Source organism: Eschrichtius robustus, chromosome 3 (assembly GCF_028021215.1).
Source record: "Eschrichtius robustus isolate mEscRob2 chromosome 3, mEscRob2.pri, whole genome shotgun sequence".
Lineage (NCBI taxonomy): Eukaryota > Metazoa > Chordata > Mammalia > Artiodactyla > Eschrichtiidae > Eschrichtius > Eschrichtius robustus.
The window spans coordinates 33,581,351-33,869,708 of NC_090826.1; the positions used below are offsets into that span (position 1 = coordinate 33,581,351).

Consider the following 288,358-nt stretch of genomic DNA (forward strand, 5'->3'; position numbering starts at 1 on the left):
ATGCAGAAATCTGTTCTTGGGTGGGTGGGGGCTTTGAAAGTGCTTTTCATGATGCAGGTGTAGGTAGCGCTTTCCCACACTGCTTCTGGAAGTCTCGATGGGGTGAGGGGGCGGAGGGTGTGGCCGGAAGCGGATGCTGCAGACCGGGGAAGCTGCTTGACAGCGTGGAGAGAAGGCTGCCTCTTTCTCTGAGCAGCCGTTCTGAAGCGGCTGATGAATTTGTTTCCCCGAGAGACCGAGGCAGAAGCTTGGGTGGGGAACTTGAGAAAGGAGACTGTGGCGTGGGGGAAAGGAGGAGGCCCGAGGCCCCAGGTGGTGGCAGTGTGAGGCTCGGGGGAGGGACCCAGCAGCCAGGGCTGACCCGCCTCTGCATCCACAGCCGAGAGTTACGGAATAACGGCTCTAAGCTCTCCAGGCTTCCCCCTCTTCTTCAGGCCTCTCTGGACTCCGCCATCACGAGCTGCTCTCACAGTAACAAGTGGGGCTGTGGCTGTTTTGGACGGTTAACTCGAGTCATGATGAGTTATGCAGAGACAGACAGCTGGCCGGGAGAGGCGCCCTGACAGATGAGCATACACGTGGTTGTACCAGAGAACATAACAAACACGTGAACATAACGTACTTCTCTAGGGGCCTCGCTATCAGGCAGCTGTTTGGCATGAAATTTCCCAAACTGATTTGAGTGCCAAATCTTTCCCCATTCTTACTGGAAATCTCTTTAAACGATTGTATTACATATTTCCCTGGGCTCTGTTAACAGCCTACGTGAGCTGAACATCAGTTCCACTTATTTTTTGGCGGGGGTAAAAATTGTCTTTCATCGTAAGCATTTACAGAATGATATTTTACGTACTGAAACGCACCGCGGTGTAAACTGGGTTATCTACAGCATCTCAGGCTGACAGCTGGGTGATGGCGGACACGAGTTCAGCGTTGTGGAACAGCAGCCCCTTTTAGTCCTCTCCCTGGATGTCTGTGACCTTACTGACAACCCCTACTTGGCACTGGAGGAAGAAAACCTCTTGAATTTAAAGAATGAAGGGTGGGTGGGAAGCTGCTGCACAGCACAGGGAGATCAGCTCAGTGCTCTGTGTCCACCTAGAGGGGTGGGATAGGGAGGGTGGGAGGGAGATGCAAGAGGGAGGAGATATGGGGATATAGGTATACGTATAGCTGATTCACTTTGTTATACAGCAGAAACTAACACACCATCGTAAAGCAATTATACTCCAATAAAGATGTAAAAAAATATATAAAATAAAAGAATGAGGAAAAAAAAAAAACCAAAACAGAATGCAAGGTGGGCCCAAAGATGAGGGGCAGAGGGAGGCTGTGGATAGGGCTCGTCTCACGTTATCTGGAGAGTGTCCACTTGGTGGCGCCTGTGGCTGCGATCCTCCACACCGTAGCAAGCCTGGGTGTCTGCGCGAACCGCCCAGGGACCCCAGCTGAGGGGCAGGGGACGGGGCAGGGGCGAGGGCTGAGCTCAGCCGTTAACGTGGGAGAGGACAGGCTGTCAGGAGAACAGACTCTGGAACTCAGGGGAAGAGTGGTGTGGACGCAGCCTTCGCCATCGGGCTCCGGGACGCTCCAGCCTCAGTCTTGACTCCTCCCCTTGCCTACCAGCGGCTGCCTGTTGATTCCTGCCCATCCTTTGACAGGACCAGCCCAGCTGCCCACAGATATCTCGGGCCCGGTGTCTGTACCCTGGGACCTGTTGGCCGCTGGCCCCTGGCAGCATCCTCGGTGGCTTTGGTGCTGGAGGACAAGCACACACAGTTCTCACGCTTGGTCTGGAGGTTTCCAGCTGGGGAACTTCCCTGATGGGATGGAGTGACTTGGGGCATTAAGGTAAGGAGGCTGCAAAATAGCTGAGGGACGACAGGGGCAGGAGGGAGTGTCTGGAGTCTCCTAGGCAAGACGGTTTCCCGTGCTTTCAACTTTATTTGTAAGACAAGGGGCAAGTCACCTGTGGCTCTTCTGAGGAGGGGTCGTGGCATCGGGCACGAGGGCAGAAACTGTGTCCACTTGGCCCGCCAGTGCCACAGCCCAGAGAAGGGTCTCAGGTTGTTCCACAAAGATGCCGAAGAGGGTACTGTGGACACTTCCGCTCAGGACTAACAGCCTGGGCAACAGAGACAGAGCGGAGCCCAGGGCCACGGGCCACGCAGCTGGCAGGTGGGGACGGGGCAGAGAGGTTCCCCAAGGATTCAGCCCTGAGCGGAGCCTGCGATCTTCTCTTCTCTCCTGAAGTGCCTGGGTTTTTCCTTCTTGATGTTCCTGAGCACCGGAGTCAGTCTCTCCTTGTCGTGGCGATGAGGGTGGGCCCAGGAAGCTGCTGCCGGAGGCCTCTGTCCCCAGTCCCACTTCCCCACACGCCTCCCCGCTTCATGGGTGGCTGCCCTGTCGGGGTCAGTGGTGTGGTCTCACCCGCCGGACACCATTTCAGCTTCTTTGCATGACTCTAGGTCACTATTAGAAGGCTTCGCTTTGTGAAACAGTTTCAAAAGTCGAGGTTTTGGGTTTTTGTTTTTGTTTTTGTCCTCTTAAATGACGTTCAATTCTGACCCCAGAGGTTAGGGCAGCATGAGTGAAATGGTAACAAATCCTTTCCCCTTCTGCAGAATTTGACATCTGGTTACCCTTCTAGTTCTGTTCCCTTGGAAACCAGATAAAAACGGAATGTCAACCATTTCAAGGCAACAGTGCTTATGATAAAACTGACCCCTAATTGTAAATCACCTGGTCTAGGAGTGCTGTGCATAGACTGTAAATAGCCCTTCCTGCAGGGCTTCCTGAGCGCAGGGACCCAGTAGGCACGCCCCTGACGGGGACCTGGAAGCTGTGCCTATGGCACTAGGGAGTTACTGGCTGCCCTGGGGCACGATGCTTCTAAGCCAAGGTGAACCCCACTTCTCCCTAATATGTCTTATCCCCTTGCACCTGAGCTGTCACCTGGGCAACAAAGAATGGTCGTGGGTGACTGTGGGCTCTGCAAGGACTGCTCCACCGGAAAGGCCTGCTTTATGCTGGCAGGGTGTCCGGTCTGTCTGCAACATGAGCGCCACCCCCAGTGTAGCCTGTGGGAGTCGAGTCTGCACGGTTAGCAGGACCCAAGACAAAGGCTGCCTGGTGGGTGTGGCAGGCAGTGTGCTGTCTCGCACCCCTCATCAGCTATGGAGCTTGGGGCAAGTATTAGAACTTCACCTCTCTGAGCTTTAGTTTCCTCATCTTTAAAATGGGGGGACACGGTGGTTACCTCTGAGAGCTGTAAGCGAGGTTTGAGCGAGCTAACGTACACAAACAACCTAGCACCAAGAAGCCCTTAACGAGTGTTCCCTGGAAAGCTGAACGTGCCTGCTGACGAGGGACGGTGGGGGTGGGAGCCGTTTTGCTCCACAAGCCCAGCCTGGCAGCACATCTGGCCTGCCTGCATGTGCTGGTGTTACCTCCACATCCAGAAGCTTGTTGCCAGGGTCCAATAAGGCCCTCTTTGGGAGTACCCTGCATGAACAGCACAGCCTACGGGATACAGGTCCAGGAGTCTGTGGAAAATGGGCTTCTTCTAGTTCGGCAGCCCCGACCCTGACTGCTTCACGGGGCCCATGATTAGAACCTCACTGTGGCCAAGTGGAAAACACCGTGTTGGGACTAGTCGCTGGTGAGGGCTGGTAGGAGCCTTAGAGGTCTCCTCGTCTAACCCCCTCATAGCCAGACGGGCCCAAAGGAGCGAAATGACCCATCTAAAGCATCACAAAAAATAGCTGCACTGGCTGGAACCTCGGCCCTGGCCTTGGAGTCAGATTCCTGGGCTTTAAGTGCCTACTTCGGCAGTTCCTGGCTATACGATCAGAACTTAAGTTTCCTCATCTATAAAGTGGGTCTGTTGTGAAGATTAAATGAGATCGTTCTAATTCAAGTGGAGCAGCTGGTGGGGCACACAGCGATGTGTTAGTCATTATCAGGTTACACTGCACTGCTGCTGCCCCACACCTTCTCCTCCGGGGGCCCTTTATAAACAGGGAAGTGAGGTCCTGGACTGGAGTACTGGCCCCTGGACGGCGCCAGAGGTGCCCTGCAGGCTAGCCCCGGCTAGCCTGCATCTCTCCTCACCCCTGCCCCTGAGGCTCCATGGAGCTGTTGACCCTAATATTGTCCTTCCTGCTCGGGCTTCCTGTGGCTGCTTCCTCCACACTGCTGTCTGGCTGCACCAGAGCACAAAGCCCTTTGAGGGCAGAGAACGGATCTCACACCGTCTCCCCAGGGGCTACGCCATGCTGGGGCCCCAGTGGGCATGTGGCAGACAGCCTGTTCTCTAGGGATTGCTGGAGTCACGAGAACTCAGGGAGCATCTTGTCCAAGTTTCCTCATAGATAAAAACGAGGAGCAAAGACCAAGACAAGGGGAGTGACCTGCCCTTCGGAGGCACACTGATTACCTGTTGACTGATTACAAAGACACTGGCATCTATATTGTTTTTTATTTATAAACAAATTGACATAAAATAAGTAAGTCCAGATGGCAGCGGGCGCAGCTGTGCTGCTGACTTGCTTACAAAGGAAGCATGTGGACAGTGGAGTGGGTACAACCAGACTCCAGCCTAGAGACCCCTTTCTCCCATCCATCTTAGGGCCTTCTTGGCTTAAAATCATTGGGCCCAACCTTCTTCAGCAGAAATTCTGGCCAGGGCAAGGAGCTGCGGTGGGGACAGTGCAGGGCAGGGACTCCCATTCCCACAGATGAGGCAGAGGCTGCAGAGGGCCCAGCGGAGGAAGAGAGGCAAGGGGACAGGGACCCTAGGTAATGTCCTCTGAAAAGGGGCCACACCGCTCTGGAGAGGGCCTGTCTGGGGCCGGGGCAGGGCAGTCTCCCTCCTCCTGAAACCCTGTGTCTGGAGCGAGAGGGGTATGAACTGGAGGGCTTGCCCAAGTGCCAGAAACAATAAATTAACAATAAGAAAAGATCTTTTCTTAAAAAAGGTAGAGGTCTGCACCATGAGTTTGGAGTCCGCGGATCTCGTGAGAAGAAGGCAGGAGCCGTGGGGCAATGGGGAGCCACACCAGGCCCAGCGGGTGGTGAGGGGACCGGGCACGAGTGTCACTTCAGGGCCCCGTCTTCTGAGGCCTCAGGGGTCAGCCCCTTCCTCCATCACTTGGAAGGCGTTCAGTCTAAGCTCCTGGGGAGAGGCCGGCCAGGCCTGAGCAATAAATACAGGAGACCTCAGAGCCGAGGCAGGGCTGAGGGGAAGAGCAGCGCCAACCCGGGGCCCCATGCCCACCTCGGCCCTTCATGGAAGGACATACCATGGCAGGAGGGGCAGTGCTGGCAGCTCCACACAGCCTCCTGGAGTCCTGAGGCAGCCTCGGACCCCACTGAGGTGCCTGGGAAGGGGCCGACGGCCCTCCTTCCTGGGAGAAGAATGGCCCCTCTGCTCGATCCCTCGGTTGTCTAGGCTGCGTCTCCCTGTTCAGAACTTGCCCTGCTTCAGCCGGTCAATGTGGTAGGAGAGCTTGAGTGCAGGCCCCAGCTTCAGACCCATGTACTTCATCATCATGTCACTGCGCAGCAGAAGCAGGGCCTTGCCATCGATCTCCTGGGGGGATGGAGGGAGGCGCCATCAGAGGCCTGGGTGGTCTGACCACCCCAGGTTCTGATTAAAGGCCACCCAGAGAGATGCCAGCCACGTGGCAGTGAACCTGCTGCGATGCTACAGCCTACCTGTTCTCCCCAGCTTCTGTCTCCAGCCACCCCTCCCCAGCATCTACTACTGACCCCCCGGGTTAAGCTCTTCACACACGTTTATAGGAATCTCCTTTCTCTGCTGCCCGAGAGGCAGTCTCCCCGTCTCCCAAACCTCTGAGGTCAGCTCAATTCTGTCTCCTCCCAGGCGGCCTCCCCGGTCAGTGTACTTGTCACTCATCACGGACTATTTTTGTATTGACCCTCAAGGGCTATCCGGTGAGTCACCTGCCTTCCTGAGCAGCAGGGACCCCTCCGTGTGAGCCAGGCACAAAGCAGGCACTCGCTGAGCAGCTGTGAGACCTTCAGGCCTGATCTAAGACCACCCTCCAAACCCACTGGCATGAAGGAGTAAGTGACCAGTGAGAGGTAGCAGAGCTGTTCTGAGTGCCCCAAGCACAGAACAGCACCAAGCGGTAGGGGCTACAGGGAAGTGGGTTTGAGCCCCAGATGAGGAGTACGGTCACTGCAGGGGGGTCAGCAGCAGTCCCTGGCCACAGGGCCAAATGGCCACTTGAAGAGATGGGGGAGGCTCAGAGCGGAGAAAGTGGAGGATGGGGTTCTGATGAGGTAGGAGAGTTGGGGGGTCACTTGGCAAGAGACTCTTTTAACTCGGCCTTAGGCCACAGCAGGTAGCTAGGAGAGCAAGTGCTCCTAGGAGAGTCCTGTCCCTGGGACCCAGTAGGAGTGTGGCTGAATCAGATCCTACACTAAAGGAGTGAGCTGAATTCAGTGCCCAGTGAGGGCTGTTTGGGACCCAAGATTCTGTCTCTAAGTTTGTATGGTGTCACCTGTGCTCAGTTTCAAGGGACCTAGAACAAGTATATAGCTCGTGCCCCTTTAAAAGTCTGTAAGTTGCAGAAGTAAGACTCCCAGCGGACACAGGAGAGGTCAGGCAGGGGCACCTACGTGTTTGCGAAAGAGGTCAGCATGGGGTCCAAGCTGAGGATCAGCTTCCCGGACAAACTGCATCACGTCCTCGACTGTCCACGAGGAGGGGTCCCGGCCACTCTGTCGAGAGGCATCCCGGCGGTCCGACCCTGCAGGACAGGAGGACACCTGCATAACGGGCCGGGACTGGTCTGTCACTCCCCAGCACTCTCCTTGGCCTGTCCCAATGGCCCTGTGTGACCACTGAGGCTCAGCAGTGCCAGAGCAGAGGAACCAGAGGCAACCGAGGGAGGGAAGGGTTTTCAACAAAGGGACCAAAGGCCTGAGACCCTCTTCACTCAAATCTTAAGGGTAGGTCTGATTCTGGAAATGGTTAGAAGGAGTTTTAAACTGAGGTTGTGATCCAGCCTGGACCTGAATCAGGGGTAGCAATGAAGTAAGGGGATTACCTAGACTGGGGGGTGGAGGAGCTGGTAGGTGAGGCTGCTTTTGCTTTGGCTCTGGGGACCATTTCTAGAGAGACCTCGGGAGCTGGGTAAGATGATAGCCAAGTCCTTGGGGCCCAGGAAGGGAAAACAAGTGGTGGGTAGTTATACCCAGTGCCTCTTCCAAGGCTGTAGCAAAGTCAGCCAAACACTTGGAGGCAGAACAGTTTTGCCTTGGCTGCCAGGAATCTCAATGTTAATTTAGTGGTCTGCTTAGAGCTTTTATCTCAATCTTGGCTCAAAAACAGCCCCTCCCATTTCCCCTGTGGGATCTGAGCTCTCCGTATGATCATCACCTGCACAGATCTCTGGCATGCTTCATCCCCTCTGCCTGGAATGTGCCCCCTTCTCTCCCTTCAATTTCTCCTTTTTTTTCTGGCAAACTCCGACTTAGCTAAGCAAGGGTCGGCTTCAAGGATCAGCTCCTTTATGAAACTTTTCCGGTCTAATCCTGAAATAATTGGTCTCACAAAGCATTCCATGGATCTCTTGGTTACAGCTCAATCTCTACACACTTTCCCCCATCACATCACTCTAATAATCTTTTCTCCATAAAGCAGTCAAAACAAGCTTTAAAAAGTAATCGGATCATGTCAATAAATGCAATGGCCTCGAAATGCGTACCTGAAATAAAGTCGAACCCCTTACCATGGTCTAGAAGGTATCCCATCATCTGGCCCTTTCTATCTCCTCTCTCCCTTCCCCCCATCCTTTACTCACCAAGCTCCAGACACTCTGGCTTTCTTTCTGCCTCCTGAATAAGCCATGCTTTTATTCTTTGACCCAGGCACACAATTTCCTCTGTCTAAAATTGTCTTTTCCCCACATCTTTGCATACCTGATTCCTTCTCAACATTTGGGTTTCACCTCAAATATTGATTCCTCTGAGAGGCCTTCCCTGATATCCTAATAAAAGTACTCACTCCCCACATAATCATTCTCAATCCAGTTACTCTAGTTCCCTCCACCCCCAGCACATATCACAGCCTACAGTAATTTCATGCATTTATGTTTATCTGTCTTCTCCTATTCCCTGCTATGTCCTTGTGATACTGTGATTAATAAGAAGAAACATATGTATTTGTCTTCATCCCCTTTTCTGACACAGAACTCCTAAAACTCTAGGAATTTCCTAAGTGGTCTGAGAAATAAAGGTGTCTTTTGCTAATCGTAGCAAGTCCCTTTTAGCCACACCTGGGTATGTTAATGAGGTGACTTTTGGAAAGCCCCTAAGGATGGGGGCCGGTTGCCAGAGGGACCAACCAGGTGACTAGAGGGTGGGAAGTTTCAGCCCCACCCCCCAATCTCTGGGGAAGGGAGAGGGGCTAGAGATTGAGTTCAATCACCAACAGCCAATGACATAAGCAACCTTGCCTATATAATGAAGTCTCCATAAAAGCCCAAAGGACAGGGCTTCAGAGAGCTTCTGGGCTGGTGAATGTGTGGAGGTACTGGGAAAGCAGTGTACCCAGGAAGGGCACAGGAGCTCCACACCCCTTCCCCCATACCTTCCCCTACACATCTCTTCCATTGGGCTGTTCCTGAATTGCATCCTTTTAATAAAAAACTGGTAATCTAGCAAGTAAACAGTTTTCCTGAGCTCTGTGAGATGCTCTAGCAGGTTAATCAAACCCATGGAAGGGATCACAGGAACCTCTAATTTAGAGCCAGTCAGTCAGAAGCACAGGTAACAATGTGGACTTTGAACTGGCAGCTGAAGTATGTGTGTGTGTGTGGGGGGTCAGTCTTGTGGGACTGAGCCCTTATCCTGTGGGGTCTGACGCTTCCTCCAGGGAGCTAGTGTCAGAACTGAGTTAAACTGCAGGAGGCCCAGCTGGCATTGCAGAATTGCTCGGTGTGTGGAGACCCAAACGTCGGCAGGGGAAGTGAAGCAGTGCTGAACAGAGTACTGAACGTGGGCAGACAGGCGGGAGGAGGGCGTTTTCCTTTCACAGCACAGAAAAGAGCGCCTGCTCTGCCACAGCAGATGTTCAGACACGTTTGCTAAGTGAATGAACGATCCTATGTAATAGTTCCATGTATATTTTTCTGTCTCCCCGCCAGACTAGGTCTGTCTTAAGGCAGGGACCTTGCCTTGCTCGTGTCGGTATCCTCACCACCCAGGAGATGCCCAGTCAACAGCTAACTGTCAGAGGTGAAACACCAGTGAAAGTAGAAAGGCCCTACTCTTCAACTATGTCTTGCAAAGGCTAAAGATCTTCTCTCATATTCCTTCATTCCGGGTCCCAGGTCTAAAAGTTGAAGCACACTTGGCTTGGCACCCCTTCTGCTCCCTGGGGAAGAGATTGGAACATACTACCTCTCAAGCTTGTAGCTGGGCACTGACCAGACCGGAGAGAAGTGTGCTGGAGCAAGCAGGGTGATTAGCGCCATAGAAATTCCGAAGGCTTTTTAGAGGGGTGGTAGACAGGGAGCTGGAGAGGGCTGTGTGAGCCAGCCACTTCTCCCTGCCCTAAAAAAAGTCCACTGCGATGCTGAGACAGAAACCAACTGCACAGATGATGGAGAGCAGGGAGCAGATACTACACATGAATATGTCCATCTTAGCTTCTTGGACCATCTTAGCTAATTCCTCTACCCAGGGGAGCTAGGAATCACACACACACACACACACACACACACACACACACACACACACACACACACACACAATTATACACATACTTATATAATGATATTATAAATACACACACATACATACTCACATATAATACTATTATATATTTACATGTTTGTCTGCTAGCCTACTCCATTAGAACATACACTCCATGAGGGCAGGAGGCAGGAAGTTGCTAATTTATACAGTGGTCAGGAGAGCATCTCTGAGATGACATTTGAGCAGAGACCTTGAGCAGAAGACTGGCATGTTTAAGGGTCAGCATGGAGGCCGGTGTGCTGGAGCAGAGTGAATGAAGAGAACATGGCAGGAAATAACATCTGAGAGTATGTATGTATGTGGTGGGGCGGGACGAGTGGCAGGGCACATCACAGAGGACCTTGTAAGCCACTGACAAACCACTGGCTTTTCTGAAGGTTGGTTTTGAGCAGAGGAGTGACACGAACCAACTTATACTCTGAGTCTGCGTTGATAACAGTCGTTAGGGGGGCAAGGACAGAAGCAAGGGAGACCAGTTGAAAAGGAGGCTACTATAATAGTCCAGGCAAGAGACGACTGGGATGCACCAGGTGGCGGTGGTGAATGTGGCGGAGAGTGGCCTGATATACCCAGAACTCCCAGCAGTGTCAGTTCACTTGACCCTTAAAACAGCTTTTGAAGGAAGTATCATCATCTTTAGTTTAGAGATGAGGGAACTGAGGCCCAGAGAAGTGAAGTGACTTGCCCAGGACCACACAGCTAGGAAGGAGAGAAGTTAGTGCCCTGTCTCTGTCTTTTCCTATGCCCGTTCCTGCAGACAGACTATACCAGGATTCTCTCTCTCCACCCAATGGGCACAGCTGGTGGTCACTCTTCACGCAAGGCAGAATGTCTCAGTCTGAGGATGACTAAGGAAGGTGGGGCGCATCCACAAGAGGCCAGACTGACAAACTGAGGCCCGACCATATGGATCAATGAAATGAGGGAGGGCATAGATTGTCATCTAAATTCTTTGAGAGAAACAATTCTAGGGCCAACCAAAGAGAATTCTCTCATAGCTTTATGAGGATCTTCAGGGTCAAAAGAGATTCAGACTGTGACTTGGCCAACAGACTCCCAGTGTATCCCAAGGGAAGAGTGGGAGACAACAGTGGCATCTGAGGCCAGTGCCAAGCGAGGCAGCCTATCAGTATGATGTCACTTATGTGTGGAATCTAAAATATGGCACAGGTGAGCCCGTCTACAAAACAGAAACAGACTCACACGCATAGAGATCACACTTGTGGTTGCCAAGGGGAGGGGGCGGGGGAGGGAAGGACTGGGAGTTTGGGATTAGCAGATGCCAACTATTATGTATGTCAGTAGGGTTGGATAAACAACAAGGTCCTACTGCAGAGCACAGGGAACCCTATTCAATATCCTGGGATAAACCATAATGGGAAAGATTATAAAAAAAAGAATGCCTATGTGTGTATAACTGAGTCACTCTGCTGTGCAGCAGAGATTGGCACTACACTGTAAATCAACTGTACTTCAATAAAAAAAAATAAAGTTAAAAAAAAAAGGAAGCACTCCTAACAGAAACAGGGCTTTGGGGAAGAGAACACTAATAATAACCCCCTCATACCTCGGGAATGATTTAGTTTCCAAAATGACCCCATATCCCTGCTTCCATCTGATCCATTTAACACGCCTGTGAAAAGAGCAGGTCAGTATCACCACCTCCACTTTGTGTATGAGGAACATGAAGACCTGAGAGCCGAGGTGACTGAAGGCTCAAGGCAGGGCACCAACTCTCCGCTCTGCCTCTACTTCAGAGCTCCTTACGCTGCTCCATTTGGGGCCTTGCTGGGGTTAGGGTCGGGGAGGGGCATCCCAGGCTTCTCTCCCTGTCTCAGCCTTCCTGAGAACCCCCTCTGCCACTGCAGGCCTGGCTACTGGAGTCTTCTTATTCTTTCACACCTCATCCATCCCTGGACTGGGGGAGGCCACAGTGGGTGTGGAAATGGCATTCTCCTGTCTCCCCACTGCTGCTTTTAGACCATCTTCTGATGGAAGCTCGTGTTCTTCAGAGGCCAAACATGTACCGACCATCTGCTCTTCCTGATCACTTTCATCTGTAGATCTCTGGGTTTCTGCTCTTTGTTAAATGAAGACTTTTGGGTACTTAACTCACTACCTTCTGTTCCACCCCAATTCCTGCCATAATCCTCAGAGGCAATCCATTCAACTGCTGCCTTGCTTCCAGAGACTTTCATCTCTACTATACTTCAAATGCTTACTGCCAAGGTTACTGTCTGGTTCTTGCATCACTTGGAACAAATCCACTTTGGAATTTTAAGCATCCCCCTCTCCGACCCCAACATCCCACCTTTGCAACTCTCTTGGGACCTATGTCCCCATAATCATTATGTCACAAAGATCTTTAGCACATCAAACTTACAGTCTCCCCATCCTTCAGCCTTCTCTCAGCCTTGCTTCTTCCCCACCCTGCCCAGATCCAGTGTTGATGATCTAAACTGCTCTTCTTCCAGCTCCACTGAGTACATGCTCCCCCGCTCCCCGCCCCCTCCTGCCCTGCTAGCTCAACATAAAAACTTAACTCTCAAACTGTCTTTTTTCACCCCACATCTAGGTTTCTGAGAACCACACAAGAAAACCATAGCTCTTGTAAAGTGGCAAACTAGCCTCCAAGCTCCAAGCATCGCTGGGCCTTCGTGTTTCCTGCAAACCATCCCCTCCTCCTTGACCTATTTCCTCCTGTCTTCTTTATGGCTAGTCCAATCTCCTGGCACTCTGGAGCCCTTCCCTACTCAGCCCTCTCTCCATTCCCTCATGGCCACAGTCAATTTTCCCTCCAGTCTCAGGGAGCAAGGTGTGCCTCCTTCTGTCTTAAGACTGATCCCTAATCCTTTCTACCACCCCCAAGGCCTTACTTTCTCCTCTTTCCTATATTCTTAATTTCTTCTCCTTGGAAGGCTCAAGTTGTCTTCTGATAAACATGCCCAGCGTGCACCCACTCTAGAAGACCTTCTTTTGAAGGTCACCTCCTTTTTTCTCATCAAACCCTCCTTGATGTCCCCATCCACTGCAATCTGCCCTCACCACCCTCCAGCACCACTGAAGCTGCTCTTACTAAGTTCACCAATTACTCACTAATCACCATATCCAGTAGATATTTCTCAGTCCTATTTTACTGAACCCTTTTGGGTTGTACTCGTCTTAAAACACTCTCTGTACTCCTGGCCACCACAGTATCAAATTCTTCTGTTTTTCCTCACATTTGACTACTCCTTTGTCCCCTTGGTGGGATCCTCTTCCTGTTCCCTCCTCCTGAACTTTGTTGGTCCCCAGAACTCCTTCCTTGGTCAACTGTTCTTTTCATTCTAGACATACTCCTGGGAGTTGGGTGTCATTCACCCTACAGCTTCAACTTCCATCTATTTGCTGATGACTCCCAAATATTTAACTTCAGCTCAGTCCTCTTCCCTGAGGATCAGACCTGCACAGCCACTGCCTGCTGGGTATCACCTAGATGACCCACGGGCTCCCTCCCCTTCTTTCTCTTCTATGGTTGGTTCCCTCTCTCAGGGAATGGCACCACCATCTATCCAGTCACCCCTTCTAGAAACCTGGGAGACATTCCCACTCCTTCCTCACAACCCTTGAATCTGACTCAATTTACCTCATGAAGAGTTTTCAAATCTATTCTCTCTTCTACAAACCTTCTACCACTGCCCTAATCTAGGCCTTTATCATTTCTGGTCTGGCCAGAAACCTAAGTAACCTCCTAAGTGGTCTCTCTACTCTTGTCCTGCCTCAGCTCCATCCACAACACAGTAGTCAATGATCTATTGGAAACACAAACCTGCTTAGGTCTTGCCTCTAAGTAAAAGTCTCCAGAGCTTCGCATTACCTATAAGATCAACTCCAAACTCTTTAACGTGGCATTTAAGGTCCTCTGTGATACAACCCCTGACGCTTCCAGGCTTTTCCCTTTGAAGTCCCAGAATTACATTTTGTTTTTCAGCAATACCAAACTGCATGTAGTTCCTGGTACAATCTGTGTTAGTTCTTATCCCTTTGCCCTTGTCCATACTGTACTCTCTTCCCTGGAAAGCTCTCCCTCCCCTACCAATCCTAATACATTAATATAGTCAACATTTAAAATGTCAGACACTTTCTCAAGGAAGCTTCCCCTGGATACCAAGCTTGGGTTAGGCGTTCCTTCTTGCAGTTTTCATGCAACTCAAAGTGTGTCTCTTTAGCCACATTCAAGATGTTGTTTTCCAGTTATCTATTTAAGTGTTTGTCTCTCCCACAAGACCTTGAGCTCCTTAAGGACAAGAAGTGATTGATTTTTGCGTCCCCATGACAAACACAGACGGTGTTCAAATAAATGGCTCATGAATGAACGAAGGACCCCTTCCCTTCCCTTTGGCTCTAGGCCGCTGGCTCTTAGTTTCTGTTATTCTCAAGCTAATCCCAGAGCTTCAATTGCTCCCCAGGTGCCTAGTCAGGCACAATGGTAGCCCAGACCCCAGTCCAACCTCCGGGCAGCAGGCAACAGAGTTAAGTCCTTTCTGGCCTCCCAGGGTTCAGGAAGGAAAGAAGGAAAGAATGAGAGAGGGCAGGAGAGCCAGAACTCCGAAAAGCTTACCCCTGGAGCAGAATCTGCGCACAGCCGAGGCAGTGCTCAGTGGGAGGCCACAGGATGGAAGCAAAGGCCGGTACCCAGGGTTTCGAAGATTTTGGGAGGTGCTGACAAGGTTGGTGGGATTCAAGGTGGAGTCCATTGAGTCTGAGTGTGGCTCCAAGGACCGGGCCAGACTATTTCCCAGGGCAAAGGTCTCACCTGGAAAACAGTAAAACCAGAGTTACAGCAGGGACTAGCCTGAAAGGACTGCCAGGGCGCTGGCTCCCAGGAATCTGTTTGGGTGGAGCAAGAGGCAGCAAAGCAGAGAGCCCTGGGCTGGGTCACTGGATGCCTGTGTACCAGTCATGGCTCTGGCTCTCACTAGGTGGCCTTAGTCAAGCCCAATGCCACTCTCTGGACATGGATCTCCTCAGAGACTTTTAGACTAGATGGTCTCTGAGTTTTCTTCTGGTTTGGATGTCTTAGGCTTTTTCTGACAAGGAGAACCTTAAAAAAAAAGAAAGCTATTCTGGGAAGAGTCTGCCCTAACACAAGATGCTAGAGCAGGGAATAGGGGTGCTGAAGAAGAGATACATTTGCTTAGAGGAGGGCACTTTAGAAGCTGACCCTCTTAGCCAGCAGGACACCTCAGAAATGCTTCTGGATGCCTGGCTAAAGGCCTGTCTGCAAAGGATCTGCTCCTATGTTTCCTCCCTCCTTTCCTATTTGCCTTGTTTTATGGAAACATTCCAAGGAAGCTGGGGTTGTATAGTAGTGAGACCATGGGCGTGGAGCACAGAATCTGGGTTAGAATTTGACTCAGCCACTCAGCAGACAAGGTGCTTCCCTCAGAACCTCAGTCTCCTAACCTATAACATGGGAGGCCCCTTTCTCCCAAGGGGTTTGTGAACAGCAAAAGAGAATGGCTATGAAAGCCTTCGTAAAGGGCACCTCATCCTGACATTACTACACCCAGGCCACGGCCCAACCCCACGCAGCAGCCCCTAATCATTGCACTACAGAACCGGAAGCAGACTCCCTCTCATGGTTGGGTTCTACCCATACCAAGTCAGATCCTCTGGCCACTGCCTTCTCTGCTTATGGGACATGTCTTGGGTCCTGGACCATATCACACTGTCCTTTGTGGTTTTTCTTAGAGATTAGGTGTTTAGATAATGCTTGGGATTCATACAGGGCCTCTGATGAACACTAAATTCAAGGAAACTGTCTGGTATACAGTGAGACCTCTTTGGCAAGATGGTTTAGGATTTTAGGACTACTTTCTAATTCTCACCTAGAATTGCTTGGTAAACCATGGGATTACAGTCAAATCTAGCACGGGACAGCTATTCATCCATATCTCAGGAAATTTAACTGATGAAGCCCTGTCCTAGAAATGATTCTGAAGAGAGAAGTCTCTGAGGCTCTAGGATACCTAAACCATATCCCACCCCATTTCTGCAGGTGAGGTTTCAGATTCCTATTTTCCAGGAGAGATGATTATAGCAATGTCCCACTTTGAGACAAGGACAGGAATCCAATCCGGGAAACAGGACGCCTGGGTTCTACTTCTGGGCTCCTGCCTCTCACTAGGTATGTGATTCAAGGCAAGATATTTGTCTTTTCTGGGTACTAGCTTCCTCATCTGTAAAATGGGGAAAACTCACCCTTTGTCATGCTGAGAACATCAAATGAGAAAACAGAATGGGATGGACTTTACAAAGGTGGGGAGTTGTATTTTATTCTTCATTCAGAGTTAGAGTGTAAATCGAAGTTCTCTGAAATAGCTCAAGAAAAAAATGAACTCTAGTTTCTGTATTTATCAGCACAGTAATAACCTCACCTTTCTAGTACTCATTTTACTCAGCAAAGACCTACTTCACGTGAGCTAACAGATGTGAAGAATAATTATGATGACAATGCCAGGGGTTCACCAGATGCTGATGCAAAATCAGTTAAGTGTCTCTTCTCTTGGCAATGCTAAGAATGGTAAATGAAATCTGGATTCTGAGTTGAGAGGTCTGAAAATCTGGACTGGTGGCACCTGGACTAGGCAAGGTCATTAAATCTTATCCTAATGAGATGAAGAGGAAAAATGAAGCATCATGCCCAAGGCTCTGAGAGGTCCTAGTCAGCTTAAGGCTGATCAAATGAGGCCCTGGCTGCCTTCAGTAGGATGATGCCAGGGCAGAAGACTGCAGTGCTTTCCAACTGTGCTCCACAGAGCCCTGCAGAACTCCCAGCTCCTGGGTAGAGCCTGGGCCTCATCCCAGCTTCTATCAAAACAGCTCTGGGTTTAGCTTTTATATACCAGAGTTTCATATAATCTTACCTTTGCAAAAAAAAAGGAGCTCTACTGCTAAAACAAAACAAACTTTGAAACCACTGGCCCAGGGATCAGAACTTGGGGCTGGAACACTTGAGTTCTATTTCTGGCATGATGATTAGTCAATGATCACCACCTTTTTTCTGGGATTCAGCTTCTATAAAATGGAGATGAAATCCCTTAGCCTCACAGGATCAACATGAATTAAATTCACCATTGAATGCTGGAGACATGAGAACAATCAGCATGAGAGGGAGCTGGTTCATTCATTCAACAAACATTTGTTGAGCACCCTTTGTGTGCCAGCCACTGTGCTAGGTATGGGGTATGCAGAGGTAAACACAGACAAGGACCTTGCCCTTACACAGCTATTTTCAGTGAGAAGCAGATCTTCTGAGTATCACATTGCAAGGCTGACCTTAAAAACTAGACTTCCCAGTGGAGGATGACCAGAACGGTGGTGAGAGGCCTAGAATTCATGGCAAAGGAGAAAGAGGGTGGGCATATACAGGCTGGAGAAAAGTCAGAGGAGACAGAGACACCAAGGGCAGTCATGGGTAGAGAAGAGGGCTGGAGGTAGATTTGTTTTTTGGAAGGCAGAGAGTAGAGCAGGGGTAGGAGTTATAAGAAGGTAGATTTCAGCTCAAAAAGGAAGGCATTTGGTAATCAAAAGTATTGAACAATAAAACTGATTGCCAATGGTGATTGTGAGCAACATATCATTAGGGGTATTTAAGCAGAAGTCAGACGAACACAACTGTCTGCTGGGCTAGATACTAGATCATCTCTAGAGCCATTTCTGCTTCTGAGATTCAAGGACTCTACGCTCAGAAGCATGCTTTCCCCTTCATGGGGGTAGACTGAATGATCAAGAAACGACTACAGTTGTGGATCTAAGAAACTTCTTACACCAACACAGGACTCAGAGGCTAGCACAGTTCTTACGTATGCTTAAGACAGACTTAAGTCTGTCCCATGTTAAAAAAATATCCTTCTCTGAACCACATGTCCCACATCCTCTACTAAGTATCCTTTCATTCAACAAATATTATTAAGTACTTACTATGTGACAGTTAGGGTGATGGATACTGAGAATGGTGAAAAAGATAGATTTCACCCTTCCCCTCATGGAATATTTAATTTAGTGGGGAGGATGACAAAATACAAGCTCATAAAAAATAGAAACTGTTGTAAATATTCCTAAGAAAGGAATAGGGAATTAAGACAGAAAATAACAGGGGGAGCTTTTTAGATGAGGAGACCCTGAGAGGCCTCCGTGGCAACTTGACAAGTTGTGTTCTGAAGAAGAGTCCAAGTGGAGGTGTGCCAGATAGTGTGCTTGGTTTTAGGGTTCAATGGAGGCCCTAAATGAATCCCAAAGCATTAGCTAAACAGCTGATTTCTAAGGAAAACTACAAAGGATAAGAATGTGGTCCAGGACTCAGGATACTCCCCACATGCAGAGAATTTTATGGGTCTGGGTAGATCACGGGAAAGGATCTGCTGTAGGTTCCCTGGTGCAATGCCTAGGGGCTGCTGCCTGGTCACATACAGAAAGACCCTGAGGTAGAAACAGCTTGGAATATTCAGGGAAATGGGGAAAAACAATATAGCTAAAATGTAGGGAACAAAGAGATGAATTTGGAGAGGTAGGCAGGGGCCAGATCATGCAGGACACTGCAAACCAAAGTAAGACATCTGGATTTTATTAAAAGTGCATTAGAGGGACTTCCCTGGTGGTCCAGTGGTTAAGAATCTGCCTTCCAATGCAGGGGAAGCAGGTTCGATCCCTGGTCGGGGAGCTAAGATGCCACATGCCGCGGGGCAGCTAAGCCCACGTGCCTCAACCACTGAGCCCGTGCACTCTGGAGCCCACGTGCCATAACTGGAGAGAAGCCAGCGTGCCACAATGAAGAGCCCGCGCGCTGCAATGAAAGACCCCACATGCCACAGCAAAGATCCCGCATGCCGCAACTAAGACCCGATGCAGCCACATAAATAAATAAATAAAAGTGCATTAGAACACCACTAAAGAGTTTTAAGTGAAGGACTGCCATAATCTAATTTATGCTTTAAGAAGACCATTTGGGCTATTAAGTAGACAATGGACCAGAGAGGAACAAGAGAGGGAGTAAGGGGACCAGATAGGCCAGAAAGGATCTCTCAGGCCAAGAGAGGGAGGATGATGGTGAAGGCAGTAGAGATGATAAGATATCCATGGATTCAAGATACATTCTGGATTTCCACTGCTAGCTAAGGATCAGACATAGCCTACTGCTTCAAACAACTAAAAGAAAAGACAAAATATATAAAATAAGTTTTCAGACACTGGGCATTAGATAGTGCAGGATAGAGACTCCTGAAAGAGGAGAAACAAATGAGATGAGCCCTAGGCTTGCTCCCAGCTTACTGTGTGGAGAGCTTCCTGGCTACAGTGCAGGGAGGGGAAGATCAGACAGTGCCCGGTGATCTCCCTGAGTTGAGGAGTTGGAGCTGAGAGTCCAGGTAGAACATGGCAGCTAAAGTTCATAGGCCAGAGTACTGGAGAGGTGATTATAACTATATTTCATATGTTCAAGAAGGTAAAGCAAAGACTGAGCAGGTTAAGCAGACACTGAAGATATAAAAAGACCCATACTGAACTTCTAAAAATGAAAATACAATGTTTGAGATGAAAAATACATGGGATGGATTAACAGTAGATTAGACACTGCCGAAGAAAAGATCAGCTAACTTAACCATATCTGTAGAGTTTACCCAAAGTAAAACACAGAAAAAGGGTTAAAAAATATTTTAAAAGCATCAGTAAACTGTGGGAAAATTTCAGGAGGATTAATATGTGTCTAATTGGAGTCCCCAAAGGAGATGTGACAAAATATATATGAAGAATGAATGACAGAAATTTTTTCAAATTTGATGTAAATGACAAACCCTCATATCCAAGAAGCTCAGTTAACCCCAAGCACAAGAGGCATGAAGTAAACCTCACCAAAGTCAGCATAATCAAATTGCTTAAAACCAATGATAAACAGAAAACCTAAAAAGCATCCAGAGGGAAAAGACGAATACAAGAGACCAAAGATATGAATGACAGAAGACTTCTCATCAGAGGCAACGCTAACCAGAAGACAGTAGAGCCACATCTTTAGCGTGCTGAACAACAAAAAAGTCAACCTGGAATTCTAAACTCAACACAAGTGCCTTTCAAAAACAAAGACGAAAAAGACCTTTTTCAAAGCAACAAAAGCTGGAAGAACTCAACTACAGTAGACATGACTATGAGAAATGTTACAGAAAGCCCTTTAGGCAGAGAGAAGATGATAGTATGAAATGGCTCTACACTAAAGAATGAAGAGTAGCAGAAATGGTAACTATAAAAGGGTAAATATAAAACAATTTTTTCTTATTTGAAAAAAATCTTTAAAAGGTAAATACCTGTTTAAAGTAAAATAGTAAAAATGTAAAGTGGGATTTATAAAATATGTAAAAGTAAAATGGATAATAACAATAGCATAAAGGTCAGGAGGTGAGAAGCATACTGTTTTAAGGTTCTTATACGATATGTAAAGGGATATGATTATTACTTTAACGTAGATGGTGATATGTTAAAACAAATGTATAATACAAACTAAAGCAGCCACTAAAATAACAAAGAGTTATAGCTGACAAGCCAACAAAAGAAATAGAACAGAATCATTAAAAAACTGGATTAAGGGGGCTTCCCTGGTGGCACAGTGGTTGAGAATCCGCCTGCCAATGCAGGGGTCATGGGTTCGAGCCTTGCTCTGGGAAGATCCCACATGCCGTGGAGCAACTGGGCCCGTGTGCCACAGCTGCTGAGCCTGTGCTCTAGAGCCCGCGAGCCACAACTGCTGAGCCCGTGAGCCGCGACTGCTGTAGCCCGCGCGCCTGGAGCCCGTCCTCTGCAGCGGGAGAAGCCGCAGCAATGAGAGGCCCGCGCACCGCAATGAAGAGTGGCCCCTGCTCGCCGCAACTAGAGAAAGCCCACATGCAGCGACGAAGACCCAACGCAGCCTAAAAGAAATAAATTAAAAAAAAAAAAAAAACTGGATTAATCCACAGGAAGGCAGAAAAAAAGAAAAAGGGAACATAGAACAGATGGAACAAATCTCTCCACCCACAGCTTTTCCCTTTGTTCTTTGAGTTGCTGAAAGTATAGATCTGGGCTAGCTGGTACTTTCTTTTAGATAATTACACTAATGGTTCTTTTGGTATGAAAGGCAAGGTCTGGGCATTGTGTAGAAGGGGAAAGCTGAGACAAAAGCAAACAAAATTATTTTGCACCGTAAATTAATTTGGAGTTGCCTGCTGATAGCTTGGAAGGGAGGAGGTATGGGATGGAGGGAACAGAGAAATCAGAGGGCAAAGGGAATTCCTCCAAATCTAGAATGGGTCACAGAAAATGGCAATAGGCGGAGGCCTAAGGTGAAAGAGGCCAGTAAGATATTTGCTATAACATCTGATAAACACTAAAACAAAAATGTTAAATTGCTTCCTTTTCTTTGTGGTAAGTATCCTTCTTTCTACCCATAACTTCAGTACAAGTCTAGTACACTTAACAGACTTGTGTTGGTTTTTCCTTAGGGAAATGAAGGATGAGGAGATGGATCAAACTGTTGGGGCAAAGCACTACAGGAGAGACCATCAACTACAGGAACTGACAGGGGAAAAAGGGATTAAGAACCAACGCAGAAGCAGGAATTCTGAGCTAGAAGTATGCACTACTACGAGGAAAATGTAACCTCATCCTGGGTTATGTGGGATGGGCGGGGGGGGGGTCATTTAATTTTATTTAGATTTGGATATCAAAGGAAAGGACAATCCCCAAATCTAGGAGGCCTTGCAGAATTCAAAAACCTCCAACTGGTTTCCCGGCCTACCTCTTGCTCTATTCCAACTACTCTCCCACACAGTAAGTACCCTGAGTGAGCTTTTGAAAACACAAATCTGATTATGTTATTTCCATAACACAGTCATGGCTTTAAATACTTCAATGGGTCCTCACTGCTCAATGATATAAAGTCTGTAACCTGGTCAATTAGACCTTTTCTGCCTGGGCCTTTGCTGCCACTCCAGCCTCATTGCTCACATTCTTCTTTTCTACCCTATATTTCTGAAACAAGTCAGGTTTCCTCTTGCCCCTCACAGTCTCACACGCTCAGTCAACAAGAATACTCTTCATCATTCCCCTCTTCCATCTCTTTGGGTCTGTGGCATCTTTACCTCATTATCCTACTCCTTCAGGTCCAAGTGTATATATCATTTCTTCTGGAAGGTCTTCCCTGACACACCGGGTTTGAACTCTTGAACTCTGAACTTGTTCCAGTAAAGCGCTCATCACCATGAATTAATTTGTTTGCTTATTTGTTCATATTCTTTACCAGGCTGTAAACTCCGTGGGTGTAACGACCTTGACTCCTAGTTTACAATGGAACCCTCTATACCTAAATCAGAGCTGTCAATAAATACTGGGTTGACTGACTGACTGACCGAATAATGGAATCACTACAGTTTCAATTAATTATAAACATTTGAGTCTTCTTAAAACTCTGACAGTTCTATGAAGAAACCTTGTGTGGGAATGAAGGGGCATCCTAAGAAATTATGAGTTCTTATCTGGCTTTTATTCTGTGAATTTTGGGGTTTTGTCAGGAGAACCACTTGATAACCCGCTTAGAAGACCTGGATGGAACTGGAAAGACAGGCACGAGGAACTCACTGTCATGGGACAAATGAACTACTTCCTTCAGCAGAGAGGAACCAGCAGGCCCAGAGGTGACTGCTAGGTGGATTTCAACTACAGCTAACATTAACAGTCACTGGGATCAGCTAAGTTAATACAATCTCCTGTTTAATACCATTAGTTTCTAGAGGACCAGAAAGAGCTCCTTCTCACTTAATCTTTATAGGCCTCGTACTTGATCCAGCCACATGTGTAGTTCTTAAGAAGGGACTCTGAGCTGCCATTGCCTCCCTGAGGGATCCTTCCCTGACTTCTTCTTTCACCTTACTCCTTGCTCATCACTCCTGGCTGGGCCAGAGTACCTTTGGTTCCATGCTCTTACCACATACATGTTTACCTGTATCTCCTCTCTCAGCTGGGAACTCTTTTAGAGCAGGGATTGAGTCTGTTTTCTCTCTGTCTCCCCAGAGTCCAGTATAGGATCTAGCACAGAGTAAGTATTTGATAAATGTTTGATGATCTGAACCAAAACAACTGGCCTGAGTTCTTCAAAATGCCAATGTCACATCATGGAAGGTAGATTAAAAAGGCTGGAAAACTGCTCTAGATAAAAGAAAACTAAAGAGACAGGATAACTAAATGCAGTGGATCACCCTTCACTGGATCTCGGATTAGGAAAAAAAAAAAGCTACAAAGGACATTACTGGGACAACTGGGGAAATCAGCTAGTAGATTTTATTAATGTTAAACTTCTCGAGAATGATAATAGTATTGTGTTCCTTGTTCTTAGGAGATACATACAAACGTGTTTAAGGATCAAGTCTCTCATCTGCACTTAACTCTCAAATGGTTCAGTAAATAAACAAAAAATATACAGAAACGCATACATGTATATATACTTAGAGAAACAGATAAGGTAAATACTGCAAAAAGCTAAGTGGCAAATCTAGGCGAAGAGTACAAGGCTGCTCACTGTACTACTGCACAACTTTTCTATAAGTTTGAGATTTTTCAAAATAAAACAGTGGAGGAAAAAACTAAGTCTCAACTTAGGTAAGGAAGCCTAATGGGATGTACACTTGGTGACTATTTGCTATACTGGAAATGTGTAGTCAGTTACCCTACTCAGAAATGGGTAGGGTAGCGTGGAGACAGGGCTGTAGGGAAGGAAGAGGGGGCTGGTAAGCTCCTGGATAAGAGAGGTGGTATCTTCAGATGTGGAACTAGTAGAAGCGTGTAGCCAGGCAGAAGGGTGGGAGTAATAAACACCAGATCCAAAGGGCAAAGCAAAAGAAAGCCCTTATGCACATCAAGCTCTTTGGCAGAGGTCTGAGTAACTAATCAGAAAACTGTAGGAAATGAAAAATGATCAGAGGTGGCGCAAAGGGTCAGTAAGGCAGGGAGGGAGGTAGGTAGGCAGGCAGAAAAGATAAGCGAGGGAGCACAGAAGAGTTAGAAATCTAGGCAAAGGTCTAGTTTGTCTGGGCAGAGTTAAAACATTTCAGGGAAGCAAACAGAAACTAGGGTGAGAGCGGCCAAGTTGCTGAGCACCCACTATGAGAAACAGAGGTTAGAGAGCATAGGAGAGCACAGAGAGTTGGCTGAATCTGTCTGAAAAAGAGGGAAGGGAAGGGGGGCAGCCAATGCGGAAGGTGATAACCCTGGTCTTTGTCTCTTCCTAGTTGGTAAGGCAAGAAGGAAGAGTGGCTAAAGCCTGCTTCCTCTTATCTGGTAGTTGAATCAGAGAGATGCAAACTGGAACAGAATTCCCAGGAAAGGTCACGCGCCCCAACCCCAAACTATCATCATGACTGCAGGCCCATGATGTATACCCCTACCAGCCTCTGCATGCTGCTACCAGTGCGTTTCTCTTGGTTGTTAGCGGTGTTATTGCATTTAAGAATTCTGGGGCTTCCCTGGTGGCGCAGTGGTTAAGAATCTGCCTGTCAACTCAGGGGACACAGGTTCGAGCCCTGGTCCGGGAAGATCCCACATGCCGTGGAGCAACTAAGCCCGTGCGCCACAACTACTGAGCCTGCGCTGTACAGCCTGCAAAACCCAACTACCGAGCCCGCGTGCCACAGCTACTGAAGCCCGTGTGCCTAGAGCCCGTGCTCTGCAACAAGAGAAGCCACTGCAATGAGAAGCCCGCGCACCGCAACGAAGAGTAGCCCCCGCTTACCACAACTAGGGAAAGCCCGTGCGCAGCAACAAAGACCCAACGCAGCCAAAAATAAAATAAATAAATAAATTACTTAAAAAAAAAAAAGAAAAAGAAATGCTTAAAAAAAAAAAAAGAATTCTGAGTTCCTATTTCTTTGAGAAATCTCTCTTTAGACTAGCAGCTACACTCATGGACATGCTACCCTCTCTCGTGTATCCATTCTTCCAGAATCTCAGGTAGGGCTAATTTTAATTATTGAAGTGCAGCTCAGAGTTCCTGAATGCCAGCAGCAGGGGATATCTAACAACCTGCCTCTGTGTGCACCAACTCCACCGTGCCCAGCCCAGACTCCCAGGGCAATAGCCTAACTACAAGTAAGAATGCCCTTTTCTGTTCTCAGAGAGTGTGACGCTGAAAGAAAGCAATCTAGAGTAGGTCAGATGAGAAGTTCCCTCTGAAGAAAAGGGTCAGTGAGAGGGTCACAGATATGTCTGCAAGGACCAGATGGTGGGGCCCCCAGAAGGAGCGTCTGAAATTCAGGCAGCTTTTTGCCCTGCCTGCAAGTCATATAAGCAATTCTCCTTTGGGTGCAGCAGTAGAGATAGAGGCGATGGATGGGGGGTGCTGGGTGAGCAGTCACTTCCCCAGCACATTCTTTCACAAGTGGCACTTTTATCAGGAGTGATTCCGACAATGATGAAAAGACAACAGGGAAGACAGTGTGGGAACAAGACTCGTGCAGGTCAGAAGGGACCACCTTTTAGAGTTACGCTCCCCCATCACCAGGCAGCACAGCCCCAGCGCTGACAGCACTGCCTCTCTATTCCTCTGGCCAGGACAACGTCCACAGGACTCTTTTAAAGAGCCTTTCCTCCCTCTCGCCATAATGACCTACCTCGCTACGTTTAAGGCCAAGCTTCCCTTCCCTCCCTGTTGTTCTGTGTCCTGTGCTCCAGATTAGAGATGCTGAGTTCCATTCACTCAAACCTCTCAGAAGTGCTTAGTCACTGATCCGGCCACGTGGCATCCGCTTTCCCGTTGTGGGTCTGGTATGTTAACTAAGAAAGTTATTTTCCAGCCTAGTTAGAAACAGCAGGAACTTGAATTGACTTGCTAGACTGGCGGTGCTGGAGGAGTTATGGCCACGTGCCAAAGGAAAAGAGTGGATGGCCAATCACCCGGGAGCAAATTTCTCAATCTGTAGCCTGAGACTAAACCTTCCCGCTGGCAAGGGAGTTCTGTGTTAGGCCTTTGCTGCCAGATTCACACGGGGAGATGTCTTGTGACTTCACGGTGGCTCCACATACAGATTCAGGAGAATCATGAACCACCATTTTTTTAGGGATAAAAATCCAGAGGAAAGAGGGTTAATCCTAAAGATAGGAGACAAAATCCTGAAGAGACAGTAAAGGTGAGAGGAGACCAAAAAGTGCCAGACACGGCAAAGTTAAGGGACAGAAAACCAGATCTTGGGGTAGTAGGTGCCAGGCTAGCAGATCTGAGGGCCTGGCCCTGGGCCCTCGCTGCTGCTGCTACCGCTACTACCCTGCCCCCCTTTCTTAGCCCAGACCCCGTCCCAGCTCCTACCTGGTAGGTACCTGTCGTGGCTGTGGCTGTACTCTGTGGTGGTGAGTGACAAGTGAGTCTGTGTAAAGGGCTGGTTGCCAAACAGATTGTCACTGCGAAGGTTGTGGCAGAGTTTCTCCAGGAAGCGGAGGACGTAGGTGATGCTGTTGACTGCTGGGAGGTTGAGGGTGTGCTGCTCGCGGTCAAACACGGCTGTGGAGTTAAGCAAACAGGGCTGAGCACGTCAGCTCCTCAGCTCAGCAGCGCAGGCAGGGCAGGAGGAGTCCAGCCCACTGCTTGCCTCAGGCTTCCCTGGTTACACAGAGGCAATCGGTGCCCAGGTTTCCTCCCTCCTTCCCTTCCCCTCCCCTCCCTCCCTTGAGGGTTTGATTTTTGCCTCCAACTCCAGGGCTTGCAATGATGGGAGTGGCCAGGGCAGGTCTGTTGCACCTGGGGCTCTGGAATGATTTTACTCAGCCTGTGAAACAACTGTGAACATAATTCTATCTGCTCCATCAGTTGGCTGGGCCTCCTCCAGGAAATCTGTTCACTTGGGGTTCCATTTCCATAAGAACTGCCCAAGAACAGAGAAGCTGGGCAGAAGAGGAGAATACAGCTATTGCCAGCAATGGCTGAGGCGTACAATCTGATCTGGATAAGGGCAACTAGAATTTCGGCAACATTTGGAACTATTCCATGCCTGTTTTTCTTTTTTTTAAACTCCCCACCTATTTCTATTCAAAATGTATCTGTATAATCCTTAACAAGCAAAAGGCCTCTACATCTGTCTCTGAGGGCAGGAAGGAAATGGGGAGATAGGTCATTCTCAGGAACCAGTTTTGGGGCAGAGGAAGAACCCTAGAGAAGGTGGGTGAGAGCTGCTAAAGAAAAGTCGTAAAGAAAGCCAGGTGCCTGTAGACTGCTGCACAGAAGCAAAGGAGAGGCCGGGCAGAGGCCTCAGCCTCAGAAGGAAAGGGAGGCTTGATTTCCCATGCAGTTTTCAGCCTTTTATAGCAATTCCTTCCCTGCCTGCCCCCATCCTCCATGCAGCCAATTACTCCCTCGTCCGGGCTCCCACACCGCCCTGCATGCATTTCTCACATATTATAACACCTCCCACAGTTAGCTGTGAGCTAGTCTTTCTTTTCCATCAGGGCAGAGCCTGAGCATGTCCTCTTCTTTTCTTCCCTTCCCCTGGCCAGTGTCTGGCAATAACCTCTAACACAGAGTAAGGACTCAATGAATGTTTGCTAAAAAGTGGTATTTATGGGGTCTTCCATGTCAGCTGGGTTTCCTGAGGCTGGATACTGCAACTAGTTAGAGGGCAGGGGCAGGAGATTATGGAGTAGTGTACAATTAAGACTGAAAGGCTGGGGCTTCCCTGGTGGCGCAGTGGTTAAGAATCCGCCTGCCAATGCAGGGGACACGGGTTCGAGGCCTGGTCCGGGAAGACCCCACATGCCACGGAGCAACTAAGCCCGTGCGCCACAACTACTGAGCCTGTGCTCTAGAGCCCGAGACCCACAACTACTGAAGCCCGCACGCCTAGAGCTCGTGCTCCGCAACAAGAGAAGCCACCGCAGTGAGAAGCCCGTGCACCGCAGTGAAGAGTAGCCCCCGCTCGCCGCAACTAGAGAAAGCCCACATGCAGCAATGAAGACCCAACGCAGCCAAAAATAAATAAATAAATAAAATAAATTTATTAAAAAAAAAAAAAAGGTTGAAAGGCTCTAGGTCAAGTCTTCACAGGTTTGGTGGGTAAAGAATGGGGTTTTGGACTTAGGAAAACTGAAACAGAGCAGGGCACAGCAGAAAAAGTGACTATTCTCAGTGAAAACAAACAAACCAAAAAACCATACGCTGTGCAACTGACTCAAACTCTCATAGCGGGAAAGAGAGGGATGATTCTTCCCACTCTGCCCTGAGATTCAATTCCCCTGTATCAGGGCTGGCTTAGGACTGGGAAGCTAAGGAGTCAAAAGAATGAGAGAAGAGTTCTGTGGTTCCCTGAAGCCAGCTAGGAGGCTATGGCAGTCTGGAGAAACTCTACTGTTTCCACAATACAGCCTCCTCTGGATTTTTTCTTGTGATCATCTTTAAAGCAACACAGCCATATACTTTCTGTATGGGAGAGGCTAGGCAGGGAGACAGAGTCTGCGTGGGTATTCTACTTGGCAGCGATATGCAGAAGACCTGGAGGGGCTCTGGGAGTTGAAAATGATGACTCTCTGAGAAATGGAATACTTTCATATTTCTCCAGAGCCTACAGGTGTGAAGTAGAAACCAGGATGCCTTGCTAGAAATTAGTCACTTGAAAAGGCCCGCCCCTCTGACTAGGAGCCACACCAGCCCAGGGGCGCTTACCTGAGATAACTGCACCACCGTGACCCTGTTTGAGGAAGCCGAAGACGGTTTTCTGGTGATAAGCACAGTCGATGCAAGCCTGCACAGCCTGCTGCAACACCACGGAGGCTTGGGCTGGCCCAAAATGGTCAGGGAGCTGCTGGACCTTCTTCTTATCTAAGTGGGGGCCTGTGCTGCCATTCTTGTTCAAGTAAATACAAACTGCAGGAGACAAAGAATCAAAGCAGCTTATAGAGTATCCAGGGTAGAGAAGTCAGGCAACAGTGCTCTCTTCGTCTTTCATACCCTGGCTCTGGTCTCTACAGGATTCCCAGCTGCTAAGCTGTGAAACACCGTGGGAGGGGGTAGAGGGTGGCTGTACCCAGCTGCTGCCAGCCCAAACTGCATGACCAAAGCTCTGGGAACGCAGCCTGCTGGGAGAACAGCCCAGACCAGCCAAGGCACAGAACTTGCACTTTGTCTTCCGTACACTGAAAAGAAGATCTAAGCAATTTTCCAGATGTATGTACTTTCATTTTCGGTCCTTGGTTGCCTTACATATTCTTGGTATCTCTTACATGCTCTGTGTACGGAGCTGGGGCCTCTGGCAATGTTAGTGCTTGTGTGTGTTTGGTTTTGGACTTAAGAGTGGTCAAACCACCAGTCACTTGCCTTGCCTTCCGTTCTGGGCCTTAGAGTCCCTTTGTTATCTTCTACATCGACACTCAAAGAACGTAGTGAAAACAGAAGAAAGGCTCAAAGAAAGTAGCGAAAATAGAAGAAAACTGGAATAAAGAAAAACATGCAAAGGACCTGAGGGTCCCACCTATGTATTTCTCTGTTTCAGTAGTTTCTCCTGTCAAGACAGTTGGGCACTCTCCTAATTGCAACCTCCCACCTGGCACTGTGCTAGGGCAGAGGCAGGGCGAGCACGGAAGAAAGAGGCAGTCCTACCCAGACTTGCTTCTTGGTCTCCAGAGAGGACCCGCAGCTGCCTGGCCAGCTACGGCATTCCTTCTGCTGACCTGACTTCTAGGCTTCCACTTGAGTAGGGGGTAACTCTGCTTCTTCACACTGTCCTGGCTCACTAACTGAAGGGCAGGAGGGCAAAAAGTCTCTTTTGTTATTAAAGGTAAAAAGATAAGAGCAGTAGCTGTGTGGGCTGTGGATGGACTACTGTCCTCTTTGGGCCTCAGGTTTGCCATCCACAAAATGGAGGGGCTGAGCCAGATGCTGTCTGAGGATTCTTCCACCGTCGTCATTCTAAATCTAAGGGGAAGCAAGATGGAGAGAAGAAAACAAAAAGAGAGAGGCAGGATGTGGAAGGTGACGGCTGAAAAAGAAAGGAAAAAAAAGAAAAGGGTAAACAAGATGCATTGAAATATAGACTTAACTCTTTTTTTCTCTTAAAACCCACTAAAATGAGCCAGATAACAAGAAAGGAGACGACTTAAAATTCCGGAAGCTGGAAAGCAGAGTGACAAAGTAGCAATTGACTCAGCAGACCCAAGAACGCTGAATCCTTAACCAAGAGTGGGGAATGATGAGAGCCAAGCTGCTCCATCTTGTAATTCACAAAAGGCTCAAGAACGGGCAGGGGCCCCCTGCAGGTCGGTGTGAAGGTAGACTTAGTAAAAGAAGAATTGGCTGAAGTCTGTTAAGAAATGGTTAGAATTTCCATGTCATAATATGACTCTTTCATTGAAAACAAAACAAATAAAAATGAGGAACTCAAAGAGAAAAGAGTAATGAAAATAAGTGAAAACATTATGTCTGTGAAAAGACACTTATTAAAATGTTCATAGCAGGTTAGTCATAATAGCCCCAAACTAGAACCAACCCATATGCCCATCAACAAGAGAACAGATATACAAATTGTGGTATATTTATTTACTGGAATACCACCTGGCAGTAAAAAAGAATGAACTATTGACAGAATGCTTCTCAAAACATTATTCTGAGCGAAAGAAACCAAATACAAACTAGTACACACAATCTGATTCCATTTATACATTAATTTCAGGAACAGGAAAATCTAACCTATGGTGACAGAAATCAGAATAAAGGTGAGAGTGAAGACTGACTGTGAGGAGGCATGAGGTAACTCCAGGGTGGTAGAAATGACTCTTATCTTGACTGGGGCTGTGGCTACATGGCTGCTTACATTAATTAAAACTCATCAAATTGTATATTAAGATGTGTACATTTCACTGTATGTAAATTTTACTTAATTAAAGCACATAAAAAGGAAAAAATATAACCAGTTCAGTGATGATTTTAAAAAAAAAATTCTATATGGATTAAAGGGTGAAATACAAAAGCCAAAGGATAAAACCTTCCAAAGACCGTAGTTCCCAGACTCTTTGACATTCCTTCCACTGATCTCTGTGATACTTGACCAATAAACTATGGTGGAAATGACACTGTGCCAGTTTCTGGACCCAGGGCTTAAGAAACTGGCAGTTTCCACTTCTTCTTTCTTGGGACGTTCACTCTTGGAACCCAACTGGCATGTGTGAGGAGGCAAAGCCACACAGTGGCGAGGTCCATATGGAGAGAAACCAACAGCCAGAGCCAACCTGTCAGCCCTGTGGTGGAAGCGGATCCTCCAGTCCTGGTCAAGCCACCACAGCTGACACTGCAGGGAAGAGAGACCAGCTGTTGCCACCCAGCACTGCCCACATTGTTGTTTTAAGCCATGAAGTTTCGTAGTGGTTTGTTATGTAGCAAAAGATTACTGGAACACAATGTGGTATCAGAAATAGGGTGCTACAGTAACAAAAGTCCAACACACATGACATTAGCTTTGGGACTGGGAAGCAGAAAGAAGCATAAAAGGCCACAGAAAGAATGTGAGTGAAGCTGAAAGGGCCTTGAATAGAAGCCTGTAAAAGGTTGGGGTCTAAAGGATTCTGTACTAGTCTATTTTCCACTGTCTCTGGTGCTATATTAGTCTGAGGTGGCAATGCTTCCACCAGAATGAAACTTGGGGGGTTTTCTATGAATACTACTGAAATTTACTTCATTAGCTAAAAGCCACAATCACAAATCTCTTGAAGATAAGACCTTCTCTACTTTGGGCTTCCTGTACAGCTGCTGTGAGACAATGCCCTTAAGATTCGTAAAAATCTATTGTTCATGGAAGAGTATCTGCGAGACTTGCCCTTACGATTTTTAGAGGGCCTTTTGGTCTGAAAGAGGCTATGAAGCATAGTCTTAAATCATTCTGACATCTTAACGGAAGATTTTTATTGTCCCATTCTGGATTTGACCCTTTCTTAACTTAGAACTATTTGCCTTCTGGAGAGACTGGAAATGAGAAGCATTTCCAGACTGTGAGTCCTGGACTTTTTTATTTGTTATGTTTTTTTTTTAAGCTCATCTCTCTCATCTTGCATTTTTATCATAGGCAGTGAGAAGCCAGGTGGCACTTCATTACTTTGTCTGGACATCTCCTTATATTTCACTGAGTTCATCAGGTACATTTCCTAGTTCCATGTTACTGCAGGTGGCAGTGTTATCAGACCTTCCATCACTACCTAGCAGGTTTCTTCTGTCCGCCATCTTCTAATAAGATTTTCCTCACTTTCCTTTAAGCCCCCTCACTGACAGCCTTCTTAAGACCTTTTAGGCTTCTATTCTCAAGTTTCTAAGAGAATCATTCTGGCAGAAGCATTGCTAGCTCAGACTAAAAGGGACAGAGATGGTACAAAATGAAAAGAATTCTCTGGACCCCCAACCTTTTACAATCGGGAGGAAGACTGAGAAGGCAATCTCAGGTTTCCTATGGAAAAGGAAGGATGATTCAGAGGACAAAACCAAAGAGCCATGGAAACAACTCCCAGAGAGCAGTATTGGATCTAATTAAGGAATTGGCAACATATGCCCAGCTGGATTTCAGAATTTCTATAAAGCAGTGACTGCTATGTGCCTCCAGGTTTTTTCCCCTTTGAACGAACGTATCTATAAGTTATCCTATGCCTACCCCATCACCGTATGCTGGATATGTGGGGAGTAGACAACATGTTTCTTTAGGTCACAGGTCTTCGGTCTGAGAAGAACTACACTCAAGGAGCTATATCTGAGAAACTGCACCTGAGAGGTCTCATTTGCACCTGGATCTGACTTAGATGATGAGATGCCAGATCTGGAGCCCAATGTTGTAAAGGGATGAGACCTTTAATGGGGAATCTTGCAAGGGGAAGAATAAATTTTCCAAGTGGGAAAAATGTAAATTACTTACGTCCAGAAAGTGGACTGAGGTGGTTTTAAAACATGGTCCATAATTCTTTGACCCTCCTCCCAGCAAGATGTGGGGTCTACTCCCCTTCTCTTGAATCTGGGCTCTGTGACCACTTGATCAATAGAATATGATGGGAATGATGCTCTGTTGATTTGGGGGCTCAAGCCTTAAGAAAATGGTAGCCTCCACTTCCTGTTTCTTGAGACGCTTGCTCTTGGAATCAAGTCACCCTGGGATGAGGAAGCCCAGGATACCTTTTGGAGATATCCGTGCAGAGAAGAACCAACGGCCAGCACCAATTTTGTAGCCGCATGAATGGATCATCTTGGAAGTGGATCCAACAGCCCCAGTTGAACCACCTCAACTGATGCGATGTGGAAGAGAGATGAGCTGCCTCTGCTGCAGTTATAGTGCAGCTGAGTATACTGATATTACCTTTTCCAGGAATATAAAGGTTATATACTTTTTCTAATTTATGCTTATTGTCTTATTTTAAAAATCCTTCCCAATCTTAAGGTCATAAAGACATTTTTGTATATTGTCATGTTTTGGTTTTCTACTGCATCCGTGGTATCAGAATTAGAGGCTGAAAAAAAGATTCAGAGAAGGGTCCAGCGTGGAAGGAACTTGGAAGTAGCCACTTCATCCTGACAAGAAGTATAAAGCTGAACAACCTGAAAAATCAACTATCCTTTTTAGATCCATCAGAGAACTGAGGTCACAGGGCAAACTGCTGCTCCCCACCAAGAGACAGACCGGTGAATACAGAGACTCACAGTTTACTAAAAAGAAGCCGCCACAGGAACTAGTGCAGAGGTAGGAAAATCTAAACTATAGAATTCCTACTGGAAGCTCAGCGTGAACAAGTTGAAGAGTTAAAAACTCCAGGGGGGATCCACTCATGGGGTGGGGGTGGTCCCACACTTTTGTGAGTTTTACCTCCAGAAGCTCGACCAGGTTCTCACAGTGAATATCGGAGAAAAATCCCCTCATGCTTCCAGCAGGGGGAGGGGGGAAAAGGAGCCATTTAAAAATATGCCAGAGCATTCTGTCCTTCTTAACAAGGCCTACCCTCAGGAGAAATTATTTTACCAGAACTTAATCCGCTGGGATTTGATCAGAGCTTAAGCTACCTGGGGGAAGGGAAATAACCAACTGCAGCCCCCTCCAGCCATCCTGCCCCATTTAAGGGGCATGAGGGGGACTAAGAAGCACTGGTAAAGTTCACAGTCCAACAGCACAGTCTCACCGTAAGACTGAGACCTAATCATAGGACTATAGAATACTTATCCTCCCCTCATACCTTACCATTATATTACTAAAGACCTATTTATAAGGTAAACTAAAAGGCAAAAAAATGAAGTTTGCAGAGACAGAGCAAGCATCAGAACTAGACTCAGGCATGGCAGGGATGTTGGAATTATTAGATTAAAAATTTAAAACAACTATGATTAATATGCTAAGTGTTCTAATAGATAAAGCAGACAGCATGCAAAACAGATGGACAATGTATGCAGAAAGATGGAAATTCTAAGAAAATAAAAAATCAATGCTAGAGATCAAAAACACTGTAACAGAAATGAAGAATGCCTTTGATGGGCTAATTAGTAGACTGGACACAGCCAAGGGAAGAATCACTGAACTTGAGGACATCTCAATAGAAACTTCCAAAACTGAAAAGCAAAGAAAAAAGAAGACTGAAAAAAAAAGCCTCTACCTCCATAGACTGGGTGTCCAAGAACTGTGGGACAACTACAAAAGGAGTAACATACACATAATGGGAATACCAGAAGGAGAAGAAAGAAAGGAATAGAAGAAATATTTGAAGCAATAATGACAGAGAATTTCCCTAAATTAATGTCAGACACGAAAGCACAGATCTAGGAAGGTCAGAGAACACCAAACAGGATAAATGACACAAAAAAACTACATCTAGGCATATTACACTAAAAAATGCAGAAAATCAAAGATGAAAAATCTTGAAAGATTTCAGAGGAAAAAACCGTCTTACCTATAGAGGAGCAGCAATAAAAAATTACATCCTTAGAAACCATGTGAGCAAGAAGAGAAGGGAGTGGAATATTTAAAGCGTTGAGAGAAAACACCCACCCACTTAGAATTCTGTCCCTTGAAAAATTAAAGTGAAGGAGAGACAAAAACTTTCTCTGGGACTTCCCTGGTGGCGCAGTGGTTAAGAATCCACCTGCCGGGGCTTCCCTGGTGGTGCAGTGGTTGAGAGTCTGCCTGCCAATGCAGGGGACACGGGTTCGAGCCCTGGTCTGGGAAGATCCCACATGCCGCGGAGCAACAAAGCCCGTGAGCCACAACTACTGAGCCTGCGCGTCTGGAGCCTGTGCTCCGCAACAAGAGAGGCCACGACAGTGAGAGGCCCGCGCACCGCGATGAAGAGTGGCCCCCGCTCGCCGCAACGAGAGAAAGCCCACACACAGAAACGAAGACCCAACACAGCCAAAAATAAATAAATAAGTTAATTAATTAAAAAAAAAAAAAAAAAGAATCCGCTTGCCGATGCAGGGGACATGGGTTCGAGCCCTGGTCCGGGAAGATCCCACATGCCGCAGAGCAACTAAGCCCGTGTGCCACAACTACTGAGCCTGCACTCTAGGGCCCGCGAGCCACAACTACTGAGCCCGCGTGCACAACTACTGAAGCCTGTGCGCCTAGAGCCCATGCTCTGCAACAAGAGAAGCCACCGCAATGAGAAGCCCTCACAAAGCAACGAAGAGTAGCCCCTGCTCACCGCAACTAGAGAAAGCCCGTGCGCAGCAATGAAGACCCAACACAGCCAAAAATAAATAAATAAATAAATAAATTTATAAACAAAACAAAACAACTTTCTCAGACAAAGAAAAACTGATGGAGTTTGTTGCCTGTAGATCTGCCCTGCAAGAAATGTTAAAGGAATTCCTTAGAGAGAAGGAAAATAACATAGGTCAGAAACTTGGCTCTACACAAAGGAAAGAGCATCAGAGACGGAATAGGTGAAGGCAAAATAAGAACTTATTTTTCACATTCTTTTTTTTTTTTTTAAGATTTTTTTTTGACATGGACCATTTTTAAAGTTTTTATTGAATTTGTTACAATATTGCTTCTGTTTTATGTTTTGGTTTTTTGGCCACAAGGCATGTGGGATCTTAGCTCCCCAACCAGTGATTGAACCCACACCCTCTGCATTGGAAGGTGAAGTCTTAACCACAGGACCGCCAGGGAATTCCCCTCATTCTTAACTGATCTAACAGATAACAGTTTGTTCAAAATAAAAATAGCAATGATGTACTTGTGTATGCTTATGTATATATACATGTACATGCTTATACATACTTATGTCTAAGTGAAATGAATGACAGTAATCATACAAAGGATGGAAAGGAGGAATTAGGATTCTTATTATATCTGTGAAGTGGTATAGTGTTATTTGAAAACAGACTTGGATTAGTTACAATGTTATTTGCAAACTCAAGGGTAATCATTTAAAACAGTAAAAAAAGAAATATAACTGATATGCTGAGAAAGGAGAAAAAGTGGAATCATATAAAATGCTCAGTTAAAACCACGAAAGGCAGAAAAAGAGTGGAAGACAAAAACAGGAACAAATTACAAAGGCAAAAATATAAAAAACTGTAACAATTATGGTAGATACTTATCCAACTATATCAATAATCATTTTAGATGTCAATGGTCTAAATAAACCAGTTAAAAGAAAGAGATTCTCAAACTGGATCAAAAAACAAGACCCAACTCTATGTTGTTTATAAGAAACCACTTTAAATATAAAGACACATATAGATTAAAAGTAAAGGGATGGAGAAAGATATGCCATGCTAACACTAATCAAAGGAAAGTGGGAGTAGCTGTATTAATTTCAGACAGAGCAGATTTCAGAGCAAGGAAAGTTATCACAGATAAAGAGGGGCATTACATGATATAAAGGTCAAATACCTAAGAAGACATGTCAGTCCTTACTGTGTATGCACCTAACAACAGAGTATCAAAATACAGGAGGCAAAAATTGATAGAACTGCAAGGAGAAATAGGTGAATCCACTATTACAGTTGGACACTTTGACATCCCTCTATCAGAAATGGACAGATTCAGCAGGCAGTAAGGACACTGCTGAACTCAACAGCACCATAAATAAACTGGATATAATTGATATTAGAGGCTACTTCACCCAACAACAGCAGAACACACATTCTTCTCAAGCTCACATGGAACATACACCAAGACAGACCACATTCTGGGCCATAAAACACACCTTAACAAATTTAAAAGAGCAGAAATCTTATACTATGTCTGTTCTTAGACCACAATGGAATAAAACCAGAAATCAGTAACAGAAAGATAAGTGAAAAATCCCTAAATACCTGGAGCTTAAACAACACATTTCTAAATAACACATGGGTCAAAGAAGAAATCTCAAGAGAAATTTAAAAATATTTTGAACTAAATGAAAATGAAACTATAACGTATCAAAATGTGTGGGATACAGCCAAAGCAGTGAATAGAGGGAAATTTATACCATTGAATGCATACGCTATAAAAGAAGAAAGATCCAAAGCCAATAATCTAAGCTTCCACTTCAGGAAATTAGAAAAAGAAGAGCAAATTAAATCCAAAGTAAGCATAAGAAAAGAAATAATAAAAATTAGAGCACAAATCAATGAAATTGAAAACAGGAAGTCAACAGAGAAAAATCAATGAAACCAAAAGCTGCTTCCCTAAAAAGATCAAAAAAATTGATAAGCCTTTAGACATGCTAATAAGAAAAAAGAGAGATGACACAAATTACTAATATCAGACATGAAAGAGATGGATCACTACATGGATCACTACAGATCCATGGTCATTAAAAGGGTAATATAAGGAATACTATGAATAATTCTATGCTGACAAATTTGATAATCTAGATGAAATGGACCAATGCGGTGAAAGACACAATCTACCAAAACTCACACAAAAAGAAAAAGACAATCTGAATAGACCTATATTTATTAAAGAAACTGAATCAGTAATTAATCACCTTCCAAAATAGAAAGCATCTGGCTCAGATGGATTCACCAGAATTCCACCAAACATTTAAAAATGCATTTTACCAATTCTCTATAATCTCTTTCAGAAAACAGAAGCAGAGAAAATACTTCTTAACTCATTGTATGAGGCCAGCATTACCCTAATACCAAAACCAGACAATGACTTCATGAGAAAAGAAAATTACAGACCAATATCTCTCATGAACATACATGCAAAAATCCTTAAAATACGAGCAAATTGAATTCAACAATATATAAAAAGAATTATAAACTACAACCAAATGGGGTTTATCCCAGGTATGTAAAACTGATTCAACATTTGAAAATCAATGTAATCCATCACATCAACAAACTAAAGAAGAAATATCCCATGATATCAATAGATGCAGAAAAAACATTTGACAGAATCCAAGACCCATTCATGATGGAAACTCTCAGCAAACTAGGAAGAGAGGGAAACTTCCTCAACTTCATAAATAACATCAACAAAAACCCTACAGCTAACATCATACTTAATGGTGAGAAACTAGAAGCTTTCCCACTAAGATCAGGAACAAGGTAAGGATGTTCTCTCTTACCACGAGTTTTCCACATTGTACTAGAAGTCCTAACTAATGTAATAAGACAAGAAAAGGAAATGAAAGGTGTACAGTTTGGGAAGGAAGAAATAAAACTCCCTTTATCTGTAGAAGACATGATTGTCTATGTAGAGAATGCAAAAGCATTGACAAAAAAAATTCCTGGAACTAATAAGCAGTTATAGCAAGACTGCAGAGTATAAGGTTAATACACAAAAGTCAATCACTTTCATATATAACAGCAATGAATAGGTGGAATTTGAAATTAAAAACAATACCATTTACCTTAGCACCTTCAAAAATAAAATACTTAGGTATAAATCTAACAAAATACGTACAAGATTTATATGAAGAAAACTACAAAACTCTGATAAACGAAATCAAGAAAGAACTAAATAAATGGAGAGATATCCCCATGTTCATGGATAAGAAAATACTGTCAAGATGTCCATTCTTCCCAACTTGATCTATAGACTCAAGGCAATCCCAATCAAAATCCCAGCAAGTTATTTTGTGGCTATCAACAAACTGATTCTAATGTTTATATGGAGAGGGAAAAACCCTGAAGAGCCAACACAATATTGAAGGGAAAGAACAAAGTTGGAGGACTGACACTACCCAACTTCAAGACAGTACGGTATTGGTAAAAGAACAGACAAATCAATGGAACAGAATAGAGAGCCCAGAAATAGTCCCACACAAATACAGTCAACTGATCTTTGACAAAGGAGCAAAGGCAATAGAATGGAGCAAAGACAGTCTTTTCAACAAATGGTACTGAAACAACTGGATAGCCACATGCAAAAAAAGGAATGTAGACATAGACTTTACACCCCTCACAAAAATTAACTCAAAATAGATCACAGACCTAAATGTAAAATTCAAAACTATAAAACTCCTAGAAGGTAATATAGGAGAAAACCAAGATGACCTTGGGTATGCCAATGACTTCAGATATAACACCAAAGGCAGGATCCATGAAAGAAATAATTGATAGGCTGGACTCATTAAAATCAAAACCTTCTGCTCTGTGAAAGACAATGTCAAGAGAGTGAGAAGACAGGATACAGATTGGGAGAAATTATTTGCAAAAGACAGATCTGATAAAGGACTGTTATCTAAATACACAAAGAACTCTTAAAAACTCAGCAATTAGAAAACAAACAACCTGATTAAAATATGCGCCAAAGTTGTTAACAGACACCTCACCAAAGAAGATACACAATTGGAAAATAGGTATACGAAAAGATGCTCTACTCTACATGTCATTAGAGATATGCAAATTAAAACAACAATGAAATATTACTATATACCTATTAGAATGGCCCAAATCCAGAACACTGACGCCAGATGCAAATGCTGGCGAGAATGTGGAGCAACAAATGAACGCTCATTCACTGCTGGTTGGAATGCAAAATGATACAGCCACTTTGAAGACAGTTTGACAATTTCTTACATAACCAAATATACTCTTACTATGTGATCCAGAAATCGCATTCCTTGGTATTTACCCAAAGGAAGTGAAAACTTATGTCCACGCTAAAACCTGCACATGAATGTTTATAGCCGCTTAATTCATAGTTGCCAAAACTTGGAAACAACCAAGATGTCCTTCAGTAGGTGAACGGATAAATAAACTATTGGTATAGCCAGACAATGGTATGTTGTTATTCAGCACTAAAAAAAACCAAACAAACAAACAAAAAAGAACTATCAAGCCATGAAAAGGCACAGAGGAAATTTAAATGTACACTACTAAGTGAAAAGGCCAATCTGAAAAGACTACATACTGAATGATTTCAACTTTATGACATTCTGGAAAAGGCAAAATTATAAAGACAGTAAAAAGGTCAGTGGTTGCCAGAGATTAGTGGGGAGGAAAGAATGAATAGGCAGAGCACAAAGGATTTTTAGGGCAGTTAAATTATTTTGTAGGATCCTATAATGGTGGATACATGTCATTATATATTTGTCAAAATCCATAGAAAGTACAACACCAAGAGAGAACTCTAAGGTAAACTATGGACCTTGGGTGATAATGATGTGTCAGTGCAGGTTCATCAATTGAAACAAACATACCGCTCGGTGCGGGGGGGGGGATGTTGGTAATGGAGAAGGCTGTGCATGTGTGGGAGCAGGGGGTATACGGGAAAGCTCTGTATCTCCTGTACTTAAAAAAAAAAACAGTCTAGTAAAAAGTTCAGAAAACAAAAAAGAGTTCTTCATAGCAGATGCAAACATCCAAGAGTGGGTAAGCAGAGTGTAAGCCTTTCCTAAATGTATGTGACCAAATTCCTAAATGTATGTAAAATCCCTTTAAGCAGAGCATTTTGCAGGACTGGTTTTCTACCAAATACCCTTCGGAAAATGCCACTAGAGTAATAAATAATGATACTTTTACAAGCAAAATGCCAGGAACAAGAAACTCAATACAAAGTTTAGAGGACAGAGTTGAGGAAAGCTTGAAGAAAGTTGAGCAAAAAGACAAAGAGAATAGGAATAAGAATAAAGAGGGTCAAGAATATAGAGGACGACTTCAGGAGGTTCAACATCTGAATAACATGTATGCCAGGAAGAGTGAATAGAGAAAAAGTGGGAGAAAATCACTGATGAATTTAAGAAAGTTTCAAGAAATCAAATAATGGAATAGGCACACTATGTGTCCACATGGTAGGTAAAAATACATCCTAGGTGAAATTTCAGAATAATGGGGATGAAGAGAAGCTTCAAAGGGAATAAACAGGTTTCACACAAAACTAAAGATAAAAATTTAAGAAAGATTACATGGGAAAATAAAGATGTGGGAAGGAGCAAACTGGGGATAACACGTAAGAGAGGTGAAGAGGTTGTCAAGGAACTCAGAAGGCTCCAGGAGAGATTTCTTTTAGAGTTTGAAATGGATAGACTATAAAACGTGCTTGAACATAAAGAAAGATGTATACGGCAGTAAGAGAGTTTAAGGTTGAGTTAATAAGTATATAGCAAAATAAACACATAACAAAGAAATCAGGATTTACTCTAAAACAAAATTTTGTACAATAAAGGAAAAGTAATCATAGTACTCTATGGTTCAGTTGAGAATAGCCTATAACAAGTTACAATACAAATTAATGAATTTCAATCTAATCAAAATTATAATATCATAGTATTAAGATAGGGAAGTATGTGTGGGTGGGTAACGGGCAAGGAGATGAAGAGTTAAATCCTGGGTTGCCAAAGAAAAAGAAAAGGAAGAGTTAAAGTGTGTCGTCAGTTGAAAATGCCTCAAGCTAAAAAAAAAAAAAAAAGCAATATAAACATTCCACTTACATATATGGAGATAAATAAAAGAATCAGCTAAATTAAAAGTGATTGCCTTTGGTGAGAAGTAAATGACAGGGGCATAGAGGGGACTGTTCGTCTTGTTTTTGTAATAATTCTTGTAGGCCTATTGTTCCTTTAAACTATCAGCATGTATATAACTCTGATCAAAATAACTCTTAAAAAGTGTTGTGCAGTTAAAAAAAACCCGAAAGGTTGGTAATAAAGGATATAGTGTAGCACACAGCTTTCAATCTATGATAGCTTTAAAAAAAAAAAAAATTAATTAATTAATTTTTGGCTGCATTGGGTCTTTGTGGCTGCACGTGGGCTTTCTCTAGTTGCGGCGAGCGGGGGCTACTCTTCATTGCAGTGCATGGGCTTCTCATTGCAGTGGCTTTTCTTGTTGTGGAGCATGGGCTCTAGGCGCACAGGCTCAGTAGTTGTGGCTCACGGGCTCTAGAGCGCAGGCTCAGTAGTTGTGGCGCACGGGATTAGTTGCTCCCCGGCATGTAGGATCTTCCCGGACCAGGGCTCGAACCCATGTCTCCCGCCTTGGCAGGCAGATTCTTAAACACTGCGTCACCAGGGAAGTCCCTAGCTTTTATTGTTAACATTTGAAGGGTCTATAGAGGTAACTTGGACTAATCATATCATTGTACAGGTATGGAAACTGAGGCTCAGAAAAGGAAGTGACATCAAGGTCACACAGAAAGAGCAAAGGTCCAATTGGGATGGTGAAACAGTGATCAGTCAAGACTGCGATAGCCTGGCCAAGAACAGGAAACAGGGGTACAAAGTCAAGTTGTCACTTTTCCTAGGCTATGAGATTCAGACCAAGGGAGGGACTGCCAGCTTCGTGACTGCCAGAAGAGATGGTCTACATCATTTAAACCGAAGAGTGAGGCACAGTCATGAAGCTCCCACTGCTATGAATCTTCTAGGTTTTGTTGAAAAGGCATCCAGGCACCTAAGTGATATTTAGAATGATATGGAGTAAACCAAGAAGGTACACAGGCATCTAGGGGGCATGTCATGAGGCTGGAAAATGTAATCAGTATCTTCCCCAAGGTGTTCATCTATCTTTACTTCCCCATCCATGGAGCTTAGGGGCAAAGCTCCTAAGCTTTGTTCACTAATCTAATGACACTTTTGGACTAAGCAAACCCAGTAACTAACTGGGGCTAGATGCATAAGATACATTTGGAGAAATCACATGATAGTACCCTGACTAGAGCTGGACATAAATGCCACCTGCAGGCTCTGTTGTTTTCCAAAGGTTATTTGGGGAGGAAACTATGGCTGGCCTTCCCTTCAAGTGCTAACATTCTAGGATTTGGGTGGAGACAAATTCAACTCCTAAGAAAACGACTACCCTAACTTCCACGGGGATCATTTCAATTGCTTAGACTTCCCTAAGAAGATGGAGTATCTGCGGAGTAACAAAAGTAAGGTTTCACACATGTATCTTAATTCACACATAAAAAAATGAGTATTGTTCTTTTTAGTTACCCCACAGGGAGGCTGTATATCTATGTTTATCTATTCTAAAGGGGTAGCTCTTTCAGAGTTTCCTCCATATATAGTTTATGAAATGGGAACAGATACGCACAACCCAGGTGGTTACGCACCCACTTTAGTCACCAGATTTTGCTTTGAATCAAACATGCACTGAAATACTTTCACAGCACCAAGATTTGCCACCATCAATGACGTTAAAAAAAAACAGAGCAGTGTCATACATATATGAGTGGTGGCAGAATTATTATAGTGCTGGAAGGGTTCTGGAAGGGATCACTAAAGTGGGAGCACCCCAAACTGGAAAGGATGGGTATAATTACAAACTGGGCCAGGGAGCTCCTGGTGCTGGCCCCATGTCCACCCCACCCCCATGCCCCAGATCCCCAACGCTGAGTTCACAGAACATCTACCCAAGTTTCTTTGATTGTTTTGACAGAATGGAGGTTTCTCTGAAGTTATTTCAAATGTCAAAGTTAAAAAAAATTTTTTTTAAGATTCTATTTAGATTTATAAATGGATAGGGGGCTAATTATTGGTGCAGTAAAAGAGAAAGTATAGACACTGGGGCCTGGGGCTTGTTGCAGCTAATACTGTGATCTGCTCTTACCTGTGGGGGCCTGCATGGCTGAGCTGGGGATGGTGGCAGCATCTTGGGGTACAGTGCTGGTATCCGGTTCAGGGGTGCTGGTTGTTGGTGAGGTGGGTGGTGGGTTCAGCAAAGTCCGAGGTTTCCTCTGTCAAAATGGATGGGGAAAAGTTTCTACCCATGATAGGTAACTTGTCTTCTCATTCCTCTATTCTTAGTACTTAATTCACCCATGAAACTGAAATACATTTGTGGATGGGACTGTTTTACAGTTGATATATAGCTGATATATAGTTGATTTTTTTACAGTTGTTATACAGTTGATTTACAATGTTGTGTTAGTTTCTGGTGTACAGCAAAGTGATTCAGTTATATATTTACATATATGTATTCTTTTTCAGTTTCTTTTCCATTACAGGTTATTATAAGATATTGAATATAGTTCCCTGTGCTATACAGTAGGACCTTGTTGTTTACCTAACTTATATATAGTAGTGTGTATCTGGTAATCTCAAGCTCCTAATTTACCTCTCCCTGCACTTCCCCCTTTGGTAACCATAAATTTGTTTTCTATGTCTGTGTGTCTGTTTCCTAAAAGTGTTACAAATAAGTTCATTTGTAACACTTTTTCAGATTCCACCTATAAGTGATATCATATGATATATATTTTTTCCACACAGCATCTTGCCCAAAGCTGCAAATACAGTAGATGTTTAATAAATATGTATAAGATTCTGGGCTTCTGTATAGCCACAGCTTAATTCACTATCTTTTCTACTGTATTCAATATTATCATCTGAAGTCCAGGTTCTTTATTAGTTAGACAGAAAAAAGCAAAAAAGGAAAAAAAATGCTGTGGCTTAAGTCTACTTTGACATTAGTTTGTTTTACTGTGTTGAAAAATGGAAACGTCCCTTCCCCTAACTCCACAAACTACTTTCCCCTGCCTACCTCTTCAGCTTATTACCTGTCATTTCTTATCTTAAATCTTATACTCCAGTAATCTCTAACTATAGTAGTTCTCTCAAAACCTGCAGTTTTACCTGGTCCCTGCCTTTACAGTAATAAACCATCCCTTTTGCCTGGAATACCCTTTCTTTTTTTTTTTTTTTAACCTTATAAATATCTGTTTATCCAGGAAGCTTTTCTGGATAAGCTTTACTGTCTCTTTTGTGCTATTTCTGTACTTTGTATTGTTGCATTTATCACAGTGTATTGTCAATATATATTTACATACTGGTGTCCCCTATTAGCCTGGCGCTCCTTGAGGGTCTGATTCTGTTTACCATTCCTACATGGTACTTGGCATATGATAAGTGTCAATAAATGTCTTTCAATGAAGCATACAGTATAGAATACCAATAATGGGGGAAGTAATAAAAATGATTTGAGAAGAATCTAGTATCTCCTTTATGCTGGCCCAGGCAGTCTCTGGGGGAGAGAGATCTCAGAAGGCTTTTTTCAAGAAACAGTTTTCTAAAAGCCTTTCTGAATGCAAGGAAAACATAACCATTTCTGAGATCCAGAAATCCCTTCTTACTAAATGTCACATGTAGGGTCCACTCTGGGAGCTGTATAAACCTGACTGACTTCTAGGATGGCTCTGCTTGTGAAAGCAGTCATGCAAACTCTTACAGAACATTCAAAGCACACACAGGATATGGATGTTTCCTCTCATTTTTTGATATTGCCACAAGTAAAAATCCAAATAAGCAATGAGTCAGGGAAGAAAGGAAATACCAGTTCAACTTCATTGAGTTGGTGGTAGGACTTCATGGGGTCCCTGAAGAAACAAACCTGGTGAGTTAGGTTCCCAAATATTGTAGAAAAAAGCAGAAAGATGTAAAGCTTTATTACTATTGAGATAGGTGCATTTACATGTATTATATCTATTCATCTATTAACGCAACTCCATTTTATTGGTGAGAAAACTGGGGCTCATAGCCTTATTCAAAGCGTTCCCAAAGTCACACAGGTGGTTAACAATTGGAGATGAGATATAAATCTAAGTTTGTCTGGCTTCAAAGCCTATGCTCTTGTCACAAGACCACTTTGCTTCAAAAATGAACATGAGGGTAATATCATGGGTTAAGTAAAGGCATATACACTTACAGGAATAGGCAAAAGGACAGGAAAGGGAATTAGGGAGTCAAATGCCATGCCATAAAGTACAGTATTAGATGAGAATTACTGCTTTCAAGAGGACTGGAAAGAAAGAGGACTTTGGCTACTATGTTTAGAACTTCCTGAGAAAGCAGAGCTGAGGCAATCAGAGAATCATAGTTCTTAGGTTTTGAAGGATCTTAAAGGTTACTTAATCCAACTATCCATCTAACACTTCTACTTTCCACTCCTTGAAAACATCCCTCCCAATAGTCATCTGGTACCTGATGAAATATCTCTAGTGATGGGAGATCACTACTTGCATTTTGAAATAGATTTAACTGTTCCTTTTATGTTGAGACAAAGCCTGTCTGCTTGAGTTTCTGCTCATTGGTTCTGGTTCTGTCTTTGGAACCTCAGAGACAAGTTTTCTCTGTTTTTAATCTGTCAAGGTGCCTTCACATCGTCAAAAGCATGACTTCCCCGGCCTTGGAATCTTTAGAGCCTTCAGCCTCTCCTCCACAACATGAGAATGAGAAGACCGCAATGGAGACAAAAATGAACCCCTGGGTTTGGGGTTAGTGGTAATAGATCAGGAGCTTTATGTGTTACATAAGAAGGATTAGGATGTGACATCAAGAATTCAAAACCAATAAATAAGAGATAATCTCAGTTGGAACATCATCACTAAAATCCATCCATACATCCATCCATGCATGCATACATCCATCCATCTTGCATATACTGAACATTTCCCAAGAGATTGAGATATAGGGCATTGCAGAAGAAAAAGAGAAAAAAAGACTAGATTCCTGACCTTGAAGAGCTTATCTTCTAGAAGGACTGAGGTCAGCTGGAGCTAATAAACAAAACAAACCCAACCAACCAACCAAACCTAGGGAGGAACTTATGAAATTGGAATGGAATGCCTAGGGAGAACTGGGTATCATTTCTACACTGGAACTCAGGTAGTCTAGTTTGGGAGGGAGTTGCAGAGAAATTCCCTGATAGTTAAGAAGTGAGTGGAGAAAGAAGGTGATGCCAAAGGAAGCCCTAGAGAAGCAGCTGAGTAAGTTTCATATCAGTGGTTTCCCTAGGAAAGATACGCATGGAGAACTGGTCATGACTAAAAGGTGATACTTTCAGTAACAGTGCTCAGTGAAGCTCGACCCAGCAGTCTTTTCCTACACCAGAGGTAAGTGTTGACCTCCCTCAGGAAATGTGAGAGAGTGAATATGTGGTAGGGCAGCAGTGACCTTAGAACTAGAAGATCTGGAGACCCATCTCTGTAGCCTTTGCCATTTATTAGCTATGTGACCACAGGGAAGTAATTTCACATCTTTAAGTCTCAATTTACTTGACTATTTAATAACATTAACACTACTCATCTCCAAGGGTTTTGTGAAGATCATGTGATATGTAGTGGTGCCAGGTACAGAGCCTGATACTTAGTAAATATTCAATAATTTTCTTTCTTTCTTCTTCTTCTTCTTTTTTTTTTAAAGAAGGTACAGGGACAGAAAAATAAATACATTTACAGAGCCAGTTTTCTCTTTCTGTTCACATACCTGGGCATCCACTCTGGGTAGGTTAAAAACAATTAGGAGCAGGGCCTTCCATCTATGGAAGATACTAGACCAGAATTCCCATGAATGTAACTTTCAAAGTAAAAATTTGTTTCTTATCCATACTATCTTATCTCTAACATTACCAACTCCCAGGTAAGTAGCTAAAGTAGGGATGACAATATAGGAGATTCTTCTTAAAAGCATACACAAGGTGGAGAATAGGGCCAGACACATCCCTTTCTAAGATGTATGCATATGGATGAGTTACCCCTTTATAACCATTTATCCCTTGCTGGCAAACCCACATTTTTACCTACCTTACTGCCAGGTTTGGGACCCCTCTTCTTTGGGAATTTCAAAGGTTCAGCTGACTTGGATGGGGTAGAGATGGGATGGGGAATTAGGGGCTTGGGTGTCCGGCCCCGCTTCTTTCCTGGTTTACGCCCCCTCTGCCCTGGTTGATGATCCAAGGCAGTTTTGGTGTTGCTGTGGATGCTGGGCTTCTCAGTGTTCGCCTCGGATGCAGGATAGGGATTCTTTGGAATCACAACTGCAAGAAAAAGACTCATTCTAACACCCCCTCTTCCCACTTGCATTCCCATCCCAGCCAGAGGGAAAAAAAGACTTGCTACTTCTGCTCGGATAGTTTTAGCCCAGGAAGCTAGTTTCTTGGCATCTGACCTAAATGTTAGAAAATCTCAGAGGAGAATTGAATTTTGATCGGCCAGAATTGGAAGTTTTAATTATTTCTGGCAGATGCAGAAAAAATCAAACTGTTCTCCCCAAGGAATCTAGTTAAAGCATATAAACACAAGCTCAGAGATGGAATGGATCTTACCTACAATCTTCTCCTGCTAAGAATGAAGATCTGAGGCTCAGAAGAGGAAATGATGCCTTCCCTACGTTACACAGTGAGTTGGGATAAGGACTTATGTTTTGAAACTGCGCCCTGACAACCAAATCAGGGATTTTCTATATCAATCTACTTAAAGTTTTAGTGTGATTATTGCAGTGAGAAGTAGTGAAACACATGGAAATATATACATCTGATAGCATATTTCCTTACCTTAAAAATCTTTGCTCCATATTACCTTTAAGGTAAAGTCCAAATTCTTTATTCTGATATCCAAAGACTTTTGTGACTCTGCCTCTGCCTTGCTCTCCAGTTATGTCTGATGTCATTTCCTATCACCCACCCCCATGTTCTAGCTCCTCTGTTTTCTGAACACCAATTCGTTCATATATGTTGAGTTCTCTATTCTTCCTGGTCCGACGTACATCAGTACTCAGTTTTCAACACTCAGCTCCAGGGCCACCTCCTTACTGAGGCCTTGTCTGACTATGTCCCAACTCCATCAGTACTCCACTTAGGCCAAAACATTCTGTAGACACCTATGTTAGAGTACTTTCAGTTTTACTCCAATCATTCTTCTCCTTAATTGAGAATTTTTCATGGTAAGGGGTATCTAATTCATTCCACAAAGTTATTAAGCACTTACTACAGGTTATGCACTAATCTAAGCACTGGGGTAGAACAGTGAACATAACAGACATAGTTTCCACTCTCATGGAGCTTACCTCCTAGTCGGGGGAGACAGAAAATAGGCAAATAAGTATACAGTATAATGTTAGGTAAGTGCTATGATTAAAACTAAAGCAAGGTAAGGAGACAGAGGGGTGAGGAAAGTCCTCTTTGAGGAAGTGACATTTGTACAGAGCTCCCAAATGAAATAAAGGCAAAGCCTTATGAAGATCTGAGGAAGATCCAAGTAGAGGGTATATAACAAGTGCAAAGATTCTGAGATGGAAAAATGTTAATGTGTTTGAGAAATGGAAAGGAGGTCAGTATAGCTGGAATTGAGTGAGCAAAGGGGAGAGTGGTGGGAGATAAGGTTAGAAAGGGAGTAGCAATAAGATTTTGTGGGATTTTGTAGACCATGAAAATGAATCCAAACTTATTTGAAGTCTAAAGGGAAGCCACTGGAGGGTTTTGAGCAGGGTGTGACTGGGTGTACTTAAACGGAACACTCTGGCTGTTCTGGGAGGGGACAAGAGTAGAACTAGGGAGACAAGTTAATAAACTAATTACAGTGGGTAGGTAGAAGATGGTATTTCTTGTGCTTCCAGGTAGGATGTACTAGATCATGACAGTGTAACATTGCTGATGCAACAACTAGAAAAAGTCAGATAAATTATTTTTAAAAGACATTGCATTGTTGTAAAAATCATGAGGATGAGATGAACTGGAATTCCAGACCTGGGTGGAGAGGGTTCCTGAAGTAGCTGACACTGTTTTCTTTCCTGAGGACATCTGCCAAATTTGGGCATGAATTGACAGTCAGGCTTGGCCTGTGCAGAGGAGCTCCACTGGAGGAAAGAAAAATCAGAGAGGCTCTGTGACAGACTGGAACTTGAGGAGTTCCATCTGTGTGGCCAGTTTTTCCCAAGGGACATTTGCTGAGTTCTGAGCCTGCACATTGGAGCTGCAAAGCTAGGCTGAGAGCTTCTAAAAGGCAGAGTGAAAACTGCTATAATCTTGTGATTTCAGGAGACAAGGTTCCACTAGAAGGAGGAGGTCTACCTCTAGCACAGCTGATCTCCTCTTCAAGATAAATGCCATTATTTTGAAATTGTAAGGACTGAAAGGTCAAAGAACCAAGCCCCAAACCTCTCAAGGGTAGGACAATCTCTTGCAGTTTTTCAGGACTATGAAGATGGAGACCCATAAAGTTCTCAGTCGAGAGCCCAAGAGGGCCCAGGTGCAAGGAACAGGGATATGAACCATAGGTACAATTCAGATCTGAACTAGCTCAATCCATGATTAGACTGAGGGGATCAGGCCCTTATCCTATTAGCCTAAAGGAAAAGAGGAAAGGAAGAATTCTTTCTGATGGAAAATATCAGCTGGAGTCTCAACAGTTCTTTTATATAAAATATCCAGTGTGCGTGCGTGCACGTGCGTGTGTGTATGTATGTACACATGATATAAAAAGAGGCAGAACAATGTGACTGGTAATCAAGAAAAATACAGACAATAGAAGACTCATGTATGATCCAGATAATGAAACAGACTTTAAGATAACCATAATTAATATGGTTTTAAAAAGTAGAGAAAAAGATGAACAAAATGTAAGAAAAGATAAGTAATACTCACAGAAAACTGGAACCTATATAAAAAATTAAATGGGCACACAAGAATAAAAGATACAATATTAAAAATTAAGAACTCATTGGATAGATTTAAGGGCAGACAAGACCCAGCAGAAGAATTAATGAATTTGAAGAAAAACCAATAGAAAACATGCAAAATGAAGCAAAAATACAGAAAAAACAGGTTAGAGCATTAGAGACATGTGGACACAGTCAGTAGATCCAAAATATGAGTAACTATAATCCCAGTGAGAGAAGACAGAGAGAATGAGGTAAAAGCAATATTTGAAGACTAATGAAAAAAGAGCTCAGCAATCCACAAGCAGCAAAAATACAAAAAATAAAAAACAACAAAAAATACCACCCAAATATACCAAACCACATCACTGTTAAACAGCTGAAAATAAAATACATAAAATACAAGTGAAATGAAAGACAAAGATAAATTTTTAAAAGCAGTTAGAGAGAAGAGGATTACTCTTACAGAAGCAATTGACTTTTTAATAGAAACTATGAAAGTAAGAAGTGATAGTTTTAAATGACAGTTTTCAAGGGTTAAAATATATAAATTGCCAACCTAGAGTTCTATGCTCAGTGAAAATATCCTTCAAAAAAGAAGGTGAAATAGTATGGAAACAATCTAAGTGCCTATCAACAGATGAATAGACAAAGAAGATGTGGTGTATATATATATATATATATATATATATATATATATATATATATAACAGAATACTACTCAGCCATAAAAAAGTGAAATTTTTGCCATTTGCAGCAACATGGATAGACATGAAGAGCATTATGCTAAGTGAAATAAGTCAGACAAAGAAAGACAAATACTGTATGATATCACTTATATGTGGAATCTAAAAAATACAACAATCTAGTGAATAATACAAAAAAAGAAGCAGACTCACAGATATAGAGAACAAACTAGTGATTACCAGTAAGGGAGGGGAGGGGCAATATAGGGGTAGGGGGAAGAAACAGAGTTACCATGCAATTATAAAAAATTATCTGTGTGAAACTTTTGAAAATTGTAAAGCACTACAGAATTTAAAGAATCTTTCATTCAATTAAAATTTTTTAAAAAAATGAAGGTGAAGTAACTGTTTCAGAAAAATCAAAGCTGAGAGAATTTGTCACTAACAGACCTAAACTACAGGAAATAAAAATGAAGTTCTTCAGGATGAAGGAAAGTAATCCCAGATGGAAAAAATACAACTGCAGGAAGGAAGGAAGAACATAAGAAAGGGTAAATATGTGGATAGATACAAGAGAATATTGACAATTTAGGAAAAGAATTTTAAAAATGGCTTGTAGGGTTTATAATATATGTATAGTTGACCCTTGAAAAACATGGGTTTGAACTGTGTGTATCCACTTGTATGCGGATTTTTTTCAATAAACATGTACTACAGTACTGCATAATCCACAGTTGGTTAAATCCATGGATGTGGAACCACGGATAACGAGGGCTGACTGTGAAGTTACACACAGATTTGACTGTACAAGGGGGTGGTGCCCCTAATCTGCGCATCATTCAAAGGTCAACTGTATTAGTAAATTATATGAAAGCAATAGCACAAAGGATGGAAGTGGGAGGGTAAATGGAGCCAAAATTTGCTAAGAACTTTGCATTATTTGGGGAGTGGCTAGAGTGCTTATTTAAGATAAACTTTAATAAGTCCAGGATGTATAATTCTAACTAGTTAAAAAATTATAACAAGAATGTATCACTAAAAGCTAAGGAGAGAGGAATGGAATAATAAAACACACTCGATTAATCCAAAAGAAGGCAAGAAAGGAGGAACAAAGAAATGAGGAAGAACTTAGGCAAAGAGAAAACAAAAAGCAAGATGCAAAATGGTAGACTTAAACCCAAATAAATAATTACGTTAAATACAAGTGGTTTGAATAAAACAATAAGAAAAAATTAACATACAAGACCAAACCCCCCCCCCCACCGAACCTGATTATATCTGTTTATAAGATGGCATTGAGGGAGGACGAGGCAAGATGGTGGAAGAGTAAGACGTGGAGATCACCTTCCTTCCCACAGATACAGTAGAAATACATCTACACGTGGAACTGCTCCTACAGAACACCCACTGAACGCTGGCAGAAGACGTCAGACCTCTCAAAAGGCAAGAAAATCCCCACGTACTTGGGTAGGGCAAAAGAAAAAAGAAATAACAGAGACAAAAGAATAGGGACGGGACCTGCACCAGTGGGAGGGAGCTGTGAAGGAGGAAAGGTTTCCACCCACTAGGAAGCCCCTTCGCGGGCAGAGACTGCGGGTGGCAGAGGGGGGAAGCTTCGGAGCCACGGAGGAGAGCGCAGCCACAGGGGTGCGGAGGGCAAAGCGGAGAGATTCCCGCACGGAGGATCGGTGCCGAGTAGCACTCACCAGCCCGAGAGGCTTGTCTGCTCATCCGCCGGGGCGGGCGGGGGCTGGGAGCTGAGGCTCGGGCTTCGGTCGGATCACAGGGAGAGGACTGGGGTTGGCGGTGTGAACACAGCCTGAAGGGGCTAGTGCGCCACAGCTAGCCGGGAGGGAGTCCGGGAAAAAGTCTGCAGCTGCCAAAGAGGCAAGAGACTTTTTCTTGCCTCTTTGTTGCGCGGCGCGCAAGGAGAGGGGATTCAGAGCGCCGCCTAAACGAACTCCAGAGACGGGCGCGAGCCGCGGCTATCAGCGCGGACCCCAGAGGCGGGAGCGAGGCGCGGCTATCAGCGCGGACCCCAGAGGCGGGCGCGAGCTGCGGCTATCAGCGCGGACCCCAGAGACAGGCAGGAGACGCTAAGGCTGCTGCTGCCGCCACCAAGAAGCCTGTGTGCGAGCACAGGTCACTCTCCACACCGCCCCTCCCGGGAGCCGGTGCAGCCCACCACTGCCAGGCTTCCGTGATCCGGGGACAACTTCCCCGGGAGAACGCACAGCGCGCCTCAGGCTGCTGCAACATCACGCCGGCCTCTGCCGCCGCAGGCTCGTCCCGCATCGGTACCCCTCCCTCCCACCGTCCTGAGTGAGCCAGAGCCCCCGAAGCAGCTGCTCCTTTAACCCCGTTCTGTCTGGGCGGGGAACAGACGCCCTCAGGCGACCTACATGCAGAGGCGGGTCCAAATCCAAAGCTGAACCCTGGGAGCTGTATGAACAAAGAAGAGAAAGGGAAATCTCTCCCAGCAGCCTCAGAAGCAGCGGATTAAAGCTCCACAAACAACTTGATGTGCCTGCATCTGTTGAATACCTGAATAGACAACGAATCATCCCAAATTCAGGAGGTGGGCTTTGGGAGCAGGATATATTAATTTTTCCCCTTTTCCTTTTTTTGTGAGTGTATATGTGTATGCTTCTGGGTGAGATTTTGTCTGTATAGCTTTGCTTTCACCATTAGTCCTAGGGTTAGGTCCATCCGTGTTTTTTTTTTCTTTTTTTATTTAAAAAATTTTTTTTCCTAATAAATGTTTTCTTAGTAATTTCTTCCTTATTTCCTATTTTTAGAAATAAAAAAAAATTTTTAATAAGTTTTTTCATATTTTTTATTTTTAAAAATTAAAAATTTTTTTCTTAATAAATTTTTCTTAACTTTTTTATTTTTTATTATAAAAATTAATAAATCTATTTTTAAAAATTAAAAAAAAATTTTTTCTTAACAAATTTATTCTTAATTTTTTTTCTTATTTTTTATTATAATAGTTTTATTTTATTTTATTTTATCCTATTTCTTTCTTTCTTTCTATTTTTTTCTCCCTTTTATTCTGAGCCGTGTGGATGAAAGGCTCTTGGTGCTCCAGCCAGGCATCAGGGCTGTGCCTCTGAGGTGGAAGAGCCAACTTCAGAACACTGGTCCACAAGAGACCTTCCAGCTCCACGTAATACCAAACGGCGAAAATCTCTCAGAGATCTCCATCTCAACATCAAGACCCAGCTTCATTCAACGACCAGCAAGCTACAGTGCTGGACACCCTATGCCAAACAACTAGCAAGACAGGAACACAGCCCCATCCATTAGCAGAGAGGCTGCCTAAAATCATAATAAGGCCACAGACACCCCAAAACACACCACCAGACGTGGACGTGCCCACCAGAAAGACAAGATCCAACCTCATCCACCAGAACACAGGCACTAGTCCCCTCCACCAGGAAGCCTACACAACCCACTGAACCAACCTTAGCCACTGGGGACAGATACCAAAAACAACGGGAACTACGAACCTGCAGCCTGTGAAAAGGAGACCCCAAACACAGTAAGATAAGCAAAATGAGAAGACAAAAAAACACACAGCAGGTGAAGGAGCAGGGTCAAAACACACCAGACCTAACAAATGAAGAGGAAATAGGCAGTCTACCTGAAAAAGAATTCAGAATAATGATAGTAAAGATGATCCAAAATCTTGGAAATAGAATAGACAAAATGCAAGAAACATTTAACAAGGACGGAGAAGAACTAAAGAGGAACCAAGCAACGATGAAAAACACAATAAGTGAAATTAAAAAATACTCTAGACGGGATCAATAGCAGAATAACTGAGGCAGAAGAACGGATAAGTGACCTGGAAGATAAAATAGTGGAAATAACTACTGCAGAGCAGAATAAAGAAAAAAGAATGAAAAGAATTGAGGACAGTCTCAGAGACCTCTGGGACAACATTAAACGCACCAACATTCGACTTATAGGGGTCCCAGAAGAAGAAGAGAAAAAGAAAGGGACTGAGAAAATATTTGAAGAGATTATAGTTGAAAACTTCCCTAATATGGGAAAGGAAATAGTTAATCAAGTCCTGGAAGCACAGAGAGTCCCATACAGGATAAATCCAAGGAGAAACACGCCAAGACACATATTAATCAAACTATCAAAAATTAAATATAAAGAAAACATATTAAAAGCAGCAGGGGAAAAACAACAAATAACACACAAGGGAATCCCCGTAAGGTTAACAGCTGATCTTTCAGCAGAAACTGTGCAAGCCAGAAGGGAGTGGCAGGATATACTTAAAGTGATGAAGGAGAAAAACCTACAACCAAGGTTACTGTACCCAGCAAGGATCTCATTCAGATTTGATGGAGAAATTAAAACCTTTACAGACAAGCAAAAGCTGAGAGAGTTCAGCACCACCAAACCAGCTTTACAACAAATGCTAAAGGAACTTCTCTAGGCAAGAAACACAAGAGAAGGAAAACACCTACAATAACAAACCCAAAATATTTAAGAAAATGGGAATAGGAACATACATATCGATAATTACCTTAAATGTAAATGGATTAAATGCTCCCACCAAAAGACACAGACTGGCTGAATGGATACAAAAACAAGACCCATATATATGCTGTCTACAAGAGACCCACTTCAGACCTAGAGACACATACAGACTGAAAGTCAGGGGATGGAAAAAGATATTCCATGCAAATGGAAATCAAACGAAAGCTGGAGTAGCAATTCTCATATCAGACAAAATAGACTTTAAAATAAAGACTATTACAAGAGACAAAGAAGGACATTATATAATGATCAAGGGATCGATCCAAGAGGAAGGTATAACAATTGTAAATATTTATGCACCCAACATAGGAGCACCTCAATACATAAGGCAAATACTAACAGCCATAAAAGGGGAAATCGACAGTAACACAATCATAGTAGGGGACTTTAACACCCCACTTTCACCAATGGACAGATCATCCAAAATGAAAATAAATAAGGAAACACAAGCTTTAAATGATACATTAAACAAGATGGACGTAATTGATATTTATAGGACATTCCACCCAAAAACAACAGAATACACATTTTTCTCAAGTGCTCATGGAACATTCTCCAGGATAGATCATATCCTGGGTCACAAATCAAGCCTTGGTAAATTTAAGAAAATTGAAATCGTATCAAGTATCTTTTCCGACCACAACTCTATGAGACTAGATATCAATTACAGGAAAAGATCTGTAAAAAATACAAACACATGGAGGCTACACAATACACTACTTAATAACGAAGTGATCACTGAAGAAATCAAAGGGGAAATCAAAAAATACCTAGAAACAAATGACAATGGAGACACGACGACCCAAAACCTACGGGATGCAGCAAAAGCAGTTCTAAGAGGGAAGTTTATAGCAATACAAGCCTATATCAAGAAACAGGAAACATCTCGAATAAACAACCTAACCTTGCACCTGAAGCAATTAGAGAAAGAAGAGCAAAAAAACCCCAAAGCTAGCAGAAGGAAAGAAATCATAAAGATCAGATCAGAAATAAATGAAAAAGAAATGAAGGAAACAATAGCAAAAATCAATGAAACTAAAAGCTGGTTCTTCGAGAAGATAAACAAAATTGATAAACCATTAGCCAGACTCATCAAGAGAAAACGGGAGAAGACTCAAATCAATAGAATTAGAAATGAAAAAAGAGAAGTAACCACTGACACTGCAGAAATACAAACGATCATGAGAGATTACTACAAGCAACTCTATGCCAATAAAATGGACAACCTGGAAGAAATGGACAGATTCTTAGAAATGCACAACCTGCCGAGACTGAACCAGGAAGAAATAGAAAATATGAACAGACCAATCACAAGCACTGAAATTGAAACTGTGATTAAAAATCTTCCAACAAACAAAAGCCCAGGACCAGATGGCTTCACAGGCGAATTCTATCAAACATTTAGAGATGAGCTAACACCTATCCTTCTCAAACTCTTCCAAAATATTGCAGAGGGAGGAACACTCCCCAACTCATTCTACGAGGCCGCCATCACCCTGATACCAAAACCAGACAAAGATGTCACAAAGAAAGAAAACTACAGGCCAATATCACTGATGAATATAGATGCAAAAATCCTCAACAAAATACTAGCAAACAGAATCCAACAGCACATTAAAAGGATTATACACCATGATCAAGTGGGGTTTATTCCAGGAATGCAAGGATTCTTCAATATACGCAAATCAATCAACGTGATACATCATATTAACAAATTGAAGGAGAAAAACCATATGATCATCTCAATAGATGCAGAGAAAGCTTTTGACAAAATTCAACACCCATTTATGATAAAAGCCCTGCAGAAAGCAGGCATAGAGGGAACTTTCCTCAACATAATAAAGGCCATATATGACAAACCCACAGCCAACATTGTCCTCAATGGTGAAAAACTGAAACCATTTCCACTAAGATCAGGAACAAGACAAGGCTGCCCACTCTCACCACTATTATTCAACATAGTTTTGGAAGTGTTAGCCACAGCAATCAGAGAAGAAAAAGAAATAAAAGGAATCCAAATCGGAAATGAAGAAGTAAAGCTGTCACTGTTTGCAGATGACATGATACTATACATAGAGAATCCTAAAGATGCTACCAGAAAACTACTAGAGCTAATCAATGAATTTGGTAAAGTAGCAGGATACAAAATTAATGCACAGAAATCTCTTCCATTCCTATACACTAATGATGAAAAATCTGAAAGTGAAATTAAGAAAACACTCCCGTTTACCATTGCAACAAAAAGAATACAATATCTAGGAATAAACCTACCTAAGGAGACAAAAGACCTGTATGCAGAAAATTATAGGACACTGATGAAAGAAATTAAAGATGATACAAATAGATGGAGAGATATACCATGTTCTTGGATTGGAAGAATCAACATTGTGAAAATGACTCTACTACCCAAAGCAATCTACAGATTCAATGCAATCCCTATCAAACTACCACTGGCATTTTTCACAGAACTAGAACAAAAAATTTCACAATTTGTATGGAGACACAAAAGACCCCGAATAGCCAAAGCAATCTTGAGAACGAAAAATGGAGCTGGAGGAATCAGGCTCCCTGACTTCAGACTATATTACAAAGCTACAGTAATCAAGACAGTTTGGTACTGGCACAAAAACAGAAATATAGATCAATGGAACAGGATAGAAAGCCCAGAGATAAACCCACGCACATATGGTCGCCTTATCTTTGATAAAGGAGGCAAGCATATACAGTGGAGAAAAGACAGCCTCTTCGATAAGTGGTGCTGGGAAAACTGGACAGGTACATGTAAAAGTATGAAATTAGAACACTCCCTGACACCATACACAAAAATAAACTCAAAATGGATTAAAGACCTAAGTGTAAGGCCAGACACTATCAAGCTCTTAGAGGAAAACATAGGCAGAACACTCTATGACATAAATCACAGCAAGATCCTTTTTGACCCAGCCCCTAGAGAAATGGAAATAAAAACACAAATAAACAAATGGGACCTAACGAAACTTAAAAGCTTTTGCACAGCAAAGGAAACCATAAACAAGACCAAAAGACAACCCTCAGAATGGGAGAAAATATTTGCAAATGAAGCAACTGACAAAGGATTAATCTCCAAGATTTACAAGCAGCTCATGCAGCTCAATAACAAAAAAACAAACAACCCAATCCAAAAATGGGCAGAAGACCTAAATAGACATTTCTCCAAAGAAGATATACAGATGGCCTACAGACACATGAAAGAATGCTCAACATCATTAATCATTAGAGAAATGCAAATCAAAACTACAATGAGGTATCATCTCACACCGGTCAGAATGGCCATCATCAAAAAATCTAGAAACAATAAATGCTGGACAGGGTGTGGAGAAAAGGGAACACTCTTGCACTGTTGGTGGGAATGTAAATTGGTACAGCCACTATGGAGAACAGTATGGAGGTTCCTTAAAAAACTAAAAATAGAATTACCATATGACCCAGCAATCCCACTACTGGACATATACCCTGAGAAAACCATAATTCAAAAAGAGTCATGTACCACAATGTTCATTGCAGCTCTATTTACAATAGCCAGGACATGGAAGCAACCTAAGTGTCCATCATCGGATGAATGGATAAAGAAGATGTGGCACATATATACAATGGAATATTACTCAGCCATAAAAAGAAATGAAATGGAGGTATTTGTAGTGAGGTGGATGGAGTTAGAGTCTGTCATACAGAGTGAAGTAAGTCAGAAAGAGAAAAACAAATACAGTATGCTAACACATATATATGGAATCTAAGGAAAAAAAAAAAAAAGGTCATGAAGAACCTAGTGGCAAGACGGGAATAAAGACACAGACCTACTAGAGAATGGACTTGAGGATATGGGGAGGGGGAGGGGTGAGATGTGACAGGGTGAGAGAGTGTCATGGACATATATACACTACCAAAAGTAAAATAGATAGCTAGTGGGAAGCAGCCGCACAGCACAGGGAGATCAGCTCGGTGCTTTGTGACCACCTAGAGGGGTGGGATAGGGAGGGTGGGAGGGAGGGAGATGCAAGAGGGAAGAGATATGGGAACATATGTATATGTATAACTGATTCACTCTGTTATAAAGCAGAAACTAACACACCATTGTAAAGCAATTATACTCCAATAAAGATGTTTAAAAAAAAAAAAAGATGGCATTGAAATAAGAAAACTTAAAATATGATGACACAGGAAGGTAAAAAACAAACAGATGGAAAAATATACACCCTGTGAACATTAACCAAAGAAAGTGCAAGTGGCTATATTAATATCAGACAAGACAGTCCTAATACAAGAAGTATGACTAGACTAAAAGGGACACTTCCTCAAGAGAAAACAGTCAATTCATATCGCCAAAACAAAAAGGCAGTCTACTGAATGGGAGAAGATACTTGCAAATGATATATCCAATAAGGGGTTAACATCCAAAATATACAAATAACTCATACAACTCAACATCAAAAAAACAACCCAATTAACAAATGGGCAGAGGACCTGAATAGATATTTTTCCAAAGAAATATCACATGACAAGATGCTCAGCATCATTAATCATCAGGGCAATGCAAATCAAAACCACAATGAGATACCACCCACATTTGTCAGAATGGCTATTACCCATAAGAGAACAAATAACAGGTGTTGGCAAGGATGTGGAGAAAAGAGAACCCTCATTCACTGTTGGTGGGAATGTAAATTGGTGCAGCCACTATGGAAAACAGCATGGAGGTTCTTCAAAAAATTAAAAATAGAACTGCCATATGATCCAGTAATTTCACTTCTGGGTATTTACCCAAAGAAAACAAACACACTAATTCTAAAGGCATATGCACACCAATGTTCACTGTATTATTGTTTACAGTAGACAAGATATGGAAGCAACCTAAGTGTCCACTGACAGATGAATGGCTAAAGAAAATGTGGTATATACATGCAATGGAATATTTACTCAGCCATAAAAAAAAAAAATGAAATCTTGCCATTTGTGACAACATGGATCAATCTAGAAGGTATTATGCTAAGTGAAATAAATCAGACAGAGAAAGACAAATACTGTATGATCTCTCTTATATGTGGAATCTAAACAAAACAAACAAAAGAAAACAAAAACAGACTCACAGATGCAGAGAGCAAACTAGTGACTGAGAGATGGGAGGGCAGCGGAGGGTGTGGCAAAACAGGTGAAGGGGCTTAAGAGGCACAAAACCTCAGTTATAAAATAAGCCACAGGGATGTCACACACGCATAAGAAATATGGTCAATAATGCTGTAATAACTTTGTATGGGGAAAGATGGTGGCTAGACTTATCATGGTGATAGTTTCCTAATGTATGCAAATGTTAAATCACCATGTAGTTCACCTGAAATTAACATAATATTATACATCAACTATATTTCAATTAAAAAAAACTCCAGTTAAAGTGGAAATGAAACAAATTAAAATTACTTATAAATAAATGATAATTATAGCAAAAAACAGTCAATTCAAAAGGAAGCTATAATAACAAATTTATATGTACCTAATAACACAAAATATAAAAGCAAAAGTTTAAATAACTAAAAGCAGAAACAGAAAAATCCATAATTATGAGGTGGATATTTTAACACATTTCTCTCAGTAATTGATAAGTCAAGAATGTGAAAAAAAAATCAAGAAGGATAGAAAATATTTGATAACACAATTAACCAACTAATAACATAAATAACTAATTAACATAGATAGCCAAATAACAAATTAACCAACCAATGTAATTGACACATATATGACACATTTTTATCAATAAAATGTTATATGGTTAGTAGTTTTCCAAGTACAGTCTGGGAATCTCTGGGGGTTCTTGAAATCCTTTTGAAGGTCTATGAGATGAAAATTATTTTCATGATGCTAAAACATTACTTGCATTTTTCATTCTCATTCTCTCACAGTAGAGTTTTCCAGATGCTACAAGTGTGATATCATCACTCTGACAGCTAATGGAATGCGTGCCTGTATATTCTTATGTCTTAAAAAGTTTTAAGTTTTAATTTATAATATAGTGATATTGATAACCCACAAAATGAAAGCTCTTTTGGGTTAAGGATATAAAGGTTTCCTGATACCAAAAGGTTTGAGAACGACTGATCTATAATTATAATCACTTCCTTGCCCTTCTTTTTCCAACACATTTGCCTAGAAAAAACTCCAATCCAACTCTCTACCTATTCCACACTTAAGACTGAGTAACTGAACATGCCAAATGTTTAAACTGATTACTGCAAACCCCAAGACTGACCCATATATCTCCAGTAACAAACACAGAATCTGAGCTGAGCAGTGAGGAAAGTGATTTACTTTGGAATTCCTACTGTCACATGGTAAGATGCTGAGTTCTTAGTTGGTATCCAGAACATGTTTGTAGAATAAGAAAGTCAACAGATGTAAGAGAAGAACTGAACAGGGCTTTAATTGGCTTTGTAAGTGTCAGAAAAGAGTTTTTCTTCTTTTTTCCCTTAAGGCTAGAAATAAAAGTCCATGACGCCAACTGGCAAAGGGGTTGCTCTCTCTGGCCTGAAAGATACAGACAGAAGAAACGAACCAATTATGTTTAACAGTTCTGAAAAATCAGGGCATGCTGTTCACGTGTGAGTAGCCACCAGCGAGATTAAGCTTCATACTAATTTAAAAGCCTCTTAATAATGGATTTCTTAAGCTATCCTGAGGGATTCCAGGATTTTGAAGTTTTCCCTATCAGGTAGCCCTGTCCTGCCACATTCTAACTTAATTATCCTAGTTGGAAAAAAATTGAGTTGATGTCAGGGGACCAGGGATCTAATTCTAGTTCTGTCCCTTATGGTGTGACATTGAGTTTGTCATTTAAACACAATCTTTTCTTATTTTTCCACATGCAAATAATTAAATAATTTAATGTCTGTCCTACTTCAGAGAAAGGTGAGAGATGGGAATATTCTCCAACACATTTTGATGCTACTAAGGTTGATGGAATTACTCTCTTAATCAACAATACTAAGACAAAATTCTTGTACACTTGTAATTTCATGTGGCCTTCAAAATCTTGTGAAGGCTGACATTATCCTCTCCTTTGACAAGTAAGGAAAGCAAGCCTCAGAGAAGTTAAGAGTGGCAGAGCCAGGCATGATTCTAGTCTTAGGGGTCTTCTCTGCACACATTCTCTCATGTAGCCGAGGAGGAAGGAAGCAATCTCTCTTCCTTCCGGAGCCCAGGAAGTGGCAATTCAAATTATATTAATTAATTTGACCACATCAGTAAATTTCAGCTAAATTTTTCATTGAAAGTTTAGAAAATGCTAAGTGTCAAGGCTTGCCAATTATCTAAGGTGAAAAAACCCAACATGATTCTTGTCCTGGAGGAGCACAATCTTGAGATGGTTAGGAGTAGATCTTTATACAATTAATCACAATTCATTGGGTATGGACTGGGATAGGGAAGATGAACCTGGAACACACTGGTCAGAAAACAATGATGGGGCCATGTCAAAAGGACACATGAGACAACTTCAAGGGGCTTCCACTGGCTACATCTGGGGCAATTTGAGCATCAAAACAAATAATGACAATAAGAAATTGTTACTGAATAAAATAAGAATCAAGAGTCCATAATGATGTAACTAAATGAATAAATTAAAAAAGTAGAGAAGGAAAAACTCTTGCTTACAGTAGAATCCAAACTAACAAATGTAGAAGAAATGAGGGAATTATAAAATAGCCATTTGGGCAATAACTGATTCAAGCAACACTCATCAATGGATGCTAAAACTATTAGGTGAAAGTTTGAGGAGAAACAGGATATTTATAGTCTCAGAGTATTTACCTACAAGACTATTAACTAATTACAAAGGAATGAAGTGAAGAAACTTGGTAGATACTACGTGAACCAAGTAATCAAAGTTACTATCCGCAGTTAGGACCAATGATATGTATCTCCAAATACAATGCTTTCAGAAGACTATCACTTGTAGAGCCTTCCTGTCAAGAATGTATAACCTGAATCTAATCATGAGGTAACATCAGACAAACCCAAATTGAGAACCAGTCTATAGAATAACTGGACAAATATTTATAGAGAAATATTAAGGTCATGAAAGACAAAAAACAGTTCCAGATGAATGGAGACTAAAGAGACATGACAAATACAACTCATGATCTAGAATTTTCTTTTCCTGAAAGGACATTATTGGGACAATTGGCAAAATATGAATAAGGTTTATTGATTAGCTACTGGTACTGTACTGACATTAATTTTCTGGTTTTAATAACTAGAAGGTCTGTAGATTAGCTCTTAATACTATATCAATATTAATTTTCTGATTTTAACACTAGCACTATGTCTAGAGAAAAGTATACCCTTGTTTTCAGAAAACATACACTAAAGTCTTTAATAGTAAAGGGACATTATATATGCAAGTCATTGCCAAATGGTTCAGAAAAAATATGTATTATGTATTGAGAGAGACTAATAATGCAAATGTGATAAAATGTTAATAATTGGAGAATCTTGGTGAAGGGTATATGGCAATTCTTTGCACCACTGTTGCAATTTTTCTGTAAAGCTGAAATCATGTCAAAATAAAAAATTCCAGAAAAGATTCAAAATGTATACACACATAGGGTTATAAGAACCTGAAGGAGGGAGTGGCTAACTGCCAGGGAAGGACAGGGAGCAAAGGAGACAGGCAAGAGAGACTTGTCAGGCATGATTTCAAATTAAGTGACATTTTAACTTTTTTTTTTTTTTTTTGGCTGCGCCATGTGGCTTGTAAGGTCTCAGTTCCCCGACCAGTGACTGACCCTGGGCCATGGCAGTGAAAGCCTGGAATCCTAACACTAGGCCACCAGCGAACTCCCTTAACTAATCTTTGAAGAATGAATGGTTCTTGCATTAGTAAAGGGCAAGGGTGGAGGGTGAGTAGGGTACGAGGAGACAGTATGTAGAAAGGCATGGAACTAAAAAAGCATGGTTATATGAGGACTTGTGGGTACTTCCGTGTGCCTTAAGTCCATAGAAGTGAAACAGATGCTGGAGCCAGCTTGAGAAGAGTCCATGTGACATTTAAGGAACTTTCCAGCTCTAATACATAAAGAATCTGCCAACAGACAAACGGTAGGTACCACGACTCTACATGTGGAAAAGGTAATGATGAGGTTCACTCTAAAGGCAGAAGCTCATCTAAGTTAGGGTAGTAGCACATAAAGATGTGTATAACTGATCTCCCCTCCTTGATAAACTTCTTCTGATACATGAGCATATGTGTACATCTGATCTTATTTCCTTGGACATTATAATGATCAATAATGTCACTAAAAGGCAGACAGAAACTGTTAAGACCAAGAATGGAGAAAGGAAGTAGTTTACAAATGGGTGTCCCCTGATGATAGTTCCTTTAAGCAAAATTACTCCAACATTTATTGAGCACCTACTATGAAAGTGGTGCCATACTATCTGCAATGGCAGTATGGACAATAATTATTGTTAATAAAATTTACTAGGGTGCATAAATAGTAGTATATACTGGCAGTAAAAACAATGAGCTTTGAAGTCTTTCCTATGAAGCATATATTATCTTCACTTAACTGATGAGGCAACTTAAACTTGAGTAATTTGGCCAAGGTCACATAAGTAATGAGGCAGGTCTGAAACTTAAATCCAGAATGTCTAACTCTAAAGTCCTTGCTCTTTTCATCATATTAAGGTTCCCTCTTACTAACTCAAGATCCATTCATTCACTCGCTTGTTCATTCATTCCTCCAACAAACATTCTAAATTGAGAATACATTATGTGGTAGGCTCTATAGTATAATCCAGGAATATAAATAAATAAAAAGGTAATTTCAATTAATGATAAGTGCTATGAAGAAAGTAAAACAGCAGTGTGATTGAGAGTGACTGAGGGATGGTCAACAAAGGCTCTTTGAGAGGTGACATTTGAACTGACTGGCATGACAAGAAGGCATTGGGCATGTGAGGATCTAGGGCAGAGTGCCCCAGGCAGAGGAGACAGCAGGTGTAAAGGTCCCAAGAAAATAATGAAATTGACTTGTTTAAGAAACAAAGAGACCAGAGAGACTGAAGCAGTGTGAATAGAGGAAATAATGGCATAAGATGAAGTCATAAAAATAGGTGGGGTCAGATCACGTAGGGCCTTCTGAATCACGGAAAGAACATGATCTAATTTACTTTTGAAAAAGATCACCCTGGACGCTCTGTGGAGAATGGACTATAGGAAGGCAAGAATGGAAGCAGAGACATCAGTTGGGATGCTGACTGTAGAAGTCCATGCAAGAGATGATGGTGTCGGAGATTAATGTGATAGCCATGAGGGTACAAAGAGGTGAATAAATAGAAGATACATTTTGTAAGCAGAGCTGACAGCACCACTAAACTAGATGGGAGAGGGAAGGGAAAGAGCAATTCAGGATGAATTTTAGGTTTTTGATCATTTACCAAGATGGGGAAGACTAGAGGAATAGGAGGTTTGGGAGGAGGTAGGTTGGGAATCAAGAATCTGCTTTGGCCATATTATGTGCTAAATGACTTTTAGATATCTGGAGATAAGTAGGTAGCCAAATAAATGAGTCTAGAGTTCGATAGAAAGGTCAAGGGTAGAGATATAATTTTGGTAGTAATTAGCATATAGACAGTATATAAAGACATGGGATGGACTGAAATCATTTGGGAGGAGACAGAGCATATAGAAGAGTATAGGAGAGGGCCTAGGACTGAGCCCTGGAACACTCCAACAACCAGGGGCTCAAAAGTGGGGGAACCCAAGCCAAAGGAGACTGAGAAGGCATACTTAGTGAGACAGGAGTTGAAAATATACAGAGTGTAACATCCCAGAAACCAAGAGAAGGCAGTGTTTCAAGAAGGAGAGACTGATCAACTGTGCTGGAAGTTACAGAGAGACTGGGCAAAATGAGGGCAGAGCAGGCTTTGTCAACATGGAGGTCGCCGTGTTCTTCATAAGGGCAGTTTCTCTGGAACAGTGGGGCCTGAAGAGCAATTGGAGAGCACTGAGGAGTGAATGGAAGATGGAAATAGAAATAGTGACTACAGGCCAGGTTTTGTTTTTTATTTTAAGTTTTACTGTGTGGAATGGCCCTCCAAAGATGTCCACACACTAATCTCTGGAGCCTGTAAATATGTTACTTACATGGCAAAAGGGATTTTGCAGATGTAATTAAGGTTAAACTCTTAAAATAAGGAGATTATCACAGATTATTCAAGTGGGTTCAATCTAATCACATGAATCTTTACAAACTGAGAACCTTCTCTAGCTGGAAGCCTGAGAGAAGCAGAAGAGGGAGAGCAGAGAGATTCAAAGTGTGAGAAGGACTCAACCTACTCTTAATGACTTTGCAGATGAAAGAGGCCACAAGCCAGGGAATGTGAGCAGACTCTAGAAGTTGAGTATCCCCCGGCCAACAGCCAGCAAGAAAATGGAGACCCAAGCCTACAATGGCATGGAATTGAATCCTCCACCAACCTGAGTAAGCCTGAAAGTGATTCTTCCTCAGAGCCTCCAGATAAAAGCTCAAGCTGGCTAACACCTTGATTTTGTCCCTGTAAAACTAGAGCAGAGAAACGAATGATCTCACTCAGACTTCTGACCTACAGAACTAATAAGTCTGTGTTGTTTTAAGCCACTAGGTTTGTTGTCACTTGCTACAGCAACAACAGGAAATTAATACACTGTGAAATTCCAGAGACATGGGGCATTAGCTGGAAGGGAGACGCAAAGTCAAGGGAGAATTTTAAAAGACTGGAGACAGAACATGTTTGTATGCTGATGAGGATGTTTCAGAAAGGAGAGGTTTGAGGAGGAAACTAGTGAGACAGATGGAAGAGAGGCAAGAGAGGATGAAATCAAGAGAACAAGTGGAGGGGCTGGCCCTTGATAGGAGCAGGGACTTTTTATCTATTACAATAACAAGGCCGGCACCATAAACTGTGCCGTAGCCTCTCTATGCTGTTCTCCAAAACCTGCCTCTGGGCAATCAATGGCGATACTGGACCCTTCCCTTTGAATGTGTTCTGTTGGCCCCTTAAGTGCAATCCATTCAAATCCAAAGACCTGTTTGGAACATGGATGTGGGTGTGCACCTGATATTTCTTTAGAGCTTTCTTCACAGTTAATCATTCCAATTTAACCTGGGTCGATGGCTAATGCTTGTGCTTTGGAGTCATAAAGACTTGGATTTAAATCTCAGCTCTACCAGATACTAGTTGCATGACACTGGGAAAGTCATAAACTCTCTGGGGGTTTAAAAAAAAAATTGGGATTAATAATATTTACCCCAACACTGTAAGAAGCAGAATAATGTAAACTATCTTGCACAGTGCCTGTCACATAGTAGATGCTCAGTAAATGGTAACTACCATAATTATTCTCCTACTCAGCCTGTTCTTTTATATGTTAGCAGTTCTCTTTTATGGTGCAAAAATATTGGCAAACAATAAATTGATGGATAGAGTCTAGTAAAAGACTGGCATGATTCAAAAGTCAGACTTATTGAAAAGTTCGTGGGCTTTGGAATCAGAACAACCTGTTTTCCATCTTCAGTCTGCCATCTGCAAGTGGTATGATTTTGTATAAATCATTTAACATTTCTGAGCCTACTGTCTCCTCTGGAAAATGGAGGTAATCTCATTCACAGTGTTGTCTGAAAATTATATGAGAAGTTATAGTAAAGTGCCCAAGACATATGAGCTCCACAACCAGTATTTATTTCCTTCAGTTCTCTTAACCCTCAGAGCAATTAGACAGACATACACATATTCTCATTAAATTTCTCTTGAGGTCTTGGACTTTTGATGAAATGAAGTTGTTTTTTAAAAAAATTGCAAGCATTTCCTCTAGAAGAAAAGTGACAGCAGAGGTAGATAAAGAATTCAGGTCTCTTGATCCCTTGTCCAGTACTCTTTCCCCACTCATGCAGGAGCATTCTCACTCAGACAAACACACTCTTTCCATCAATATACTGGGTCTACATCTACTCTACTGCTTATTGTTTGACCTCTCAGTTCTGCCTGTTTCTTTTTAAACTCTTAGCTATTCCAAGTTTAATTTGCAGGACGGCCTCATGAATCTATTAGTATTTTGGCTGTATACTACATTAACATAACTTCACATCTTGGGGGACTAGGAGGGGAAGCTGTTCATTCTCTAATTACTTTCACTACTCTTAAGTCTTGTCTTTCCAACTAGCTATATAATTTAACCAGAGCATACTTTTTTAGTGCTAGGAGTACCATATCCATTTCAAACCTGCAATAGCAGGTCCACTGGACCCATACTAGTAGAGCAATGTCTGGGAAACATCATCTGGACTTCCTCCATATGTTTTATATGTTCTTTGCAATTTGTCATTAGCCCTTGGTAGTTCTCATTTCTAACTGACTTTGGGTTCTAGGCTTTGCTGATGCCTGATTCCTGTACTTGGCTTGCTCTGTGATCTACTCTCCAACACTTGGCTTTGGTGAGCAGCCTAGGGTTCCTAGGATCTGATCTTGGCTTGTATTTTGCTTTCAGCTATACCACTCTTTTGTCTATGTTGATATCCCAAAGGGACCCTATGCCCAAGGTTAGACGGCATGTATCTCAGCACCAAAGTTCTGCCAAACACGTATTAGTAGTTCATGAAAACATATCAAATTGGTGGTGGTGGGAAGGAAGAAGAGAAGGTGTGTGTGTTAAAATGTGTGAAGTCAATGTGTGAAGTCAGCCCAAAGGTGGTCTGGAAACAGGGAAGCTAATCACAAATACTTTCCTGAGGAATAAGACATAAGGAATGAAAGCTTATAGCTGTTTCCATGGAAACATATGACAGCTCTCTTTGGCACTAAATAACCAACAACAAATTAAATACAGCCAAGTATATTTGAGGAAAAGACAAAGAGACTTGGGGTCTTAGGAAAAATTATATGTAAAGCCAGTCTTCTGGAAGATCCCAAACCAAAAGATGAGAAGAAATCAGGGAAGGAAATAATAAAATAAACCCCTAACATTCACATCCCAATGAACCGTGGTACAGTAAAAAGAACAGTGGCCCAGGATATAGCAAACATAATTCTGTTTCTGAAACTAAACTGTTATATCATTTTGGCAAATTTCTCTGTGCTCCATTTTTATGGTCTGCCATTCCTTCAACATGTATCTCTTCAGAATAATAAGGATACTATTCTATATAACCATAATAAACCTGTCATACTAAGCTATAAATATTTCTGTACCCCCTCCATAGTGATTAGTTATATTGGTAACAGGTCTTAGGAGAAAAATCATATGATGACTATCCCCATAAATATTGAAAAAGCTTTTGACAAAATTTAACACTCAAGAAAATTAAGAATAGCTGGTTACTTCCTTAACAAGATAAAATACATATACCTAAATCCTAAAGCTAACATCTTTTTTTTTTTATTTGCAAATATTTTCTATTCCACAGGTTGTCTTTTTTTTTTTTTTAAACATCTTTATTAGAGTATAATTGCTTTACAATGGTGTGTTATTTTCTGCTTTATAACAAAGTGAATCAGTTATATATATACATATGTTCCCATATCTCTTCCCTCTTGCATCTCCCTCCCTCCCACCCTCCCTATCCCACCCCTCTAGGTGATCACAAAGCACCAAGCTAATCTCCCTGTGCTATGCGGCTGCTTCCCACTAGCTATCTATTTTACGTTTGGTAGTGTGCATGCCACTCTCTCACTTTGTCACAGCTTGCCCTTCCCCCTCCCCATATCCTCAAGTCCATTCTCTAGTAGGTCTGTGTCTTTATTCCCGTCTTGCCACTAGGTTCTTCATGACCTTTATTTTCCCTTAGATTCCATATATATGTGTTAGCATACTGTATTTGTTTTTCTTTCTGACTTACTTCACTCTGTATGACAGACTCTAACTCCATCCACCTCACTACAAATACCTCCATTTCATTTCTTTTTATGGCTGAGTAATATTCCGTTGTATATATGTGCCACATCTTCTTTATCCATTCATCCGATGATGGACACTTAGGTTGCTTCCATGTCCTGGCTATTGTAAATAGAGCTGCAATGAACTTTTTGGTACATGACTCTTTTTGAATTATGGTTTTCTCAGGGTATATGCCCAGTAGTGGGATTGCTGGGTCGTATGGTAGTTCTATTTCTAGTTTTTTAAGGGACCTCCATACTGTTCTCCATAGTGGCTGTACCAATTTACATTCCCACCAACAGTGCAAGAGTGTTCCCTTTTCTCCACACCCTCTCCAGCATTTATTGTTTCTAGATTTTTTGATGATGGCCATTCTGACCGGTGTGAGATGATATCTCATTGTAGTTTTGATTTGCATTTCTCTAATGATTAATGATGTTGAGCATTCTATCATGTGTTTGTTGGCGATCTGTATATCTTCTTTGGAGAAATGTCTATTTAGGTCTTCTGCCCATTTTTGGATTGGGTTGTTTGTAAAGCCAACATCTTAATGGAGAAAGACAAGAGGCACTCCCACCAAGGTAAGGAATAAGGCAAGGATGTCTACTATCTTCACTAATATTTAACACTGTACTGGAAGTATTAGCCAATGTACTTAGATAAAACAATTAGAAGACTAAGAAACTGGAAGAGAAGAAGTAAAACCCTGTATATCTGCAGACGACATGCTAGGATACCTGGAAAACTCTACACATATACCATCTAATATCGTAAGCACTAGGTATATGCAGCTATTGAGAGCTTGGAATGTGACTAGTTCAAATTGAGATGTGCTGTAAGTGTAAAATATACACTGGATTTTGAAGACTGAGTAAAAAAATGTAAAATATTTCACTAGTAACATATGACATCAATTACATTAAAATGATCATGTTTTAGATATTATGGAAAAATAAAATATATTATTAAAATTAATTTTATGTTTCTTTTTACTTTTTAAATGTGACTATCAGAAAATTTTAAACTACATAAGTGGCTCAAATTAAATTTCTATTGTACAGTACTTCTCTAGAGAATCAGTGATAAAGCTAGATCAAACAGTAGAAGAATTCAGCAAGATAACCGAATGTACAGTTAACATGCAAAACTCAGCAGTCTTCATATACACAACTAATAACCAGTTAGAAGATGTTACAGAAAGGAAAATGCTGTTTACAATAGAATCAAGAAAAACGAAATACTTAGGAATAAAGTTAACAACAAATACGCAAAATCTTTATAAGAAAATTAGAAAACACTCCTGAAAGACACAAAAGTAGACTTGAACAAATAAAAAGACATCCTTGTTCTTGTATGTCTCAGCATCAAGTTGTTAGTTCTTGTAAATTAATTTACAAAGTTAATGCAATCTCAGTAAAAATACCAAGAAGGCTTTTTTTTTTTCTGAAGCAAGACAAGTTGATATTAAAGTTCATATGAAAAAAACATGAGAATAGCTAAGAAACAATGAAAATGAAGAACTATGAGAAGAGACTAGCCCTAGCGGATATTAAAAAAAATACAAAGGTTCTATAATTTAAAACTGTGGAACTGGTGCATAAATAGACACACAGGCCCAACTATACACATAAACACAGTATACGACAAAGGTGGTATATCTCAAATTACTTGGGCAAAGATGGACATTTTAATAAGTGATGGTGGAACAATGAATGGCCATTTGGAAAATGATAAAATTAGATCTATTTCTTATGCCACACACAAGAATAAAGTCCAACAGCATCAGAGATCTAACTATAAAAACTGAAACTATACAAGTACTAAAGGAAAATATGCATGAATTCTTATAATAAAAGGTTGAAAAATTTAACTGTAAAATAAAACTTGTGCATATCAAAAAAACATAAAGTACAAACTGGGAGAAATTATTTATAATATGTATCACAATAAAAGAGTCAATATACTTAATATACAAAGGACTTTTTCAAATTAAGGGGAAAAAAGACCAAAAATCCTACAGGTAAATGAGCAAAAGAAATGAACACATGATTCCCAAAAAAAGATAAAATGGTCCTTATGCATGTGAAAACATGTTAAACTTCACTCATAAAGAGAAACACAAATTAAAACTGTACTGAGAAACCATTTCTCAGCCATCAGATTGGCAAAAAAAAAAAAAGTCTAAAGCTTGATAATACACTCTGTTGTGGAGGCCACAGGAAAACAGGCACTCCTACTTTGCTGATGGGAATAAAAAAGGGTATCATTTCTATGGACGGGAGTTTGGCAATACCTAACAAAACTATATTTGTCTCTACCCTTGGACCTAATAAGACCACTTCTTTGGAAATTTACTTTGAAGACATGCCTCCAAAATACGAAAATACATGTGTACAGTTTATTAATTGCAGCATTATTTGTAATGATGAAATACTGGAAACTATCTGATGCCCAAACAAAGGAGACTGGCTGAGTAAACTATGGTGGATATACACAATAGAGAATTCTACAGCTTAGAAAAAAGGCGAGCTCCATGTACTCACAATGGAGTGAGCCCCAGCATGTATTGTTAAGTTAAAAAAGCAAGCAGGGGCTTCCCTGGTGGCGCAGTGGTTGAGAGTCTGCCTGCCAATGCAGGGGACACGGGTTCGAGCCCTGGTCTGGGAAGATCCCACATGCTGCGGAGCAACTGGGCCCGTGAGCCACAATTGCTGAGCCTGCGCGTCTGGAGCCTGTGCTCCGCAACAAGAGAGGCCGCGATAGTGAGAGGCCCGCGCACCGCGATGAAGAGCGGCCCCCACTTGCCGCAACTAGAGAAAGCCCTCGCACAGAAACGAGGACCCAACACAGCCATAAATAAATACATAAATAAATAAAAATTAAAAAAAAAAAAAAGAAAAGCAAGCAAAGTGCAAAAGAGAATAAAGTGTGCTACCTTTCGTGTAAGGAAAGAAGGGTAGGAAAACACACTTGTATCTGCTTACTTTATGAAACACTGGAGGGATAAACCAGAAAACAATGAAAGTGATTAAGTACTTACAAAGGGTAGTGGTGGTGGAAGGAACAGGGTGGAAGGAAAGGGAAGGGAGGACGATGCTCTCAGTAAGCCTTTTTGTATAGTTTTGACTCTTGAAAGCAAGTTAATTTTGTATATTTCAAAGAATAAAAGTAAATTAACAAAGATGGGGAAAAAACTAAACCTAAAACTGAATGTAAACAGAATAAATCAACCCAACTGTACTTTAAATAAAAAACATAATCACACTGAGGGAAAAAAGAAAAAGGTATTTGACTAGGGAGGAAAATGCCAACAAATCTTGAGCTCTTCTTAGTAGGTTTTTTTTTTTCTTCACAGTGGTATGTGTGTAGCAATTCTGAAACTGTTTTATGAGCAGTATAGGACTGATGTTGGTGGAGCCAAGGTTCTTACTATAGAAAAAGGGAGATTCAAACTATTTCACCAACCTGTAAATGTTGGGAATGTTCCAGGACAGTTGTTGGAGAGTTTCTTCTCTATCCATACTCATACTCCTTAAATCAGTGGTTCTTAAACTTTAGTCTGCATCAGAATTACCTGCAGGGCTTGTTAAAACACAGATTGCTGGGTCCCAGCCTCTGAGTTTCTGATTCAGTAGGTTGGGAATTTGCTGTTCTAACAAGGCCCCAGGTGATGCCAATGCTGCTGGTCTGGGGACCACACTCAGAACACAACCCCATTAAAAAACAAAACAAAACAAAACACAACCTCATATGACCTCCTCTAGCCTTGTGGCTTTAAATTCTATCTATAATTAACTTCCACATTTATACCACTAGTTAAGAAATTTCCAGACTCTTATTTTAATAACATTTCTGACTTGAAAATCTATTAGGCATTCCAAGCATAGTATGTCTACAACCAAACTCCTGATTCTCCCACCTCTTGCCTTCAAACTTGTTTCTCTAAGTCTTTTCTACCTCATTCCATCCTCTCAAATGACTCAGGCTAAAAACATTGGAGTCATCCTTGACTCCTATCTTTTTCTAATATTCCATGTCCTATCAGCAGTAAATCCCATCACCTGTAACTTCAAAATACATCCAGAATCAGACCATTTCTCACCATTCCCTCTCCTACTTCCTTATCTAAGTCACCATCATCTTTAACTTGGGTTATTGCAATAGCCTCCTAAATGGCTGTCCCCGCTCCTCTAGTCTAATTTCAACATAGCTACCAGAGTGAGCCTTTTAAAACATGCCTCAGATATCATTCCTGTGCTCAAAGCCTCCAACAGCTTCCCATCTTACTCAGAGTTAAGTCCTTATGCAGACCTACTGAACCCTATAAGATCTGATTCCTCATTATTCCTCTGACCTAATTTCCTACCACTCTCCCTTGATTATTTTAATAATACTATCCTTCTTGCTGTGTATACTAAGCTAGTGATTCTCAAACTTTTTGGTGTTAGGACTACTTTACACTCTTAAAATTTATTGAGGGTCGCAAAGAGTTTTTGTTTATGTATGTTGTATCTATCACTATTTATCCTATTAGAAATTACTGACAAATTAAAGAAATTTTAATTTTAAATGAACAAAAACATGTTAATACAACATGCATTTATGAAAATCACTGTATTTTCCAAAGGAAAAAAATTCAGTGAGAAGAATGGTATTGTTTTATATTTTTGGAAAACTCTTTAATATCTGACCTAATAGAAGACAGTTGGATTCTCTGCTTCTGCATTTGATCACCACTATATATCATTTTGGTTGAAATATATGAAGTATACAAAGAAAATCCAGATTAATGGAGATATGTAGTTAGAAAATGGAGGAGTATTCAAATAAAATTATCAGGTAATTGTGGATATCCCCCTCTAATACTATACTAAAACTCAACCAGTTTCCTAAATATTAGTTAAAACATAGAATCTGAAGCCATACAATGAACTTTTCATATTCTGTTAATGTTAAAATCCATTGGTCAATCTCACACTTTGAATGGATCTTTTATCCACACATGATTTTGTAACATCACGCGTTGGTCATTTGGAAAATATTGTTTCACTGAGTTATGCAGATTTTCCAATGTTGATACATTTCAGTATGCAATATCAAAAATTCACAATAGTTGCTATCATCATAATCCCATCAGAAGAGTCTGTATAAGTGCTAGCAAGCTGTTGAGATCATGGTGGCAGACACAAGTTTTCAAAAATTCTAATTTTCATTTGAATTTTAGCATTGTCTGCAAATGCTATTAGTAGCTGTCCTTGAAGTGACAGGCTCACTTAATTAATTTTTGAGAAAATGTCTGCCAAATACCAAATCTGAATAACCAGTTTGTCTGTTAGTCATTCTTTCAAGTGAAAATGGTGTTCAATTAAAAAGTGGCTGACAGGTCAATTATACAAGTGCTTTTTCTCAAGGCAACCACAGTACTTCAGTATGCAGCAGAACTGTTTTATCCATACTTCTCATTTCCTCACATAGAATATTAAAAAGATTGAAATTTGACAAAATGAATCAAACTTGATAAAACTGATCAAATTCCAACCTTTGAGTCTCCTCAAAGGTGGGAATATGATATAAAGAAATTTTGCTGCTTTATCAAGGACAACTTAAGTGAACCTGGCTTCTTTTTTCCCCCTGCAATGTATGCCAGTGAAAGATATTACTGTTACTACAGTTTAGTGTCATTGCTTTGATTTGTACCAAGTTGCCAGCAGTTTTACACACCATTGCTTTTATACCATCAATGTAAACAAAAACCCAGGGAAAAAGACAAATAGAATCAGTATTACTATGAAAATAGTTTGACCTCAGATCCTGTGAAAGCGTCTTGGGGATGTGATCGAAGGATCACAGTTGGAGAACTGCTGCACTAAACACTCTATTGGTTTTGTGCACTTAAACTTGCATCTCCCTTTGCCAGGAAAGAACTTCTTTTTCCCAGATATCCATATGGTACCATGGTACCTTTCAGCGGCACTTTTCCTGATCACTCTGTATAAAATAATACCTCCACTTACCCCCTGCCTCCCACACCCCAACCCCTGGCACTTTCCATTTCCCTCTTTTTCCACAGAGAAATTATCACTGCTTACTTATTTTCTGTCTCTCCCAACTAGCATATAAATTCCTAACGGCAATGCTGTTATCTCCACCTCCTGGAATTTTCCTTTATACATGGTAGGTGCTCAATAAATCTTGAGTGAATGAATGTAACCCATAATCTGGCATTTGATTCTAGGATTTTGGTTTGCTTAGATTGCTTTTTCAGTGGTTCATGTCTAAATTCCCTAGCAGGGTTAAAAACTCCAAGAACAGGCTAATCTACATTCCACATAGTCCCCAAAGTTTCTGGCACAGGCCTTGGACGTACTATGTGCATTCCCTTCCCCAGGGAATACTTCAAGTCCCGTAGTCAACTCTGAGTAAAGCCTATTTCCAAAAGACAGCACACATGTGGAATGGTAGAAAGTTGGCAAAATATTTTACCTACTTTTTTCTGGTTTGCAACAACTTCTATTGTAGGAACACTGTAATTGGTATATAAAAATGATGATCTCTTAGCTCCTTGGCTCTGGGTTTCCTATCCAAATACATGCTGGAAGAAAAAAAAAGTCATTCTGATGCTGTTTTCTGGTTGGTTTTAAGCAGAAGGTTCTTGGTTGAACACACAAATGTATATTTTAAAAATGAGCAGATCTGGCTCTGTGCAGCCAAGATCCTTAGAAGTATTCAATTTCTTTGACTTGTATTTCTGGGAACCCATCTTAAGGATATGTTCCTCAGAATTGAAAAATGCTTAAATATGTTTATCATAGCATTATTGAAAGAGAATTTTGGACTATCAAACTAAGGGAATAATTAGGCAAACAACTGTGTATCCATTCAACCAAATTATGTAATCACTAAAAATGATGGCCATAAAAAAAAAAAATGATGGCCATAAAGACTGTGGAACAGGGCTGATGATATAATGTTAAGTGTAAAACAATATAAAATTTAACATATAGTGTAATTAAACTGTATTTCAAAGAATTATCTGTAAAGAATGAAAATCAGAATAGAATATACAAATTGCTAACAATGGCAAAGGAAACGAGGAAGGTGGGAAATTCAGATTAACTGACTAGGTCCAGTAACAATAGCAATTTTATGAACAAATAGACACTAACCTCTTATGCCTTTTCCAGTAACTAACTGGATAATTTGACCCAAACAGAATCTTAATATATTAAGAGCTGGAAGGGAGCTTACATATCATCTGGTTTAATCTCCTTTTTTGGATAGATGGAGAAACTAAAGATTATAGGGGAAAAATACTTGCTTATGATCTTTCAGGAAGTTAATGGCTAAGCTAGAGCTGGAACCATGGACATTTGAACATGATGTGTGAGTCTGAGGAAGTTACTTCATTTCTTTGCAGTGTGGTTTCTTCATTTGTAAAACAGATGATAGTACTTACCTAATGTGTTACCGTCAAGATTATACGAAATAACAATATGGTGGGACCACTATGGCGCTGGCCACATAGTGACCAACAAACATTAGAGCCTTTTCCCCTTTCTGCTGCTCTGTGGGAGGTAGAAGTGCAGAATAGATTGGGGAGGGTTAGAAAGAGAAAGGGAAAGAGGAAAGTGCCAAGGGGTACCTAAGGGAGAAAGATGTTTCTGATCCTGTTTGTTGTGGACCCTGAATCACTGTTCTAGTAGAAGATACAGCCAATGGGAATCCTATCCTAAGACCAAAGTGAGCCCACTTGAGTCGCTAAAGAGTGTGGACAGGTCAGTGTCCTGCCTCCCCTTCCCCACATTTTGCTCATCCCTCTCATGCTAATAATTAGTATGAAACTACTCTGATGCTTTCCATTTCACAGGGGGTAATGTGGGCAGTATCTGGGACCAGCTGCGATAGGGGTTCCACACATGAGTAGCAATTTCTAGCCTTTTAACCTAGTTTACAGTCTCTGTGATAAAAGAAATATGAAACTTTTCTTACTGAATTAGAATTAATATTTTTCTCTTGAAACATTTTCTAGTCATAGAATATATATATATATATATATATATTTTTTATGGTAGTACTCTCTTAACATACATCTCTGTTACCCTTAGGATTCCTAAACAAATCATCTTTGTCATTTGATCATATTTGTTAAATAATTCCTTTGATTTTTCTTTATTAAAGAAAACTTTGAGGAACATTTAAAAAAAAAGAAATGCCTAGTTCTTCACTTGCTAGTTTTTAATCACTCTGAGAACCTTCAATTCTGCTCCAAAATTGGCAACGTGCAATATGTCTAAGTATACAAAAGGTAAGTATATATTAATTAAAATAATGGATGTGCAGTAGTTATTTCAGTCCTTGAAATAAAAGGTGCTTGATCTAGAAAATCAAGTTAGCCTGTCAGAGTCTGGCTCAGGGTACTGTGCCGTTAAGGTTGGGAGAAACTGTATCTTTCATCACAAATTCATCTGGACAACTGGTCTTCTTGATTTGCAAATTTGTTGACTGATTTCAGATTTCATTTCCTGGTTTTTATACCTGCCTATGCTTAGATATGGCATATTCTGCTGATAATACAGTCTATCTCCAACTCTGCATTTATTCCATTTAGTTTATTCTAGTTTGACATCAAATCCATGGTTTCCTTAGCATCTCCCCAGCATTTTAGTCTGCTTGCAGTTCTAAGATTCTCTAACACTAAAAGCATAAAGGACTGCAGCTCAAAAAAGAAAATGCCTTTTCCCAGAGAATTGTCCTCTGAATGTCTCAAATTCATTTCTTTCACTCCAGCCCCACCTGCCACTACCTTAAGTCAGATCCTCATCATCTCTTGCCTTGATCACTGAAATGGCCAACTAACTGGTCTCCTTGCCCCTAATTTACCCCCACCCATCATTATCTCTATCCCTTATCTAACAGGTCATAAAGATCTGTCTAAAACACAAACACGATCAGGTCACTCCTTTGGTTAAAACCCTTCAATGGTCTCTTCTAACTTTCTGGGTAAAGTCCCTCTGAACAGGCCCTGCTTATTAACTTACGTCATCTGATTTTAGTTCTCCACCATACGCCCTGTGTTTCAATTCTCAGAATCTTTTTTTTTTTCTTAGCTTGTGCCTTGTACATGTTAGTCCACCTGGAATGCCCTTTTCTATTGCATCTCTAGTAGGCTAACAATTCTAGGCATCCTTCAGCAAATGACACAAATCCCAAGAAGCCTTTCCCAGTCTTCCCTCTTTTTCACCTATTCAAGTTGTATGGTATTATTTTGAACTTTACTTCTGGGTAACTCTTAAATATTTCATTCTATTTTTGACAACAATTTTATAAGCACCTGTTTTTATAATACACAAAAACTTAAAACTTTAAATACTACCAATGAAAAATTCACTTTACTTATCATCATACAAACAACATATCTGATAGCTAACCCAAATAAAACTTGATGAAGTGACTTACTCTTCCTGGGTCTCAATGTCTTTATTTATAAAATAACAGCTTTAGACTATAAAATGACGCACATTTCTTGAGAGCTTAGTATGTGCTAGCTGTTGTTCTAATATACAAACTCATTCAACTCCTTACAACAACCATGTGTGTAGGAACTATTATTGCCTCCAATGTACAGATGAAGAAAGTAAGGCTAAGAGAGGTTAAATAACTTGTTCAAAGTCACACAGCTAGCAGATCTCTAAAAAGGTCCTTCCATTTTGAAAGTTTTATGAGAATTCTATGGTTCTAATAAATAAGCAGGATGTAGAAGAAAGTCAAATGAGCAACTGTTTCTACTTTATATTTTGTTTATCTATATCTCATCTCCTCTAATAAAATTATACTCCCTGCTGTACCTAGCATACTGGCCAACACACATTAGAAACTCAGTAAGTATTTTTGAAATTCTCAATTTTTAGAATCATAGATTTCACTGAAAGCCAGGTGTAGGCCAACAGATATTACTGGGAAAGATTTAAAAAAAATCCAATTAATCCTCAATGTTAATGTGGAAAATAAAATTAACAGTTTTTATTTGTTTTGACGGGGTTGGGGATTAGCTTCCGCCAAGTTAGTCAAGATGAGAATGTTATTTTATTTGAGATATGTTAACATAATTTTGAAAACAAAAACACACATAAACAAATATGAGAAAAAAGAAAAAAAAAGGTGTGGTGATACATTGTCACTAAAAAGCACAAGTGACCAGACAGGCACCACAAGCCCCCATCCAAACAGGCTTCCAGGCCCGTATAAAGCAGAGAGCCAGACTACCCAGTCGCTATACCAGCAGCAGGAAGAAAGGACAGAGAAACTTGCAGGTACTCCAACTATCCTTGGGGAGGGGGCGCAGGGGAGGGGGTCCTACCAGTGCCCTTAGATGACTTTTCCAATCCCTTTTATTTCCATGAAGGTTAAATTTCCTAGGAATACCTCAACTGGCACAGTTGATTGAACAACTATATATACAGGTGGTTCCACTCAATTATGAATGACTTCTCCTGTGAGAACTATTGTATTTCATTTTCTATGACTGAACAGCTGGCAGTGACTAGCCTAGAAAACTGACTTTTCTTGTCCAGATGTACAGTAACTAGTTATTGGTGCTCTAAAGGATCTATTCCCCACACTTGATCTTTCTCATTCTACTCCCAACACACATTGCAAACTCATCCAAATCCCCAGTTGCTGGGGTAAAGCACCCTGGAGTTTCTGGTAGATTTCACTATGCTTTTCCAAAATCACTGACGGAAACCCTTCACCTGAGACTCACATTTTGCAATTCTCAAAGTACCTTAACGTTCATTAACTCACTCAATCTTATTCACAATTATCTCAGACTTATTTACCTACTGATTATCTCTAAACCTCCTTTGAGGCATAGAGAAGTGAAGTGTGGTGTAATAGAAAGAAAAGGATTTTGAACTCAGAAATCATTATGTTCAAATCCTTGCAAATCACTCAGCCTCTCTGAGCTATGAGTTATTGTGAGGTTTAACTGAGATAAAGTTTGAGGATATGGATGTGATAAGCACTGCGCCTGATATGACCTAGGGACTCAACAAATTTTAGTTCTTATTCCTCCTGGGAAACTTCCTGAGCCTCAGTCTCTTCATATGTAAAACAAAGGTAAATACTATAAACCCCACAGTGGGTTTGTGAGATTTACTAAGATAATGTATCAAAGTGTCTGCTATATTTGAGACCGTGTATGGGTTTCCTTTCTCTTTTTTTCAAAAATATTTATTTATTTATTTTTGTCTGTGTTTGGTCTTAGTTGCCGTACGCTGGATCTCTCCTTGCAGTGCGCGGGCTCTTCGCTGCAGCGCGTGGGCTTCTCTCTGGCTGTGCTGCGCGGGCTCCAGAGCACGTGGGCTCTGTAGTTGCAGCGTGTGGACTTAGTTGCCCCTCAGCACGTGGGATATTAGTTCCCTGACCAGGGATCGAACCCGCATCCTCTGCATTGGAAGACGGATTCTTAACCACTGGACCGCCAGAGAAGTCCCTAACTTCCTTTCTTATTAAGATGGTGCTCATTAAACATCCTTCTAAAAAACATTATAAAAAGTAATTAGTTTAACACAGTACTAAATAGCAGATACAAAAAAGGTTATATATTTTTGTGACCTATATTCCTTTTCTTTGTAGAAAATTTAGAATTGAGGTTATGATTTAAATCCAATCTTTAAAATTTTTTTAATTTTACATTGGAGTATAGTTGATTTACAATGCTGTGTTAGTTTCAGGTGTACAGCAAAGCAATTCAGCCATACATAGACACATATCCATTCTTTTTCAGATTCTTTCCCCATTCAGGTTATTAAAGAATACTGAGTACAGTTCCCTGTGCTATACAGTAGGTGTGACCTACATTCTTTTCCATGGAAAGTTCCAAGTAATTCTGGCTCTACAGTATACTATGAATATTGACCACGTGTACATGAGTAAATTCAGCTCTAAGGCAGGCTTCCATGTTTCTACAGTGCAGATACTATATGATTCTTACTGATTTTTTTAAAACTCAGTTTAATTTAATTTAATTTAATTTTTTGGCTGCGCTGCATGGCATGCAGGATCTTAGTTCCCCGACCAGGGACTGAACCCATGGCCCCTGCAGTGGAAGCGTGGAGTCCCAGCCTCTGGACTGCCAGGGAAGTCCCTTACTGATTTGAATGAAGAAAAATTATCATGGAGAAAGAAGAGGCATCCTCCTATCTGATGAAAACTTTTACTGGGAAAATACTTGGTTTATCACAACTTGGGTACTGTCATAAAAGATAATTGTAAAAGCACTTTCTAAATCTTTTGAATTACCACCTTACCCCTCAGTACAAAAAAAAAAAAAAAAGATTTACTAGAAAATCCCTTTACCTAACATGGCCATTATGTCCTGAAGTTTGGTTCAACTTGTGCTGACACTAGATAAGGGGTAACATTAAACATCTACTGTGACCATTTGAGAATATAAAAGTTAAAAAAAAAATGCAATCCCTTATCTTTAACAAGTTAGGTCACAGTATAGTTCCCTTTTAAGGGAAGCGAGAGTGCCACTCTATTCTGCACTAGCTGGACCATTCCCGACGTGTGGAGCTCGCTCTAGGAACAACACTGTCAGCCAAAGCGGATCAAGAAGAGAGTCCAAGATGATGAGGGCCTTAGAAACTGTCCAATCTCAGAAATACCTTAAGAAAAAAGACCTGGAGGAACAAGAGTATCAAGAGTCCTCTGAAAAGGTTTCAAGTGAAACAAGAAGTAAAATTAGAGCCAACAGATAGATACTGGGGGAAAGCAGATTTCACCTCAAAATAAAAAAAAGAACACTTTTAGCCATTAGAGCTATCGCAAATGGAAGGAATATGCTCCTTTGGGAGGGTACATAGTCTCCCTGTCTCTGGAAGAATTCAAGTAAGGGATAGATGAGTATTTACAGGGGATGCTCTCAAGGAATTAGGTGGGAGGTTGAATTTGAGGACTTCTGAGGTTTCCTCTAACCCTGAGATTCTAGGATCCTATGACTTTTTACTTTCCTGACATCTCATATTTAACACTAAGGCAACTAGCTGAATCTTAACCAAAGTCACTTCTAGATGGGAGAGAACATGGTAAAGAATGACTCTGAATTCTTTACATATTGGGAAGATGTTAAGCTCATGTTGGTGGATACAAGTTTTCCAAAATTCTAATATTCACTTGTAAGTTTAAATTTATCATTTACAGCAAATGCTTATATGTTGTCTTTTATTTATTTATATATATATTTATTTATTTATTTATTTTTTGGCTGTGTCGGGTCTTAGTTGCGGCACGCAGGCTCTTTGTTGCAGTGCTCGGGCCTCTCCCTAGTTGTGGCGCACGGGCTCCAGAGCGCGTGGGCTCTCTAGCTTAGGTGCGCGAGCTCAGTAGTTGTGGCGTGTGGGCTTAGTTGCCCCATGGCATGTGGGATTAGTTCCCCGACCAGGGATCGAACCAGCGTCCCTGAATTGCAAGACGGATTCTCAACCATTGGACCACCAGGGAAGTTCCAGGTTGTTTTTCTTGAAGTGACTGTCTCACTTAATTTTGGAGAGAGTGTCTGCCAAATATTCAAGTCAGTTGTTCTTTGAAGTAAAGATGATGTTCCATGAAAAACGTGGCTACTTCAGTTTGCAACTCAATCACATAAGTGCCTCATCTCTTCCTGAGACAACCATTATATTTGGTTATTTTAAGGATGGAGAAACTGAACTCATAGAGGTTAAAAGACTAGCAAAAGGACACACAGCTAAAGCTAGGATTTGAATCTAGATTTTTTCAGTCTCCAAAGTCCATGCTCTTTCCACTATGTTACTCTGAAACCAATAAACAAGAGCGTATCCCCAAATAAAGGAAAAGATAAAGAACTAAACATGCCTAGTTATAATAATGAAAGGCATCAGGGAACTGAGGACTTCTATGTCTCCAGTAATCCTTAGTTAGGAGTCTTAACTGCCCCCAAAGAATTCATTATCAGATCTTTCCTCTCTGCAGCAACAACACAGCATATGGAGTTGGAAACTGATTCATAAAATATAAGTCCAGCTTGTGTGTGTGTGTGTCTACATGACATAGAACATGAACAATGGAAAAGAAAAAAAGAACAGGGGGAAATCCATTTGGTTTATCAGTTTCCTGGACTGGGATCTTGTTTTCATTCACAGCAGTGTATCCTTGGTCTTGGCATAGTAATTTAGAGGATGTGTTCCTTATTAGCTTTGCTCAACTTGGCTGGGTTCAGCTATGTACTGCCAGTTGGGCTGATGCCCAGGCTGAAACTCCACTGCTCTAAATTCCAGTTCACGTAATAAAGCATGGGTTGCCTCCTGCTCCTATCTAGCTGAGTTAACACATTCAGTTCCCCATATCTAGCTCCTTCTTTCCCTCCTGAATCTTATTGCCACAGCAATGGATAGAGGACCTCTGCAACTATAAAGACATTTCATGTTTTCCTGGGGACTTCTCAGGCTGATAAATCTGTAGAGAGTGGGAAAAACAGAAGGATAAGAAAATCATGCACGATAGGACCAGAGTCATCTTCAAAAACCTCATATTACTGAAACTCAAAGGAGTGTCTGGGGCAACAGGTAAGAGGATTCAGGAACAATTTCAGCAAGTGGAGGGCTACACATTCTCAGAAGATGGTCTGCTAATGTGTCTGGTCAAGTCTAGGCCACCTGGAGAGGTGGCAGAAAAGCACATTGTGATGAAGCACCTGCTGGTCAGCCATACAGTCAAATGAACACATTCCAGCCTTCCTTAGCATAAGACTATCTATCTAAAAAGCTTACAGTTCAGCTCCTGCCTTCTTGCCATATCACCCCCATAATCTTCTGTTCTTCTCTGCTCTGTTTAAGAGTTTGCCCAGTTTCCCTCATCTTCCTGATATACATGAATGTTTACTTTTTGTTTGTCTCATAGTAAGTCATAATTGAGATTCAGAAATTCTTACTTATAACTGTAGTATCTCCTCAAAAAATCATCTAGCGAATTAAGGGGAAAAATGCAACACAAGGAGTTTACATTACTGGTTTCCAATATGACTTTATTAAGAACCACCTACACTTATTTAAAATAGGGAATTTTGCAAGTTGATATATATTGATGCTGGCACACAGTAGGTGTTAATAAAAGCTTGCCAAAGAAAACTACATGGGTCTAAGTGTTCCCAAGAAAACAGCAGGTGTGGTCAAATTTATGAACTGCCTACATCACATCGCACTATTTCCAGGAGTTTGAGAGATGCCAGTTGTTTCATTATATGTGCCAGAAAATTGCTACCACTCTCAGGCATCTGTGGTTGGTGAAGGCAGGAGAGAGAACTGGGCAGAGCCAAGGGGCAGCTTAAGGAAGCTGGAAGAGAGACATGGGGTTTTACTGTCCCTTAAGCAGATATAATTAGAATCAGTGAGAGAACCCAGATCGCCTGCTTCATAATGCAGTGCCACTCATTTCATTTCTTCATATTCCCATTTCTATCTATGTACCATCAGCATACAATCAAGAGAAAAGCAGTCATGGGAGTACTAGTTCACCATACAAACCTCATCTCATAAATATTTTTCCTGACCAAAATAGAGCACTTAAGTGTCTCTCTGTGCAGTTCCCTTTTCTTGGGATGTCTAGACATCTAAATTCAGATATAACTAACAGAAAGGGGGCATCTACTCTGTGCTATATGGTTCTACGCATTTGCACACCCATTTTCTCATTCAGTCACTCAATCAACCTGGGAGGTAGGTACTTCTCTAAAATCTCCACTGAGCCTAGCACTGCTAATATGGGGCTGCTCTACAATTGTTGGGTAGATGGATGAATAAAGGCCAGAGTTTCTAAATGTGATTAGAATACAAGGCCAAAGCTAGAATAATGACAGAGAGAGAGAGAGAGAGAGAGAGAGAGAGAGAGAGAGAGTGTGTGTGTGTGTGTGTGTGTGTGTGTGTGTGTGTGTGTGTGTGTGTGTAGGGAGGGAATGGTATATTAAATAAAGGCAAGGCCTGGAACTAGTATGTCTGAGAGGGTAAAAGGAAAAATTGCCAAATAGCCAAGTGGCTGTCCTCATTAAGGGCACCAAAGAATTAGTTTCACTTATTAACCAACACCCGCCCCCGCCTTTTCTGACATGGTTAGTGAACACAGCTTCTCAGGAGAGGAGAGGGGTATACTGGCCGCCAGAAGCTTCCTGCAGAGAGGACATTCTCCTGCTTGCTGTGGCTTAGTAGAGAAAGAAGTTGGGTGGAAGAGCAGGGGGTAGTCCAGGTGTACGTGTGTTTTGTGACAGAGACGTGAGTGAATATGGGTTCGAAGATATACCTTTCTGGTGATGAGAGCCCTCTGCCACTCTTATTTTTGGCCACAAGGTTTCCAAGATTTAAAAAACAGAAACATTAGTTTAAATAAATTTTAGTCTGCTGTTAAAATCGTAGTAGCACTCTCACTTTTGTACCTGAGTGAATAATGGCTTTAGATGATGATGAACAGAAATGGAATCAGAAAATATAGCATGATCTATTTTATTCAACAAATATTATTGAATAATTACCTATGTGCCAAGTGCTGGGGATATAAAGATGAAGTTAATAAATTAGTTCCACTTAACGAGGACTCCAAACAGAAGTGAATCCTAACTTTCTAGACATGGTAGAAAGAAGAATTTTAGCTCCCTCATTAATCCTTATACTGAAAAACTAGTATGATTTTACAGGTTGCAGGGGTAACTTTGTTAAATAAATAAAATAGTTGTGATAGGTGTTAAAATAAACTTTAAGAACTCACATTTTAGCTTCTTTATTCAAAGAATACTCCATACCCCCATTTTATCTTTTCACCACAATGTCTCTGCCTCAATTCTCTCTCACCTGAAATATAATATTATAACGGCTTATTAACTGACATCTCTGACTCCAGCTTCTGGAAGCCACCCAGCCTTTTATTGCTATCAGAATCGTTCTTCTGAAACACAAATCTGACCTGTAACTCTACTGATTAAATCCCATTCAATGGCTCTTACTGCTCTTAAGGAAAAGACTCAGATCCTTAAAATGGTATAGGGGAAGCTGTATATTTCCTGTGCCTTCCTTTCCAGCTTTATTTCTTTCTGCTCCTCTCCTTACACCCTACAATCTAGTCATTTAAACATTTTTGAGGTCTTCAATCACACTTTTTAAAAAATCTTGGGCTTCCACTCATCTTTCCCACTGCTAGCTACAACTCTTTTCTCTACCTCCCCATCCTTCAGGTTTCAGCTTAGATGTCACTTCATTTGAAAGCCTTCCCTGACCTTCAACTTTTAATCCTGCAGTCTAGGTTAGGGGCCCTTCTGTACTTTATTACTCCAAAGTAATAATTCTCCATTGGTCTATATGTTCACAAAACTATAAACTCTAAAGGCAAAATTCCTATCAATCGACCCAATGACGAGCACTTAGTCATGACTTTATATTTAGAACTTGAATGAACTGATGGCTGGCTGAAGAAAATCAGCCCATTAGTTGACCTCATGACAGCCTTAGTTGTGTTATTCTTGCCTCCATCTAGTTTTTCCTTGCATAGTTTAGGATTACAATTTAACCAACCCTCTTTCTGACCCAGAATTCCAAAGTGATTACAGTATAGTTTCTTATGTAGTTTTATAACAGAAAGAGACCATCCATCCACAAAGTATGGGACACACTTTTAAAAACGTTTCACAGAAAAAAAAATGGAAGAGATATTCTGAGTTTTGTTTTTAAGTATCAAATTCTTACTCTCTAGCTCAGAGAGAGTACTCTCCAGCATTTCAGCCACAGCACTAAGTCAGATTTTGAAATTTTTCTCTTTGTATGATGCTGCAGGTAGAAAGGGTAGACCGAAGGGGTAAAGGAAGCCTGGCTGACCATTTACTCCAACAGGTGTGCTCAAGGGCCACACCTCTACCGGACCACCATATTTGCAACAGCATAGAGAGCAGCCAGACCAAATTCACACTATATGAAGACACAAGAGACTGATGTATAATCCAGAATAATAATATATTAACACATAATAAAAATACAGGGACTTCCCTGGTGGTCCAGTGGGTAAGACTCCACGCTCCCAATGCAGGGGATCCGGGTTCGATCCCTGGTTGGGGAACCAGATCCCACGTGCATGCTGCAACTAAGAGTTTGCATGCCGCAAGGAAGATCCCATGTGCCCCAACTAAGACCCAGCACAACCAACAAATAAATAAATACTAAAAAAAAAAAATGAAATAGCTTGGATCTCATTACATAGGAAGCTAAGCTATAATCTGAAACTGTCTTGCCCACCTGAAATCAGAGCAAAGGAGAGGGGAGTTTAGTAGATTATTAAATGCCTAATTAACATTATAGTCATGCCAAGTGGACTGAACTCTTTATTTGGTTTTATAATTTTAAAAAGTAAAGCTTGCCTCTGTTTTAGTTTTATTTTAAGTCACACACAAAAAAAGTGATCAGCTAAAAAAAAAAACCTTCAGCCTTTTATAACCAGTACCCTGGATTAGCTGCAAGCTTGGCGTTTGCTGCTCATCAGAAGTGGCTTGGCCCAGGAGTTTAGGACCTAAAAAAGGATTCCTACTGGCTTAACAAAGGAGAAACAGCTATCATGCAGAGTCCCCTTAGAGAGGCAGAGTCCTGTGTGGGTGGAGTGCAGAGTTAGGTGGGAGGTGAGCCGATGGATCTGGAATCAAGTAGAAGAGAGTCATAGGAGTCACCTGTTACCTATCCTCAAGGTCAGGAACCTGTACACTACACAGGGGTGGAAGGACCCTCAAGGATCATCAAGTTCAAACTAGATGACTTGCTCAAAGACAAGGAATGACGTGCTCAAAGACATAAAACAAGTCTCACTTTAGGAATGACTGGCTCAAACACATAAAACAAGCTTGTGCCCTAGCTGGGGCTAGGCTTCAGTTCAATTCTCTGATGTTACGCTACACTGCTTCTTTCCTATTTCATATCAGGATCTGGACGCCAAAACCCAGGGTCTCAAATGAAGCTTTGAAGAGAGCCCAAAGGAGAATGGGGAGAGTATACAGGAAGATGTGTGAAGGTAATATGGCTCAAAGTGATGGCCCTGACAGATGGCCCTACCAAAAGATCTCCATGGCCTCTCCCTCTAGACTCAGCTATCAATAGAACCAAGTCACTTAATCTTTTGAACTTTGCTTTTCTCATAAATAAAATGTATCTGAAAATAATACCTAGTTCAGATTTAGCAGAAGATAAAAAGAAATAATGTGTGTAAAAGAACATCAAATGAATATTGGAATTTTTCCTACTTACTGTGGGCAAGAAACAATCGTATAATACTTGAATTTTTTAACATTTGCACACTAATGACCAGAAGGTAGAAAGGAAAGAGATAGTATGATTAGAAAGAGAACAGGCTTACACATAGAGAACATCTTGTTTTGTGAAATGCATTGAGTAATCACATTTTTTCCACGTTGTATCACTTGCTTCTTAGCCAGGACACTGAGATGGCTCAAGTTCTATTACTGAAAGCTACATTATAAGCTCTACTGAGGGTATGAGGTGTGGGAGGAGGGAATTGTTGCAGGAAACAACACAGCTGCTGGAATGATGGCCGAAGGACCTGGTCTGGAAATGCCAACTGGAAGAACCTCCTACCTTCTAAGCCTGGTCCTTCTGTTAAAAATCTAAGGTCTCCAGAGATACACTGAAGAGAAGGAAAGAGCCAGCAAACACCTCTGCAATCGTCAGCCACATGGTGTGCCATATTTCTTATCAGCATAGTGTGCAGTCAGAAAAAAATACGTGTCCAGTAATTTCTGAACACAAAGATTCTCAAGCTCCTCTGGCTTTTGAGAACTGCCCAATTGCCCTAGAAGATTTACCAGTCAAAATAGCAGAGTTCTTTAAGCAAGAAAGTAAGAAAATCAACCTACTAACTGAATATAGCCTGGAGTACCAAGGCTTATCCCGTCTTAGTCTCAAGAAAGCAAAAATGACTCCATTATCACTTTTAAGGCACTTCTCTTCCTGCTACTTCCACAGAGAGATTATCTCACAGAGTCTGCAGAGGGAGGGCAATGGATTTCTCACACTGACCCCAGGGCACTTGTTTCTGGAAGCATACAGAGGAGTAGCACTTTCCTGAGGCAGGAAGTCTGTCTTCTCTCCCCCACACTGCCCCCATCTCAAGTTCTCTCCACTCAGTGCCACCAACCTAATCCAAGCAACCCTATCTTTTCCTCCTCTGCAGTCACCATGGCACAACCCATTCTCCATGAAGCAGCGCAAGTGATGTTTTACCTAACAGCTTTATTGACATGTAATTCACATACCATAAAATTCACCCTTTTAAAGTGCACAATTCAGTGTTTTCAGTAGATTCACAGAGTTGTGCAAACATCATCCCCATCTGACTTTAGAACATATTCATCATCCCCCAGAGAAACCCCATACCCATTAGCAGTCACTTTCCATTTCCTCTCCCCCCGCAAGCCCCTAGAAACCACTAACGTATTTTGTCTCTATGTTTTTGCCTATTCTGGACATTTCATATAACTGCAGATGTGTGGTCTTTTGTGACGGGCTTTTTCACTTAGCATAATGTTTTTAAGGTACATCTATGTTGTAGCATATATCAGTACTTCATTCTTTTTTATTGCCAAATATTTCATATGGATATAACACATCTTATTTATCTTTTTATCAGATGAACTCTTGGGCTATTTCAACTTTTTGGCTGTTATGAATAATGCTGCCATGGAGTTCATGGTACATGTTTGTGTGGGCATATGATTTCTATTCTCTTGGGTATACACCCACAAGTGGACTTGCTGGGTCACAGGTAACTCTATGTTTAACATTTTGAGTAACTTCCAAACTGCTTTCAAAGTGGCTGCAGCATTTTACAATCTCACTGGCAATGTATGAGAGTTCCAATTACTCCACATTCTCGCCAACACTTGTTATTGTCTGTCTTTTGATTATATCCATACCCATGGGTGTTAAGTGGTATCTCATCGTGGCTTTGATTTGCATTTCCCTAAAGACTAAAGATGCTGAGCATCTTTTCAAGTCCTTATTGGCCTTTTGTATATTTTCTTTGGAGAAATATTCAAGTCCTCTGCCCATCTTTTCAGCTGCGTTATTTATCTTTTTTATTGTTGAGTCATAAGTTTCTTTTGTATTCTTGGATACAAGTACAAGTGATTTTTTAAAAAAGTAAATCAGATTTTGTTACTCCCTTACATAGTACCCTCTAATGATTCCCCACTATGTTTAGAATAAAATCCAAATTCTCACTCTGGCTTACAAGGTCTTACACGATTTTGCCACTTTGCCCCTCACACAGTGCACTGTAGTCAGAGCAGTGTTCTTTATGCCCTTGAAACATAATAAACTCATTCGTGTCTCAGCACCCTTGTAGGTTTGTCACATCTGCCTACTTGGAATTCTCTTTCCTTGGATGGCTTTTTCTTGTCATTGAATTCAAATATCCCTTTCAGACAATTTTTCCTAAAAAAAAATTGTATCTAAAAAAGCTCCCCCTCCACAAAGAGGAACAAGGGAACTTTTGGGGATGATGGATATGTTCATTATCTTGATTATGGTAATGGTTTCATGGATATATACACATGTCAAAACTTTTCAAACTGTATACTTTAAATATGTGCCATTTATTTTACTTCAATTATATTCAATAAAGCTGTTAAACAAGTAACTCTCTTCACAATCACACCTTCACTGTCACACTCTTATCATACTTTATTTCCTTACGAGAAACTGTCTACCTGATATCATCTTGTTTACTTCTTGATTTAAATGTTTATTGACTATCTCATCCCTCTAGAATGGAAGTGTCATGAGAGCACTTGATGAATGTTTTTTATCTTGTAACTGCTGTATCCTCAGCTTGGCTCACAATTGGGTGCTACATAAATATCGGGCTAATTGAATGAATGAATTTGACAGAGGTTTAGAAAAGAAACCCAAAGACAATAGGAAGGGTGACTTTCCATTCCCTCACTCTCATGAGTACTTTTAGACTTGAGGGGATGAAATTCTTATTATTTATTTTCTTTATTAAGAGCTACCTTGGGCTTCCCTGGTGGCGCAGTGGTTAAGAATCCACCTGCCAATGCAGGGGACACGGATTCGAGCCCTGGTCTGGGAAGATCCCACATGCTGTGGAGCAACCAAGCCCGTGCACCACAACTACTGAGCCTGCGCTCTAGAGTCCGCAAGCCACAACTACTGAGCCTGCGCTCTAAAGCCTGCGAGCCACAACTACTGAGCCCGTGAGCCACAACCACTGAAGCCCACGTGCCTAGAGCCCGTGCTCCGCAACAAGAGAAGCCACTGCAATGAGAAGCCGACGTACCACAATGAAGAATAGCCCCTGCTCGCCACAACTAGAGAAAGCCCGCGCTCAGCAACAAAGACCCAATGCAGCCAAAAATTAAAAAATTAAAAAAAAAAAAAAGAGCTACCTCAAATTCTGTCCTGGATGATCTCCAACATCATGATCATTAGAAATATCATTGACTGTTCAACTACTCTGTGGTACTATTCTAGTACTTTATATATACTCTCCCATAGGTAGTGGTTATTTTAATAATAGTATTATAATGATAATATAGCATATTATATTATATAGTAATTATAATAAATATATAATAACTATAATAATAGCAGCAGTAATACAATAAAAACATTTGTTTAGCATTTGGTATTTGCCAGATATTATGCAAGCATTTTACCCATGTAATCTCATTTATTCTTCACAGTAACTTTATGAAGTAGGTATTTTACAGATGAGGAATTCTGAGGTTTAGAGAGGTGAACTAACTGACCAAAGCCACACAGCTGGCAAAAGGCAGAGCTGGACCTCAAATCTAAGTCTATCTTACTTCAAAGCACATGCTTTTTCCATTATGCTACAGTGTTTGTTCAGTATTTTCATATAATACAATGTTACTCCAGCTCATCTACAAAGCCAGAATGTGCACCTCAAGAATGATACTACTCAAACTCTGAAACAGGCTAGTAATAAGAGTAAGAGAGATGAGAAGCTAGCTGCCTGAAAATAAGCCAAGATATTTAGAGCAAGGAATTTTTACTTTATGCCAAACTCCATGTCTAGCTTCACGTGACATTTAAATTCTTACTGTTTCTGATTACTCTTCAGTAGACATTGGTTTTACCTAAGTTGCTGGCCCTTGCTCCTCCTTTGCCTACGAGTGAGGTTTATCGGTGAAGGTATGCTGACCATGAGAGATCTAGGTAGGCTCCCTTACCAACTTGGGTCCCAACTTTAAAAGCCTTTACCTTTAGTGCCAGGCGGCTGCAGGTTGTCTCCAGTCAAGGAACACCAGCCCACAGGGAAGATGTCCCGGGAGTCGAAGCGGCACCAGTAGTCAAAGGCCCCTCGCCACCCATCAAAAGTGACAAGCACCTCTGAGCCCCGCACCTCCCCAATAGTGGCTGGGCAAATGAAATGAGGGTTCTTCCTGTCCACAGCTTCCAGCTTCATTCCCATTTTGAAGAAGTTGTGAGAAGGCGATGGTGGTTCCTAAATGAGAGACAGAAATACACAGACCTAGACGCAAAGAGAGAGGCTATGTATGCCAAAAGACTGCTATTTCATTTGGATGATTAAAAAGTGACTGCTGTATAGGATTTATAATGGAGCTTGTCTTTCTTTTAAATGAATTTCAAAGTATACCAAAGTATTACTTTGTTAATCCTAATATTTTGACACCTTTGCTTCAGCTCTTTTTTTTTTCAAGAAATAAAGGGTAACAGATAAGGCTGAATCCCCTTTTGTGCCCTTCCCCATGCATGTTTTTATACTTTACTATATATGTACAAACCATTTGCATACTTTTAAATTTTATATAAATAGTATTATACTGAACATATTCTACAACTTGCTTTTTTTGTTCAACATTATGTTTTTGAAATGTATCCATGTTGATAAATTTAGCTCTAGTTTATTTTAACTGCTAATAGCACTCCATTACATGTATATGTCATAATTTATTCACTCTCTTTTGACAGACATTTAAGGTTGTTTTGAATTGTTTACTATTTCAAAAGAGTTTTAATGGCCATTCTTGCACTTGTTCCTTTGTTCACATGTGGCAGGATTTCTTCAGGGTGTATACCTAGGAGTAGAATTGGTGGGTTATAGGATAGATATATACATCTTCCACTTTATTAAATATTGTTAAATTGCCCTCCAAAGCAGTTGTAACATTGTACAGTCTCTCCAGTAGTGTAGCTAGTTCTTGGGTGCTGAGCTGCAATGCAGTTGCATAGATAAAGTTTCCAAAAAAGTGTTGTATACTCTATTCTGTTTCCCTTCGTCTTACTGTCCGATCGTGCACCAATAACGTCTTATTAAACGGATATCTGGCAGAAAAAGTCTCCTTACTTTGTTATTCTTCAGTATTGTTTTGGCTATTCTTTCTCCTTGACCTTTCATATGAATTTTAGGATCAGCTTTTCAAGTTCCACAGAAAAACCCTACTTGTATTTTGACTGGAATCCCAGTGAACTTATAATTTGGGAAGAAATAACCTTTGTATGTATGATATTGAGCCTTTCCATCCAGGAACATGATAGTATTTTCCATCTGTTAAGTATTCTTTAACGTAAATTTCTTCTTCAGTATAAGTTTAAACACTCCTCTACAAATGTCTCATGCTTTTTACGAACCATATTGTAATTTTTTTTTTCTGGCCGTATTGTAATTCTGTTGCTATCTTAAAGAGTAACTTTAAAATTTTTATTTTCAAACCACTTGCTGCTGTTAAATAGGAATGCAACTGATTTCTAAAAATTGATCAACACTTAATACTGATTGGCTTATGCTGATTGATATACCATTTTTTCTTGTCTGTTTGATTTATCAATTATTGAGAGATGTGTATTAAAATATTTCCTAATGATTGTGGATTTTCCAATTTTTCCATGTAATTCTGTCAAATTTTGCTTTACCTACTTTGAGGCTATGTTTTTGAGGAGCATGTATATTTATAACTTTTATCTTCTTGGTGAACTATATTTTTTTATCATTAGATAGTAACCTCTTTAATGCTTTTTAGCACCAAAGCCGCCTTTGTCTAATTTCAGTATAGTTAACACCAGCTTTATTTTGATAAACGTTTGCATGGTATACATTTTATATTCTTTTACTTTCAACACCTTTCTGTTGTATTTCAGCAGTGTCTCTTGTAAACAGCATGTAGCTAGATTTAAAAACAATCTAATCTATGTCTGACTAAACTGATGAGTTTAAGCTAATTTCTTGTGATAACTGATGTATTTAAATTTATTACAATTATCATACTGCCTACATTTCTATTTAACTTGATTTTTCAAGTTGTACCTTTAACTTCTTTTTTCTCCTTAACAATCAACTGAATTTTCTTCCCTTTTTCCCTTTCAATTGATTCAGATTTTTAAAAAAAATAAATTTATTTATTTTTGGCTGTGTTGGGTCTTTCTGGCTGTGCGCGGGCTTTCTCTACTTGCGGCGAGCGGGCTCTAGAGCGCAGGCTCAGTAGTTGTGGCGCACGAGCTTAGTTGCTCTGCGGCATGTGGGATCTTCCTGGACCAGGACTTGAACCCATGTCTCCTGCATTGGAAGGTGGATTCTCTCTCCTCCCCTCCCTCCTCTCCTTCCTTCCTTTCTTTATTTACTTTGGATGCGTTGGGTCTTCATTGCTGCACGTGGGCTTTCTCTAGTTGCAGCAAGCAGGGGCTACTCTTCGTTGCGGTGCGTGGGCTTCTCATTGCAGTGGCTTCTCTTGTTGTGGATCACAGGCTCTAGGTGCGTGCGCTTCAGTAGTTGTGGCTTGCCGGCTTTAGAGCGCAGGCTCAGTAGTTGTGGTGCATGTGCTTAGTTGCTCTGCGGCATGTGGGATCTTCCCGGACCAGGGCTAAAACCCGCGTCCCCTGCATTGGCAGGTGGATTCTTAACCACTGCGCCACCAGGGAAGTCCCTGGCAGGCAGATTCTCCTTTTTTTTTTTTTTTTCAAATATCATGACTTTATATAAATGTATCTAAACATACAATAGCAATTTGCTTTCCTTTCTAGGTACAGGTATACAAAAAAGTTGAATGATCAGTCTCTTTCGTCTTAAACAGTTTACAGATCTTTTTTTTCTGTAAGAATGGCTTTTTAGGTAGTAAGGTTTGTCCTTTTTTTTTTTTTTTTTAACATCTTTATTGGAGTATAATTGCTTTACAATGGTGTGTTAGTTTCTACTTTTTAACAAACTGAATCAGTTATACATATACATATATCCCCATATCTCTTCCCTCTTGTGTCTCCCTCCCTCCCACACTCCCTATCCCACCCCTCTAGATGGTCACAAAGCACCGAGCTCATCTCCCTGTGCTATGCGGCTGCTTCCCACTAGCTATCTATTTTACGTTTGGTAGTGTATATATGTCCATGCCACTCTCTCACTTTGTCCCAGCTTACCCTTCCCCCTCCCCGTAACCTCAAGTCCATTCTCTAGTTGGTCTGCGTCTTTATTCCCGTCTTGCCACTAGGTTCTTCATGACCTTTTTTTTTTTTAAGATTCCATATATATGTGTTAGCATACGGTATTTGTTTTTCTCTTGGTGACTTACTTCACTCTGTATGACAGACTCTAGGTCCACCCACCTCACTACAAATAACTCAATTTCGTTTCTTTTTATGGCTAAGTAATATACCATTGTATATATGTACCACATCTTCTTTATCCACTCATCCGTCGATGGACACTTACGTTGCTTCCATGTCCTGGCTATTGTAAATACAGCTGCAATAAACACTGTGGTACATGACTCATTTTGAATTATGGTTTTCTCAGGGAATATGCCCAGCAGTGGGATTGCTGGGTCGTATGGTAGTTCTATTTTTAGTTGTTTAAGGAAACTCCATACTGTTCTCCATAGTGGCTGTATCAATTTACATTCCCACCAACAGTGCAAGAGTGTTCCCTTTTCTCCACACCCTCTCCAGCATTTATTGTTTGTAGATTTTTTGATGATGCCCATTCTGACTGGTGTGAGATGATATCTCATTGTAGTTTTGATTTGCATTTTTCTAATGATTAATGATGTTGAGCATTCTTTCATGTGTTTGTTGGCAATCTGTATATCTTCTTTGGAGAAATGTCTATTTAGGTCTTCTGCCCATTTTTGGATTGGGTTGTTTTTTTGATGTTGAGCTGCATGAGCTGCTTGTAAATTTTGGAGATTAATCCTTTGTCAGTTGCTTCATTTGCTAATATTTCCACCCAGTCTATGGGTTGTCTTCTTTATGGTTTCCTTTGCTGTGCAAAATCTTTGAAGTTTCATTAGGTCTCATTTGTTTATTTTTGTTTTTATTTCCATTTCTCTAAGAGGTGGGTCAAAGGGGATCTTGCTGTGATTTATGTCATAGAGTGTTCCGCCTATGTTTTCCTCTAAGAGTTTGATAGTGTCTGGCCTTACATTTAGGTCTTTAATCCATTTTGAGTTTATTTTTGTGTATGGTGTTAGGGAGTGTTCTAATTTCATTCTTTTACATGTAGCTGTCCAGTTTTCCCAGCACCACTTATTGAAGAGGCTGTCTTTCCTCCACTGTATATTCTTGCCTCCTTTATCAAAGATAAGGTGACCACATGTGCGTGGGTTTATATCTGGGCTTTCTATCCTGTTCCATTGATCTGTATTTCTGTTTTGGTGCCAGTACCATACTGTCTCGATTACTGTAGCTTCGTAGTATAGTCTGAAGTCCGGGAGCCTGATTCCTCCAGCTCCGTTTTTCTTTCTCAAGATCGCTTTCAATATTCGGGGTCTTTTGTGTTTCCATACAAATTGTGAAATTTTTTGTTCTAGTTCTGTGAAAAATGCCAGTGGTAGTTTGATAGGGATTGCATTGAACCTGTAGATTGCTTTGGGTAGTAGAGTCATTTTCACAATGTTGATTCTTCCAATTCAAGAACATGGTATATCTCTCCATCTGTTTGTATCACCTTTAATGTCTTTCATCAGTGAAAGACATTCATCTGCAAACAGGTCTTTTATCTCCTTAGGTAGGTTTATTCCTAGATATTTTATTCTTTCTGTTGCAATGGAAAATGGGAGTGTTTTCTTAATTTCACTTTCAGATTTTTCATCATTAGTGTATAGGAATGCAAGAGATTTCTGTGCATTAATTTTGTATCCTGCTACTTTACCAAATTCATTGATTAGCTCTAGTAGTTTTCTGGCAGCATCTGTAGGATTCTCTATGTGTAGTATCATGTCATCTGCAAACAGTGACAGCTTTACCTCTTCTTTTCCGATTTGGATTCCTTTTATTTCTTTTACTTCTCTGATTGCTGTGGCTAACACTTCCAAAACTATGTTGAATAATAGTGGTGAGAATGGGCAACCTTGTCTTGTTCCTGATCTTAGTGGAAATGGTTTCAGTTTTTCACCACTGAGGACGATGTTGGCTGTGGGTTTGTCATATATGGCCTTTATTATGTTGAGGTAGGTTCCCTCTATGCCTACTTTCTGGAGGGTTCTTATCATAAATGGGTGTTGAATTTTGTCAAAAGCTTTCTCTGCATCTATTGAGATGATCATATGGTTTTTCTCCTTCAATTCGTTAATATGGTGTATCACATTGATTGATTTGTGTATATTGAAGAATCCTTGCATTCCTGGGATAAACCCCACTTGATTATAGTGTATGAGCCTTTTAATGTGCTGTTGGATTCTGTTTGCTAGTATTTTGTTGAGGATTTTTGCATCTATGTTCATCAGTGATGTTGGCCTGTAGTGTTCTTTCTCTGTGACATCTTTGTCTGGTTTTGGTATCAGGGTGATGGTGGCCTCATAGAATGAGTTTGGGAGTGTTCCTCTCTCTGCTATATTTTGGAAGAGTTTGAGAAGCATAGGTGTTAGCTCTTCTCTAAATGTTTGATAGAATTCGCCTGTGAAGCCATCTGGTCCTGGACTTTTGTTTGTTGGAAGATTTTTAATCACAGTTTCAATTTCAGTGCTTGTTATTGGTCTGTTCATATTTTCTATTTCTTCCTGGTTCAGCCTTGGAAGGTTGTGCATTTCTAAGAATTTGTCCATTTCTTCCAGGTTGCCCATTTTATTGGCATAGAGTTGCTTATAGTAGTCTCTTAGGATGCTTTGTATTTCTGTGGTGTCTGTTGTAACTTCTCCTTTTTCATTTCTAATTTCATTGATTTGAGTCCTCTCCCTCTTTTTCTTGATGAGTCTGGCTAATGGTTTATCAATTTTGTTTATCGTCTCAAAGAACCAGCTTTTAGTTTTATTGATCTTTGCTATCATTTCCTTCATTTCTTTTTCATTTATTTCTGATCTGTTCTTTATGATTTCTTTCCTTCTGCTAACTCTGGGGTTTTGTTGTTCTTTCTCTAATCGCTATAGGTTTAAGGTTAGGTTGTTTATTTGGGATGTTTCTTGTTGCTTAAGGTAGGATTTTACTGCTATAAACTTCCCTCTTAGAACTGCTTTTGCTGCATCCCATAGGTTTTGGGTCGTCATGTTTTCATTGTCATTTGCTTCTAGGTATTTTTTGATTTTCTCTTTGATTTCTTCAGTGATCTCTTGGTTATTAAGTAGTGTATTGTTTAGCCTCCATGTGTTTGTATTTTTTACAGATTTTTTTCCTGTAATTGATATCTAGTCTCATAGCATTGTGGTCGGAAAAGATACTTGATACGATTTCAATTTTCTTAAATTTACCAAGGCTTGATTTGTGACCCAAGATATGATCTACCCTGGAGAATGCTCCATGAGCACTTGAGAAGAATGTGTATTCTGTTGTTTTTGGATGGAATGTCCTATAAATATCAATTAAGTCCATCTTGTTTAATGTATCATTTAAAGCTTGTGTTTCCTTATTATTTTTTTTATTTTAAAATTTTATTTTATTTACTTTTGTATACAGCAGGTTCTTATTAGTCATCAATTTTATACACATCAGTGTATACATGTCAATCCCAATCACCCAATTCATCACACCACCACCCCCACCACCCCACCCCGTTCCCTGCTTGGTGTCCATACGTTTGTTCTCCACATCTGTGTCTCAATTTCTGCCCTGCAAACTGGTTCACCTGTACCATTTTTCTAGGTTCCACATATATGCGTTAATATACGATATTTGTTTTTCTCTTTCTGACTTACTTCACTCTGCATGACAGTCTCTAGATCCATCCACGCCTCAACAAATGACCCAATTTCGTTCCTCTTTATGGCTGAGTAAGATTCCATTGTATATATGTACCACAACTTCTTTACCCATTCGTCTGTCGATGGGCATTTGATTCCATGAGCTGGTTATTGTAAATAGTGCTGCAATGAACACTGTGGTGCATGTGTCTTTTTGAATTACGGTTCTCTCTGGGTATATGCCCAGTAGTGGGACTGCTGGATCATATGATAATTCTATTTTTAGTGTTTTAAGGAACCTCCATACTGTTCTCCATAGTGGCTGTATCAGTTTACATTCCCACCAACAGTGCAAGAGGGTTCTCTTTTCTCCACACCCTCTCCAGCATTTGTTGTTTGTAGATTTTCTGATGATGCCCATTCTAACTGGTGTGAGGTGATACCTCACTGTAGTTTTGATTTGCATTTCTCTAGTAATTAGTGATGTGGATGGAGCAGCTTTTCATGTGCTTTTTGGCCATCTGTATGTCTTCTTTGGAGAAATGTCTATTTAGGTCTTCTGCCCATTTTTGGATTGGGTTGTTTGTTTTTCTAATATTGAGCTGAATGAGTTGTTTATATATTTTGGAGATTAATCCTTTGTCCATTGATTCCTTTGCAAATATTTTCTCCCATTCTGAGGGTTGTCATTTTGTCTTGTTTATGGTTTCCTTTGCTGTGCAAAAGCTTTGAAGTTCCATTAGGTCCCATTTGTTTATTTTTGGTTTTATTTCCATTACTCTAGGAGGTGGATCAAAGAAGCTGTTGCTGTGATTTATGTCAAAGAGTGTTCTTCCTATGTTTTCCTCTAAGAGTTTTATAGTGTCCGGTCTTACGTTTAGGTCTCTAATCCATTTTGAGTTTATTTTTGTGTATGGTGTTAGGGAGTGTTCTAATTTCATTCTTTTACATGCAGCTGTCCAGTTTTCCCAGCACCACTTATTGAAGAGTCTGTCTTTTCTCCATTGTATATCCTTGCCTCCTTTGTCATAGATTAGTTCATCATAGGTGCGTGGGTTTATCTCTGGGCTTTCTATCTTGTTCCATTGATGTATGTTTCTGTTTCTGTGCCAGTATACCATATTGTTTTGATTACTGTAGCTTTATAGTATAGTTCTGAAGTCAGGGAGTCTGATTCCTCCAGCTCCGTTTTTTTCCCTCAAGACTGCTTTGGCTCTTCGGGGTCTTTTGTGTTTCCATACAAATTTTAATATTTTTGGTTCTAGTTCCATAAAAAATGCCATTGGTATTTGATAGGGATTGCACTGAATCTGTAGATTGCTTTGGGCAGTATAGTCATTTTCACAATATGATTCTTCCAATCCAAAAACATGGTATATCTGTCCATCTGTTGGAATCATCTTTAACTTCTTTCATCAGTGTCTTATAGTTTCCTGCATACAGGTCTTTTGTCTCTTTAGGTAGGTTTATTCCTATGTATTTTATTCTTTTTGTTGCAATGGTAAATGGGAGTGTTTTCTTAATTTCTCTTTCAGATTTTTCATCATTAGTGCATAGGAATGCAAGAGATTTCTGTGCATCAATTTTGTATCCTGCAACTTTACCAAATTCATTGATTAGCTCTAGTAGTTTTCCGGTGGCATCTTTAGGGTTCTCTATGTATAGTATCATGTCATCTACAAACAGTGACAGTTTTACTTCTTCTTTTCCAATTTGTATTCCTTTTATTTCTTTTTCTTCTCTGACTGCCGTGGCTAGGACTTCCAAAACTATGTTAATAATAGTGGCAAGAGTGGACATCCTTGTCTTGTTCGGGATCTTAAAGGAAATGCTTTCAGTTTTTCACCACTGAGAATGATGTTTGCTGTGGGTTTGTTGTATATGGCCTTTATTATGTTGTGGTAGGTTCCCTCTATGCCCACTTTCTGGAGAGTTTTTATCAGAAATGGGTGTTGAATTTTGTCAAAAGCTTCTTCTGCATCTATTGAGATGATCATATGGTTTTTATTCTTCAATTTGTTAATATGGTGTATCACAGCGATTGATTTGCGTATACTGGAGAATCCTTGCATCCCTGTGATAAATCCCACTTGATCATGATGTATGATCCTTTTAATGTGTTGCTGGATTCTGTTTGCTAGTATTTTGTTGAGGACTTTTGCATCTATATTCATCAGTGATATTGGTCTGTAATTTTCTTTTTTTGTAGTAACTTTGTCTGGTTTCGGTATCAGGGTGATGGTGGCCTCATAGAATGACTTTGGGAGTGTTCCTTCCTCTGCAATTTTTTGGAAGAGTTTGAGAAGGATGGGTGTTAGCGCTCCTCTAAATGTTTGATAGAATTCACCTGTGAAGCCATCTGGTCCTGGACTTTTGTTTGTTGGAAGATTTTTAATCACAGTTTCAATTTCATTACTTGTGATTGGTCTGTTCATATTTTCTATTTCTTCCTGGTTCAGTCTTGGAAGGTTATACCTTTCTAAGAATTTGTCCATTTCTTCCAGGTGGTCCATTTTATTGGCATAGAGTTGCTTGTAGTAGTCTCTTAGGATGCTTTGTATTTCTGCAGTGTCTGTTGTAACTTCTCCTTTTTCATTTCTAATTTTATTGATTTGAGTCCTCTCCCTCTTTTTCGTGATGAGTCTGGCTAATGGTTTATCAATTTTGTTTATCTTCTCAAAGAACCAGCTTTTAGTTTCACTGATCTTTGGTATTGTTTTCTTTGTTTCTATTTCATTTATTTCTGCTCTGATCTTTATGATTTCTTTCCTTCTGCTAACTTTGGCTTTTGTTTGTTCTTCTTTCTCTAGTTCTTGTAGGTATAAGGTTAGATTGTTTATTTGAGATTTTTCTTGTTTCTTGAGGTAGGCTTGTATAGCTATAAACTTCCCTCTTAGCACTGCTTTTGCTGCATCCCCTAGGTTTTGGATCGTCGTGTTTTCATTGTCATTTGTCTCTAGGTATTTTTTGATTTCCTCTTTGGTTTCTTCAGTGATCTCTTGGTTATTTAGTAATGTACTGTTTAGCCTCCATATGTTTGTGTTTTTTATGTTTTTTTCTCTGTAATTCATTTCTAATCTCATAGAGTTGTGGTCAGAAAAGATGCTTGATATGATTTCAATTTTCTTAAATTTACTGAGGCTTGATTTGTGACCCAAGATGTGATCTATCCTGGAGAATGTTCCATGTGCACTTGAGAAGAAAGTGTAATCTGCGGTTTTTGGATGGAATGTCCTATAAATAACAATTAAATCTATCTGGTCTATTGTGTCATTTAAAGCTTCTGTTTCCTTATTTATTTTCCTTTTGGATGATCTGTCTATTGGTGTAAGTGAGGTGTGAAAGTCTCCCGCTATTACTGTGTTACTGTCGATTTCCTCTTTTATAGCTGTTAGCAGTTGCCTTATGAATTGAGGTGCTCCTATGTTGGGTGCATATATATTTATAATTGTTATATCTTCTTCTTGGATTGATCCCTTGATCATTATGTAGTGTCCTTCCTTTTCTCTTGTAACATTCTTTATTTTAAAGTTTATTTTATCTGAAATGAGTATTGCTACTCCAGCTTTCTTTTGATTTCCATTTGCATGGAATATCTTCTTCTATCCCCTCACTTTCAGTCTGAATGTGTCCCTAGGTCTGAAGTGGGTCTCTTGTAGACAGCATATATATGGGTCTTGTTTATGTATCCATTCAGCGAGCCTGTGTCTTTTGGTTGGAGCATTTAATCCATTCACGTTTAAGGTAATTATTGATATGTATATTCCTATGACCATTTTCTTAATTGTTTTGGGTTTGTTTTTGTAGGTCCTTTTCTTCTCTTGTGTTTCCCACTTAGAGAAGTTCCTTTAGCATTTGTTGTAGAGCTGGTTTGGTGGTGCTGAATTCTCTCAGCTTTTGCTTGTCTTTTGTAAAGGTTTTGATTTCTCCATCGAATCTGAATGAGATCCCTGCCAGGTAGAGTAATCTTGGTTGTAGGTTCTTCCCTTTCATCACTTTAAGTATATTATGCCACTCCCTTCTGGCTTGTAGAGTTTCTGCTGAGAAATCAGCTGTTAACCTTATGGGAGTTCCCTTGTATGTTATTTGTCGTTTTTCCCTTGCTGCTTTCAATAATTTTTCTTTGTCTTTAATTTTTGCCAATTTGATTACTATGTGTCTCGGCGTGTTTCTCCTTGGGTTTATCCTGTATGGGTCTCTGTGTGCTTCCTGGACTTGGGTGGCTATTTCCTTTCCCATGTTAGGGAAGTTTTCGACTATAATCTTTTCAAATATTTTCTCGGGTCCTTTCTCTCTCTCTTCTCCTTCTGGGACCCCTATAAGGCGAATGTTGTTGCGTTTAATGTTGTCCCAGAGGTCTCTTAGGCTGTCTTCATTTCTTTTCATTCTTTTTTCTTTATTCTGTTCCACAGCAGTGAATTCTACCATTCTGTCTTCCAGGTCACTTATCCGTTCTTCTGCCTCAGTTATTCTGCTATTGAGTCCTTCTAGTGTAGTTTTCATTTCAGTTATTGTATTGTTCATCTCTGTTTGTTTGTTCTTTAATTTTTCTAGGTCTTTGTTAAACATGTCTTGCATCTTGTCGATCTTTGCCTCCATTCTTTTTCCGAGGTCCTGGATCATCTTCACTATCATTATTCTGAATTATTTTTCTGGAAGGTTGCCTATCTCCACTTCATTTAGTTGTTTTTCTGGGGTTTTATCTTGTTCCTTCATCTGGTACATAGCCTTCTGCCTTTTCATCTTATCTTTCTGTGAATGTGGTTTTTGTTCCACAGGCTGCAGGATTGTAGTTCTTCTTGCTTCTGTTGTCTGCTTGTGTTTCCTTATTTATTTTCATTTTGGATGATCTGTCCATTGGTGAAAGTGGGGTGTTAAAGTCCCCTACTATGATTGTGTTACTGTCGATTTCCCCTTTTATGGCTGTTAGTATTTGCCTTATGTATTAAGGTGCTCCTATGTTGGGTGCATAAGTATTTACAATTGTTATATCTTCTTCTTGGATTGATCCCTTGATCATTATGTAGTGTCCTTCTGTTTCTCTTGTAATAGTCTTTGTTTTAAAGTCTATTTTGTCTGACATGAGAATTGTTACTCCAGCTTTCTTTTGATTTCCATTTGCATGGAATATCTTTTTCCATCCCCTCACTTTCAGTCTGTATGTGTCCCTAGGTCTGAAGTGGGTCTCCTGTAGACAGCATATATACGGGTGTTGTTTTTGTATCCATTCAGTCAGTCTATGTCTTTTGGTTGGAGCATTTAATCCATTTACATTTAAGGTAATTATCGATATGTATGTTCCTATGACCATTTTCTTAATTGTTTTGGGTTTGTTATTGTAGGTCTTTTCCTTCTCTTGTGTTTCCTGCCTAGAGAAGTTCCTTTAGCATTTGCTGTAAAGCTGGTTTGGTGGTACTGAATTCTCTTAGCTTTTGCTTGTCTGTAAAGGTTTTAATTTCTCTGTCAAATCTGAATGAGATCCTTGCTGGGCAGAGTAATCTTGGTTGTAGGTTTTCCCCCTTCATCACTTTAAATATGTCCTGCTATTCCCTTCTGGCCTGCAGAGTCTCTGCTGAAAGATCAGCTGTTAAGCTTATGGGGATTCCCTTGTATGTTATTTGTTGTTTTTCCCTTGCTGCTTTTAATATTTTTTCTTTGTACTTAAATTTTGATAGCTTGATTAATATGTGTCTTGGCGTGTTCCTCTTTGGATTTATCCTGTATGGGACTCTGTGTGCTTCCAGGACTTCATTAACTATTTTCTTTCCCATATTAGGGAAGTTTTCAACTATAATCTCTTCAAATATTTTCTCAGTCCCTTTCTTTTTCTCTTCTTCTTCTGGGACCCCTATGATTCGAATGTTGGTGCATTTAATGTTGTCCCAGAGGTGTCTGAGACTGTCCTCAATTTTTTTCTTTCTTTTTTCTTTATTCTGCTCTGCAGTAGTTATTTCCACTATTTTATCTTCCAGGTCACTTATCCATTCTTCTGCCTCAGTTATTCTGCTATTGATCCCTTCTATAGAATTTTTAATTTCATTTATTGTGTTTTTCATCACTGTTTGTTTGCTCTTTAGCTCTTCTAGGTCCTTGTTACACGTTTCTTGTATTTTCTCCATTCTATTTCCAAGATTTTGGATCATCTTTACTATCATTATTCTGAATTCTTTTTCAGGTAGACTGCCTATTTCCTCTTCATTTGTTAGGTCTGGTGGGTTTTTGCCTTGCTCCTTCATCTGCTGTGTGTTTCTCTGTCTTCTCATTTTGCTTAACTTACTGTGTTTAGGGTCTCCTTTTCGCAGGCTGCAGGTTCATAGTTCCCGTTGTTTTTTGTGTCTGTCCCCAGTGGCTAAGGTTGGTTCAGTGGGTTGTGTAGGCTTCCTGGTGGAGGGGACTAGTGCCTGTGTTCTGGTGGATGAGGCTGGATTTTGTCTTTCTGGTGGGCAGGTCCACGTCTGGTGGTGTGTTTTGGGGTGTCTGTGGCCTTATTATGATTTTAGGCAGCCTCTCTGCTAATGGTTGGGGCTGTGTTCCTGTCTTATTACTTGTTTGGCATAGGGTGTCCAGCACTGTAGCTTGCTGGTCGTTGAGTGGATCTGTGTCTTGGCGTTGAGATGGAGATCTCTGGGAGATTTTCGCCATTTGATATTACGTGGAGCTGGGAGGTCTCTTGTGGACCAGTGTCCTGAATTTGGCTCTCCCACCTCAGAGGCACAGCCCTGACGCCTGGCTGGAGCACCAAGAGCCTGTCATCCACATGGTTCAGAATAAAAGGGAGAAAAAAAAAGAAAGAAAGAAAGAAGAAGATAAAATAAAATAAAATAAAGTAAAATAAAATAAAGTTATTAAAATAAAAAATAATTGTAAAAAAGTTTTAAAAAATTAAAAAAAAAAGAAACAAAGAAGAGAGCAACCAAACCAAAAAACAAATCCACCAATGATAACAAGTGCTAAAAACTATACTAAAAACAAAGAAACAAACAAACAAAAATGGACAGACAGAACCCTAGAACAAATGGTAAAAGCAAAGCTATACAGACAAAAATCACACACAGAAGCATACACATACACACTCACAAAAAGAGAAAAAGGGAAAAAAATATATATATCGTTGCTCCCAAAGTTCACCTCCTCAATTTGGGATGATTCGTTGTCTATTCAGGTATTCCACAGATGCAGGGTACATCAAGTTGATTGTGGAGATTTAATACGCAGCTCCTGAGGCTGCTGGGAGAGATTTCCCTTTCTCTTCTTTGTTTGCACAGCTCCTGGGGTTCAGCTTTGGATTTGGACCCGTCTCTGCGTGTAGGTTGCCTGAGGGCATCTGTTCTTCGCTCAGACAGGACGGGGTTAAAGGAGCAGCTGATCTGGGGGCTCTGGCTCACTCAGGCCAGGGGGAGGGAGAAGTACGGAACGTGGGGCGAGCCTGTGGCGGCAGAGGCTGGCATGACGTTGCATCAGCGTGAGGCACACCGTGTATTCTCCCGGGGAAGTTGTCCCTGGATCACAGGACCCTGGCAGTGGTGGGCTGCACAGGCTCACGGGAGGGGAGGTGTGCATAGTGACCTGTGCTTGCTCACAGGATTCTTGGTGGCTGCAGCAGCAGCCTTAGCGTCTCATGCCCATCTCTGGGGTCCACGCTGATAGCCGCGTCTCACACCCGTCTCTGGAGCTCCTTTAAGCAGCTCTCTTAATCCCCTCTCCTCGCGCACCAGGAAACAAAGAGGCAAGAAAAAGTCTCTTGCCTCTTCGGCAGCTCCAGACTTTTACCCGGACTCCCTCCCGGCTAGCTGTGGCGCACTAGCCCCTTCAGGCTGTGTTCACGCAGCCAACCCCAGTCCTCTCCCTGGGATCCACCGAAGCTGGAGCCTCAGCTCCCAGCCCCTGCCCATCCCAGCGGGTGAGCCGACAAGCCTCTTGGGCTGGTGAGTCCTGGTTGGCACCGATCCTCTCTGCGGGAACCTCTTCGCTTTGCCCTCTGCACCCATGTTGCTGCGCTCTCCTCTGTGGCTCCGAAGATCCCCCCTCCGCCACCTGCAGTCTCCGCCCGTGAAGGAGCTTCTAGTGTGTGGAAACCTTTCCTCCTTCACAGCTCCCTCCCGCTGGTGCAGGTCCCGTCGCTATTCTTTGGTTTCTGTTTCTTCTTTTTTCTTTTGCCCTACCCAGGTACGTGGAGAGTTTCTTGCCTTTTGGGAGGTCTGAGGTCTTCTGCCAGCGTTCAGTAGGTGTTCTGTAGGAGTTGTTCCACATGTAGATGTATTTCTGATGTATTTGTGGGGAGGAAGGTGATCTCCACATCTTACTTTTTCGCCATCTTGAGGCTCCCCTGGCAGGCAGATTCTTAACCACTGTGCCACCAGGGAAGTCCCTGATTCATATGTTAACCCTTCTATATTTAGTCTTTTGGTGGATCCCCTTCAGATCATAACTGTATAGTTGACATAATTAAGTCTAAAGCTCATCTTTAAACAATACAAGAACCTCAGAATATTTAAACTACTCCTGAGTTAATAGGTGTTTGATAATTTAGTTCCACATTGTTATACTGCCAAATGATCACTTCTGTTAGTATAACTGGTTTATACAGTTATAGGCAATGGTTGATTAGTTTTACTCACATGTTAAACAATCTTTCTTCAGCAGTACTTTTTGCATCTCATTCTTACTTTCCAGGTTCAATTATCTTCTATTTATTTATTTATTTATTTATTTACTTACTTACTTACTTACTTACTTATTTATTTATTTATGGCTGCGCTGGGTCTTCGTTGCTGCGTGTGGGCTTTCTCTAGTTGAGTCGAGAGGGGGCTACTCTTCGTTGTGGTGCATGGGCTTCTCATTGTGGTGGCTTCTCTTGTTGCGAAGCATGGGCTCTAGGTGTGTGGGCTTCAGTAGTTGTGGCACGTGGGCTCAGTAGTTGTGGCACATGGGCTTAGTTGCTCCCCAGCATGTGGGATCTTCCCGGACCAGGGATTGAACCCATGTCCCCTGCATTGGCAGGCGGATTCTTAACCACTGTGCCACCAGGGAAGTCCCCAGTTATCTTCTTCCTGAAATATACTCTTCAATTGTTCTTTCAGCACATATATTAGTATCTATTTGTATTAGTTTGCTGAAAATGTCTTGATTTTACATTCATTCTGAAATAACAGTATAATGAGATATAAAATTCTAGGTGGACAACTATTTTTTCTTAATCCTTTGAAGATATTATTCTATATCTTTGGCTTGTACTGCTGCCGTCAAGAAATGTGCTGTCAGCCTAAATGTAATCCTTTTGAAGATTCAGTCCGCATGGACATGGAAGCTGCAGATACGGAGGGCTGACTGTACTATTCCATTTTATATAAGGGAGTTGAGTATGTGTGGATTTTCGTATTCAGGGGGTCCTGGAACCAGTCTCCCACAGGTGCAGAACCATCCCTCAGAGAGGATGACTGTATTCTGTGTGATTACTTTGCTCAGATCTTTTCTTTTGACTTCAGTTATACCATGATGTTTTAAGGTATATATTTGTCTTTATTACACATTCTGGAAAATTCTGTCATTATCTTTTCAAATATTGACTCTTCTTTATTCTTTCTAATTAATCTTTCTAGAGGTCACGTTCAGCATATATTGGACCTTCTAACGGTATTCTCTTTGTCTTTTCTCTTTAATATATTTTCCATATCTTTATCTCTCTGTACTGCACTCTGGGGAAAGTCCTTACACGTGTCTTTCAATTCATTCTTCTCTATCTAGATCTAAGTTGCTTATACACCTACCTAAGGTTTTAAAATTTTAATGGTTAAGGTTCATTTCTAGATATTCAATTTGTTGTTTTTTCAACTTTGCCTTTAAAAAAAATAGAGGTTTGTACTTTTCTCATTTTTAAATTCCTTCTTTTCGTTCCTTACTCATTTTCAAATAATTTATAATCTCTATCTGATATTTCTATTATCTGAAAGTGCTTGAGGTTATAGTCTTACTGTTTGTTGTGTCTACTGAAGTCTCATCATGCAGGATTTGCTTTGTGAGTTTTGCGGGCTCTGTAATTATGAACTGAACTGAACTCATCTTCAGTGTTACTTCACTTTTGGGACTTCTATGACATCTGGGTTGAAAACAACCAAACCCTCTAGAGAGGTTTTGGGTTTGCTTCTGCCAGGCACTCAGAAATATCCCATACAATTTTGGAGTTCTGAAACAACACAGGCACTATATCTGAACCCTGGACTTCCATGGGGAAAGACTGTCTTATCAGAAGAGATGACTTACTTCCTACCCCTACCCATGGCCCAGGCAGAGACTCTTCCTCATCAATGCAATAGTCTTTTCACTAAGGAGTAAACATTCGAGGAATCCAATCTGATTTTTTATGTGGCAGTCCCAGGTACATTTTTCTGCCTTGCATGGGCCCAAGGCCTCAACTTCTATCCTACTGTGGTTGTTAAAAGACAAGGTCCTTGGAAAGTACGACTGGCAAAGCCCCTTACGGCACCCGCAGGTTCAGTACATCTAACCCTCTGGTTTTCCTTCCTCATTTTGGCCTTGGAGTTATCTTACTTTCTAGTAAGGTCAGCAAAGCCTTTAAAAGAATACTTGTTGGCCCCTTCCCCCCACATCATTTTTAGGTATTCTGCAGTGGAAGGGTTTCAAGTTGTCTAGTATGCTGTATTCTGGGAACCAGGGTACTCTCAGGGTTTAGACTTAAATGGCAACATAGGCAACCCTAATTCAGTCCCCTTTATAGTAACTTTAACCTCATTAAAGATCAACTAAGAGCAGAATGATTGCTTCATCCCTCGAGAAATCAGGAAGAACGAATACAGGTTTTGGATCCCTGTTTCACCACTTACTAGTCATGCGACCTTGGGCAAGTTCCTTATTCAAAAGTATTTGTTTCCTTAACTACTAAATCGGAATAATAATTCTTGCTTCATAAAGTTAACTGTGGGTATTTAAATGAGATAGCGTAGATAAACTCCAAACATACTGCAGGCACTCAAAAAATAGTCTCCTTCCTTTCTCTCTGTTTAGAATATGGACCTTATGGAACTGCATGATCTATAATAAGAATAGCTCCTTTAGATTTATACTATACTTTACATGTTTTACTAATAAAAAAAAATGTTTAACTTCTTAAAACCCTATGAGGTAGACAGAATCCCACTTAACAGATGAGGTCAAAACTTACTATTGGCAGAGCTAGGACCCAAAACCCAGAAATCCTAATTTACCAGTCTAATATTTCTCTGGGGATAATTGCGGCTTTGTAAGGTACTTAAAAAATCCTTCCACTGAACTAGTTTCTGAGAAGGCATCCTCAGGCCACATATATAATGTAGACATCAGAGGCTCAGTAATTGAAAGAATGTAAGCATTTGACCTTAAGCAATTTGGAGCTGGTGATAGCTGAGGGACACCGTACCTTGTGAAAAATCCTGATGGGAGCCATCTCTGCTCCATTTAGCGTCTTCAAAAGGAACATGGGCCAAGAGGAAGCATTCAGCCGAAATCCTGCAGCAAACATAATGGGCAACAGATAAAAAAATATGTCTCAAAGGGAATTGCTATATCAAGTTTTCCCTTTGGAATCCAGCTACGCCTGCCACAACCTATGCTGTGATAGTTATAGAATCACAGATGGTTAGGGAAGGACTTAAAGGTTAAGTAGAAGAAATGCCTCATTAGACAGATGAGGAAATGAGGCATATAAGAGGGAATGTAACTTGCCCAAGGTAATGTTGCAAAGTAAGTAGTGGAGTAAAGTCCCCAACCAAGTTTCCTGAAGCCAAAACAAGTATTACACAACAAATATCATGCCTAAAAAGCTTCCTTGAAAAATACAAAATAGATTTGTGATAGGAGTAACAAACACTTAGAAATGATCTAGACAGTAGAGTGTGAACGGGGATATAATAATCTCTTAAGAAGAAACCAGATATGTCTGATAAATCCAACATACAAGTAAATCTTTTTGGTTTATCTCAATGTAAACACACTCTCACTTTTGCTCTCACTTTCTCTTTCTCGCTCTGTCTCTCTTTCCCGCTCTCTCTCACACATACACAGAGTACAAAACACTTTTTGATATTCATTTTTACTTAACGAAGGATCAGGCATTGATGAAAATAGAAGGGATCATCTTATCCAAAAAAACTCATTTTCCAAAAGAGTGAAAAGAAGCCTAGGGATGTTAATTGTCCATTGTCATTCTGCAATGACCAGTTACTAAGAATATACCATTTAATTAACAAACTGTAAAAATAAGATCATTATCATAGTTAAGTCTTCCAATTAGAGCTCCAAGTGCTTCCTTCAATTTGGCTTCAACCCTCTGTCCTGAGATACCAAAATCTAGTGCTTTCTGATAGTCTCCCAATCTACCTCAGCTTTCCCATTCCTGACAAAGAACAGATAGGCTGAACCAAAGCTGCAGAGAAATGGCAACAACAACAGTATCTGATGTTACTGAGTACTTCACTGTGTGCTAGATACTGTGCCAGGCACTTTCTACCGACTATCTAATTTAATCCTCAAGACAACCCAGTAGGGGAGAAATTATCTTCATTTTATAGATGAGGAAAGAGGTATAAAGTGAACTGCTTAAGATTTCAAAGTGAGCAAATGACAAAGATAGGATTGAAACCCAGGCAATCTGACTGTTGAGCCCACACTCTTTACTACACTAAATTATCAATGTGCATGTGAAATAAAAAAGGAAGAATCAGCTTTTGGGATAAAGTATTAGTTAAGAACTATAATTAAATTGAAGGGGAGGATGTGAGAAGAGAGAAGAAAATGGAAATAAGAGAGGTACCACCCCCACATGACTTAAACTTTTAGTCTCAAAGCTGGCTAGGCTACCAAGTGAGGTTTCCCAGGGTCAGGAGACTTCTTGGGATAGCTCATTCATAAACAATGGAGATAGCAAGTCACACATTCCTGTCAAACTGCTACCACTTCTTTTTTGCTTGTCTAGTTCTTTTTCCTTCTGCAAAAAAATCCCAAAAGACAAAAAAACCCTAATTTTATGTGATTTGGTGGGGATGTCTACACTGGGCTCTACCTACCTGGCCACGGAATGCAAAATAATGCCATTTAGAAGCATCAGATTCCCCTAGACCAAAAGTGTATATGTATGTATGTCCCAAGTTGGATCAACTGTTTTCTGATATGACATGCATGTGGGCGAGAGCTTTTCTTTCTCTGAGATCATGGTTATAAGGAAGTTTGTAGATTTGGCACTGCTAAATGGAGAACATAACTGAGAATAAAGCCAATGTAGAGCAGGAGATGGAGACACGAGACTGTTTAAAACCCTGTGCCCAGACACACTCAGCACCAGGTCTTGGGCTTCGCAGTTACACGAGTCACTAATTCCTGCCTCCTCCTATTGTCCTCCTCTAACCTGGTCTGGGTTGGGGTTTTACACTCCAAAAGAGTCTTGACTACTACTCTTCCTTTGACCACGGTACAAACAAACAGACAAACAAATTTCTCCAGAAATTCAGGTCTGGTTTGTGTGTGAGGAAAACAACTCTCTTTAGGTCAGGGAAGGGTTGAAGCAAGCCAAACCTAGTGCAGATTTGCCATGAATGATTCACTACACCTACGGATAAGGCAAAGCTGTTCTAGAGAAATGCTCCCTCCACCTTCGTATAAGAGAGGAGTGGGGAGGAATGACTGCACAATTAGAAAATTCTGATTCATGCCCTCAGTTCCCAACGAGAGTGCCTCATCATGTAATTCCCAATTCAATTCTTTAGAAGTGGGTTACTGAGAGGCTTCTATCTCATCTGGTACTTGAGTGAAAAAGAAATCCTCTCAGCTCTGGAAACCCTTATAATAATATTATAATAGTTAATATGTATTGAATGCTTATCATGTATTAAATACTTTACAGGCACTTTCTCACAGGATATTTCAAATAATGCCATGAGGTGTGCACTATCATTATCCCTAGTTTGCAGATGATGAAAGAGAAACTCAGGAGAAGTAGCTTGTCCAAGGTAGTAAGTGGTAGAAACAGATTCCACTACATGACAGTCTTACGCCAAACCTCATGGTTCTTAACTACGTTTCACTATCTCCTAGCAAGTTTCTTCAACAGTAGAAGGGCAAAGTAGAAATGTTGTCAACCCAAGGAATTACTGAGTACCTTATTCCCCTACCAAATTCAGATGTATTCACAATCTGTCTTGGGGAGTCATAGATAGAATGTTTAAACATTGAAAGGGATTTCAGAGGCCATATAGTATGAAGGTTTTATATTGTAGATGACAAAACTGAAGTCCAGAGAGGCTAAGAAACTTGTTCATGATCACATAAGTTGTTCCTGTAGTCAGGCTGGAGCCCCAGGACTTTCCATCTGATTCTCTTTCACTACACTATGCTGCCTCCGTAAGAAAACATTTATTATGCTCATATTACTTGCCAGCCTCCCTGTGCTAAGCACTTTTAAGTGGGTTATCTCATTTAATCACTTCTACAACTCTGTGAATTTGATACGAGAAAAGTAGCACTGGTTTTGGAGCCAGGCTCCCTAGATTCAAATCTAGCTCTGCTACTTACCTGGTGTGTGATGTTTGGCAAATTATAAGACCTCTCTGGCTTTCGTTTCCACAACAATAAAATGGGTAAGAAGAGTAACTACTTCAATGGGTTGTTCTAAGGGTTAAAATAGGTTAATACATGCGAAGCACTTAAAACGATGCCTGGTATATGATAAGTGTTAAATGAATGCTGGCTTTTATTTTGATTATTATAGATGAAAAGACTGAGATTAGAGAAATTAAGTAAAATATCCAAGGTCGCTAAGCTAGTAAATAGCAGAGGCAGGATTTAAACAGAAGTCCTCTGTCTCCAGAGCATTCATTATTAATCAGCACATTAATGTCTTCAAATACAAATATTTAATTACTCAGTTCTACTATGCTGTCTCTCTTGGTAAAAGAAATGGAGTTGTAAATTTGTGCAAAAAGGAAGAGAAGAGTAAAAACAATAATTTGAGGGTCTCCTCAAATTAAACAATGGCTTGCAAGGAAAAGGCCAGGTGGGTAAGAAATCCTAACCTCTAAAGTGGGAGTACCTCAGTGCCTGGCCACTGGTTCTCTCTTCTTGGTCCCCACTCTTTTCCCATCAACGATGACTGCCAATTTACATCTCTAACCCAAACCTCTGTCCTGAGTTTCATGCTCATATTTTCAACTGCCTTATTCTATAACTCTACTTGGATGCCAAGAGATCTCAAAATGTAAAACAGAACTCTTGATTTTACTACCCCCTTTCCTCCAGTCATCTCATCTCAGTTAATGGAACCACTTATTTAAACCCAAGTGCTGAGACCAAAAAGCCTAGAAGTCACTCTTCGTTCCTCCCTTTCTATTGTCTTTCAAATACAATTAATCAGCAAGTGTTGATGGTTCTTACATCTAATATACCCTAAACAGAACCATTCCTTACCATTCTATATTTCTCCCCACTAACACCCTAATCTAAGCGACAGTCAAACTTTGCCCAGACTACTAAAACAGCCTTCTAACCCTTCTCTCTGCTTCTACTTTTGCCTCCCTACTGTCTAGTCTCCACACAGCAACCAGAATGATATGGTTATGTTTTTAAAACTACAAATCAGATCACATCACTCTTACGCTTACATCCTATAACACAAAATAAATCTAGAGTCTTTATGTATTTAACAAAACTTACATGATCCGGAACTTGCTTACTTCTTATAACTCATCTCCTGCCACTCCCCTGCCCTTCATTCACTGGTCTTTCTTTCCCAAGCACACCAAGCTGTGTCCCTCTGCCTCAAACACCCTTCACTTTTCTCAAATCTTTGATAGTTCTTTGCTGAAATATCACCTCCTCAGAGAGGCATTCCTAGACTACCCTACCTAAAATAGCCTCCTAGATCCTGCTCCCTTCTTATTATCCTTACCTTTTATCACTGCCTAAATTTTCTTTCTTTTTTCCATGTAATGTGTATGTCTTTTCCAACCAGAATATGAGCTCCATGAGAGTTTTACTGAACAAAGGAAAAATCTCCACTTATTAAATGGGTGCCAGGAATTGATAAATGCTTTATCATGTTACCCCATTTAATCCTCAACCATGTGTGGCAAAGTTTATTAATGATGTGGCAGGTGAGGCAACTGAAATTCACGGTTAAAAGTCAAGGTAGGGGCTTCCCTGGTGGCACAGGAGTTGAGAGTCTGCCTGCCAATGCAGGGGACGCGGGTTCGAGCCCTGGTCTGGGAAGATCCCACATGCCGCGGAGCAACTGGGCCCGTGAGCCACAATTACTGAGCCTGCGCGTCTGGAGCCTGTGCTCCACAACAAGAGAGGCCGCTAATGAGAGGCCTGCGCACCTCGATGAAGAGTGGCCCCCACTTGTCACAACTAGAGAAAGCCCTCGCACAGAAACGAAGACCCAACACAGCCATAAATAAAATATGGAAATAAATAAAAATTAAAAAAAAAAAAAAAAAGTCAAGGTAAAGCAACTTACCATTGGCCACACAACTAAACTAGTAAGTGGCTGGGCTAATATTATAAAGCCAGGTCTCCAATTCTAAACCCAGGCATGCTGCAAGTGTTCTGTGCTTAGCTAAGATTTCGTTTTAAAATATTTATAAACAACCAGTCACAAAGATCTTTCATATGCTCCTAAGACTGTGGAACTACTGAATAGGTTAGGGTTCATTTGTTTGAACTAACAGTGATCTGAGCAAGCTCTGAACTGCAGTGTAGATCAGCAGGTCTAGAATCTAATCATAGTTCATGCCCTCTGGTGGCAGGTAACAGAACAGCACTCATACCAGGAAGCACATGAATGGGCCCTACTCCTTACCCCGCCATTGTCCTATATAGTAATTCCAAGCTTTATGAAGTTATTAGACTCTATGGCTGTCAAGATGATTCCCAAATCATTCTCTCCTCCCAGAGGAGCTTTACATACATGTACACATACAAATACATGTACAGAAACATGCCACCAATTCACTGTACAACTTTGGACAACTAACCTCCCTTTCCCTATTTCTGTATTTGTCAGATGATGACACTGAACTAAAGCAGTGCTTCCAAACTGAGGTTGGGTGGGCTATCTAAATTTTACCCCAAGAGTGAGAGAAACGAGAACTGGAAGAGAGGTGCTGAACAAACTGTCTTCTCTGAGGAAGAAGTGAATGTTCAGTCAGGTTGCATTTGGGGAGGACTGTTAGAATTCCTTTTGCTTCCGCCAGGATGCTGTCACCACTTCAATGCTCCACTCTTATATACACACTCAAACACAAGTTAATTCAGATTTATTTAATTGGGGGTGGGGTTATGACTAGTCTTGAGATAGGTGTACGTATAGATGGGTCTGGCGATACTCAATGTCAGGGGTCTTGCAGAGAAGAGAGTTTGGTGAATATTTTTAAAATTACCTTTGTAAAATGAGTATTTAAGATACCATAGTTAAAGTTACTTCTCTCTAAAATTTCATCCCCCCTCCCAAATTTCTATAGACAGAGTTCAAATTTCCATAACCATAAATGAGATACGCATCTTTTAAAATCCCCCTTTTTACTGACAGGCCCTGGAAGCTATTTAGCATAAGAGAAGACTGATCAGTGTCAGCAACATAAGAGGGTTCCTTTCAAGTCAATGTCCCACATAGACATCAGAGCATGTGACTAAGTTTGCTGAGCAGGCAGTTTGTACTGGGATCCTGACACACTTGACTAGAGGCCTCAGCAGAGGCCAGCTCTGCTCTAGCCTAGGGACTCTCAAACTTGGACACTGAAATCCCCTGGGGAGTATTAAAGAACGCATCATCCCACTCCCAGAAATTCAGATTTAATTGATCTGAGGTAAGGCCTAGGCACTGAAATTTTTGAGAGCTCCCTAGGTGATTTTAACTGGCAGCCATGTTGGAGAATTAGTGATCCAGACAGCCCTCTTTAGAAGAAATAACCTCAGTCTAAGTATAGAATGGACCAGTAAAACAAGGGGATGTGAGGAAAAGGTTGACATCACCTGAGAATCATTCTACCTTTTCACCTTTTTTCCCTGGAGGACTCTGCAAAGCAGTAACCAATGTTCCTATGTGAACAGAACACACACACATACACACAAACACAAACCACACAAGATTTTAATGGAGAAGAATGCTCTTTAGAGCAATGCTTCCCAAATATAGACCAACTGTGTTAGAGTCTCGGGAGAGCCATTTTACCATGCAGAATCCCAAGCCCCATTACCTAGAAATTCTGATTCAGCAACTCTGGGGAGAAGTCCAGAGGAGGCCTGGGGAACATGAACACACACACATATATATGTATAATTATATACATAAATTATTTAAAACTTTTTATCTTGAAAAATTTTATCTTGAAAAACCCAGAGAAAAGTAGCAAAAAACAATACAAGAACAAACTATGTACCCTTCAGCTAAATTCAGCAACTAATAACACTTCACCACAATTGCTTTCCATCTATCTACACACACTTTTTCCTCTGAACTATGTGAAAGTTAGAGACATCATGATATAGACTTCACCTCTACATACGTCAAGACATTTGTCCTCAGAACAAGGACATTCTCCTTTAGAACTGCAATATTATCATATCCAATACATTTAAATAAAAATATCTTCAACTGTGCCCGAATCTTTATAGGTGTTTAATTTTTAAAATACATCACGGATGACATATTGCATTTGGTTGTCAAGTTTCTTTAGTCTCCTTTAATCTAGGATAGTCCAGTTGCCTTTTGTTTTTCATGAAATTGTTACTTTTGAAGAGTCTGGCCTGTTTTATAGAACCCCACAATTTGGATGTTTTCTGATTGTTTCCTTATGATTACATTCATGCTAAACAGTTTTGACAAAGATACTACACAAGGGATGTTGAGTACTTCTCATTTCATTGCTTCAAGCGGTATATAATGTCAGTTTGTCTAATTATTAATGATACTGAATTTGATCACTTATTAAGGAATGACTGAAAGATTTCTTCATTGTAATTTCCCCTTGTAATTAATAGATAATCAGTGGGGAGAAACTTTGAGAATGTGTGAATATCCTATTCTCCAATAAGCTTTTTTTTTTTCTTTGTTTTAGCATTCATTGATTATCCTGGTCTGAATCCATTAAAATGGTGGTTGCCAAAATGATAATTTTCTATTATTCTTTATATTTGTTAGCTGATATTCTGTAAAGAAGAACTTTCTCTGCAACTTCAATTTTTTTCCTTGTGTATCACTAGGGACCCATGAGGCTATTACTATTGTTCTTCTATTTTTATTATTCTCTTTGATGGTCATATTTTTCCAATTTTGGCTAGTCAGAGTCCCTTTAAACTGGCTCCTGTATCCTTCTGCTATGTACCCATCATTCTTTGAGACTTCTTTGCTTTCTGGCAAAATAAGATCTTCCAGATTCACCTTACGTTTTCTCTGTTGCTCTGTCTTGGAATCAGCCATTGCTCCAAGAAGCCATGATTCCTTTTAGTGGAGAATGGGATTTAGAAATCAAATCAAGGTGCTCCCATTGCTACTGAGGAGTCATTGTTTCCAGGCCTTTTCAAAAGAGCTTGGAATATATACATACATATACATATACATGTATTATCTTAGAATATATACATATACATACGTATATATTCTAAGTGAATAAGTATTATATTAATATATATTTATGTATATTTTAATACATATTAATATATACTTATATACCTATTTTAAGTTAAGAGTTCATAACAAACCTCCAATTCAAATCCTACACTGCAAGGGTTCTTCTTCATCTTTTCCATCCCATACTTGTATCTTATTTACTCATTTGCTCTATCTTCAATACATGCAAAATAGTTTCAGATTATTAGGGTGAAACCACTAACATTATTAAGAAAAAGTCAGAATTTCTTTGCAGTTCCACTTTCCTTTGAAATATGTCCCATTGAGGGTGTACTGTGAAGGTTCTGTGTCCAAGTTGTTTGAACTCTTTCTTCAATGTGGTTATGATATCCATTTGATACAGAGTTCAGTTTGTTTCTGTTTATAGTCAATTTTAGGATATGGTTTGTTCATCTTTTTTTTTTTTGGTTTAATTTTATGTATTAAGTAAGACATTTATATAATTCAAAAGTCAAAAGAATATAAAAGGGTATTTTTAGAGAAGTCTCACTCTCATTTCTATGCTTTCCACGCTATTCCCAGACACTCCCAATAGGTGACCTTTTCATTATTTTCTGGTTTTAACAGTCCTGTGTTTCTTTTTATAAAACTAAGTATACAAAATATATGTAAGTTCATGTACATTATATATATGTGCATTTCTGAAGTTAAATATTCTTTTCATTCCCAGAAAAAAAAAGCTACTTTGTCTTGATGAATTATTGTTGTAAATATGTTGAACTCTAATTCCTAGTATTTTATTTAGGTGTTTTGTAATAATATTCACACATGAGGCTGTGTGTGTGTGTGTGTGTGTGTGTGTGTGTGCATGCGTGTGTTTAAATCAGGTTTAAGTATCAAAGTTCTACCTGCTTCATAAAAAGAATTTGGATATTTTCCTTTTTCTATGATCTAGAAATGCACTGTCTAGTACGGTAGCCACCAACCACATAGGTTTTTAACTTTAAATTATAATTAAAATAAAATTAAATATTCAATTCTTTAGTTGCAGTAGACACATTTCAAGTGCTCTACAGAAACATGTGGCTGGTGACTACCATACTGGACAGCAAAGACACAAAACATTTCCATCATCACAGAAAGTTCTGTTGGGTATCACTGATGTACAACAACTTAAGTAGCATTGAGATTATCTGGTCTTCAAGGTTTTGTAGGATTTCCCTCTAAAATAATCTGCATGCAGTGCTTTAATGTAAGTGCTTTGAAAACATACGTGATGCTCCTAGGGTCAATTTTGACAAACAGTGTTTTCCTATTTCACCTAGCTTTCCTAGTTTACATAGAGCTATTCCCCACCTTTGTCATTTCTACTTTTGTATATCTGTGCTTATTCTTTTTTTTTCTTTATTAGGCTAACTAGTGGTTTGTTATTTTGTTGAGGTTTTCTCCAAAGAAACAGTATTTTGATTTACTGCTTTTCTATTTTCTACCACATTAATCTCTCGTTCTATCTTTATTTTTTCTTCTACTTATTTCTCCTTTGTATTTGCTTTGGAGTGTAACTTTTTCTAGCTTTTTGAATTGGGAATTTAAATTCGCAATTTTTATCCTTTCATTTTCCTTTATGTCAGGTATTTAAGGCTATAAATTTTCTTCCAACCACTGCTTTAATTGTATCTCAAAATTCTGATGTGAGGTTTATTATCATTATGTTTTAGGAATTTTAAAATTTTGGTTTATATTTCCATTTTTCAAACAAAAGTTGTTTAAAGAGTTTTAAATTTCAAGGTGGAAGGGCATTTACCAGGGTATAAAGTTTGATATGCATACATACATACACACACACACACATATGATCTATCTTATTCATTAAAGTCTTCAACCCCTTTACTTTTTGTCCTCTTAGCCTGTCTTGTCTTGAGAGAGGTGTGTTAATTCTCCTATTAGTGTGTTTGTCTATGTCTCCTTGCATCTACCATAATATCTATTTTATTAATTCTACCATGTCTAATAACAGAATTGTAACCTCTGCTATTATATTGTTTGAAGTTCCTTCATATATCCTTGATCATCCTTTTATTTTTAGCTGTTCTGACTCACTTTACTTTAGGTATGTCTCCTGTACAGAGTATAAAGTTGGGTTTGACTTTGAGCACCAATCTGAAATTTTTTTCTTTTAATAGGTGAGTTAAAACCATTTACATTTATTAATATAAATTACACATTTGGTCTCAACTCTGTCACATTATGTTTTATTTACTGCATTTTCCATATTTAGTTCATCTCTTTGTGTCATCTGTTTCTTGATCTTTTTCTTCCTTTGGTATTTAGGAAGTTCTGGAATTTTGTTTTAGTAGTTACCTTTATACTAACATATGTGATAATGTCCTTAATTCCCTTATTTCCTCACTTAGGCTTCTACTATTTGGTTTATCAGTTTTAAGTGATACCCGGGACCCCATCTACAGATACGACAGGAGGAAAGGGGCTTGCTTTCTGGCTACATTGTGTTGGCTTGGCAGGCCCCTGCAGCACCCCATCTCCCCTGTGGCCCAGGTCCGGGAGTGCAGGGCAGCCAGTAGCAGCACCACCCTCCCCATCTTAAGTGGTTTTGTAGCAGAGTTTCTCCAGAAACACACCTCTCCATGAACAGCTTGAGAAAGCTGAGAAGCACCCTGGAGGACAGAGTTCTAGCAAGTTCCACTGCTGTGGCACCACAGTGATTTCTCTCATCCAGTGAGCCACAGTTGTGCCGCCTCCAACGGGGAGTCTACGTCTCAGCCCTGAGATGGGGGAAGGGAGGCTCTTCCTTCGGTGCTCTATCTCTGCCCCAGTGTAGTGGCTTCTCCTTATGTCTGCTCTTCTTATATTCTTTAGAGTTCTCTTGCCTTTTGACTAGCCAATCCCTCACTCCAATCCTCTGTTATAGTTAACACATATATTAAACTTTCTGTGTTTAAACTGCTGTGTGGGTTCTCTTTCTTCACTGGACCCAGACTGATACCATACTATTCTACTCTTGTCCCTACCTTTGTTTTTGTCTTAGATTGATCATCTGTTGTTTGGATGGAGCTCTTTCCATAACTGATTCCTTAGGAAGGGCTTGGGGTCACAACATTTCCTGAGTTCTTGCATGTTGAAAACTCTTTCAGTATAATCTCAGTACTTGAAAAAACAGCTTGTCTAGATATAAAACCTGTCTTTTCATTTTCTTTCCTTGAATTTCTTAAAAACGCTGCTCCACTTAGTCTTGCTTTGTATTTTGCTGTTGAGAAGTATGATGCAAACCTGACTTTCTTTCCCATGTGAGTAATTTGGCCTTGTTGCTGGAGGCTTAGATGAATTTTTCTTTATTCTTATAGTATAATAGTTTTACTAGAATATGTCTTAGAGTTGACCAATCTAGATCAATCTTTCCAGGAATAAGGTAGGCCCTTTCAATATGAAGGTTTAGGTGTTCTTTAATTTTTGGAAAATTTCCTTATATTACAATTTTAAGTATTAATTCTGTTTATCTTCTTCAGGGACTCCAAATATATATGTACACATACATATACACATTGGGTCTTTGTTGACTATGTTCTATATCTAACAGTTCCTTTCTGATACTTTTAAACCTTCTCTAATATTTATTTTTATTTCTCTTCTCAATGTCCCTTATTATATTTCCAGTTGAATCTATTGTCCCAGTGGGTACCCTGGAATTGAGTCTTCAATTGAGATTATTTTTCTTTCAATTTTTTTCTTGAGTTTGAACAATTCTATTTTCACATCTTCTTGTCTATTGTGCATTTCTAGTCTGACTTAAAATTTTTGATTCAAGGTATTTTTTCATATCTGTCAATACTTATTTGAGATGGGTTATTGTGCAACAGTTTTCCTCTGGCTAGTCACTGATTTTGGCTGTAGAATTTTCAATAGTTAAAGTGGTTTTATCCTCTATTTCTGTTTTTCTTCACGTAGAAGCTTTTTATAGATGTTGACTGCTGTTTCTTAATCCTTTGAAATGTCTTATATTCTCCTGGGCTTGCAAAAAACAGGATGTTCCATTTTGGCAGGGAACTTGGGTCATGAGTTTTCTGTTGGCATAGTGAAATGCAGTTTCTTTAGTAGATGAGCCTATTTGGGATGGGATGGGAAGGTTTGTAGGTCTTTTGATTTTATGATTCATTTTTGTTCCTGCATAACTCTAAATTACTACCCATGGTTTCCTTCTTTTCCTTCAGTATTATAGCTACCTCTCCCACAAAGGTAGTTGTCTTCCCAAGACTGCTATCTCTAGTCCCTCACTCTTTTAATTCACTCTCTTTCTTCTGATTCTCCAGTAGCCAAGGCTCTAATCAAGTAGCTCTTAGCTCTCTTTCAGTATTTCCCACTCTGGATGGCACTGTCTTTTTCTGGGGGTGACTTTGGCTGTGTTAGGCTCCCATTGCCCTCTCCCTTTTTAATGTAGTTTCTACCTACATAAAACTCTTCATTCTGGTATGGGGTGGGTACTAGCTCTAGTGGTTTCAGATCTTTATATCTGAACATGTAGACAACATGTTACTGAAATCTGTGGTATTCTTTTTTTTTTTTTAACATCTTTATTGGAGTATAACTGCTTTACTATGGTGTGTTAGTTTCTGCTTTATAACAAAGTGAATCAGCTATACATATATATATATCCTCATGTCCCCTCCTTCTTGCGTCTCCCTCCCTCCCACCCTCCCTATCCCACTCCTCTAGGTGGTCACAAAGCACCGAGCTGATCTCCCTGTGCTATGCGGCTGCTTCCCACTAGCTATCGGTTTTACATTTGGTAGTGTATATATGTCCATATCACTCTCTCACTTTGTCCCAGCTTTCCCTTTCCCCTCCCTGTGTCCTCAAGTTCATTCTCTAGTAGGTCTGCGTCTTTATTCCCCTCCTGCCCCTAGGTTCTTCATGACCATTTTTTTTTATTTTAGATTCCATATATATGTGTTAGCATACGGTATTTGTTTTTCTCTTGGTGACTTACTTCACTCTGTATGACAGACTCTAGGTCCATCCACCTCACTACAAATAACTCAGTTTCGTTTCTTTTTATGGTTGAGTAACATTCCACTGTATATATGTGCCACGTCTTCTTTATCCATTCATCTGTCGATGGGCACTTAGGTTGCTTCCATGTCCTGGCCATTGTAAATACAGCTGCAATGAACATTGTGGTACATGACTCATTTTGAATTATGGTTTTCTCAGGGTATATGCCCAGTAGTGGGATTGCTGGGTCGTATGGTAGTTCTATTTTTAGTTGTTTAAGGAACCTCCATACTGTTCTCCATAGTGGCTGTATCAATTTACATTCCCATCTGTGGTATTCTTGACTCCTGGTTATGTTTAGGCATGAGTTATGGGTGGTTTGATTTTCTTTCCTTTTTGATCTGTATGTTTCTGGAGAATTTATGGAAAGATTTTGATTTAGATGGTCACCATTATCCCTGGGAACTTACATTTTTTAATAGCCTATCAAGATGCTTCTAAACAGTGATTCATAAAGTAGGTTGAGAATCTTACGGTACTATGCAGCTACAAAAAGGAATGAGGAACATCTTCATACAACTAAGAAGTCATCTTTAGGATATATTGCTAAATGAAAAAAGTAAGATTGAAGAAAGTATGTATAATATGCTGTCATTTATATAAGAAGACAGGGAATACATATGTATGTATGTACACACACACACACTCATACGGATATATTTGCTTATTTTTTAAAAACTGGAGTATAAACTATTAAATTAAAAGTAAGTGGTTAGTTACCCTATAGCAGAAGAAAGGGATAAGGTGAAGGGGATTTCTCTGAATATACTTTGTTTTATAGATTTCACTTTAAGAATGATTTATATATATATGATGCCAAAGATGGGATAATTCAAGAATCAATAAGGACAGTTAGTGCAATGGAGTGAAACACATCAATTATGTATGAATCTTTGAGTTTATGATACTAAACAACAACAACAACACTAGCCATAAATAATTTTGGAGGATGATGGTAATCCAATTTATTATTTTGAAAATCGGTAAATAAAGAAAAGAATCAAGCATTTAAACTGTCTTTCCTGCATGAACTGTACTTTAGGATAACCAAATAGTTGATGAAAGTTTATTTAAATAGACATGTTCCATTTAATTTATGTGGACCGAATGATAATATTAAAATTTCCCATTTTGCAACCATAATGAAGTGATGGGTCTAAATCAGGGGGTCAGCAAATTATAGCCAGAAGGCTGGCCACCTGTTTTTGTAAATAAAGCTTTACTGGAGCACATCCTTGCCCATTTGTTTATGTATCATCTATGGCTGCTTTCACATTACAAGGACAAAGCTGACTAGTTACAATGGAGAAGGTATGGCCCATAAGCCTGAAATACTTACTACCTCACTCTTTAAGAAAATCTGTCAACCCCTGCTCTAGACCACAAGCAGTAATGGCTGCTACATTATAAAATGAGAGACAACCAGACCATATATGCTTCCTAATAAAGACCACCACCTATGAAATATTCTTACGAAAAAATTGAACCTTAACCTGATCAAGCCTCTAGATCTAGTTACCAATTTCTAGGAAGAGAGGACATGTTAAACGATACCACAGAGATACAATCAGCAAAATCTAATTGTGGGAAAATTTAAAGACAAATGACTTAGGTTTTTCAACAAATAAATTGCAAGAAAAAATAAGAGAGACAAGGAGAACCCATAGACTAAAAGAGACTTAAGGGACATATCAACCAACTGCAATATGTTGATTTTATTTGGATCCTGATTCACAGAAAATGGAATAAAGAGAGAGAGAAAGAGAGAGACAGATAGACAGATAGACAAACACTAGGGAAAATTTAAACACTGAGTAAATACTCGTTGATATTAAGGAATTATCATTATTTACATGTGATAATGTTACTATGATTATGCTTTTAAAATATTAACTATGAGAGATACATACTAAATATTTAACGATAAAATGATACCATGTTTAGGCAATTGGGCAGGAGCAGGCAGGGAGTGTGTATAGGATACATGGACATTCACTGTGCTATTTTTTTCTACTTTTGTATACATTTGAAAGTTTACATTACAAATAATTTTTTTTAATGGAGGAAAATGTTAAATAACCACCTGGGGAGGTCTTTCAAATGATACTGTCCTCTAATGCTCATTTAATTTAGCACAGCCTCCTGAAGGGAACATAGCCTATAACCCTTCTCTCTCTATCCTCTGTTGAGACTCACTGCAATAGTGATTAATAGTAACTGATGAGATGGGCTAAATCATGCAGGTATACTGAGGCAAAAAAAGGTGAATCTGATCTTGAGGAGAAAAATACAGTGGGGTTATTAGTTTAAGTAAAATAATGCATTTTACTTAATAATTGATTCAAAGTGAGAAAATTCCAAGGACCAAGTAAAAATTTAGGGGAAAGGAGATAACAGATCTTTGTAATAGTCATCCTTTCTACTGGGAGATTTTTCTCTCACTTCCTGTTATCACTGTAGGATTTGGTGAAAACTCTATGGTTTTTTGAGGCAAGTTAAATGTCAAGATCTCCTTCCATTCTTTTTCTCAGGGTAAAGGGGAAGTGATAAAGAAGGATGAAATGTGCGGCTTTTTGTTAGAAAAAGAAGAGCTTGAGAGAAGCTTGGCTACCATAAGTTAATGTAGAATGGATAGGTCCAGATTTTTCAGGTCATTTCATTTTAGGTGGGCCTTTTCTTTTGCACCATATGAAAAAGAAGGGATAGGCAGAGGACCCTATGTTTTCCTTTAACAGGATGTACAATTTAGGGAAGATAACTAATGGGCTAGGGAGAGCTTGGGTCTAGCTACTCACCCAGAGGGGGCTGCAGCATACCCCCATTCTTCTCACAATTCCCGATAGGCTGGATTTCAGCTGAGTCAACCAGACGCCAGAAGTCATTCTTGTTGTCGCTGCCATCAAGGCGAAGGCGGAGGCGAGCGCCTGTCAGTCCAACTACTGTGGCAATACAGGTAGATGTGGTGTTCCTGGGATCCTGTGCTTCCAATTTCATGCTGATCTTGAACTCGTTGCTTGGAGGTGTGTAGGACTGAGGAGAACAAGCCATGGGGATTAGGCAAACTAAGAATAAATGGCATTTCCATTAAGGATATTAAGAGATGGAACCTGAAAGTTTATGCTTTGGACTCAAACTGGTTACAGCTGGGTTAGGAACAACCCCCTTGAATTATTCCCTAATACTTAGGAAGGGTTTCATACAAAATAAACACTGAAATGTAAAATGAAAGGGAAAAAATTACTTCCCACTGAAGCATCAAATATTGACTCACCAGTAAGAAAAGGACAAGAGTGTCTCAAGTGGCCCTTGCTTAAATGCTGTTTTTCATCCTATCGTCTCCAAATCCTTAACCCTCCAGGTGTTCTTAACATTTTCTTTTTAGAAATCATCCTATTAAATTATCATATCCTTAGTGCCTCTTCATGGAGCATTTCAGTGTATTGGTTTGTATGTCTACCACACAGACTAACCATTGGCAGTTGATTTTTTTTCTTACTTTGACATTAACTTATAAATCAATTCCTATTTTTTAAAACAACTTTTAGTTATAATTGACATACAATAAACTATACACTTTGGTAAGTACCGACATATGTATACACTCATGACACCATATACATCACGTACACCCTGGAAAACATCACCACAATCAAGATAAGGAACATGGACACACTCTCAAGTCTTGCATATCCTTTTATAATCTCCATGTCTAGCTCTTCCCAGACCCCTCTTTCCAGGCAAACACTGCTTTACTTTCTATCAGTGTAGACTGGTTTGCATTTCTAGACTTAAATGGAATCATAGAGAATATACTCTTTTTTGGGGTCTACTTTCTTTCACTCAGCATAACTATTCTGATATTCATCCATTTGTTGAATATATCAATAATTCATTACTTTTTTGTTAAGACCACATTTTTTTAGAGCAGTTTTAGGTTCAAAACTTAGCAAAATTGAGAGGAAGGTACAGAGCTTTCCCATAAACATCCTGCCGTAACAGGTGCAGAGTCTCCCCTATTATCAACATCCTCTACCACACTTGTTAAAACTGATGAACCTACACTGACACATGATAATCACCCAAAGTCCACAGTTTACATTAGGGTTCTCTCTTGGTGTTGTATATTCTATGAATTTGGTCTAATGTAGACATGTATCCATCATTATAGGATCATACAAAATAGTTTAACTGCACTAAAAATCCTCTGTACTTTGCCTACTCATCCACTCAGTTATTGGCAACTGATCTTTTTACTGTCTCCATAGTTTTGTCTTTTCCAGAATGTCATATGGTTGGAATCATACAGTACATAGCTTTTTCAGGTTGGCTTCTTTCCCTTAGTAAGCTGCATTTAAGCTTCCTCTATGTCTTTGCATGGTTTGATAGCTCATTTCTTTTTAGGGCTGAATAATATTCCATTGTCTGGCTATACCACAGTTTATTTATCCATTCACCTACTGAAAAACATCTTGGTTGCTTCCAAGTTTTGGCAATTATGAATAAAGCTGCAATAAACATCCATATATATATATATATACAGGTTTTTGTGTGGACATAAATATTCGACTCCTTTGGGTAAATACCAAGGAATGCAATTGCCGGATCGTACGGTAAGAGTATGTTTAGTTTATAAGAGATCACCAAACTGTCTTACAAAATGTCTGCAACATTTTGCGTTCCCACAAGCAATGAATGAGATTTCCTGTTGCTCCACATCCTTGCCAGAACTTGGTGTTATCAGTGTTCTGGATTTTGGCATTACAATACGTATGCAGTGGTATTTCACTGTTGTTTTAATTTGCATTTCTCTGATGACATATGATTTAGAACACCTTTTTTATGCTTTTTTGTCATCTGCCGATCTTCTTTGGTGAGGTGTCTGTTAACATCTTTGGCCCATTTTTTGAGTTTTTTTTTATTTTGAGTTTTTAAGTGTTCTTTGTATATTTTGGATAACAGTCCTTTGTCAGACATGTCTTTTGCAAATATTTTCTCCCAGTCTGTGGCTTGTCTCCTCACTCTCTTGACAGTGTCTTTCACAGAGCAGAAGATTTTATTTTAATGAAGTCCAGCTTATCACTTATTTCTTTCATGAACTGTGCCTTTGGTGTTTTATCTAAAAAGTCATTGCCATACCCAAGGTCATCTTGGTTTTCTCCTGTGTTATCTTCTAGGAGCGTTATAGTTTTGTGTTCTACATTTAAGTGTGTGGTCTATTTTGAATTAATTTTTGTGAAGGGTGTAAGATCTGTATATAAATTCCCTTTTTTTTTTTTTTTTTTTTGCATGCAGCTCTCCAGTTGTTAAGACCTTTGTTGAAAGGACAATCTTTGCTCCACTGTATTGGCATTGTTCCTTTGTCAAAGATAGGCTGACTATATTTTTATGGGACTATTTCTGGGCTCTCTATTCTGTTCCATTTACCTATCTGTTGCTAACACCACAATCTCTTTTTTTTTGAGAATTTTAAGCCTTTTAATTAAAACATTAGAAAACTTAAATGCATAATAAATACAACTATTTGATCATTTAAGGGGGTCTTAATTTCTATCAAAGAGCATTTCTTTAAACACAACTACTAAAATTTGTAGGCAAGGACATGTGTACTCCTTTCTACCCTAACCATCAAATCTGTGATATGTGAATAGGACAGTCTTCGGGAGGGAGCATGTGTCAAAGGGAAAAACGCAACACAGGAAAAACAACAATAAAATAGGTCCAAATAACCTATGTTAGTAGAGCTGATACTTTATATTTGTACTACATTTTATAGTTTATGAAGTGTTTTCCATTCATTAGATTACATAATCTTCACAACTCTTTAAGGTAAAATTGTATTGTCCCTGCTGTACCCTTAAGGAAACCACAGCTGGAAAAAATTAAGTAAACTATGGACTATTAAAAGTATTTATAAATAATTATTACTTCAATTATATTGTTAAGAACTGATGTTCTTAAAAGAAAATGCAAGAAGGCCAATGTCTCCTGTCAATCTATGAATTTTCAAAAAAAAAACAATTCAGTTAAACTTTCAGGGATAATAGCCCATTAAGGAAATGGTAAACATGTAGCTGCTAATTAGATCTTGCATTGGGATAACTGCTTCATTTTGTTTCACTGGCCAATGTATTTGGCTTTTAAAGACAAGTTCTCAAACACAGAAGTCAAATAAACTCAATTTTCAGTAAACTGGGCTACTGAGATTTTTTTTTAAGTAAAACGTTTCCTTCCTATGATATAAAATGAACATTACATTTCTGAAAAGTACGACATTATGAAAAGCCATTTAAAATAGATGACATTCAGAAAGTGTATAAAACTGAGCTTCCTAAGTACTATAGAAAATATGAATTAAAATATAACATGCATTCTGCTCTACTATTCTTTTTTTTTTAACATCTTTATTGGAGTATAATTGCTTTACAATGGTGTGTTAGTTTCTGCTTTATAACAAAGTGAATCAGCTATATGTATACATATATCTCCATATCCCCTCCCTCTTGCATCTCCCTCCCACCCTCCCTATCCCACCCCTCTAGGTGGTCACAAAGCACCGAGCTGATCTCCCTGTGCTATGCAGCTGCTTCTCACTAGCTATCTATTTCACATTTGGTAGTATATATAAGTCCATGCCACTCTCTCACTTCGTCCCAGCTTACCCTTCCCTCTCCCCATGTCCTCAAGTCCCTTCTCTATGTCTGCATCTTTATTCCTGTCCTGCCCCTACTTTCTTCAGAACCACTTTTTTTTTTTTAGATTCCATATATATGCACCACATCGTCTTGATTACTATAGCTTTATCGATAAGTCTTGAAGCTGGGTAGTGTCAGTCCTCTGACTTTGTTCTTCTCCTTCAATACCGTTTTGGCTATTCTACATCTTTTACCTCTCCATGTGACCTTTAGAATCAGTTTCTCAATATCCATAAAATAATGTGCTGGAATTTTGATTAGGCTTGTATTATGTATATTAACCTTGTATCCTGCAACCTTCTTACAATTGCTTATTAGTTCTAGGTGTTTTGTTGTTGTTGTTATTGTTGATTATTTCAGATTTTCTACATAGACAATAATGTCACCTGCAAACAAAGCCAGTTTTATTTTTTCCTTCCCAATCTGTATATCTTTTATTTCCTTTTCTTGTCCTATTGCTACATTTAGGACTTCCAGTATGATGCTGAAAAGGTGTGGTGAGAGGGAATATTCCTGTTCCTGATTTAGTGGGAAAGCATCTAGTTTCTCACCATTAAGTATGATGTTGGCTTTAGGTTTTTTGTAGATATGATCACTCATATAGCATAGAGTAGCATAACTACTCTAATACTCATCCATACTGCTGCAAGTATCAATAATTAATTTCCTTTCACTGCTGAGTAGTATATCATGCTGATGAACATTTGTTGTGTTTCTAGTTTTTAACTATTACAAATAAATCTATGAACATCCTTCTATGAATCTTCATCGGAAATACACTTTCTTTTCTCTTGGGTAAACATCTGAAAGTAGAATGGATGGGTCATATGGTAGGTATTTGTTTAACTCATATACCAGAAAATGTACCTTTTTACAGTGTATAATTCAGTGAGTTTCAGTATATCCACAGAGTTGTGCAAATATCACTCCATCTAAATTTGGAACATTTTCATCAATCCCCCCCAAAAAGAAACCCCATACGCATTAGCAGTCTCTCCCCATTCTCCCCTTAACCCAATGCCTGGAAACCATTAATCTACTTTCTGTTTCTGTGGATTTGCCTATTCTGGAGGTTTAATATAAATGAAATTACACAATATGTGTGTGGCTCCTTTCTTCACTTGGCACAATGTTTTCAGGTTGAATCTATGTTGTAGTGTTTATCAGTACTTCATTTATTTTCATTGCTGAATAACATTCCATTGTAATGCATATACTACATTTTTTGCTTATCCATTCATCAGTTCATGGACATTTGGGTTGTTTCCTCTTTTTGGCTTTTATATATAACTATGCCACGAACACTTGTGTATCAATTTTTGTGTAATCATATGTTTTTATTTCTCTTGGGTATACACCTAGGAGTGAGATTGCTGGGTCATATGCTAATTCTATGTTTAACATTCTGAATAACTTCCAAACTGTTCTCTAAAGTGGCCACAGAATGTTATAATCTCACCAGCAACGTATGAGGGTTCCAATTCTCGATATCCTCATGAACACTTGTTATTGTCTGCCTTTTTGATTTCAGCTATTCTAGTATTTGTGAAGTGATATCTCATTGCAGTTTTGATTTACATTCCCCTAAAGACTAATGATATTAAGCATCGTTTATGTGCTTATAGGCCATTTGTATATATTTGGAAAATATCTATTCAGCTTCTTTGCCAATTTAAAAATGAAATTATTTGTCTTAACTGTTGAGTTGTTCATCATATCTTCTGGATACAAGTCCCTCATCAGATCCGTGATTTGGAAATATTTTCTCCCAAAAGGCAGCTGGGTCTTTTCACTTTATTGACAGTGTCTTGGGAAGCACAAAACCTTTTAATTTTGATAAATTTTGAAGTTCAGTCTATCTACAATACTTTTTCTTCTGCTTTTTGCTTTTAGTGCCATATCAAAGAAACCATTGCCTAATCCAAGGTCACGAAGATTACTCCTGCGTTTTCTTCTAAGAGTTTTATAGTTTTAGCTCTTATGACTATCATCCACTTGGGAGTTAATTTTTGTATATGGTGTGGAGATAGGATCGAACTTCATTCTTTTGTTTGTGTATATCCAGTTTGTCCTTGCATTAGTTGTTGAAAATCCCACTGAATTGTCTTGGCATCCTTGTTCAAAATCAATTGAACATAAATGTAGGAGTTTATTTCTGGACTCTCAAACCAAATCCACTGACCTATATGTCTATCTTTATGCCAGTACCACACTGTCTTGAATACTGTAGCTTTGTAGTAAGTTTTATATTGGTTTTTAAAAATTAATTAATTTATTTACTTATTTTGGGGTGTGTTGGGTCTTCGTTTCTGTGCGAGGGCTTTCTCTAGTTGCGGTGAGTGGGGGCCACTCTTCATCGCGGTGCGCGGGCCTCACACTGTCGCGGCCTCTCTTGTTGCAGAGCACAGGCTCCAGATGCGCAGGTTCAGTAGTTGTGGCTCACGGGCCTAGTTGCTCCGCGGCATGTGGGATCTTCCCAGACCAGGGCTCGAACCCGTGTCCCCTGCATTGGCAGGCAGATTCTCAACCACTGCGCCACCAGGGAAGCCCTGTAGTAAGTTTTTAAATCAGGAAATCCTCTATTTTTGTTGCCCTTTTCTGAGATTGTTCTGGCTACTCTGGGTTCTTTGTATTTCTATATGATTTTAGGATCAACTTGTCATTTTCTGCAAAATAGCCAGCTGGGACTTTGATAGGAATTACATCAAATCAATAGATAAATTCGGAGAGTATTAGTATCAGCTGTGTGATTTGTCAATATTTTCTCCAAGTCCATGGCTTATATTTTCCTTCTCTTACCAGTGTCTTTTGAAGAGCAGAAACCCTTAATTTTGACATTTACTTTATGAATTTTTTAAAATGAATCATGCTTTTAAGGTGTTTTCTAAAGTTTTCTTTATATAAGTGTTTTGTATATTTGTTAGTTTATTCCTAAATATTAATTTTTTGTTGCTTTTGTAAATGGGAGTCTCTCTTCCATTATATCTTCTATTGAGTTACTTTTAACCATTGAGTAAAATGCTGGTTTTAGTTCTGAGGTATACATATTTTTTCATGTTAAGGATGTATTATTCAGTTCCTAGTTTATTTAGTGTTTTCTTGGTTTGTTTGTTTTGCTCAATAGTGTGTTGAAGTTTTTCTGTCAAATTATATTCTGAAGTAATTGACCCATTTTACATTTTTACCAGTATTTTATGAAAGTTCCATTTATCCCACATCCTTGCCACTATTAGGTATGGTCAGTCTTTTTTTTTATGAGTGATATTTAAACAAATGTATAGAGATATCTCATTGTGATTTTACTTTGTATTTCCCTAATGAAATAATATTGACCATCAATTCACTTATTTGCCACTGATTTATTTTCTTTGGTGTTTGTTCTAGTCTTTCAATCTGGATTGCTTTTATTTCTTTTTTCGGCCTGGTGACATTGGTACTACAGCAATGAATAGAAGTGGCAAGGGCTGACATCCTTATCTTGTTCCTGACCTGAAGGGAAAACATTTAGTCTTTTACCATTAAGTATGCTATTACTAGATTTTTCACAGATACCCTTTAGAGTATAGGATTTAGGAAATCCCCTTCTATTTCTTGTTTGTTGAGAGTTTTTATTAGTAATGGACATTGGATTTTTTTAGATACTTTTTCTGCACCTATTGTGATGATCATAATTTTTCTTCATTAGTGTATTCATATGGTGCTTTATATTGATTGGTTTTTGAATGTTAAATCAACCTTGCATTATAGGAATTAAAACCCACTTGGTCATGATGAATTATTTTTATATATCGTTGGAGTCAATTAAACTTTTGTATAACTGACTCCCTTTGCTATACACCTGAAACCAACACAACATTGTAAATCAACTATACGCCAATAAAATTTTCTAAAAAATAAAAAAAATCAAAATATAGTAGCAGAAAAAGGTAAGGGTGTCTGATGCTGAGAGAATAAAAGTTGAAACTGAAAAAAATGTTTGTTTAGAATTTTTAATGTGTTTTCATATGGGATGTTGCTTTGTAGTTTTCTTTCCTTTCCATGTCTTTGCCTGGTTTTGGTATCAGAGTAATGCTTACCACATAGAATGAGTTGGGAGGTATTCCTTTCTCTTAAACTTTCTGGAAGAGTCTGTGTAGAATTTGCATTACTTTTTCCTTAAATGTTTGGAACAACTCACCAGCAAAGTCATCTAGGACTGGAATTTCCTTTGTGGGAACGTTTTTAACTACAAATTCAACTTCTGTAACAGAAATAGTGCTATTCGGATTTTCTATCTTCTTGAGTGAGCTTTGGTAATTTGTGTCATTTATAAAAATTATCCGTTTCATCTAACTTGTCAAATTTTAAAGGCATAAATTTGTTCCTAATATTCCTTTACTACCCTTTTAATATACGTAGAATTAATAGTGATGTTATTTCTTTCAGTTCTGGTATTAGTAATTTGTGTTTTCTTTTATTGATTAATCTATCTAGAGGTTTATCACTTTTATTGATCATTGCAAAGAACCAGCTTTTGGTTTCAATAATTTTCTCTGTTGTTTTTCTTTTTTATTTCATTGACTTATGCTCTAATTTTTATTATTTTCTTGCTCTTTTGAAAAATTATTTTAAAAAATAATTATTTTTATTATTAACTTTTTCCCTAGTTTTTAAAAGTGGAAGCTGAGGTCACTAAATTAAACTTCTCTTCTAATATAGGCGTTTAGTGCTATAAATTTCCCTAAAAGTACTGCTTTAGCAGTGTCCCAGATTCTGAAATGTTCTGCTTTCATTTCGTTTAGTTGAAAATACTTTCTAATGTCCCTTTTTGTGTTTCTAAATATCCATGAGGTGTTTAGAAATGTGTTAGTTTCCAAATATTTGGAGATTTTCTAGGTATCTTTCTGCTATTGATTTTTAATTTAATTCCAATGTAATCAAAGAACATACTTTGTATTACTTAAATCCTTTTAAATTTATCAAGCCTTATTTTATGGTCTAGAATATGGTCTAACTTGGTAAATGCTCTGCATGCACTTGAAAAGAACGTATATTCTGTTATTGGGGAGTGTTCTATATATGTCAATTAGGTTAAGTTGGTTGATAGCATTGCTCAAGTCTACTATATACTTGCTGATTTTCTATTTGTTCTTTAACTACAGAGAGCCCTACAGACAAATTTTAGATTTCTCTCTCCTTACAGTTCTATCATTTTTTGCTTCATGTAAGGACTGTGTGATCCCTTTTCATGATGAAATTACTGTATTTATACCTGACAATATCCTTTGCCTCTGGAATATACTTTGACATTAATATGCCATTTCAGCCTTATTATGGCTTGATGTCAGCATGGTAAAATTTTCCATTCTTTTACTTTTAAACTATTTGTGTCTTTACATTTAAAGCATAATTTCTTGCAGGCAGTATATAATTGGGTCTTACTTTTTATCCAATGTGACAATCTCAGCTTGTTAACTGGGGCATTTAGACCATTTATAATTAGATTATTGATATGGCTGGACTTAAATCCACCATCTTGCTATTTGTTTTCTATTATTTTAGTGGTTGCTTTGGGGTTTAGAGTAAACATATTTAAATTATCAGTCTATCTTCAAGTAATTTTATACTACTTCATGCATAAGAATTTTATAATAGTCTACTTAAGATTTCTCCCCTCTTGGCTTTTATGCTATTGTTATTATACATTTACTAATACATGTTATCATCACCTCTACAACACAATGTTATTATCATTGTTTATACAGTCAATTATCTTTATAGAGACTTAATAAGAACATCTTAAGTATTTACCCTTGTAATTACAATTTCTAGTGACTTTCATTCCTTTGTGTAGATCTGTAATTCTATCTGGTAACATTTTCCTTCTGCAAGATGGACTTCCATTTAACATTTCTTACAGTGAGTCTGCTAGTGATGAATTCCTTCAGTTTTTGTGTATCTGAAAGTATCTCTATTTGGCTTTCATTTTTGGAAGATATTTTTGCTGGATATAGAATTCTGGGCTGACAGTTTTTCTTCTGACACTTTGAAGACGTTACTCAACTTTCTTCTTGTTTGAATTGTTTATGACAAGAAAATATAATGTCATTCTTATCTTGGTTCCCCTGTATATAAGGTGCCTTTTTTCCTCTGGCTGCTTTTAAGATGTTCTCTATCCCTAGTTTTGATAATTTATGACATGCCTTAGTATAGTTCTCCTCTTGTTTCTTTTTTTTTTAGGGGATTCATTTAGCTTCTTGAATCTGTGGATTTACAGTTTTCCTCAATTGTGGAAAATTTTTTGCCTTTTTATATTCAAGTACTTTTTCAGTCCCCCATCTCTTCTCTCCTTTGGGCACTCTAATTACATGGTCTATGAAGTTATCCCATGCCTCACTGACCTCTTTTTCATCTTTTTAAAATTCTTTTTTCTCTTTGTGTTTCATTTTGGATATCTTCTATTGCTACGTTTTCACATTTATTAATCTTGTTTTCTACCATTAACTGTTTCCCATCTAGTGTATTTTTCATTTTGCACATAGTGATTCAATGTATCTTTTTATATCTTCCATGTCTCTGCTTAACTTTCAACCATATGGAACATAATTAAAATAATTAATTGTTTTAATGTTTTTATCTGCTATTCTAAGATTTGTATAGGTTCTGTTTCAATTGATTGACTATTCTGTTCATTATTAGTTATGCTTTCCTGCCTCCTTACATGCCTGATTATCTCTGACTGGATGCCAGACATTGTGACTTTTACCTGTTAGGTGCTGGATATTTTTGCATTCCCTTCTTGTGCTGTGTTCCTAGATGCAGTTAAGTTACTTGGAAATAATTTGATCATTTTGAGTCTTGCTTTTAGTTTGTTAGGCAGGTTCAGAGCGTGCTAATCCTGAGGCTAATCATTTCCCACTACTGAGCAGGATCTTTCCAAGTATTCCACCCAATGCCACATGAATTATGAGATTTTCCAGTCTAGCTGGTGGGATCAGGCACTATTCCCAGTCCTGTGTGAACACCAGGCTCTATCCTTTAACTATCCTTCTAATCCTTTCAGACGGTTTTTCCCTTATCTTGGATGCTCACATGCATATACTGAACAACGGTACTTTGATGAACACTTGAAGGGGGGTTTCCACAGTTTTCTTTCTGTGCAGCTTTCTCCTCTCTGGTACTCTGTTCTGGAAATTCTAGTTTCCCTGGGCTCTCAGTTCCATCTCCTAAACTTAGGGAATCTCCCAGGCTCAACCTGGGTTCCCCTTCCCTGGGCCATGGTCTCAAAACTATCTTAAGGCACTAAATATAAGGGGGCTCAACTCATTTGTTTTCCATCTCTCAGAGATCACTGTGCTTAGTTGCCTGATCTTCAGTAACTTGAAAACCACTATTTAATATATTTTGTCTTTTTAAATCATTTCAGGTGGGAGTATGAATTTAGTCCCTGTTATTTCAAATGAGCAAAAGTCCTAAATTTGTACTTTTATTTATTTTATTTAGAGCATAGACAAAATTAAAATTCAAAGTGAAACACTGACAGTTTGTGGAAATAACGATTGAATACTAAAGGGAGGGAGATATAAACAACTTCCTGATGCGTAGCTCTATTTAGCAACAGTACACTTCTTTGTTTACTAGCCTTATCACATACTGATATAGTCAACATCATCTGCACATTGTATGGGGCACTTAATCCTATGTAGGAAGCTCTGAATGTCCTCCGATGAGGTCCTAACACACTCCCCAATGGGATTCAGTGCCAGTATTCTTATGGAAAGATAAGATTGTGGCAGGGGAGTTGAATACAGAGATATGAATACTGCTCCACTTTCAAGAATTGTCTAAGGGCTATAACTCTGTTTCCTATCTGCCTGAACTAATAGCTGCAGTAAAAATTAGCGACTGTTTTCAGTAACACAGAATAGCCTCAAGGAGGTGAAGAGATGGAGAAGGTGTTACTTGGGATGAAGTTGGGGAGAATGTCTAAAACTCACAGTGAGTTTTGAGTCTTGAGTTGTATTCTTCCCATAGAAGTTTATTCTGGGGACTTCAGGTGAGAAGCCCAAGGGCTCCCACCTCATGTTTTGCTTGTCTAAGGACCAGAAAAGACTACTTGCCTCCCACCTACTAAAGATGTTGAGAATCAATTACCTGCTTGAAGCAATGGACAGGCGCTGGGACTGAACATGTTTCTTTTAGGTATTTGTCCCAGGTAAAATGACCTGTAAAGGAAATAGAAATCTCTATCACAGTCAACCTCCTAAAAAATGTTTTCAGGTTGTAACCTACACTAAACGTTAGGCTATTTTCAGACTCGTCTGGAGCATAAGAAAACTTATTTTGCCCTGTTTGGGCTCAAAGGAGTATTAAGGGGAAGAATCAAGGTGACCTGAGTGGATCATTTTAGATCAATGTTTTTAAATCATGGTCTAAGATGACCTGAGGTGTTTTTCATGTCAGTCCCTAAAGTGATCCAGAATGCTAGAGCAAGTCATACCAGTGTCTCAAAGAAGTATCCAGGAAGCTCATGGAAAACAGAACAGAAGAGGCAGAAAGTGTGTGAGGAGATTCCTTCTGAACAATCCGACTCCTGTAAAGGTTCCTTATTGCCATTAAATGATTGCTTTTAACACCTAATGTGGTTGAATCCTACCATCTCAGCTCAGAAAGAATAAAGAAGAGACTATCTTGAGACACTGGGTAAGAGGAGCTGTCGAGGGCAGGAAAAGCCAGAATGAGTGAGATTATACTTGAATCCTCACTCTAAAAACTGTTTCTCTCTCACCCACCCCTAACCCACTCCTATCCCTGCCACTGTCGCATTGCTCTGAGGTGCAAAATGACAAAGATCTGTTAATTTAGAGAAAAGTAGATCCTCAGAAGCATTTCTGATGACAGTAACTAAGAATAGGTTGGGAAATTTACAGAATCTTTTAGCCTCTTGAAGTGGCCTTAGGGCCTCTCAAAGTTTGAGGAACACTGTGCTAGAGAAACAATCTTTAAGGTGACACTTATTGGGGTCAGGGAAAACATTTTAAGGGATAGGCTATTAAAGACATATCTTACTGGACCACAAAAGATTACCAAGTTCTTTATTAAAGGTTAAATCAATTACAAATCTCCCTCTAATACCCACCTAGAGGTGACCCCATGATGGAGCAGGGAAGGTCCCAGAGACTCTCACAAGCTAAAACACTGTAGCAAACCAGCATTTCTTGAAGCTTCCTCTGCAGTGGAGCAGCACAGGGCCCCTTTGGGCCATGCAAAAAGCACTAGATGCTGGGAATAAAAACGAGTCACTGAATGATGAAATCTAAATCACTCCAAAGATGATGCCAAGACTTTATACTCTATTGACTTTATAGCTTCTGTTTTAAAACTGGTTCCTTTCCCACCATCATAACCAAGCCAAATAGATTTGGCCAGAAATCAGTCAGTTCTGAACTATCTCATGCACTGGCCAATGATTAATCATCTTGAATAGACAGTTAGCCCATAGGGTAAATGAGATGGGTATTTCCTGGAGTCAAGATTTAAAGAGCTTATCAGAATTTAATAAAGTGTTTGCTCTTAGCTGAGATGGCTCTAAAGCAAAGACCGAATACTTTCATCACTATTGGCTGTTAGAAAAAGAAAACATTAAAAATTATTTTTCCATTCTTACAAATAAATAAGTCAAATAGTAAGTCTTGGATTTGACTAGACTGCAGCTCTTGAACTCTAGCATGTATAGCAGCACTGCCCACTAAAACTTTCTGTGATAATAGAAATGTTTTGTATCTGTGCTGACCAATAAGGTAGCCACTAGACACATGTCACTACTGAACACTTGAAATGTGGCTAGTGTGAGTGAGGAATTAAATTTTAAATGTTATTTAATTTTAACTAATTTACATTTAAATACCTACATGTGGGTAACAGCTACTGTATAAGGAAAGTGCAGGAAGAGATTTGGTCAGTCCTGGGTTGCTTGTATAAGTTTGCGTTCTGACCAAAAGCATCCAAAAGACTTTGGCTTTAGGAATTATAGCAGCATTGGGATACCAAAATAATTAGGGTATGAATTATAGTTCTCTATTACACATATCAATTATGGTAACCAATCCTTATTATATAGGTAAGAAACCTCACATCTTCTACCATTTAGGGAGCACCCTATTACCAACTGAATGAAAAGGAATCTCTTTGTTAAAAGCAGTTCACCCACTGTTGAAGGTTCACTAGCCTGAACCATACCTAGATTAGTATTTTCTTAAATTTGACTGCTTAGGCTATTTATAGCTTAGTCCCTTATTATCAGGTAAATTGCCAAATAATTTTTATTGACTCAATAAGAATATCTGAGCACCTATTACAGTGTCCCATAATGAAGCCAAACATCACGTCTACCACATCACCAAGCACTAAAATATCACAAAAGAAATAGGACAGGCAATAAAGTATAGATCAGGGGTTGGCAAACTTTCTGTAAAGGGCAGACAGAAAAAAATTTTATGCTTTTTGGGCCATTCAGTCTGTGCCACAAATACTCAACCTGTACGTTGCAGCATGAAAACAGCCACAGACAATATGTAATTGACTGGGCATGGCTGTGTTCCACTAAAACTTTATTTATAAAAACTGGCAGTGGGTTGCATTTGGCCCCCAAATAGTTGTTTGCCAACCCCTAAGATATAATGTTGATTCTCAAATGTTACTTACCATCAAAATCTCCTAAATAATTTTTCTTTAAATACAGTTCTGAGACCCATCTTCAGAGGTCCTCATTCAGTAGCCTCTGAGTGTGGTCTGAGAATCTGTATTTTCAAAGGCTCCTTACATAGTACTGATTAACTTCTATGCCTAGAAACTAATAGTGTAATTGAAAGAATGATACTGAGAGTCAGAAGATGCTGGTTAAAGTCCTGTTTCTATAACTAACCATCTTGAATAAATCACTTAATCCTTCCAAGCATCAGTTTACTCATCTGAAAGACAGAGACAATATCCCACAAGACTGTACACACACTCATTCATTCAATAAATATTTATTAAACTCCTTCTAAGTGCAAAAGCACTGTGTTAAATGTTAGGGGAACAAGACAGACATGGTTCCCAAATTCATGGAGCCTGCAGTTTAGAGATAAACAGAAGTATTAAATAAATAATAACACAAATAATCTGGCATAATTATGATAAATTTAAGTTAATGAGGTAGTACAGGTTGCCCTGAGAATGCAGAACAGGGAAATCTAATCCATACTTGGGTCAAGGATTACTGTGAAGATTAACATTATTAACTAATATTTTATAATTTACAGAGTCATCAATTATTCATTCAACTGATGTTTGAGTATCCTCTATGTGCCAGACACTTTTTCTAAGTGCTAGGATAAGCAGGAGGTCCCTGCCCTCATGGAATTTACATTCTGGTGCATGATGAGGCACAATTAATCCACAAACAAATAAATAAGGTAATAAGTGATAAGTACTTGAAGGAAATAAAATAATGCGATGTGACAGATAGAGACTGGGAACCATCTTAGGTGGTGAAGTTATGGACAGATGCTCTACACAGGAAACATCTGAGCTGACACCTTACAGATGAGAGAAAGACAGTCATCTCATTTGTATTGCTGAATAATGCTTATGAAAGTGTTTTATAAACTATAACAAACATACCACATGATAGTTACATTTATTATTAGGAAATAAGATCCCTGCCCTGAAGAGACTTACAAACTGCATAGAAGTACCTTAAAAAATTAGAAGTCCCCTAAAATGTAAAGCACAAGAGATCCACCAGCTGAATGCTTTAATCCCTTTCTCTAATATTCATTCATTCAACAAATATTTATTGTGCAACTACTACTATATGCCAAGCCCAGTTCTAGGCACAGGTGATACAGAGAAGAACAAAACAGCCAAAATCTCTGCCCACATGGAGCTTACATTCTAAGGGGGAAGAGAGACAATAAATAAATAAACAAATAAATACAATTCAATTGGTCCAGAAGGTAACAGGGACACCAGATAATAACTGTACAGCTTCTGGCCCTTTTCAAATAAAGAAAAAATAAAGCAAGGTAAGAGGGAAAAAGAGTGCTGAGAGTGTGTGTGCTGTTTTAAGCAGGATGGTCAAGAAAGGCATCTTGATGAGGTGATATATAAGCTGAGATGTGAATGGTCCCTCTAGCCTCTGCTTAAATAATTCCAATGATGAGAAACTCATTATTTGGCTATAGTTCAATAGTACAAATGGATAGATTTTAACCGTTAGAATCAGCCAAAGTCTGCCTTCTTCTAACCTTTACCCACTGGTCCTAGACATAATATATCTAATCCCCTAAATATGTCCCAAATCCCTCAACTGCTTCTAATTTAACATGGTTATGTCAGGCACCTCCATTCATGCTGGCTATTGTTCTGTCCACATTCCTCTACAAGAACTCTACTTTGTTCCACCTAAAGTGTGGAACAAATTCTTAAGAGCAGTAAAGACAATCATAGTCTTTAGACCAGAAACTGGACTCCAAGATTACTGCCTGAAAAGTGTTCCATTGTTTATGTGCACCATAATTTACATAACAGAAGTATTTGTTAAATACTATTGATGGTCATTTAAGTGTTTTCTAATTTTTGATGTGTATCTTGGTGTACATATCTTTAACACCTTTACGATTATGTCCTTAGGGCAAATTCCTAAGAGTGGGATTAATGGTCAAAGGGTATGCACATTTTATGTTTTGATACAACAGAATTCCTACCAACAGTGCATAAGAGTATGCTTCTTATATCCTTGCTAAAACTGTTTTAACAATTTCTATAATTTTGATAATCTTATCAGTGAAAAACAAAACACTGTTATACTTATATTTGCAATTCTTTGACTACTAATACAGTTGAAGATCTTTTTAGCCTTATTAGTTTATATTCTGTTTTTGCCATTTTTCACTGAGGTATTCTTTTGTTTTCTCACAGATTCTAAGAGTTCTTTGTAGAGTGAAGATATATTAGTCCTTCGTCATATATGTTGAAGACACTTGTCTCAGTCTGATAGGAGTTGCCCTTAAATTTCTCAGTCTTTTATTTTATGACTTCTTGGTTTCATACCATGCTTTCCTCACTTCAGTATTATAAAAATAGTAACCCATGTTTTCTTCTAGGATTTCTAAAGTTTCATTTTTTTACATTTAAATGTTTGATCTATTTGGAATTTGTTTTGTGAGACAAATGAGGCAAAGATGCAGCTTTCCTTTTCACTTTTGTTCAATAAATGTGCTTCAACTTCACTTATTGAACAAATCATCTTCTCCCCACAGATCTGAAATGTCACCTTGATTATACATTAATTTCTTATATACACTTGGATCTATTTCTAGACTCTGTACTCTGTTCCTCTCATCAGTTACTCTCTTCCAGCACCAGGAGCACTTTGTTTCATGTAATTTTACAATCAATTTAAATAGAGCAAGTCCTTTTCATAACCCTTAACCCTAGGTTTTCTTGGCACTGTCAAATGATTACTAAGTTTTGGCATATCCAGCACTAATAAAACCCAGTTATTCTAAAATGTCCAAAGCTAAGTTTATAAGATACACAGTAGTTCATTCTTAAAACACGGTCCATAGGCCTTTTAGTTCAATTGCTTGACGTTTTTTTAACGGATCATCTAAACATAAAACACCAAGCCAAAAAAAGAATTTTTACTTTACCTGTCTTCCCAAGACAAATCCCACCATTCCCAATCTCCTATAACATCCTATTCACACCTTTATTTCCATACTCTCTACATCATATTATCATAATTATTTATGTAAGCTCTTTATGGATTGAGGATATCTTTTATGAACTTTTAAAAATCTTCACTGTTTAACCCAGTGCCTGAAACTTAATAGAGGTGCCATAAAAGTTTGAAAAGTGAGTGAATGAAAAGAAGCAAACCAGTAATAGTCCTACTCTTTTCTGGACTAGTAACATCACATCACACCTGGGAAATTAAATGTTCTGGGAGCTATACTTTGAGAGGGATAGAACAAAGCAAAGCCTAAATGGTGACCTAAGTGATGAAGAGACACAAAACCATGTCACATGAGGACCAGCTGAAGGAATAATGAACATTTAGCATGAATAAGAAAGCAAAGTCTCAGAGCCATTGCTTCATCCATCCATCCAACAAATATTTATATTGTGTATCAAAGCACTGTGCTCGAGAAACAACCATGATCAAAATACTGTTCTTGCCCTCATAGAGCTTCAATCTATTGAGGGACAGAGACTAAACAGCCAACTGTAATAAACTGTGATAAGTGCTACCCTTGGAGATGCAGTGTGCTACAGGAGGGTTTGTGGAAGGATTCCCACAGGAAGTAACTGCTAAGCTTCTAAGTTAAAGTATAAAAGGATAAGCAGGGAGTCAGCCAAAGAGAGAGGGAATTCTTTTGTTGTTGTTGTTTCAGACAGAAAGAAAAGCATGTATGAAGGCCCAGAAGTGAGAAAAAGCAGTTCTAAACCTGAATCTTTTGGTATGGCTACTGGGTAGATAGATAGTTTAGAAAAGAGGTTGTCGATAAGAGCAGTGTTCAGGTTTTGGAGAGTCTCATATACCACACTACTGAGAAGAGGAAGCACAAAAGGGTTTGTGGGAGGAGTCACTCTGTCTGCAGTGTGAAGAATGGATTGGAGGAGGGTAAGGCTGCAGGCAGAAGACTAGTTAGGAAGATTTTCTAATAATCTAGGTATGAGATGATGGTTGCTTGAACTAGGAAAAGTAACAGAGTGGCAGTGAGAAAGCAGCCCTTAGAGCTGCTTTCAAATAACTAGAGGCCGGTGAGTGAAAAACCGGCTAAACCTATACCATAAGGCTCTAAAAGTTATAGGTAGGACTAATAGAATTGACAAAGAAACAGATTTTGGCCCAATAAATATTTGTCTAAATATAAAGTGAGTTGCTTGGGGAGTTTAAGACAAGACATTTTACAAGAAATACAAAATGCTGGATTTTGAAATGCTGAGTCAAGTTGGATTATTTTAAGCCCTCTTCCAAACTCTGAGATTCTAAAAATCTACTGAATTTTCTTTCAGTTTGGTATTTGGGACTACTCTCTATGCTTGATGGACAAAATGAAATATGCAAGATTAATTTATCAGAGGCTATGCCTGGCTGTACTACCTCTACTCTCACAAGGAAAAACATACTTTCAAATTTTAATATCACTTTATGTACTTCATGTTAAATTGAGTATCCACTTTTCACAATTCCCTGTCAACAGAATAGGTTGTTCACAACATACTTTAAATGTCACTGAACTAGAATTGTTATTATCATTCACATTAGCAACAAACCCCAAAACAGCAGCCGCTATCTATCACTGAGTGCCTTCTGTTTGCCTGCACCATGCCATACTATGTTCAATATTTCCCCTGTTAATTATAACCTGAAAAGTAGGTTTAAGTAAGATGGGTTTTATTTAGGCTCAGAAAGATTAAGCATTTTTCCTGAAGTCACAAAACTGGTAAGTGGGGAAAAGGAATTTGAACCAAGGCCTGTCTGATTCTTATGTCCATGCTTTTTACCACACACCAGTACCTTAGAAAGCTTGAGGAAAGTTTTAAGGAATAATAAAAAGTGACTATCATTTATTGTTTATCAAGTGTCAGGCCCTTTACCTGCATTATTTCATTTCATTCATTTCTTCAGCTCATATTCATAGAATGCTTCACTTCAAAGAATGTCACAAGATTTGACTTAAAGTCTGAGGATAGTCGCTGAACAAATGAAAATAATAATCCTCCAAAGTTGAAAAGTATTTGAGAGTTTTTAAGATGTTTTCACATCCATTAGCTCATGTAATCTTCTTAACAACCCTGTGAAGTAGGTAGAATGGGATTATTATCCCCATTTACAAATCAGAAAACCAAGGATTAGTGTCACAAAGTTACTAAGTGGCAAAGTTGGCTTTCCTAGTCTAGTGTTCTACTACTTTACGTTACCTTCTTTGTCAGTGGGCAATGAAAGTAATGTGTTACTGGAAGAAAAGGAAAGAGGGAGCAAACAGAAAATGATAATAATAGGGCTGAACACAGTAAGTTGCAATAACAAAATATATAACAATACTTCAACAAAAATTAATGAAGGTATCAGGATATTAATATTTAAGGAACATGCAGAATTTTAAAGGACTCTAAGAAGTTAAGACTGACATTTATATAGGAACCCTGAAAGCTGATTGAGAAATATTAACATTAGTTTCATTTCTAAAATGCTAGTGCGGAAGTACACTATTCAGGGATGAAAACCAAATGCAGTATCAGTCTGACTCCTGTTGTTTGATATTTTAATATTTCAGTTTTTATGTAGTTAAAAAATTTAGAAAATCTTTAGGTTTAATTTCAGTTCAATATATCTCATGAATAATTTCTTTTGGGAAAATCCCAACAAATTCTGATTTATGGACAATGGAGGTTTGTTTTAGTTCTGGATTTAGTGAATTAAGAAGTAACTTCCAGTTTGGTTCAGTTCCCATTCCTTCTTGTACTCATGTAATTAACCACCTCTCTCCCTTTTTGTTAGCGTGGTCTGTGGCCTCTTGATAAGGAGAGTTCGTCATGACAGCAAAGATGAATTACGTGGGCTCATTAGGCAGACAAGAGCACAGGATTCACTAGTTCATGAGACAGAGACACATGGAATTCTTTACCTAGTTACAATCTAATCCCTGGCTTAGTAATTCCCCATATTTAACAGAAACACACACAAAAAATCTTACCTAGCTCCAGGATGTCAGTAGCTTCTATTAAAGAAAAAAATGTTACAGCATAAGTCATCATGACAAACACACCAAAATGACAGAACAGTGAAATTCTGGGGTAAAATGAGGGCTTGAGAGCTTGTGTAGTTCAATTCTCTCATTTTAAAAGATACTCAGTTCATTACTAGTAGTTATGGAAGTACACCACCCAATTCTGCCTTACTCTTAAAAACTATGGAAATCCAGAGAGGCTAAACAACTGTTCCTAAAGCTATGAAGCTAATTTGAGATTGTCTGGACTCAGAATCTAAATTTCCTGATTTCATGCTCAAAACAAAGCATATTGCTTTTGACAGGTACCTCTACAAACTATATTTGCTTGTGCTTTAACCAGTGAGTTCTTGGTACACTCAGACCTCTAAAAACAAAGGTTTTATGGTAAGAGATGTCAAATTAAATTTTTCCATGCTAAATAGAGTTTTTCTTACCTTGATATTGGGATGCTGACTCTGATAGGTGACCATATTTATGTTTTCTAACATCATTCCAGTCTATTACTGCAGGAAGAGAGAAAACAGTCATGTGGAAAGAAAGTACAAGATTCAGTACTTCTCCAATTCAGCAGTATGTTGCAATAGTCTTTGATAAAATAATCAACTTCTGAGATTCTAGTCTAAGGAAATAATCCAAAATACAGAAAGAGGTTTTACTTAAAAAGCTTTAATATTGGTTATAATAACAAAAAAATTGGGGTGGAGGGGGCACCTAAATGTTCAAAACAGAAGACTGATTAGGATACTGCAATACATTTGTCACTTGACAAAGTATTCTGCAGCTGTTACATTTTTACAAAGGTTAAACAATAAAATGGGAAAATGTTTAAGTTATAACATTATCTGGTAAAATATGGGATCAAAAATTATATTCAAGGAATAATCACAATTATGTAAAAAACTGAAACCAAAGAACGCCTATGTTACGGACTGAATTGTGTCTCCCCCAAAATTCATATTGAAGTCCTCATTCCTCAGTACCTCAGAACGTGACTGTGTTTGGAGGTAGGGTCTATAAAGAAGTAATTAAGTTAAAATGAGATCTAAATTTAGGGTGGGCCCTAATCCAATATGACTGGTGTCCTCATAAGAAGAGGAAATTTGGACAGAGACAATGATAGAGAAAAGACTATGTGAAGACATAGGGAGAAGACAGACATTTACAAGCGGAGGAGAAAAAAACCAACCCTGCTGAACCTTGATCTTGGACTTGTAGCCTCCAGAACTTTAAGAAAATAAATTTCTGTTGTTTAAATGACCCAATCTGTAGCCTTTGTTATGGAAGGCCTAGCAAACTTAACACAATCCTAAAAAGTTATCGCCAGGAAAAAAAAAACAGAAGTAAACACAGCAAATATAAACAAATGGTTATCTTTGGATGGTGGTACTGTTTTTCTCCCCTTTCTAACCTCAAATATTTTCAAATTTTCTATACAGAGTATATATTACTTCTATAATGGAAATACCTTTTCCTTGTTTGAAAATTTAGATTCATCTACTGACCCCACCACTTTCTCACCATTATTTACCCATCATGTTTTCACTTCTCTTCTTACCCAGCTCAGATTCCATGGTTCCTCACTAAAATCACTCCATGGCAAATACTCTTAACTCCTTCCCACCTCTTTTTTTTTTTTTTTTTTGTGAAACTTGCCTAGTAAAGCCTCAACCCTAACTCTGGTTAAAACCACTTCTCCACCTATATCATGCCTAGCCCAATAGCTCACGAGTGCTAAAGAAAAACAAGTGCAAGCTTACTGGTCTCACCCTAAACTCATGGCTACAATTCTCAAATGCTACTTACTTAACACTGTCCAGAAAACAAACCACATTTCCCTACTATGTCTGCTTTTCTCCTTTCCAAAAAAATAAATTCATATATTTTTCTCTCTCCTCATACTACAAATATTCCCTCCTTCACCTTCACTCTTAGGGGATGACGTTAATTCAGCATTCATTGAGAAAACAAAAATAATAGATGAGAACCTTCTATGTGCCACTCATTTCAGGAAGATTCAGACTTGATCTTGTTTAGTGGTACATCCCCAAAGCATAGTACAGAAGCAGGTGCTCAGTTAATATCTGGTGAATGAATGAATCTACTTATTCATCATTCTTTCTGATTTTTCTTCTGCTGCTGTGGATGAAGCGTCTCTGTTTTTAATCAACAGTCCACCCTACAATTTTTCTCCAGATCCCATTTCCTATCATCCTCTTAACGACTTTGCAAGTATTTCAGTTCTAACAGATCGTTTGCATCAGTATTCTTACTGCTCCATCATCTCCTATCAAAACAAACACACAAAAATCCCAAACAAACATGCTCTCCCCCAACCTTCTCTTAATTCCACATATATGCTTCCTGCTATATCTTTCAATTTCTCTGCTCTCCTTCATGGGAAAACTTATTTTAAGAGTCGTCTTAAAGGCAATAAATTATTGCCTCCTCACTTCCTCACATTATGTCCTCATTCAAATAGGGTTTTACTGCTCACCACTCCACTGTGATTTCTTCCAAATTCATATTTCCAGTACTGGCCTCTTCTTGGAATTCTATGCTTACATATACGTACAACTACCTTTAGGCCACCTCTACATGGTTATCAATCAGATATTTCAAATTTAACATGGCTGAAACAGAACCCTATCTCTTGCCAAGCTGTTCTCCTTTTTGTCTTCCCCAAACTAGTAGATGGCATCTCCACCACCTAGCTCCTCAAGCTAAAAATCCTTGAAATTATCCTTGATGTCTCTATTTCCTCTATACTCAAATTCAATCCATCAGTAGTTTCTGTCGGGCCATATCCCAAATCCATCCACTGCTCTTAATTTCACCACTCACACTCTAGTTTAAGTCACTATTATCTCTTATCTGGACCGTTACAACAGCCTGCTAACTTGTATTCCTGCTTCTATGCTCTTGCCCTATTCCAACCTATTCTCCACAGAAAAGTCAGAGTGAGCATTTTAAAACACAAGACAGATAATATCATTTATCTGCTTAAGGACCTCAAATAACTTCCCACTGAGTGAAGGGTGCCTTACAAAGCTAGGCAGGATCTGGTTACTGCCATTTCTGTGATCTTGTCTGTTATGACTTTTCCCTTTTCCACTACACTCTAGTCACATTGGCCAGTGTCCCACTCCAAGTGTTTGCATTTTCTCCTGGTTTGATGTCGCCAGTCTTTCTAGTAACTTGCTATGTTTGTTCTTCTCTAAATCATGAATAAAGATTACAAACTTGATCAGGCTTAAAAATTGCTGACAGAGACAAAAGATATTAGGGTATCATAACTGAATTTGTGTTTAAAATTTTTCATAATTATTTTAGGTAAGGAAAGAAATGATGTCACGAAACACTATGTCAGACCTGCTCTGTCCAACATGGTAGCCACTCGCCATATGCAGCTGCTGAGCACTTGAAATGTGGCTAGTGTCACTAAGTTTAATTTTGCTTTAATTTTTATTAACTTAAATTCAAAAATTGACATTTGGTGCAGTTATTGGGAAAATTTTTTAAGTGTGTTTGGAACAAAACTGGGTATGAGAATCTATTTTTTCAATGATAGATTTTTTTGAAATCTAAATACAGATCAAGTATTTCTGATAAAACTTTAGTGTCTGAATTGAGATTTACTGTAACTGTAAAACATATACCCGATTCTGAAGACTGAGTATTAAAAAGGGAATATAAAATAGCTCATTATGTATTTTTATATTGGTTACATGTCAAAATAGTATTTTAGATATAGTAGATTAAATAAAATATATTACTAAAATTAAATCCCCCCTTATTTTTTCACCTTTTTCAATGTGGCTATTAGAAAAATCTAAATTACATATGTGACTTACATTGTATTACTATTGGACAGTGCCATGTTGTCCAACTGTAGTTCAATGTGGCTGCAGCAGAAGGCATGCAAAGGGTATGATAAGAAAAGTGAAATGTGGTCATTGTCAGTGGCTATAATTTTTACTTTATCTGAGAAAGCAGATCTACAAGCAAGAAGCCAATGGGCAAGAAGCAGAGGTGAGGGATGGAGGAGAGAATATACTACTGGCCCATGGGATCTTGGTTCTGGAGGCTCATTAAACCCTTGTTTTCCACATGGCTTGGTTGTTCAACCTGCTTAGTAATTTAAAAAATTCTAACTATTTCAGATGTAGAGGTAGAAGAAAAGGCTTTACAGAAAATACGATTTTAGTGTCAAGTGGAAGAGCAAGCTTGACTTAATCTCAGACAAAACAAGTCATCCCACCTAAGTAAAAACCAAGTAAGGGTTAAGACACAATAAACTAGAAAACTGTGCTTAAACATAAAGGGATCTTATCTTTAAAGATTTCTGATAAGGTTCTTAGTTTCTACAATACTAAAATTTTATTTAGTAAATTCAACTAATACTATTAAAAATATGACTATAAAAAAAGGCAAGAATGCATACCTTCCAGAAATGACAAGTTTTAATGACATTTAAGAAATATAATACAAAGTGTCTAGCACAGTGCCTAACACAGAGAACAAATTCATTAAATAATAAGTTTTCCTTTCTTTCCTTTCTTAATAATAATCTCTTATAGAAATATTATAATATTATAGAAATTATAGAAATTATTATAGAAATATTGTTATAGAAATATTATAATATGTTATTATATGTTATATTATAATACATTAAATATTATAATTATTATAATATTATAATATGTTATAGAAATTGTTACAGAAATATTTTTAGGTATTTAAAAAGCAAAACTTCCAACCTCCTCTTGCAACCTTGAAAATTGATGCTAATGACAAAAAAGACATCATGGTTAAAAGAAAAAGATAACGAGTGACATAATTAGTAGTGAGGAATTCCTTAAATTCACTCCTTGCCAAGTCTCTTAACCCCTCTTACCTCCAGGATGGGGTAAAAATATACTTACCGCTAGGTTGCATAGTCAATGGACTAAAAACTGGTCAGGGAGTTAAGAGGTTTGGGATTTACCCCTGGATCCACCAATACCTTGCTCTGACCTCTGACAAGTCAGTTTCTCTGTATGTTAATTTCTCCATCTGTAAAATGGGGGTGGGAGGAAGGGGGACACTTATTACCCTGTAAAGGACTGAGACTTTACTGGTACTAACAAATTGGACTACATTATAAGAAAAGTAGGACATTTAGATATAATGTTTTTGCTTATTAGAATATCTCAGGGTTGGATAGTACTTTATGGTAAGTACCACAGGTTAAATTGAACTAAGCCTCAATATTCACAGAAATAAAAAATATAGATATTTGCCACATTTGTTCCCATGCAAATACCAAATTTCCAACTAACCAGGTTAGGCCAAAAAATCAAAAGATACTAAAAATACATTAACACGGGGTTATAAACTGAATTACGTACCACCCCCGCAAATTCGTATATTGAAGTCCTAATCCCCCAGTGTGACTGTATTTGGAGACAGGACTTTTAAGGAGGTAACTAAGGTAAAATGAGGTCATAAGGGTGGGGCCCTAATCTGATAGGACTGGTGTGCTAATGAAAAGGAAGCGTTACCAGAGATTGACTGGTCTCTGTCTCTGTCTCTCAACACCCTCCCCACGAACACATACAGAGAAAATGGTCAGGTTGAGGACATAGCCAGAAAGCCAGAAGGTGCTCTGTCTATAAGCCGAGGAGGGAAGTCTCACCAGAAACCAACCCCACTAGCATATTGACCTTGGACTTCTAGCCTCAGGAACTGTGAGAAAATGAGTTTCTGTTGTTTAAACCACCCCACTTGTGGTATTTTGTTATGGCAGTCCAAACACACTAATACACATGGTCATAGGACAAATGAAGCTATAGCAGTTCTTTGAGAGTACCTCATATAACACTATTCAGTTTTCAAGTTGTCCTAAAGAATCTTCACTCTTCCTTTTACTACAGTCTGATTGGTGGTAAAATAGAGCATAACAAAATAAAAACAACAAAAGAAAACCAAACTGGAAGTTAAAATTTTATCCTGTTTTGAATCACAAGACTATTTTCCCTTGACGATTTTAGGCAAGTTGTTAATTGCACTGAACCTGTTTTTTCTAAATCAGTAAAATACGGATGCTCATCCCAATGCTACTTGCTTCACTAGGTCGCTGTGAAGAGCAAATGAAAAAATGGCTTTAAAAGTGCATAATAAAGATAACAGGGATCATTAAAGGAAAACTTGCTGTTTACTACCTTTCTCAGAGGGAAAGCTCAGATCCTGACTAATACAATGTATGTACTTACAAAAAGGACATAGGACATTAGAACCTCCTGTTACTAGTTAGCCCCTATGGATTCTCATATTCACGTATGGATTCTCTAGTAATTTGCTGGAATTACTTCTGCTCTGTCCTTTCTTCCTTTGGCCTCCTCTTACTGCAGACTGGGACCTTTAAAAACTTTGGTAATGCATTCTTCTCAGGAGAAGTAAAAGTGCCTGTATTAATTCCAAAAGACAGTTAATGACACTAAGGGGCTGGAGTAAGAAGAGTAACCTGAATCCTTAAAATGGATGTCTGGAGCACTGAAACATTTAAGAGAGTAATCTCTGGAATTCTAGAAAATATACCCTCTTTGATTTCTAAGAAAAGAGCACAAGAGCATATTCTAGTAATATCTAAAGTAATGCTGTCCAATAGAACTTTCTGTGATGATGGAAATGTTCTATATCTGTGTCATCCAATGGGTAGTCACTAGCCACATGGGGCTATTCAGCACTTGAAATGTGGCTAGTGTGACTGAAGAGTTGCATTTTTAATTGTACTTAGTGCTCCTTAAATTTAAATAGACACATGTGGCCAGTGGCTACTGTATTGGGTAGTGCAAATCTAGAGAACATAAAGACTCTGGTATTTCTGGAAACACTTGAGGGAAAGATAGTATGTAGTAGAAAAATCTACAAGGCCATGGAAGCATCCTTTCAAAATGTGATAAAACAATCACAATAGAGCATCCCCCGAAGCAAGGAAAAGTCAAAAAAATTCTTCATGTATTATATTAAGAAAAAACTTAGTTGTAAATTATCATTGTATATTAACAACAGTAATAATATTAATTATTGACATTATATAGCTATTATTTTTAAGTGTTTACTATGTACCAGATATCGGGCTAAGTATTTCAATAACACCATCTTGTTGAATCCTCACTAGTATGATACCACTTAGTATGGTATCATTACCCCTTTTCACTAATGAGGAAATAATATTCAGAGAGGTTGAATAACTTTCTGAAAGGTTACAGTCAGTAGAAAGGCCAGGATTTGAACCTGAACTATGTTCTTAACTACACTGCCTCCTCCTCAAAAACAAAACAAAACAAAAGCAAAAAAACTAACAAAAAATAAATCTTAACAAATGCTTCTAACATAAAATAGCCCAGCTTGGACAGTCTACCCATTTTACTACAGTAAAACTGAAGCACTGATGCTTATGAGCTTGATCTGTACGCTGAATAATATGAGGCATATCTGGGATTTAATGAGGTAAAACTAGATTAAGCGGAGGATGTCCATAGGTACCATGTTTCAAATATTCATAGAGCTTGGAAAATATAAAAGAAGTAATGCAGGCTTACATGCACATACTAATGAGACAGTGGGGATAGGCAGGAAGGGAAGAAGGGAACAGGGAAGGAGGAATGTTTCCCTCAGAAATGAAAACTGGAGAATAGAAAAATCAAAGGTACTTCTGAAAATCCACTAAGACAAGACAGAACTGCATCAGTGGTAGAGAGCAACTGTGGTTTTAATAAACCATAATCCTACGCTGATAAGCAGAGATCAAAACAGAAAAGCTGGAAGCAGAACACCTGTCCCACTGTGGTCACGGAGGACAAGCTACAGGGGAGGCAGGAGACAGAAAAGGGACTGGTCTGGGTTGTGCCACTGATTAGCCATGCCCTCTTGTTAGAAAGTATTCCTAGTGCCTCTCAGCTGATTCTCTGCCTCCAGCTCTTCTTCATTTATTTTTACTCCATTCGGAGATAAGGGTGATGAGATGGTGATATTCCTCTGGGATGATCTGCCAGAAGAAGGGGGAGAGGAAGCAAGCTAGGCAATCCCTTTCTCAAAGAGAGCAATAAATCCTGTCTTGTGCATGTAGCAGATGTGAACAAAGAAGATGGAACAGATTTCGTCTTAGCGATCATCCCTACCCCCACTCCCTCTATAGCAATTATGTATCTCTGCACTTGCACACAGAGAGAAGAACCCCAGAGAACATCAATATTTCCTTTAACAAGCAAAACTGCTAGCAATGAATGGCTAATGAAAATGCAGAAAAGCCATAACTCCCTTTGTCTTACAGGCAATCCTACTAGACTTCAACTATGTATAATGTTAACCTTTCCAGGAGGTGTGATCCAGGACACAGAAGAAGCTAACGTTTTTTAGAATGCTTCTGCCTCATGTTTCTTGAACAGGGAAGAAGTTTAGTGGTACCAATGGTGTCACATCATACCTCCTGGAAGACATATATGGATCTGTTATCATGAAATAAAGAATGCGCCACCATCATCACCACCATCGTCATTCCAGTCAATATTGGGAATGAAGCAGATGACACTACGGGATCACCTACTCCCAGTTAGAACACTTTGAAGGTAGAGCTTCATGTTCCAATTGAGGTCCTAGACTCTGAATAAGATACAGGCATACAATCTCATTTAAAGGAAAGCAACAAGGATACTGAGGGTTTAAGGAACTGAGGAGGTTTAACTAGGAGAAGAGAAGACTCAGGAGAAACAGGAAAGTTGTTTGCAAATATCTGGAGCGTTCTCATGTAGAGAAGAGATTTGCTTTGCTTGTTCAATATTACCCCAAGGGAGAGAACTAGGATCAGTGGGTGGAAGCTATAGGTAGACAGGCTTCAGCTCATTACTAGGAGGAACTTGCTGGCAGTCAGAGGTATCCAACAGTGGGATGAACTCTCTGGGAAGGGAAGGTATGAATCTGCCATCACTGAGGGCGTAGAAGTAGAGGTAAGATAACCTCTTGGTGGAAATACTAAATCATGAGAAGGAGGAGGGAGGCTGGACTAGGTAACCTTTAAAGGTCCTGCCCAAATCTGAGAGCCTATAATTTTATGGGGGTATGGAGCTCCTGCTTTCATCATTACAACACTGTGCAACTTGAGGTTTGCAGCATGGACAGTGTACATATCTACATTACCAACTTTCTCTCTGAAGGCTTACAGAAGAGTGATGGGGGGGCAGAAGAAATAACAACAATATCAGTACCATCACCATGATCTTATTTCCCTTCTGCATCTTCATCTACCACATACTTGGCACTGTGGCAGGTACTTTATATACTTTATCGCTAATCTTTGAGAGTCCAGCTAGGCTACTGTGAGACTCTGAGCTGGTAAGATATCGTCTTTGGTTTTTATTTTCCTCATTTGGAAAAGGAAGGGGTTGAACTTCACTATTCATTAAAGGGGACATTAAGGTCCCCTTTAATTTCCTTTATACTGTGAGTCCGAAGGGGGAGTAGCACTAGGGACCCAGCTCAATTATTTCCTCCCTATGCACCACAGCTTAACCTGGCAGATACTTTGAAATATCTTCCTTCTTTGGAATAATGAACAATGTGTGCCACCTGCGTTTTACACAGTAAATACAGTAGTGAAAGGTTAAGTGTAAACAGAATTTTTAATAAAAAATGAAGTACATTTTGAACACACCAAAATGGTTAGTTAAAAGAAATCTTTATAAAAGTAAGTTCAATGTTTGCTGCAAAGTAACTTGTTCTATAAATTTGGATTTTATATTTTGGATTTTCTCTTATCACTTTGTCCTCCACTCAGTCTGTTGGGGTAATCAGTCTGTTGGTATGAACACAGAACTATAGGTTTGAAAGGAATATTAAAAGTCATTTAGCTCAATGCCTCCTCCTCTCCCTGCCTCTAACTCCACTAACCCTAGCCAATGCTTGAATCTTCTTTCTAACATCCCTACCAAGTCTTTGCTTACTCTTCTAGTGATGAAGATCCCACATCTCCCCCGGAAGTTCCTTCCATTCTTGGCAGTGGACCTTGGCTTTAGGGAAGTGATTCTCAATAGTTTTTCTATCTCAGCAACCATGAGGGAATCCCAGAACACTTCCATCCATAACAGTAGTTTCACATACATCCAAATTTTAATAGAGGTTCTCTCTAGAGAGCAAGATGGTGATGGGAGGGAAACTTTCTCTTTTCATTTGGTATACTTCTGTTGGTAATTTTTTTACACTGCATATATATTACTTTAATACATACATGCATACATTTTTGAAAAGTGGTCCAAGCGGGTAAATCTTTATCACAGTAGTGATGGGGGTTGGACAGGAACAAGTTCCGCTACAGGAACAACACAGAACAAAATGCAATGGTGTGTTATGATTTGACACCTCCATCAGCTGTTAATATACTCAGGTGTAGAGTGGGCACTGAATTGACTGTAATATACTTGTTGTGGGGAGGTTGAATGCCTTCTAGCTCCTTGAAAACCACTGCTAAGCTCTATCTCAACTGAGTAAGCCAGCTCTTCAGGCATTTTAAGACAGCTTTCATGTGTGCAAGGAAAGTTAACTGCCTTCTGGCCTCACCAAGGTTAAACTCTATGACTAATGGTATAACGTGTCTCACTATGTAATGAATCTGCCTCTTTTTCCCTGCCATTCTGATGAATCCATAGTACACTCTTCTAATTGGACCCTCTGCCTTCCAGTACTATTCTTCTATAGTCTGTTCATTTTCTCTTTTTCATGATGGGAGAGCACACTTCCTAATTACTAAGACTAGTTACCTTACTCCAAGCTTATGGTTGTTTTTTACCAAATATCCCCAGATTTCCCTCCTCTACTATGAAGACTCTGCAGACAGACTGCCTGGGTTCAGATTTGGTTCTCTCATTTACTAGTTATATAACCTTGGCTAAGTAACTTTAACCCCCTGTGCCTCAGTTTCCTCATCTGCAAAATAAAGACAACAGCAGCAATTAGCTTATACAGTTGCAGAAGTTTAACTAGGATACATATAAAGCACATAGAACAGTACCTGGCATACAGTGGATGCTCAATCAACATTAATTTGTACTGCTGCTTCCTTCTCCTTCATCATCATCATCATCATGCCCTACTACTACTTAGGAAACTTTCTTACTATATAGGCCCAGAGTGTTCACTTGACAACTTCTTTTCATTAGATTTCTATGATTCCTCTTTCTCAATCCAAAGCATTCTTGACATTTCATCTCTTCAACACAGTTCTCTCTGACAAACTGGATTACAGTCAAACTTTCCCACTTGGCATTCCTACTACTATGGCTGTTTTTGTTGCATTATGATGCACACTCATGCTTCATCAATTCACATTCCTCTTCTTTTCATACCTCTGTTCAAAACCTATCTTTTAGAGCAGGGAGTAGAAAACTTTCTGTAAAGAGCCAGATAGTAAATATTTTCAGTTTTATGGGACATATGGTTTCTGCTACAACTACTCATCTCTGCCATTGTAGCATGAAAGTAGCCATACACATTAACAAATGAACATGGCTATATTCCAGTAAACCTTCATTTACAAAAACAGGCAGCCAGCAGGATCTGGCCTATGGGCCATAGTTTACTGATCCCTGATCTAGAGGAATCCTTCCCTAAATAACTCCGCCTGGCTGTGATCATTCCACTATTCTACTTCAAGTATGTACTATATTTATTTACAAATAGTTATAAACTTCTGAGTATTTTTTACGTGGTCAGTCTTCCACTTAGACTAGTGTACAGATCCTTCAAGGAAAGCTGTTATTTCATTCATTAAACAAAACGTAGCTAAGTCTAGGAGTAACACTGAGTGTTAAGAACATGAAGACAAATAAGTCCCAGTCTATGCTCACAAAGAACTCACAGATTAGTAGGATAGACAGCAACTCAAATACACTATCATAATACAATGTGATTTTTGCTATAAGAGAGATTTGCTATACAAAGTGCTCTGAGAAAAGAGAAAGGAATGATTGACTTTGCTTGGGGAGAGGAGAAAAGCTTCACAGAGGACATGAAGTTGAGCTAGGATTGTCAGAAGAAAGATGAATAGGCATTTGAGGCAAAGGGAATATAGTATAAAGGTACTAAGACATGGAAATGGACCATGTGTTTGGACAACAGCCAGCAGCTGCTGTAAAAGGAAAGTGGTAGGGTAAGCTACAGAGACAAATGACAGGAACTGAGGAAGATGAGAATACAAAGGTAAGTACCAGCAAACGAAGAGCCTCATTTGCCATAATGAGACAATGGTATGTACACAATAAGGAGTCTGGTATCATCCCAAAGATTATATTTAAACATTCAATATCAAGATCTGATTTATTAATTATATTTTACACCCATAAAGGGGTTTTAACTTTTTCATATATTATTTTAACTTTTATGTATATTATTTCCAATGTTCATAGAGCATCCACACTTACATATCTATTAAATTCTGACTAATGATATGAACTAAATAATCTAAATAATGATTATGAACTTGTGATGTAGTGAGAAGGGTACGATTTAGAAGCAAAAAATTCAGGACTAAATCTTGCAGTTTATAGTAACAACATTTGGAATAAGTCTCTTAACCCTTCATTGTTTCCATAAAAGAGGAATAGCAACAGTCCCTATTTCAAAAGCTTACAGTAAAGACTATTTGAGATAATTACATGAAGAGTACTTTGCAAACTATAAAAGAGTTGTATAAATGACGTGCAGGATATGTGAAAATTGCAGGGTAAGTTGGCAAGAAAGGGTGAGATTTTTTATTTACTCAAACAGCTTTCTGTGACACATACACTCATACACAGCCTGACAGAAGGTAACTCTCCATTTCTATTACATATAAGAACAGGTTCAGACCTTTTCGAGGATCTGATTTTTGCATGGTACCATCAGCTATACCCAATAGGAATTTCCTCCTTAGCGAGATGGAGAAATCTAGAAGCAAAAGATAAAAAAAAAAAAATTAAAATTAGAAATGTGAACTACTGTAGATCGAAGGAGACCTGCAGTGAAATTAGGTTTTAATCAGAAGAAACCAGCAGGTTGAACACCTAGAAGGGCTTCCCAAGGGCAGTAATTTAGTTAGGTTTCCAGTTTCCAGGATCCTTCCCTCAGCTTTTCGAGTTCAGAACCCCGATTCTGTTAAAAATAGAACATATTCTTCAGGGCATTAACAGGTCATGAAATAATAATGGATAAACCAGAACGTTACTCTATTAACTCACTGTGAGAAAGATAACAGCCACAAAACTAAAGTATTGCACACTGAAAACTACAAACAGCACTGAAAGAATTAAAGAAAGAAGTAGAAAGACATTTACGTTCATGAATTAGAAGACTAATGTTAAGATGACAATACTACCCAAGGTGATCTACAGACTCAAGACAATCCCTATCAAAATCTCAATGATGCTTTTCTGTAGAAATAGAAAAAGCCACCCTAAAATTCACATGCTATCTCAAACAGCTTAAACAATCTTGACAATGAAGAACAATGTTGGAAGACTCACACTTCCTGATTTCAAAACCTCCTACAAAGCTACAGTAATTGAGACAGTGTGGTACTGGCATAAGGACAGGCATACAGACCAATGGAATAGAGAGCTCTGAAATAAACCCTAATATATACGGTCAAATGATTTTTGACAAAGGTGCCAACACCATTCAATGGGAAAAGGATACTCTTTTCAACAAATGATGCTAGGAAAACTGGATACCCTCATGCCAAAGAATGAAGATGAACCTTTACCTTACACCATATATAAAAATTAACTCAAAATGCATCAAAGACCAAAACTTAAGAGCTAAAATTATAAACCTCTTAGAAGAAAACATAGAGGAGAATCTTCATGACACTGGATTTGGCAATGATTCTGGAATGTGACATCTAAATCACAGGCAACAAAAGAAAAAAGAGAAATCGGACTTCATCAAAATGAAAAACAACTTGTGCATCAAAGGGCACTATCACATGGATGAAAAGGAAACCTACAGAATGGGAGAAAATATTGGCAAATCGTTTATCTGATAAGGGACTAACATCTAGAATTTATAAAGAACTCCTACAATTCAATAACAAAAAAACCTCAAACAACCCAGCTGAAAAATGGGCAAAGGACCTGAAGAGATATTTCTCCATTTATCTATACAGATGGCCAATAAGCACATGAAAAGATACTCAACATCATCAATCATTAGGGAAGTGCAAGTGAAAGTCACAATGAGATACCACTTCACACCCATTGGGATGATTGGGATGGTTATTATGAAGAAAAAAAAAAGAAAAATCATAAGTGTCGGCAAGGATGTGGAGAAATTAGAGCCCTTGTGAATTGCTAGTGGGACTAAAAAATGGTGCAGCTGCTGTGGAAAACTTTAAAAAGTTAAAAATAGAATTACCTTGCGGACAAGCTACTACCCAGACATCACTGGATCGTTTTTTTCAAGAGGGTAGATAGAATGGAATCCAGCAAGGAACCAGAACCTGTGCCATCAACGTCAGGCATGAGTGAAATTGCAGGTTGCCCTCCGTCTCCTATTGCTGACGATCCTTCAGCTCTACCATCTCCCCTGTCCTCTCCCTCCTCCAGTCGGTAACTCTTCTTGCCTGTTCACTTGATGCCAGCCCCTGTATGCCAGCTGTTGTGCTGTACTACTGTACTTTTCAAGGTTCTGAAGGTGACCATTCTCTTGCTGTAATGCCCGGGCACCACACTTTTTACCACCCATCAACACTTCTACTGCAGAGTGTCTGCATGTCATTGCTCGTGGAGTCGTGAGGCTTGATCCTCCAGGCCCATATTCCCTGGTAGGCTGGATTCGTCTGCCTTCAAAGATTTCTGCCCTTTCAAGCATTCCAGAATTTGCCTGTGTTTCAATGGTGCCTCACATTATGGAATCCTTTTACTCTCAACATTATTAGGGTCTATCTTAGGGACAACTGGTCCAATCCAATTTCCTTTTGGCCCGCGGTGCTATTTTGTATTTCCTAGTGCTTTCAATGAAGCTTCAAGTAGACCTAAACTCCTGGCTTCTAACTAGCCATGAATCGCACAATTGTTCATTGTTTGTTATTTGTGAGAAAATGACAGTAATTAGTAGAAAAAAAAAAAAAAAATAGAATTACCATATGACCCAGTAACTCCACTCCTAGGTATATACCCAAAAGAATTGAAAACAGGGACTAAAACAGATACCTGTACACTAATGTTCATAGCAGCATTATTCACAATAGTGAAAGGGTAGAAAAAAATCCAAGTGTCCACCAATAAATGAATAAATAAACAAAATGCGGCATATACATAAAATGGAATAACTATTCAGCCATAAAAAGGAATAAAATTCTGATACATGCTACAACATGGATCAATCTTGAAAATATTATGCTAAGTGAAATAAGCCAAATACAAAAGGATAACTACTGTCTGATTTCACTTATACTTGACAACCAGAATAGGGAAATTCATAGAGAAAGTAAGTAGAACAGAGGTTACCAGGGGCTGGGCAGAGGGGGGAATGATTTAATGTGTACAGAGTTTCTGTTTGAAATGATGAAAAAATCCTGGAGTTGGACAGCAGTGAAGGCTATACATCACTGTAAATGTACTTAATGCCTTAAAATGGTTAAAATGATAAATTTTATGTTATATATATTTTAACACAATTATAATTAAAAAAAAAAAAACAAGCAACAGGTGGATCTGCATCAGGGTTTGACAGCTCCATTCAACCATCTCACAACAGGAACACAAACAGCTTCACAGGGACTTTCAAGAAACTAAGTCCTTGAGTCACAGCATTCCCTTTCCTGGGTGGTCCTAGATGGAACCTGCTATCAATTTTCTTTATGACCTCCCATTTAGCATGTTTCCAAGCTAGACTATCTTCTGATAAACACATCCTTTTATTTGGATAATGTTACTATCTATATATAGCATGTAGTACAGATGGGCTCTGGATTTGAATATCAACTCTGTCACTAGCTATGTAAACTTGAACAAGTTACTAAATGTCCCTGGCCCTCAATTTCTGTATCTTTATTTTTTAATTTATTTTCTAAATTATTTATTTATTTATTTATTTGGCTGTGTCGGGTCTTAGTTGCGGCACGTGAGATCTTCGTTGCCACATGTGGGATCTTTTTTTGCGGCACACGGGCTTCTCTCTACTTGTAGTGCACAGGCTCTGGAGCACGCGGGTCAGTAGTTGTGGCACGCAGGTTCTCTAGTTGTGGCGCGTGGGCTCTAGAGTGCGCAGGCTTAGCTGCCCCGTGGTATGTGGGATCCTAGTTCCCCGACCAGGGATTGAACCTGCGTCCCCTGCACTGGAAGGAGGATTCTTAACCACTGGACCAGCAGGGAAGTCCCAATTTCTGTATCTTTAAAGCAAAAGTAGTAGTGTCTACTCCAAAGGCTTTGTGAAGGTTAAATTACATTCTCTATGTTAATGAATTAATATAAATAAGTGTCAACAGACAGAAATTACTTCCCCACTTCCCTAATACTCTTCGCAGTATTACTGATCACTGATGAAATCAGAGTCAGTTCTCTGTCTCTTGGCTACATTGGCATCCATACAATCATCACCACAACTCTCTGTAACTTGGAGGCTTGCTAGTATCTCTATCAGAAACCTTCTCTCAAAGGCCAACATCCAAAAGAACAAAAACAAATGTAGACAAATTTTTCTGCCTACCTCACAAACCTCTCCTAGAGGAGTCTGCCCTCCCTGAGGGCAGGTAGGCTTACTTTATATCCCACGTATTACCTAGCAGAAAAAAAGAACTTTATCAATTTTTAAAATTGAATTTTCAACAATTCTAAGTTTTTTATAACAGGATCTTGCATAAATATCCAAATATACAAGTTCTATTTCTATACTTGTATTACAAAAACAATAAGGTAAAAACAGTAAGTATGGTTCTCTGTCAGTGATAAGAACCTAAGCAAAATATATAAGGTGTTACAGGGTGTGGTAGTGACCATTTCAAAGCCTGCTACACTATGGTGGGCTTATATTAAAAGTGCCAGAAATAACAGAATAAGTTCAATATCCCACCATGAAAAAATTCAATAATAAAGCTGATCTACCAGATAAAATCATATTACACAAATCAGAAAAATCTCCATTTAATTTTCATTTAAAAGCAAAATATCAAATCACCTAAAGATCAGAAAATAGCATCAAATCAAACTTCATATTCTTGACTTATTTCTAGACCACAGTGGTCAGACATTCAATTTCACCTTGTCTGAATGACCTAAACTCCTTCAACTACGCCAATTAGAACTGCCATCAGTAGATATTTATTAAACACGCCTAGGTATAAAACTGGAATTAGGAGACAGAACCATAACAGAACAAAGAAACTGAACGGTTAGGAAAAAAAATGGAACCATCATAGGAGAAGGGAACCAACTATGTGATAGGTTCTGTGCTAAATACTTTAAAAAGAACTTTTTGTTAAAGTATAATATACATACTGAGAAGCACACGCTTCATACAGTAGCCAAGATATGGAAACAACCTAAGTTGATGAATGGATAAAGAAGATGTGGTATATATACACAATGGAATACTATTCAGCCATAAAAAAAAAGAAAACTGGCCATTGTGACAACATAAATGGACCTGGAAGGTATTATGCTAGGTTTGAATAAGTCAGATGGAGAAAGACAGTTACCATGTGATTTTACTCATTATGTGGAATCTAAAAAAACAAAACAAATGAACAAACAAAATAAAACAAAAACAAACTCACAGATACAGAGATCAGATCAGTGGCTACCAGAGGGGAAGCGAGTTGTGGGGGGATGTGTGCAAAATGGCTGAAGGAGGCCAACTGTATGGTGACAAATGGTAACTAGACTTGTAGTGGTAATCAGTTTGTAGTATACATAGCTGTTGAATTATTATGCTGTCCACCTGAAACTCATTATTTTAAAAAAGTAAATAAATCATAAGTATGAAACTCAATGAACTTTTACAATGTGTTTCCAAACCAAGAAAGAGATCATTACTAGCACCAAAAGAAGTACCCCTTTGAGCCCTCTCCCAGTCATTACTCCACCCAAGAGTAAGCACTGTGTGGACTACTATTGTTAGGTTAGTTTTGCCTGTTTTGAACTTTATAGAAATGAAATTATATCTCATGTCCTCTTTTATGTCCACTTTGTTCCACTCAACATTTTGTTTATGAGATCCATCCACAGTGCCCCTACTAAGGCACTTTTGTCTTCACTACTTGATTTAAAGCACCCAACAATTCTGGCATTTCCCATTTAGGTTGGGAAAAAAAAAAAGAGCTGAGGTTCTGAAGTTAAACAAGATTAATTAAAGCATCCAAGGACATACGAGTACTGTATGGAAAGGCTAAAATTAAAGACTAATTTCAAAGTCCATGCTCTCTTTGGTTCCATTAGGCTTGCCTACTATAGATTAAAAACAACAAGAAATCAATCCCTTCCCTAGTTTACTTTTCATAGGCCATATTATAGAGGGAAGTTTGGCAAACAGTCAAGTACTACGCAATGTAAGAAATTATTATTAGCACAAGAAAAGAGTTCCCTAGGGCAGTGGCTTTCAAACCTTTCTGATTGTGACCCACAGACTTAAATCCAGGAGTTTTTACAACAATATGCATTGCTAAAAACCTTACATCTTGCAAAATTATGCACTAAACATGGGCTTGTGGTTAAAACAGGGTTAGGAATATGCTACTAGAAGCCCATGAAAATTTGTATCCTTTATACATATACACACATACCCCACAAGGATTTCAGTCACTAAGAAATGGTTAAATTGGACCCAAAAAACTAAACAGAAGGAAGAAGGGTATAATCCACTTTAGGATAATTTCTAATTAAAATGATTTTTAAAAATAAAGTTTTAATGTGTAATGGAACAAACCTGTAGCAATCCAGAACACTAAGCTTCTAAGAGGGACTTAATTCTCCAAGGTTTTCTAGAGTGAAGATTTGAACGTATGTCACCATCTGCAGACAGGAGCCACGTAATAAAAGCTTTTCATAGCGACAAAATTAAAACTTGAGGTCAGACTCATATGGCTTTGGGGACTGATAAGAGACTATTAACCTGTTTATTATTTTTTATCTATTCACACTGCCCAAGCAGACCTTTGAGAGATGTCTATGCTACACAGTACCAGAGATCTCAAGATCAACTTTATTCTGTTAGAGTGTAATAGGATAGAGTCCTACACAGGAAACTAACTCCTGAGACGTAGAGACCTGAGAATAGAGTAAATTCTCACTGCTTAAGCCACAGAGACAGGTACATAAAGTAATTTGGGCTCATTAACAGAGCAGTATCTATAAACCATTCTGTAAGTCCCGCCCCCCCCCCCACCAAAGTCTCAGGTTCTTATCCTAAAAAAGTGAGTTATGAATCCTTGACATTATCCAGGATCTTGTAGGAATCTGATAGAATTACAAACTTGGGGCAAATACGGTTTCTCTGTACCAAGAAACTTAGATGCAACTTAGACCTAAACTTGGCCTGGTTCATTCTGTCACTGAGTAGTCACTTCCTCAGGGCTTCAAATTCTTCACTTTAAAACCAAAAGATAAGAACTCAGGTAGGTCCCATGTTTACTACAAACTAGCTGCAAGCCTCTGTTTCTTCATCAACCACCTCTACAAGTGTGTGATTTTATGGTTTCACAGAAAATCCTATTGCTATTACAGTAACGGAAATTTATCAAATGAGATCAGCTGTCTTCCTGTGAGCTACTCAGGCAATTGTCCTGACACCCATATCTGGTTGGGAAACAGAGACAACTTTCTTCATGGTAATAACAAGGTTAGACAATACAAAGGGGCTTCCAGGGAAATGTGTCTTATGTGAATCCGAAACAGCAACCTCAGGAAAGGGCTCTCTTCTCTAGAAAACTGACTTGACTGAGAGGGCATGGAATAATCTTTGAGATAGGTATTAAGCTAAGGCATATCGAATTAAAAAAAATTATTTGGGGGTGATACAGAAAGAATATATAATACGCATTCTAAACAGCTAAGGCAGAAGAGTGGTACCACTTGCTAGCAGTCACTCAGCATTTACTAGAAACCTTCTTCGTGCTAATTCCTGAGAATAACACCTTTTAAAGCAAGTCAGAAAATGTTTGTATATAACCACAGAATCAGCAGGAACCAAGAGGCACGAGAAGAAAAAAACATGTCCAGTTTCACTTCAGAGACAGAAATTTATGGTTGTTTAGCTTTCTGAGTTTTTTTGTTTTTTTTGTTTTTTTAATCCCGGAAATTTAGCTTTTAGGACACAAGATGCCTTTCTCAACTTCCTCAGCTTTTGACCCAGCACTCATCCCTTAATTAAAATCTACTTTAATTCTTCTTCATTTTAAGTCTCTGGGGTTCACTAGACCAGGATTAGTGGTACATGTTATTTCAGAGAACAATTTTATACGCTAGTATTAGTTAAGAGAACTCCAGAAATTTATTTCGTCGAAATCACTGATAGGTGTTGAACCTGTGCGATACTCTTTAACATACAGCAGTGACTCATAACTTTTTCCCCCCCGACATATCTGAAGAATACAAAACCCTCCTATCAGTGAGGGCAGGCTCATTAAAGGCATTGATTTTCAGCAAAAGGTAGGAGACAGGATTAATTTGACGGGGAGGAAGGGTCCACTGGGTGAAGGTGTTTTGGAATCTCCAGGGGTATTTGTGTAATTAGAAAAAACATTTCCCCCAGTCTATATTCCACTGCTCTTCCCCCTGACCCAGGGTCTAGAGCACTGCCATCCAACAGAAATATAATTGAAGCCACTCATGTCATTTTAAGTTTTCTAGTAGTCACATTTTAAAAAGTAAAAAAAGGACGATGAAAATAATTTTAATAATGCATTCTATTTAACCCAGTATATTGAAATATTATCACTTCAGCTGGTAATCATTATAAAAATCAATGGAAATACTTTACATTCTTTTTAATACTGTCTTCATAATCTGGTGTGTGTTTACGATTACAGCTTATCTCAATTCAGATGCTAAATTTTCATCAGAAATACTTGATGTGTATTTAAATTTCATAAAACTTACAGTTGAAAAGAAAATTCATACACTCAAGTTTCTCAAAACATACTTTAAAGTTTTCCAATAACTGTATGGAGGATGTTTTAAAATTTAATTAAAATTAAATAAAATTTATAATTCAGTAATTCAGTTACACTAACCATGTGGCTATTGTGTTAGACAACCCATATCTAGAGGAAATAAATAATAAAAGTAAACATTAAGTACTATGTGCCAAGCATTGTTCTAAGCACTTCACTTGTGTTAAGTTGTTCGATACTCACAATCCTTATGTAGGTACTATTATTACCTTCATTTTATTGATAAGGAAACCAGTGTAGAGAAATGTCTTATAACCCGAAGTTACACAGTTAGTAAATGGTGGCGGTGGGATTCACAGCAAAGTAATTTGGTCCATTTTTTTGTCTCTGAGGCATAGGGTTTTTCCAGGAAAACTGAGCTATTTATATTTAGTATGCCCTAGGAGTAAATGCAATCTTTGCATATGTTTGGTTAGGGACTCTCAGCACTGGCTGATTTTCTCCATTATATGGCCCTATTTTAATTACATGTTAATATGAATTAGATCATGTCATTCCCTTGCTTAAAATCTTTCAAACGCTCTCCACAGCAGCACTTAAAAGGAAATCCAAGCACCTTATCCTGACCCACATAATCCTACATGATCTGACCCCACCTCTACTGCCTCCACTCCTACAGCTCTCACCGTTCACTTTGCTCCAGCCGGCTGACCTCTGCTCCTGCTGCAGGCCTCTCCTTACTACCTTAGGGCCTGTACACTGCCTGGAATGCACCACCCGTATTCACAGGGCTGGCATCTTATCATTCAGGTCGAAGTTTAAATGTCACCTCCTCAGAGAACCCTTCCCTGACCACTCAATCTAAAGTAGTCACCCAGACTCTGTCACACCACTCTTAATTCTCCATAGCAGTTAGCACCATTTAGTATTTTCCTTGTCTATTTATTTGTCTCATCCACTGGGGCCTTGTCTGTGTTATTTATTCAGCACTATATCCTAGCACTTGGAATACTGCCTGGTATACAGGAGGCACTCAATAAGTATTTTTGAATGAAATGAATGAAAGCTAGTCGTTAAGAAAAAAAAAAAAAGGCATAAAATATAAAAATTACATGACCAGAAAGTGACTACTTTCTGAATTTAAAAAACATATTTGGATGGTTTGTAATTAAAACTCATAGTTGATTTCTGAAAGAGAAATTAAGAAAAAACATCTCTAAAAATGAAACAAAAACAAGCCGGGTCCTTTAGTATCTGTAAGTCACTCTCAAATCTGACAAGATCATTTACATAAAGGTAATGAGAGGATGTAAGGAATTGATAGACATAATCATGAATATAATTCTCTTTTCAAAGACTTTTCTGAATACAGTCCTCACAGCTTATTAAGGAAATCCACATAACACAATGGCAAATTCTTTCTGATTAAAACTCATTTAAAAGACATGCATTGAGATGACAAAAGAAGATTTTAAAAATGTGAGAAAGTATATAGCTACTTAGCAGCATTGTGAAGTAGGGAAGAGTGCCATCAAAGACTCAGAAACTGAAGGATTTCTGCAACCTATAATCAAAATTGAGCTATATACTAGAAAATCAATGCTGAGCACCTCTAACCAAACATAGGTAAAGGACTGTATTTACTCCTATAGCATACTAAACAGACCAAGCGTCCCAGGGAGAAAAACCCAAGCTCAGAAACAAGAAACGGGAGCTGATGAAAAGTACTGAGATACCTGAGATTTTAAGACCTGTGCTGGCACCCCACTCTGCACAAAGGTTCTAGCTGCGATGTTTGCCACTAGGCACAAAATGTACAGTATTTTTTAAAATTAATTTTAAAAGATACTTTAAAAGAAGAGACAAGGACTACTAAAAAGAACCTACCCTAAATGCGACAATAAAACAGATTAGCTGAAGGCATTCTCAGGAAAATGCAAATGGGATAAGGTTAGAAATGATAGTGTAGGGACTTCCCTGGCGGCGCAGTGGTTAAGAATCTGCCTGCCAATGCAGGGGACATGGGTTCGAGCCCTGGTCCGGGAAGATCCCACATGCCACGGAGCAACTAAGCCCGTGCGCCACAGCTACTGAGCCTGCACTCTAGAGCCTGCGAGCCACAACGACTGAGCCCGCGAGCCACAACTACGGAAGCCCACGCGCCTAGAGCCCGTGCTCCGCTACGAGAAGCCACAGCAATGAGAAGCCCGCGCACCGCGACGAAGAGTAGCCTCCGCTCTCCGCAACTAGAGAAAGCCCGCGTGCAGCGACGTAGACCCAACACAGCCAAAAGTAAATAAATAAATAAGTAAATAAATTAAAAAAAAAAAAAAAGAAATGATAGTGTAGGAGCACAGATAGTACAGAGAGATCCAAATAATGAATAAACTTGTAAATAACATTCTTTGTAGGTATAGAACAATGTAAATAGGAGAAATGTAATGTAATTACATATATTTGAAATGCATTTGCACTCCTGGCCTCCAACCTAGTTTAAAAAACGTCTTCCAGGAAAGTCCTAAAGAATCACTGGAGAAAATTTAATATAGCTGGGTGGTAGAGGGATAGATAAACTGACATGTGATCTTTACAAGCAATGGTAAAATTTAGGATGTGGACATAAGGTTTTCCATGGCAAAATCCTTTCAAGTTTAACATATGTTTGAAATTTTTCATAAGTTTTAAAAAAAAGAAACCTTAAAACATCTCAAAGAAGCTGCTGTCTCAGAGCTCAACATTGAGCAATTGTGAAAAGGTGGGTAGATTAGAGCAGAGACTGAAGGAATGAATGAACATGATTTTTTTTTTTGCACTTTACATATAATTGCCATTTCATCACAACAAAGCTGAAAGGTAGGTGATATTATCTCCATTTTACACACACACACACACACACACACACACAGAAACACACACACATGCCTCTGAGGCTCAGAGAGTACCGTAAGCAAGTTACTTGGATATAAGTGAATATTAAGCCTGATCAAGCCTGGGATCAAAATATGCATGCAGGTTTAAAAATATCTAACTAAAATCTGAATCTACCTTTATCATCTATTTTCCACAGCTACCTGGAAAGTGACTGTCTCAGCTCTACTTGGAAAAGCACTTTAAATAATAAGAACACGTGAGATACACTTTGTAAAGCAGAACAATATATTTTTTAAATTAATTAATTTATTCTATCCTTGGCTGTGTTGGGTCTTTGTTGCTGCACGTGGGCTTTCTCTAGTTGCTGCGAGCGGGGGCTATTCTTCGCTGCGGTGCGAGGGCTTCTCTTTGCGGTGGCTTCTCTTGCTGCGGAGCACAGGCTCGAGGTGTGCGGGCTTCAGTAGTTGTAGCACGTGGGCTTCAGCAGTTGTGGCTCTCGGGCTCTAGAACGCAGGCTCGGTAGTTGTGGTGCATGGGTTTAGTTGCTCCGTGGTGTGTGGGATCTTCCCAGACCAGGGCTCGAACCCGTGTCCCTTGCATTGGCAGGTGGACTCTTAACCACTGTGCCACCAGGGAAATCCCACAATATTGTGTATAATATGACTTCCAGCTTCAAAGTCCTTCATAATTTTCAAAGTTAGCTCACTCACAATTATCCTATTTGTATTAGTTATCTGTATACATCTTTTACAGTTCTTTTAGCACTGTGATTCCCTCGAAATTAGGATCCAGATCTGATTCATTTGTACATTCTTTATAACAGTACCTGAAATAGTAGTTTAATGAGTGTTTACTTAAAGAAAGAAGGTGATCCTCACAATAGAGATGCAAGGTAGCAAGGGCACCTATTCACATTATTCTTATTAATAACACTTGAAGAAACAGAGTCAGAGTAAACTCTGATGCTACTTCTCAGCTAAAAAGCTCATTTGTTGAGCTAGGGCTCCAGTCTTTTCCGATTACACCACTGACTAAACAAAGCCACTAAGCCTGTTCTCCAATTGAGAGTCTGGCAGGGCATCCAAAGGCAAAAGCTTTAGTTATGTTGTTTTTTTAAATGTTTGGAAAATCCTGGAATGTAGATCTTAATGTGATATAAAATGTTTGTAAACGTTCTGATTTCTTTGTTTTATTGGGACAGAGTGGTAGAAGGAAAGTGAAAATGCTTCTTAAAAATCCTAAACTAGGTTATAAGTTACCCCAAACTCAACAAAAACAGAAGTTGAACTATAACAGCTAACGTTTATTTATTTTTTTAAAATAAATCTATTTATTTATTTATGGCTGCGTTGGATCTTCGTTGCTGCACGCAGGGGCTACTCTTCGTTGTGGTGCGTGAGTTTCTCATTGCAGTGGCTTCTCTTGTTGTGGAACACGGGCTCCAGGCACACGGGCTTCAGTAGTTGTGGCACGTGGGCTCAGTAGTTGTGGCTCACGGGCTCTAGAGTGCAGGCTCAGTAGTTGTGGCACATAGGCTTAGTGGCTCCGCGGCATGTGGGATCTTCCCGGACCAGGGATCGAACCCGTGTCCCTTGCATTGGCAGGCGGGTTCTTAACGACTGCGCCACCAGGGAAGTCCACAGCTAACATTTATACTCAGCTCTTTGGAGCAATTCTACGTATATGTGTTATTTCATATGATTTTTCATAATATCCAGCGAGAGATTACTATTATTCCCATTTCACTGATGAGTAAATTTCAGGGTTAGTTTAGAAAGTCAGTAGGTGGTTGAACCGGGACTTGAAACAATCTGGGTCATGCTCTTTGTAGTACACAAGGCGTTACTTGCTTGCACAAAACTAGTGAATAGCCTTCTAATTGGTCTCTCTCTACTTCCATTCCACTGTGTGTATGGCAACCAGAGTAATCCTTCTAAAATAGAAATTCAATTATGTTTCATCTCTGCTTAAAATCCTTCAATGGGGGCTTCCCTGGTGGCGCAGTGGTTAAGAATCTGCCTGCCAATGCAGGGGACACGGGTTCGAGCCCTGGTCTGGGAAGATCCCACATGCCGCGGAGCAACTAAGCCCATGAGGCACAACTACTGAGCCTGCGCGTCTGGAGCCTGTGCTCCGCAACGGGAGAGGCCGCGACAGTGAGAGGCCCGCGCACCGTGATGAAGAGTGGCCCCCGCTCGCCGCAACTGGAGAAAGCCCTCGCACAGACATGAAGACCCAACACAGCCAAAAATAAATAAATAAATAAATTTATTTAAAAAAAAAAAATCCTTCAATGGACCCATGCAGCCTATAGAATGAAATCCACCAAAGTCCTTGGCATTCCATACATAGGCCCTTCAAACCTAAATCCTTTAACATTTGGCCCCTGACTACTTCTCCAGCCTCATCTACCCATCTTCTCCTCTTTACCTTCTTCCCCTAAGTTATTCTACATGATCTACAGTCCCTCAACTTATCTGCAATGAAATCCCTTTTCCCATTGTACACTCTACTTGTCAACTTACAACTCATCTTTCAAAATTTAACTCAAAAATCAATGAATCTCCTCTTCCTCAGCCTTCTGAGTTCTCTTCCCTAGATAATCATTTCCTCTTCTATGCTATTATTTATATCTGGTTCATACTTACAGCATTTAAATACTGTATTACAATTATTTGTTTACATACTTCTCCCAATTTGATAGTGACGACCTAAGGGATGCCTTATTCATCTTTGCCTCTGGGGTCTAATACACTGCCTGACAGTAGTAGGCATCAGATACATCTTGTTGGGTTGAATTCAAATATACTCACTTAGAAAGTATACAAGTGATAAAACAGGATTTGGATTTTACAAAATATATGTGTTTCAAAGAAAAAAAAAAGCCTAAAACCCTTTAACTGAACTGTGTATAACAATGGCAGTTGCCCTGAAGGTCCCTGTTAATGCTCTGTGACACAGCTGGGCCTCCAGAAGGTTCATTACTTTCATATTACGACTGTGGCAATTTATTAATGAGCTCAGTGCAAGCAAAACAAATTGAAATGACAGCTTTGGCAACTAACATCTTTTATTTATCACTAGAGCTAGTCTTTCACTAGCAGTGAGATGCATAAGCCTTCTTCAAGGCAAAACAATATTTATGGGGTATCTTCTAAGAGGCCTACAAACACTGTGATTGGCTAAGGGGAATTCAAGAAAATATAGGTCTTCATTAGGATAGAAAAAGAATGTGTTCTTGAAAAATAACTCAAAACTGAAAAACACAGATGTCCATTAGAAGTAGTGGTAAAGGACTTATTATGCAATTCATCATTTATGCGTCAACTGCCTTTTCAAGGGCTAATTGAAGTGCCATTGCAGCTCTTCTTATTTCACCCTGATGGAGGCAGGTGTTACAACAGTATTCATGAGGAGGAAGCCAAGACCCAGTACTAGGCATTCTGGCAGAAGGAAGGTCTATAAAACTAAAGCCCCTACCCTTTCAAAAGTGTGTAGTCTTCATGGTACCAAAGGATCCCTACCAACCACTTAAGGCTGCTCTCCTGAGATAAAACAGAGCCAAATCATAAACTGTTAACATAGCGAAAGTAAACTTTATAGTGCAGCTAGACACAAATATGGTTTAAAAGAGAGAAAGAGAAATAGCAAGAAACCCTGTGGATACAGGGAGATACCATGTACTCACTGTCTTTCACTAATGACTACAGTACCTCCAAATAAAACCCTTGGTTTTGACTTCTTAGGACTGCCATAACAAAGAACCACAAACTGAATGTAATAAACAACAGAAATTTATTCTCTCACTGAGTTAGAGGGCACAAGTCCAAAATCAAGGTGTTGGCCGGGTCATGCTCTCTCTGAAGCCTGCAAGGAAATATCCTTCCTTGCTTCTTCCAGCTTCTGGCATCCCCAGGAAACCAATACAGATTTTGGTACTGATGAGAGTGGGGTGCTGCTCTAACAAATACTTAAAAATGAAGTGGCTTTGGAACTGGATAATGAGAAGAGACTTGACAGGAAAAAAAACTAAACTGCCTTAAAGAGATGGAAATATGAACATTAAAGGTGCTTTTAAATGAGGCCTTAGAAGGAAATGAGGAACATGTTATTGGACACTGGAGGAAAGGTAGTTCTTGCTATAAAGTGGCAGAAAATATGAATTGTGTTCAGCCATTGGGTGAACTTATAACTGATGAACTTGGATATTTAACTGAGGAGATTTCTAAGCAAAGTGTTGAAGTGTGGCTTAGTTTCTCTTTGGTTTTTATGAATATGAGAAGAGGTAAATTGAGGATTGAACTGTTAAGCAAAAAGGAACCACACTTGATGATTTGGAAAATTCTCTGCCTATCCAAACAGCATGCTCTGGCAACAGGGCCAAGGGTACGGCTGGATCATCATTTGCCTGACTCTAGCACACAATCAAACACCTCAGAAGCTAGGAACAGAGACATGGTTATCCAGGAAAGATCTGTGGAGGACCCTCTTGTCAGATGGTTTGGACACCAGTAAACTGCATGGGAGACTTACAAGGTTTTTGAGAATTTTGTATCAGCAGAAGTGCTGCCAGCCTGGACTGAAAGGAAGAGAGACGGACTGAAAGGAACAGATATGGAATGAAATGAAGACTAACAACAAGGGCAGAGCCACAGATGCAGATGCCTGGGCCAATGGGACCCTCTTGGGTTAAAAGGGTGGGCCTGCCCACGCAGGCCAGAGGACAGAGCACTGAGCCACAGAGGATTATTCCCAGGCCTTGAAGTCTAATGGAGTTAGTGCTGTTGGGTTGTGAATTTGCTTTAGACTAGTGATCCTTTTATTCCTTCCATGTCCTCACTTTTGTAATAGAAATATCTTTCCTAAGCCTGTCCTACCATTGTATCTTGGAAGCAGATAACTTGTGTTCTAGATTTCACAGGTCCACAGATGGAGAGGAATTTTGTCCCAGGATGAACCATAGCAGAGTCTCACCCATACCTGATTCAGATGATTTAGAAGATGAGATTTGAGACTTTTTGAGTTGATTATATTTAGGTGAGTTCTGGACTTGGATTGTATGCTGGAGTGGGTTAAGACTTTGGGGGATATTGGGATGGGGTGAATGTATTTTGCACTTGGAAAGGACATGAATTTTGAGGGGCCAGAGGGTAGACAGTTATGGGTTGAGTTATGTTCTCCAAATTGTATACTCCTGGTATCTGTGAATGTGACCTTATTTGGAAATTGGGTCTTTGTAGATATAATCAACTTAAATGAGGTCATTAGGGTGGGCCCTAATCCAATATGACCGGGGTCCCTATAAGAGAAAGAAAACACCGTGTGAAGACAGACATACTCAGAGAGAACACCATGTGGCAAAAGAGGCAGCGATCAGAGTGATGCAGCTGCAAGCCAAGGACGGACAGCCACTACCAGAAACTAGGAAGAGGCAAGTAAAGATTCTACCTAGTCTCAGAGGGAGCATGGCCCAGTTAACACCTTGATTTTGGAGTGCTACCCTTCGGACTGTGAGAGAATAAATTGCCACCTAATTTGTGATACAATTTGTTACAGCAGCCCTAAGAAACTAAAACACCCCTTAATAGTAGCTAATATATATTCAAGACTTACTATGTACTGTGTAAAGTGCTTTACACTGATGATCACATTTAATCTTTACCATGACCTCATGAGGTAAAGAAATAAAATAACCTTCTGGAGACAGGAATCAGACAATGCTGGTGGGGGCTGAGTGCTAAAGCACGTTAAAACAGCGGATCCCTGGACAGGATCGCTGTTGGCTGCGTGGATACAACAAAGGGAATGGGAGTGAGGGGCTCTGTGGCTGGGAATGGCCCTAGAGGAAACGTGGTCTGCCTAGGAAACACACCATTGTTGAGCGGTGTGCAAGGGGCGGAGCCGCCACTGGCCCCTCACGCCAGCCCCTGCCTCTGCGGGCACTGGGAGGGACTCCCACCGAAGTGAGCATGCCCCAGTCTGTTACAACTGCCTGCTGGGCCCTGCAGGCAATTCGTGCACATCCCAGTTGTGGCTGCCATACCCCTCTCTGGCCTGAGGGAGTAAGTGTGCCCCTATCAGCCACTGCTTCCTTCTGCCCGGGCGGGGAACGGGCCTGAGAGTGGTGCACACACAGAAGTGGGGCGAGAACCAAAAGTAAGCCCCAGGGGCAGTGCAACTAAGGAAGAGGAACTTCTTTCTGTGCAGCTGCACAAGCCATGGATTAAATCCCTGAGATTGTGATCGGCTTGGTAAATCCTGTGTCTGTGGAATACCTGAACAGACAACAGAGCGTTCCCACAACTGAGATGGGTCTAGCCTTAGCAGCAGTGCACTTTGGGGGCAAGAACACATGGGAGCTGGGCCAGGTCAGAGTCTGAGCTGGCCCCACAGGGCCCACCGCAGGTCCAGAGACCTGCTTAGAGGTCTTGGAGGGCCTCCGGGGGAGGCGGGGATTGGCTGTGGCTCGCTGTGGGAGCAAGGACACTGACAGAGGAGGCCCCAGGAAAATATTCCTATTACTCTGATTCTTTTTTTGTCTCTTTTGTTTTGTTCAGTTGATGGTATTGTTGTTTTTATTATTTATTATTTTTTTAATATATATATTTTTTGTTTTTCTACTTTTACTTTACTTTTTTTGCTGTTTTGTGTTTTTTTCTTGTTTTTGTTCTGTTTTTTATTTTATTTTCCTTTTTCTTGATTGTTTCCATGTGTTTATTTTGTTTGCTTTGTTTGCTTTCTGTTTTTGTTTTATTTTTCATTTTTTGTTTTTGTTAGTTTAGTCCTTATTGATTGTTCTCATTTTAAAATTCTTTTCATTGTTTGTTCTCTTGTGTTTGTTTGTTTGTTTGTTTCCTGTCTGCTTCTTTATTTGTTTCCGTTAGTTTGGTTTTGTTGTTATCATTCGTCTTGGATATGGTGTGTCTGCTTTCTTTCTTTTTTTTTTTTTTTGTGCGTGTTGTGTTGTTGTTGTAGTTTGTTTGTTTTTGTTTTTGCTACTTGTCTTGGGTTTTGTTTGTTTTCTTTTTTCTTTTTTTCCTGTTTCTTTTCTTTCTTTTTTCCCTGGCCATGCAGTGTGGCTTGTGGGCTCTCAGTTCCCTGGCCAGGGCTTGGGCCTGGGCCTCTAGGGTGGGAGCGCCAAATCCAGGATGCTGGACTGCCAGAGAATTCCTGGGCCCAGGAAATATTAATCGGTGTGTACTCTCCCAGAGGTATCCATCTCGACACCAAGACCTGGCTCCACCCAACTGCCTGCAGGCTCCAGTGCTGGACTCCTCATGCTGAACAACCAGCAAGACAGGAACACAGCCCCACCCATCAGCAGACATGCTGCCTAAAGCCATACTAAGCTCACAGACACCCCAAAACACACCACCTGACGCAGCCCTGCCCAATCCAAGGGAAAAGACTCAGCTCCACCCACCAGAGCGCAGGCACCAGTCCCTCCCACCAGGAAGTCCACACAAGCCCCTGGACCAACCTCACCCACCAGGGACAGACAACGGAAGCAAAAGGAACTATGACCCTGCAGCTCATGGAAAGGAGACCATAAACGCCGTAAACTAGACAAAATGAGATGACAGAGAAATATGTTGCAGGCAAGGTAAAACCCACAAGATCAAATAAATGAAGAGGAAATAGGCAATCTACCTGAAAAAGAATTCAGAGTAATGATAGTAAAGATGATCCAAGATCTTGGAAACAGAATGGAGGCACGGATCGAGAAGATACAAGAAATGTTTAACAAGGACCTAGAAGAACTAAAGACAAACAATCAGTGATGAACAACACAACAACTGAAATGAAAAATACACTAGAAGGAATCAATAGCAGAATAACTGAGGCAGAAGAACAGATAAGTGAGCTGGAAGATAGAATGGTGGAAATAACTGCCATGGAGCAGAATAAAGACAGAAGAATGAAAAGAAATGAGGACAGTCTCAGAGACCTCTGGGACAACATTAAACACACCAACATTCAAATTATAGGGGTCCCAGAAGAAGAAGAGACAGGGAAAGGGCCGGAGAAAATATCTGAAGAGATTATAGTTGAAAACTTCCCTAACATGGTAAAGGAAATAGTCAATCAAGTCCAGGAAGCACAGAGAGTCCCATACAGGATAAACCCAAGGAGAAACATGCCAAGACACATATTAATCAAACTAATACAAATTAAATGCCAAGAAAAAAATATTAAAAGCAGCAAGGGAAAAGCAAAAAATAACATACTGGGTTGGCCAAAAAGTTCATTCAGGTTTTTCTGTAACATCTTATGGAAAAATCCAAATGGACTTTTTGGCCAACCCAGTACAAGGGAATCCCCATAAGGTTATCAGTTAATTTTTCAGCAGAAACTCTGCAGGCCAGAAAGGAGTGGCAGGACATATTTAAAGCGATGAAAGGGAAAAACCTGCAGCCAAGATTACTCTACCCAAGAAGTATCTCATTCAGATTCGATGGAGAAATCAAAAGCTTTACAGACAAGCAAAAGCTAAGAGAATTCAGCACCACCAAACCAGCTTTACAGCAACTGCTAAAGGAGCTTCTCTAGGTGGGAAACACAAGAGAAGAAAAAGACCTATAAAAACAAAACAAAAGCAATTAAGAAAATGATAACAGGAACATATTGATAATTATCTTAAATGTAAATGGATTAAATGATCCAACCAAAAGACACAGACAGGCAGAATGAATACAAAAACAAGACCAGTATATATGTTGCCTACAAGAGACCCACTTCAGACCTAGGGACACATACAGACTGAAAGTGAGGGTATGCAAAAAGATATTCTATGCAAATGGAAATCAAAAGAAAGCTGGAGTAGCAATACTCATATCAGACAAAATAGACTTTAAAATAAAGACTGTCGGGACTTCCCTGGCGGTACAGTGGTTAAGAATCCACCTGCCAGTGCAGGGGACACGGGTCTGATCTCTGGTCTGGGAAAATCCCACATGCTGTGGAGCAACTGAGCCCATGTGGCACAACTACTGAGCCTGCGCTCTAGAGCCCGCGAGCCACAGCTACTGAAGCCCTCGTGCCCTAGAGCCCACGCGCCACAACTACTGAAGCCCATGCGCTCTAGGACCCATGTGCTGTAAGTACTGAAGCCTGCGCACCTAGAGCCCGTGCTCCACAACAAGAGAAGCCACCGCAATGAGAAGCCTGCGCACCGCAATGAAGAGGAGTCCCTGTTTGCCACAACTAGAGAAAGCCCGCGTGCAGCAACAAAGATCCAACACAGCCAAAAAAATAAATACAGAAATAGAGACTGTTACAAGAGACAAAGAAGGACACTACATAATGATCAAGGGATCGATACAAGAAGAAGATATAACAGTTGTAAATATTTATGCACCCAACATAGGAGCACTTCAACACATAAGGCAAATGCTAACAGCCATAAAAGGGGAAATCAACAGTAACACAATAATAGTGGGGGATTTTTAACACTCCACTTACACCAATGGATAGATCATCCAGACAGAAAATAAATAAGGAAACATAAGCCTTAAATGACACATTACACCAGATAGACTTAATTGATATTTATAGGACATTCCATCCAAAAGCAGCCGAATACACTTTCTTCTCAAGTGTACGCAGAACATTCTCCAGGATAGATCACATCTTGGGTCACAAATCAAGCCTCAGTAAATTTAAGAAAATTGAAATCATATCAAGCATCTTTTCTGACCACAATACTATCAGATTAGAAATCATTTGTAGGAAAAAAAAAAACTGTTAACACAAACACATGGAGGCTAAACAATATGCTACTAAATAACCAAGAGATCACTGAAGAAATCAAAGAGGAAATTAAAAAAATACCTAGACACAAATGACAATGAAAACTTATGGGATGCAGCAAAAGCAGTTCTAAGAGGGAAGTTTATAGCAATACAATCCTACCTCAAGAAACAAGAAACATCTCAAATAAACAACCTAACCTTACACCTAAAGCAACCAGAGAAAGAAGAACAAAAAAACCCCCAAAGTTAGTAAAAGTAATCAAAAAGATCAGAGCAGAAATGAATGAAATAGAAACAAAGAAAGAGTGCAGAACACTCTGGCATAAATTGCAGCAGGATCTTTTTTGACCCACCTCCTAGGGTAATGAAAATAAAAACAAAAATAAACAAATGGGACCTAATGAAACTTAAAAGCTTTTGCACAGCAAAGGAAACCATAAACAAGACAAAAAGACAACCCTCAGAATGGGAGAAAATATTTGCAAATGAAGCAACTGACAAAGGATTAATCTCCAAAATATACAAACAGCTCATGCAGCGCAATAACAAAAAAACAAACCACCCACTCAAAAACTGGGCAGAAGGCCTAAACAGACATTTCTCCAAAGAAGACAAACAGATGGCCAACAAACACATGAAAAGATGCTAGACATCACTAATAGAGAAATGCAAATCAAAACTACAACGCGGTATCACCTCACACTGGTCAGAATGGCCACCATCAAAAAATCTACAAACAATAAATGTTGGAGAGGGTGTGGAGAAAAGGGAACCTTCTTGCACTGTTGGTGGGTATGTAAATTGATACAGCCACTATAGAGAACAGTACGGAGGTTCCTTAAAAAACTAAAAATAGAACTACCATATGATCCAGCAATCCCACTACTGGGCATATACCCAGAGAAAACCATAATTCAAAAAGACTCATGCACCTCAATGTTCACTGCAGAACTATTTACAACAGCCAGGACATGGAAGCAACCTAAATGTCCATCAACAGAGGAATGGATAAAGAAGATGTGGTATACATATACAATGGAATATTACTCAGCCATAAAAAGGAACGAAATTGGGTCATTTGTAGAGACATGGATGGACTTAGAGACTGTCATACAGAGTGAAGTAAGTCAGAAAGAGAAAAACAAATATCGTATATTAACGCATATATGTGGAATCTAGAAAAATGGTGTAGATCATCTTATTTGCAAAGCAGAAATAGAGACAAAGACATAGAGAACAAGCGTATGGATACCAAGGGGGAAGGTGGCAGGGGGATGAATTGGGAGATTGGGATTGACATATATACACTATTGACACTATGTATAAAATAGATAACTAATGAGAACCTACTGTATAGCACAGGGAACTCTACTCCATGTTCTGTGGTGACCTAAATGGGAAGGAAATTTTAAAAAAAGATGGGATATATGTATACATATAGCTGATTCACTTTGCTGTACAGTAGAAACTAATACAACGTTGTAAAGCAACTACACTCCAATAAAACTTAATAAAATAACCTTCTACTACACTATTCCTAACTACTATGCTAAACTTTCTTTTATATGCCAGCTGCTGTATAATAAGGAACTTGTCTAGTCTTTGTCCTAGGTTCCTAGCAAAGAGCTTAAAATCCCTGGAATTTTCCAAGTGATAGGAGTATCTTTGTTATTCATTAGCCCCTTGGACACGTGAGTTTATGCTAAAGAGATCGCTCAGGATGGGGGCTGGTTGCCAGAAACACCAACCACGCAGGCCTACATAATGAAACCCCAGCCAAAATCGAACACTGAAGCTCGGTGGAGTGAGCTAATTAGTAAACACATCAATGTGCCAGGAGGGTGATGTGCCCTGATTCTACGGAGAGAGGACAGGGAAGCTCTGTGTTCAGCACTCACCCAGACCTTGCCCTATGTGTCTCTTAATTTGGCTGTTCCTGATTTGCATCCTTTACAATAAACCTGTAATCGTAAGTATGGCACTTTCCTGAGTCCTGGGAGTTGTTCTAGTAAATCACTGAACCTGAGAGGGGTCACAGGAACCTGCCAGATTTGTAGCCAATTGGTTGGAAGTGTAGGTGGCCTGAGGATCACACTTGAGGCTGGCATCTGAAGTGGGGGCAGTCTTTTGGGGATCATGTTCCCTTAAACCCACTAATGGTAGTACAGATGATATGAATAGATGAATAACCTTAAGCTGGCAGCATTAAATCAAAGAGATATACCTACATATGGCTTTAGGAAACATTATTTGCATCATCCTGACATATCTTACTTGGAAATATGAAGGGGAGAGAGAGGGAATGAGAGAAGGAAGGAAGAAGGATGGGAGGAAGGGAGGGAGGGGGAAAGAGAGGGAAGAAAGAAAGGAAAGTGAAGGGAAGAGGGGATAAAGAAAGAATGAAAGAAAGAAAAAGACAAAGATATTGTTTAAGTGTAAAACAACTGCTTTGAGTGACTTAGTGCTTTGTCCTAACAATGGGCAATAAATGTTATAAAGTGATGCTAGCGGAGACAGGCAAGGAAAGATTCTTTTGCAAAAGTTAAACAAAAACAAATACTGGATTTCCTCAAAAATTTAGATTTTATAGCCATATAGTTAGAGCTATATAAGCATCTTTAATTTCATATAGGAAAAAAAAACCCTTAAACAAGTATTGTCATACTAATTCTCCATGACACAAAGCTTCTTAGGAATGCACCTACTATATTACAGCAAAAGAGACTCTTCTAAAACCCATCACAGAGCTAAGGGGGAAGACAGCATTATGCCAAGGAACACTGCAGAGGTAATGCTTAGAAAATCCAGACAGCTGACACCTAGAAGACTTTTTTAACATGGGCATTAGGGTCCAAACATCTAGGCTGATGGGTTTGGGGGCAGAGTTGTCACTTCTGGGAAGGGGTAATTCAAACACTTAAGTGTACTGGGCAGGTAATCTAAACAGAAAGTGAGAATGGGGACCAAGGTTGCACAATGGGACTTTATGACTCAGCCATTTTCCAAAGGACATTTCTGTTGAGATGAAGAATCACTTATTCATAACAACAGACTAGTAGAGAAAACTAGAGAAGATCCTGATCCACAGCAAATCTAGTCCAATCACACAATTTATCCCTAAATTTTATAATGTCTTTTATCAATGTGAATTTTTTGAGAATTAGTCTTAAATTCTATAAGGAAAAATAGTGAAAGGTTGTTTTTTTAATTTTAAAAATTTTATTTATTTATTTATTTATTTTTGGCTGCTTTGGGTCTTCGTTGCTGCACACTGGCTTTCTCTAGTTGAGGCGAGTGGGGGCTACTCCTCGTTGTGGCACACAGGCTTCTCATTGCAGTGTCTTCTCTTGCTGCAGAGCACGGGCTATAGGTGTGTGGGCTTCATTAGTTATGGCATGTGGGCTCAGCAGTTGTGGCTCGCGGGCTCTACAGCGCAGGCTCAGTAGTTGTGGTGCACAGGCTTAGCTGCTCCACAGCATGTGGGATCTTCCCGGACCAGGGATAGAACCCGTGTGCCCTGCATTGGCAGGCGGATTCTTAACCACTGTGCCACCAGAGAAGCCCCAGCGAAAGGTTTTGAAATGGCATGTTCTATCAATAGAAGGATGGAGGCTTCCAGATTCTCTGATCCTAGAGAAATGTGTTACTTGGTCTATCTCTGACTAGGCAATTTTACAAGTTTGTTGTAAACCGATAGCTTTGCTGAAAATTGATATTAATGGAAATAATTCCTGTCCACTGAAATGCAAACTGTGTACAAGGAATTCAATTGATATTGCTCTATGAATATTGAGCACTGTTGCATTTGTTTGTAAACTAATTTCAGAATACCCTGACTATAAATATGTGGTACTTTGAGTCCTCTTTTGAACCATTTTTCGTACTCTTTCTGTTTACTACATTAACTAATGAGTTAAATAAAATTTTTGTTCATTTTGTATTTGTGTGAGTCATGATTTTACCTCCCCCCCAACCCTTTTACCAACCTCTCCCCATTTCTTCCACCCTCCAGCCCCTAGCAACCACCATTTTACTCTAAGAGTTCAATTTTTTTTAAGAGTCCACATACTCTTAAAATACACCACGCAGTATTTGTCTTTCTCTGTCTGACTTATTTCACCTAGCATAATGCCCTCCAGGTTCATCCATGTTGTCACAAATGGCAGGATTTCCTTCTTTTTTAACTGAATAATATTCCACTGTATATATATACACATTTTCTCTATCCATTCATCCATCGATGCACACTTAGGTTGTTTCCATATTTCGGCTATTGTGAATAAATGACTTTACTCTTTTAAAGAAATTACCCTTTAACATCCCCAACAAGTCTTCAATCTCACTTGGGAGCAGGGATTGTGAGTTTCAATGTATTGTGGTGAAACTAAAACTAGATTGGGAAAAGGCCTAGGTTTAGTCCTTGTACTGACCCTGACTAATTTCCAGTGCCATCTCTAATTCTCACTGGTTCATATGTCAAATGGGATTAATTCTTGCTTTGCCAACTTTCAAAGGCATGTTGGAAGAATCAGATGAGTATGTAATCTGAAAGCATTTAGGTAGTCTGTAACAATCCCAGGTCCCGTCATCCACAATATCATCAAAGTGATTTTCCTATAACGTCTAAGAGATCCTCTTTGTAGTCTACTCCAAACTCTCACAGATTCCCTTTGTCTACAGGGTGACATTTAAACTCCTAAGGATGGTGTACAGATCTTTTAGATGATCCAGCCCTTGCCTACCCTCTCACTTCATCTTTTTTTTTTTCAAAGTTACTTCATCTTTATTAATCTTCTTTTTCCTTCTAGTACTTGCCTATCCTCAAAATTTTTCACTAAACCTCAGGTTGCCACCTCAAATGTGAACAGATTCACTTCATCTTTAGTCACCCTTTCTCAACCTTAATACCATAGTAGCACTTAACTACTTATATACGTAGTCCCAAACATTGCATATGCTGATACCTTCCATCTGGAATGCCCTCTCCTCCAGTGCTTCAGTCCACCTGATAAACTTCCATGCATCCTTTAAACCTAATTCATATATTACCTCTTCTGAGAAGCTTTCCTCATACTCTCATACATAATCATTCTCTCTTCCTTGGAGTGTACACGTTTATATTATAGCCCTATACTGTATTAAAATTTATTTATTTGTCTAATATTATTTGTCTGCTAAATTATGAGCCTTGATGGGTGGGTTGCTTCATGTTTATTTCTTTATCCTCTGTATCTAGCACATGGTGAGTGAGTGCTAAATAAATACTGAATATCTAAAACGAAATGTAAGGCATTGTTATTATATCTCCATTTTTGCCACAGCAACTAGCACAGAATTAAGCACAGACCAGCATTTAGTAAATAAATAATTAATCTCTGCTTGCTGTCATTTCTTACCATTATTATTATCCAATCCTAATTCAGGGTGGGGGATGAGAAAGGGTGTATGCTAAAGACAATGTAAATTGACTGCTAGTCAAACACCCAAGTCAATCTGCTAGACATTTTTTTATGAATAACTTAATTCTCACAACAAACCTATCATACAGGTATTATTATTCCCATTATATAAAAAAATAGGCTAAGGTACAAAGAATTTAACTTCTCTGAAGTCAAACAGCAAACAGTCAATAGTACACTTTCTGGGGTTTCATATACTCTCATATATACTTTCATATACTCTTACCTCATTTGGCCCTCACAATCTTGTGAGGTGCAAAGGGCTAATATTAGTATCCCTTCATTACAAATGAAGAAAACAAGATTTAGAGAGTTTAAATGACTGATAAAGTTTACAAAGCTAGTAATCACTAGGTCTAGGATTAGAATATCTAGGTCATGTGACTCCAAATCTTGTACTTTTTCCATAGGCCAAACAGTCACCACAGGAGATCACTTATAGGTCACTCATAAAACTGCAAGAACAGACAAAGTCAATTAGATAAAACAAAACAAGGGTGCTATTTAAAGGATCAGATTTCTAAATTTTCAATCAAACCAATTTCAAGGCTAATCCAGTTTTAATGTCCTTCTCTATATACCCTATACACACAGAGCTTCAATGCAGGAGGATCATTACTTGTATTTTTCTAGGACCAATATTTCAAACTTTATTATATATGTCATACTCAACACCCAAGGATAGGTCCCCTAGTGAAGAGAAAATCACACAGCTTGTTCAAGACCAAATAAGAAGCTTCTATGTCTGAAATATGCACCAAATATTGATGACTTTCCCAATTCATCCAGTCAATACTTATTGACTATGTGCTGGTCCCTGGGCTAGGGATATAAGGATGGCTAGGACTTGAACCATGTTAATCTATATGGAGATAGATAAGCAAATACATTATAACAGAATGTAATATGTAGTTATTAAAGGTATGTTAAAGGTGGAGACCAATTCTGTCTAAATGAAATGAAAAGGCTTCACAGAGGAGGTGATTTTTGAACCCAAATTTAGGGAACGCATCTTATTCCAGACAGAGAAGGAAGTTTAGGAAATTCTAACTAAGCAGAGGGAAGTAGAAAAGTACAATACTAAGTAGTAAAAGGGCTTGTGTGATGTTCTGTGGAAAACAATAAATGATCCAAGCATAGGAATACATATCAGGAAGCAGTGACTGAATTAGAAAACTAGGTTAGAATCAGATAAAGATCAAGGAACATATTCTGCAGATTAGAGGTTTTCAAACCTTTTTTTAAAGATCTTCAGGGACTTCCCTGGTGGCGCAGTGGTTAAGAATCCTCCTGCCAATGCAGGGGACACGGGTTCGATCCCTGGTCTGGGAAGATCCCACATGCCGCGGAGCAACTAAGCCCGTGCACCACAACTACTGAGCCTGCGCTCTAGAGCCCGCGAGCCACAACTACTGAAGCCCGCGTGCCTAGAGCCCATGCTCCCCAACAAGAGAATCCACGCAATGAGAAGCCCACGCACCGCAACAAAGAGTAGCCCCCACTCACCGCAACTAGAGAAAGCCCGCGCGCAGCAACGAAGACCCAACGCAGCCAAAAAAAAAAATATGTTTTGCATAAAAATGTGTTTGAAGATAGTTTTTTTTTTTTTTTTTTTTTTGGCTATCTTCAAACACATTTTTATGCAAAACATAACAATAATAACTACAGAGCTTATCTGGTAGAAGGACAGTAAGGAAGCAGAGTCTATACATTCTGCCTCACCTTGAGACCCCCTCCCTGGTGTTCCTTCACAGAGATCTAAAGCAGTTTAGTACTCTTATGTACAGTTCTCATCAGCAAATGGTTACCAGCTTGCCATAAGTACAGAAATTGAGAGTAAGCACTTAGAAACTCTGTATTATAATTTAACAGAATAACTTTATATTGTTAAACCTAATAAAATGTTGTGGTTTATACTTAGATTTTTTAAAATGTCAGGTTTCTAACAATTCATTTTTATTACATTTATAAGATTATTAGTCTAAAATGAATGAAAAATACTGCTCCTTCAACATGCATAGTTTAAGAAGCACTGCCCTAAAGGTTTCACAACAGACCAGATTTGTAATTTAGAAAGTCAAAAAGTAACTAGTGGCTGTTTAAAAGGGGAAGACAAATTGGCAAATACAAAGGATAAATAATATGAAAAAAACAGAAGATTTAAGATGATATAAGGATTACTCGTGTAAATGTTAAGCATCTGGCAAACAATGAATAAGGATTTTCAAGTTCATAGAAAAGGGACATTTCTTCAAGTCAAGTAAGGCTCGGATAAGTAGATTTTCATAGAAAGACCTTAAGCCATCAATCTCCAGAGCTAAATTCATTAAGTCAATAAATTTTAATATTATTTATTATATAGGTAACATTATTTACTGAAACGCCTACTACATACTTGGTGCCAGGGATACAATGTTGAACATAGGACACGGTCCCTGCCATCATGACAGACATTACTCAGCCAAAAAAACACAAATAGATGATTCATTTAAAACTATTATAAGTACTACAAAGGAAAGTCACATGGTACTATGAAATCACGTTACATAGAGATTAAATAGATTCTGGGAGATGAAGGAAGGATTCCCTGAAGAAGTTATGTCTTAGTTGAAACCCAAAGAATGAGAAAGTAACCAGGCAAAGAAGGGGAAAGAACATTCTAGGCAGAGAGAACAGGCATGTAAGGGGGATGGGGCATGAATAGCCCACAAAACAGAAAAAAAGCAAGTATGACTGATGCACAGAAAGCAAGGAGAAAAGTGACAAGAGGTCAAAAAGGTAGATGGGCTAGTTCATTGAAAGTTCTATAAGCAACAACACAGATGCATCTTGAGGACATTATGCTCAGTGAAATAAACCAGTCACAAAAGGAAAAATACTGTGTGATTCCACTCATTTGAGAAACTTGGAGTAGTCAAAATCAGAGAGACAGAAAGAACAGTGGGGCAGGGGCTGGAGAGAGGGAGGAATGGGGAGTTATTGTTTAATGGGTACAGAGTTTCAGTTTAGCAGGATGAAAAAAGGTTGTGGAGATGGATGGTGCTGAGGGTTGCACAACAATGTGAATGTACATAATGCCACTGAATTGTACACTTAAACATGGTTAAAACTGTAAATTTTATGTTATGTTAACCAGAGTTGGTTTCTATTGCTTCTATCCAAAGACCCTTATGAGACAGAAATTGGTACGTGGAAGAGGGGCGGTATAAATGAGTCCCTAAGATGTAGAATTGACTGGATCAAGGTTGGGAACAGCACAGTGCAGACCTCTATCTCATGCTGAGGTTGGCCACCCTTATGCAGTAGGAGAAGGCTTATCAAACTGTGGTCTTCTACCAGGACCCACCACTACCAAGGCACACTGCAAAAACAAGACGTGGTAGGGAAAACACAGGATGTACTGGCTATGCAGACAGACTTCAATCAGTTCCTATAAAAAACAAACTGCTTAATATGAAATAGGGGAGATATTAAAAATATTTATAACCTGTCAGATCATACCAGTGCATAATGGAGAGTATCAGTCTTGAGTTAAACTGGTCAATCTGAAAGTACTGGGAAGAAAATATCACTTTTGTAAAAAAAAAAAAAAAAAATTCCTTCTGCCTAGAGCCTGCACACAAGCCTTGCTGAGTTGGGAAACTACCCCGGGCTAAAATAAAAATGGTACAAACAAAGGCAGAAAGGTAGGACCTACAGCTATGGAAACATAAGAGAGTTCCCTTGAATTCCCTAGGGTCCCCCCAAGCACCTCTGTTCTGCATTCCTCGCCTGATAAAGCTAGGATACAATCCAGAAGCAAGGATCAGATTAATACCTTCCTTCCCTAGGCCCTGTTTCAAAATAAGTGAGGCAATAAATTCCTTTTTTTTCCCCTTTGGCTGCAATCCATTTATGTTGGATTTCTGCCCTTTACAACCAAAAAGTGTTAATACACTACCAATATTTTAAAATGCACTGTTTTTTTCAAAAGCATCACCAGGGCACTACCCCAAATCTACAGAAACGATCTCCAGGTCAGGGTATCTGTTATTTCTTAATAAGTGTTCCAGATGATCAGGCAAATTGGGGAAATACTAGTTTAGGCTAAAGTTTAACACTCAACAAAAGTCTAGTTGTCTCCTCCTACACTGTATCAAACAATAGTTGTTATTTCCCAGTAACACAGAGGAAGGATATTATAACAATATTTATTTGGAACATACTATGAGCCCACCACTGTACCAGAATCCACCATGGTACACTGTGGGCACTAAAAGTTTAAGATGTTGCCTTGCCTTCCAGGATCTTGTGTTCTTTAATCTGTAGAAAAGACAAGACCTACAAATACATCGGGGACTGCTGAACCTGTCTGATCAACAGAATGATCTAAGGATCTTTTCGGTAGATTAGAGGTGGCAGACATGGGATTTAAACCCCTATCCATCAGACAACAAAGCTACTTCCAAAATGTGTTCAGTGCAAAATACAGTTCCTTCTCAATATAAGGTATAGGAGCACACAAAGAAAAAATTAGGTATAATGAATACAGTCCATTAATTCAAATTTGGGTATAACTAGTATGTATTAAGTACTTATTATTTAAACATTTACTGTATTAAGCACCTAAATACAGGTTTTCACTAATAACTAATAATCAGAAACGAATTAGTAGATTGCCTGAACTGACATTTCTCTTTCAGATAATGATTAATTTAAATGCCATCATTAGGGAACTTAACATATTAAAAGAATAAAGAAGTCAATAAAAACATTACTTTTTACCAAATTCAACTAGCTGTTCTCAAGAAGGCAACTTTGACACCTAACTGTCAAGGTCAGCATAAAAAAAATCTATTTATTGTTAAGGCAGTTAATAGAATTCAGCCCAAATAAGCAATCCTTGCTTATTCATTAAGTAAAGTTGCATTAAATAATTAAGTGGAGGTGTTGTGGAAATAAGAGCGTTAAGAGTTGGGGAGTCTGGAGAGTAAGTTCTGGATCAATAAAGAAGCAAGAGAATTGCTAGCTCTACTGGTATCTGTTAGTATTATTTTCTAAGCTTTCTATAGAGACAGGACATCTAAAGTCATTAAATAATTATTTACAGAATATATCCTTTGAAGATAAATTTCTGTGAGTGGTTTCCCTTAAATGTAGGCACAACTATAATTGATGAGGAAGATACACTTAGTGAAAGAACTGTAAACTCTGATTAAGCGATTTCTCAAGAAGTTTTTTCTTAAAACTAAGTCCAGGACTTTTAAATTGATCTCACTCCAAGAATCACACTAATCTTATAAAGCATTTTTAGAAAAAATAACTATCCAACTCACACTCATATACAGTGAAAATAGGTATTAGCACCTTTTTATAGTGTCACACAAACAGATCAAATAAAATAACATTCCTATGTGAACTGAATCATTTTTGCTCACAAGCCAGCGTGGGTACTTAGCCACAATCCCTACAAATAAGTGTTCTGTGTTTTCAATTAACGAGCAATATTATGTAGTAAGAATTTTTTTTACATTTGTGTGAGTCCTTTCTGTTGACTAGCACTTGGCATATTTCTGTCATCTGTATGTATAAGACACTGAGATAGAAAAGATTTACATGGCACGCACCTAGCATACACATGTAGCACATGCATCAATCAACAGACTGCAGTTTGTTGGTCCCATCAAATGAGTCAACCAAATTGGGAACATTTTATGAAGAAATGTGTTTAAATTCCAAAGAAACAGCATATAAAATTATTTTAACTTTATTATTACTTACAAAAAATAAGCTTTTATTTTAGAACAATTTTAGATTTATAGGAAGCCTGCAAAGATAGTTCAGAGTTCCCATATACTCTGCAGTTTCCCCTATTATTAGCATCTTACATTAGCATGGTACATCTGTTATAATTAATGAACCAATACTGATACACTATTAACTGAAGTCCACACTTCATTTAGACTTCCTTAGTTTCCACTTAATATCCTTTTTCTGTTTCAGGATCCCATTACCGTTCCCAGGATAACACATTACATTTCGTAGTCATGTCTTCTTAGGCTCTTTTTGGCTGACTTTCCTTGCTTGATGACCTTGATAGTTTTGAGGAATACTGTTCAGGTATTTTGCAGAATGTCCCTCAATTGGGATTTGTCTAACGTTTTTCTCATGATTAGACTAGAGTTATAGGTTTTGGGGAGGAAGACAGCAGAGGTAAAGTTATAATAACTTTTTATCCCAACTATCACCTGGATAGTAAGCTCACTGAGGGAAGGAATCTTATCTTATTCTCATCTTTGTATCCTTAGTACATAGCTGGCAAATATCTGTTGGTTAAGGAGGCAGTGGATGTACACCAAGGGTTGAGGGGGTACAGAAACTTTGCTATTTATTTATTTATTTATTTTTTGGGGCTGCATCGGGTCTTGGTTGCAGCACGTGGGATCTTCATTGCAGCATGTGCGATCTTTCGTTGTGGCGCGTGGGCTTCTCTCTAGTTGCGGTGCATGGGCTCCAGAGTGTGTGGGCTCTGTAATTTGCAGCACGCAGGCTCAGTAGTTGTGGTGCACGGGCTTAGTTGCCCCGCGGCATGTGGGATCTTAGTTCCCCGACCAGGGATTGAACCCACGTCCCTTGCATTGGAAGGCGGATTCTTAACCACTGGACCACCAGGGAAGTCCCTGCAATTCATTAAAATATGAGCACTAACCCTAACAAGGAAATTGTTCGTAAGTTTGCTCAAATTAAAAATAAGAATGACTGATTCACTAAAGTGTTTCATTCTTCTATTCAGGGATCCTTCTAGTTTACCTATTGTGGTGGAACAGGATATATTCAGCTAAAAAACAAGGTAATTCTTAAGGTAAACCTTGCCTCTTGTACTGATGAAGCCTCAGAGATATATAACACTGCTTGTGGGAAGTATACATGGTAAAATGGAAAGATGCATTAGGGCTGAAGTCAGGATGGTCTGGGTTTGAAACTGAGTCCTATCACTAATAAATTGTATAATGTTGGCCAGATATCTTTGAGTCTTAGTTACTTTACATATACAATGGAGCTAATAATATTTATATGAGGGTGGGTGAGATCAACACATGTTTGCATTTTGCAGTGTGTCTGACAGACACTTAAGTTTATTCCCTTTCTAAGCATGGTTTGTTACACAGAATAGGTATGCTTTAAATACATTCTGGAATAAGGCAGGATATACATAAACAAACACAGATGATGATGGCTGTTACTTTTACACTGGATGAATAAACTGTGAAACGATGCATGTGCATGTATGTTTTTACGTAGTTAACACTTGCCTGATATACAGCAGCCACTCAAATGTTCGATGATTCTTCCATCAGATTTCTTGGACCAAGTGTCAAGAGAATCAATTCCAGTTTTCATGACCCTGGACAAACCATGTCCCTCCTTTAGGCGTCATTTTCTTCACTGAATAGTTGACCTACTAGTCACAGAGCTTGAGAGCTGGAAGAAATCTTAGAGATCACCTACTGCACCCCCTTGCCTAAATCATAAAGCCTGTGAGTGGCAGACTAGGACATGAGTGGGGACTCCTAACCACCAAGCCTTAATTCTTTCCACATACCACGGTACTTATAAGGTATCTTTCACCTTCCCGTGTATGAAATATTGGAAATTGAACTACTGATCTTTAGAATATCACTCAATTCTGAAAATCCACTAAATCAACATAGCTTAAGTTCTATCTTTATTAAAACCAGAAGATACAGAAGAATAAACAAAATTTTCAGTATTAGTCCTAGTTTTAGAGAAACTACGATATAGACAGCAGAGGATGAAAATCCTTTCAGCTGTGTTGATATATCAAATACTTAAATAGAGAGAGGATCTATTCTGAATAGTCTCCCTGACTCCATCTTCTTCATTATTAAATGGAATTATAATCATTGGTCCACTGAACTGGTGGACTGAATCACTACTATTCTGAGATACCCACATCTCTATCATCTTGGTATCCCTTACTGTAACTGAGAGCACAATGATTTTTTTTTTTTAATCCAATGGTCTCTTTGTAGTATTCCTACTTTATCTCCGTAGGGCCTTGCACACTGCTGACTATTCCTTTCTTTTTGAAACTTACTGCTGTTCCTTTGGCATTCAAAACACCGGTTTCCCCTGATTTTGCTTATAATGTAGTGATCCAGAGAAGAGCTTACTGGCCAAGAGCAGAGACTCTGGACCTAGATCGCTAGAGTTCAAATCCTGGTTCCACCATCTGCTAGTCCTGTGACCTTGGACAGGTTACTTAACTGTTATGTGCCTGTTTCCCCATCTGGGAGGATTACATGAGTTTACAGGTATATAAAATGCATAGTAAATGCTATACAGATATTTGCTGTTTTTGTTCTCCTCCTTAGTCTCTTCCTCTGCTACATTTCTGTGACCTCCACATATTCCACCTGGGGGATTCCATCCATGCAAAGGGGTCTTTACTTCTGTCTATGTGGAAGGCCTTCTTCTCTTCATTCTATCTAGTGAATTCCTTCCCAACCTTTAAGATCCAGTTTAAATGTCATTCTCTCTCTCTCTCTCTGAAGCTTTTCCAAAGACCATCTCTCTCCTTCTGCCTTGGTAGTCAATTGTTCCTGCCCTTGTGTTCCCATATTACTTTGAATATATTTCAGTGAGAGCCCTTGTTACATTAGATTGAATGATGTTGAGCCATTTGAAGTTGCCTATATTAGACCATTTCAGACCTGTAGAAAACAGTTACATGATTCATTCTAATAACATCTCTTTATATTTCTGCTGCTCCTTCCCTCCCTGCATTAAACTCATAACAAGAACTACATGCTATTATTCTTTAAAAATACATATATAATACAATGTTTCAGATATATAAAGAATAATGAATGGACACCCATAAATCCACAGCCTAGTTGAAAAAATATTTACCAATACAATTTAAGGCTCCTGTGTGCTCTTCCCAGCAGTATTACTGGTCTTTTCTCCCCACCTTACCCTTCAGAGATACCCACTATCCTTACTTTGATATTTATCATTACCATGCATTTATTTAAACATTTATTATGTAAGTATGCTTCCCTAAATAATACATGAATGTTGGGCTTTATACAATATAAATGTGTTCTGCCATTTGCTTTATTTACTTAACTTTTTACTTGTGAGAGTCACCCAAGTTACTATATAGATCTAGTTCATTCATTTTCATTATTGTATGGGATTCCATTAGGTAAATATACTACAATATTTTCTTTCTTTTATAAATAGACATTTGGACTAGTTTGAACTTTCTGCTATAAAAATGTTGCATAAATATTTATACATGCATAGGAGAGTTTCTAAAGGGTATCTGCCTAGGAGTGGAATTGCTGGATTGTAGGTTATGTGCGTTTTAGTTTTAACAGATATTGCCAAATTTTTCTTCACTATGGTTGTGCAATTTCTATTTCCATCAACAGTGTCCAAGAGCTCCCTTAACTCTACATTCCCACCATTATTTGGTATTATCAGATTTCTTAATTTTTGCCAATCTAATAGGTATGAAATGACATCTCATTAGAACTTTAATTTTCCTACAGGAACTAATTACCAGCGAATGGCTAATAAACTTTTAGGTTGCCTCTTTTATACCTTGTCATTCTTCTATTGATTTGTCTTTTTCTAACCTATTTGTAGGAATCCCTAGTTAATACAGACAGTAATATTTAGCTGTTATATGTACCATAAATATATTCTTTAACTCTGTGGCCTATCTGTGCATTTTTAAAATTATGGCATTCACCTTGGTCACTGTACAGAGCTGGAAGACAGAGTGGTGGAAATCACTGCCATGGAACAGAATAAAGAAAAAAGAATGAAGAAATGAGGACAGTTTAAGAGACCTCTGGGACAACGTCAAATGCACCAACATTTGCATTATAGGAGTCCTAGGAGGAGAAAAGGGAGAGAAAGGGCCTGATAAAATATTTGAAGGGATAACAGCTGAAAACTTCCCTAACATGGGAAAGGAAACAGTCACCCAAGTCCAGGAAGTGCAGAGTCCCATACAGAATTAACCCAAGGAGGAACACTCTGAGACACATAGTAATCAAATAGACAAAAATTAAAGACAAGGAGAAAATATTAAAAGCAACAAGGGAAAAGCAACAAATAACATACAAGGCAATCCTCATAAGATTATCAGCTGATTTTTCAGCAGAAACTCTGAAGTTCAGAAGGAAGTGGCACAATATATTTAAAGTGATGAAAGGGAAAAACCTACAACCAAGAATACTCTACTCAGCAAGGCTCTCATTCAGATTTGACAGAGAAATCAGAAGCTTTACAGACAAACAAAAGCTAAAATATTTCAGCACCACCAAACCAGCATTACAACAAATACTAAAGGAACTTCTCTAAGCAGAAAAGGCCACAACTAGAAACAATAAAATTATGAAAATGGGAAAGCTCACCGGCAAAGGCAAACATACAGGATAGGTAGGAAATCGTCCACACACAAATATGATATCAAAACCAGTAACTGTGAAAGGAGGAGGGTACAAATGCAGGATATTTGAAATGCATTTGAAATTAAGAGATCAGCAACTTAAAACAATCATGTATACATATAGACTGCTGTATTAAAACCTCATGGTAACCACAAATGAAAAATCTGTAATAGATATACACACAAAAAAGAAAGGAATCCAAACACAACACTAAAGATAGTCATCAAATCACAAGAGAAGAGAACAAAAGAGGAAAGGAAGAAAAAAGACCTACAAAAACAAACTAAAACAATTAAGAAAATGGCAATAAGAACATACATATCTATAACTACCTTAAATGTAAACAGATTAAATGTTCCAACCAAAAGATATACACTGGCCAAATGGATACAAAAACAAGACCCATATATATGCTGTCTACAAGAGACCCACTTCAGACCTAGGGACACATACAGGCTCAAAGTGAGGGGGTGGAAAAAGATATTCCATGTAAATGGAAATCAAAAGAAAGCTGGAGTAGCAATACTCATATCAGACAAATAGACTTTAAAATAAAAACTGCTACAAGAGACAAAGAAGAACACTACATAATGATCAATGGATCAATCCAAGAAGAAGATACAACAATTGTAAATATATATGCACCCAACACAGGAGCACCTCAATATACTATATAAGGCAAATATTAACAGACATAAAAGGAAAGTTGACAGTAATACAATAACAGTGGGGGACTTTAACACTACACTTACATCAATGGACAGATCATCCAGACAGAAAATCAATAAGGAAACACAGGACTTAAATGACACATTAGACCAGGTGGACTTAATGGATATTTATAGAGCATTCCATCCAAAAGCAGCCAAATACAGATTCTCTTCAAGTGCACATGGAACATTCTCCAGAATAGATCACATGCTGGGCCACAAAGGAAGTCTCAGTAAATTTAAGAAAACTGAAATCGTATCAAGCATCTTTTACAACTACAGCTCTATGAGATTAGAAATCAACTACAAGAAAAAAAATGCAAAAAACACAAACACGTGGAGGCTAAACAATATGTTACTAAACAACCAATGGATCATTGAAGAAACCAAAGAGGAAATCAAAAAATACCTAGAGACACATGAAAATGAAAACACGACAATCCAAAGCCTATGGGACATGGCCAAAGCAGTTCTAAGAGGGAAGTTTAGAGTGATATAAGCTTACCTCGGGAAATAAGAAAATCTCAAATAAAGAACCTAACCTTACACCTAAAGCAACTAGAGAAAAAAGAACAAACAGGGCTTCCCTGGTGGCACAGTGGTTGAGAATCTGCCTGCTAATGCAGGAGACACGGGTTCGAGCCCTGGTCTGGGAAGATCCCACATGCCGCGGAGCAGCTAGGCCCGTGAGCCACAATTACTGAGCCTGTGCGTCTGGAGCCTGTGCTCCGCAACAACAGAGGCCACGATAGTGAGAGGCCCGCGCACCGCGATGAAGAGTGGCCCCCGCTCGCCGCAACTAGAGAAAGCCCTCGCACAGAAACGAAGACCCAACACAGCCAAAAAATAAATAAATTAATTAAAAAAAAGAACAAACAAAACCCAAAGTTAGTAGAAGGAAAAAAATCACAAAAATCAGAGCAGAAATAGAGATGAAGAAAACAGTAGAAAAGATCAATGAAACGAAAAGCTGGTTCCTTGAAATGATAAACAAAATTGATAAACCTTTAGCCAGACTCATCAAGAAAAAAAGGGAGAGGGCCCAAACAATAAAATTAGGAATGAAAAAGGAGAAGTTACAAATGACACCACTGAAATACAAAGGACCATAAGAGACTACTACAGGAAACTATATGCCAATAAAATGGACAACCTAGAAGAAATGGACAAATTCTTAGGAAGATACAATCTCCCAAGACTGAACCAGCAAGAAATAGAAAATATGAACAGACCAATTACAAGCACTGAAATTTAATCTGTGATTTAAAAACTCCCAACAAACAAAAGTCCAGGACCAGATGGCTTCACAGGTGAATTCCATCTTTGTCACTGTACACAGCATAGTGTCTGCCAGTTAGCAGACATTAATAAATATTTGTTGAATGAATGAATGAAAAACTGAAAAAACACACATAAAAAAATTAGACAATGTTTTAAGCTCTTATTTTGGAATTGTGACCCTCTATGCCTATTAGGTTTTATAAACTTTTATATTTAAAGAAATAAATTTAATTTAGCTTGGAGACTTTCTGGCAGTCCCTTGAGATAACTGGAGATAAGACAGAGCACCAAAAAATCAGGACTGGAAGTCCAAAATTTTAAATCACCTAAGACAAACAGCTGTCTGCTCTCTTCTTAAATATCTCCAAGAACAAGTATGCTTGCTCTCATGTTTTCTATTATACTTTGCAGAACATAATGACTAAAACAGCCTCTAGTTCCACCATGTTTGAATGCCCCAGAGGAAAGTCTACAAAAGTGAGTGTAAAGCAATTCTACTACATAAGAAAACACTTAGAAATGTGCCCATAATACATCAATGAACAATAGACATAGTGATTAAAATGAATATACAATATGTATACGCTTCAATTTTAAAAGCTAACAATGGTAACAACTATAGTAAATACAGAGGGGAAAATAATGCATCAGCCTTTATATGATTTAAAATGGAAGGAAATTAATATATGACTACTTACAACAGAACCAGCAGGAGGTTCAGACAGCACAGAGTCTTAAAAAGGAAGTCATAGGAAGCAATGAGTCATTCTGGACAAAACACAGAATCTGTAGTAAGAAGACCTGGTTTTAAGTTGTCATTCTGACATTTACTAGCTATTTGGCATTGGGCACATCATTTGATCCACGTACACCTCAGTTCCTTATCAGTAAATAGAGTTTATAATGATCTGGCATCCTCTCTAACACGGTTATTGTATGTTTCAAATTAAGTAGAAAAATGTGTGACATACTTCAATAATATGCAATTGTAATCACCTATCCTTCTTCATCTTCCATCTCCCCAGTGGCAGCAATCTGTATAACTGTGTGATTTTTTTTCCAGCAGGGCTCAGTAGAGCTAGTATAGGCAAGAAGAGAGAGATTAGTTCGGGATTTTGCCCAGACAGGGACAGAAGGACAAAAGAGCAAGGGAATAAAAGATAATGATAAGAGAGTGAATGAAATAGCAAGAGACTAAGAAAATTAAGCTGGATAGGGAAGGAAGTGAAGACAGGCCTTGGTGGGGTCAAAGAAAAGATCTAGTAGATCCTCAAAGGTCAGGCAGGAGAAGAAATTTTGAACAAATCTGCATGTCTTCATTTATAATTTCAGAGGTGGGCCATCTTTGCGTGAGAACAAAGCTCATGGTGTGACTATGGGAGCTCATTAGCTAAAAAGATGATCACTTCAGTTGAAGAGGTCAATGTGTTGAAGAAACAATCATCCATGTGAATACTGAAGTCACTCAGGGTAAGGCCAAAAATTGAGATGGAAAGGAAGACTGTGTGTGCTAGGTCCTAAATGATAGAGAAGATCTATTATGTAAGAAGACAAGAGTGGTATAGCCCTTGTGCCAGAGAGCACAGGGATTTTAAGAACGCAGAGAAGCAGAGGTCTGGAAATGTGTGAAATAGTGGTGCATAAAAAATTACAGTCATCCTTATCTCTCTCCTTTTGCAAGGAGTGGTCTGGGAGAATGAGCTGCACCCATTCAGAAGGGCTAGAGTAAGCGATCTTACTCCCCTGGCTTCCATTTCAGGCCAGAACACACATTAAAACATCCCATAAAATGGTTAACAGTGTAGAAAACAGGAGTTTCAGAGAACAAGTGGAAAGGTTTGAAAGGGAGAAAAAAAAGCAAGATTGGGAAAGAGGAAGAGGAAGCCGAGTCAGCACAGGAATAACAGTACAGAAGACAGATGATTGGAGGAGCTGGGACAAAGGTAACAGAGGATAAGACTTGCTGGGTTTATATGGCCAAAGGTTATCAAAATAATTAGTTCTACCAGTTCCCTGATAGCTAGGGAGTTAGCACTAAGGCCTTGACAATGGTTTGGTTAAATTCCCTCATTTACAGATTGCGGGGGGTGGGGGCAACATCTGAGTATCTAGTATGTACTTATTCACATTATGTAAAGTGTTAAGCCCTAGACCTATACCTTCCCTCATTTTACAAATGAGGGAACTGAGGATCACAGAAGCAAAGTGACCAGCCCTGGGTTGTATTATTAATATTCAGTGACACTGAGGACCCAGGCTTCTTTTTCAAATCTAAATCAGTATGGCAGTATAAGAAAGAAATTGAAATTAGAACATCTTTAGTCACTTTCTACCAGTGAGATCTTGTATGTTTCTTTTAACTCCACTAAGCCTATCTACCAAACAAGGTTATTGCAAAGATTAAGCTACAACTCCAAAATAAATCCTAGTAGTTATTTTAACTGAAAACTGGTCTACATAGGAACTTATTTTCAAATGTGAATTTCTTACTTGATTTATTTCAAACAAATCCAAAGTTTCTAAATTAATGCTTATAGATTTTACAGATAGGAAACTGAGGTAGAAAGGGAGGATGTACAATCTATGGCTCCCTCGTATATCTAGAATCAAGTCTAAACTCCAAAGTTTCAGGTCTTTAATACTATGGCCCCAGCCCACCTCTCTAGCCACATCTCTCACTACTGACTTACACAAATACAATACTTGACCTCTGGCAACTATCAATTTTTAAAAACATATCCTATAATTTCCCCATTTTGGAGCTCTACCTAAATTATTTAATCTATTTAAATTTGTTCTCCAAGGCTCAAATAAAATTCATCTTGAGTGTAAAGCCTAACCTTGTTCCAATTGTTGAGAAATGATGGCTCCACCCTCTGAACTCCTATATCACTTTGCTTTACCTCCCTTAGAGTACTTATTGCCTTACAATTTAGGTAAGCATGAAAAAATTTCATTTCTGCCATCAGAGCTTAAGTCCCTTAAAGGTAGTTGGAAGAGAACTAACATTTACTTTGCATCTCTGAAGTGCCAGTTGCTTTTCTAGTGTGTATACACACACACACACACACACATTATTTCATGTAAACTTTGTGACACTCCATGAAGTAGAAATCTATTTTTTACACATAAGGACACTGAAAGTCACAGAGGTTAAACAATTTGCTTATAGTCCTAAGGCTAGCAAGTGACAGAGCCTATATTTGAATCCATCTTTCTAACCCAAAGCCCAGGCTCTTGCCACTATACTCTTCCCAGAAACCATGAGTATATCCTCACTACTGATTGCTTCCTATCTATCCACTGACCATCAGGGAAAAAAACCTCCATGGACTTCATCATTAAGTATCAGCAGAAAGGATTTGATGTAGGATATCTGCCCTCTTGCTTTCCAAGAGTTAGAAGAGACTCTTCAGAGCCAATAGAATGACTAATATGAGACCTGAATAAAGATGAAGAGATCAGAATCCTGCTTCTAGGAAGGAAAAGTCAAAAACCATTACTTTTCCATTCTTGTGTTTAAAAATTCCTCCTCCTCTGAGGTTTCCACCACCTGGCTATATCACTCCTTACCCTTCCTCCTCATCTGTCATCTACCACCCTCCAGATTGATCCCCTATATTCACTGCACCTGGGTCACAATCCCTCTCTCTTCCCTGCGTCCTAGCATCCTAAATCATTTCACTATCCATGCAGAAGACTCGTTCAATACAATAGCCTCGCAGTTCCTTGTCATACTCAGCTTCACCCGACCTTCACCTCTGCTGTACTTCAGCATCTCACACACAGAGACCTAGCTGTCACCTAGAAGAGCTCCACATCAGACAATTTAACTCTAATATTCCACTTTCTGACCACAACCTTTTTTTTTCTATCTTACTTCTACATTTGCTCATTGACCTAACTCAAGAAATCACAGAACCTCTAAGTCCCAAACTGAAATCATTATCCAGTGTTTCCTGTCTCAGTTAATGTCACCATCATCCCCCAAGTCACCCAAACCAAAAACATAAGCATCACCCTGGACTCCTCACCCTCTGATCTACACACCCAATCAATCATAAAGCCTCACAGATTCTCTCAACTTCATCCCTCTCTCCTCATCCCTATAACCACATTTTAAAAATGTTATTCAAGCATATCTATAAAAACCTTTCAGTGATAAAAAAAAAATCACCCACTGAATTCATTTCAAGATACTTATGCATACAGGGTCTACCATGACATGGCCTCGGACTGTATTTCTGGCCTCACACTGTATTTCTGGCCTCACAACTTACCACTTAACATTTTCATTGTTATTTCTTATCAGTCCCAAACTGCTTGTGGTTCTCTAGGCAAGCCATTCCTTTTCTCACACTGATGCTTTTACTCAAGCTATTCTCTCTGTCTGAAGCACATTTTTTACTCATCTTTGCCTGACTTACTTCTACGTACCATTTAAGACTTGGGTCAGGTGTCATCTCTTCCTCAAGCCTTCCCTCAAGTCCCGGGCTAGTCTAAGCACCCTCCCCTTGATGCAACCACAGCATCACAGGCATAGCTCTCACCTTTTATCCTGAGATGACCTATTTCAGCATCTAATTTACCAACTTCACAAGGATTGGAAATGCATCTTATTCATCTCTGTCTACCCAGCTAAACATAGTACATAGCACAGTGCCTGACACATAGTAGACACACTAAGTATAGAGTAAAGTTTAGAAGATGTTGAGTTTACATTTTCAGTGGGATGTTCACACCAGTGCTTTCTCACAGTTTTTTAGTATTTCCTACCATTAACTCCAAGTCCTTTGAAGGGAAGGAACCAGAGCTTTTCCTGAGTCTGCACAGTTCTGTAAAGAATGATGCTATACAAAGTTTTACCCAACTTACGTAAAAGGGAAACAGCATTTGCACAAACATAACAGAGATCAAAACTTGACGTGTGCTAGGAACTTCAAAACCACTGACCAATTGAAAAAATGAAGATATAAGAACAAAGATAAAGAACTAATTCTGACCGCTGTGTTGTCTATGTTATGTGCTTGTCTATGTTATAAAAACAGTGAAATTTTGCTTAGAATATAAACAGCGTCCTGGATATAAGAGCTTGGCACTTTATCTACAAGGTCATCACATCTCTGCTAAGCTTAAAAAATTACTAACCTGCAGGGTTGCTTAGGCAGGGGTTTAAGTTGTTGGTAAAGACACTATTTAAAAACTTAACCCCACAAACCAAGGCTCAGTGATGAAAAAGCAAGTAAAAAATAATGCTGGTATATGAGCAACAACAAAAAAATGTTCTTTTCATAGTAATTTTGGGCCTTGTGTTGGCAGTTAGAAAGAGAGCAAAGAGTTCAATGTAATAAAGCATTTCCCTCTCCAACTAAATATTAAATTGCAGTCTGGCATCAAACTAGGGATGCCAGACTCAATTCTTTCCCAGTGTAAAAAATAATAAGCTCTTCTATTTGCATGGTGCATTCCAATCGATATACATTTGCTCATTTGATAAAGTGTTTATAGACATTTTTAAAAATGAGGGAAAACCCCAAATTTTCCACAAAATAATAACTCTTTTAGTTGGTTTAAACAAACAGGACTAGATTTTTTTAGGTTCAAAACACGGTACAGAAGTGAGAAACGGAATAGAGTACTTTATATTTAAGCAGGTCAATCCTTGGGGCCAACAGAGCTTCTTGCAGAAACTTAATAGGTTTTGGGTTTCCTTGGGAAGAGATCGGTTTCCCATCACTGGAGGAGATGTTCAGACTGGTCAAATTATTAGGGTAGAATTGGGGATTTTCAAAGCTACTTTGGTATGGGATGAGGGAAAGGGACCCTAGATGACTTTTAAATTCCCTTCCAGTCTGGAGATGTTTTGGGGTTCACCTATCTCCTGGAAACCCCTTTTCATTCCTCCGGGGCTGGCCCACAGCTGTGCCCACGTGTCCAGCCCTCCTGGCCGCTGGCTCACCTCGGTGCCCAGCGGCTCCCGCCCCCGTCGGAGGTTGGCAACCTGCTTTCCGCGCCCGTTTCCGGCGGCACACGTGAGTTGTCCCGGCGAAGCTCCCGCCGCCGGAGCCAGCCCGGAGGACCGCTGCTGACAGCTCCCCGCCCTTCGCACCCCCGACCCTCGGATGGGCCACGCTGTCCGCCGACCTCGGTCCTCGCCCGCCCCGAACCGGATCCGGCCGGCGAGGATCCACAGGCATCTCTCAGCTCTCCTGTCCGAGCAGACTGACAGCCCCTCCGACTCCCGGCCCTCGGCCCAAAGCCAACACTCTCCGGCCGACCCAGCCCCGCCGGCCAGGACAGAGCGACCGCCGTTCGGACCGCCCGCGATGCGGACCCTCCAGAGGGTCCCCGCCCCCCCGTGTCCTTGAGTTTCCCTCGCGGGGCCCCCGGGGCGCCTCTACTGAGTCAGGGCCGCGGGCCGGACACTGGGCCCCGCTGGCCCGGCCGCGTAAGCAGAACGAGCCGCCGGAGCTCCAGGCCCAAGAACACGGCCGGGGACGGCCGCGCTCGGACCCCAGACAGGCCGACCGGCCGGGACACACAGACGAACAGTCGGGCCCGAGGGGCGGGGGCAGCGGCCGGGCCGGTCCTGGCGCCTCCTTCTCGCCCGGGGCGGCCCCTGGCGGCCCAGCCCCTCAGGGCGCGGGCTTTCCTGGAGAGCGGAGGCGGCCGCCGAGGCGCTTACCTGCGGGCGCAGCGGCGACGCGAAGCAGCTCACTCCCTGCCCGCCGCCATGTTTCCGCTGCGCAGCGAGCGAGGGAGGACGCGCGGAGGGGGCGGGCGGGCGGGGGCGGCTCCGGAGAGCGGCGGCTGCCAGCCGGCCGGCGGGCTGGCGCGCGGCTGGGGGCTCGACCGAGGCGGCGGCGGCGTTGGCTGAGGCGGGGGCGGGGCGGGGGCTTCCCGGCCCCGCCCCCCGGGCCTCCGGCCGCGGGGTGGCGAGCGCCTCGGCAGTTGGGCTCGCGCGGGGGGGGCGGTGCGGGGAGGGCGCCGCCGAGCGGCCAGGCCCCGCCAGCCTCCGCTGCCTCCCGCCTCCTGCCTTCGACCCCTGGGCCCAGACCCGCGTCCCCACCGGCCCTACGCGCCGCGTCTCACGGGTGGGTAAACTGAGGTCTGGAGAGGGCTCGGGTACTTGGGTTCGAGTCCCGCTGTCGCCGCTCCGAGCCCGCGCGTGGGCGGTTGGGGGAGATGGCGGACCCAAGAGGCGTCAGGTCGGGTTGGCTGACGCGGGGCGCCGCCTCGGGCGAAGAGCGGGAGCTCCGCGGCTCGAATCCCTGCCCTGCTAAGAGTGATGGGTGACCTTGAGCGAGTTACCTCGTATTTCTACCCCAGGACCCTCACTTCTAACGGGATAGCATTCAATCCAGAGCGTTGGTGTGAGGATACATAAGTCAGTGCTTGTGAAGCCCACGGAACACTGCTGGAGACCTAGTAAGTAAATACGTAGGAAATAGAAGCTCCCGCGGTCCCTTCATTGGTTCATCCATCCGTTCAACAACTACTTACGCATTGAGCCCCTCCACGTGCCTGGAGACAGGCTCATTCTGTTAGTGAACACTCTGCTACACTCCTATGGTTAAACGCCGCGTCCACCTGGATCATCCCTATTTTAGCAGGGAGGAAACTGAAGCCCAGGGAGGTGAAGCTACTTGTCCAAGGTCACCCAGCCAGTAAATGAGTGGAGATTCACCTCCAACCTGACTTCAAAGCCTGTGCTCTGCCAGCAGGGAGTCATCAGCTGTTTGGATGGGTCAAAGGAGGCTCCCTGAGAGTTAAACACTTTCAGGTTGGCTCTTGAAAGAGTCTGCAAGGAGGAAGCTCATTTCAGGCAGAGGGAAGGATGTGTGCAAGGGCATAAAGACATATGATAGCAGATGGCTGGTTGATGTGACTGGCAGGGTGGGAGTATGAGAGACAGTGTGGATGTGGTGATGATGGTGCTGAAGCTAGACAGGGAAAGGAAGCCAGAACATGGAAGGAGGTCTTTGCGTGCCTACAATGACATTTAATGTCCTTGTATGTCTACCTTAGAATTTATTTTGTAGGCCAGTGGTTTTCATAGTATGGTTCTGGGACTCCTGGGTGTCCCTGAGATCCTTTCAGGGGTCAGAGAGCTCAAAGTTATTTTCATAATAATGCTAAATGCGATTTGCTTTTTTTTACTCTGATTCTCTCATGAGCATACAGTGAAGTTTTCCATAGACTATAGGACAAATGATATTTCAACACATTAAATGCGGATACAGATTTGAGAATCCAGCTGTCTTCTTTAAGCCAGGTGTTAAAGAGATTTGTACAAATGTAAGACACCGCTTTTCTCATTAGTATTTTGTCTTAGAAATAGTAGACATTTTTCACTAAAAATGTGTTTATATTAACAGGTAATGGATTTATTGTAATTTTAAATGAATTAGTAAAATTTTAGAAAATTTAGAAAATTTCTCAGTTTTAATTCCTAATATGGTAAGTATTGTTAGAAGTAACAAACGGCACATAAAAAAGCTCTTCGAGGTCCTCAGTAATATTTAAGAGTGGGAAGGGGTCCTGAGCCCAAAAGGTTTATGAATGCCTGCTATAGGCAGTAAGAAGCTATTGAAGTTTTAAGTAGGGGAGTGGCTTAATCAGACTTTGATTTCAGAAAGAGTTTTCAAGACCCAAGCCCAGCCTTGAGGAATGAGTTCACAAGGCATGGGCATTCTAGGCATTCTAGGCAGAAGGATAGAAACAGGGAAGTGCAGGGCTGGTAAGCAACAGAGCTAGGACCCAGATGACTCTGGTCTTTTTATTCCTCATTTGGTATCACTTTACCTCCTGACAAGCGACAGGATGAGTGTTTTATTCCTTCATTTCCACTGGGTGCTGTGTAGTGAGGCTTTTGCTCACATTTGCTGTGGACGTTAGCACCCTTTCTGACCCCAGCACACTGCTACCTCTCCTCATTGCCCATTTTCTGAGAAGCAGTCAAGTGAGGAAGGCAGATGAGAGGAAAAGAGGAGGTTACCAATGCTAGTGTGAGTAGGCATGGGAATCCTGGCAGAGGGTTCTCCAGAGCTACACAGCCCAGGTTATCCTTCACATACTTCTAGGGCGCACAAGTGAGAGGGAAAACAATTGTATCAAAACCTGTGCTGTCAGGAAAGCCGCTTTTGAAGAGAAGTTCCCCAGAGTGCTGAGAGTCTGTTCCTTTAACATTAAAAAAAAAAAGTATCCATATCAGATGAAAATCTTTTAAAGGTATATTATAAACTTCCTAGCCATCCTTATTTAAGAAACAGAAGTAAACTTAGTATTTTCTTGATTTATTATAAACATGAATTGGTAGCAGTCGTGCTTTATTATTAAGCAATCCTCTTGGACTATTGAGTTAATGACTCTATTCCACCTTAACAAATGGCCCCAGAATGCCGTGCTTTTGGGGCTCTCATGGTGGTTCCATGAAGTTTCTGGTTTTCAGCTGCCACTTCTCCTGCTGTCATTATGCCTATCCCTTTTATACCTGCTTCTAATTTGCTAAAGCTGAGAAGGTACATAATCTAAGCTTACTGGAGTTGCATCAAATAGCCTCTAAGCAAGGGTCTGAGCGACTGTCCTGGGATGAAGCACTGGAAAGGGCAGCTGCAAAGGCAGTAGAGGGGTAGTTGATGATGAGCTGTGGAGTTAGCCTAAATTCCCCTGGTTTCAGTTTCTTCCTTTATAAAATGGGGATACCTATCATATCGAGTTGTTAAAAGGATTAACCCAAAGCATTTAGTCTATATCATCAGCTCTGTCTACAGACCTATTTATTCTTAGCTCCGGTTCCATTAGACAATTCCTATGGAGTCCTCAAACCCTGTGGGTTAAAGACCAAAATCATGATTCTCCATGCTAAACCTTCTCTTACTATCTGTGTTCCCCATTTCAACAATGGCACCACCATACTTCCGGTCACCCAGTCTTAAAATCATGGTAGTGCTTCTTAAAATTCCTCCCTGTCCTCCACATCCCGTCAGTTGCCAAAGCACACTGCCTTTTCCCTAGTCAAGGTCCTATTTCCTAGGCTATTGGAGATAACCTAACTCTTGACTCTCTTCTCTCAACCTAACTCTTGACTCTCTTCTCTCAACTTGCCTTCCACAGTTGCCAGATCCTGGAAGCATCATGTCAGTCCCCAGTTCATAAAACTTACTAAGTCCTTAGGGCCTACAGGACAAAGTCTAAACTTGTTAGCCTTGTGTTCAAGGGTCTTTATGATCTGGCCACAACCTTCCTTTCTAAATTTATCTCTCTCTCTTCTTTATTTACCCTTTGATTCATGTATAGTTTTCTACATTTGCCCTTTGCTGTCCTTTTCTACATATGTCCTTTGCTACTCTGGGCTTTTTCATATACTGCTCTATGTTCTAGAATGCCTTGCTCTCCACTTCTGTATGTCCAAACCATAACAACCTTTTAAAACTCTGATTTAATGTCGCCTTTCCAAAGCCTCACATGATCCTCCAGCTTGAATAATAAAAACCAACATTTATGTAACGCTAAGTAAGAACCAGGAACTCTTCTGGGTGCTTTATGGGCACTATCTTATTTAATCTTTATGACAATTTAATTTCCACAACAAACCTATGCAGTATTATTATGACCTGCATTTTACAGATGAGAAAACTGAGGAACAGGGAGGTAAAGTAACTTGTCTAAGGTCACAGAGCTAGTAAATGGTGGAGCCAGAATGGGGATCCAGGCAGCCCGGCTCCACAGCCCACTTTCTCAACACTGTGCCAATGTGAAGTGAGCTCTCCTGTCTCACTCCTATTAGCTCTCACGGTAGGCCATGCAAACCTCTCTTAGGACCTTGGTCACTTTCTGCCTCCTTATTGGTTAACACGCCTTATCTTGTCTACTTACATAGTAAATTTTTTGAGAGTAGATCAGTGTCTGATCTACAGTAGTATCTATTGAATTTCTTGAACCTGGTAAATATTTAGTAAATTTATTTTTTATGAATGTGAAGTCAACAGAACACTATAGCAATAAAAATGAATGATCTAGAGCAGAATTGACAAACAATGGTCCTTGGGCTAAATCTGGCCTGACTTCCGTCGGGCCAAGAGCTAGGAATGACTTGTTTTGTTTTGTTTTTGACATTTTTTAAATGGTTGAAAAAAATCAAAAGAAGAAGAATATATCATGACATGTGAAACATATGAAAATGAAGGTTTATTGGAATCCAGTCAGGCTTTCTATGGCTGCTTTTGTGCCACAGTAGGCCTTCTGACCTGTAAAGCCTGCAATATTTACTCTCTGGCCATTTATAGAAAAAATTGGCAACCCCTGATCTAGAGCTACATGTAATAACATGAAAATGTCTTTGAAACGGCACTGAACAAAAAAAGGATAAGCAGTATGATGTCACTTATATAAAGTTTAAAAATAAGCAAAACAGTACCATTGTTTTTAGGGACACACATACCCATGCAGTAAAAGTATAAAGACATGCATGGAAACAATAAACAATAAATTCAGGGGAGAGGTTATCTCTAGGGTTTGGGGTGGGCATGCCATTGCGGGAGGAGTACACAGGGAATTTTAACTGTCTAAGCAAGGTGGAGAGTACACAGCATTCCTTGTGTTAAAGCATTAAAACATAACATAAACGTAACAACAACATAAAAATGTTTCATAAGAAATGAATAAATGAGGCTCAAGGACTTTTTAACTTCTATTTTGGCTGGTTGAAAATATGTTTGGCTTTCACCTATAGCTAAGGTGTTACGGTGAAATATAAATGTGAAGACCCCTGTTGAGATGGTGTGGCGTGAGTATAGGTATGATTTAGAACTGACTCCCAAGTCACACAGAGATCCCTGATTAATGATCCTCTGGAAACAATGCTCCTTGAAAGGAAGTCCACCTAAGCCAAGTCTGGGGGAAGGTCCCATCCCCACAAGGCTGGGACCTCAGCTGGGGCAGCTAGGGCTAGGTGGCTTGCTTTGTCTCTGGAATAGACCTTGGAGTGCTGGACTGAAGGGGAGCCTCCTCTTTTTGTCTGGGCATTGGTCTCAGTATCAATCTCCCCATCTTTGGGAGGAGAGAATGGACAGAGTGTATCCAGATCCTGATCTACATCCAGGTGCTCATTTGCATCCCTGTGTCTCATTTAAACACTCATTCGATGGAATTTTTGGGAGTACCTGTCTTATGAATAGCCTTCAGGCTACAAGGATAACTAGATGCAGCCTGAACCAAGGAGCCCACAGTTGGGGAAACTAGTTTGTAAACAATGAATGAGAGGAGAGTGTTGTAAGTGCCTATTGCTTCACAATGAATTACCACAAATTTAACAATTTAAAACAACAGTCATTGATTAGCTCACAGTTCCGTAGGTTAGAAGTCTGGCATGGTGTGGCTGGGTTCTCTGCTTAGGGTATCTCATGGCTGAAATCAAAATGCCAGCCAGCCATCTTCTTAGCCAGAGGCTTGATTAGGGAAATGTCCTCTCTAAGCTCCTTCAGCTTCTTGGCAGAATTTGTTTCTCTGTGGTCACAGGGCTGAGATCCCCACTGTCTTGCTAGCTGTCAACTGGGGACCACTCTCAGGTCCTTGCCATCTCATTGACAGAGAGCCTCTCTCATATCTAATCGAAGAAGAGAATTCTTCGAATCTCTCTGATTTCTCCTTCTTCAACCAGAGAAAACTCTCCGCTTTTAAACAATTTGTAATTAGGCCAGGTCCATCCAGAAAATCTCCCTACTTAAGGGCAACTGTGACATATAACCTAATCACTGGAGTAAAATTCATCCTCTTTACCGTCCCAGGGATTATTAAGCAGGACGAATACACCAGGGGACCAGGAATCTTAGGGGCCATCTTAAAATTCTGCCTCCTATACCCAGCGAGAAATGTTCTCTTAAACGTTTCTCTGTGAACTCCCCTGGCAGTTTGTAACTCTTTCATAGCAAGATATGCATTGTATCACCATTATTAGGACACATTTAAAAACACCTTTTCTAGGATGAAAACTTCCTGAGATCAGGAACCTTGTTCACACCTGTAGCTCTAATGCCTCAGACAAGGCTTTGCATGAAGGAGAGATTCCTACATGTTTGCTGAAAAAATTAAAAGTGTACATATTATCTTTTGGATCCCTGCTTCTTTTTTAGATCCAGATCAAAACTCCTTCTGACACTTCTCAAGAAGGATTAATAGCTTCCTCCTCTGTGCTGTCACTTGGTAACATCTCTGTATGAAGTGTGTCACCTTGAAGTATCTTAAGTTAGACGGTAGTTTTCTTGAAGGTAGTACCTCACTTGTATTCCACTTAGTATCCCAGAGCACAGCACATCATAGATTTCATTAAGTGCTTGATGTTTGAAATTTTTAAAAGGAGATGTAAGGGGTTTAAAAACCCAGAGGCAGGTGGAGAGTGGATTTGGGCTATGACCAGACCCTTGGAAAAGAGTCACAGCTGATGGGAAGCCAAGAAGTACAGAGGCAATGGACAGGGAAGAAAACAGGCAAATCAGGATGTAATTTTTTTTTTAAGAAGGGATACTAGAAAACCCCAGGTCTGCTGTTTTATATATCACATTAAGGAATAAACCTGCAGAGCCCTCCGTAAAGGAGCGCAAGAAGGAGCAATTATTCCAGGATTGACAATCGAGGGAACAGGGCTTTACTTTTACCATGTTGCTGGGGGGACAGTGACCCCAAGGGAGAGGTGTTGAATGAAGAGGAAAAACGGCTTCTGGTGCTTAAAGAAAGTGGGGATGGTGGTGATGGGGGGAGGCGCTGAAAAATGTGTGAGCTCTTAACCTCCTCCTTGATTTGGATGTTTTCCCTTTCACATCTTCTCCTGGTTGTTGGCCTTTTGTGACTCCTTTTTTGCTTCAAGCCTGCCTAAGATCATTAAATGGGCAGTTTAAACAGATTTCATCTGGTTGCTAAGTTTGGGATCAGAAGAATGGTTGGACATTTTCTGACTGATTCATCGGGAGTCCTGAACCTTCTGGAAGCAATTAGGAGGATGGGATAACAGGGTCCACTGCTGGAACTAGAGGTGGGCTTGATACCACTGAAACACATGCCTGAGTGTAGGGGAATAATGCTGGAGAACCAAAGGATGACAGAAGGACCCCAGTTCTCCTTAAATGATGGTCTAAGGGCAGGTTCATTTAGACTATGCCTCTGATTGCTTTGCTCACAACCCATGTGTTTACTGGCTCTCTGGCCAGTTATTGAGTGTTCCCTGTGCAAGACCCTTGGGAGAGACCCCAACATGGCACAGCACTTCCCCTCAAGGAGCTTACAGTCCCATGAGGAAGAGCATTATAATACAAGGCAGGAAGTTATAAGTGCCATGAGGGAAATGCAATCAAAATGATGCAGTGTTTGGAAGAGATTCAGTTTCATAGAGAAGGAGGACTTGAATGATGGGTAGGGAAAATTGGAGGCAGCGGAGGGAGTATTAGGGGAATGGGGCATTGTATGGAGAAGGTATAATGAGCTAGGGACAGAAAACTGAGGGGCACATTTAAGAAACGGCAAGTAGTTTTGTGTGGCTGGAGCCAAGGGTCCATATTGGGGAGAAACAGTCAATAAACTGGACAGAGGGAATGAGGGTTAGCTATGGCGAGTCTCAGCTGTCAGCTAAGAAGCCTGAGAGTGGGTTGGGTAGGGTGAGCAGAGGATGTGCAGGGACGGAGGGGTGGAGAGGTCAGGAGGGGTGGAGAGGGCAGGAGGGTGGAGGGGATGGGGGGGAGGGGGCAGGTGGAGGCAGCAGAAGTACAGTTTTTGGTTGCCTTTGTTGGGCTTTTGCTGTTTCCTTTGCCTGGAATACCTCTGCTCAGCCTCCTCGGACATTCTGTGCGCCCTGTTGCCCATCACAAAGCCATCTCTTCCAGTAAGCCTTGCTTTGACCCTCCAAACTGACTGTGATCTCTCCCAACTCTGAGCTCCCCACAGCTTACCATCTGACCCTTTCCACAGACCTTTGTCACAGCCCACCCTGCCGGATAGCTATTTTTAATCTGTATCTTTTTTTTTTTTAAAGATGCTTTTTTTTAAAAAAAAATTTATTTATTTTATTTTTGGCTGTGTTGGGTCTTTGTTGCTGTGCTCAGGCTTTTCTCTGGTTGCGGTGAGCAGGGGCTACTCTTCGTTGCGGTGCACGGGCTTCTCATTGCGGTGGCTTCTCTTGTTGCGGAGCACGGGCTCTAGGTGTGTGGGCTTCAGTAGTTGTGGCACGGGGGCTTAGTAGTTGTGGCTTGCGGGCTCTAGAGCGCAGGCTCAGTAGCTCAGTAGTTGCGGCGCACCGGCTTAGTTGCTCTGCAGCACATGGGCTCTTCCCGGACCAGGGCTCGAACCCGTGTCCCCTGCATTGGCAGGCGGATTCTGAACCACTGCGCCACCAGGGGAGCCCTAATCTGTATCTATTTTGTATCCTACACACATTATATACTTGGTAAATGTTTTTAAGTCTGATAGAATTCACTTCCTCGTGAGTATTCAGCCTGTAACTCGGGGAAGTAGGGCCATGAAGCTGGATCAACCTACTATTACTGTAAACATGGTGGGTAGACCATATATTAGAATGCCTTTCCACTCAGGCCAGAGGCTGAGATTAGAGAGGACCTTGGAATTCATGTTGACCCCATTTTACCAGTGAGGCCCAGAGAGGTACAGTACAAGGTTACACAGTGAGTTAGTGATCTGAAACAATGTATGTGAAGGTTTTATCATAGTGCCTAACACACAACGGCAGTTAGTACTTTGGTCTATCTCTCCGCCTCTAGAACTTTAATCAAACACCAAACTGCTTGTAATTCTTCCCATCCTTTATGGGAACTTTATGCTGTTTCTTGCATTTGAGGTTCTGCTTATACCTTCTACTTTTTCTTCTTCCTTTATCTCTTCTTCCCACCTTCCCCAGGTTAACTCCTACTCATCAATTAAGATCACTCTGCCCAGGAAGCTTCCTCTGATCCCTTCTCTTCCATCCTCACCACAGAATGGGCTAAATGCCTCTCGTCTTGCTCTCCCAGTAGCCTGGAGAGCATTGCCCTTGCTCGATTGCATTATGTATCCTTTGTGTCTGTGTCTGCCACCGGATGATAAGCTCAGAAGGTTGGAACTCTCTCTATGTTCTTTAGTACAGCGGTCCCCAACCTTTTTGGCACCAGGGACTGGTTTCGTGGAAGAACAATTTTTCCACGGACAGGGACAGGGGATGGTTCAGGCGGTAATGCGAGTGATGGGGAGTGGCAGATGAAGCTTTGCTCACTTGCCCGCTGGCTGCTCACCTCCTGCTGTGCGGCCCACACACCAGGGGGTTGGGGACCCCTGCTTTAGTACACACCCAGCTCCTCATACCATACCTGGAACACAGCTGTGCTCAGTAGATCTTTATGGAATGAATGTGCACAGTGGGGCCCTTCCAGGCCCAGGCCCCAGACTGGAGACAGGCCCCTCATCATCTCCTCTGTAACTCACAGGGCCCCAACTAGACTGGCTGCTCAGATTCTGATGGTGCAAGGGCTTTGCAGAGGAATGCTGAGCCTCAAACCTCACTGTTTATCTAAGACACTTCTGCTCTTGTTCCTCTTGTAAAATACCAAATAAAAATAGTTCCAGGAAGCTATGTGGCTGAGAAATTCCAGGCTCTGTCTGAGCTCCTAGATAAAGGCTGTTATTTTTAGGAAGTTGGTCATTAATCCAACCTGCCTTTTCTCCGTGCTTTGGTTCCACACCCTTCTATAGGCACTGATCCTTTTTGTCCTCAGTTGCCCTTAAACCCAGTAACTGGAAAAAAAATTAACTTGACAGCAGTTGATGTAAAAATGATCTAAAGGTATCAGCTGGCCACAAGCTCACTTTGTGCTCTGGGCTTGTGACTTGCACTTACTCTTGAAGTGCTTTACCAGATGGCTGGTATCCTCATCTAAAAGATGAGAGAAATAATACCGACCTTACCAGATTATTGCAAGAGTGAAAGAAAATAAGATAGACAGAGGTTCCTGGCACATAGCAATGGTTAAAGAAATGTTACATCTAAATCAGAGGTTGTGATCCTCTTACTATGTTCTGCTGTGGTCAGACTTCATCTGGGCTGTTAAGTTTTGTTGGTGGGACTCATATTTTACAAGAGTGATGTTGACAAGTTGTCACCCAGAAGCAAATGACCAAGATGATAAGACTCTGGAAATCAGACTTTATAAGAAACAGCTGAAGGAGTTGGGAATACTTAGCCTAGAAAAGAAAAAACTAGGACTAGAATGTCATAGGGCAAGGCTGTAGATGGGTCTTCAAATAATGGAAGAATTAACATTTGGAAAAGGATTACACCTCAGTTCTATTTCCTGAATATTTATGGAACACCTATTATGTGCCAGGAACTGGGAATGCAAAGAAATACCATCCCTGTCCTCAAGGATCTTAGACTACAAAGCACCATGACAATGCAAAAGAGGCTGTTACAAGAGGTGTACAATGTGCCGGGAGAAAGCAGGAAAGAGGCAAGTCTCTGATTCTGCAGAGAGACTAGGGAAGGATTCGCCAAGGAGGTGACACTTGAAGGGACCTTAAAAGGAAACTAGGAATTCTTTAGGCAGAGAAAGAGGGGAAGGGCATGCAGGCAGCAAGTACAGCATGTGCGGAGACAGAAAGGCATCCTCAGGGAGAAGCTGGGATGCACTGGAAGAGTAGAGGGAAGTGAACCTGGAAAGTCCACTTGGAGCCAGATTGTTAAGGGCCTTGGTTAGTCATCTAAAGAGTTTGGACTGTTTACCTCGAGTGGGTATTGAAGAGCCATCAAAGGCATTTAAGCAGGGGATTTTTATGTTAAAAGGAAAGCTCCAGAGTAGCCTGCTGAAAGGGCTTTGTGGAAGAGAGACAGAAGGCTGGGAGATGGGGGAATCTCGGCATTCTGGTTTGAATCTTCCACTTATCGTGGGTGAACTTGGGCACGTTATTTAAACTTTTTTTCCCAGTCTTATATTGGGATGATCACATAAATAAGTGAGCACCATTTCCTGCCTTCCCTTTCTCTTAAAGGACAGAGTAGGTAGAGAAACGGAATTCTGCTCAATGAACCTTGGAGTCATGGCCAAACAACGGAATAAATTCCCTCAGGAGAAACAGATATGTTCACTGAATATGTTCAGAGGGTATTTCTTTGGTGGAAGGGGAGTTGAACCAGATAAACCTCTAAAATCCCTTTCTACTCTAAGATTCTGTGACTCTTAATTTTTTTTTTTTTTTTTTTTTTTTGCCGCGTCGCTTGGCATGTGGGATCTTAGTTCCCCAACCAGGGATCGAACCTGCACCCCCTGCACTGGAAGCGCAGAGTCTTGTACTATTTTATTTTTTTTAAATTAATTAATTAATTAATTAATTTTTGGCTGTGTTGGGTCTTCGTTTCTGTGCGAGGGCTTTCTCTAGTTGTGGCAAGCGGGGGCCACTCTTAATCGCGGTGCGCGGGCCTCTCACTATCGCGGCCTCTCTTGTTGCGGAGGACAGGCTCCAGACTAAGCGCAGAGTCTTAACCAGTGGACCACCAGGGAAGTCCTAAGATTCTGTGATTCCATCACCTTCAGGGCCTAAGTACTTAAGGACACAGTCAAGAACCTGAGGTTTGATATAACCTTTTAATATTGACCTTGTGGAAAGCAACCCATTGAACCCAAAGGAAATGAATCTTTAAAATGAACATCTATTAACTGAAGTGTGCAATTTGAAAAAACCCACCCTCAACTGACAACAGTCCCTCAGGAGTAAGTAACCATAGTACAGGAGAAAGAGCACTGGATTTGAAGCTTAGAGGTCTATGTTCCAGTGTCAGAAACTAAGGATTTTGCTGTATGGTCCTCGGCAGCTCATTCCCCATGTCTTGGCCTCAGCTTCTTCATCAGGAAGGTGTGGAGGCTGAACCTCTGAGGGGCCTTCTGTAACTAACATGGAGTCTAAGTTATTAAGGCCATGAAAATCATGGATGTAAAAATATTAAGAGATTCCAAGGATTCCCACAGCAGCAGTATCACTCACAGGTTATACATATGTCTCATTTTAAAAGCGTCAAACTCCATAAAGTCTATTCAAAAATGTGTCACATGCACTGGGAGTGAGACTCAGTTAACATTCTCCTTAGAATCAGAACTTTGGAATTCAGTGCATTTTAATGCTCAGCATTACCTTAGTTGCAAATTGGATTATTTCATATTTCTGGTTGAGAGAAAAGGCACTTTCTCTAGTATGGCAACAGAAATAAAAACATCAGTCATCTGTCACAGAAGGAAGAGATTGTTTGATCTCTGTGTTACCTTCAGGGCTTAGAGGCCGCCTTACCCGGGAACAGACAAAAATGTAGATCAGGCGCTAGGACAGCCCTGCTTTTGTACGTGCCATTCCCTCTGACTGGCATATCCTCCTGGCCAACCCCTGCTCATCCTGTTTGAAGCCTCCCCTTCCTCCTCCTCTGTTCAGTAGAACAGGTCCCTCCACTCACTATGCTCCCTCCCCCAGCACCTCATGTCTGTCACTGACGGCACTCATCTCAGTGTATGGTGAGTGTTGCCCGCATGAACAATGGTTCTCTAGGAATGGGGACGGGGCACGTGCCAGGCATATATAGCCTCTCACATAATCCACACAGCAACATTTATGGAGTAGGCACTGTTATCCCCACCTTAGCTGAGGAAACGGAGGTCAGAGAAGTTAAATAAGTTGCTCAAGATCGTACAACTAGTAAGTAACCGAGTCTGGCTTTGAATCACGCCTTTTCTGTCTCCAAAGCCCAGGTGCTTTAGATTTGTCATGCCCTTTCCTTGCCTTATTCATCACTGTAACCTGAACTCTGAGTAGAGGACCAGCCTTGGGTGTACATCAACTGCAATTGTCGAATGACTATTCAAGTCTGGTCAATCAATCAGTAACTATTTACTGAATGGAACAAAGTGCTGGGGGAGCTACAGAGGAGAATGTAATTGGGTGGAGACTGAGCTAGCCTTTCCTTGACTTGCCATGAGCTTCTGGAGACATGTGCTTTGAAAGAAATACTCTCATTAGCCTTGGTAGTGTCTCAGCCCAGCAGGAGAGGCTGTGGCAGTCTCTTGACAAGGCCAGCTGTCAGGATAGACTTGTTTAAACCAAATAAGTTTCACATCTTTCTAACAACCCTGCTTTAAGGTCCTAGTGTCACAGGAGAAACAGAACTCAAAAACAACTGTAAGGCATGCAAAAAGGGCTTATGAGAGGCTGGTCAAGATTCTGAGAGAGCAGAATGGAGGGAGTGATTAATTCTGCCTACAAGAATTAAGGAGGGTGTCACAGAGAAGGTGGCGTTTGAGCTGGGACTCAAAGGATAAGTAGCTGTATTTATGTGTTGATTTGTTTTGTTTGTTTATTTCCTAGACATAGAAAGAGAAAGGCCTTCCTGATGGAGCATATGCATAGGGACGGAAGGACCCCCAGGTAGTCGCAAATGGTTCTCTGTGAGGGGAGTGGGGTTGGCAAGGGGTGAGACAGAAAAGCTCCACTGGGCCAGGTCGTCAAAGGGCCTTGAGGGCCATGCTAAGGACTTGGATTTATTCTGTAAGTATTCCAAGACATTCCAGTGGTCACTGAGCTACATCTTCAGAGTCACCTTAATTTTTGTCTTTTGTCCCCAAAGTTATGACAATAAGCAAGAGAGAAGCAGTAGAGTACGGTGGAGATTAGGAGTCAGAGGGTTCGGAGTCTAGTCTGATCCTGCTGTATTCTTACTGGTGACTCTGTCTCTCTGGGCTTCTGTTTTCTCATATGTTAAGTGAAGTGGCTAGAAGATTTTTCAGAGCCATACTATCCCACAAGTCTGTCTACCGACTTCACAAGGAAGGTCCTTCACGAGGTTCATCTCAGCTCCTGTGATGGACAGACTCTTGAAGAGGTCACCCACCATCCTGCTGGCATTCATGACTTCATGTAATTCCCTCCACTTGAGTGTGGGCAGGGCCGGTGACTTGCTTCTAGCCGATAGAATATGGCGAAGGTGATCAGATGGATGACAGGCATGTTATTACATAAGTGATTACATAGTTACATGACAAAATTATAGCACCCATCTTGCCAGAGTCTCTCTCATACTCACTCCCTGGTTGGCTATGAAGAAGCAAGCTGCCATGTTGGGGGATGCCTATTTTGGGGGACCCATGTGACAAAGGAACTGCAGGCAACTCTAGGAGCTGAGGGGGCAACCTCAAACTGACAGCCAGTAAGAAAGTGACAGGCCTACAACTGCAAGGAGCTGAATTCTGCCGACAGCCTGAGTGAGCGTGGAAACAGATCCTTCCCCAGGTGAGCCTCAGATGAGACTGCAGCCCTGGCCAACACCTTGAGTGCAGTGTTGTGGGACTCTAGACAGAGGACTCTGCTAAGATGGGCTTGGATTCCTGACCCATAGAACCTGTGGGGTAATAAATACGTGTTGTTTTAAGCCTGTAAGTTTGTGGTAGTTTACTATGCAGCAGTAGATACAATTCCCCATCCTAACACTTGAAACTGCTGACCCCAGGTCCTGTGCTCTATTCACAACTCCATGCCACCTGTCTGTGAATAACCCCATACCAGTATCTACATGTATCTGGGTGTGGGTGGTCTTATCGGTCTATATCTATATGTAGATCATTCATTCATATTCAGTCACAGACCTTTAGGAAATACCTATTATGTATGAAGCACACACAGAGATGGGTAAGCCCAGGGCCTGCTCTGAGGTGCCCACAGCCTGGTTAGGGAGACAGGCCAAGGTTCTAGAGCTGAGGAGGGCCCACCTGAAAGGGTGAGAGAGCAAAGGAAATAAATGTGCATCTAGCACTGTGTAAATGAGTTTGCTTTCCCAGCGTTATCTCATTTGAGTCTTGTAAACCTCTAAGGTAGATGCTAGTTTTACAGAGGAGGCAACTGAGCCCCAGAGAGGTCAAGGGACTTGCCTTAGGTCACAAACCTAGTGTGGATCAGATCCAGGACTCTAACCCAGTTCTGCTGACTTCAAATTGTTTAGATAATTAAGTATTAACTATACATTTCCTATGTGTTAATAAATTCTACTGGAACATCTAGTGGGCATGCTTACCTAGAACTCTCTGGGAGGTGACATGGTGGAATTTTGTCTGATTCCAATGTCGATAGACCAGTGAGCTCTCTACCATCAGCTCAGGGATGGGGAACGAGGACGGAAGCACACCTGGGCCTGTCTTCACTCACCCTCAGCAAACACACAGTGGGCATTCAAGAAATAGAGACTGGAGTGCATTTTCTATGAGGGCCTAAGCTTTGCCCTCTGTGTCTGAGGAGTCATTTTACAACGACGAGGATGCAGAGCAGTGATACTCAAACTCAGGAACCAAAAGAATCATGTGAGGAGACCTGGTAAAATACAGGTTATGGTCCCGCCTCCAGGGATTCTGCTTCAGTGGGGCCCAGGAAATATTTTCAACAAGACCCTCAGTGATTCTGACACAAACACATCACAGATCACATGGATGTTGATCATAAAATCACAGCCAAACTAGGTTGAGAATCTGTTTGCCTGGACCCTGATGGGAGCTTTTCCTGACCATCTCCCCACTGACGTTTATAATTCCTTTTCCTTACAGCAGAGAGGAAGCCAGTGGTGTGCTGGTAAATGTTTTAACAACTGGCTCTCTGAGGAAAAGACACACACACACACAAAAATCCCTGATTTATAGCATTTGCCAATTTTTATGGTGTAAATAGTCACACCATGGCTGATATCAAGGACCAAAGGGACATCACTAACGCTGAATTGGGAGGAGATACATGCCATTGCCCTTGTAAGCTGGTAGGAGCCAGCTCCAGCAACCACTGGAGGAAGCCCAGATAGGACAGAGGACTTACCTCCATGAGCCTCAGTTTCCCCACTTATAAAGTGGTAACTCATCAAGGGCTTCTGATCTCTGATGGATTATGCTTTGCTCACAACCAGTTATTAGGCCTTACCTGGGCTACTGGGGCTAGAGAGGCTGAATTCAGGTGGCCAGGTGCCAAGGCACTCAAGGATGGAGGGCAGAGCAGGCCCAGCACTGCTCATCCCTTCTTTCCCAGGAGGGTAAAGGAGCTCGTGGGCTGGGTGTAAGGAGCATGGGCTTTGGAGCCGGTACTGCTTCAAATAATGGCCCAAACACTTAGCAAACTTCTGTGACCCTCACTTTCCCTATGTGTCAACTAGGGGAAATAATGCTGTACTTACCCCATAGAATGGTCATGAGGATTAAGTGAGATAAAGTCTGGCATGTGTCATAAATATCTGTCATAAATATCTGTCAGTCTGGCAGATAAAGTCTGGTTGGATTTATGTAAATATTAATCTGCCTCCTTGTCTCCATTTCTTCCTTTGCCCATGAGAGTTATTTCCCAAATTTTACCGAAGCCCAGTTAGACCGAAGGGCCAATTTTGTTTGTAAGCAGAGTAGTAAGTCACCCAGACTGTATACTTGAAGGAAAGATGCTTCAGACAAGAATTTATATGTATAATATATATGCATATACCTATACATACATATGTGTGTGTGTTCCTCCACCATTCTATCATGGGGACTGAACTTCCACCATTTAAATCTTGATCGCTGCCCCACAGCAGCAGATCACCAGGAACACACCTGTAGTCAACAGGGTTGGGTTTATCACTTGCTGCACGAAGGCCATGGTGCTCCTTGTAGAAGCCTGTGGCATCCCAGAAAGAAGCTGGTAGGAGGGGCTTGTTATAAACAAGAGTTTGCTCTGGGTTAGGTGCTGTCAGAAGGCAGAGGCAATGGGGTAATTCGGTATCTTTATTTTTATCTGAGAGAGGGACCGGAGGAGGGCAAAGGCTGTGATTGGTGCAGAGACCACTATCACTCGTGTTGCCCGGGAGAGGGGGATGTCGGTCACTTTTATGATTTTGGTTTTGTCTATATTTGGATGTGGTGGTATACTTTTTGTCTCGCTGCATCACCATTACAGCGACCTTGTCTGGTGTCGGTGTTTTGTGAACTTGTTTATGTTTGCAGGAGAACGCCGTGGCCTAGCTGTGAGGGTCAGCCCAGCTGACCCCTCACAGGGCTGCTGTTGACTTTCTTATTTATTAACAAACATTTATTGATGTCTTTTAGGCATGGTCACACATATTATCTCATTTAAACCTTACAGCATAATCCTGTGAGGGATAATCTCCATTTTATAGGCGAGAAAACTGAAAGGTGAGTGACTTTCCAAATTCACCCATTAAAAAACACATACACAGATGTTTCTGGGGACTTGAATCCTGAACTGTCCGGCTCCGAGACCAGGGCTCATTCTATTAAGCTGCTCCACCAGGAGTGAGGACATGCGGAGGCCGAGGATCACCCCAAGGCCTCCTTTGCTATCTGGAAGAGGCTGCCGTTCCTGGCAGGACTGGCCCAAGGCCTTGACAACTCAAAGCGAGTGCTGGGCACACCAGGGAGGCACATGACTGGCGTTCAGTGGGCACAGTGGTTTGGCAGAGTGGAGAAGGTGGGCACCTGGGCTCTTTCCCATGTGACCTGGGATAAGTAATTTCCCCACTTTGGTCCTCAGTTTCTTTGTCTAATGATCTAAGAGCCCCCGAGTTCAGGAAATCTATGAGTACATGTTTTTGAGTGAATGTGTGGAATGAATGAATGAATGAATGAATGGGAGTCTAACCAGAAATGGACTGGATTTTCTACAGTCAGTATTTTGTTGTGTTTCTCCATCTTTGTCCTTTGTCTTGTTTGGTTGGTTCCATCCTTTTCCTGTCCTCCCCTTTGGTTCCTACCTCTGCTGCTCTCCCAGCCCTCCCTCCACCGTGTCTAGGGCTCCCCTGTACATTTCTGGCCTGGTGGCCCAGCAGCTGCTGACATGGCTGCATCTCCCGGCAGCCCCTTAGCCTCAGCGACCTCAGGCCTCATTTCCAGCTGTTCCTTCCATGGTCTGTGGCCACCTCCAACCACCGTTCCCTGCAACCCCCTCCAGCCCTGCCCAAGTTGCTGAGCCAGGGGTCCCTCAGAGTCAGGCCCTTAGAGGAGGCTGGGACCCACCTTAGATTTGACCCATTCCAACCTCCTCAGGCCCAGAGAGGGGGCACAATTTACCCATAATCACACAGCAGCTGAGCATGAGTCGCAAACAGAACCCAGGCATCCTGATTGCTAGTTACAACTCCTTGTCTTCTGGGAAAGTTTGTTTTTATTTGAAACTTGCAAATTGTTGTACATTCAGTATGTTGATCCCACACATGTTTGTTGACCTGTCTCCTGTATTGGGTTCTGGAGATAGGAAGAAGAATAAAACACTGTCTGTACTTCCAGGGGATTCTAGTCAAGCAGGGAGACAAATAAACAGATAACTCTATCATGAGTGCTCTGGTAGCTAAGTAGACAAGATGCTGCAGGAAGATGGGGGAGGAAACAAGGAACTGCCAGGGTTGGAAATAAGGTCATGATGTTTGAGTTGGGTCTTGAAGTATGGGTAGAAGTTTACCAAGCAGAGAGCAGGTGGGTGTGGAGTAGGGGAGCTACCTAACCTGAAGAAAGGCATGGAGCCATTGAAGAGCAATGGCCAAAGTCTCCAAGCATGATGTGGGGGAAAAAAATGGCCTAGAATAAGAAGGATTTAGGTTCTGGTTTCAATCCTGCCAAGGAGTCACTGGATACCTTTAAGCACATTACTCTGTGTCTCAAGTACCTCCTCATCTCGCCAGGAGGATGCCCATAAGGCCTTATAGCTGTAGAGCTGCTCTATCTAATATGGTAGCCACTAGCCACAAGATACTATTTAAACTTTAATTAATTTAAATAAAATGTGATGTAAAATTCAGTTCCTCAGTTGCACTAGCCACAAGCTACTGGTGAAGTGGCCTCCATGTTGGGCAGCATAGATATCAAATACTTCCATCATCTCAGGAAGTTCTATCGGACAGAGCTGCTCCAGCGACCTGGGATTCTGATGGGGGAAGGGAATTATCCCATCCCGTCACACAGCAAGCTCTCCAGCCTCCCCACCTGCCTGTTCAGGAGGAGATCCCTAAGAAGAGGATGGAGAGGACACACCATTCCACTGCCCAGCCCTGGTTCCTGCCTTACAGAGACCCAGCAGAGGGGACAGTGTCCTTGGTCCCTTTGTCAGTGCATGCTATTTTCTGATTTAGCTACAGGAAAACCTATCACGGTGCCTGACCTGTAACAGAGGCCTTTGTAAATGATCAGATAGTGTACTCCCACCCCCACCCCCATTCCCTCACGAGGAAACAGGTCCAGAGGAGCCCAGTTTAGGACATCTTGAGTGATGGAACTTGTGGTACAATAGTGGTCTTTGGGCCTCAGTTTGTCCGAAGCATTTCAGGTTTTATTTAAGTTGTAGCCCACATGATCCTATGAGGAGCCTGTGTGTCAGACAAATGACATTGTCTTATCTGTGGCTACATGTATGATCATGTCTTGGAGCTTGCAGGAATAAAACAATGGAAAACCCTGTTTGTGATGCACAAGACTTTCATGTGATCTGGTTTAATGGTTTAGCAAAAATGAATTAGGTAGTGGATGGAATGGATATTTTTAAAAAATAACATGAAAGTATTACCTATTCTGTACCAAGCACTGTTTTGAGAGGGTCTAAGAGATAACAACCCTGTGAGCTCGGGAGGTGAGCACTTTCATTATCCTCGCTTTACAGACAAGGAAATGGAGGCCAGGGTAAGTGGCTCACCCAAGACATCACAGCTATTGAGTGGCAAAGCTGGGACTCACCAGTGCAGTGACCTCAGAGCCCAGATTGTGAACCCTCATCTAGAGCCCTCTCAACTTGGCAACTGTTGAACATCAGGACTTGAGGGAGGCTTCGGGACCGCGTAGTCCCATCCTTGTCTTTAATTATGGGGTTGCCGAAGACCACAGAGGGGCATTGATCTGCCCAAGGTGACCTGGCAAACTTTTCATGGCAAATCTTGAACCCCAGTGTGGGGCCTGACTCCTGTTTAGTGTTCTCTTTGCTTCACTACTTTAAAAGGGCCTAATAAATAAAATGATCCACCTGAGCATCTTCTGGCTGCCCAGCTTGTGCTGGATGCTTTTGTGGAAAAAACTTGCACTTGCAAAGAGAGGTCCTGGAATCAAATCTTACCTTGATTGTTTACCCAATGACTTTAAGTGAGTCACCTTTTATGTCTTGGCCTCCGTTTCTTCAGATGAAGAATAAGGATGTAATTGCCTTAAGGATTAAAGCAGAGTGCCTGGCACAAACTAATTGCTCAAGAAAGAGGAATGGATTCTGAAGACCTAGGTCCTGCCTTCTACAATCTGAATATGGAGGCAAGACTGTCATGCAAGGAGGGATTGGGGGACAGCAGAGAGCAGGCTTTGTTGGTAGATCAGAGAATGAATGTTAGGACAGTTAATGTGCTGTTGGCTGCATCTGGCAAAGGAGTCTTTAACCTTGCGGTGATTGATTCATGATCAAGACACCATCCAGGAAAGGCTGGCCTGCAAGAACCAGACTAGACACTAGGTGGAGCTGGTGGCCCACCTGGGAACCAGGAAAGACCAGCTGACAGCCTGGGGAACTGGGTGACCAGTAGTTTCACTCTTTTTGCTTCAGTCCCATGTCCTACAGAGAGAGGGACACTGGGGGACTGAGGGTCAGGGTGCTGTGCTCTGGAAAGAAGGGTAAACAGGAATTTCATACTCTTTGCCTCATTACTCATCACAGCCATCCTTTCAGGTATTATCTCTGTTCTACACGCAAGGCACTACGACTCAGAGAGGTTAAGTAATTTCCCCAAGGAATACTATTAAGAAGTGGATCTAGGATTTAAATGCAGGCCCACTGATTCCAAAGCCCACCCTCCTTCTAGGAAAATCTGTTGCTCCCTGCCAGTGGACTCACTTTATCAACAGAGGCTAAACAGGATGTTAAGGGATATCACACCAGAAAATAGAACAGGGAACTAAAACTGCTTCCTTCCCATGATCTGTAGACCAGTTCCCATCCCTTTTTCACCTGGTCACTGCAATTGCTTCCTAATCCATTTCCCTGCTTCCCTTCTTGCACCCCTAGGGGCTGTTCTCCACACTGACCTTGTTGAAATGAAACCACATCACATTGTTCCGCAGTTCAAAACCCTCTGATGGCTTCCTATTCCAATTAGAACAAATTACTCACCACACCTACAAGCAGTGGTGTGCTGGTAAATGCTTAACAATGGGCTCTCAGGGATGGGGAGTGCTGATTTGTAGCATTTGCTAATTGGGGTGTATGTTCTCCCTCCACGGCCAACTTCAAGCTTACAACATGACATCACTGAACAACAAGCACACCAGAGCCAGTCTGAGTTGGCTCCAGCCCACCACTGCACCAAGGCCCCCCATGGAGGATTTGGCCCCAGACTACTTCTCCAGACAGATTGCTTATCCCTCTCCCCTGGCTCACTCTGCTGGATCCCTGGCCTTCTCTCTGTTTCTTGAACCTAACAAGCACTCTTCTGCCTCAGGGCCTTTGCACTTGCTCTTCCCTGTTTGAGATGCTCTTCCCCCAGATCTGTGCATAACTTGCTGCGTCACTTCATTCAGTGTTCTACTCAAATGTTACAGAGAGGCCTTCCCTGATTGACTTACCTAAGATATACTGACCCCCACCTTCCATCACTTTGACTCCCTTACTCTGCTTCAGTTTTCTCTAAGGTCAAAAATCACTATCTGATAATAAATGATAGACTTATTTATATTAATACTTACTTGTCTAGGTCATCATTGTAGTCCCACCCCTAGGACAGGCCTGCCTCAAAGAAGGCACTCAAAAAATATTTGTTAGATTAGCAAATGAGTAGTTACCTTTCCTCTACATGTAATGAGTCCCCTGTGAAGCCAGGCCAAGCCTCACACAGGTTCAGTGATGGGACATGTGAAACTCCTGCCTTGAGTTATGAGCATAAAATTGGTTCTGGATGGTGTCCCAGGATTCCAGGGAGAACCAGCCGTCCACTAGGCAGGGTGAGTAGGCAGAGAAAAATTGATCCCACTTGAGAAAAGCCTACAAACTAAAATTCCGAAACACACAAGGAAAATTAATGAATAAAGTCAGGAATAACATCCATCCATGAAAAGAGAATAATAAATTACAAATTAAAAACAAGCAGAAATGAAACAAAACCATTTAGAAACACTGGAAATGAGAAATATATTTATTGAAATAAACTAAAGAAACAGACTATGTCTAGATTGGACATGATAGAAGATAGGATTAACTATTTGGAAGAGAGAACTGGGGATTTCACCCAGGATGTAGCAAGAGATAAAGAGATGAATTATGAGAAAGAACAGTATAGAAGTTAGAGGGAATCTAATGCAATAGATATGTTGCAGGCACTGCTGGTGCCCAGCCCACATTCCCTTAGCTGATACCAGCAGAGTACAGGATAACAGCGTCCTGCATCTCCATCCGAGTGCATTTTCTGGCTGCAGAAGCATGCTTAGCTTGCACAGGGGCAGTTAGAGTACTGGGGGAGTTAGCCCCAGGAAAGACCCTCAGCCAGAAGGGGACAGTAATTCATGGATAAACGCTCCAGCTTCCTTGTTCCTTGGTTGGATAATTATACAGCCTGTTTCACATAGTTTCTCATAGGTCCCACAGCAGGACAGAGCCTGTAGCTAAAAGGAAGACTGAGAAATGTAGTCTTTATTCCAAGTGGTCATGTGCCTAATTAAAAACCAGAGATTCTATTACTAAGGAAAAAGGGAAGAATAGACCCTGAGAGATAACTGGCGTGCTATGCCCTAAACAGTTAAGAGACATGGAGTATCAGTTGACAGACTGCTATGCAGGAGTTCCAGGAGAACAGAGGAAATGCAAAAGAAGCAAGATGAAAGAATAAAGGCCGAGAATTTTCCAGAGTAAAAGAAATATATGAGAGCTCAGATTCAGATTGCATACTCCATGCTGCACAGAACAAATAAAAGTAAATTCACACCTACCCATGCTGTAGTGAAACCACAGCATATCAAGGATAAAGAGAAAACATAAAAGCTACTACAACAGCCCCAGACTTCTGGGACCCCTTCCAGAACCAGGTTTCATGCTGATGACTCAGGCTCTCATCCTTGATGCTGGGGGGCCGGGGCGGGGGGGTGGTTTACATCCAGTCACTGAACCAGCGTGAAGCTTGGCCCTGGCCTCACGCAGGCCGCATTTAGCCTCTTCTACCCGAGGGAGCCAAATTCCTAACTCCTCACTGCTCCCCCTGCTTCAGTGCCGGGACCCCTAGCTTCCATGCTACAAAGCCCTTTGTGTGCCTATTGCATTTCTGGTCCACGAAGATGTTTATCCTGGTTTGAACACGGCTATTCCTGCCTTGAATTTATCTTTTTATATTATCGCTCTGAGTTTAGTGCGTGGAGGTGGGATTCAAAACATGAACCTACAGTACCATCTTGACAAGAAGTTTCTGGACCCTTTGAATCTCTGTAGAGTGGAGACAGTCTGCCTGTGATAGGACTGTTTCCAGCAGCCAGACTTGTAGATACCGGAAAAGAAGGAGTCTGCCTTTCTAGAGGCTTCTGTTTTCTCTTCCAAGGAGACACAGGCCCTGGAGGACCCATAAAGCCCCCTGAATAAAGCACATTGGGCCTCCTGGCCTCCCAGCCTCCTGGTTCATTGCACCCCGACTCTCCCAAGTCATTCCATCATGGGGCTTCCTGCCAACACTCCACCTCAAAGGTCTCCACTGATGTGGGGCTTTAGGTGTTCACAGCTATATTTGAATTTCAACCAGGGACTCATAAAGATGTTTTCATCTTTGAAATGTACAGGAATGGAATTCAAATGGCAGAATGACAGGGTGTGTGTGGGGTCGATCGGCTGGGTCAGAGACATCACACCTGGCTGGCGGGGAGAGCTTTCTGCCGACGGGAGCTGTCCAGCAAGGAGTGGGCTGCTGTCACTGAGGGAAGTCAAGCGGGGGACTGCTGACCTTCCACTGGGCACCGGGCGGGGCCCTGGATGGAGGGAGTCTTAGAGCAGGAGGGAGGATTCTGGGAGAAGCAAAGGCAACAGCTCCACAGAAGCATCCTGTACATTGAAAAGTGTCACTAAAATGTTCTTACTGTTCTAAGAGGCTGCACTGCTACTCTGAAAGCCAGCCTCTCTCCTCATACTGATGTATTTCCAAAAGCATATCCTCCACTGCCACTTGTGGGCCCTGAGAATTGGGTACATTATCCCCCTTTTGGGGGGTCTCATCTGTGAATGGAAAGGATTAGATTCAACCCTAGCAACGCTCAGAATCTCTGTCAGCAGAGAGAGCTTAGGAGTCTCGGCGATGCGGGGCTTCCCCACTGCTCCGGAGACCTCTGCCGTCTCCTCAGGTCACCGCATGCATGTCTATCCACCTCTGAGACCCATTCGGAACAGGTGACCCCACCTACCAATACTACTGCACTTCAAAACCTGAATTAATGTTAGTGTTTTACAGTTACCATAGCAGTGAGATTTACCTTCTTCTTTTATAATTTAGAAATACTAACGGGATTGCTGTTTTTGTCTGTGTTTTAAAGCCATAGCATTTTTTCTCAATGCTACCACATTTGTGATGCCCTTAAAATTTACTCTGAAAGGTAAATATAAGGCCAGAAAGACTTTCTTGGGGAAAAATGGGTATTTTTTCCCCCAAATTGTGGTGGGGCTCAAAAAATTTTATAGCATGACTGGTAGCATATAAGACATTTTATAGCATACTTGGTGGCATTTAAGGGATTTTCTTAATGGCCCTTTCAGCATTAATCTCCCTTGCTGGCCCCAGCAGTTGAAGGCAAGGTCCTTGCAGGCCAGTGTACTTGTGGCTGCTTCGAGAAAGGAAGGGACTTCATATTTGTGGAGCACTATATGCTTCAGAGTGCTGTCTCTTTTAATCTGTATGGGAACCCATTTTACAGATGAGGAATCTAGGCCCAGAGAGGTGAAGTGACTTGCTCACAGCCACACAGCCAGGAAGAGGCAGACAGCACTACCCTCTTAGCCATGCTTTCCCCAATCCTCCAATTGGTTTCTGTTCAGCCTTCTATTCTCCAGGAGGATTTCTGCTTAAGCAAGAATTTCTATGTGGATTATAACCCTTAGGTAATTACATATTGTCATGACTATTTTAGCTTTCATCTGCATGGCACTTAACATTTTGAGATAACTTTTCTGATTATAAGAATAATTTGTGAGACTTCCCTGGTGGTGCAGTGGTTGGGAATCCGCCTGCCAATGCGGGGGACACTGGCTCGAGCCCTGGTCTGGGAAGATCCCACATGCCGCGGAGCAACTAAGCCAGGGCGCCACCACTACTGAGCCTGCGCTCTAGAGCCCGTGAGCCACAACTACTGAGCCCACGTGCCACAACTACTGAAGCCCGTGTGCCTGGAGCCTGTGCTCCGCAACAAGAGAAGCCACTGCAATGAGGAGCCCGTGCACCGCAACAAAGAGTAGCCCCCGCTTGACGCAACTAGAGAAAGCCCACGTGCAGCAACAAAGACCCAACGCAGCCAAAAATGAAAATAAATAAATAAGTAAATTTACTAAAAAAAAAAAAAAAATTAAGAATGATATGTGATCTGTTTCTTGCTAACTTTATTTGGGTAACTTTTTATTTTCACAGGAAGAGTGGAGAATCCTAGATTCACAGGAAGTTGCAAAAATAGTAGAGAGGTCACATGACCCTTCACCCAGTTTCCCCCGACGGTACCATATCAAAACCAGGAAACTGACATTGGTACATTGTGTGTGTATAGTTCGTGTCATTTTATCACAGGTACAGATTTGTGTAAGCACCACTGCACTCCAGACAGAGTGTACCACAAAGAGCTCTCTTGAGCTACCTGTATAGTCACACCCATCCACTTTCCTCCCACGATCCCTCACCCCTGGCAATCGTGAATCTTCTCCCCATTTGTACAATTGTGTCATTTCTGGGATGTCATATAAATGGAATCTTGCAGTACGTAACCTTTCGAGACTGACTTTTTTCACTCAGCGTAATGCTTTGAGATCCATTGTTGCATGTAGCAATAGTTGGTTCCTTTTTATGGTTAAGTAGTATTCCATCAGTGGTCAGTCTTGAAAAAAACTTGGAAATACAGAAAGTATATAAAAATATATATAGAAAAAAAATCCCAAGCCCCCAGATTGGGGGGCGTGGGGTGGAGGTCTCTCGGTTTCCTTCTTGCCCAGGTCAGGACTAGTGTAGGCCCTGGGACCCATGGGGCCAACCCTCTGCAGACCCAGGCATCAAGACGGAAGATGAGACAGGGAGAAGACAAGCCATTTACCCCAAGCCCCGCTGCTCCCTCTCCTCTGCTCCGTGGGGCTCCACCTGGCTGCTGCTGGCTCTCTCCTTGCATCTCTGTCTCTTTTCTTTTTTCCCCTCTTTCTCCTCACCCTGTGTATCTCCATTTGTCTCTGAGTCAGTCTCTCTCTTTTTCTCAAACCACAAAACATGGCTAAATGCAGTTTCCATTGAGTGCAAAATCTTGTGTCTGTGCTTCATTATTCTGTCTGGATTTGTACATGTTTTCAATTGCATAATTCCCCTCCTTCCTCATTTTCTCCCCAAGACTTTCTCCCACATAATATGAGCATTTGGGGGCCAGCTTTTGACAGTTCTGCCTTTGAATGCTGTAAAAAGTAGAGCGAGTGCTTCTTTCAGTCCTGCTCCACCAGGGAAGATTGGTTGGCAAATTCCCCGGGGTTCCTGCAGGGCTTTGTCCCTTAGGCCAGTCCTGGGGGAGGGAGAGCTCCTTTACCAGCATGTGAGAAGGCCAAGGCTTTGGAGAAGCCTGCCTTGGGAGAGTTCAAAGAGCATTCTGATGACCAGTTCCAGACCTTCCACCTGCTGGCAACCACAGTATCAGATCCAAACTCCCCTCTCTGGCTTGTTCAGAGCCTTTAACTTCTGGACTGAACCTGTTCGTTTATTCTTTCAGTCAAAAAGACTGGGTAGTATATCTTCTTGCTCCAATAGCCATTGCAGTTTGGAAACAGGGTTGATTGATAGATAATAACCTAAATATCCAACAAGAAGAGAATAGCTCAGTATGTTGTGAGATGTCCCAAAGGAACAAACAATACAAAATCATTAAAAATCATAGTTTGGAGAATTTTCAGAATGGGAAAATACCCATGATATGCTGTTACAGTCCAAATGATGTAAAGATACATAGGCATGGAAAAATGACTTCGAGAAAAGGCACCAAAGTGTTAACAGTTTTTATTTCTGGATGTGAGGTTATAGATGACTTTTGAAATTTTTCTTAATGTTTGCAATAAGCCTGTTTTATTTTTATAATCAGAAACAAATATCCATTATTAAAACTACATGAACTTTGCTGTATAAAAAGTCATTTCCACAGTTCTCCACTCAAGAGTTGGAGGGCTTCAGCGTCTCCCCTCCCCTTGACTCCACGGAGAGGTCAGACCCCATCCAGGCACCTTTCCTTGAGCTCAGGACCCCACTGCTGTGCCGGGGGGGTGGGGTTGGAAAGCACACTCTGCACTGCAACCACATGGCTGCCCTGTTCCCCCTCCCCGGCTGTGGTTACAAACGGAGTTTGCAGCGTGGACAGGTCCTGCTTGATGCTTCTGCATCTCTGCATTGCACTTCCGAAGCCAGGTGCTGCCCCACTTCCTTGATGCAGTGTCCTTGGTCCTCCTCAGAGTGGATTAGATGATCTTTGTGCCCTCTGTGTACCCAACACACACCCTTCAGAAGAGCAGCCATGCGGTCTGACCTGCTGGGAGCTGACAGGGACACGAGCCTTCCAGATGTATACACACCACCCAGAGCTCCGTAGTTCCAGCCCATTGTACTGGAGAGAGTACAAAGTTCTAGAAACCCCCCACTCTGCCATGAACTCCCGCCCGAGAGAAGAGAATCCAAGAGAAGGCTGTCAGTTCCATTTGCCATATGGAAATTTACATACAGTGTGTGCCACATTTTTTTTTTGACCAAGGGATTTTTGAGCCAGTTCTGAGTGCAAGTGACTGTAGCCTGCAGTCTGGCTGCCATCGGGAATGGCTTAGGGCTGGAGCCAGGGAGCCAGTCTGCCTTGGTTCCAATCTCAGCCCCACCACCTTGGGCAAGTTTCTTCCCTTCTCTGTGCCTCAGTTTCCCCATCTGAAAATCGGGAGTAATAATAGTACCTGCTTCCTAGAATCATGGTAAAGACTAAGAAGTTGATTCAGCAAAGCCCGAGAACAGTGCCTGCCTCAGAGTAGGCCGCAGTGAATGTTAGCTATTATTATTCTGCCATGCGTTCATGGGAATGGGAAGGCAGGATATTTGACATTGGGGCTCTCCCAGGAAAGCCCAGATGTAAGTCTCTATGATGAATGCCAAATGAGGATTACCAGTTAGAAGCTCTGCCTCCAGTTAATCCTGAGTGGGTATAAAGAAATACAGGCCGCTGTGGTTAGGGGGGCTGAGGCCAAGGAGCACAGCCTACTCTTGGCCTTGGAGGAGGGCAGGAGGTGGATAAAAGCGCTTGTCCAGGAAGGACAGTGGCGCGCCTGTGGGCAGAGGGGGATGGACCAGTCTTCTCTAGACATGGTGAAATTCTCAGAAACAGACTCACAGATTTAAAGAACGAACTTATGGTTACCAGGGGGAAGGGTGGAGGGAAGGGATAGTTAGGGAGTTTGGGACTGACATGTACACACTGCTATACTTAAAACGGATAACCAACAAGGACCTACTGTATAGGACAGGAAACTCTGCTCAATGTTATGTGGCAGCCTGGATGGGGGAGAGTGGATACATGGATATGTATGGCTGAGTCCCTTTTCTGTGCACCTGAAACTATCACAACATTGTTAATCGGCTATATTCCAATATAAAATGAAAAGTTAAAACAAAAAAAATGGTGAAATTCCAGCCAGGGCAGCGGGTCCACAGGTGGGGCTGGGATAAAGGATAATTCTGAATCTGTGCTTGCAATGCCCGTCCATTTACAGATGCTGTCTTCTTATACCACCCTGCAGGGCAGGTTCCCATATAGGTGAGGAAACACAGAAGGCTCAGATTGGGCCATGACTTGCTCAGGACCCTGGGCCTGGGAGGGTTGGAGCTGATATTCGAATCCAGGGCTGTGCCAGTTTCTATGGACCTCTGCTGGCCCTTCCCCAGGCCAAGGAAGCCTCTGCTCCAGGGTGGGGGTGGGGAGAACTGAGGTCTCAGAGGGGATACCTGGCTGCAGGGAGAGGGAGAGGCTGAGGAAACCCAGCCCCAGGGGTGGGAGAGACCCAGCGTTGCTGGGCAGCCACGTGGGGAAAGAGCAGAAAGTAGGTCAGTCAAGCAGGAAACGGAGCGTGAAATTAACAAGCACGCGGGACTGGAGTCACCACCTTCCAGGAGGGCGGGAAGGTGGAATGCAGTCCCTTTGGGAGAGGTGGTGGAGCCTGCAGGGCTGGAGCAGGTAGGGGAAGGAGGTTGCCCTACCAGTGTTTTCCTTCCTTATCCCTGCACTGGGAGAGCATCAGTGGGGCAGGATGGGAAAATGATGGGGGAGTAGGAGGGGTAGAGGCTGGCAGGTGCGGCCATCAGATACAAGCTCCCTGAGGGCAGGACCATGTTTGCTTTCTTTACTACTGACTGATTCTTGCTGCTTTGGACAGTGGCCGCATATAATGGGCATATCTGAATGAATAGGTGATCAGAAACAGCTCTGCTATGTATATTATTGGGTGACTTGGGGAAGTGAGGCCTTTATTCCTTATTGGTATTGAGGAGCTTCAACTGAATTTGGTAGCATTTGCTGAGTACCTGCCATATACCCAAAGCTACGTGCTGGGGACACTGACATGTACACGATACACCTCTTCCCTTACAAACTTCACCACCCTATGGAAAGACAGGTAGCAAACGATTGTAATACCATATGCTAAGCATGAAAATGGATAGTGGAGACACAGAGAAGAGATAGTTCTGTTGGGGGTGTGCCCGGGGTACAACTTCTTAGAGGAAGTGACTCAACAGCTGTGTTGAAAGGTTGAGGACAGGCCCGCATTATGACTTTCGTGGGTCCTAGACACTTTTGCCTTCCTGGACCTCTTCCTACACATACACACACATACACACACATACACACATATACACACACACGTGTGTGTGCACACATGCACAAGTGCAAGTATACACTATTAAAATTAAATGATGTACAAGTGATGCCTACACACATACAATTAAAAAGTATATTTTGCTACCTCGCTGGTATAAAGACAAGTTATTAATAGTACATACAGTATTAAAACATTTTCTTTGACCTAAAAGTTAATTTGTTTCCTTCTGATCTGAAAAGAAATGAAAACATATCCGTGGGTCCCTATAGATGTTGTGAGCTCAACGCACCGTGCCTGCCATGCCTAATGGATCGGCTGGTCCAGGTTGAGAAGGAATTTGCTAGGCTGACAAGACGAGCAAAGGCATTCTCAGTAGAGGGAAAGGCACGTGCTCACAGAGGTGTGAGGGTGCCAGCAGGTTCTAGCAAGAGCACACCGTCCTGTGAGGTGGGACATCGGGTGTTTGAAGAGACTGGCAGGAGCTGGAATAGGAAATGGGGTGGGGGGAGGTGCTCAGCCTTGAATGCCCTGTTACGTGCATGTTTAGCTCAGGGGGTTAAACCATTGCAGAGGTTCTGGAATAGGGTTCAGAGCTTGCTGGTGAGAAGGGCAGATTCCTGGACCTCGATTCCAGAGCTTCTGCCGGGAATGGTGATGGGTGCTGGCTAGAGTCTCTCCCAGCTCCAGGAACTCCCTGACACTGGTGAGGATGAGGCTGGTGGGGGGCTGGGACGGGGGAGGGGGAGAGGTGAGAATCCAGCTGGCTCCTGGTTTCTCTCCACAATGCAACATGGAGTCTTTTGGGTTGGAGGGAACTTCTAGAACTGCTTCTCAAAAGAGCTTCTGACCCCTGGATAGAGGGGATGAGGGGTGGTTTGGGGGAGAGGCTGTGGGCTTTGGTAAGAGATGGATCTGAGCTCAAATCACAGAGATGCCACCTATGAGCTAGATGACCCCGGGCACGAGGCTTCACCTTGTGAGCCTCGGCTCCTCTGTGAATAGAGGATGTAGCTCCTCCCTGTGGGGCTGTTATGGGGATTCAATGGGATCTGTACAAGGCTAGGACGGGGCACAGACACAGAGGGGCTCCTTCAGGAGGAACAGTGAATATACACTTGTTCTGCCAGTGTTCACTGAAAGCCTTCCAGGTGCCAGATGTTACGACGAGCAACAGGGACGTGCCAGCAAACAGCACAGGCACCTCCCTGCTCTCAAGGGGCTGCTTCTTTACCCCGCACGTCTTCTCCAATCACCACGGCTTGTTGCTGATCTGGGTCAGATCCTGCTCCTCTAGCATCCCACTGGCCGTAGCCCAACCGGGGCCATGGTTAACAGAGATTCTCCAAGAAGCCGTCCTCTCCAGGTGGGCCCCTGAAACTCAGGATTCTCCAACTGGAACCAGCCAACCTCTCACCTTCAATAGGAAGATTTTTTCATGTCAGTCCAGTACTTTACACATATTCACAAAAGCCCAGTAGGGACAGGTCAGGGATTGTGCTCCTGGTTTACAGTCGAGGGAGGGAGGAGAGGGGACACATCCAAGGGCAAAGAGAGTGAGAGAGAAGAGAGCTAAGATTTGAACACACGTTGGTCTGATTCTAAAGCCCAGCGCCGGCTCTGAGACAGGTGTGACTTGAGGACAGAGCTGGGGGACTGTGAACCTCAGGGAGAAGTGGCACCACAGGCAAAGGCGATTTGAGCCCCTTCTCCTGGGGGCTTCTGGCCTCCAACCCCGGGCCCATTAGCCCAGCCAACGAGAAGCAGGGTGGGGCCTGCAGGGTAGAGTCAGGTGTTTTAAATCACATACTCCCAGAGTCAGGGGGACCCAGAGGTTCCTGGTCTGGCCTTCATCCATCAGCAACCACTTCTGGATGGCTTCACACGTGCCACGGTGGGCACTGGCTGTGCAGAGGAGAATCTGACACTTCCTACCCCTCCAAGAGCTCACAGTCTAGAGCAAGGTTTCTCCACAGTGGTGCTCTTGACACTTGGGGCCGGTTAATTCTTGTGGGAGGCTGCGCATTATATGATGTATAGCGGCATCTCTGGCCTTTACCCACTAGGTGCCAGTAACATCCTTCCAACTGTGACAACCAAAAATGTCTTGACGTTGCCAAATGTCCCCTGGGGGCAAATCCGCACTGGTTGAGAACCACTGGCTTAAGGAGAGAGGGAGGTTGACATATCTTTTGTTTGTTTGTTTGGCCGTGTGGGATGCGGGACCTTGGTTCCCCCACCAGGGATCGAACCTGTGACCCCTGCAGTGGAAGGGCAGAGTCCTAACCACTGGACCGCCAGGGAATTCCCAAGGCTGAATATCTTGACAGCGTGTTGGGTGCCGTGCCAGAGGTGAGCACGGATGCCTTGTGGCCCAGAAGACAGAAAAGACTTCTGGAAAAACTGGACCCCATGGTGGCAAGGCCAAGGTCGTGCAGCAAGTGCCCAAGATCCCTGTGTCCTGCTTTGTGCTTCCCTCCCGGACACGTCACTGATCCTCTCCGAGTCCATCCACTCCCCTGGGCTCCTCTGACAGAAGTGGCTTCCGCTCTGGGAAGGAGCCACGCTGGTCTGCGCAGTCTGGCTTTCTCTGCCCCTGCTTGGTCTCATGGTCTTGCTGTAGAGTTGGTGCCCAATAAGCTTTCACACACGTTAAGAAAGGCTCTGCTTGTCCCCTGGGATAGCCCTCCAAAAGCTGACTGGGTGGCCACTTAAGTACTGTACTTATGCTAAGAACAACCCTTCAACCAAGTGCTTCAGTGTAAGGACTTCCAGGTCCCCGGCTCCATGGGAGCCGCTGCAACGTGGGAAGGAGAAAGCTCTGCGGCCTTTGAGCCCGCAAACTGGGCTCTCCCAGCTCTCCCCCTTAGCAGCTGTGCGACCACCCAGACACAAGCCCTTGTGTCGCAGAGCCTCTGCTTCCTCATCTATAAAGTGAGCACGGCCACCACTCCCCAGGCTCCTCCCAGTGTCCTGGGGACAACACTGACTGTTTCCTAGGAAGAGGTTTTATAGACAGAAAAGTCTTATCCGTTCATTATTGTCTGAGCTTCCAAGATGCGTTGTGGGGTCAGTGCCCTGGTTTTTTCTTTCTTTTAAAAATTATGATCTGAACAGTCACCCACACATTTAACAAATATTTATTTTGCCCCGACTATATGCCAAGAACTCAGCATCAGATACATGGAATAGGGTAAAGGCTAAGAGGGGTAAGTCAGGTATAGATAGTATGCTAGATGGTAACAAATGCAAGAGGAGAAAAAACGAAATTGTGCAGGGAAGGCGGGGAGGGGGGGATGTTGAAATTTTAGGTAGGGAAGACCCCCCCCCCCCGGAAGGTGACATTTGAGTAAAAACCCAAAGGCAGTGAGAGAGCAGGTTATTCCGATGTCGTTCCAGACAGAGGGGACAGTGGCCCCTGCACCCAGATGTTTGGAAAACAGCAAGGAGGCCAGGGGAGGGGTGGGGGAGGGGAGGGGAGGGGCGGGGAAGCAGGTCCCAAGTGGCCTCATTGCTGCCATGGGGACTTTGGCTCTTCCTCTGGGCTGGAGGGAGTGCCCGGTTCTGGTGGAGGAGAGACAGGATGGCTCTGACGGACTTGCTGAGACCAGACCTGCCATGTGTCAGGTGTTTCTCATACTTCGTTGCTAATCCCCTCAAGAACCCAGTTCAAAAAGTTAATTCCACCTCGCAGGTAGTTCAGAGATTCTCCCAGAAGTGGGCTCGGGATGGCCCAGCCGAGTCCTTGATAGAGCCAGGGCTTGACCCCTAGTCTGTCCGAGCCCCCAGCGTTTCCTCCAGGCCTCCCCACAGCCCAGACCCCGCTCCTCCCCGAATCCCTCTGGAAACAACCGAAAGAAGGGTCACAGCGATTTAAGGCTATTTCTGCCCCACTGAAGAGCCGTGGTTGAAGACGTACTCACCTCTTACGTGTTAACGGTCACTCCACCCAGAAATGTCCGTGGAATATGAAAAAGAAAAAAAAATGGCAAAAAAAGCTTGCTAGAATCAGGAGGCCTGAGCTCTGGTTTGGACTCTGCCACATGGTTGCCGCTTGACCTTCTCAGTCTCCTGGTCTTCAGAATCCCTGACCCGCCCTCCTCAAGGTAGCAGTGAGGACAGGGAAGACAAGTAAGATGAAGAGCCAGCTCTGGTAGGCAGACAGGGAGGCCCCCATCCAGCCTTCTTCCCTCCACAAAGCTGCAGTGGAGGCCGAGTGCCCCTAGGTGGTGCAGTTTAACTCGTCTGAGCCCCAGCAGCAGCTGCCAAAGGGGGTCGGAAGATCTGGGGGGGACCGAGGGGCAAAGATAATACTGGAAACTAGTGAAGTGGGAGTCTGAGTGGAATTCTGTAGCTGGTGATCTCTGCTGTTCCGCCAGAGGGCGCCACGGAAGTTAGTGGGGCGGGGCAGCCCGGCCACCCTGGCCGTCCCGTCCTGCTATGGGACCCTGGGGGCTGCAGCCCTTGGGGTCGTGGGATGAAGAGCCAGGGGTGTATGCAGTGCAACACCCATTCTCTTTTCCAGATGAGGACGCTGAAGGCCGGAGAGGAGGGGGCTTGTAGGGTCACCCTGGGGGTCAGGGACAGAGCTGCCCAGCTGGCTCCTCTGCTGATGAAATGCTCCCGGGCAAGACCTGTGATGAAAGCATGTAGTGCTACCCACTTGGGTGGCCTCTACTCCTCCCAGCGTTTCTTCCTGGGCTGGCCCTCCTTCCTCTGCCTCTGTGGATGTTCTCAGGAAAGGCTGGGAGAGCAGTCATTTGCTCCTCTGATAAAGAACTGTGTCTCTCGGTAGTAAAAGAACACTGGCCGAGGGGCAGGAGTCTTGGGCAGCGGTCCTGTCGCTGCCTTGGGCACATGGCTCTTCCCTCCCTGCCTTCCGTGGCCTTATCTGTAAAGTGGGGGTGGGAAAGAGCGAGAGAAGGTTGGGCTGGATATCACCAAGGTCAGTCTCTGAGTCGCACTGGAAGCTTCACGTCTGTCCATCAGGGAACAGGTGGGGGAGGGAAGGGCTTCAGTTCCCTCATTTAAAAAACATGGGGGAGTGGACTGGATGATGTGTCATCTTGGCTCTGACATCTGGCGTGGCAAGGAAGAGAGGCCGTCACAGAGGCCAGAAGCATCCCCTCGGAGATGCCAACACATGCTGACCACCCCCATCCTGGGAGGTGCGGGCCTGCTTCCCTCGATGGCCTCCAGGAGTGGCCCTGCAGAGTGGGACTGCGGGCCCCCCAGCAAGGCCCGCCTCCTTCAGAGCTGGTTCTGGAGGCACTGGGGGAGGAGCTCTTCCTCCCCCTCGCAGAGCTGTAACCCATCGGCACATCCAAAGGGTGTTCCTTCCTGCGCTTGATTACTAACCGTCTGCTTCTCTGGCCAGACAAGCCTCTCAGTGACCTCGGGCTCTTTCCAAAATCAAATCTTCCTTCAAAGGAAGCAGGAGGTTGGTCACCACTGAAGAAATTCAGAGAATGACAGCTGGAGGGAAGAGTTTGAGGGGGAAGTTGAGAAAACACTGACTTATTGTCAGGCAGCCATGTGCAGGCCCTTTCCCATATATTAGCTTGTTTAATTCCATCAAGCACAAGTTAAGTATTATAATTCCCTGTTTTCAGATGAAGAACCATTGTGGACCTGAGTTATGTTCCCCACAGTTGCACAGTTAGTGAATGGAGGATCTGGGGTCTGATCCAGGTCTCTGAGTCCACAAGCCACCCTCGTCCCCCTTGAACACACTGAGGAATGACAGAGCCGAGGTCAGGAAGCCTGGACTCTGGCTCCAGCTTTGCAGCTGAAGGGTTACATGACAGCTAACCTTAATAGCATTTTATGGTTTCCAAGTGTTAGCCATGCAGTGTCTTATTTGGTTCTCGATCAGCCCATTGTAGAGATGAGGACTGAAGCTCACATAGGTCTTGCCCAGTTGTGGTCACACAGTGGCCGGGCTGGCTTTGAATCAGGTCTTTGACCCCAGAGTTTGTGCAACTCACAAAGAAAGCTGAACTTTTGACAAGCCAAGCTTCTTCTCTTGGATTCATTTTTCCAGTCTGTGAAAATAAAGGATTGGATTAAATTAGTAGGCAATCAGTAGTTTCCAGACCCCTCTGTTTTTTAAAAAATTGTGGAATTCATAGAATTTGGCAACTTAAAATTTTGTCAAGTAAGGACACTAAAAAGAAAAGAACATTTACCTTCAGAAAGCTAGGAAGATATAATCTCAGTGTAGCAGGGAGAAAAAAAAATAGTAACTGAGAACAGAATTCCTCTAAGGAATTAACTAAGTTGTGTTTATAACACCTTGAGGAGCCATTGGAGTCGGACCCACTAGCTCTCTGGGCCTGGCTGGAGCGGGTCGGAAGGGAAAAGGAGCAAGAACAATTCTCTGCGAAAGCACTGGTTTGCAACTGCGGGTTTGGAAGCATGAGCAAACTGTGGCACCAAGAGGAGAGGCTGAACAGAGAAGTCCAGACAGAGCAGGGGACTCGAGTTCCAGAGACCACTCATGAAAGCCCCCTACATGGGAGGCAGAGAATGACCAAAGGACCCTAAGGAGAGAGATGTCTAGTAGTTGATTTCAACCAGCAGTTGTCTGCTTTCTTGTGCCAGTCATCCAGCTGATACCCCAGATCTCCTATCAAAATGCCCTTGCTCAGTTCATGGAACCCTGGCAGTTGAAGGTTAGGGGTCCCCCGGTTAGGAGTCACTGGAGTCTGGCAGACCTGAGTTTGAGGCCTAGCTCCATCACTTGGCAGTTACATGAGCACTCTAAGCTTCAGTTTCCTTCTCTGTGAAAGGAATATTCCCTGCCTTGGAGGTTGATATGAGGAATAAGTGGGACCGTGGACTTAGCCTAGTACTTGCTAGTCCAGCCCTCAATAATTAGCCGCTTAGCTGCCAATTATTATTAACCATCGTTATCTGGATAGTCACAATTTTATTTACTGTTGGAGGTTTTTGTTTGGGGAGGGGGGTAGCTTTTGCTGCTCTTCAGTCCAGCCAGGATCAGGCAGGAGTATCATCTAGAAAGGGAGGGAGGGAGATGGGGTATCGCCTTCCGCCTCAGCCCTTCCTGCTTTTTCAAGGCTGAGTGCTGTCTGTGTCTGTGTCTGAGAATCTGCTCCCTTGGAAATGAAAGCATCTCCTTCCAGGGCTGAGCCCAGAGGGCAGGGCTCCTGCCAAGGACAGGCTGAGGGCTGGGGGGAGCAGAGGAGAGACAGAGAAGAGGGAGAGTGAGCAGGAGGAGATATGAAGAGGAAAGAGAGGAGCTTCCAGGACTGACAATCAATCACAGAGGCGGAGAGAGGATGTGCGCTTGCACGTGTGCATGAATACGCGACCACACTTGTGCATCAGGTAGCAGGTGCATGTGGTCTGCGTGTCTGGGAGTGACTGTGTTTGAATGAGTGTGTGGACATGTCAAGGTATGAGCATATCAGTGTGTGACTTTGCATGGGAGTGGCTGGCAGTGTGTGTGTGTGTGTGTGTGTGTGTAAGTAGTTCACATGCACGTGTGCCTCAGGTCAGCATGGGTGGGCAAGGCTAGAGAGTGGGGTTGACTGCATGACCTCCTGAGTGGGTGTCTTCTCTGTTCTGGAAGAGAACCTGGGCAGGGCTCAGGGCAGGACGGGGCCGCTGACACAGGGGATGTCTAAAAGGAGGGACTTTTCTGTAGCTTCCTATGGGAGCCCCCGACTCCCCGCTCACCCCAGCCCCACAACTGCCCGTGTTCCCCCCTAGTCTATACCAGCGCCCCCAGCACTCCCACCACACCTCCTGCTGGCTGCTGGCCTCCATGGTGTGGGGTGGGAGGAGAAAGGGAGAAAGAGGAGGAGAGGAGTGACCGGCATCCTAGCCCCAACCCTTGGTGCTGCCAGGGAAACATCCTCTTCCCACCCCCACCCCCCAATCACTGAGATTCCTGCTGTGAGGGAGAGAGGATCCCTCCGTCTCCATGGCAACATAGCAGCCCTGCTTCTCAGCCTGAGCCCGGGCTCCTCTGAGCCATGGAAGGAGTGGGAAGAAAGCCCCTCCTCGGGCTTTTGAGCTCCCACCAAGTGCCTCACCTCTACACTCCCCCACCTGTGAACCTGCTGCTCCTCTGGCGTCCTGACCCCGCTGGGACTCCCGAAGCGCCCACCTGCCCCCAGCACCGCTCCCAGGGTCTGGAGACCTGTCTTGTCTGCAGAGAACTGGATCTGAGCGTGAGCTCTGGAGAGTGACAGGATGGGGCCGAATTCCAGTCTTCGCCTGTAAAATGGTACTAACGTTACTACCTCTCAGGGTTCTTGTGAGGAGCATTTACAATAGTGCTTGTGGAAGTTCTTTGTGAATTCGGAGCCTGGGGTCAGAGTGGGCCACTGTGGAGTACAGATGGGCCCAGCCTCTTCGAAGGGGCGGCCTTCCCCCTGCAACTCCACTCTAGTACTCCCTCACGCAGAAACGCACACACGTACGTGGGCTTTGGGAGGTACATACATACGGGCTGCCGGTGCGCGGGGTGAGGGGGGTGGCGCTCTCCAGTAGGAAAAATTGGCCACAATCCCAACGTCCTTCAATAGAGAAGTGGTGAGATAAATCGTGGGGCATCCACCGTCTTACAGCTCTTCAGGAGGGAGTCTGTAAGTGCTGACGTGGCACAATCACTGGGACACATCACCAAGTCAAAAAAATCAAGCTGAAGAATAGGTGTGCTATGATCCCATCTATTCAGCGTTGTTGTTAGCGTGTGAGCTAGTGTTGGTGTGTAAATGCCTGGAAGGGGCTCCAGCGGTCAGGCCAGACTGTTGGCAGTGGTTACTTGGAAGAGGAGTGGGATTGGGGCGGGGGCAGCAAAGGGGAACTTCGACTTTTTCTTCTTTATCTCTCTGATCTGTTTGCCAATATGGCAAACGTAATTTAAAAATCATGTGTCACTGCTCTTAGAATTGAAGAGAGAAAACACATAGGAGACCATCAGAGCACAGACTCCAGTACTAGAGAAGCTCTGAGGAGAAGGAGAAAGCCAGGAGGGCTTCCAGAAGAAGGCAAGCTGGATTTCAGAGCAAGAGTGGAACTGAGACTTGGAGCAGAGGAGAGGGCAGTCCAGGCATAGCTGAAAGGTCAGGAGTGAGGACGTGTGTTCAGGGGAGAGGCATCCTGAAACAGGAGAAAGAGCAAGGGAGTTGTCCTCATATGACTAGGGGCGATTCCCATCTTGGCCACGCCCTGAAGCTACCTTGGTGGGTAAATCACTCACGCTGTTGGTGTCAGTATCCTCATCTGTAAATGGGCATACTGGTACGAACTTCGCTGGATGGTTCTGAAGACTGTTTGATGTCAGTGTAGGAGAAACTGTAAAGTACCCTACAGATGGGTGTTTATTGTTGCGATTTCCTCCAGGGGACAGTGAGAAGGCAGGCTGCGTTGTAGTCGACCCTTGACCAAGCTAGGCTGGTCAAGGCTCACACTCAAAGTGGTAGGAAATATGGAGCCATCATGGATTCGTAAGCAAGGGAAGGAAGGTGAGCTCCAAAAATAACACAAATCTTGAGGATCCACATTATGCCAACCATGACCTATGTATTTTAACACATTTATTCAATTTTCACAGGTACTTTATAAGGTGAGCACACCTATTTTTACAGAAGTTCCCAGAAGTTCATTCATTCATTCAGCAAATACAGTTTGAGCAGCTCCCATGGCAGACACCTTTCAGGTTGCTGAGTAAACAAAAAGGCACTGTCCCCATGGAGCTTACAGCCTGGTAGGGGAGATAGACATTAAAACAAATAAATCTACGACATAATGAATGCTGTGCGGAAAACAGAACTGAGTAAATATCAGGTCGCTCTGAATTTTAAGCAGAGAATTGAATGAAGCAATTGTATGAACATTCTGAGCGGATGCAACAGCCCTTGCAAAGGCCCTGAGGTGGGAGCATGCTTGCCGTAATCAAGGTGGGGCAATAGGGTGGTGAGGTTGTGGTGTGACAGGCAGGTGTAGTGAGAGAGTGGATGAGGTTGGAGAAAAATGAGGGATGTGAAAGTGTAGATTATATGGAGCTTTGGAGGTCAGGCAAGAACTAAGATTTAATTCTACGTTGTTGGAAAGCTACTGGAGGGGTTTGACCTGGAAAGTGACATAACCTCAGATTTATGTTTAAAAGGACCACTCTGGCCACTGAGTGCAGGTAAGACTGTAGGGGGCATAAGTGGGAATGACTGTATGAGTCCAGGCGAGAAGAGAAAGCCGGTTTGGACCTCAGTGGCAGATTTGGAGGTGGTCAACAGCAGTCAGATATGAAATATATTTTAAAAGTAGAACCAACAGGATTTCCTGTTGGTTTGGATGTGGGCTATGAAATAAAGAGAGGAGTAGAAGTTGACTCCAAGACTTTGGGCCAGAGCAACTGGGTCAATGTTGGTGCCATTCACTGAGACTGGGAAGATGGGAAGGAGCAGGTTTGGGGACAATCATGATACACTTTAATTTTGAGATGTCATGAGCATCTAAATGGAGTTGTCAGGTAGGTAGTGGGATGTACGAGATGGGGATTCAGGGAGGATGTCAGGACTGAAGATACAAATTGGGAAGTTGTCAGCGTAGAGATGTCTAAAGCCAGGGGATAGGATGAGATCTTGCAGAGAGAGTGTAGATGGAGGAGAGCAGGGGTCCCCGGCTGCTTCAGCATTTTCAGGGCTGGAAGAGCAAGAGGACCCAGAAGGCTCACCTGGCATCATCACCCTGGACGAGCTTTTCCCTTGCCCAAGACGGGAGTGCTGTACAGGGCAGTGGGTCTCAGAACCATTCAGGTTTGTGAAAACAGAGTCACTGCCCCACCCTCCTGTGGGTCTGGGATGGCACCCAAGAATTGCATTTCTAATAAATTGCCAGGTGTTGCTGCCACTGCTGACTTTGCTGGTGTAGAGGCTGCACTTTGAGGTTCTACTGGTCTAGGGGAAGGCAGACTTACAGCTCACAGTGAGAGCATAGTTTTTGGAGCCAGGCAGAACTGATTTGAAATCCAGCCTCTTCCACTAACTTGCTGTGTGATCTTGGGCAAGACAGTGTCTGTCCCCGAGCTTCAGTGTCCTCTTCTGTAAAATGGGTACAAGAATACCTATTACTCAGGGTTATTGGGAAGGTTAAACAAATTAGCATATTCTCAGCTTCTAGCATCGAGCCTAGACAAGCTGAGGTTCGGGAAATGTTATCTCTGTGCTGGGGAGGCACGGGGACAGGCAGGAGTGAGCCAGGTTCCCTCACTCAGATGGCTCTGGGTGGTCGGCTGGGACCAGGGTAGAGGCAGCCTGGGCAGACAGACTTCTCCACTTTGATGCTTTGCCTCAGGACGGTCCTGAGACGTGGGTCCCTTGGAAGTGAGGCAGTGAATTGAAGGCCACTTCATCCCCGGACTCTGCTGTCCTTCAAGCATTTCCACTGTCCACTTTTTCTGAGCCTCCAGGTTACCACTGAGGGGCCCTCCCTGCCCTGCTTCTTGGAGAGCTCCTCTTTCCCTTCACCTCCTCCTGTCTCCAGTGACAGTGACCACTTCTCCTCACCCTCCACCCTGCTCCCTGGGCCTTGTCACTCAGCTTCTCCTGAAAGGGAGTGTGGCCGGAAGCCAGAGACTGGCCTGCAGTCAGGTGAAGGCACAGCAGTCAGGGCCGGGGCAAACTGTCATCTTCACGGCCCAGTGAAGCGGGGATGCTGACGCTGCCCGCCGAAGGCTGCGTGGGGACTAGCACGAAAGAGCGTGGGGAAAGCACCAGATTCGCATGTTCATCGCCGGTCCTTCTCTCCACTCTCTCCCGCCTCGTGCCAAAGCCTCCCTCTCCGGTGGCTGCAAAGCCAGCCCAGGCCTGGATGTGCTGAGAGGAGGCCGCCTCCCCCCGCCGTTGCTATTTAATGCCGTTAACAATGGATTCATTAACTGGGATTAATCTCATATACCAGCTCTCTATCCCCTTGGCTATTAATCACTCACTTCATTAACAGGACAGACAGCATTAGCCAACCTGGGAGCGAGACATGGCGCCCATACCAAGTACCTGTGTCTGCACCTTCTCAGCTTCCCTCCTCGCCGGATCCTCTTCTTGGTGCCTTTCAGCTTCTGGCCAGTTTCTGTCTCAGTCAAGCAGAATGTATGCGTCTCTCTCCCCATCTTTCCCACTGTGGCCTTGTCTCTGCCCCTGACACCTTCGAAGTGTCCATTTCTCTCTTTTTCCTCCCAATCCGGAGCCTAATGACTAGTAGGTTCTCATTACAGGTTGGCTGAACAAAGTGTGGAGAGGTACAAATAAGGATATGCCAATTCCAGGAGGCTCATTTTTGAAAATTGCCTTTTCTGTTTACAGAGATAATATATGCTCACTGTACAAAATCCAAACAACACAAGAAAGGAAGAAAGGAGATAATAAAAATTCCCCGAAGTCCCCACCATCTCAAGATAATAACCTTTAGCGTTTTGGTGAGCATCCTCTCAGATCTTGAGTGATATATATATAATTTTACCTAAATGGGATCCCACTATGCATGCTGTTTTGCAGCCTGCTTTTCCACTCAACAATATGTTGTTGAAATCTTTCTGTATCGGTGAATATAAATATACATCATACTTTTTAATGGTTGCATAGCATTCTGTTTTATGGAAGTAACATAATCTAGTCAACAGATCTACTGATGGACATTTATATTGATCCCATTTTTTTCTCTGATACATTTGACAAAGAGAGCCACATCCTTGTATATACATCTCTGTGCACTTGCTTAATTAACTCCTTAAGATTGATTCCCAGGTGTGGAATTTCTAGGACAAAGGGTTTGCACAATTAACATTTTTGGTCTAGTATGACATAGTAGAGCTGGATGTCTAGGATTCAATATCAGTTTTGCCCTTTCCTAGTAAAGGGACGTTGGGCAAATTATTTAACCTCTCTGGGCTTCAGTTTCCTCATCTGTAAAATGGGCATAATAATAGGATTTACTTTGCAGGACTACGGTCTGGGTGAAATTAGTTATTATATGCAAAGCACTTAGAATGATGCCTGGTAGTAAGGGCTGTGTATATTAGCTACTGCTATGGGTACATTGGCTCTCTGGCCTCCAGAAACTCTGAACCTGTTCACATCTTTGTCACCAGCAGCGTAAAGGGAGCCCATTTCCTTACACAATTGCCAACGATAGACACCCTTGTCTGTATTTTTTTAGATTTTTTCCCAATTTTTAAATTATGATAAAATACATAGAGCATGAAATTTACCACCTTAATCATTTTAAGTGTACATTTCTGTGGCATTAAGTACATTCACATTGTTGTGCAACCATCACCATCATCCTTCTCCATAACGCTTTTCATCTTGTAAAACTGAAACTCTACATCCATTAAACAATAACTCCCCATTCCCTCCTACCCCCAGCTCCTGCAACTACGATTCTACTTTCTTTTTTTTCCAAATTTTAGTTTATTTTATTTTGTATTGGAGTATAGTTGATTCACAATGTTGTGTTAGTTTTAGGTGTATAGCAAAGTGATTCAGTTATGCATGTGCATATATCTTTTCTTTTTCAGATTCTTTTCCCAGTTAGGTTATTACAGAATATTGAGTATAGTTCCCTGTGCTATACAGTAGGTCCTTGTTGATCATCTACTTTATATACAGTAGTGTGTATATGTTAATCCCAAACTCCTAATTTATCCCTCTCCCTCCCCTACCATTCTACTTTCTGTCTTCATAATTTTGACTATTCTAAGTACCTCATATAAGTGGAATCATATGATATTTGTCTTTTTGTGACTGGCTTATTTCACTTAGCATAATGTCCTCAAGATTCATCCATGTTGTAGTATGTGTCAGAATTTCCTTCTTTTTAAGGCTGAATAATATTTTGTTGTATGTATATACAAGTTTTTGCTTATTCATTCATCGGTAAATGAACACTTGGGTTGCTTGCACATTTTAGCTGTTGTAAATGACGCTGCTGTGAACATGAGTGTACCAATGTCTTTTTGAGACCTTGCTTTCTATTCTTTTGAGTGAATACCCAGAAGTGGAATTTTTGGATCATATGGTAATTCTACTTTTAATTTTTTGAGGAACCACCTTACTGTTTTCCACAGTGGCTATACCATTTTACGTTCCCATCAACCGCGAACAAGGGTTCCAATTTATCTGCATCCTTGCCGACACTTGTCATTTTCTGTTTTTTTGATAGTAACCATACTAAAGGGTGTGAAGAGGTATCTCACTGTAGTTTTGATTTTCATTTCCCTAATGATTAGTGAGGCTGAGTATCTTTCCGTGTGCTTATTGGCCATCTGTATACATTCTTTAGAAAAATGTCTATTCAAGTCCTTTGTCCATTTTTGAATTGAGTTGCTTGTTTTTCCGTTGTTGAGTTTTAGGAGTTCTCTATATATTCTGGATATTAATCTCATCAGATATACAATTTGCAAATATTCTGTCCTATTCTGTGGGTTGCCTTTTTACTCTGTTGACATTATCTTTTTTTTTTTTTTTTTAAGATTTTTAGAAATTTCATGTAATGTCTGAAACATTTATATTAACATATTTCCATACATATTTCCATACAAATACAAATATAAGATTTTTAGAAATTTCATGTGACATTGTCTTTTGATGTACAAAATTTTTAAATTTTCATGAAGTCCAACTTATCTATTTTTTCCTTTGTTTGCCAGTGCCTTTGGTGTCATATCCAAGAAATCATTGCTAAATCCAATGTCATGAAGTGTTGCCCTATGTTTTCCAAGAGTTTTAGGTCTTATACTTAGGCCTTTGACCCATTTTGAGTGAATTTTTATATATGATGTTCTTTTACATGTGGATATCCAGTTTTCACAATTTGTTGAAAAGACAGTTCATTCCCCATTAAATCATCTTGGCACCCTTGACCATATGTGTGGTCATTTGACCATGTATGTGAGGGTTTATTTCTGGTCTTTCTACTCTATTCCATTTGTCCATATGTACATCTTTATGCCAGTACCACATTATTTTGATTACTAAACCTTTGTAGTAAGTTTTGAATTCAGGAAGTCTGAGTCCTCCAGCTTTGTTCTTCTTTTTCAAGATTGTTTTGGCTACCTGGGGTCCCATGAGATTCCATATGAATTTTAGGATGGCTTTTTCTATTTCTTCAAAAATGTCATCTGGATTTTGATAGGAATTACATTGAATCTGTAGATTACTTTGAATAGTACTGACATTTTAACAATACTGTCTTCCAATCTGTGAACACAATGTAGGAGACAGCCTCTTTACTTACACCATCGCCAACGATAGACCCTCTTGTCAGTTAAAAAAAAAAAAAACAACTTTTGTCCACCTTATAGGTGACAGTTCATGCTATTTTTCATTGGAAAGTCTTTGATCAGTATTAAACTAGAACATATGCTTAATTCTTAATGGGCATTCATATTTCTTTTGTGAGTTGTCTGATCGTGTTCTTTGCTTATTTCTCTACTGGAATAGTTATATTTTTTTGTATTTGTAGGAACTCTTTTATATACTAGAGATAATATTCCTAATTTTTTTTACTTCATCGTGACTTTCAATCTTATTTATTTTCTTGTCCTTCATAAGTACTTGAGTTGTATGTGGTTAAGTCTACCAGGCTTTTCTTTTATAACTTTTGTATTTTATGTCATGCACAGAGAGGCCACTTTTCCTTTAAATAATAAAAACATTCACTTTGCTTTAGTAGTTGTGCTGTTTCACTTTTTACACTTTATGTTTTTATGCCTTCAAATTTATTTGTGTGTAAAGAGTGAAGTATGATGACTCCAGCTCTATTGTTTTACAAATGGTTGGTCAGCTATCCCAACAGCACTTGATTATTTGATCTTTCCCCGTATGTGGACCAGTGAGGGAACAAGAGTAAATAATGTTCCAAGACAGAAAGGGATGTCAATAGGTCAAAAGAGCAGTTCTGACAAGATTCCCCAGAATCTACTAGCAGCTAATCCCTAGGGAATCCAGTTAACTGTGGTCCTGCTTGCGCCTCACGGGCAGAGGCAGGATGTTAGAGGGAATGAGCCAGAGCCTGCATTATTAGAAAGAACTCCTTCCAGAAGGCTCTACATGTGCAAGACAGCCTTGTTCCCAGCTCTCAGCAATTAAGAAAAAAAATCTTTCTTGTTTTGAAGTTAATAGAAGTTGTCTTGTAACTTCAGCTCTTTATCAGCCTGGGTTCCCTCGGCCTCATCATCACCTCCAGCCACCTACCCAGGTCCTCCACACTACCACATTAATATGTAAGTAATTCATCTTGTCTTCTTCATCCACACTGCCACTGCCCTGGCAGTGAACATCAGCCCCAGGACTGGCTTAGGAACTGCCCATCCTCAGGAAAGCAGACCCATAGCTGGGGCAGTCTGTGTGTGTGTGTGTGTGTGTGTGTGTGTGTGTCTGGGAGTGGGGGAATGGGAAGGCAGGTGATGGGAGCAGTAGCTTCCAGGTTGCCAGTGTAGCAAGAAGCCTGGATTCTAACCACTGGTGCCTATACCCCAGGTTCAGGCTGCTGGGACCCTCTTTGCCAATTTGTTTAAGGCAGCTTGGATTTGACTGTGGTCCGGGAGCAGAGAGACATTTGTCCTTGAGCCCCTGGCCAAGTGCTCAGCATAGGGGATCCTGGAAGACATAGGGGTGATAGAAACACCTTGTGATCCTCTTTCCTGGGAGACTGAGTCCTTCTGTGACCTCCACTCCCCACATCTCATGGATGCAACTTGGCTCTGGGGCCAGGAGGACAGGCACAGGCAGGCCTGGAGTGTATCAGGCAACATGCCAGGCTAGGCAGTCACGTTGTGGGCACTGAGGGTGAATAATGACACCAGGACCCATGGAGCAGGCACAAATCACGAGGCTGTCAGGCATAGGGGAAAGGCAACGCCTGCCCTCCTTCCCCAGCTGGATTGATGGGCTCGGTCTGGGTTCAAGATGGTTGGACTTTACGATGTTTCATTTCTCCGGAATGCTCCCGGTGAAGAGCTTGTCACTCAGGACCATGTCTGTGTAGCGTGTGCATGTCTTTATCATTACACGTGATTGATGTCACTTTGCAAGAGGGCTTGAGCTTCTGCATAACTCTCTGTGTGTTCTGATTTCATTTTTGTGTGACTGACCACGCCTCTGAATTTTGCGTGAGTTTTATAGGAGTGTGTTTTGTGTGATGTGACTGAGCAGCTGTTCACGGGGGGCAGCTCTCGTGGAGCTATGGGGTCTGTGAGTTTTGTGTGTGGCTGTAGGACAGCTTGCATGTGCTGCTGGGGAACAAATCAGGGGTCTTGAGTCTGTGTGCCTGGGTGGCTGATGTGGTTACACTCCCAGAATGGGGAAATAGGAAAGCAGGTTGGGAAGGATGGCTTTGGGTGTGATGAGTCTGAGGTCTTGGCAGAACATCAAGGAGAAACCTCTAGAAAAGCAGGACTGGGGCTCAGGGGAGAGTAAAGGTCAGGAGGGCCTTGGTTTAGGCTGGAGGTCTTCCAAATTTGTTCAGGTGACCACGTATTGGCGGACGTGGCTTTTGGCTAGAATGAGGTGAAAACACAGACACACACACAGACACACACAGACACACACAGACACACACAGACACACACACACACACACACACATCCCCGTACCTCTCAAGGCTGAAAGGACACATACTGTGTTAATCCCAGCTGGACAGAGTTCAATAAGAAATTTCCAAGGGTTGCTGGAATGGCATAAAATGTGCCCATTGGTGAGAGTGAGGGAAAACATCCTGGCAGAGGTGAATATTGAGTGAAATCATAAGGAAAAGAGAATGCAGACAGAAGAGGATGCTGTTCTGGCTTTGGGGATGGGGGATAGGGACAGATTCTGCAAGACTAGGGGCAGGGACTGCAGACCATTTTGATGACAATGAGCTCCTGGAAAGCAGGAGCTGTCGTTTATTCATCATGGTATTTCCAGCACCCAGTGCAAGAGTAGGGATGTTGAGTTGACTTGGAGTCAAAGTCTGAACCACCATAACTAGGGAGAGTCCAGGTAGTTTACTGCAGGGGAACTTTGAAATCTACACAAGACACTGGGTGAGGAGTGATGGGATGGGGAGGGGCATGCTAGGTATCTAAAGGGGGTGCCCAGCCCTGCCCAACTCTTTCAAGCTGGCAGACCTGCCTCCATACCTTGCACTGTTTTTTATCCAAACAGGCATCTGAGCTCTTGCTTCCTCCATGACCTGCCACCTGTGCTCTTGGTCCTAAGCCACCATCTTTCATTCCCCTTCCTCACGGTCCTAAACTTTGACCTGGACTCAGTTTCCGGATTACAGCCTTGCCAGTCTCAACATGTGTAACAGTTTCTGCCTGATCTTTTGCTGAAATAGGCCAGGGGACCAGACAAAGGGCAGCTTAGCTAGAGAACACCCAGGATGTAGGAAGAGCCTGTCTATCCTCAGTTATAAAGATATGGATGCAATGCAAAAGGGTACAAGTTATATTTGAGGGATCCAAGGTCTAAGACATAGTATAAGGTCTAAAACTGGCTTCCTGGGGGCTAGAGGGAAAGAGGGCTACAGTGCCATAACCAGATTGCCAACAAAGTGGGTGTCCTACTAGGTAAGAGGAGAGCTGCACAGGTGCATATGGACAGAGGTCAGCCTCAGAGACACAGGCAGGGGAGCCTGGGACCCGAGGTACAGCATGCTTTTGGATACTAGTAACAGAACACCTCAAACTCAGCAATGATAAGAAAATACATTATCTCACATAACAGGAACTCCCTCCAGAGAGGGAGGATGAGCTCCTATACAGTGGCTCAATGATGTCATCAAGGACCCAAGTTCTTTCTATCTTTTGCTGCTACCCTGAGTGTGTTGATTTTGTCCTCAGGATGGCTCCCCTCATAGTCACAAAAGGGCTGCCCCAGATCCAGGCACTTCATCCAGACACCACAATGTCCAGTGGAAGAAGAGACATGCTCCTCCTGGGTGTCTCTGAATGAGAAGCCTTTCCCATCAGACTCCTCCTTACATGCCTGTGCCTAAGCCAACCACTAGCAGGGGAGCGGGATTGCCAATACTGATTAATGGCAGCCAGGATCCTCCCCTGGGGCTGGGGCCAGCTGCTCTGAAGCACAGGCCCCATATAGGAAGGAGGATTCGTTGAACACAAGAAGACTTCTGTTAGGAACAATGGGCTGGGTGTTGGGTAGGCAACCAATTATCTCGGTTCCATCAGGCCTCCACCAGTTCCAGAGGATAATGGGTGACAGAGAGAGCTGCAAGTAAGTTGTCAAGGCAAAAGTTCCACATGAGAGGCCAAATCTAGAAACTGGTTATTTCAGATGATGCCTTGTATCCAAGTGGAATCAGCAGACAGGTCAAGCTACTAATCAAAAACCCCTCATCACCGTTTCTGCTCCAGCGCGTCCCATGCCCGCTTCAAAACCAAAATTCCTCATAAGGCCTGCAAAGCCCTACATGATCTAGTCTCTGCCTTTTAAGCATCATCTGGAATTCCTGTCCTCTTTTTGCATTTACAGTGCTCCTTTCTGCCTCAGGGCCTTTGCACATGTTGCTGTCCCTCAACTTTTCCCCTTTCATCCCCCTACCTCCTTCACCTTACTCTTAGGTTAGGTCATTCCCTCTTCTGTATATTCCCATAGCTCTCTACAAATCTCTTTGGTGCCCTTAGGGAACTTGTCCATATACACTTCTAGACTGCAGGCTCCTTGTGGTCCAGGAAGTTGTCTATCTTATTATACACTATGCTCTCCTCCCCAGCACAGTGCTTGGCACACAGTGGGCAACTGATAAATATTTGTTGAATGTATGAACAAATGAATCCCTCCAACTAGGTATTGTCCTAAACTATGGGCAGGGTGGGTGGGTGGGGCACTGATGAGGAGCCTGGTCTACTGGAAGCCCCTGATGGTTTCTGAGCACAGAAACAGCATGACCACCATGAGCTCAAGGGCAGGGAGGATACCGGTGTACACAGGAGGGGTAAGGAGGCCAGCCAGGACCCTGTGCTCATCATCCAGGCACAAGATTTTAGCCACGGAATCAGTGTCCAGAGAATTGGTAATGACATTATAGAGACAAGACGGGTTGGAGTGGTAAGTGTTGGGGGTCACAGCTCTGAACAGTGGTGCCAGAGACCCGCGCAAAATGAGGAGGGAAATTGTATCTACCTCATGGGGTAATTAGAAAGAGTAAATAAGATGAGGTGTGTCAAGAACTTAGTCTAGAGCCGGTAGGTGCTCAGTAAATAATTAAGCCTTGACTTTGCCTTTACCAACTTCTTAAATAACTTATTGCCCCCGGTCCCCATCCCAAACCAGTTCTGATTTAGTCCTAGTTCTCTTTCTCATCCCAACAAGGGCTCCCGCATGGGATGTACCAGGGCTGTGCTCTCTACCACACTTAAGCTTCCTGAGCCTCTGTGTCTTCTTCCAGTTAAATGGGAGTAATAATGCCCCCTCACCGAGCTGGCATGAAGGTCAAATAAATAACACATTTTAGGATGCTGTAGAAACCGTAAAGGACTGTGAACATGTAAGGAATTACTGTTCTTATTATTTTTTTGCAGTTGGGCTCATTCCTGGGCCTGGCATCTGCTCTGACTTTCCCAGTTCCTGTTTCTTGCTCAGTCTCCGTTTTCTTGTAGCCACCCACGATTCTGGCACTGACAGTGTAGGGATATAAGACAACATCCAGAGAGTCTGAATGTACAAGGAAAAAGAAGGAACGTGACAACAACCAGCAGCCCGCTTTCTCGTTCCCTGACTCGGGGATGACCTCACTGCCTTTCTAAGTCAGCCAGACCCCAAGCTGGGCATCGTCCATGTTTTAGTTAGCTGTTGCTGTGTAACAAACTACGCCAATACTTAGTGACTTAAAACAGCAGTTTATGATTATATCTCATGGCTCCGAAGGTTGACTCGGATAGGTAGCTCTAACTTGTGGACTCTGGGCGGATTGTAGTCAGAGGGCAGTGGGGGCTGAAGTCATCCCAAGGCCTGACTAGATGGGACATCCAAGACAGCTTCCTTCACTCAACATGTCTGGTGCTTGGGTGGGAATGGCTGGAATAGCTGGGGGATGGACAGGCATCTCTCCCTCCATGCAGCCTCTCTACATGGCTATCTTGGGCTTTCTCATAGCAGAGTGGTCTTGGCATAGTTAGATTTTTTACATGGCAGCTGGCTCCTCCCAGAGTGAACATTCTAAAGGACCAAGGCCGGAGCTTATGGCTTCTTCTGACCCAGCCACAGAAGTCAGGAAGCGTCACTTTTATTTCATTTAACTGGTTACAGGGCCAGCCCAGATTGGGTGTGGGAGGGGCATACACAAGGGCCCGGATACTGGGGGGAGTGGCTTGTTGGGGAGCCATCTTTGAAGACTAGCTAGCAAGATCCTGGTCCGGATTGGAACGTTGCAACGTGGAGTACTCTCAAAGGTCAGGGCTTTGGAGGGGGGACAAGGAGGGCAACAGTGAAGGAAACTAAGCAACTAGGACTCCTGGCCCCTAACTTTAGTATTTCATATTTATTTGTTATTTAATATTTTGGACTTTTGTAAACAATTAAATGTAAATTAAAAGTTTTGAGGCTCATTTGCCAAAGAAGAGATATAGATGGTATATCAGCCTATGGAAATATGCTGAGCAGCATCAATCATGAGGGAAATGCACAATAAAACCACAACGAGATATTACCACACACCTATTAGAATGGCTTAGGTAATAGTAATATATATATATATATATTTTAAAACCTGTTAATATGAAGCTCTTGCAAGAATGAGACCACTGGAATTCACACACATTGCTGGTGGGAAAGCAAAATGGTACAGACACTTTGGAAAACAGTTTGGTAGTTTTTTATGAAGTTAAGACGTTGCTATGAATCCAGCCATTTCACTTTCAGGTATTTACCCTAGAGAAATGAAAAGGTATATCCACATAAAGACCTGTGCATGAATTTTCTCAGAAGCTTTATTCATAATGGCCTCAAACCAGGAAAAAAAAACCCCAATCCAGATGTCCATCAGTGAGTGACTGAATAAACTAATTGTGGTACATCTGTACAACGGATGTGATAAGACAGAGTGAACTACTTATACACACAATTTGATGGATGAATCTCAAAAACACTATGCTGAGTAAAAGAAACCAGCCAGAGAGGCTACATACTCTATGATTCCACTGTGATAATCTGGAAAAGGCAAAACTATTGTGACAGAAAGCAGATCAGTGCCTGCCAGGGGCTGGCGGTGGGAAAAAGGGGTGAGTACAAAGGGACACCAGGGAACTTTGTTGGGTGGTGGAAGTATTCTAAGACTTGATTGTGGTGATGGTTACACAACTGTACACATTTGTCAAAATTCATCAAACTGCCAACCTAAAAAGTGTGCATTTTCCTGAACATAAATCATGCAGTCCTGAGGCTAGCAGTTTGAAAATGCAGACTCTTCTTTCTCCTGCATGTCCCCTCATGTCCAATCAGTCCCCAAGCCCTTCCCTGAGCCTGTTTCTGGTTTCCAGTCACCTGTGCACTCCACCCCAGTCATATCCTCCACTTCCATGCCTTTTCATGAACACTCTTTTCCCTACTCATTGCCTGGATAACTCTTGTTTATCCTTACGGCTTCCAGCTAAATCTCACTTTCCCAAAGAGGCCTTTTCTCCCTCTCCCATCTAAATCAAGCATCATTTTTACCTGCAGATGATGTACTCGCTCTTCCTTCTTTAATAGAAGATACACTCTATGAGGACAGGGACAATGTTTTGTTCCTTTGGTGCATAATTAGCACTTAGTTTGTTTCAAGAATTAATAAATGTGGGGAGGATGTCACATCTTCTGTAGTTCTGTATTGCACAAGTTTGTTTTTTCAACGGCATGCACTCCTTTTTTTCATTTTCATGTATTTTTAAACTACTTGTTAAGAAATGATATAATCCAAAAGTACATAGACTAAAAGATGGAAGTCTTCCATATACACAGAGTTTTTAAAAATAAAAATAAGGTTCTGCTTTTTTTTCCATTGGTACCTATAAATCTCATTTATTCTTTTTAGTAGCTATATAATATTCCACAGTATGGTTATACCATTTTAAACATTATTTAATAATTAATGGTCTTTTCAGGATTTTCCCTCCCCATGTTTCAGTGTTTTCATATTTAAGGTGCTGCATTATACAGTGGTACATATATGTGAGTATTACTGAAGGATGGATTCCTAGAAATTTGAGCTGTTAGGAAAGAAGTTGTGTGCATTTTAGATGTAGAGAATATCTACCCTGTTCCAAAAGGATGCATACAAACACCTGTTGTCACCACAGTCTATGAGTGAGCCCATGTGTCCACACCCTCAACAACTCTGGATAGCATCAACCTTGCCAATTTTCACCAGTAAGGTGATAAAAAAATTTCACATACAGAGGTATGGGGAAGTCATTCTGGCTTATATATGACTTAACTTGAATTTTATGCTAACTAAAACAGCGTGTTTGTGGCCTATCTGCTTTATATATCTGCTTTAACTTGCATTATACATCTGCTTTAACCATTAAAGAGCACATTGACCAGAAGTAAAGAATGTCCATGTTAAAAATAAAGATTAGATGTCTCCCTTCCTGGGACGCCAATACTGGTATTCCTTTGATGACAAGCCTCCTTTCCCAGGTGCCAAGGCCATAGTGACTCACTGTGTACGTGCTGGTCCTTTTTTTTTGAAACCTTGAAGGAATGTATCCCTGATTTGTTTAACGTTCTTTGTTCTGACAAGATATAAAACTGTGCTGAAAACCATGCTTCTCCGGAGCAGTTGCACAGAGTAATTTGGGAAGCTGGCTTCCAGACTATAGTCCTAGCTTAGCTCAAATAAAACTCTTTTCTATTTTTATTATTGATTGTTTACCGATTATTTCTGTTGACACAGGTTAACATGCTATCTCATCACTTAAACTTACATTTCCTGCATCATTACTGAGGCTGTGCATATTTTCCTATAATCATTAGCTATTTGTATGTCTTGTACTGTGAATTCCTGGTTTCGTCCTTTGCCCATTTTTATGGGGTTGTATGTTTTTGTCCCATTGATTTGTAGGAACTCCTTGTGTATGTATGCTATGGAAATAAACAGTTTTGAAAGTTATAAATAACTTTTGAGGGTGATGGATATGTTCATTCTTGATTGTGGTGATGGTTTCACAGGTGTATACTTATGTCAAAACTCATCAAATTGTACACTTTAAATATGTGCAGTTTATTGTATGTCAATCATACCTCAATAAAGCTGTTTAAAAAAGAAAGTTATATAATTAGTAATTATTTTCTCCCAGTTGTCCTTTTTCTTTAAATTTTATTTACTTTTTTGGTCATATATAAGTTGTATTTGTCAATTATTTATATTCTGTTCTGAAGTTATCTTAGCTGTGTGACTTAGGTAAGTTACCTAAACTTTCTGTACCTTAGTTTTCATATATAAAATGAGGCTAAGGGTACCTACTGCACAGGGTTGCTGTGAGGATTAAATGAATTAATACACATTAAAGGTTCTTAGAATGGTAACCATCATAGGAGACCATGAAATAAATATTAATTATTACCATTGTTTGGGATCTCATACATTACTTAGAAAAACCCTCTCCATCCCAATTTTATAAGAATACTCTCCTTTATTTTCTTCTAGTGGTTATATAGTTTTTAATGTTCAGTCTTTTAATCCATTTAAAAGTTACTCTTGTAGGCAAGGGTAAATTTTTATTTTTTCCCCAGTGGATAGACAGTTGACCCAATACTGTTTAGCATAACCCGTCTCTTCTGCACTAATTTGAAATATCATCTGACTTAAATAGTAAATTCACATGTACAAACAGTTCTATTTCTCAACTCTGATCAGGCCCTTCTGCGCTATATGTTTATTCCTCTGCTAATACTTTCTACCAGTAAATTCTAATAACTTCTCCCCAACTTGGTGACTTCAACATTCAAATAAATCATTTTTCCAATACATTGGTCTCTCAGTTCCTTGGTTTCTACTATGATCTGGTCCTCCACCTACCTCATCCACTCATGGCTGTGGTCATGCCATACACCTGATCATGACCAACAACTCTGACATCTCCATAGCCCAGCTGAAGCCATTAACCTTTCTGATCACCATTTGGAACTTATCCAGCTCATTCTTCATGTTCTTCTACTCTAACAATTCTTCAGCTCACCAGGACCTACAATCTATTGCCCGTCTATATTTTCATTGTCCTTACTTTCCACCCTACTCAGCTTAGAGCCTATAGTTCATCATCATAACTCTCTCAACTCCCTTGTCCTTCATTAGGGCAACTCTCAACCCTGACTAACTCCAGTTCTGCATATGCTCCCTCTTTCCGCTGTGCAACGGATGAGTCTGGAGAAAAACATAAGACATGCTGGCCAGTCTCATTTTAAATTCATGGCCACTAAGCTCAAGTGGACTGTTGGTGTTGCAGGTAAAAGTGAATGTCCTAATCCATTCATTCTCCTACTATCCCATTTAACACCTCATTTCTCCTCAGAAGACTGGAACATAAAAGAAAGTATCCAAATAACCATTAAATGTATGGAAAGGTGCTCAGTCATGTTAGTTATCAAGAGAATGAAAATTAAAACATTGGTGGGGCACCATGACACACACATAAAAATGCCTAAAATTAAAAAGACCTATGAGAGGGCAGACAGCAGAAGCAAGAAGAACTACAATCCTGCAGCCGGTGGAACAAAAACCACATTCACAGAAAGATAGACAAGATGAAAAGGCACAGGGCTATGTAACAGATGAAGGAATAAGATAAAACCCCAGGATAAACAACTAAATGAAATGGAGATAGGCAATCTTCCCAAAAAATAATTCAGCATAATGATAGTGAAGATGATCCAGGACCTCGGAAAAAGAATGGAGGCAAAGATCGAGAAGATGCAACAGATGTTTAAAAAAGACCTAGAAGAATTAAAGAACAAACAAACAGAGATGAACAATACAATAACTGAAATGAAAAATACACTAGAAGGAATCAATAGCAGAATAACTGAGGCAGAAGAATGGATAAGTGACCTGGAAGACAGAATGGTGGAATTCACTGTTGCAGAACAGAATAAAGAAAAAAAGAATGAAAAGAAATGAAGACAGCCTAAGAGACCTCTGGGACAACATTAAACGCAACAACATTCACATTATAGGGGTCCCAGAAGGAGAAGAGAGAAAGGACTCGAGAAAATATTTGAAGAGATTATAGTCGAAAACTTCCCTAACATGGGAAAGGAAATAGCCACCCAAGTCCAGGAAGCACAGAGAGTCCCATACAGGATAAACCCAAAGAGAACACGCCGAGACACATAGTAATCAAATTGGCAAAAATTAAAGACAAAGAAAAATTATTGAAAGCAGCAAGGGAAAAACGACAAATAACATACAAGGGAACTCCCATAAGGTTAACAGCTGATTTCTCAGCAGAAACTCTACAGGCCAGAGGGAGTGGCATGATATACTTAAAGTGATGAAAAGGAAGAACCTACAACCAAGATTACTCTACCCGGCAAGGATCTCATTCAGATTCAATGGAGAAATCAAAAGCTTTACAGACAAGCAAAAGCTAATAGAATTCAGCACCACCAAACCAGCTCTACAACAAATGCTAAAGGAAATTATCTAAGTGGGAAACACAAGAGAAGAAAAGGACCTACAAAACAAACCCCCCAAAATTGAGAAAATGGTAATAGGAACATACATATCAATAATTACCTTAAACGTGAATGGATTAAATGCTCCAACCAAAAGACACAGGCTTGCTGAATGGATACAAAAACAAGACCCATACATATGCTGTCTACAAGAGACCCACTTCAGATCTAGGGACACATACAGACTGAAAGTGAGGGGATGGAAAAAAATATTCCATGCAAATGGAAATCAAAAGAAAGCTGGAGTAGCAATACTCATATCAGATAAAATACACTTTAAAACACAGAATGTTACAAGAGACAAGGAAGGACACTATGTAATGATCAAGGGATCAATCCAAGAAGAAGATGTAACAATTATAAATATATATGCACCCAACATAGGAGCACCTCAATACATAAGGCAACTGCTAACAGCTCTAAAATAGGAAATCAACAGTAACACAATAATAGTGGGGGATTTTTAACACCTCACTTACACCAATGGACAGATCATCCAAACAGAAAATTAATAAGGAAGCAGAAGCTTTAAATGACACAATAGACCAGATAGATTTAATTGTTATTTATAGGACATTCCATCCAAAAACAGCAGATTACACTTTCTTCTCAAGTGCGCATGGAACATTCTCCAGGATAGATCACATCTTGGGTCACAAATCAAGCCTCAGTAAATTTAAGAAAACTGAAATCATATCAAGCATCTTTTCTGACCACAACGCTATGAGATTAGAAATCAATTACAGGGGAAAAATGTAAAAAACACAAACACATGGAGGCTAAACAATACGTTACTAAATAACCAAGAGATCACTGAAAAATTCAGAGAGGAAATCAAAAAATACCAAGAGACAAATGACAATGAAAGCACAATGATCCAAAACTTATGGGATGCAGCAAAAGCAGTTCTAAGAGGGAAGTTTATAGCTATACAAGTCTACCTCAAGAAACAAGAAAAATCTCAAATAAACAATCTAATGTTACACCTAAAGGAACTAGAGAAAGAAGAACAAACAAAACCCAAAGTTAGCAGAAGGAAAGAAATCATAAAGATCAGAGCAGAAATAAATGAAATAGAAACAAAGAAAACAATAGCAAAGATCAATAAAACTAAAAGCTGGTTCTTTGAGAAGATAAACAAAATTGATAAACCATTAGCCAGACTCATCAAGAAAAAGAGGGAGAGGACTCAAATCAATAAAATTAGAAATGAAAAAGGAGAAGTTACAACAGACACTGCAGAAATACAAAGCATACTAAGAGAATACTACAAGCAACTCTATGCCAATAAAATGGACAACCTGGAAGAAATGAACAAATTCTTAGAAAGGTATAACCTTCCAAGACTGAACCAGGAGAAATAGAAAATATGAACAGGCCAATAACAAGCACTGAAATTGAAACTGTGATTAAAAATCTTCCAACAAACAAAAGTCAAGGACCAGATGGCTTCACAGGTGAATTCTATCAAACACTTAGAGAAGAGCTAACACCCATCCTTCTCAAACTCTTCCCAAAAATTGCAGAGGAAGGAACACTCCTAAACTCATTCTAGGAGGCCACCATCACCCTGATACCAAAACCAGACAAAGATACTACAAAGAAAGAAAATTACAGACCAATATCACTGATGAATATAGATGCAAAAATCCTCAACAAAATACTAGCAAACAGAATCCAACAACACATTAAAAGGCTCATACACCATGATCAAGTGGGATTTATCCCAGAGATGCAAGCTTTCTTCAATATACGCAAATCAATCGCTGTGATACACCATATTAACAAATTGAAGAATAAAAACCATATGATCATCTCAATAGATGCAGAAAAAGCTTTTGACAAAATTCAACACCCATTTATGATAAAAACTCTCCAGAAAGTGGGCCTAGAGGGAACCTACTTCAACATAATAAAGGCCATATACAACAAACCCACAGCAAACATCATTCTCAATGGTGAAAAACTGAAAGCATTTCCTCTAAGATAAGGAACAGGACAAGGATGTCCACTCTCACCACTATTATTCAACATAGTTTTGGAAGCCCTAGCCACGGCAATCAGAGAAGAAAAAGAAATAAAAGGAATACAAATTGGAAAAGAAGAAGTAAAACTGTCACTGTTTGCAGATGCCATGATACTATACATAGAGAATCCTGAAGATGCCACCAGAAAACTACTAGAGCTAATCAATAAATTTGGTAAAGTTGCAGGATACAAAATTAATGCACAGAAATCTCTTGCATTCCTATATGCTAATGATGAAAAATCTGAAAGAGAAATTAAGGAAACACTCCCATTTACCATTGCAACGAAAAGAATAAAATATCTAGGAATAAACCTACCTAAGGAGACAAAAGACCTGTATGCAGAAAAGTATAAGACATTGATGAATAAAGGATATGATTTCCATAAAAAAAAAAAAAAGACACTGATGAAAGAAATTAAAGATGATACCAACAGATGGAGAGATATACCATGTTCTTGGATTGGAAGAATCAATATTGTGAAAATGACTATACTACCCAAATCAATCTACAGATTCAATGCAATCCCTATCACCAATGGCATTTTTTTACAGAACTAGAACAAAAAATCTTAAAATTTGTATGGAGACACAAAAGACCCCAAAGAGCCAAAGCAGTCTTGAGGGAAAAAAACGGAGCTGGAGGAATCAGACTCCCTGACTTCAGACTATACTACAAAGCTACAGTAATCAAAACAATATGGTACTGGCACAAAAACAGAAATATAGATCAATGGAACAGGATAGAAAGCCCAGAGATAAACTCATGCACCTATGGTCAACTAATCTATGAAAAAGGAGGCAAGGATATACAATGGAGAAAAGACAGTCTCTTCAATAAGTGGTGCTGGGAAAACTGGACAGCTACATGTAAAAGAATGAAATTAGAACACTCCCTAACACCATACACAAAAATAAACTAAAAATGGATTAGAGACCTAAATGTAAGACAGGGCACTATAAAGCTCTTAGAGGAAAACATAAGAAGAACACTCTTTGACATAAATCACAGCAAGATCTTTTCTGATCCATCTCCTAGAGTAATGGAAATAAAACCAAAAATAAACAAATGGGACCTAATGAAACTTCAAAGCTTTTGCACAGCAAAGGAAACCATAAACAAGACGAAAAGACAACCCTCAGAATGGGAGAAAATATTTGCAAATGAATCATCAGACAAAGGATTAATCTCCAAAATATATAAACAGCTCATGCAGCTCAATATTAAAGAAACAAACAACCCAATCCAAAAATGGGCAGAAGACCTAAATAGACATTTCTCCAAAGAAGACATACAGATGGCCAAGAAGCACATGAAAAGATGCTAGACATCACTAATTATTAGACAAATGCAAATCAAAACTACAATGAGGTATCACCTCACACCAGTTAGAACGGGCATCATCAGAAAATCTACAAACAACAAATGCTGGAGGGGGTGTGGAGAAAAGGGAACACTCTTGCACTGTTGGTGGGAATGTAAATTGACAGAGCCACTATGGAGAACACTATGGAGGTTCCTTATAGAACTAAAAATAGAATTACCAAATGACCCAGCAATCCCACTACTGGACGTATACCCAGAGAAAACCATAATTCAAAAAGACACATGCACCCCAATGTTCATTGCAACACTATTTACAATAGCCAGGTCACGGAAGCAACCTAAATGCCCATCGACAGACGAATGGATAAAGAAGATGTGGTATATATATACAATGGAATATTACTCAGCCATAAAAAGGAACGAAATTGGGTCATTTGTAGAGACATGGATGCATCTAGAGACTGTCATACAGAGTGAAGTAAGTCAGAAAGAGAAAAACAAATATCGTATATTAACGCATATATGTGGAACCTAGAAAATGGTATGGATGAACCGGTTTGCAGGGCAGAAATTGAGACACAGATGTAGAGATCAGACGTATGGACACAAAGGGGGGAAATTGGCAGGGGGTGGGGTTGGTGGTGTGATGAATTGGGCGATTGGGATTGACATGTATACACTGATGTGTATAAAATGGATGACTAATAAGAAAATAAATAAATAAACAATAAAAAAAAAAAAGAAGACCTATGACAGTACTAGGTATTGACAAGGATATGGGACAACTGGGTTGCCCTGCTGGTGGGAATGCAAATTGGTACAACCACTTTGGAAAACTACTTGGCAATATCTACTAAAGCTGAGCATACGCTTACCCTATGATCCAGCAATTCCACACCTACTGTATATACCAAACAGAAATGCTTACACTTGTGCACCAAAAGACATGCTCAAGCATGTTCGTAGTAACATTAAACAATCCAAGTGCCCACCCATCAAGAATAGAATAGATACAGAAATTGTGGTATAGTCATACAAGGGCATAGTCTATGTCAATGAAAATGAATCGACTGTTGCTACATTCAACATCTTGCAAACAATGTTGAGTGAAAGAAGCCATACTATGTGATTCTAGTATATAAATTTCAAAAACAGCAGAACAAATTTATGGTTAGAATAGTGGTTACCTTGGAGAGGAAGGAGTGAGTAATGACAGGGCATGAGGTGCCTTCGGGGTGCTGGCAGTGTTCTCTTTCCTAATCTATGGATAAATAAACTTGTGACTATCCGCTGAGTTTTACACTCATGATTTGTACACCACTTTTAATGTATGCTATACTTTAACAAAATGTTATTACATATTGTGCATGTGTACATGTGAGGGTGTGTGGGCATATTTGTGTGTGTATATATATGTATATGTATTTGTATTCCTCTCTTGATCCCACTTTTATTTCCAACTTACACAATTTATCTCCTTCACTTCTAGCAAAACTAAAAAAAAACTGTTTATGATCTCCAAGTTTTTAAGCCCAGTATTCTCCTGCAGTTGCTCTTGTTAGGGTCACCAATGACACCACATTGCAAAATCAATGGTCAGTCCCAGACCTCATTGTACTTGACCTGTAGGCAAAATTTCTTCACCTCACTTCCAGGACATCACTCTTCCAGTTCTCTGACCTCTCCAGACACTCATCTCAGACTCCTTTGATGGTCCCTCCTCATCTCCCTCTGAACACTGATGTGCTCCTGGGTTAGTTCATGGACCTCTTCTCTTCTGTATCTACACTCACTCCATTGGTGTCCACTGATGGGGTTCTCAGCTTTTTCTATCTATACATTGATGACTTCCAAATTTATACCTGCATGTTGGATCTCTTTCCTGAGAGGCCTCTAAATGCCAACTTGATATATTCACTTGGATGTTTAATGGGCATCTCAAACTTAACACATCCCCCAAACTCCTTGTCTCCTCCCATACCCTCAGTCTGCACCTTCTCATGAAATGATAAGCCTTTTCTTCTGGGTGCTAAGGTCCAAGACCTCACAGTAACCTTCAACTCCTCTCTTCTTCTTACTTCACCATCCCATCTATGAGCAAATCATTTGTCTCTATCATTTTTCATCACCTCCAAAGCTATTACTTTGGAGCAAGCCACTTTCATTTCTCAACTGGATGATTCCATTAGCCCCCCCCTAACAAGTTCCCTTGGTTCTGTCCTTACCTTCTTCTTTCAGGCAGGATCCACTCAGGACAACAGAAACCACTCTATGAAGAAAGAGCTGAGAAGGCAAACAGGGCATTGGGAGGCAGCCCTGAGGCTGTCAACAGCAGGAAGCTGTGATAACCTGCAGACTGTTAGGGACGACAGGAAATGGTGGTATCCACACCCAGGGACAAGAGTTACCTTGAAAGAAGTTGCAACCAAGGTAGGCTTGTTTGTCAGGTGGTAGAGGTACAGAGCAGAGGCTAGTGATGCTTCCAAAGGCAGGAGGAAGACTTGGTTTCTCCCTTCGTCCAGCCCACTCATCTCCCACCAGACCTCTTCTAGGCTGGATCCTGCCACAAGGCAGCTGACTCAGGATCCTTGGAGACAGTCTGCAGGGTCACTCCCTGCAGAGCATAGCAGGGCGGAGGGGAGAAAAGGATCTGAGACAAAGATGCCAAGGACTAGCACAGCCCCACCCCCCTGGCCTACTCACCCGCAGGGCAGATCCAGGTCCTGTGGGGCCTAAGGCATACGTAATTTGAGGGGTCTTCATTAAGAAGAAAATTAAAAGATGAAAAACTCTAAATGAGGAATGAAAGTAAATCTTTATTGAAATGAAAAAATCACATCAAATTACAAACTTTTAAAAGGCAGATAAATACCACAAACATCTGACATAATTCAGAAAAAATAACACAATCTTTTTTATTAATTAATTGCCTGGCATACCTCTATATTACCTTTTCCCCTATATGTTTTGGCTTCATATTCTTCGTCATATCTTTTCATATGACAAGATGTTTTCATAGAAAGACTGCAAAAGTCTTCTCTACTACAGTTAATTATTTTTTTAAATTATTATCAATAGTTTAGAAAAGCTTCCTCCACTTTTCATAACTTGTTATTGGTAAAACAGAGTAAATTTTTAGAATTGTCAAATTAGAGAAAGCTCTACCAAGTGTCTTTTATATATGAACTCTAAGATTTCTGGGTCTTTCAAATTTTCTTGTGCAGTAACTAATTTTTAAAAATTCTGTGAGCTGACAACACTCAGTTAAAGCTCTCACGTCACGATCCTGGTAAGTCAACACAGTGGGTGGTAATCTGATTCCTAGAAGCCATTCTCACTCCAGGACAGCTGGCAATAACTCCCAGTAACATGGAAAGAACTGTGAAACACATAAACATATTCCACTAAACTCAAACTAAAGGTATTCCCAACTCGATTTTCCCTAGCTGGCTCCCCAAAATTCCTGTGGCCATTCTAGCACTGAGAATTGATATGGTAGAAAAATCAAGAAAGAGATCAAGTGGTCTTCACCACCATTGTGGTTACAATATCTCACTTTTGTAAATTTACAAAGCATATGACCATGTGATGCATTGCTGGGGTCTTGGAAGGGGCCCGTGCATAAAGTGTAGAGTTCTGAAGTTTGAGCTCACTAGCTTTATGATAAAGCTGGTCACCTTGACCACATTCCTGGTCACCCATAGCAGACAGAGTGGTCATTTTAAAGTGTAAGTTGAATTGTGGACCCCTCTGATCTAGGCACTCAAGAGGTTCTACATGTCAATCAGAGTAAAAGCTGAAGTCCTTACAATCCAAGGCCCCATCCTCGCTAACTCAACTCCTCACTGACCCTGTCTCCTGGCCCCCTCCCTGTGGCTTCTGCTGCCCAGAGCACCCTGTTTTTTTGAATTTCCTCTAGCATTCCCACCACAGGGCCTCTGCTCTTGCTTTCCCTCTAACTGCAACTCAATTCTCCCAGATACATGCTTGTTTTACCTCCTCTCTTCCCTCAGGTCATTGTTCAAATATTACCTTCCGTATTAGTTTCCTATTGTGGTTGTAACAAATGACCACAAACTTAGTGGCTTAAAACAACACAGATTTATTAACTTACTATTCTGGAGGTCAGAAGTCTGAAACAGGTTGGCAGGGCTGCATTCCTTCTGAAGACACTAGGGGAGAATTCATTTTCTGGGCTTTTACAGTTTCCAGAGGCCATCCACATTCCGTGGCTCATGGTTCCATCACTCACTTCTCCTTCTCTGACTCTGAATCTCCTGCCTCTTTCTTTTCCCTTATAAGCAGCCTTGTGATTACATCGGACCCCCTTGGATAATCCAGAATCATCACCTCTCTCAAGACCCTTAACATAATCATACCAGCAAAGTCCCTTTTGCCATGTAACGTAACATATTCACAGGTTCTGGCGTTAGGACATGGATATCTTTAGGGGGAAGGGGCATTGTTCTGCATACAACATCTTCCCAGTAAGACCTTCTCTGATCATCCTTTTAAAATGTTGGGCATAGTGGGCACCTTGTCTTGTCCCTCCTTGAGAAGGAATATTTCTTGTGGTCCACAGATATGTATGATGTTTGCTTCAGTTAGAAACCTGTATCAGTCAGGGTTCTACCAGAGAAACAGAACTACTAAGAGGCATATAAATATTAAGAAATTTATTGCAAGGAATTGGTTTATGTGATTGTGGGAGCTGGCTAGGCAAGGCCAAAATCTATAGTGCAGGCTGTCAGGAGGGGCAGGCTGGAACTGTCGGACATGAGCAAAAGTTGTAGTGAACAGGTGGAATTTCTTCTGGAAAGTCTCAGTTCTGCACTTAAAGCCTTTCAAGTGGTTGAATCAGTCCCACCCAGATTACCTAGGACAATCTCCCTTAAAGTCACTTGATTATGTCTTTAGTCATCCTACAAAATACCTTCACAGCAACACCTAGATTAGTATTGGAAATAACTGGGGACCATAGCCTAGCCAATCAGACCCATAAAACTGACCATTGCAGGATTCTTTATCTGGTTAAGGCAGCTTACTACAAATTTTTATTATCTTATGGAGATGATCACTAATTTTCTTTCTTTAATGTACCACTATAGTGAATTAAAATCTAAAGTTTAGTTTACAATGTTAAAATCTATGCTTGATTCTTGGGGTAAATCTTATTTGGTCATGATTTATTGCTCTTATAATATATTGGTCTTTAATATATAGCTAGATTAAATTTGCTACCATTTAATGTATGGGTTTTACATCTAGGTAATTGTGATTGAGCTATACTTTCTGTGTGTGTTGTCTTCATTCAGCTTTGGTATGTCACGGTTAGTGAGTTCAGCTAAAAATGATAGAAAATTCAACTCTACCTGATTGAAACATTGGTTCAGAGAGCTGAAGGGTACAGGGGGAGGGTGTACCTGAAGACACAGCTGCATTCAGGGCTTAAATGCTATAATCAATGCTCCTTTTCTCTCCATCTCTTGGTTCTGCTTTCTCTTTGCCTCAGCTTTAATCTCAGGGTCCACATCGCAGGCATACGTCCACTCCAGGATCTATAGCCTTAGTGCCAAACACAACCTCTTCCCAGAAGTCACTGAAAAAATCTCTTGTTGTTTCCTTGTCCCTGACTGAGTCACATGGCCATCCCCGAGTCGTTCACAGCAGTTAGGGAAAAGCAAAGCTTGATGGCTTGTGGGCCCAGCCCTGGAATTAAGGATGATGTCACCTTCCCTGGAAATACATGGATTTAGAGTAGAGTGGAGAGGGCTCCCTCTGAGGAAAATCAGGATGTGGTTATTAGAAGGATGAATGAACTCTGAGGAGCAAAAACAACAGATGCCTACTCTATTTGTTGTGCTAGCTCAACAAAATGGATCGGGAAGTTTTCCATCTTTGTTTTATGCTTTATAATCATTTAAATAACAGAAGTTATTTGTTACTTGAAGGTTTGCTATAACTCATTGTTAAATCCATTCTGGGCCTGATGCCATTTTTAGAAGTATATCTTTGATGATCTGATTTCATCCATGAATATTAGCATTTTTACCTCTTCTTGAGCCATTAAGGGAATAAATAAATGAAAGACACAGCATTTGGCTTTATTTACCAAGTCTACATTTGTTTCTCATTTCATTAATTTCTGCTTTTATCTCTATTAATTCCTTATTTCTATAGAGGTTTTATTTTTTTACCCTAGTTTTCCGTTTCCCAGCTGCTTGGATTCAATTCTCTTTCCTGTTTTCCAATAAACATTTTCAAGGCTATACATTTTTCTATAAATACGGCATTGGCCTTGAGAATTCATTTCATTATATGATGCTCTCAGTGTCATTAACTTATAAAAAATCAGTCATTTCAATTTTGAGTTTCTCTTTAATCCAGGAGTTATATATAACAGTGTTTTAAAATTTCCAAGTTGTTGAGTTATTGTTATATTGTTTTGCTACCCTTTTGTCTTTGTTTCTTGTTTTTTTGACATTGTAGTCAGAAAATGTAGCCCAAATGATTTCCACTTTTTGGAATTAAGATTTTGCTTCTAAGCCAATTTTAATGAATGGTCAATTTTTGTAAATGTACCATAAAAAATGTACCAAAAAATGAATGTGTAAATGTGTATTCTCAGTTCAGTAAATTTTCTTATATAATTCTCAAATCAAAATCTCAGTTCAGTAAATTTTCTTATATAACTCTCAAGTCAAAATTTAAATTACATTATTCAGATTCTCTTATAGCTTCACTTTTTTAAAAAAATTTTAATTAATTAATTAATTAATTTTTTGGCTGTGTTGGGTCCTCGTTTCTGTGCGAGGGCCCTCCCCAGTTGTGGCAAGCGGGGGCCACTCCTCATCGCGGTGCGCGGGCCTCTCAGTATCGTGGCCTCTCTCGTTGCGGAGCACGGGCTCCAGACGAGCAGGCTCAGCAGCCGTGGCTCACGGGCCCAGTCGCTCCGCGGCATGTGGGATCCTCCCAGACCAGGGCTCGAACCCGTGTCCCCTGCATTAGCAGGCAGACTCTCAACCACTGCGCCACCAGGGAAGCCCTAGCTTCACTTATTTTTACTTGATCTATCAATTTTTGAAGAGGCATATAAAAATCAAGTATCATACAAGTTTGACAATTTCTCTTTGTAGTTTTGAATTTTTTCTTTTTATATTTTGATACTCAGTTATTTAGTACAAAATTTACTTGATTGTCATACCTTCTTGGTAGATTATACCTTTTGTGAGTGCTTTTATTTTAAATTCTAATTAATCTGATACTAATATTTCCGTGCCTTCATTTTTGTTTTGTTTTATTAGCATATATTCATTTTCTATTACTTTATTTTTAATCTTTTTGGTATTATATTTTTTAAATGTGACTCTTTAAAATAACTGCATTATGTGTGAACATGTGTGTATATACATTTATGTGTGTATGTTGTTGAGATTTCTTTCACCCATTCTGAGAGTCTCTGTCATTTAACAGGGGAGTTTAACCCATTCATATTTATTGTGGTTTTGATATGTTTGGATTTCTCCCCTGCTTTCTGTTTGATGGATCAACTTTCCTTTATTTCTATTTTTTTCTCTATTTTTTGCAAGTTATAAGTACTATTTCTATTTTTCTAGTGTTCTAAATTTTTAATAAATTTATTTAAGCACTTTTTCTTCCAATAGTATTTTAAACCTCCTCCTATCTTTCATATTTTGTTGAAATTTTAGTTCTAAGTGTTATTAGTTTATTTCTATACTTTTAAAATAAATCATTTCTTAAAAATTGTATGAAGTCTTATAGATTCATTTTCATTTATTATTCAGACTCAGACATTTACTGGTTTCTTTCCTCTAAAATTAAAAAAAAAAAAACTTCTAACATTTTCTTTTTTGAATTCCTTTTTTTGTTCTTCTGTAGTGCATAATTATTTCTTCAGAAGGAGTGAATGGATAGTAAATTTCCTTTGTCCTTTATTATCAGAAAATATCTTAGATTTGCTTTCATGCTTGATAATTTGGCTGGTGTAGAATTGCAGGTTCAAAATAATATAGAAGCCTAGAGAATTTTCTTTTTATTTAGTAATTTAGAAATGTCACCAGGATGTGTGTTTTCTCCTTACCACTTGGTGGGTCTTTTTATAGTTTGAGGACTCAGATCTCAATTTTTCTGTAATCTAAAATATTTAAAAATTATACCATTAGTGATTACATCATCACTAATCTCTCTGTTATCTCAGTCTAAAACTCTTATGAGATAAATATTAGGTCTAGTATTTTCCTCATATTTTTCTTTATCTCTTTGTGTTTTCACTCTATCTTCCAGGAAATTTCCTTGACTTTATCTTCATGTTTTTAATTTTCAAGGATTATTTCTTTTTATTTGATTACTTGTTTTCTATAGAAATCTACTCTTATTTTATAAATGCAAATTCTTTTGGATCTCTCTGAGGATACAACCTGTAATTCTTTTAAAGTTCCCCTCTGTCTCCTACATTATCTCAAATTCCTCTAGGATGAATTATTTGTGTTTTTCATTTTGTTCTTCCTCATGCTCTTGGTTTGCCTCAAAGGTGATTCATGATGGTTATTTCAGATTTGTAAATTTAAAATTAGGTTGATTAATATATTCAGGAGACTAGTGTGAGTTTCTTTTGACTGTGTAGTCTTGCTTCCAGGATGGGCCTTTCCTAAAAGGGAGACTGTCTGCAGCTCTGTGTATGTGAGAGAGTGGGAGAGGCTTGCACACTGTTGGATTCCCTTTAGGAAGAGTGAGGAGACCACACACAGACAGGCTGGGGACCCTGTGGTTACTGAAGTAAGGAAGACTTTATTCTCTGTGTGAAGTACTTTAACAGACTTTATTGCTGAGCATGACTGCCTCATTGTCTTTTCTTTCTTTTCTGCTTCCCATGTCCATTGCAGAGATTTAACTCTGTTCTGCTTCTCTGGCCTCAACACCAACATAGTCATCCCTCCTGTATCAGTTATCTAGTGCCACATAACAAAACATCCCACAACTTAGTGCCTTAAAACAACAACGATTTGTTATTTCTCATGATTCTATGGGTTGCTTGGGATCATTCTTCTACTCCACATGACATTGACTGGATCCACTCACATTGCTGCATTCAGCCGGCAGCTGGGCTGGGGTAGAAGGACTAAGAAGGCTTTCCTCTCATGTCTGGGGCCTTGGCGCTGTGCTGGTTGTCTGCTGAAGCACCTAGTTTCTCCACCAGGTGGCCTCTTTCTCCAAGTGGTTTTTTATCCTCCTGAACCTCTTTTTCCAGGAGGATAGGGTGGACTTCCTTACAGAATGGTGGCAAGAGTCCAAGAGAGAGTATTCCAAGCAGACAAGCCCCAATAACTGCATCATGCTTGCTGATATCCCATTGGTGGAGGCAAGTTGCCTTGCCAAGTCCAAAGTCAATGTACAGGGAACTCCACAAGGATGTGACTACTGAGATGGATGGTTCATTGCCACCAATGTAACAGTTTATCATACCTCCTAAGGTAGATCTTTCATGTTGTTTAGAAAGCAGTCCACCAGGCTTCCATATCAGAGGCAAATTCCACAGCCAATCATTCTATCAGTATATATAGAGAGAGGAAGGGGCTGGCTGGCCACTTGTTAATTCAACAGTTCTTTACCTGTTGTTTGCACTGTGGCCTGCTCCCTGCCCCCTGTACGTGGAGTCTCTCCAAGGCTCTTTTGGAAAGAATAGTTTACATCTCTTTAGCCAGTTTATTCTGTGCTGATTTAACCACTCTGTTTTTCTCCATAAATCTGATTCTGTCTGCTTTTTATCTTCCAGAAAGCCTTCAAATTTGTTGATCTCCTATGATGCCATAATTTCTAGTTTTCTTGGGCTGTATTGGGATGTATTCTTTTTACATATCTTTCTATTATTTCAATGAAACTTGAAGAAGAAGGGAAAGGTTTGCATGTGCTTCAAGCACCACCTTGGACCACAAGAACAAGCAAAACCCTGCAAGTCATATTCATTTTGTAAAAAGGAAAAGAAAGTAGTGAGATTCCTATCACTATGGGTGTGCACTCACACGACAGGAAGAGAAGTGGTGGTTGGATTACATGACCATTTTGCTTTTTGCCAGTTCTGAGATGTTGGAGATACTTCAGCCTTTTCTTCCTCAGGAATCCAGGTTGATGAGTTAATGCTGATTGCTGTGATTCAAGCCCCTGCTGGGACTAGAACTGAGACCTTGAAGCTGGCTTTTTAGATGAGCTAGTTCAGACTCCTGTTTTGCAGTTAAGGAAACAAAGCACAGAGATGGGAACAAAGGTCACCCCACAGATCAGCAGCAGAACTGGGGTTCGAGCCTGGGCCCCCTGGCACTTAATCCTACAGTCTTTCCACCACACACTTCCCTGCATCTTGCCCCAATCTTGCACCCCTCAGAGAAGCCCAGGAGGTCCCCCCACCCCAGGATACCCAGAGATGAAGGATTTGAGGCTAGAGGTGCCCCAAATGAGACAGATGTCTGTCTGGCTCCTCCCTTCAGAAAGGCGATTATTTGAGCTGGAGATGACAGTGCGTTTGGGTCATACATCCTCCTTCCCCCTCCAGCTCCCTCTCTTCCCCACTTGGTTATCTATTTACCTATCTATTTACGTGAGACTTTTTTTTTTCCCAGTGAATTATGTCTGCAAGGCAGTAAAATGTTATGTATTTGCAAGGCCCATAATCTTTAAAAGCCCAGTGATGCCATCTCCAGACAGCAGCGAGCTCCCTCCAGTATGTTAATAGATAGTATTAGGGCAATAATGAAAACACTTGAGACAAGTAAGCTCCTATCAAAAGCTGAGTAATAGGGCTTCTCCGAGTGAATCACAATGCAGAAGAGATTAAGACGTCTGCCGTTGTGCAGTGTCTATTCAGACTAACAGCTGCTCTGTTTCTGATTAAAATGGGGTTGGGGAGACCTTTTCGAGCAAGTCCCCTTTTTATCCTGCACTGTCCTCACCCTTCCCACCTTCACCCTCATGCATAGGCACCTTCATTTGCACTTAGCCACCACCATTCAGACACACACAGACTCGCAGAAGAGACTCACGGACACACACTGCAGCATCACACACACACACTGAGCCACAGTCGCACACACAGCCACTGATGCTGACACACAGCTACATGGAGGCATCCAAGCACGTACACACACAACCACATCCTCGTGCACAGGCGCACATGGAACAGTCTCACATGCTCACAGCCCCAGCCAGTCTCTCAAACACATTAAATTACAATCTGTCACGAACATAGTCTCACATATGCATTAAATTCCAATTTGTCGCACACATGCTCTGCACACACAGAGGCACAACCAGACAGTCAGAGACAATCTAACCAGAGCCATGGACCCACAAATACCTGGCTGGACATGTCTACATAGAGCGCTAGCGAGTCCTCCATGTGCAGAATCACACTTGTGATCACAGTTAGTCATACACACCCAACCCTTCATGGGCAGATGGCCGCGAGCCCTCCTACCCACATACGGCCACGGTCATAAATACTCACACGTGGTCAGGTGCTCACACACGACCCTAGCCCAGGCACGTATGAAGGGATGTTTTTCCTTACACATGGATGCAGAGCTGGTCTGCACCCCTGCAAACCCTCAGCCATAAGTGTACACGTAGTACTAGTCACATATACATCCGGGCGCACACTCAGGCATAGATGCTGTTCTGCACACTCCAGATAGTGACCTAAGATGCAAGACTTGACTACAAGCCCACGGGCTGGCTCCCGAGCTGGTTCAGCAACCTCATGAGAAAAAAAATCCTCAGGGGGCAGTCGCCAGGTTCTGCCTTCTCCAAACCCTGCAGGGCTTTAACGTGAAGGGAGAAATGGAATCATTTCTGTGGCATGTAAGATATAGAACTCTGACCTTGAGTGGAACTGCGGATTTAGACTTAGGAAAATTCAGAGCTGACCAAGGAAAAAATGGCTACTTCAGGAGGTAGTGGGTGCTCTGTCAGTGGAGATGTGCATGTGGGGGTAGGCCAGGATGATGAGGAGGGACTCCTGCATTGCACAAGGGTGAACAGGATGCTCTGAAGGTCCATCCCAATCCTAATTCTGTGCCCGAGTTTCCACGTGTCTTCTTCCCCCAAACCCTATCCCATCAGTGACTCCTTTCCTCTACCCCAGCTCTCCAGATAGGACCTTCTGCTTCTCTCCCTTTACATGATTTCTCTTCCGAGATATGATTTCAATCTCCTTCTTTAAACCTCTGACACCCTGACTCTAGGCTCCAGGGGAGATGCAGGTACAGTAAGCTGGGGAGTTATTCAGAGACTCAATCTCCATCTTACCCCAAGACACCTGGCAGGGCCTTTGGAGCCTGACTTGGGTGTCTCCTGGATGGAAGGTGCTGGGTCACAGAGCCAGGAACACCAGGTCTGGGCAGCTAGGAGGATCTTAGGCAGCTGACCAGTCTCAGGGCATGCGTTAGAAAAAATCAGAGGACTTTCTGCCTACGCTGCACTTGGCAGCCTCCAGGCTGTAGCAGGTGGCTGTAGCCCACCCACCTTCCAGCCTCCTCTCCCTGGGCACCCATCTCTACCCGGGGCAGCATGTCACTATACCTTTTCCCCAAGAAGACCATTCCCTCATACCTCGTGTTTTGCTCGCGCTCAACCCTCCATCCGGGATGCCTTCCCGCAGACCCCACAGCGATACCTGCACTTGCCCAAACCCCACCCAGCCAGCCTCAGTGTGCCGTATTCAGGAAGAGGCCTCAGAACCCCTGGGCTAGAATCAAGTCTGCTCCCCTTCTGTGCTCCCGCAGCTATTGTTTTTCTCCTGTACCATCTGCCTTCCATCCGAGGGATGGGGTTATGCAGAGCGGGTGTGCTGCTCAAAGGGGTGGAGGCCAGGAGGGCCCAGAGCTGAGTGGACACACCTCATAACCAGGAAGGAGAATCAGTTCCTTGGTGAGCAGAGCCAAGGGTATAGTTGGGAAAACGACACTCAGACTCAACCATGGTGTGATTTGGGGGCCTGGGAGTTGGGCCTGAAGGGGCTTGGCTAGAGTGGGGCCCATTAGCTGAAGTTGCCTGAAGTGGAGGAGCTTGTATGTGACCCAGAAAGTCAAAATCCTGAGTCATCCACACAAAGGAAGCACGACTGAAATGGGACTGGTGTACAAGCAGGTTCAGAACAAGCCAGGGGTGTCTGGGAGGCTGGCCAGGAGCTCTTTTGGGGTCTGCAGCCCACCTTTAGGTGCCTATATGAATGACTGCCTTAAAGGATCAGGGCTTAAGCAGACCCCACAGGTCAAATCCAGAGGGTGAGGCCAAAAACAACAGAATGAAGTAGTAAGGTCTGAAATCAGAAACTCAAAACCTAGATGGCTCAGAAGAGCCTTTCAGAAGAAAGGAGATATTCTTTTCATGGGGTCTGGTAAGATCTAAGTTCCAGGAGCTTGTCTGGGCCCTAAAAGGAGTCATGAAAGGTTGGCACTGTCTATCATGCACCTGGGTCATCTGTCCATTTGTCTCTCTCCCCCATTAGTTGGGAAATGTCTCCAGGAAAGACCATGTTTTATGCCTTTGGGTTCTCCCCACTGTGCTTTGCACAGTGCCTGGCATGTAACACATTCTCAGCAGGCTTTTGTGGCATTTGAATTCTGCCTCTGCCACTGAATCTGTGGTCTGCACTTGACCTTCAGGCCCTGCCTGGCCTCTGATGTCCCCCTCCCCCCCATAGCTGCCATCACCTGATTTACCTGCAGTGGATCTCCTCCTGGTTTGCAGGACCAATCCTGCCTGACTTGAGGCTGGGAGGGTTTAGGGCTTCCAACCTGGTTTTTGGATGCTTGACCCCAAGCCTCCTTGACTACTGCTTAATTGGCATCATCACCTCGTTCACTATCCATGAGGCCAGGTTCCATCCCAGAACCCATCCAGCACCCCAGTTTATTCCCGGTTTATTCATCCAAAACATATTTACGCCACATTGTCATTGGCCAGTTCTCAATCTTCATCTTACCCTTAATGCAGGTGATCACTTCCTCCTCCTTCTTTCTTCATTCGTCTTCCAGGGTACCGTGCTGGCCTGGCTTTCCTCTTCCCAGACTGATCTCCCCTACTCAGTCTCCAGTGTTGGTTCCCCCCCATCTCCTCAACTTCTTAACGTTGCAGTTCTCCAAGGTTAGTCCTTGTACCTCTTCTCTTTCCCAGGGGATCTCCACCAAGCTCATGGCTTTAGGTACTATCTATCTGCTGATTAACTCTCAAGTCTCAAGTGTATTTCTTCAGCCCAGATCTCTGCCCTGAACTCCAGACTTGTGTATCCACCCGCTTTGCTCAACGTTTCCACCTGGATATCTATTAGGCATCTTCAACTTTAAACAATCTCCTAATTACCACTTTCGAGCTTCTTCCCAGACAGTTACTCAAACTTGATAAACGGTAACTCCATAAATGGTCACTTCTGACCAAGGACCCTGGAGTCACCCCTCGACTCCTGCTCAAACTCAGCCCGAGCACCCTCTTCTCTCGCCTGGATCACTGCAATGGCCTCAGACTCGTCTCTCTGCTTCTGCCTTTGCCGCCACCTCCCAAGGCTCTGGCCACTTGCCTGGTTCTTACCTACTCCCTCTCCTGACATGCCAACCATAGGGTGATGGCCTTAACCCATCAGTACCTCTCTCTCTCCCTTGTGTCGTCCCCGACCCCTCGTTCGCACTGGCCTGGCTCCTGTTCCTCCTGTATCTGACTTCTGGATGGTGACGTCATCTGAGCTGAGACAGAGACAACTCTTGTGTTCCCGCCTGCTCCGTCTTTTCTGTCTGCATTCCAGCGCTGCAGTCCCAGCTTTTTTGTGCCCACACTTAGCAGTCCTGAGCAAAGAAAGACCAGGCCTAAATCCAGTCCCTTGACCAATACCTTGAATCCAAGAGCATAGGGATGGGGGCACTGAGAAACTGAAACATTTCTTTTGTGCTAGGCCCTTACATTCCCCTTCTCATTTCATCTTCACAGTAATCCTGTGAGGCATGAATAATTTCCCCTTCCTAGAGGTGAGGAGAATGAGAAAAGAGAACTTACTTGACCACGGCTACACAACTAGTCAGTATTTGAACCTAAGTCATCTGACCCCTGGGCTCCTGCTTCTTTTCCCTCCACGATCCTTAGAGATCAAGTCATCTTCCTCCCTACCCACCCAACCCCTCACATCCCATTTACAGAAGAGGGCACTGAAATCTAGAGGTGGGCAGTGTCTTTCCCAAGGTCACAGACTGACTCAGTGACTGAGCTCGGAGGAGTTCCCAGGTCTCCAGGCTCTGCTGTCCCCAGCAGACCCACAGGCAGGAGGGGCACACACCACAAGGCCAGACCCTCCTCCCTCGTAGCTCAGCTCCTGACTCCCAGCCTGAGGTCCAGAGCCCTAAATAGCACAAGCAATGTTGTCTCCCTTCTTGGGGAGGGAAGGCAGCTGTGGCAGTTGTGGCGGGTGGAGAGAAATTTCCCCTTTCTGTAGATTGGATCAGTCACTCTGAGAATTGATGGCAACGGCTTCATCACGAAGATCTAATGCTTTAATTATGTTGTGACATGACCTGACACGGGGGTGGCATTTGATGGATTCTCTGGTGTCATCAGCATGGCCCTGACATAGGGAAGTGGCAGAAGGCAGGGGGTGGGGGAAGAGGAAGGGCTCCCCGTGGGAGATGTGTCCTCTCAGGCTGCTTCCGTCTCTCCCTGCTCCTCGTCTTCCAGGGCAGTTCCAGCCACAGTGGGGACTCGGGAGTGGAGGAGCAGCGGCTCTGTGCAGGAGGCGGTCGATGTGCCCTTCTGGGCTGGACTATATCTGGGAAAGGGGCCCAGTGGAGGTTCATACATGTGTGTGCACACATGAGCACATGCCTAGATACAGAGGGAACATGTCTGAGCAGGTGAGAGGATTCAGACCCCTGTTACAGAAGCAACAGCCAAATTGCTGTCTGGCCTGCAAAGAAGGTCCAGGAGGTGAAGGGCAGTGGTGGGGCACCGGGTTGGTCTGCAGGTCCTGGGGCTGTCATGAAGCAGAAGGAGCGGATGCATTCATGCAGCCGTGGAGGGCAGAGCTGGGACCAAGAGAGGGAATCTCCAGGGAGGCAGGCTTAGCTCAGCACGTGCCAGGCCACAGAACGGGCAGCCCTGCGAGGCAGTGAGCAACCTGTTGTGGGGGAAGCCTGCCAGGGCTGATAGGGAGGGCATCCCTTTCCTTGGTGGATGCTTTACGGCTTATGACCTCCGGGACTAGGATTCCCTGTACCTGCGGGTGAGCCAGTGAGTGTGCATCTCCCTCTCGTTTCCCCCCACACCAGCTGCCTGCTCAGGACTTTCCCGCTCTCTCGGTGTGGCAAGGATGAGAAGCAAGCTGCTCCGGTCAGCCCAAGCTCTGTCAGGATGCTGGCGGGCATGGCCCCTCCTCTGAGCACTCTCCCCATCGCGTTCCTGTGGCGAGGCTTCCTCTCTAAGCCGGGAGGGCTCCAGGGAGTCCCACTCCTAGTAGAGGCTAGGACGGGAAGGGGGTGGGGATGCCTGTTAGCGGGGCCCCTCTAGGGCAGGTGCTGTCCCTTCTCGTGCAGGGCCTTGCGGGGTCCTCATGATTACCTGTAACCAGGAGCGAGCGGTTATCCCCGTCTTATAGTGGAAAACACTTAGAGAAAACTCGGAGACACCAAGTTGCCTGCCCAAGGCTACAGAGCTAGGAAGGAGTGGATTGGATTGGTTTTAGCAAACGTTGTTAAGTGAGTCCTGTATACCACACCCTGCGGAAACTTCAGATCCAGTGGAAATCCTTGCCCTCAAGCACAGTGTGTGCCCACAGCTTTCTCTCTCTCATTCGAATACCACTGCTCTTTCTGCTCTGCCTTTGCTAGGGGCCTGGGGTCAGAAGCCTGCCGTGTGGTGAGAACACGAGAGCAGGTGGCAGGAGATTAGCGTCCAGTCCTGGCTGCTTCAGTCACCAGCCCTGGCCCTTGGGGAAAGCAGAGCTCAAGAAATCTGAGACGAGAGGGGGCCTTTGATGTTCTGTTCAATGCTGTCCTCCTCATCCCACCCCACCCCATCCACCCTCTTGGTGCAGAAGGAGAAACTGAGGCCTAGAGACAACAGATGGGCTCGGGGTCACTCAGTGTGTAAGCACAGGAGCCAGGATTGTGAACCTGGGCTCCTGACTCCTGGGTCAAGGCTTGACCATGCCAGGCACGGTCATGAAAGGTTTCTGGGAGAGCCTTGAGTTTCTTCCAGAAAGATGAGTTAAAGAAAGGCCAGCCAAAGAGGAAATGCACAAAGCCAGGGAGGATTTTCACAGCCCGGAGAAAGCTCTGAAAGTCCACGCCAGGCCTTAACCCACCCAACCGCAGCCTCTGTGAAGGACATAGGATCCCTGACTGGCTCAGTCTGAGGTTGGTTGGTGCCTGGGCTGTGTCTCAGAGATGTCAAGGTTGGGAGGAGGCAGGAGCCATGGCTTGGCCTTTCTCGAAAATCCTGGATCTCTGAAGTGATGCCTGAGGAAGACGTGAGGACAGCAGGGCCTCACAGATACAGGAGCCGCAGCGATGCGTGTCTGCACATGGGCAGAGGCAGGTGCTCACCTGTGCCTCCTGGAACCTGCTGCCTGAGGGTGGCGATAAGACTTTTCAGTAGCCCCACGGGTGTGGGATTGAGGGTCTGCACAGGTGAGGGTTTGTAAGTAGGAGCTGGGTCAGAAAGGAGCCATGCATTCCCCCAGAGTGTCTGTGTCTAGATGTCACTGCTGGGTGACCACTACCCAGGACTTAGTTGTGGCTAGGTATTGTTAGGTGCCCCTAACAGTGTGTGAAGGTGTTACCAGGTGTAGCCGTATCTGGCCGTATCTTCCTGTCTGAGCACCCCTGCGTGTAGCTGTGTGTGCCAGCCTGAGTGTGTGTCTGGGTGTAGCTATGTGTTAGTGAATGGAGCTCCAGGCAGTGCCTTGGCCCCCAACATAGCGCTGTGCCCCATTGTAGGCACATTTGCACGGAATTGTGTGGCCCAATTTGAGACTGTCTCTGGGGTAGCCTTGGCCCTATGGCCTGGGGCTCTGGGCTTCTGGGCTGTTCAGCAGGTGGTCCCCCCTCACAAGGGTACAGTGCATTTTCCCAAACTATCACCACCAGCAGGTTTCCAGTGTGTGGGCAGGGGAGGCTGGGAAATGGCCCCAAGACCCCCTTGGGTAGGCCCAGACACTTCTGCCTTTAAGTCCCTGGGAAGTCCCAGGGCTTCTCTCAGAGAGAGGGAATGGAAAAGATGTCATTAAAATCCTCCCTTCTGAGTTTCATGGGAGGAGCCCATAGTGATATCTCTTCCAACAGCCTCATTTGACAAATGGAGAAACTGAGGTTCAGACAGGAAGTAACCTGCCCTGGATCGGATCCCAGGATTGTATTCCAGCCCTGAGATAAAATTGATGATACCAATGTGCACACCGCATTTTACAGTTTCCAGTGCAGGCCTTAAAGTGCCCATTTGACAGATGGGTACTAACAGTACATATTAGAACTGCCCTGGCCTGGGATTCTGGTCCTGACTTCATCACTTACCTGATGTGTGACCTTGGGTCATTCACACCCTTCTTTGGGCTTCTTTTTCTCACCTGTAAACTAAGAGAATTGATGTCTTTGCACTTCAAGCACCCTATTCCAGCATGAACTTTCTCACTCCCGGAGGTTGGAGGTCAGTGCTATCTGGGGGATTGCGGGTACCTTCTGGGTGATGATTACTTAGGGTTTAATTATGTCTGTGTATTAAGTATGGCCCAGAGAGGAGAAGCGGTGAATTTGGGGTCACACAGTGAATTGGTGGCAGAGCCAGGATGAGAAGGAAGGTAGGCCTCCTGACCCCTCACCAGTGTCCCTCGTTCCCCCATCAGCTGCCCCCACCCTCTCTCTGGGCTTGTAGGTTTCAGTGCCTCACTGATACAGCTCCCTCTCCCTGAAGCTGTCTTGCCATTTCCTGAGGTCATGTGCCTCTCATGTCCATGCCAGGCAGATACTATGCTAGAGATTGTCTTCTCCATTCCTTTATTTAGTCCTCCTAGGAGCCCCATTTTACCGATGAGGAAACTGAGGTTTGATGGAGTTAAGAGGTAATAATTACGACTATTTTTGGGCTTTCCTTGACTGAATGCAAGATCCCTTGCTGGACACTTACTGAGGTGAGCAGAAGGTGACTGGTCCAGCCTCCAAAATATCCCCTCAAAGAGCGCCGAGACCTGCCCAGGCTCTGCCAGCCTGATTTAGACAGCAATTTGCATACAATTTACCCAGAAAGCTGCACTGTGAAAAATATAATTACTTTTTTAATATTCTCACTCTGATGTGAATGCTTACCACCCGGTAATGAATTACTTGCTTAATGAAGATAAACCTGAATTGGAGATGCACTTCGGAGAGCTGCTGGGGCAGCTGACTTGATGCCATCATTTGCAGCTGTTAATCTCTGAAATTGATGCCCTTGTTGGTAGGGTCATAAATCGAGGGGGAAATCTATGAGCTTCAGCACCTCCAGGAACTTACTCTGTGGCACTGGTAGGGCCATTTAGCCTCTCCATGTCTCAGTTTCCTCATCTGTAACAAGGGCATGGGGTAAGATAGAATCGTAGAAATGTAGGCATGAAATGGATCTTTATTCAGAAATGATCGAGTGTCTACAGTGTGTCAGGTGAAAGCCAGAGGGAGGAAGTGGTTTTTTCAAAGACATGTAGACTAAGGGGCTTCTAAACTAGAAGTAGTAGCCACCTCTTTGAGCCCAGGTGATGTGCTTGGATCCTTCTCCTAAATGGCCTCTAAGCTACCTTCCAGCTGCTGGTGATGGAAAAGGGAGCCAGGTTGGAGTCAGACCCTGGTAGGAGAAAAAAAAAGCCTGTGGGCAAAGTGAGGCCCCTGAAAACTGCTTGTTCTTGTACCTGATGCTGGCCATTTCCAGGGACCAATCAGGGTAGAGGCCAAGACTCTTCAAACCCCCTTTTCCAGCATCTTCTCAACACCATACACCCAGGTCAGGACTGGGGATTCCAGGGCAACAAGTCAACAATTTAGTAAATATGTATTTACCATCTTCTATGACAAGGTGTCCTATACTCTAAGGACACAGCTGTGAATAAGTCCAACAAGGTCACTGCCACAAAGACCTGAAATTCTACATCGTAGAGACCATGTAGGAATAATGGGTTAACTAATAATAAAGATAATGTCAGATGGTGATAAATGCTATACATTTTTAATGGATAATGTGATATAGAATGATTGAGATTACTTTGATTTGTTGTTCAAAAAGACCTCCCTAAGGAGGTGACACCTGGGCTGAAATCTAAACGGCATTAAGGAATCATCCCGGTAAATATCAGGAATGTGGATCCAGGTGAGATCTGTAAAGCAGGCAGGAGCCAGATCATAAAGAACCTTATAGATTATGAAAGGGACTTTGGATTTTATTCTTAGTGCAAGGAGAAGCCATTGGAGGTTTCCATAAGGGTAGTGATGTTATTTA

The 288,358-nt window shown here is 41.3% G+C and overlaps 1 protein-coding gene across 12 annotated transcripts; it reads right to left on the bottom strand.

The window, feature by feature from the left end:
* Positions 1-4,461: 4,461 nt before the first annotated feature.
* SCMH1 (Scm polycomb group protein homolog 1) lies at positions 4,462-207,554 on the bottom strand. 12 transcript variants are annotated; one of them, XM_068539639.1, is made up of 16 exons: positions 207,413-207,433; positions 161,950-162,027; positions 153,993-154,122; positions 149,502-149,570; positions 149,032-149,055; positions 140,435-140,505; positions 128,405-128,639; positions 112,344-112,432; positions 94,074-94,317; positions 47,739-47,971; positions 43,772-43,898; positions 28,493-28,693; positions 26,150-26,341; positions 14,393-14,587; positions 6,649-6,779; positions 4,462-5,593 (listed from the first exon to the last, which is right to left on the bottom strand). In XM_068539639.1, the coding sequence occupies exons 3-16, from the start codon at positions 154,003-154,005 to the stop codon at positions 5,468-5,470; spliced, it is 1,950 nt and encodes a 649-aa protein (XP_068395740.1). In that variant the 5' UTR covers positions 154,006-154,122; positions 161,950-162,027; positions 207,413-207,433; the 3' UTR covers positions 4,462-5,467. The 12 variants fall into 12 exon arrangements, with proteins under 12 accessions (XP_068395740.1, XP_068395739.1, XP_068395741.1 ...); XM_068539638.1 differs by lacking the exon at positions 153,993-154,122 and having other exon boundaries at positions 207,413-207,482; XM_068539640.1 differs by lacking the exon at positions 161,950-162,027 and having other exon boundaries at positions 207,413-207,475.
* Between the last annotated feature and the right edge of the window lie 80,804 nt (positions 207,555-288,358).

What these genes read in the sequence shown, in the direction of transcription:
- SCMH1 (XM_068539638.1), bottom strand. Translation starts at nt 161,974, where the DNA reads ATGCAAAAATCAGATCCTCGAAAAG. An exon ending in TACTGACATCCTGGAGCTAG is followed by an intron (nt 140,506 to 149,031) that starts GTAAGATTTTTT and finishes TTTCCTTTACAG; the next exon opens with GTCATTTTACCTGGGACAAA. An exon ending in AGCCATGCAGGCCCCCACAG is followed by an intron (nt 28,694 to 43,771) that starts GTAAGAGCAGAT and finishes TGTCTCCTGCAG; the next exon opens with TTTGTATTTACTTGAACAAG.